General features: G+C 39.9%; 2 protein-coding genes across 7 annotated transcripts; both read right to left on the bottom strand.

Moving 5' to 3' along the window:
- Positions 1 to 30,593: 30,593 nt before the first annotated feature.
- On the bottom strand, positions 30,594 to 79,268 carry LOC306851413 (LIM domain kinase 1-like). 4 transcript variants are annotated; one of them, XM_079387610.1, is made up of 16 exons: positions 78,923 to 79,268; positions 74,252 to 74,351; positions 55,848 to 55,986; positions 44,228 to 44,337; positions 42,499 to 42,696; positions 41,936 to 42,041; positions 41,552 to 41,739; positions 41,070 to 41,256; positions 38,323 to 38,409; positions 36,519 to 36,650; positions 36,276 to 36,335; positions 35,701 to 35,766; positions 34,426 to 34,594; positions 33,976 to 34,031; positions 33,661 to 33,818; positions 30,594 to 32,621 (listed from the first exon to the last, which is right to left on the bottom strand). In XM_079387610.1, exons 1-16 carry the CDS (start codon positions 78,978 to 78,980, stop codon positions 32,468 to 32,470), a joined length of 1,968 nt encoding a protein of 655 aa, XP_079243736.1. In that variant the 5' UTR covers positions 78,981 to 79,268; the 3' UTR covers positions 30,594 to 32,467. The 4 variants fall into 4 exon arrangements, with proteins under 4 accessions (XP_079243736.1, XP_079243738.1, XP_079243737.1 ...); XM_079387612.1 differs by lacking the exons at positions 74,252 to 74,351; positions 78,923 to 79,268 and adding an exon at positions 65,405 to 65,707; XM_079387611.1 differs by lacking the exons at positions 74,252 to 74,351; positions 78,923 to 79,268 and adding an exon at positions 64,299 to 64,418.
- Positions 79,269 to 81,818: 2,550 nt separating this feature from the next.
- On the bottom strand, positions 81,819 to 155,185 carry LOC306851147 (uncharacterized protein; the record flags this gene model as incomplete). 3 transcript variants are annotated; one of them, XM_079387268.1, is made up of 48 exons in its annotated part: positions 81,819 to 82,587; positions 83,057 to 83,113; positions 83,574 to 83,606; positions 86,116 to 86,163; positions 87,005 to 87,040; positions 87,306 to 87,362; positions 88,231 to 88,299; positions 88,927 to 88,995; positions 89,083 to 89,112; positions 95,587 to 95,628; positions 95,714 to 95,848; positions 95,984 to 96,016; positions 96,107 to 96,199; positions 98,780 to 98,812; positions 99,002 to 99,085; positions 99,763 to 99,795; positions 100,668 to 100,724; positions 102,258 to 102,311; positions 102,442 to 102,474; positions 102,643 to 102,714; positions 102,938 to 102,970; positions 103,095 to 103,169; positions 104,842 to 104,874; positions 105,609 to 105,674; positions 106,021 to 106,074; positions 106,176 to 106,211; positions 106,301 to 106,369; positions 106,656 to 106,700; positions 106,796 to 106,864; positions 111,486 to 111,533; positions 117,164 to 117,220; positions 117,358 to 117,429; positions 117,591 to 117,641; positions 118,151 to 118,234; positions 118,333 to 118,371; positions 119,277 to 119,348; positions 119,495 to 119,530; positions 119,612 to 119,674; positions 122,245 to 122,292; positions 122,375 to 122,470; positions 122,577 to 122,618; positions 123,210 to 123,236; positions 123,338 to 123,385; positions 123,467 to 123,547; positions 141,691 to 141,834; positions 143,172 to 143,210; positions 143,547 to 143,624; positions 155,110 to 155,185. In XM_079387268.1, 48 exons carry the CDS (start codon positions 155,183 to 155,185, stop codon positions 82,541 to 82,543), a joined length of 2,796 nt encoding a protein of 931 aa, XP_079243394.1. In that variant the 3' UTR covers positions 81,819 to 82,540. The 3 variants fall into 3 exon arrangements, with proteins under 3 accessions (XP_079243394.1, XP_079243396.1, XP_079243395.1); XM_079387270.1 differs by having other exon boundaries at positions 99,017 to 99,085; XM_079387269.1 differs by having other exon boundaries at positions 111,486 to 111,530.
- Between the last annotated feature and the right edge of the window lie 71,853 nt (positions 155,186 to 227,038).

Here is a 227,038-nt window from a genome sequence, read left to right as displayed (position 1 = left end):
TGTGTGTATTTTCTGCATCAGTAATGGTGGCAAACTGAATTGTACAATTAATAACTGTTTGCAAACATTTATAGCTATGCATTTGGGAAGACTGCATTGCATTCAAGGTACACATGTTATCAGTTCTTGCTTCCCCTGAGAATTGAACCCATGATTTTGCCGTTACTTATGCGATGCTCTCTGAGCTACAGGAAAAGAAACAGGTTTCCCCAAACATTCCCATCACACCAAACGGACAGTCGCAGCCCAAACTCACGGCTGAGTTGAGTCAGAAGTCAACCTATCAATAATACCAATAAAAAGTGGAAAAAACAGCACAGATCTCAGGGCTAAAAATGGGAAGGGTTTGGTTCAAGCCAGAATGTGGTGAGCTATGAGCCAATATGGCCATGGAAAAAACTGCAGGATACTACAGCGGGACGCTCCCTGCCCAGTGTGTGACGGAAATATAGCATTAGCCATAGAAATGAAGATAAAGGCTACGATTGTGAACGCAGACACAACAGCTACTTGATATTCAGTGGCTCATCAGTTCTGCTGCACGTGCCTGTGAAAGTATGCCAAACATTATTTCCATTTTTACTGAGAAACCAGGACAAGACTATAGGGAGAACAGACGGGGAAACAGCAGTATTACAAGCGAATCTGCCAGCGAACACTTCACATGCGTCTTTATCTAAAAATACTCAAACACACACACATACAAACATTTGCATATATAATTGAGCAACATGGCCGTTCCCCATTAGAGAAAATATGACGGTCATTTCCTGTTGCAGGAAGACATGGACTGTTTTAATAAGAGCATTACTCTCCCTGAGGATGAGTCCACTGCCTGTCCTCTTCCGCTGTCCAATCACTGAAGCCATCAGCCTTAAAGGAAAAGTTCACCTAGAAATGTGCATTTACCCTCATGTCAATCAAAACCCGCTCCTTGTTCCATGGGAGACAAAAAAAGCTGCAACGGCTGTCAACACAAAAACTGTAGTCCATGTGGAAAGCAGCGCACAGGAACAGACCTGAAATTGATGTTTTTCACTTCAAATGTTACTGTAGCTCTCAGAACTCAACTGAACATGTGCATATGCCAGTGTGGTGTATCTGAAACACCAGACGCAACACCTCAAATATGAATAAGCAGAAACACAAAAGAAATCTGAGCGCTACAGCCAGAAGGGAAGACTGACTGAACCTGGAATAAAGCGCATTAGGCAGGTCTTCCAGCCAGTCTTCCAAGAGTAGTCTTGAACGAGCCTAAAAGTGTGCATGTCACATCTCTGTTCATCAATTTGCACTGGCCACCAATGGTCACTTGCATAAAAATATATATATATATACAAAATCACTAACATTTTCCAGTACTATGCCTTTAAAACTATAACTTTAACAACTCATATATCATGCATCTGATTGCATGATATATGATGTGTGCGCCTTTGCAAATAAATGTGAAGGAGACCCCTGCAAAACTTCTAAATAAACACAGAGTACTGAACACACTGAACTCCCATCTGTTCCAGCAGTATGAATAAAGCTGATATATGAGGGCAGATATAAGCAGCACAGAAAGCGCCTGTGGGTGCAGCTGAAGCATTCAGATCAAACTGATAGCACATGTTGAGATCTGTATATGCTCATCTGAACACACACTCAGACCAATCTTACAGCAAACATCTCAAATGAGGAGCTTTGCACAAATGTGCACAGACAATTGAGAATAAAGTAGTTATTTTGTGACTTTTCGGTTAAATAAATATGTGGTCAAATACTTTTGTGTTTTGCTCACCTCAGGCTTAGGATTGTATAAATTACACTGCATTCAGTTTTTTTTTTTTTTGGTGTAATGTTTTGTTTAAAGAGATCTCTTTTGCGACGTCTCTGTAACACAGATGACACTTGCTTTGATATTCTGTCATATTACAACATTGTTAAAATACTTGAGTCCCTGTGCATTTACGCTTTGGAGGATGCATTGCCTTATATAGCTAAAACTAAGTGACTTACAATGTATGTTTTTATTATTTATTAAACAGAGCACTAGTGGACTGTACTGGAATTTCAGATTTATTTAGATTTCTGTCTAAGACACATTATTTACAGTATGTTATTACGAGAATAATGCCAAGAAATGTGAAATTGAATAACATTTGTCATACGTAATGAAAGCATAAATTATATAGATATATGTTTTAATTTTGTAAGGGTTAATAGCTCATGAAACACATTCTCCATCCAGAGACAAGGGATTTGTTAGTTATGAAGAGTCAGGTAAATGATGTCAGCATCAGTCAGATTCAGTCGTGATTTAATCTGCTCTGTTGGCACATCTGACCATAAACTCTCCTCCTTGTAAAACCTCAAATGAAATCCACAATATCCTACTGAAACATGAGAAACATTAGTACTGAAAATGTCTCTACTGCTATTGCTGCCTCCTCTTCCTCTCTGTGTTAATCTCTCTTGCACTGGTGAGATTCTCTCATTATATAATCATCTTACATCTAATGTCCTAGAGGCTCTTGCCCCACTAAAGACCAGGGTATTTATCAAGCTTCTCAAAGAGCAGTTTAGTCTCAAAGGGTTAGTTCACCCAACAATGAAAATTATCCTGTGTTTTACTCACTCTCGAGGCATCCTAGGTGTATATGACTTTCTTCTTTCAGACCAATCCAGTCGGAGTTATATTAAAACGTGTCCTGGTTCTTCTAAGCTCTATCATTAGATGTCAGTATGAATCCAGTCAGTATAGAGATGCTTGATAACTAACTTTAAGCTCTTGGGTCAATTCTTAGCAGTGCTCTTGTGAGTAATTCAGTGAGTAAATACAGGCCCAGAACTGTCCCCTTGGTTTAACCTCTAGTGATGATCATCAGTTTGATTTCACAGATACTAGTTAAACTAAACTGAGCTAGACAATGACATCTCTGAATTCAATAAAATTGAGTGTTTAATCTTATTATTATACATTACTGACACTATCCTCCAGTTTGATACTGTTAAGGTCTTTGACACGATCTGTACTGTTAAAAGCACTATATAAATAAAGCTGACTTGACTTGACTTGGAGCTCAGATTAATGACATCTAAGGGTGGATGCTTTGAACGACTGTATAAGAAGACTCGTCTTCCTGTTCACACTACCGTTTACTCAGAGTTCATGTTGCAATATAAAAAAGCACTTAATACTGCCTGATTTACTTACCTGTTCAATATTATTAACAAAGCAAAGTGAAAATTTTCTGAGATCAACAAATTATCAAACCGCCATCTCCTTTTCATAATGACTCTTCTGACCTCTGTGAAAAATTTCTCTGACATATTTATACACAAAATCTATCAATCGTTTCCTTCCTTTGCTCCTTCAGAACCCTGTGCCTCTCAGATAGCCTATCTCACCAACACGTCTGTGGTTGAACAGCTGATTATGAACTCTAAAGGCCCGTTCACACCAAGCACGATCGCTATAAAGATAACGATAAAGATATAGTTCTATAAATCATTCTCAATATTAAAGAATACAGCACAACTATAACGATGAAAACAGAGAAATGATTTTGTTGGAATCACTTCCAGAATGTTTTCTTCCAGCTGATGAACGATACAAACATTGACAGCCGATCAGAATCCATCCTGCTGTCACGAGCTGGAGAATATAAAGCACCAGACGATACTTAGAATAAACCTGTTACGCTGATGATATTTACCACACAGCCCAACTCTGCTTTTCCTCCCTCTTCTTTAACATATTGCCTACATGATATTTATATAAATAAAACACTATTATTGTTATTACTATTATTATTATATTCATTTAAATGAACCGAATGTCAGGAGAAAGAGATGAAAGCTTGATTCTGGATACCTAATGACTAAATAACGGGTGTACGTTCACTTTTAAAATATACATTTTATTGAATAGAAAATTAGAATAGAAAAATGTGAAATGAAATACAAAAACAAAATCTGTGATGAAGTATTTTTCTGAACAGCCACAAGTATGTATAAAAGTTTCATGTTTTATTATGAGTCACGTTCATTGTTCATGTTGAAATATTCATCCAGTCACTCTATAGGAACACTTTCCTCTGGACAGACAGCAGGATGTAGGTTTTGGATTGACTTTGCTTTATTGTAAACGTATGGTCCATAAAAATGTAATTCTAGGCAATGTGCCATGCACGGTTATGACACGACTCCAAACAGCCAGTGCTTATTTAGCAGCTCAACATGGCTTTCTATGACACAGAGCGGCTGTGGCTTCAGCTCATGTTTGGGGTTAAAGCTGGATTTGTCTCACTGATCAGGCCCTCATGCGTTCATCTTCTGCTGTTTTCAGCAGCTGTCAATCATCAGCTCTGACCACAGGGTTCTAGGTCACAAATCACTGGTGTCTATCCACGGCTGGCGGACATTAGAGAATAGACACCAGATTCAGCATTACAGCAGTCTGGAGTCTCAAGTGTCCTGGGTCAGTTAACTCTGACCACTCTGTGGTCTAAACCAATCACAGTCAACCGATCAATCTCCATAAATCCCTCAGGTCTTCCGCTTCTAAATGTGCAAAGCTGTAGGCCATTAGACTGAATGAGGTTCTTGCAGTTCAAACACTTCACAGAAAACAGCTGATCCTGACAGAATATTCTGGATTATTTTCAGCCTCCGTGTACCACATCTATGCCATGCTGTCAACTGCCACAGACAATAAATTAAGTTAGCAAAAATGAAAAGGACACGTTTGACCAATGGACGTCTATGGGACAAGCTGACAGATGTGTAGAGGTTTTTAAACCTTATAAATGGCGAGCGAGATGCAAGACAAATATTAAAGCACCTGGAACATTTAGGTTGGCAGTGGATCTTGTTAAAGATACACTGCTAGATGTGTATTTAGATTTCAGTTTCAGTTTTCACAATAAATATAATATTTGATATTAGTCTTTAGTAGAATTAATGATTTCATTACATCATTAATTAAATTGCTATTATAAGCTAACATGTTATTGTTTTTTTAGTCAAATTTTCCACAGACTCCAGGCTGCTGATGTTTTAGTTGGGAAATCTCTCTAAGATCTGACATGTAAAGATGAGTTTTGTCAGTGAGTAAAAGATACATATTCACTCATCATCTCCCTACGGTATCTGTGCCTGCAGAAATCAGCAAAAAGCAGCAGGAACCAGAATGCTCATTCACCAAAGTCCACGCATCTCTTGTGCTTATTAAAGTCAAAATGAAATCAAAATTGACTTCATATGCAGGCTATTCAATGCATAATGTAACCAACTGACAAATGCAGGCACTTTTAATTATTCAGTCAATAAAATCAAGACCTGAGCCTGTTGTTCTCATTCTTTTAAGTCAGATTACCAAGGAACATTATACTCAATCACATTTGACCACACTAAATTCTTCAGATTTCCCCCAAAGCAGTGCAGAAAATACACAAGGAGTTTGCATATTCCCTCTGGGTCTGTTCATGACATGTTTAGACACACAAACCTGATGCCTGTCACAGCTCCAGCTAAACGACCTGCCTCAACATCACAGCATCGGCTGAGAAAGAGCACGGCGCGACAGCTACAGCGATCTCAGTCTCAAAGCCAGCAGAGCAGCATCACAGCGACCAGACGCTCCCTAAACACTCATACGCCTGGGTCTCCCACAACAGGTAACAGACGCACGGATCCACTTACCATCCTGCAGACGCTGATACACTCGCTCAGCTCGGCTCAAGATGAATGCAGCCTCACTCACACACACCAGCAGGAGAAGGCCAGAGCGGTGTGAGAGACCAGACGTGCCCGGCACAATAGAGCTCAGGAAATACCAGCAGGAGACGCAGATAAACGGAGGATATGGGAGCTGAAGGGAGGCTCTCCTCCGGGAAAAACACCAAGAGATTTCAGCACAGCAGCTCAAAGTCCACTAATGTCATGTATTTCTGAGTGAAAGCGAGGTATGGTGGAAAAATAGTTTTATCTGTGACGATATCAACCAGAACCTTGTCTTCTGAGCATTGTAGAATAAATACAATCGAGTCGAGTAACAGAAGTGAAATGCTGCCTGTTTGATCTGATGCCCACAGAACTGGATATCTCTCTCAGTCCAGCCAGATTTAATCAGATCGGCTGATTTTATTCAATTCCAGGAGTATGAAGGTATGGTTGTGTTTGCAGGGCGCTAGACGCATGAATCAAACCATTGATGGGTCGCTGTACATGGTCCTCCTGTCTTTAATTTGTCTCTCAAACTTTAGAAAAGATCTACAGCACCAAACACGAATGCTGCGGGAAACCTTCGTCGAGTCACGTCACAGAGGAATAATTTAGTGTCAGCATGTGTTGACATGCAAGCAAAGGCCTCGCTCAGTTAATGTGCTCTCATCAAAGTGCTTATGAAATATGAGCCCGGGCTATATTCATGTGCAGAGGTTTGATACTGCTAAACAGACTGAACCCGTTTAACTCAAACACATCCAGCAATGATGCACTGAGTCAACTTCAGTCACACACTTACCCAAGAGTAGTATAGGATACTTCAAGTTTATTTTATTAAGTATACTTAAGTAAAGTTCAAGTATAATTTTTAAGGACACTCTATGTAGTAAGTATACAAATATCAGTGTACTAGTATGTGTACTATTTCAATACTCCTTGGGACTGCACTGGACCACTTTCTAGTATATAAAAGTATACTTTTAAGGATACTTTAAGTATAACAGTAGTAAACTTTGAGTACACAACTTGTTTACTTCAATGTTTTTAGCTTGTACTGCAACTATACTAAAAGTGAACTTATAGGTATACTGATAGTTTACTAATTAAATACTTGTGGTAGCATTTTTAGTACACTTCTGAAGTATAGTTTCAGTAAACTACCAGTTTAGTAGTTTTATACGGAAAGTATACTTGTAAATGTTTTAAGTGAACTTTACATCATGCTTTAAGTATACTACTATGTCCCTATTAGGTATTAATTAGTATAGGCTATATTGTGTTGTATGGAAATCAGGACACACAACACATCTAAAGGAAGAACAGGGTATCTGCTTGTTAACAGAAACAGTGTATTCTAGCTTCATGGATTCTTTTTCTTTTAACACTTGAATGTGGGCAAGTTTCATAAATAAAAAGTAAAGAAATAAACAACATTTTGAGCAAAAATCTGAAAAAAGACTATGAAATGGATTCAGAATGATAATCAAAACGTAGATGGAGTCGATCAACAGCCCAAAGCTTGACAGTCATTATTGCCTCTTCATGGGTCGACATTTCATTCATAACGTTACACAGTTTTGATGCTGTTTTATGTCTGATGATCGTGATAGATTGCATGTGGAAACATCTGTTGTTTCAGTTTCTTCTTCACTTCAGTTGTTTGGAAATTCTGTACACAAGATGAGTACTAGCGCCCCCTGCCATATAACAATGAAAACACAGATTCTAGGAGCACAAGTACAGCTCAAATATATTTACATTTTTTTCTAAGTATGTCAAGTATACTTAAATTTCATTTTTAGCATATTTCTGGAGAAGTATATAAAAAGTAGACTAAAAGTACACTTTCCTATTTTTAGTTTTAAAAAAGTATACTAATTAGTCCAGGTGATATTTGCAAAATTTGAGGTTATATGTTCACTTTTTCAGAAAATAGTATAGTTTGCGGCCCTAAACATTTTCAGAAATTTTTGATGGTCAAGGATTACAATGATATTACATATACAGCAACATAAATTGTTCAGGTGAAGAGTGTAATGGTGAAATCGGCAATGTAAAAGGAAATAACAGTATCTGAGCATCACAGTATCACAGCATTTACAAAAGGCTATTATTGTTTAAGGATGTTTTAATTAATGAATTATTAATTTGTTACATTTAGCGCTTTTCTGGGTACTCAAAGTGCTTTTCATGGAAGGGGAATCTCAATCTCAACTGTGCAGCATCCACCTTGATGATGCGACAGCAGCCATATTGGGCCAGAACGCCCACCACAAACCAGCTAAATAATATTTTATTCAATAGTACAATAAAAGATTGTTTTCAAGAATGCAATAATTTATTTCAGAGATATAAAAAAATATCAGCTCAAGTAAGTGTAGTAAGTGTAAGGTAGTATGTATCCAATACATTCTTGTTCTCTCTCAACAATGCTCTAACACCACACGCAAATGACAACGCAATCTTGCTAAACTGTGTCCTATCTGCACCTCTTCAGCTGCACCTCTGTCATTTTCTCTGGGTCTCTGGAATTGTTAGTCAGCGGTCAACAACTTCATTCTGGCCATTGCTTCTCAGTCTACTCTTAGTATCTTGGGCTTGCTGTGACCTGGATTTGTCCAGAAGACTCTGCAATGCCTGCTGTTCTCTCTAACAACTTCCCTTTCTCTCATACCCCCCGGCAGGTTGGAAGGGTACTGGTCTTCTCATTTCTAATAATTGTAAATACTCAACCCTCTCTTCCCTATGCATTAACAATTATTTTGAATTTCAGCTACTGAGTAGTTAAACTCCATATTGTAATGATTTATCACCTTCCTGGTCATATATAATCCTTTATAGAGGAGCTGTATGGGCTGCTGTCTTCATGCTGTCCTCATGGCAGTCCACTTGTAGTCTTTGGTGACTTCGAAATCCATCTGGAGGAGCCTTACACTGCAGACTTCCACTTCCACTCCTAGCTTCATTTGATCCTAGCGATTCACCTGCGTGTCCCTGCCCGCACGCAGGACTCTGGCTTTTCCCTTGTGGACAACATAATAGACAACTCTGGCCCCAGAGAGTGATTGTAAATTAACTCTGTAACTCTGATTGCATTTTCTCAGATTTCATTGTAATCCTTCTCATAATGTCACTAAATGAACCATTAACTTTCACCTGATTGTGTTAGAGCGTTGTTGAGAGAACAAGAAAGTATTGGAAATACACTTACCTGAGATGATTTTTTTTATATATATCTCTGAAATATATGATAGTATTCTTGAATTTTTTTTTTAAATGTATTATTGAATAAAACATTAGTTAATTATCAAAGAAAGAAAAAATGAATAGCCATAATTTGGACTTTTGTAAATGCTGTGATGCTGTGATACTCATTGCTGATTTCACCATTAACTCTTCACCTGAACAGTTCATGTTGTTGTATATGGTATCATTGCAATCCCCCCAAAAAAAAACATAGGTGTAGACCTCACCTTTTCTGTGTTATCATGTTTGGTTCAGGAGATATGACACAAAGTACATCATTTGGTTATGGCGGAAAGTAAAATGGTCACCATGGCGACCACAAGGTGTTTTTGCAATGGCTCCATTTCTGAAAATGTTTAGGGCCGCAAACTATACAAGTGTACCAAATTTCATGCTTTTATGAAAAAGTTAATTTTTTTTCACATATAACTGGATTTATTGTGTTGAAACAAACAGAAAATTGGGAGTGGACATATTGAAAGGCTTGTCTTTTTTAATTGAGTGGATACCATTTGTGAGCTATGCAGCCTGGGCAGGATGCCATCAATATTTTGTCAATATATTTCTGGAGAACTCTGTACTTTTTAAAGACACAAACCTACAGACGTGGACAAAAACAAAACCCTACTAAACCCTTTGATTTGATCTGGTCTTATTCAAAATACACGCACAAGGATCGGCCAGAATCATTCATGTAAAAAGCACACACTTACATACTTTAGCATCTACTGGAAGCTCTTTTCCTGGGAACAGCCTTTACTAAACGCCGTTTATCATTGCCAAACACAATAAATATGATGCCAATCGCAGTCTGTATATGGAAAGAGCATTTAAAAGGAGATTTGAGCACCAGCAGGGCTTTAGCCTCCTGTAGGGCCGACCGCCGAGTGACATTTCACACCAGCGGCTTCACACAGCTGCTTAATTACAAGTTAAGAGGCTTGATCCACGTTCATTAGCTCACAGAACACATCTAAACCAAGCTTTTATACGCTCCATTCACAGATGTTCTGAAAACATGAGGGATTTGTGTCTAAAACTCTGTTACTCAATGCTAGGGTTAGTGAGTGGTTGCCAGGCGGTTATTATGAGGTTGCTTCATCCACGTCTGGAGCTCAGATGAATGAGTTAATCACCAGTGTTGAACGCTCAAGCTTTGAAAATCCCTTAAAATCCTGATAAAGAGCAACAGAAAGCATGCTGCCTTCGGTCTTTGAGAATATGAATAATGCAGAACTACACTCATCGGCATTATCATATTTCTTTTTGCAGTTGAAGTGGTATTTATTTACTTATTTCTACGGTGACCGAGAGACCTCAACAAAACAAACACCTTCATCAGTTTGACAGCAAATACTCAACCAAACAGAGAAACGCACTGCAAATGCACACAGACCACATCGGAAATGTTTAGGGGAACTTATGAGTACTTGGCTTTTTTTATTAGCCTTCAGAAATTAGCTGACGAAATACACAATTACTGTAACTGTGAAAGGTTATGTAAACTGGCTACTTTTACAACTTCCCTAACAAACATTAACCATGGTTTCACTATTAAACGAAATAAATAAATAAATCGCTTTGATATATATATACACACACAAATGGTTACTATAGTTAAACCATGGTAAATTAACCTCACTAAACATAGTTTAACCATGGCATTTGAACAATTATGGTTATACAAATGGTAATCAATACGCCAAAACAACAACACATACACGGTTACTACACTTTTACTATAATAAAACCTTGGTTAATTTTTGTAAGCATTGATGGGGTCTCCCGTTGTGTTTCTGTGTTTGGTTGTGTTGTGATGTTTACAGCACATGTGATGTCAAACTGACGAAGATGCTTTCTTAATTCACTGCTGCTTTCTTCTATTTGCATGTGTTTGCTTAAGTTGCAGCGTGTTGAGCTCTCTCAGCCACCGTACATTTCTGACAAAAAACATTTACAGTGAAAGCGTTAAACTCATTTGACTACAAAGGTCAAATCCTGAAGATGTTTTTTCCGAAGATCTTCAGTACAATCAGCTGATGTGCAACGAGGAGTTACTGCAGGAAGTGATGTCAGAGAGAGGTGTGAAGGTCTCTGATCATGGAGAGGTGGGAAGACGAGGGTGAATGAGATAAAACAGTAATCAGACACGTGTGACGGGGGAAGTGTTCTCCTGTGAGAGCCGTGGGAGGAAATATGAGCGCTTCATGACAAACCACAGTACTGAACGCCTACATGAGCCATCAACCAACGGTCCATCTTCATCCGAGTCTACACATTTACAGAAGAAGTCCTTTCTTTCTCTGAATGTCATGAGAAGCAGCACATTCATGACAAATGTTTCTTTCTGCAACCTGCATTTTAAAGCAAGCTCACTTTGTATAAATGTGCTCAGGTGTCTGCTCTGATGATGCTGATGAACTGCATGTTTGAGGAGAAATAAAAGATTTTATGAGATCACTATTCTGAACATATGTGAGTTGCAAAAATATGGCGACTGTTTGTCTGAAAACACATTTATTCAAAATTCAGTGCAGCGCAGCATCTTTACAAGTAGACAAACTCCAGCAAACTCTTCCAGCTGCGAACACCGTGAGAGCAACAGTTTTGAGACTGTTTAAGAATCAGTCCAGTAAAATGAATTTAGATACAAACGGCCGCACGAGAGCCGCGTCTGAACAGCACATTGATAAATGCATCAGCTGCAGTAAATAAAACGTCTGGAATTCACCACATCACAGGAGAATATATTTCATGGCCACTTGCAAAGACTGAATTTTTCGAGGTGACCTCCGCCTGAATTCTCAGGCTAACTCTAAAAATAACCAAGAAATCTCCCATGATGCAGTGCCTCACTCTAACCAGCCTAGTTCAAAAGGAAAAACAATCCTGCTTCCTCTCAACCGGTCCAACACTTCTGCAAGCCGCCTCAAACTGAGCTCCGGTCCACACCATCAGGGCCAGGTTTGGGGCTCTGGACACTTCTGTGTCAATCAGTCGCATCACAACCTGTTTCCTCCAAACACATCCGGTGATCTGGTGAAACATGAAGCACTTCTCCCTGAGGAGATCGTCACATAACAGTTCTCTTTTCGTTTAATTGAAGTCCCACTGTGGTGCATGAGATCCAGTCAACATCACACAGCGTTCACACACAACCCGCTCCACTTCATTCTACAGAGTACACAGAAAAATAATTAAAAAGAGAAATTAATTCGGAACACACTCTGTGTTAGACAGAGAGAGACAGAGAGAGAGAGAGCGACTCAACTCTTATGTGGCTCCATGTGACACATTCGCCTGATAAGGTCATTAACTACAACTGTTAGCAAGTTAATGTTTTCTGTGGTTTGGTTCATTCCCAGAAAGCCTGAGGGAAGAAGTGTAAGAGAACAGGCAGGCAGTGAATTCATCTGAACCTAAAAACCATGATCCTCCATATCTAAAACTCACTTTAGAAGCATCTAACAAACCAATGGAAACCATCTTCACATCTACACAACACACTGATATGCTGAAGTCATTCACTGCCGATAAAGACTCACCAGCTCAACAAGAGTGAACAGAGAAAGACCAAAATAAAAAGTCAAAAATGATTAATCAAAGCATTTTGGCTGCAGCAACTAGCTGCTAATTGGCTAGAGATGATCAAATACAGAAGCCCAGAGGAAATAAACACCACATCAGTTCACGCTCCTCCAGACTTACTTCAGCAGGAGAAGGCTGATCTTGCAGCTCCAGCATCATCTGTCCCTGCCGATGCGCTGCAGAGAGCTCAGTGAATTACACAGCTTCACTCTACTCCAGCGCAGACGAGCTGACGTTTGTAAAGCAGCCTGTTAGCGTGCAGTGCCACCCTCAGGCTCAAACCTCACCAGCCTGGAGCCCAACTAAACCATGACTTCATCATGCCTGATAACACCAGCTCATTCCCAAACACACACGGGACCTTCAGCGTTTGCAGCGCAGCATGAACAGAGCACTCAAATAACACTGCCAAAGTTCTCTGAGAGTCACTGAGCTACTGCACGAGTGTTCCGGGCAGTTTCCAGGGTGTTGCTAGGCGCTCGCTGGGGTGTTCCAAGCAGTTTCCAGGGTGTTGCTAGGCACTCGCTGGGGTGTTCCAAGCAGTTTCCAGGGTGTTGCTAGGCGCTCGCTGGGGTGTTCCAAGCAGTTTCCAGGGTGTTGCTAGGCACTCGCTGGGGTGTTCCAAGCAGTTTCCAGGGTGTTGCTAGGCGCTCGCTGGGGTGTTCCAAGCAGTTTCCAGGGTGTTGCTAGGCACTCGCTGGGGTGTTCCAAGCAGTTTCCAGGGTGTTGCTAGGCGCTCGCTGGGGTGTTCCAAGCAGTTTCCAGGGTGTTGCTAGGCGCTCGCTGGGGTGTTCCAAGCAGTTTCCAGGGTGTTGCTAGGCGCTCGCTGGGGTGTTCCAAGCAGTTTCCAGGGTGTTGCTAGGCGCTCGCTGGGGTGTTCCAAGCAGTTTCCAGGGTGTTGATAGGCGCTCTCTGGGGTATTTCGGGCATTTTCCAGGGTGTTGCTAGGTGCTCGCCAGGGTGCACTGGGCAGTTTCCAGGGTGTTGCTAAGTGCTCTCTGGGCTGGTGCTTTCTGGGCGGTTTCCAGGGTGTTGCCAGGTGCTTGCTGGGGTGGCGTGTTAAGCTGGACTCCGGATTGTGATTATTTTTCCTATCGATGTGATTAATTCCATAGTGTATTTTACATAAAACAAAATTTGCACCATGGTAATGAGTGTGTTTGATAAGGACTGGAGCAAAACTCCGCAGGACAGCAGGTAAAAGAGAGAGAATTCTAAAGATATAAAGAATTCCTGCCCTAATTTCTTCAGCCTTCACAACTTAATTTGATTCCACTAGTGGAGATAAGCATTTATGTGGCATGAAGACTTATATCTCATGAGTACATCAGGGGAATATCTATGACAATTATAAACAGGAGTGTTTGTTGTGGGTTACTGGCATGTCAATACAAATGAATTAGCGCATCAAAAAGAGTCAAGAGCATCTACCGTCTGCTGCTGTAATGGACTCTCTGCTCTGCTGACAGCCTGACAGACATGCTGCTCAGTTTATACCTTCTGTTTCTCAGTTGGTTCAGTACTATCTGCATCATACAGACACACACAGTCAGTTCTGGACGTCTGTTAGGTGACTGCACCTCATCTGTATAGCTGTAAGGAAATGTTTGATTCAGAAGGTCGGGAGACTCATATCCTGACAGGACGTTCACTAGGATCTTTATATCTTTGGTTCTTCCAGGTCAAGGACTGCATTACCTTAATATTATTAATGATCTGCACAGTAAAGCTGTTTCTCTCTTTATTTTATTTAGTTATTTTGCTTTTTGTTAATGTAATTCTCTAAAGTCTGCAACTGATTAGATTAAATGCAGGTATGTTCAGCAACAATGGAAAATAATTTTTGCTACTCACATCATTAAAACTCTAGTTTCCAGCATGCTTTGATTGGAATTATTGAGGAGCGTAAAAATGCTGGAATAAATTTTCATTTGAAGTGTATGAAATTAAGCTTCTGGAAGCCTTGATGCAAAACCTGAAACATGATAAAGCCTGATAAAGTTGTTTCAACTACAAGCAAAGCCTTTGGATTGATACAAACCACATGTAAGGCAACACAATACAAAACCGTGTCTATCGTCAGATGCAGTGGTGCCAGCCTCATGCTTTGAGACGGCAGGCAAATCTCTGATAAACCTGTCTCAGTTTAACACAGATCTGTGTTTAGGGTTCATTATCCAATAAGAACTGCAGGAGTGAATCTAAAGGTCCTGTATGTCCAGCATAAGATGTGATGATTGACAGTGAAGTTGAGTTTCAGCAGACACGTTTGTTTGTTTGTTTTTGTGTGTGTGTGTGTGTGTGTGTGTGTGCATGTTTATGTGGTTTATGAGGACACAAATGTGTATAATGACATGGGTATGACAGAGGTATTACAATATGAAGGTGGTTTATGAGGACACTGCCTATGTCCCCGTAATTCAAAAGGCTTAAAAAACATACTAAATTGTGTTTTTTTGAAAATCTAAAAATGCACAAAGTCTCCTGTGAGGGCTAAGTTTAGGTGTAGGGTTGGTGTAGGGCAATAGCACACACAGTTTGTTCAGTATAAAAACCATTACGCCTATGGAGAGTCCCCATAAACCACACAAACCAACGTGTGTGTGTGTGTGTGTGTGTAAGGTGACAGGAAGGGAAGCACTTTGATCTCTGAATGAAAAACAGATGTTGGGTCTCTCGCACACACACACACACACACACACACACACACACACACACACACACACAATGTGGAATGTCACGGAATTTGGTCAATTTGAATTAATCCATCAGGAAGAAGTGCTGCACAACTGATCAAATTCAGATTGTGATATGGACTAACGTCAGCAATTATTCATCTGTTGTTCTGCAATCTTTGTTCACAATCAGAATAGGTGCATTTCTTTTTTAATTCACATTTGTATTATTGATATCAAGTTTGTTGAATGCTTTTGTGTCATTATTTTGGTGGTCGAAAGAACATCAGTGTGTGGATGTCAAACGGACATGAAGTTTTTGACGTCAGGTTGATTTGCATTTTCAACTTGTTTTTTGATGCCAATGTTTAATGTCAATCTAATGCCTTTTCAACATCAAGGTGCCGCTGGGTCATCTCACTGAGTTTTAGAACGTAATGAGGGTGAATAATAACTGACTGAACCGGCTGTATTTAGAAAGTGAATATCTAGTATGAATGCATGGAAGTGAATCAGAGAACTGTCACTGGCCACATCATGCATTCACTCTCTGTCTCTCTCTCTCTCTCTCTCTCTCTCTCACACACACACAGAGCAGTATGTTTGTGCATCAACATCCAGACAGATGTTAAAGTAATGTGAGTCAGCCAGAGGAAACACAGAGTCTGCATGAATGTCTTCGTTAAGTTCATTAAGTGTCTCAGTGTGGCCCCACATTCCACACACAGGTCAGTTGGAGGCTCTCGGTCACATGACATGAACACGACCTATAGCATCTCTCCTTATGTTTGACATCTCACTGGCCTGCTGTTCCAGTGACTGCAGTGACAAACGCATCCCCCCGACAGATTGTGGAACTTCAGAAAATCTAGTTCTGAACTGCATTGTTCATAAAATTATCCATTATACACTGGTGTCTTTTATCTTACTGTTGTTGAGGAGCTGTGTTTGTGTCAGTCGAGCAGCAGCCATTAGCAGTGGTAAATAACGTATAACACTGAACACATTGTAGCAGCTCTCCGGGCTTCTGTCGCCAGTGTCTTACAGGGTTCGGGCTGTAAAATCCTGTTCAGAAGCAGCAGTGATCCAGGCCTGTCATCCAAGTCAAGTCAGGTCAAGTCACCTTTATTTATATAGCGCTTTTAACAATGTAAATTGTTAAATCCAGTGTTACATCCAGCCTGTTTACTGCTTTCTGTCTGCGCCAGGCACATCTGGAGGCATTTATGGCACAGCTGCAGCTCCACACCCCGTCTGTCACCTCCACCAATCCAGTCTGAAACACCAGCTCTGAGTCCAGAGCACCTTCAGACCAAAGCGGTCCGATGAAGGAAGGGTTATTCCAATGCTTCATATTCCCTGAAAGAGTAGGTGATCTACAACCAGTTTCACCTTTTGGTATTAAAGAGTGAAGAACTAGTCAAACCTGATGCAGTAATAAACACATGCGACCCTGGAGCACAAAAGCAGTCATGAGTAGCACAGGTATATTTGTAGCAATATCCAACAATACATTGTATGGGTCAAAATTATCCATTTTTCTTTTATGCCAAAAAGCATTAGGATATGAAGATATTTAGCAAATTTCCTACCGTTAATATATCAGAATCAGAATGAGCTTTATTGGCCAAGTATGTTTACACATAAAAGGAATTTGTTGTAGTGACAGAAGCTCTACAGTGCAACAGAAAGACAGCAACAGGACAGGACACAGATAATATAAGAATAATATACAAATATCTAAATAGGCAATGTACAAAGCAGCAAAAACACAATATATAATATAGACAACTATGTATGTACAGGTCAAGTATGTGCAAATTAGAAATGAGAAAATAAAAATAAAATAAGTGAGTGTGGTGAATGAATAATGCATTATAGTTGTGTGGTCCACATTGATTGTTGCGTGTTCATGAGATGGATTGCCTGAGGGAAGAAACTGTTTCTGTGTCTGGTCGTTCTGGTGCTCAGAGCTCTGTAGCGTCGACCAGACGGTAACAGTTCAAAGAGGGAGTGTGCTGGATGTGAGGGGTCCAGAGTGATTTTACCAGCCCTTTTGCTCACTCTGGATAAGTACAGTTCTTGGAGAGTGGGGAGGGTTGTACCAATGATTCGCTCAGCAGTCCGGACTACCCTCCGTAGTCTTCTGAGGTCAGATTTGGTAGCTGAGCTGAACCAGACAGTTATTGAGGTGCAGAGGATAGATTCAATGATGGCGGAGTAGAACTGTTTCAGCAGCTCCTGTGGCAGGTTGAACTTCCTCTGCTGGGCCTTTCTGACAATGGAGTCGATGTTAATATCTCACTTCAGGTCCAGATGGTGGTGCCCAGGAATCTGAATGACTCCACTGCAGTCACAGTGCTGTTCATGATGGTGAGTGGGGGGAGAGCAGGGGGGTTTACACGCTGTCATTCACACACATGCTCACATTCTGTCACACACATGCATCTGTTGAATGTTATAATATCAGTGTTAATGTTGTGGTTTATTTGTGTAATGTTATGCCAGAATAGTTTGTAAAGGACTTAACTATTAACTAATTGTACAATTATTGTATAACAGTGTTTTTGTATATTTTTATGTAATATATAAAATTTACCAAAAAAGTCCAATTTGATCAGAAGTTATATTCAATAAATGTTAAATGCTTCATTTATAAACTCTGTAGCTGTTAATGCCATACTTTTCTGCATTTCTTCTTACATGCATGTTACTTTTTGACTGTTTTCTCTTGTTTTTAATAAATATTTACCTTTTGAAAATCATTCTTTGTGTGATTTTAAAATGAACAAGATTTGTAGGTTTAATTTGGGATAATTTTAGCCAAGCAATGTAGTAATTTTAAACCATAAAAAAGCAACCCAGCATGCTGGGTTAAACATAATAACCCAACTTGCTGGGTTCGTCCCTTTTTGACCCAGCGCTGGGTTGCCAAAGAACCCAAATTGGGTTGTTTTTAACCCAGCAGTTTTTAGAGTGCAAAAAAACAGTTACAACTGCCAGCAAATTACTTGGGATAACACTACCAAGCATGGAACACATTTATAAAGATAGACTGGTGAAAAAGGCAAATAACATTATATGTGACTATACTCATCCTCTAGCATCTCACTTTAAACCACTGCCATCTGGGCGTCGTTTTAGTCTACCTTTCCTGACTAAGAACAGATCTAAATTCTCTTTTATACCACAAGCCATAAAAGCTTTAAATCAGTCAATAAGCTAGATGTCCAGCTGGCTGTATAGTGTAATGTAGGGTGTGATGCATGTTCTTTATGTTATGTCTGTCTGTGTCTAATGTATGGAATAATTGTTTGGTGTTATATGTTTGATGTCCTGTCATAAAGTGCCTATGCGGCTGTGCTGCAAACCTAACTGCCCCACGGGGATAATAAAGTTATCTACTACTACTACTACTACTTCTAAGCTTCTCACAGAAAATGGAGGAACTGGTGTATGCTGGGACCAAACTCTCCCACTCTTTCGCTGCAAGCCCCCAGATATCAACTAAAAAACGGCGGGCCCCACAACCACCAAAGACTGCAGGCCCAGCTCACCCTCCTCCTCCTGCGAGAGCTCTCCGGCCGCTGCCACAACGCCAGGGCCCAAACCCCTCTCCATCTGGTGTAGGTGAACCAAAAACAACTGATAACAGCTCTCAGTGATATGTGTCGGGTCCCCGCTATATTAGCAGCAACATTCACAAATGTTTACAGAACAAGCGGGAACCCAGTGTGCCTGTAGCCTCCTCTATTTCTGTTTTATCACGCGATAGAAAGTCTAAGGCCTTCTCAAGCCGTACGGCTGACCCATCTAACCTGCGGCCTATAATGCATCAATCTAAGATTGCTGCAGAGACAAAATGTAATTCCATCAAGTTAGCATTTTTAAACATTCGCTCACTTAAAAATAAATCATTTCTGATCAACGATTTAATAACCACAAACAACCTGGATTTTATGTTTCTAAATGAAACATGGTTAGAAGATAGCTGCAGTTCAACAGTCCTCACTGAAACAGCCCCTCCTAACTTTAATTTTATAAGTGTCTGCAGGACTGTTAGGAGAGGTGGAGGTGTAGCTGCTCTGTTTAAAGATGTTTATCAGTGCAAGCAAATGTCATTTGGTCAGTATTCATCTTTTTAATACCTAGGTATTGTGCTGAAAGGTGCTCCACGCACCCTGTTTATCATTATTTACAGGCCTCCAAAATATTCTCCAGCCTTTGTTGATGAGTTCACTGGACTGTTATCAATGATTTCCTCAGAGTTTGACTGTTTTGCTATTGCAGGGGATTTTAATATTCACATAGATAATGCAGAAATCAAAACTACAAAAGAAATTATAACTGTTTTAAACACTTTTGACCTGAGTCAGCATGTGCACGGACCCACACACAATCGTGGACACACTCTAGATTTACTCATCAGTAAAGGTCTAAACATCTCATCCATTGTAATTAAGGATGTAGCACTATCTGATCACTTCTGTATTTTCTTTGATATATTGATCTCAGTCACCACTGAATCTAGATCTGTCTCTATCAGAAAGAGAGGCATTAACGAGAACACTAGTGCGCTATTTATGGAGGCAATATCATTAACACCAAGCATTTCTGCAGACTCTGTTGATCTTCTCCTGGAGTCATTTAACTCAAAAGTTAAGAATGCTATTGATGATATTGCCCCGATAAAGTTTGTTGAATGAGCACTGTGCTATATGTCCGAACTGACTGCAATGAATTTTATGTTTAATCATTTTCTTTACATTTATTTTAAATAAATTTCTATATCATTTTAAAATTCCTTGTTTTTATTATTTTTATTTCCATGTTTTTATTGATTTTTAATGTCTATTTCACTTTCTTTTATGTAAAACACTTTGAATTACCACTGTGTATGAAATGTGCTATATAAATAAACTTGCCTTGCCTTGACTCCATGTAAATATCACTATATCAATAAGCTATTCATAATTTTTCTCTACCTTATATTGCTGCTATTTAAATACCCTGTACAACTTTTTTGCACATTCCTTTGAACATTCCTGTTATATTACTATTTAAGTCAACAACATACTGACCTGCACATTTATATTCTTTTTTTTATTTATTTTTTTCTCTACTTTTCTTCTTCTTAATATTTGTATTCTATATAATTGCACTGTCCTTGGAGCGGACCTGACTTACATTTCACTGCTGGTTATACCCTGTATAATTGTGTATGTGACGAATAAAATCTTGAATCTTGGTGAGACATGTAACATTCTGTGTATTTTGTATTTTGGCAGTTCGTGGGAGAGATTTGCTTTATTAAAGTCCCCGAGAATGATTAAAACAGAGTCCGGGTGTTGTTGCTCAGCGAGTTTCTGTAAAGCTGTGCTCACGTGCGCTTGCGGTGGAATGTAGACACTCACGAGAATGAACGAGCAGAACTCCCGCGCCGAATAGAACGGCTTGCAGTTAATGAAGAGCGTTTCTAGATCTGAACAGCACATCTTCTTTAACACAGTTACATCTGTACACCTCCTCTCATTGATGTAAAAGCATGTCCCGCCGTCCCGCCGTATCAAAACTTCATTTCTGATTAGTAATATGCATTGCTAAGAACTTCATTTGAACAACTTTAAAGGAGATTTTCTCAATATTTAGATTTTTTTGCTCCCTCAGATTCCAGATTTTCTAATAGTTGTATCTCAGACAAATATTGTCCTATCCTAACAAACCATACATCAATGGAAAGATTATTTATTCAGCAGTCCATGCAGCAGGTGGGTGAAAATTATCATAAAATAATGTAAAGATGAAACAGTGTTAGGGTTAGGAAATGGAAATGGAGCTGTAGTGAAAGGGAACGGCGTTTCTCTGACAGAAGATGTCATGATGGCTCACTGGGTAAACTGTGCACACAGAACATCTGCAAACTGCAGAACAGTAGATCAGCAATATTATGAAGATTCCCTCTGACAAGCATTTATCAAATGAGAGATCTGAAATGCCATTTTTCCTGACTGGTCTCTTTTAAACCACATGCCCAGCACAATCTAACAGCAGCCCTCATACAGCGCTCGGTGCCTGCCGGATCTCCTGGGGTCGCACAGAGCCATGAGAACCAGGCCGGGGTGTATTTATAGAAAAGCCTCTGTAAGGCCAGCATCTTTGGGTGTTCACAGGCATTCCAGAGTCATTCCAGACCACAAGACCGTGCTGAGCCAGAGATGACATCTGCGCACAGACACACTCGTACATGAATCTAATCCGTTTGCATTATTAGGATGTAATGTGTTAATATTTCATATAAGGAGCTGTAGTACATCAGATAAACCCAGTTGCAGGACAACTCATTTGGGGTTCAAGCATGTAGCACAGAAACCCCATTGTAATTGTTAGAATGGTCACGGATGAGCGATTTCCACGTAAAACTGATCGTGCAGACCAAACTGTAAGTCGTAGAGACTTGAAACTTGGAGGGATGGCAGTACTCACACCACCTACAACATGACCGAGGCTCGGCCCAATCGGCCAGACGGGGGCGCTACAGCGGGTAAAAGTACCAAATCACTCATAACTCCTAAACCGTCAGTGTCTTATGTCGTTGGAATCCTTGGCTCATGCTGAACAAAACAGATTTGATTGCGAGCCTGACAAAATTTTCACATTTTTTTCAAAACCTACTTTTGTGAACTTTTGTCATAGGTTTTTCGCCCAATCAGAACCAAACCAGTGCAGAAAGATTCTCTCGAGAGTGAATATCAATAACGGTTAAAAAAAAAAAAAGTTGAACTTTCGACTCACCGTCGCAAAGGGACACCAAAACCTTTGAAGGGGCCTGCCCCTTTTAGTAAAATTCCCTATAATTCCTGAACAGAACGAGATATCTTCGCCAAACTTGGAAAACTTACGTAAGAGCTCAAGCTGAGGTCACAGGGGAAAAAAAAACGCTTTTGCGAGCTAGTCCTAGGTTTTTTTGCTCAATCTGGAAAAAAAAACACCGCAGTGCAATTCACTGGACTCTATAGGTCAAAAATAATGTACCATTTGGGAAGCTATAACAGGGTCCTTTAGAAAAGGGGCCTGTCCAAATATACCCTAAAGCCTAAATAAAAACTCAAAACTTCACGAAACCCGCTGAGCACATGTGACAGGTGATGTTAAACAAGCATGCAAAGTTTCAGGGAGATCGGACCACATCTGGCACTATAACAGTCATAAATGTTATAAAAACATCATATTTCTAAGGTAAATCAACTGGATTTGCCAAAAATGCCTTTTTAATAATTGATTTAGGTGATTACAGGCTTCAGATGTAAAGTCTTTTTCCTTATGTGCTTTAATACCTACAGCACTTGATCCCCGATAATCGCTGCTTGCAGCTATATTATTATTATTATTTTTTAATGTATTGTTTGAAATGTAATACAAATTCAAATAAAGCAAAGACAAGAGTTTTCAGGTCGTGATTGTTTTGTATGATGTCTACAATGTGACAAAGAAACAGCATTATTATTTGATGAAGGCAGCACAAACTAGAGTGTTTAAGGTAGGCCTGTAAATAACATCTTTCAAACTACATCACAGCTCTTATTTCACTTTATTTTTAAATTTCAAACATTTCATGGACAGAGAGCTAGGGTTAACGAGGTTTGTAATGAGAAGTGTATTAGTAACTGATGCTGTAACACACAGAAGCTGCCAAATAAAAGCGTGGAGGTTCATTATTGAGCTTGGCTGCACAAAATGACAAAATTAACACCAAATTGTGAAAAATGACTGCACTGCAAAACAAAATTTCCCTCAATATTATAACTGGCTTTCAGATCTTATTTTGGGATTGTGGTAGTGGAATCGTTTAATTTGATCTATTTATTTATTTGACTTTCTGTTATAGGAAAGAAACCATGTTTAGTTAATTACAGTAACTAAACAAAGGTGCAGACACACACACACACACACACACACACACACGCATGTATTATTTATAACTAAGTAAAATAACCCCCTACAAGAAGCCAATCAGAGAGTGAGTGAGCAAGAGGATGTCAATTATTATCTGCAGACACATATTCTATAATTTATACACATTCTACATTCTATAATTTAGAATTACTCATCAACACTATGACAAATATATGCATGTACTCATCTGTTGGAGGCTTTTTGGAATAAATACAGGTTTTAACATTAGAACATGTTCTCTGCAGCCATAATCTAATAATTATTTATACAATAATAATAATAATAACAACAATCATTATTTAATCCGCCTATGGATCTACAGATTCTATACTTCAGTAACCGCTGTCAAAAAAGACCATGTCATTTCACTCCAACTCACAGAGCCCATTTACTTGATTCAGAAACAGTGCTTCAGTCTGACACTGCAGTCGCAGGAAGGCCCGGTGATGGACGGTTGAGTTGAGCTAGTGAAGCGAAAGCACTGCTGAGGTGTGTGTAGGAGTTGAGGAGGGTGGAGAGATGCCATGAGGCGTGACGTCATCGCTCACAAAGCCTGCTGGAGAGATGCTTTTGTTGTGTGATATTTAAAGCCGAGGCGGTACTGGGCGCGCAGGTCGGAGAGGTTCTGGGAGGAACCGCTGGGTGTTTCCAACGGAGGACGCTTGAGGACAGAGAAACAGGGACTGTGAGCGTGTGCGAGTCAACGTGCCAGCTATGGGCCCAATGAAGTCCAAATATAGGCAGGAACCGCAGGCATCAAACTCACACACTGTACAGTAGGCACATATCTGCGGTCAGAAGCCGTCTGCAAATCTGAAACCGGACACGATGACATCATAACCTCAGAGTTGGCTTCTCTGCCGCTTTGGGCCTTTTTCTGTGTTTATTGCACTAGAAGCAGCGCAGAGAGAGATCCACCACACCCAGAGCCACAACAATCACCAACATCCATCACATTACACTGCAGATGCTATGAATAGCATGTTATTGTAGAGCGTTTGTCATGGGCTGGTTTATGGTGGCTTGTGATTGAAAGCAAACACTGCTGTCAGTCTTCTTAGACCCCCACAGAACAGAATTCACAGCAGCCACTTTCACAGTCTGTGGGTCTTCCGTCAGAAACACCAGTGAAAATACAACATTTGAGAATAGTCTCATTGAAGGAATCTCTGCTTCATTCGTAAGTTCTAGTCAGAAATGAAACCTCTGCCCTGATTTGTTCATCCTCATGTTGTTCTGTGGTGCAGTGCATTTGGACAGATTCATCAGCACTATATTTTCAGAGAATAGTGACTTATCTTTGGGTCGGTTCCTCACACAGAGCTGTTGTAAGACTTACGTAGTGCATGGATCACTTTTATGGGATTTTTATGCTATATGAGGGCAACCAAATTAAAATAACCCCCTACAAGAAGCCAATCAGAGAGTGAGTGAGCAAGAGGATGTCAATTATTATCTGCAGACACATATTCTATCATATTTCCAATATGTCTACACTAAGGGTTGAGCTACTCCTTTAGCTATTTATAGCATATAGAAAAACTGTGATGTGACAAATTGTATTTTTAGAGTTGGAGCATGTTTCCATCTTTGCTTTTCTAATGGAGCAGAAAATACAAATGAGGAAACAGATAATATTATTGCAAGCAGAGAACAACAGCAGCATAGGAAAGAAAGATGACAAAACAGTTTAATAGCTTTACTGATTCTCCTAAACATCAATGAGATGAAATGAAGAGAGAGCAGAGATGTCTGAAAAAGAAAACTCAAATTCTCCCTCAAAAATGTCACGTAGGTTTGAGAAGATCTCAACCGATTCTGCGCAGATCCATCAGAAGTCTGATGAGGATCTCGAACATTAAACTCTTCCCTGAGCAGATGATCTGAGCTGATCAGGCGTTTGAGGAGAAGCATCTCAAACAGCATCTGCAGGCATGATAAACGTAATACACCAGACGCTCTTGACAGCAGCACACTGTTTGTCTGCTCTGTTTGGCCACAGATCAACACGTTCAAACACAGCTGCAGAGCCACGTTTCACTCGATGGCCCAGAGCATGCTGGGAAACAGAAGAAACACTCAGGATTCAGTCTTCTCTACACGGATGAAGATGAACATCGCCGCGCCTGCCGTTCATCCGGCAGCATTCCACAGAACCAGACGGGAATGTCAGGAAAAACTGGGTTCGGTGAAACCAGTGACCAAACCCTCTCTCGAGCAACAGCATGAATGAGAAACTGCTCAGGGTTTATTCACAGCATGAGAACTCATCTCTCATCATGAGCATGGCCATGACATCCCAGGATTCATAGCTCATTCTACAGCACACAGCATTTACAGAACATGGATAACGTCCTACAGCATCTGCCAAACATGCTGCGGTACACAATGCACTCAACTCCTGCTGATTGAGTCTTTGTTCTTTCTGTTTTTATGCAGCAGAACAGGTCATGTGACAACACTGAGGCACGTCTGGATAGAGGTCCTTCATCATGTGAAGAAATCACTAACACTTTACTTCAAGCCAGTCAAACGTGTTTGATCAGTAAGATTTTAATGTTTGAAAGAAGTCTCTTGTGCTCACCGAGCCTGCATTTATTTGATCCAAAAATACAGCAAAAGCAGTAATATTGTGAAATATTTGTACTATTTAAAATCACTGTTTTCTGTGTCAATATGTGTTAAAGTGTAATGTATTTCTGTGATCTGCAGCATCATTACTCCAGTCTTCAGTGTCACATGATCTTCAGAAATCATTATAATATACTGATTTACTGCTCAACAAACATTTCTGATTATTGTTATTATTATGATGTTGAAAACAGCTGATAAGAATATTTTCAGGTTTCATTGAGGAATAGAAAGTTCTTAAGAGCAGCATTCATCTCAAATAAAAATCTTTTGTAGCATTATAAATGTCATTATCATCACTTTTGATCAATTTAAAGCATCATTGCTAAATAAAAGTATTAACTTCTAAAATGTATTTTAAATATATATATATATATATATATTATTCTGACTCCAAGCTTTTGAATGGCATAGAGTATAATGTTACAAAAGCTTTTTATTTGAGGTAAATGCTGATCTTTGGATCTTTCTATTCATCAAAGAATCCTGGAAAAAAAGTCCTCAACTGTTTTAAATATTGATAGTAATAATGATAATAATGACGATGATGATGATGATGATGATAATAATAATAATAATCAGAAATGTTTCTTGAGCAGCAAATAAATGCAGGCTTGGAGAGCTGACGATAATTCATCAAAAACATTGAAAATCTGACTGTTGAAAAACTTTTGACTGATAGTGTAATTATAACCAAATTTAAAATGCATAGTGTAACAATGAACTGATAAATGTTAGAATGTATTAACTGTGGTTACAATTATTCACGAGATTGTACAATGCATTATAAGGTGCATTGCAATTAATGTATAATAACGACTTTTATATTGCATTATACATAAAGCCTTTAAATAAAATGTTACCAAGAATTCTTGAAGGTTTGCATTTGGCGTCCCCAGTTTGGTTACGATTGTGAATAACAGTAAACAGCCTGCAGTATACAGTACAGTGTGCTAATATTCAGGATTGTCCAGCATCAGTCATCACACAGCGGTCAGAGATCTGCAGCACACGTGCTTACCTCATCGTCTGATCAGCGCAGGGTTCGACCGAGAGGACCAGCAACCCAGAGAGAAAGAGAGCAGAGAACACACATCAACACACTTCAACATCAAACTCACTCTTAATAATGCAAACGAGACACAATAATACTGGAGTCACAATGAACGCAAGGCTTGAGTCAGGATTGCTGTGGCGTGATGATGGACGTGCAAACGGCAGATTCGTTTTCCTTACGCAAGATGATTTTCACAACACATGCACCTCCGGAGCTTATAGAGAGAAGAGAAGAAAAGGCCCTGCAAAAGGACAGGCTCTTTATCTGTATTAACAGCTCTTACTATACAATAACTGGGTGATAAGCAGCACAATCCTAATCTTAACCCATGCTGAATTCATGCAGATTACTTCTTTCTTGCAAAAGCACAGCGCAGTGCATGTACTGTCAAATAAAGTGTACAAAGAAAGAAGTGTGAAAGGAATAGAGACTTTCTCTGTAAACATAATTCTGTTCCTACAAACCACAGAATGCTGCTGCTGTCTGCATGTGTGTGTGTGTGTGTGTGTGTGTGTGTGTGTGTGTGTGTGTGTGTGTGTGTGAATCTGCAGTCAGTTGATGCTGAGCTCCACTGACGGCTGCCAAATCAAGCCAGAGCACATTTCTGCATTTCTGATCTAAGCAGAGATGTGTTTTGCGCTAGCCTCGATCTGGCATCCAGGAACCCAGTCCAGCAGGAGGAACGTCTCATCAGGTTTAGTGCATAAATGAGTGTGTCTCAGCTCTATCTTCAGAGTGTGACTGCAGTAATGATGACTGTGCTCAGAAGAGAACACTAGCATGCTGCATCAGCTGCAATACTCTCAACACTGCTAGTAAACAGTGTGTAAAACACTCATTTTGTAATCAAAGATATTCAATCAGCAGTGAAGTGCATTGCATTGTGGGATACAGCCTCTCGTACGGTCACGTGCATGATGCAGTAACAGTACAAGTAATGTAGCAACAATGTACTGTGATCAGAGTCAGTGCAAACGTGAGGCGTCTGACTCTGTGTTGCTTGCGCAGGAGCAGCGTGGAGCAGGCTTTATCAGAGCATCGATCCTGCTGGACCGAGCGGCTCACAGCAGCGTGACTGCAGATGGTCAACAGTTAGTGTGCTTCCTTTCTCCACTCTTCTCTCCACAGGAGCGTGACACAAACACTTCTCCACCAAGGAAGATATTTTGTAACCAGGCTGTTTTGGGGCATTGGAATACTATGGAAGTCAATGGTGCCCCAGAACTGCTCTGTTTCCCACATTCTTCAGAATATCTTCCTTTGTGTTCAGCAGAACAAACACATTCATACGGGTTTGGAACTACTTGAGGACGAGTAAATGATGACACGATTTTCATTTTGGGTGAACTATCCCTTTAACTACACTTTTTCTTTTATCAGTGACCGTCACTGATTAGTTCCATTTGTTTTGTAATTAAATTGCGTAATTCTGTGATGTGTAACTAGTCTCAAACAGCTTCCTCTGTGTGAATCACTAGATTGTGTTCATGAATCCAGGCACTGGGAAGTGGCTCACTACGCATCGGGACACTTAACTCTGTTAAGGGAACATAGTGAGCAATGATGCTCCCTGCTATCATGGTGCATTGTGGGAGTTTTTAGGGAGTGAATGTTTCAATACACTGGAAGCTACTCTATAATGGGAGTTGAGGAGCTGCCAAAAAACCCCAAACAAACAAACAAAAAATGAAAGCACAATAGCTCACAGCTGATGAAATATGTCTGTATGTACTGCTAGTCAACGCCTGCATACCTCATAGAAGATACTTCGCTCCCTACACCACACACATCTCTAGTGCAGAGGAAGCATGTGCTCAGTGACATGATTTCATTCAATCATGATTTACTGAAAATACTGTCCTGAGTACGTGTTATAGGTAGTGACTTTGATCAAACTTTGATTTGTTTGCCTCGCCTATAGGTTTGAAGGTTATATACTGTCCTGGGCGGTTGCTAGGGTGTTGCCAAGCAGCTGTGATATTCCGGCCTGTTGCTAGGTGGTAGCTAGGATGTTGATAGTTATTAATAATAATAATAATAATAATAATAATATGTTTAAATGTGTGTGTCTGTTCAGACTTCACTAGCAGCACTCTGATGGAGCTCGTGCAGAGCTGAGCCGCTGAGTTATGGTTATGACAGATAATAGCAAGTTAAACCACTGCGAACACATGCTTCAGAGTCACTGCACCAGAGACGCGGTTTCTCCCGCAGGAACGCGACGCGACGCGATATCGACAGACAGAAAGGCGTCACTCACCGTGGCTGAAGAAGGCAGTCCTCAAGCGGCTGCTGACAGTCGAGTTCTCCATCGCTCCTTCTGTCTTCTAGAGACTCTTCTGTGGGAAACCCAGCGACTACAGCAGCAGCGCGAGCGCAGGAGTTTGCGCTTTAAATGCGTGACGTCACGCGCATGCACATCCGCGCGCCGTCAAAACAATCGCACATGGACGAGCCGAGAGGACAGAGCTGACAAGTCCTTACTTTTGGATTTTGAACAAAGCTAAGGAAGTACATTTCAAAAGTCTTCACAAAATGCACCCATGCGAGTAGCTCTTTCTAAATTCATGGACACTGATAATTACGCACACGAGCACTCGATTCTTTTATTTGGGATTTGTCTTTCAGATTTTGGTAGTGCATTTTTATTTGTTCAAAGAAATGCTCTCATTAAATGATATTATTTGCACTTATTGAAGGTCGATTATATTCATAAACACAAATTTGCGAAATGCATATAATTTTTATTAGAAATGGAATCTTTGAAAAAGTCTAATGCAAATTAATAACAAAAAGAATGACATACTGTTCGATTTCAAGGAGGATTTTTTTCTTCTTCTAGTATAGTTCCTCAGGTGGAAAAAATAAAGTGCACTTCCATAATGTACTTAAAGTGCTCTAATTTCACGCATTAATTTTGCACTTAATATACTAAAAATGATTCTTTAGCACATCTTAAGATAATCTTGAGATCATCTAAGTGTACTCAACTGTGCTATTATGGGACACCATGAATATATGAATTAAATGGTGTCAAAAATAGCATCTCAAGTTTATCTGAAGAACTACTAAAGGATCATATTTTTATATGAAGTGCAAAATTAATGCGTGAAAATAGAGCACTTTAAGTACATTATGGAGGCATTTAGTTGTTCATATGTTCTCGTCTTTTAAATGTCCTACAGATTAAGATATTTTGTGTGTATCTGGATTTACTTGTCAGGACTTTCTGTAATGTTTAATAATTTCTGTATTAAAAAATAAAAAAGAAAGAAAACTTCATTCCTCATCTCCCTGTCAGGCCAAATGCATGGCAAATATAATGTAATCATGATAATACTATATGAAAACAATATTTACGATTATGATGTAATTTTCATGACAAATTAGTTCATTTCTGCGTATTCTTATTAAATAAATACAAAATAAATAGTATAATGACCAATGTTTTAATCATGTTTCCCCCTGATGCTACTTAAAGTTATGACGCTAGTCAAGGTTTCTTGCATGTCTTTCATGAGCATTTCTCTCTCTCTCTCTCTGAGAAATAAGCAGGCTGTTTTTGGCAATGTGCAGTAAATGTGCGACTGTAAATGAGCCCTGCTGCCTGAATACATGACACATTGTACTGCCACTGTATCCAGAAGAGTCCTCATCAGCTGAAGACCTCGTTAGTGGATATGAAACCCTGCATGAGTGAGTGTGAGAGAGGACAGAGACCGCAGCGTATCATCAGGAGCATCACTTTATTCTGTCCTGAATCACCTCCGTTCACCGCCAGTGCGTTTAAAGTGCAGAGTCATTTTCACAGCTTCAGTAAAAACATTAAATCACAGGAAACCGTAAACCTAAAACATCAAACTGAACATGGAAACGTGGAACATATAAATATCACGAGAACAAAAGGAAACCTGATTGAAACAGGTAAGCGATGATGACATTAACTCATCCGGCTCAGTCGTTGGCAAGGCTAGCATAAAACAAAGGCACAGCAATGTGGAGAGGTAAAAAACCATGGCTTCCAGAAGGAAAAGCTGCAGCATTCTGTCACCAGATGGACTTCTGGCTTCCTCAGCACGTCCTCACTGATGCGTATGAGCTTGTGAACAGATGTGAAGCGCTCTTGGACAGCAGCGGGACCCTGAGCTGGACGTCTGTGAAGTGCTCGTGTCCAGCCGCAGACTCCTCTAACGATGCACTCTTCATCAACTCTCTGTAATGGCTTTCATAGTCATATGGCTTTTTGTTAATGGCAATACTGAGATCGTTGTTATCCAATATGATCAACAGGGCTCTAATTTATTATCCTAGTAAACCAAGCCGGTGTTTGTCTGCGTGGAAAGCAGTAACTGGCTTGAGGTCAGCTAGACCAATACACACAGTATTAACCAATAGCCATACATCTGTCAGAATCACACTGATGGTGAACTCCGTCGGTTCACGCCAGCTTCGATGAGGTGCTTTATATGAGTAACTGTGCTGGGATCAGACGTGCATCTGCTGCTCGGGGCCCGCGGCTCCATCAGGGATGAGCATTCACACCATCACCAAACCAAAGAAAGCAGCCGCTTTCACACATAGTGCAAATCAAAGCATTCCAACATTTCAGAAAAGAGAAAATAGTGGTTCTATTCAAGAAGAGCAAAAAGAGGCTGTTTTTACTTTTTTTTCCCTGTCTGTACACGTGCTTTCCTGGCGGTCCTCCTTTGTGTTTTCTTAATATCATCTGTTGATCTTTACGAGAAGAGCTGGATCAGTAGCTGAGCACGGGACAGTGACATATGCAGAGCATCCAGAGAAGATATTTACACCAGCGGTGTTGTGTAAAGCTGAAGCTCCCATGAGGAGACACACACGCACACACACACACACACGCACACGCACACACTCACACACTCATTGAGGGTCGACCCTGAGACGCTCCGTCCCACATGCGGGTCTAAAATCCGGCGCTTCCTTTCAAACACAGGCCTGGGAACAAACTGCTCCAGATCAGTCCAAATCAAAAGAAAGAAATCAGAAATCCGATTTTGCACAAGAACATGAAGCCTGTGAAGATCTTTAAGAGAAATCACCATAAAATACATTCATTACAACAAATACTAACGTGATGCATATTTACTTTACAATTTAAATAATAAATCATCATTAAAACAAAAGGCTTCATTGCTTTATGCAAAACACATTTATACATGTATTTTTTGATTTGGGGGAAAGAGGAGAGTCAATCCCATGAAGCTTAGAGTTGCCCTGTATGACGTTTTACGTGTCGGACACGGACAGTTCGTTATTTTCCTGATCTTGCATTTCAGCAAACATCCAGATGAAAGTACGCTAATGCGCAATCACTATACAAAATAATGTCTGCGCATATACAAACATTTACAATATAACTCTATTTACACAGCAGGAAATGCCTGACATGAGGACTATTAGCTGATGTACCCAAGGAAAACACCGATGATGCTCGAGTCTCGTGTGTTCTGGTGCGCTCACATCTCATCGAGCCTGAACACCAGAGTCAGAGCTTCATCAGTGAGACATGAACGCGTGGAGAACAGCACGGCAGACGTGCTCTGAGGCTCCTGGATCTGCTCCGCTGTTACTCTGGGTGCGTGTGGAGGCCGTTCCTGCCGCTCGAGTGTTTCTGCCAGAAGTCCTGATGAATGACCTCCAGCTCGGACACCAGATGAAGGCCCATCTCCAGGTGCATCTTCAGGTTCTCCAGCCACGACTCCAGCTTCACAAACGGAGGCCTGCAGAGAGCAGACACACGTCTATCAGCACACGTTCACGCTTCTATTATTTTAGCTTTGTCAAAACAACATCAATTGCTTAAAAATAACTATCAAGTCAAGTTGAGCTTTATTGTCATTCCGCTACATGTGGGGACATACGGTGGAACGAAATGTGTCTCGCAGGACCACGGTGCTACATAAATACAGACATACAACAATGAAGTAAAAAACACTATAAACCTATACACTACTAACCTACTGACAGATTTAACTAGAAGTATACTATATATAAGTATTTACCCTATACAAACTAAAAGAATAAAGGATAAAAAAAATACAAACTATACGAATGCTTCACAAATACTGTACATGTGCAGAGAGATGCAAACCCCTACCTCCATGTTTCAGGAGCTAGGGGTTTGCATGGGGTTTCATGAGGGCAAATAAATGCTTTTCCTCTTATATTTATATCATATGATGGAGTTTAGTAATATCACACCAGCAAGAGTGCATCACTGCAAATGTGACATTGATTTATATTGTCAATATTACTATAAAGTCACAGCAGAACTGTTGAGCATCTCTGATCAACACACAGCGGTGATTCATTACTGAATGAATCCATGTTTTTTAACAGGTCAGTGATTCAGTAATTCATTCATAAAGACTTGCTCCATTTCTGAATTGAATCAGTTGTTTGAACGAATCACTTGAATGAATGACTCAATGACTCACTCGTTAAGTGCCTCGCTGCTACCTACTGGCAGTTTCAAATTTAGATGATCATTTCATTTTCTTTTAATCATTTCATATTTCAATATTTATGTATTTATTTTTAAAAACCCCATTGATACTCATTTGTTATCATAGTATATGCAATGCTGAATCAAAATATTTATTTCTCAATCTACCTTTTTTAATGTCTATACAATGCTTTTCTGCTGTAACACAATGACTTTGTTACATTGATCATGTAATTAATTAGATTAAGCTTGACAGCCCTGATAGTTTATATTAATGTTCAGATGCACATGTTGTTAGTGCTGGATAGTCTAACCGTTTCTCAGCGTCCAGATCGCAGCAGAGCACCGCCATGGGGAAGAAAGCGGCCGGGCAGTCAGGCGGGCAGTGATCCTCCAAAAACTCCTTCACGTTCAGCCCAAAATCCATGGCGCGGGGCAAGAAGTCGGGATCGGCGTTGACTCGGCCGATAATCTGAGACAGAGAGGAGAGACGGACTCAGAACAGAGCGTCCCTCAACCACAGCTTCCTCTGTAATGACGGAGTAACTCACAGCGTTTCTCATTAAACACAGAGCCCACAGCCTGATGTTAGAGAGCGGTTATTCTGAGCGTTTACAGCATGCACTCACCTCACACAGCATGATGCCAAACGAGAAGATGTCCACCTTCTCATCGTAGCTCTTCCCTGAGGACCAGATGGACAAACAGCAAACATCAGTCTCACACACTGACATTTTAACCATTTTTATTTGTTTGTTTGCATCTATTAACCTGCAAGTTCAGGTTCATCAAATGGAATAAGTAAAACAAAAACGATATATGTTTGAAACCCTTTTTTTTTTAAATAATGATGTGTGCACTCACATTCAAGGTGTAAGGAAAGTATTCAATTACTTTTTACATTTAGCAAACAAACATGATTTTACACATGATTTCTAAGAACTTGACACTTTTACTAAATCTTCTCTGAAATATGATTCATCCTAAAACAGCACACGAGCTCTCTGTAAGAACATTATGATTAACATAGGGAATAATATGTTAATAAGAGACGGATGATAAAGCCTGTCGTCTCTGACCGTGAATCATCTCTGGAGCCATCCAGTATGGGTTTCCCACCACGGTGTATCTCTTTCTCCTGTCGGGTTTCCTCACGCCCGGGATCTGTCCTGACGACAGCTTGTCCTGATTCTTGTCCTCCACCATGAGTCGGGACAGTCCGAAATCAGCCACAACAACACTGTTATTCTGTCAAGAGCAGGGAAAAAAGCAGCTTCAGAAAACCTTCAATACAACACAAAACAACAAAACACACAAACAAAAAATAAACAACAACAAAATAAAAAAACAGAACACCACAAACTAAACAAAACACAACACAATGAAAAACACAACAAAACAGATCACACAAATGAAAATAAAAAACAACAAAACAAAGCAACACAAAACATAACGTAAAATTAAAACCTAACACACTCACACGCACACACACACTCTCTCTCTCTCTCTCACACACACACACACTCTCTCTCTCTCTCTCACACACACACACACTCTCTCTCTCTCTCACACACACACACACACTCTCTCTCTCTCTCACACACACACACACACTCTCTCTCTCTCTCACACACACACACACACTCTCTCTCTCTCTCACACACACACACACACATGTTGGTTTTTGTGGTTTATGGGGACTCTCCATAGGCGTAATGGTTTTTATACTGAACAAACGGTGTGTGCTATTGCCCTACACCAACCCTACACCTAAACTTAGCCCTCACAGGAGACTTTGTGCATTTCTACTTTCCCCCAAAAACCTCACTCTGTATGATTTATAAGTGTTTTGAAAAGTGGGGACATGGGGCAATGTCCTGAAAAGTCACCTTCACCTTGTAATACCTGTGTCATTATACACATTTATGTCCTCATTTGTCACAAAAACGCGCGCACACACACACACACACACACACACGCACTCTCTCTCTCTCTCACACACACACACACACACACACACACACTCTCTCTCTCACACACACACACACACACACACACACACACACACACACTCTCACACTCACACATACTCACTCACACTCACTCACACTCTCTCTCTCACACACACACTCACTCACACTCACTCTCTCTCTCTCTCTCTCTCTCTCTCTCTCTCACACACACACACACACACACTCTCTCACACACGCACACACACACTCTCTCACACACGCACACACACACTCTCTCTCACACACACACACTCTCTCTCACACACACACACACACTCTCACTCACACACACACACACTCTCACGCACACACACACACTCTCACACACACACACACACACACCTCTGTGACCAGGCAGTTGTGTGAGTTGAGGTCTCGGTGGATGATGTTCATGGAGTGCAGGTACGCCTGAGGCACAGAAAGAGAGAAACTGATGAGAGCAGATTTCACTCAGGTACTGCCATCATTCAGTGATTTGTGTTTGTTTCAAATTTTTTATTTGAATTTATTTAGTTTTCAATCATTATTGTTTTAATCAAAGTTTTTCAGTGTTTTTTGGTTTTTGTTAGTTTCTAGTTTAGTTTTTAGCAGTTTAAAATACATTGTGCATTATAAACTAAAACTAAAATTAATATGTGGTAATTTAGAGTTTATTTCAGTTTTGGAGTCCAAATTAATTTTTTTAGCTCAGTTTGTTTTTCTACATAAGCTAATGTTTTAATGTAGGTTTAGTTTTCATTAACAAAAAAAACAAAACATTTGTTTTGAAGTTTGTCACCCTTTTAGCTCATAAAATATGAATGTAAAATAACTACTGAAGTATTAGAGAAAGCATTTAAAGCCGTTTGAAATGAAGCCTGTGACCAGCAGTCATGTGACGCCGGCTCAGTGTCCAGATGAGGGCAGCACTGACTCACCATCCCAGAGGAAATGTCCTTGGCAAAACTCACTCTCTGTTTCCATGGATAATCGCTGTCCTGCACAGATCAGACACATTCACATTCAGAAAGACAATATTCATAAAGCCTTACAACAGTGCAGCATGAGAGCAGTGGTACGTGCAGAGCTGTGATGCTGAAAACATGAGCTGCTGCGGGAAAGAGCACGGTCCAAACTGTCCTGCTTTACATGATCACTTCAGGCATATAGTTCACACACACCATATTCTTGATGATGTCTCTCAGCGTTCCTCCTTTGATGTACTCAGCGATGAAGTTGAGCCGCTTGTCTTTGTAGAGGACGCCGATGAACTTCAGCACATTGGGATGATCCAAGCATCTCATGACCTTCACCTGAACACACAGAGCAATAATCACACACACATCTGCAATAACAGAGCGTAAACTAAACCTGTTCAAATCACACACACACGCGCGCAAACGCACGCGCACACACGCACGCACGCACACACACACACACACGCACGCACGCACACACACACACACACACACGCACACACACACACACACACACACACACACACGCACACACACACACACACACACACACACACACGCACACACACACACACACACACACACACACACGCACACACACACACACACACACGCACACACACACACACACACACACACACACACGCACACACACACACACACACGCACACACACACACACACACACACACACACACACACACACACACAGAGACACACAGACACAGACACACACACACACACACACACACACACACACGCACGCACGCACACACACACACACACACACGCACACACACACACACACACACACACACACACGCACACACACACACACACACACACACACACACGCACACACACACACACACGCACGCACGCACGCACACACACACACACACGCACGCACACACACACACACACACACACATACACACATGAAAGCAGTGTATGGAAGGTCTAATAATGTTCATTCTGATGATGGGCAGCACAGCATTTACTGTGTTTGGTATCGATGCGTCAATGATACACTGACATATCTGTCCCTGCAGCACAAAAGCAGTCATGAGTAACACAGGTATATCTGTAGCAATAGACAACAATACATTGTATGGATCAAAATTATACATTTCTCTTTTATGACAAAAATCATTAGGATATTAAGATCATGCTCCATGAAGATATTTAGTCAATTTCCTACCGTAAATATATCAAAACTTAATTTTTGATTAGTAATATGCATTGCTAAGAACTTCATTTGAACAACTTTAAAGGAGATTTTCTCAATATTTAGATTTTTTTGCTCCCTCAGATTCCAGATTTTCAAATAGTTGTATCTCAGACAAATATTGTCCTATCATAACAAACCATACATCAATGGAAAGATTATTTATTCAGCTTCAGATGATGCATAAATCTCAATTTCAATAAATGGACCCTTACGACTGGTTTTGTGCTCCAGGGTCACAAATGCTGACCGGTGAATGATACGGTGTTGAACATGGGAAAGTGGCTAATGTTGTGAAACAAAGCTTTCTAAATGAAAATGTATTTTTTTTCTTAGGTTAATGTCTATTTTATATGGCGTAACAGCAATGTTTTATTGTTGTTCTCCAGCGCTCAGGGGTTGATGTGCTGATCTTCCAGCTGCCCTCACACACGAGCCGCTCTGACACGGTCAGCTGTGGGTGCTGACCATACACCAATCACAGACAGGCCAGCGCTAGTGTTTCTGTGCTCCTTCATCTGGTCAAGCTGCCATGCTTTACAGTGAATGTGCTGAAGGTGTTGACACTCTTATGAGACTCCCACAGACTCATTCTCCTCGTGTGACCCCTGAGCATGCTGGGTAAATCATGAGCTGAGGACAAACACACACATGGAAGAGCAGCGCAAACGCTCAGCGCTCCTCCAGATGTGTGTCTCAGAAAACCTGTCATCCACACTAGATGTGTTGCGTGTTTGTGTAGTGTTTGTGTGTGCATGTAGTGTGTGTAGTGTGTCATCACCTCTTTGAGGAAGGTCCTCTGTGTTTCCTCGTCGAAACGAATGAGTTCCTTCATCACCATCACCTCTCCCGTCTCTCTGTGGGTCACCTGACAATCACACACACACACACACTGATGAGACACTGACAACAGCATACTATCACAGTACTATCATACTCATTCTGTACTTTATCCCACTGCATCTGCCACAGTCTGCTGCGTAGAGCCTGAGTATCCAGTACGCTCGCAGTATATACTGACACTGGTCTGTGAGGCAATGCATTCTGCAGTGAAGAGCATTTGGCTGCTGCAGTGTTCACACATCATTATTGAGAATGATTCATTGATCAATCATTCATTCAGTTTATTCATGTTACTTTGAATTTAATTGAATGTTGTACAAAAATGTATTATAAATTCATATCATTTCTAGTTCATTTGTCATGCTGCGGAAGGTCCAGTCCAGTGCATTGCATTGTGGGATGGATTGCTATTGCTGTGTGCAGTCTGTGCTGGTTGTATCCTGCACAGTTTGATGAATGTCATAAATCATCTGGATGGTAACAGAAAACATGATCGAAACAGTACAGGTAGGATCATAATAGTGTAGTATCATGTCCCACAATGCAATGCACTCAACTTGCCCTTGAACTTCCACTGTGAGATATTAGGCAAGAGCATTACTAACTTTTATAATGTCTATTTCTTTACCAACAGTTATGATGTCTTAGGATAATATTACATAAAGTCAAATGACTATATCTCCTTCTGAGATAATATCTGTACACCACCAGCTGAAATGAACTCAATTAAACAAAACAACCTTTTACTGACGGCAGACACTAATTACAGTAATGTTCCATTTCTATTTAAACAAACAAGGTCATTCTGTTAATTGTATGTAATATATGTATTTATGTAATATATAACATGTCTGACAAACACATTCACATCTTGAACATTGCTCAGGAGCATATCCCATCATTCATCATATTCTACAAATAAATGCTGAGATTTTTATGCTGAGATCTCACAAAACCTTTCCACTGTACGCTACATATTAATAATTATATATTGCATATAATTTGGTAGTAAAACAAAATGTTGCACATTTTATTGGTGCAAAGATGAGTGTGTATTTTGCACATTTGCAACTGTTTTCTATCACTTAATTGGAAGCACTGTAATTAGTAAATCATGTCATCTGTTATAGAGACTACTGAACAGACATTTAGAAGTTAATTTTAAAATGCAAAGTATTGAAATTCAAAATAAAGCTATGGAAACACTTGCATTTTTACAACATTATAAGTGTGTCCCATCAGGTAATGAAAAGTACACACACTGATCTTCTGATCTTCATGCTCACTTGAACACTTGTGCCAAACACAGGAAACACGTCATATAAGTAGACAAGTGCAAAGACCACAAGTGTGGGTATTTGGACAGGCCCTGAGTGTGCTGCACACATCTTGAAAAAGTGAAGCCAAAACATTCTGATCACCCCTGGTGGCTGGCTGCTGTATAGCTCATAAACCCCATGTAAACGAATGGGATGTAAGCCAAACTATAATCCAAAATACACTTCAAATAAATGTTCATTTTTCTAATAAGTTAGTTTTTAAGTAGTTACTTGATGATTTGAAAAATGGGATGTGGTGTCATGATTGTGAGCTTGTGATTGAATCTATCTCTCTAAACGAATCACTGCTGCGCAGACTCGGGCTTCAAACGAATCACTGCTGCGCAGACTCGGGCTTTAAACGAATCACTGCTGCGACTCGGACTTCAAACGAATCACTGCTGCGCAGACTCAGGCTTTAAACGAATCACTGCTGCGCAGACTCAGGCTTTAAACGAATCACTGCTGCGCAGACTCAGGCTTTAAACGAATCACTGCTGCGCAGACTCAGGCTTTAAACGAATCACTGCTGCGACTCGGACTTCAAATGAATCACTGCTGCGCAGACTCAGGCTTTAAACGAATCACTGCTGCGCAGACTCAGGCTTTAAACGAATCACTGCTGCGCAGACTCGGGCTTTAAACGAATCACTGCTGCGCAGACTCGGGCTTTAAACGAATCACTGCTGCGACTCGGACTTCAAACGAATCACTGCTGCGCAGACTCAGGCTTTAAATGAATCACTGCTGTGACTCGGACTTCAAACGAATCACTGCTGCGCAGACTCAGGCTTTAAACGAATCACTGCTGCGACTCGGACTTCAAACGAATCACTGCTGCGCAGACTCAGGCTTTAAATGAATCACTGCTGTGACTCGGACTTCAAACGAATCACTGCTGCGCAGACTCGGGCTTTAAACGAATCACTGCTGTGACTCGGACTTCAAACGAATCACTGCTGCGCAGACTCAGGCTTTAAATGAATCACTGCTGCGCAGACTCGGGCTTTAAACGAATCACTGCTGTGCAGACTCGGGCTCTAAACGAATCACTGCTGCGCAGACTCGGGCTCTAAATGACATAATCTGTGCAAGATAACAGCAGCCATGTCCAGTAAGTGTGTGTGTAGTAAGGACAGAATGAGTGTGTGTGTGTGTGTGTGTGTAGTGAGGACAGAGTGTGTGTGTGTGTGTGTGTGTAGTGAGGACAGAGAGTGTGTGTGTGTGTGTGTGTGTGTGTAGTGAGGACAGAGAGTGTGTGTGTGTGTGTAGTGAGGACAGAGAGTGAGTGTGTGTGTGTGTGTGTGTAGTAAGGACAGAGAGTGTGTGTGTGTGTGTGTAGTAAGGACAGAGAGTGTGTGCTCACCTTTATGGCCTGTCCGAAGCAGCCCTTACCCAGAACCTCTCCGTGGATCAGGTCGGATGCTCTGAATATTCGGTGCGTGGGGTTGGACACGACGCGCAGCGACTCCGAGCGGCCGATGTCTTTCTTCAGAGACAGTGGAGACGGAGTGTTACTGGAGCACGGGGATTTATCAATACTGTAGCTGCGCCTGCGCAAACACACACATCGACTGTGTTAAAATCAGCCTTGAAAAACTCACGTAGCATAACATGCATCACAACAGCCGATGACAACTAAATGGACCAAACACACACAGAGCCGGTGATCAAGCACAAGAGATTGTGTAGCTGTTAGCATGTTGTTATGCAGTGAGGAGTTACATGGCAAAGTTTGGATATTTGTTGAAACACTAACAATCGATTCCTGACTTAAACACTGGCTGTCTGTGATACGTGTGCGTAACTAACTGTAGCCTCAGCAAATGCGTGGTGTGCTTTACTGACGTGATGATCCGCGAGCGCAGGCTGTTAAAGTCCTGGCTGGGCGGCCGTGTGATGGGCGTGATGGGACTGGGCCCCTCAGACGGGGGTGACGGCCCGTCCACCTGGTCCTCAGAGGGGCTGTGATCATGAGGGTCGTGTTCAATGGTCAGCTGCAGCAGACGACTGGTCTCCTGGATCAGCAGATCAATCTGACACACACACACACACACACACACACACACACAAACACACACACACACAAGGCTTTGAGTCAAACACACTCATGAGGGCCAGAAACATGAATGAATGCATGAATTGCAGTCCGTTTGCAGTCAATCTAACTGTTGCTCCATAGAATAAAGCCGTCACATAGGTGTGAATCATCTGCACAAGGGTTTTATTCACCTCGTCCAGAGGAACGTTCTGGATTGGGGTTCCATTGATCTCCAGGATCCGGTCGCCAATATGAATAGAGTTCTTGACGTCTGGACTGATGCACTCTGGGTCCACTCTAAACACACAGAGAAAAGCCCATGAAGACATGAAGGAACACAAGATTTCTAAATGGAACTACATGATTGGCCAGACTTCTGCTGATCATCACTTGTATCTTTAGTCTGGATACTGGCAGATCATCATCAGTCTTTATCCCCCCCCCCCCCCCCCCCACCCCCCCCCCCCCACATTCAAATAGTTTTCTGTATGCTGGTAAATTCTACGCAAAAATATCAAACACATCTGATATGAGTTATCAGTCATAACTATATTGCACTCCTAGTTATTGATCTGTAAATGCATCAGTGTTGTTGTCATTAAAGTAAATGATCAGCATAAGAGCTGTGATGGAGCTGCATGAACTGAGCCGGATCATCACAGAAGCTCTTACACAGTCAGCGATTCTCATGTTCTGTTTGTGTTGAGGTCTAAGTGAGCAGATCCCAGCTGTGTGTCTGTGTTTGCACACTCACTCAGCGACTCTGACGGTGTGTGTGTGTTCGGGGCTGAAGCCGTTGGGACTGGAGCCCTGATCGATGGACACAGAAAAGCCTCGGTTCCCATCGGTGGAGGCAGGAATGGACACTAGCGTGACCGTGTGAGGAATCCTGGAGCAGGGCGAGTCAGGCAGGGTGACCGGAGTCACGATCGTCTGATAATAACAGTGTCCACTAGAGGGAGACACAGCCGATCATTACATCAGCAGAAGAGCTCATGTCCCATCCTCACAGACTCTCTCCATCACATCATCACAAAACATGCCAGACATCACTCAATGAGATCACACGGGAACATGAATAAGGAACATACAAATAATAACAATACACAATATAAACTAATAATAAATCAATAAAAATGCTTAGCTCACATTCAATTTTAACGAATTATTACAAAGTACCAGGAGGATTGAAGGTCTATCACAGTATTTGAAACATTTCACAGACTTTTTGATTTTTAACAGAAGAAATATAAAAGTGACATAGGAGATGAATTAAGAAATTTGGGTTTATGTATGTGAAAGTTTGCTAATAAAATAAAACGGTTAACAATAAATTATAGATACTTATTGCTTTTGTTTTCATAATACAAGATAACACTTTAAAGTAAAGCAATCATTAATATTCATTAAATTAAACATAAAATCTGCCAAATCCATCCAAAACTTGTTTACGACTTTAGTCAAAAAATAAGTGAGTCGGTATCTTTCTCATTTTTACAAAAACAGCATAGATCATGAATATCAGAGTCTCGATATTAAACATTTGGAAGGGTCTATAGTATGAAGAATTCTGAAGTGTATTTCTTTTATTTTATTATTAACACAATGTTTAAAAGGACTTAACCAAGTCAATATTCTCAATTATAGAGTTCCAAAACAATTCTGTGTAGGAGATATTTTATTTTGTTTTTGGAAAATATTACAAATATGTTTGTTATAGCATTTTTTCTCAGTTAGCTCAACACCTTCTAAAATTAATTAGGGTTTGTCACAAATAAAGACTTATAAGAATATGACTTTTGATAAGTTGACGAAGTGTTCCAGGAATACCTTTAATAACTGAATTAAATTCCCTAAACTGTACAGGAAAACTGATTAATTGCTCATAAGTTAAAAGATTCCCAAACATTTTTATAAGATGATTAATATCTGAACCTGTTTGTTAAAAATAAAGATTTATTTGAAGCAGTTATATTAGCATTATTACAAATGAAAACACATGTTCCAAGCGAGAAGAGTTTGCTGATGAAATGTGGATAATTTGAGGGAAATATTATAGAATTATTTAGAAATATTATAATCACATGTTAACAGAAATTTCAAGCCACCAATTTGATTAAAGAGACTGAGAAATATGGTATAAGAGAATCCGGTCTGATCAAGATCATTAATCTTAAAGGTCTTCTTCAAGCATCTCCAGACCTCCTTCAGCCTTCTTATTAGGGAGAACCCTTTGTTTTACGTCTTTGGGGTTTATTTAACATATGATTAATATCTTTGCAGTTAGAAAGATATTAATCATATGTTAAATAAGATTAACATATGAGAACTAGTATTCAGTCAGTATGCTAGTACAATGCATGCTTATGAGTACATCAATAGTGGATAGTGTTACAGTAACGCGTTACACCCAACACTGCTAATAACCCATAATGCACACGCTCAAGTCAAGAGGAAGAACTGAGCCGGCCGCTGTCACTCACCAGTAGAGTTTGGACCGCTCCACCAGAGCATACGTGTCTCCATCACCGATGAACGCCCGGCAGCTCAGGCAGGTGAAGCATTCTGGGTGATACTTCTGTTCTCCGGCGACCTGGAGCACACAAACACTGAGATCAGAGCCGTTCTGTGCCGAGGCTGAAGGGCCTTTTGATCAACATCAGAGCTTTTGCTGAGAGAGAGTGTGTCCAAAACACATTCACACACATTATAGGATGAATCCATTCATTCATAGGTTCACTCGTCACATATCAGACTCTCCAGTAATGGATCAGCCAGAGAAACAATCTGAATGATTGTGCTTGTCATCATATGGCTGAGAATAGTGAAATGCTAAACTTGTGTTGTCCTTCACAGTAATCAGAGAAAGACATTGATCTATTCACTGAGGGGCTGTTTAACACATCATCAGTATACTCTCCCATCACAGCCACGAAACACATGCTCATTACACCCAGCTTCCATTTGCATTGGTTTGCATATCAAAGAAGAGACAGTCGAAACACAGAGAGTCCAGCCTCAAACTGAAGATGATCTAATAATGACAGTCTAGTTTATCTACACAAATACTTTAGTGATCATAAAACTGAAAGAACATCAGAAAGCCAGACAGACTCATCCTTGTTTCCATACAATGACCACAAAATGTACTATTAAATATTAATAACTTCACTAATACCATATAAACATTATATCAAGCATCTTTTCTCTTCATCAAGTCAGCAATGACAAACTCCAGCTATTCTTTATAATAACTCGACTAACAGCCTGTGCATTATTCTTATTTTGCTATGCAATGATGTTTCACGGTTTTTAAAGCTGACTTATGGGATCAAATTATTTTGAGAAATATCATTACACACCATATTGTAAGACCGCCTTTTGGCAAAGGCTTCTCATGCAACAGCTTTTTGGTGTTTTTTTTTTCCAATCAGAAACATCCCAATGAATGTAATGACATGATTTTAGATGCATACTCAGTTGTTTAACAGAGTTTGTCCATTTCTTTGACTGAAAAGAGAGGGTTGAACCCTAGATCAAGTGTGAATGACGCCTTTAGACGGGGAAAATGTGACGGATGCTCCAGTGACGTGACTGTTTGCCCACCGCTTCCTCATTTCTGTAGCTGCCTCACAGACTCTCAGCCAACACGACACACACACCTGAACCGCATCTGAAAACACACAACACTGCTCCACCTACAGCGTTTCCAGTCAACCAATACCCACACAGCTACACAACTCATCTTCTTACATATTCTTAACAAAACTGGCCCCTTTTAGACTTGCACTCTGTTCATTTACTAACTGCTTGTTTTCTTTAAAAAACAAAAAAAAACCTTCTATATTTGTTTTGTATTCTATATATTTTTTTCTTATTTATTATACAATTAACAAAAAGCCAGAAAAGGCCTCTAACACTAGCTTACACTATTAATTTTCTATCATATGTTTTATTTTTATTATATAATTTAAAAACCCTTGCTAGTGTACTGTGTTAATCTAACTGAGGCTTGTTATAGCACTTGCGTATCATTCCTCTTTTGTTGGTTTTGATTGCTTCTGTTGTCCTCATTTGTAAGTCGCTTTGGATAAAAGCATCTGCTAAATAACTAAATGTAAATGTACAGTCCCTCATTAACTTTCTGTGTAAAATAAGACTTGAACATCAAAAGCTGTCTGACATTGACTTTCGATTCAGTTATAGACATTGTTTTCTAAATCAATCAGCAGAAATCCCCCATCTCCCCCATGCTGTTATTGGGAAAGCAGCACAGCTTTCATGCAAGGAAAGTTTCTAGAAGATTCCACAGTGCATGTGATCACCATGAGATCTTCTGTTGTGTCACTGATAGACGATTCGAAGACATGAATCCATGACACACCGCTGAAAATACAGCGTCTGGAAACATTTCCCAACAAAGAGCATCTGAATTAGAAATGATCGTTCAGTCACTGAGAACGTCATGCACATGGTCTGATGTCCTATGTTTGTAGTCTTTCGTTACACAAAACCATCACGGTTCACAAATAAACGGGGAGCTGTGGTTAAGCAGGTTGACTCATCCTTTATGTTGCCTGTGTTACTGTATGCTTGTTAACAACTGGGCTGAAATGACACATGTGGGAAGACTGAGTTCAAAAGTGATATTTAAAATGAGAAAGACTGGAATTCACCACCTTAAGGTCACACTCACTTCCCTTTGGCAGCTCTTCATCTGTTTAGCAACACAGTTTCATTGATGACGTCTGCTCTGGGGTAATCTGACACGCTCACAAACTCTCCAAGCATCCTACTGTTATTGCTGCTATAACACAACAGTCGATCAGAGCCGAAACCACACGTGACTGATGCGAATGACAACGAAGGCATACAGTCTGATAGATCCGCTCTGAAAACTGCACTTGACCTTAGACAGAACACACTATTAAACCGACTGCACTTCACATTTATCAGGTGCTTTTATCCAAAGAGACTAACAAATGATAATAAAGCACTGAACCTGTTGAACCTACTGTATGCCTGTCCTCCTCACAGCCTTGTGTTAAATAGCATCCCATTAAATATGGTGTCTATTAGCAGTGCTACTGTCGTGGGTGTGATGTTTAACTGATGTTTTCTGAGTCTGTGCTAAATGAATGAATGCAAGTAAGGACGAGTGTGTCTGTGCTGTTAGAGCCTCAGACATCAGCGACACACAAACACTGTGACCCTTAACCAGTCAAGGATGTGATTCAAAGATGAAGGTCTCTAACTAATCCACCGCTGTATCTAAAAACATAAACGAGTATTATTAGGAATTAGAAGACTTTAGGACTGTTCTCTTTAGGTCATGAATTCCCCATTTCATGTGATGTCAGAAGACACAGAACGAATCTAACAGACAATAAAGCAAGAATGATTATTTGATCTAAGTGTGATCCGAAGAAGAATAAACCAGGTGAACATCCTAATGAATTAAGATTAAATTAATTCAAGAGGGAGAACTATAAAAGGCTATTTCTAAGGTGCATCTTCTCATCCATCATCCATAAATCCATCAGCATCAGAGTCAAACTGAATTAGCCTTTTACATCATATAATGAAAGGTGAAGACTGCGCTGTCATCGTGTGTGAACTCCCATCTGCTTACCTTCTTCTCTCTCTTCCAGAGTCTCAGACAGCAGAAGCTCCAGTAAAACACATCTCCAACCATGACCACCAGCTACAGATCATTCTAGCGAACGCGGCACAAAAACAACGCTGAGCTCATCTCAGAAAGCTCTGTCACTCCCTCTGTCTCTCTGAGCGGGTGACTTCATCACTTCCTCCGACACACACACACACACACACACACCTCCCCCACTCGACCCAGCCCTCTCTCCGAGGAGCTTCAGCTGTGAAAGCTCAAGTCATCTGTAGTGTAGAGTATTTCTCAAAGATTTGATTTCATTGACCTGGTAAAGCAAGCCTGCTTGACTGAGTATTGCATGATAAAAAACTGCACCCTGAAATATCCAGCCAGTCAGACCGGTCTCAGTCAGCTCTCAGCATTTCTGTGTATATACAAAATACTTCAGAACTGCGGGTCGAGACTCGGCTGCTACAGACCAAACAATGAGGCGGAACAGGTCAGATAACAGACAGAAACTGTGCATTTCCCACAAACAGTAGAATATCACAGTTTAGTTTAGTTTAATTTATTTATATAGCACTACTAAAAGAACCCTAAGGGTTACCCACAGTGCTTTACATAAAAACAAACAACCAAAACAACTTCACACACATATAAACCATCTGACAAATCACACAGTTTAACTCCCATAAGCTGCCACCCCAAAGTGAGCTTTCAGAAGTTTCTTAAACGTTGACAGGGATTTAGCAGACCTGATATGTAGCGGCAACTCATTCACAATCTCGGCCCCGTCTATCGCCTTTTTGATGACGAATTGTCCTAGGCACTACCAGACGTTTATCATTTTCTGAGCGCAAGGCTCTAGGGGGGTTATAAGGTGTCAAAAGGTTTGTGAGATACAACGGTGCCTGGTTGTTTAATGATTTATATACAAAAATTTTAATCTTGTATTTAACTCTAAAACACACAGGAAGCCAGCGCAGGTTTGCAAGTACCGGGGAAATAGTCAAATTTCTTTACCCTTTTTAGAAGCCTTGCTGCCGCATTCTGGACTGATTGTAATCGAGCCAAGGATGCAGCGGAGATGCCCCATACAGCGGATTGCAAAAATCAAGACGTGGCAAAACAAATGTATGAATGACTCTTTCGAAGTCGGCATTTGACAAGAAATTTTTGGTTTTAGCTATGAGACGCAAATTATAAAAGCAAGCACGTACCACAGAATTTATTTGTTTTTCCATTTTTAAATTATTAATAAATTTGAAAACCTAAATCTCTTACCGATGTTTTAAAATATGGTGCCAATGGGCTTATATCTAAAAATGATATAGTAGAGTCTTTTGGCTGGCCACAAACAATAACCTCAGTCTTTTCTTCGTTTAAAATTAGGAATTGTTTTGCTATCCAATTTTTTTATATCATCTAAACACGCTAAGAGGGGAGCCAAAGATTTAGATGGGTGTTTAAGTGGCAGGTAAAATTGGGTGTCATCAGCAAAGCAATGGAATGATACTCCAAGCTTTCTAAAAATGCTACCTAAGGGGAGCAGATATAAAGAAAACAATGTGGGAGAGAGAATTGATCCCTGTGGGACCCCCCATGATAATAGTCTTTTCTTTGAAATTGCATCCCCATAATTAACTGAGAAATATCTATCGCTTTAAAAAGATTGAAACCATGTCAAGACCGTGCCTTTCAGGCCTACCAGATTTTCAAGGCGCCGGATGAGAATTTCATGATCTATCATGTCGAAAGCCGCACTAAGATCCAATAATACTAGAATAACACAGTCTCCCTTATCTAACGCTAATAAAATATCGTTGAAAACTTTCAGTAGTGCCGACTCTGTACTGTGAGCTACCAGATTGAAACATTTCTAAAATAGAATTTTCATTTACAAATGCAAGTAATTGCTGTAAAACCACTTTTTCTAAAATCTTCGATACAAAAGGTAACTGTGAGATAGGTCTGTAATTCTTCATCTCATCTGGGGCCAAATTAGGGCGTTTAAACCGAGGTGACACAACAGCATGCTTAAAATCTAATGGACACAGTCCTGTACATAAACTTTTGTTAATCAAGTGCAGTATACTCTCCGATACACAATCGAAAGCCTGTTTAAGCAATCGACTAGGCATCATATCGTTTACACAAAGTAGTTTTCAGGTTTTGAACAATCGTTTGTAATATGGATATATTAATAGGCTGTAACTCGCTCCACTCTGCACAGCAGGCAGGGGAATCTGGTGGATCTATATCTACTGTCGGAATCTGGAGACGCTGGTCAGCGATCTTCTGACTAAAAAAAATGTAGAAATTTATCACAAGAGATCGATGAGGACTTATGGTGCATATTATTTGGTGGATTTATAACCGCATTTATAATAGAGAACAGTAATTTCGGATTACTGGCCTCAGCCCTAATAAGATTAGAAAGGTAGGTATTTTTTGCTTCCCTTACAGCTTTCTGAAACTTGAATAAAGAATCTCTAAGTGCTTCATAATGGATTTGAAGTTTATTCTTTTTCCATCTTCTCTCCGCCTGCCTACAGTCTTCTGAGGGAGCGAGTGGATTCATTTAACCAGGGATTTCCTTTTAATTTTTGCTTTCTTAATCTTAGTGGGGCAATACAGTCCAATGTGTCCACACAAGTTGACCTTAACAAAGTCCAATGCTCATCCACGCCTAGGTGTGACAGCGGCGATTCAAGCATCACAGGCTTACAATTTGTTTTAAACAACAGAGAAAAATCTGCAGTTGTTTTTCTACTTATTTTCCTTGACCAGCACAATGACTTGTCCAAGAGAACAGGTTGACTGTCAATAAAAGTCTTAAAAATAATAGGCATATGATCAGAAAAATTTGTCTCACAGACCTCTACATCTTCAATTTGCAAATTATGAGTTAAAACTAAGTTTAACAAGTGGCCCAATTTATGAGTAGGGCTCTTTACCCATTGCACCAAATCAAACGATTCAATCAAATTTGCAAATTCATATGAAAGATTATCCTTTCCACAAGATATATGCACATTAAAATCACCCAAGAGCATAAAACGATCATACTTTGTGAACAATTCACTCTAAAGGTCAGAAAATGCCCTGACAAACATTATGTTAGGTTTCGGAGGCCGATAAATTACACCAGCTGTCACCGGATTTGTAGCCACGATTTGAAAAAGTTGCAATTCAAAAGTTTTAAAGGGTCCCATTTGAAGTAACTGACATTGAATGTTTTTGTTGTATATAGTCATTAGTCCTCCCCCACGACCCGAAGGGCGAGGAGAGTTAATAAATAAATATCCCTCTGGCAAGAGTTCAGAAATCGGTGAAGAATCTCCTACCTTAAGCCAGGTTTCCGATATGCAAAAAACGTCCAATTTATTCGACCCAATAAAATCATTCAAGATGAAAGTTTTATTTCCCACTGATCGAGCGTTTACTAAAGAAAACTTGGTTGGTATTTGTTCCTTGATGGAGGGATCCACGTAGCGCAGACAGCGGAGGTTCCTGGGATCCACACCTCTCCCCTGCAAACGCACTGGAGCGAACCTTTGTACTGCTCCGTAGGCGTTCGGTATAATCGGGTGGATCCATCCACACGGTCCCTCCTGGACACGCCGGGCAAAAAACCCAGTCACAGGAACAACCCGGCGCAGTGTAGTCACCCGCAGCGTCCAACTCCGATGTGCTTCAAAGAATTTCTTTAGTTTAACAGCGACGCCTCCCCGGCATCCTCTTTTCCTTTTTCCGCAGAGGATTGTTAGGAAAGCGCCATAGTTCGCTGGGAATATTTGCCAATACGGGAGGCGGGGAATGATCTGTACTCGAGTAATCAATAATTTGTGCTTCATCTGCAGTTGATTTAATGAGTAGTAGCTGATTCCGGTCATAGCTCAAGAGTGCGGCAACTTGTTGAGTTAAACAAGCCAAACCAATAATATCATGCAAACACAGACAAACAATGCCCAGCCCGACGGCCAGCCACACACATCGGCGCCAACTTGAATCTGGAATTCTCACAGCAACACTAATGTTCCCAGGAATCAAGATATTCCCATCAATGGCTCTGTGATAAGACATGAAGCTAGTGGAATGAGGAAACACTACTCCTAACAGAACAACGCACACATTGTTTTTCACTACAGATGACTGAAGTTAGTCATGGCAGTGAGACTAGCAGGAGGGTCCGTATCAACTGTGGACGGGAGTCTGGTGTAAATAAAGGCTGATCTGGACAGATATGCTTGTGGACCTTCAGTGAGCTCACAGAAGCACGAGTAAACACGAGAACCTGATAATACTGAGCAAAGGCTGATGGGATAGTGTCTTTGGATGGCTCTGAATCACGCACAGGCCTGTTGTGTGTCAGCGGTGAGAGGAGGGATTTCCACAGAATGACCTTGAGAGAAGATCCGCTCGTGTGGGATGCGTCTCAGTGTCATGTGTAGGGAGTGAGAGTGACTTCATTACAGAACCTCCCTCAGCGTACTCACACAGAAAGAGACTATAACCCAGGGGTCTGTCTTGTGAAGCAGGCTAGCTTTTAACCCAAATGAAGCTCGTAAGTGAATGATCTGAAATGCTCTTCATGGGCAGAAACTCCATTAATGGTCACTCAACCACACAGCATGAGAGTCTGGACTAATGCTCAAACCAGATTTCTCTGTCTGACATTAGCATGTTGCTAACAATGCAATATTTTTGTAGGCACAAACACATAAGAAACAAGAGTTGGTTGAAATTGTCAGTTTGTAATTAGGTTAACTATTCTTATCAACACATTTCAGAATTTAGTTAAATATATTCATAAATCAACATTTATGGAAAGTCAGCCAACCAACTCGGATAAAAAAAAAAGTTTGTGACCTAGCTGCAATGCATTCTGGGATTGCCTTCTCCATTAAGGCAACTCACAAGGCTGCCTTAAGGGCTGTTCACACCAAGCATGATCACTATAAAGATAACGATAAAGATATAGTTCTATAAATCGTTCTCAATATTAAAGAATAGCAGAGTCCACACCACAAGTATAACGATGAAAACACAGAGAAATGATTTTGTTGGAATCACTTCCAGAATGTTTTCTTCCAGCTGATGAACGATACAAACATTGACAGCCAATCAGAATCCATCCTGCTGTCACGAGCTGGAGAATATAAAGCACCAGACGATACTTAGAATAAACAGATATCGATCGCTGGTGTGGACGCTAATAATGCTATCTTTATAGTTATCTTTCTTGGTGTGAACAGGGCTTTAGAATCTGATCAATGTTTCGTTTAAAGGCACTATGATGTTGTTGCCCAACGTTATTTGACCATTGCACAATAAAAAATTGGAGGCTTTCATGCACAGGTTTGGCCTTCCTTGGATCTCCTGTTTAACGCAGTGGAGGCGCCTCAGTGCCCGGGACCTCCAGTCTCTGAAGCGTTAGCTGCCGGTAGGGGCATTCTGCGGGTGATTTACTGACAATGCGCAACTTAAGGAACACAGACGCAACATCTCATTTCCATGACGACTCACGTGATCCAACAAGCGCAGCGTAAATTAGTGTAAGTATATGCTCGGATTTGGATAATATGTCCTTCTGGCATTCCAAATAAATTAATAATACGCGTGGAAAAAATCCTCTCCCTTCTACCATCCGCTCTCTGTTGTCTGCGGTGCCTCCTCTAGCAACAACAACTGCAGCCATTTCAAGAGCAAAACAGGTTATGCGCTTTTTTGGGGGCGGTAAATAATGGTGCAAATACCAATAATTTGACATGTGCAAATATTAGTAAATCTCATTGCATGATTCATTTGAAAACTCTCCTCCCATAAATTTTGTGTCTGAAAGGGAAACTCCTACAAATGCATATTCAATAAGGTCAGGGGCAAAAATAACTGTGTCCAAGCCTTTTCAGCGCTAATTCATCACTGCGTGTCTTTAGTAAATCCTGACAGTACTACTTTAACACCAAAAGGCAGTTTGTGATGGCGCAAACTATTAGTAAATCTGGCCCAAAGAGTACAGATTTGTCTCTCCAAATATCAGTATGATTGCAAATGTGATATAGATTTTATAAAACAGTCCAATAAACAAGTTCATATTAATTGACATTTTAGACACAATTTCCTGTTTTTGTAAAAAACAGAACCGTTTTGCATCTCTAAGCAACACACAACAGTTTCTTTACTGAATCAATCAGCCATGTGAACAAATCAGCTGAACGAATGACTCAATGTCTCACTCATTCAGTGATTGGCCACCACCTGCTGTCCATTTTAGGTTTACATTTAAAGTATATTTTCCCTTTTTTCCCCCAAAACATTTAAAATATCGCTATTCAATAAAATACCAGCACAATAACAAACTCCGCAAAATATCAACAAAATTCCAGAAAATATTGCATAGACCCCTTACAGACCTCTAATGCAGGGGATAACATTAAATCCAGCAGTCCAGTGTTGATCATTCTTACCATAAACTTCCTACTTACTATTTGGAGTTTTATAGCCTCGTTTCTGTTTCTCTGAAATGAAGCATGCCGTATACTAAGGTCTGTATTATTTTTATTTAAGCATCCCTTCTCAAATTCTAAACTGCTACTAAGTCCCGTTTGTGGCTTGATGCTCTTGTTCTGTCTCTTTTTCTTCGCCGGAGCTAAAGCACAGTCTACAGACCTGACCTTCATCTGCAGATGGGTCCTCAGAGGCTGCAGCATCCAACCCCCTAATGAAGATGTGTGTGTGTCAATCACATGCAGGAAGAGCATGCTGAGCCATCTTTAATTCACTTATGCCGAGCTCGGGGAGTTTGACTGCCTGAGGCGGTCTGTGTGTCACTAAATCACTCAGTGATGCAGCCAGCACTGTGGCCAAAGCAGACCAGACGTTTTATACAAACACAGACCACAGACTCTGCCATCTGCTTTATAGTTCCATTAGGAGCACACTGACAGTGAGAAACTACTCGAGCGAAACCAAACTGGTTAAACTTTGGTTTTCTCGTCTCTCTTCACAGAGCAAGGGTCACCGTCCCACCGAGCAACAGTGGAGACACACAGTGAGAGAAAGCAGATGACAGCGTGCCGTGTGGGTGAGAGGTAACAGATGCGTGAGAGGTTTCATCTTTCCCGCGAGTCGTCCTGTCAGCTGCACCTGCGCTTTATGAGCCAAGTGTGTGGGCCGAACGCTAGCTATAAATCCAGCAGAGAGTCAGTGTTGATGACAGATCGTGGACATACTGACAGACAGACAGACCAGGGAGTGTTGTACACTTAGTTTTAACATCTTTAAGCTGTTTTGCATTTGTGTTGCAGACATTGATACAGTACTCTCATAGTCATCCGTCACATGAAGAGCGCTGTTGTCACAAAATTACTACTTGTGTGGGTTGTAACGGTTACAGAATGCTTTGCATGAAATTTCTGTGGTTATCATGCAGTATGTACATGTTCAAAATACAAACACAGAAGAACAACAAACAATCGTCTCATTTTGTGTAACTCTAAAATAAGCTGTGATCGACACCGAGATAGAACTGAAGTAGCTGAAACTAGGTCAAGGTTCGGCCTGTATGAACGCTTTCATGAGAATAAATGATATGAATCTGTCACCATCACCCTCAGGAGGAAACGCTGGTCTCCTCATTTCATATAGGCTGAAAAAAATAGTAACATTCATTCTCATATGGTTTCTTTTTAAAGTCAAAAACATCAGAGACCGGTTTGAATTCATACAAAATTGCATGCCATTTAAGGAATGCTGTGCTGCAAAAAACAAGGAAAATAATGTTTTAACAACATAGTTTTGCATTTTGGTTGCAGTTACGTTTGGTTCCAGTAAAATGGTTGTTATTATTATTAGTATTATTATTATTATTTTTTTTTTTAAGGAAAACACCTGAAAAAAAAACTATATGAAAAGTCTTAAAATGTAAATATACTTTTCACAGGAACCAAACTTCAACATCTGTGGAACATTTTCTATATAATCAAAATGTTCCACAGATGTTGAAGTTTGGTTGAAGATGAAAGTTTTAAAACTTGATGAAAACGCAGATGTAAACAGACCAGATGACACCTTGCATTAAGACATTAAGATACAGATATGCTATGCCAGGTCTGGATGTAAAAGAGTTAACGTGAAGATTCAGGCACAATGAAGGAATTCAAACAGTCATACATGATTCAAATGATTCTTGTCAAATAAACAGCTCTCGCTCTTGTAGAAACACTAAATAATACAGCCAGCAGTGAATGCATTAAAACAACAGGCCACACAAACGCTTCCTTCATGAACACTGCGTCTGAATTATAGATAGCAGCTCTTTCATGAACGCACAGGAGTGCTGTTGATTTGCTCACGAGTGATACGGCAGCAGTGACTGAGAATGGCGTAACTGGAGCGGCTGTGAGAAACTGCAGGACAGACGGATGGACAGCAGGACTGTGGGGTGAGGAGAGACGGCAGAGATTGGGTTTCGGACGGTTTGGACTCACCATGATGAGTCCGGTGGTGATGGGCTCCGAGCATCCATGACACAGCTCCGCAAATTTAGCCCAGTAGTCCTTCTTACAGAAGAGCCGGTTGTCCTTCTCATAGTACCAGTGTGAGAGAGACGCGCCGCACTCACAGCACCTGCAGATCAAACACAAGGGCAGAGATCAGCATTCTGATCAAATTCATGCAAGGAGCCTCGTTCACTGAAGAAGAGTCCCCGTTTTCCCTGATTGCTGCACGTTTCATTACTTCTTTAAACGACTTTTCATGTTGGGGTCCAACTTGCGTCGTAACACATATTTACACACTTGAGGTTGTACGTCTGCTCTTGTATGTTGGTAGCGGAGCGGTTTGACGAGTATGAATGCTAGTTAGCAATTTATCAGACCATGTAGGCCTGAGATTGGCCAACGAAATCCCAACTGGAATGACCGTCATCCAACGAAATTCTGAGGTTTGTTTGGCAACAGCCTCGTTTAACTAGAATTCAGTAATAGAGTATGAGAGATGGTGAATACGTTTATGATACACAACACAGCACAGCCTCAAGAGCCTTTAGAAAACGGTCACTACTGTTTGTAAATACTAAGGACTCCAACCGTCATGGAAACATTATGCGAATCACATCGATTGGTGTTGTTCTGCCGATAGTGGTGTGATTGAAAGGTAATAGTTGGATGCTGCACACAGACGTACACAGCACTGTAACTGATGGATCCACAGCCACAGATATCTGTTTAATACTCAAGCAACGAAGAAAACCAGGAAAGAACATGATACTCAGTGACATGTTTGAGCAGAACTGACAGGAGACGGAGCAAATGCATTGAGAAACCTAAACACACCAGCATCAGCATGACGTCAGATCATCCATCATGTGTGTGTGTGTGTGTGTCATAACAGCAGCCAGATGCTGATGCCTCACTGTCCTGTGTGTGTGAGGATTGATCTGAGGGAGTCCAGCTTATTAATGACCATCTGCCGCTCATATATTGATGACATTTTTATGATTACTAAGGCTACACCTACAGAAATGACGTTTTTCAATTATCTTAACTCAAGGCTGAGCATGTCAATTTTACAATGGAATGCGATCCAGTAAGCATTTCTTGATGTTAGTGTATACATATGTGATGGGAAACTCCATACCGATCTGTATCGAAAACCAACGGATCGCAATACTATTTTAAAGTAAAGTAAAAGTCGTGACGTATTGTCAAGTATGGTGACCCATACTCGAAATTGGTGCTCTGCGTTTAACCCATCCAAGTGCACACACACAGCAGTGAGTAGTGAACAAATGCACACACACACACACACACACACACACCCGGGGAGCAGTTGGGGGTTCGGTGTCTTGCTCAAGGGCACCTCAGTCGTGGTATTGAGGGTGGAGAGAGCGCTGGACATTCACTCCCCCCACCTACAATCCCTGCCGGCCCGAGACTCGAACCCACAACCTTTGGATTACGAGTCCAACTCTCTAACCATTAGGCCACGACTTCCCCCGAAAGAGGCGATAGTTTCCATCCTAGGCCTTTAATTAAGAGTTTGCCTATCAGTCAATTTAAGTAGAGTTTGGAGCACAGCTGAATCTTACTCTCAACAATCTACTGACTTCACTACAAGATTTTTGAATCGTGGCAATTCACTTCTCTCCTTTTTCTTTGTTCAAGAGAGAAACATTACCCACCAGATCTCAACACTGAACTATGATGCATTACAGAAGTGTGTTTATATAATATTTGATAATAATACAACACCTATGCACTTGCAGGTGTTTCTACCGAAAGAGAATGAAGTGTTGAGTATTTGCTGTAGTTCCTCTAACCCTACAGACAGCTAATCAATGACAAGAGACCAGAAACCGGTAAAAACTCATCTGGGCTTTTATTGTCTTGTATCTCTAGCTTGCACTACTCTGAATGATGCTGAAACTCTTTACGGCTAGCACTTAAAATAAATCGCTTGTTGTATTCCTGATTCCTCAAGACACTTTGGATAAAAGCATCTGCTGAAATGAATGCATGTAAATTTGAGCTCGTATTTAGCCTTTTATGCCACCCCCCACCCCACATCATTACAGTAAACTGAACTCGAAGCGTCACTGTATTCATGTGCAACAAGGAAACGCATTTGTCCTGATAACAATGGCTCTATAGACCGGTGAGTAACCAGGTTAAATGCTTTATTAACTAATTCCTGTTCACCGGGTGAGAGCTGATATACGTGGCCTACTGAATGCAAATAAAGCAGATTATTTTTAGGAAGAACTTCAGCGTTCCTATTGTACTGAAGTGGCAATGCTGATGTGTGCCGTAATGCACCTGTCATTAGTGAGAGAAGCAGCAGGTCTCTGTGTGTTTATAACTCTTTATAGCCACTGAACACGGTTTCTCCTCACTGACTACAGATATAGAACGTGTCAGAGCAGTCCAACCCCAGCCGCTCTGAGCATCAGACCTCATCTTCAGAAAGTCTGACCACAACGCTGCTGTGTGCTAGTTCAACATTAGCCAAGGCCCAAATCTGCAGTGTGATCGCACAGAAGTGAGGAATCACTCGTGTCTGGAGCACAAATGTTGTGGGTCGTATTTTAATGCTTGGTGTTCAGGTTTGATCGAATCACTAAGCAATAGCAATAGTCATGCTTCCCTCGCACATAAAGCACTGGCCTGAATGAGAGCGAAGTGTTCGTCAATGAAGGCCTCTCCATTAGACAGATGAGAACAGGAAAGCGTTTGGCCGGCAGACGCGGGGGGATGCTGGGTAATCCGTGATCCCCAGGGCTCTGTTATCAGCGCTAACGATGAAAGCAGAGACGGAGCGGATGCCATGAATCACTCCTCGATCTGTCTGGCTTCAGCGTCTCAGATCTCTCATCAGAGCTGGCCTCTATCCCTTCATTACAGCACATCTCCTACATCCAGCACCATCTACCGATCCGGGTCAGAGCACCAAAAACACATGACATCAGCCCCATCCCAGAGGATTTCTGTCATAGCTCACGAGATCAACAGCATCTGCAGTTAAGCTTCATTTATCAACTATCAATTTGTCTCTGAATGAAAATGATTCACTGGATGAAAATATTTACAGCACAATAACTGACGTCACTGCTTATTACTCTTTTCCTCATCTCGGAGAAACATCTCGTTGTGGAATCTGCATTTTCCAGTTGGTTCTCATTTGTGTTCAGATTAAAGCAAATGATTACATTTATGCAACGCCAGCAGACCTGTCATTTATTCATCTGAAAACATGTGTTCTGCTTATTGGTTATAAAAATTGATGCTTTTATTACTGTGATATAAAGATGAAATTTAACAAGAAATAAAACATGAAATACATATTTGTTGTTGGACATATAAACACAAGTAATCAGTATCGGTTATAAATAAAATGATTTCAAATAAAATGATTTCTACACATAATCCTTTTTTAGGGTCAGGAATATGGACATGGTTAATAAAATGCGTTTCATTCCACGGGTCTCTTTAACAGTTACCACAGTCAGCAACGTTACAGTCATTGTTACTACAGTAAAACCATAAATCAATAATTACCAACCCTAACAAGCCTATGAGGGTGTTTCTGTCGTTTTACTTTCTTCCAGCGGTGGCTAATATCCAGCTCCTGCAGTGTTTGTGTGTAACTGTGCTAATGTTGAGTAAGGGATGCAGTAAAGACAGAAAGGCTAAGATTAGATAAACGGCTGCTCCTCAGTCCTTCACACTCAAACGCAGCAGGTTTATAGCTGCACTCCAGCTTCACAGCTCTGTAAGGGGTGGATGCAGCATCACCTTCACTGTTTCTTCATCAACACACACTGATGATGACCCCTCAAAACAGCAGCCGGGGTCCTCAGTGAGAGCAGCAGCAGGAAAGGTCTCAGTTTCACTCTCACAGCCCTGTCCCAGCAGGGAAAGCTAGTCTCTATTTGTCATGAAAGCTCATCAGACTCAGGGGAGCTGGGAAAAACACACACTTACAGTAAGTGCTCCAGAAAACACCCAGATTCTGACTTTCCCTGGGTGACCAGCGGTTACAGGTATGTGTGGTTAAGCCTGTTTTCATCTGGTTGAGGACAGACTGAACTATAACTCCTGTGTTCCAGTTTAAGATCAGTAAGAGCGATGCTACAAATGACATGTTCAGAAAATGCTCATTTGTATCAGAATGAAAGTGTGACTCAATACTGCGAGTCTACAAAACAAACCCAGTCATTTCTGACATAAAACACGAGACAAAACAACTAGAATTCATTATCGGACACGTTTACAGATTCAGCAGACATTAACATAAATCAAGTCCTATAAAACACTGATGCTGACGATACACATATGTATCCAAGTAATTCTGTGTGCTTCTTACATGTTCAGGGTGTCATACGCAGACTAAAGACGCATCTAAAAGATACAAGTTTAAAACTTGACATCACATTACAAAATGAAGGAAAAAAGGACAACGCAAATAAAATGCCATTTGGAAAAATATATAAAGAAAGGATGTTAACACTGATATCAAATTCAAACCAAAACAGTAATTAATGCACTTGACATGATATAATTAAAGAAATTTAATTTCTTATTTTTCATTTATTCACTGGAATATTATTATTAAAGTTAATATTGTGTATTGAAGCATCATATTCCGAGCCTTGTCATGCTGCTGGAAGCTAGTAATATAAGTTTTATTAGTAATATTCTAATTATTGAAATGTGATGGGATATGAAGGACTGATCAAGTCATTAGCAGTTATTATCCATCTAATTCTGAACAATGGCAGAATAATCTTAAAAAAGCCTATTGCTAAGAATCCTGGGAGACTCATGAGGATACGGCTCTTTTCTCAGGGTTTTATAGTCCACTGCTGCTTTCCCCTGATGACATCATGGCGAGGGCGGAGCCTGTGGAGCAGCAGGGGAGACACACATAAGGCTGGCTGTGGCTCAAATCCAATATGACAGTATGAGCCATTCTGTATCAGGGTAACAGCGCAGATCACTATGCATTCTTGCTTGAATGGAAACGAAACCATGTGCTAATGCAACCTAGTGAAAGAGCAAAGGTGCTTCATCTCAAATGATTTTTTTTTTGTAACTTGATGGTTATAAACCAGATGTTCAGATTCTTCTGATCAAATGAATGTTGAAGCATGCAACACAACGCTCCACTATAAGAACAGAGCACGCATGGTGGTTTTCTCACGATGTGTGCTGGTCTCTGTGTCTCTAACAGCGTTAGATGTGTTTTGCATTTCGGGGGTGTCTTGTGGGAACGGTTTTGTATGCCAACGCTTTCTTTGTGCTTACTAAGCCCTTCCCAGAATGCACTGCTCTGGTTCTCATTCTGTCAGTCTGGAGGAAGAATGAAGTGCCCTCACAAGATCAGCCAAGATCTGGAACTGATCCCACAGAAGACAAACAAAATGACCAGAGAAGCAGGAGCATTTAACAGAGGAGGGTAACAGACTCATCTGAACTCCGATGCAGAGTTTATCAGCGTGAGAGACAGACGGCAGCGGGTATGACACATCAGATCCAGCCTGACACGAGCTTAACAGGCCTTTATGTAGAGATTCAGCGTCTGTTTCCGTAGATCTACACTGCATCTTCTGTGTGGGGATGAGACTACACTACACAGGAGCGCTCCGGCTCCATCACAGCTCTCCTCTTGGTTCCAGTGTAGACTGATGTAATACAGTTCAGACAGACGTCTTGATGATCACTGGCTTTCAGTGCAGACGCGGTGTGACGTAACAATTAAACAAACCAGTCATCTTTGTGTGAAGCAGAGCATCCGTCATCACTTCATCACAGCAAACATCAGACACCAGTCCTGTAGGACACACAGTGTTGCCAACTCAACCCTCTACATTGCCAGTAAATCTAAATCTTCCCTCTGGGCGACTAAATGATGTCTAATAATAGCCACTGGCTAATAAATTCTCAGATTTGACTCTGTGAGTTGGAGGCACAGATATATTTTACTCGCCGAACACACCGACTGAGTGCTTCAGAGTTTCTCTCTCTATCAAGCGATCTGTGATATTTTTCACTTCATCTGAATGGATGCGCAGCGCACCTGTATCTGTTGTATTTTCCTGTCAAAATAACCTCAGCTAATATCTTCAGCTTTTAAGAACTGCCGGGTTCTAAGGTAGTGGGCGGAGCTAATGTGCAAACGACAATCTCATTGGCTGACGCTCATCTATTATCATCCCTGTTTTGATTTCAGCAAATCAGTTCGAGCCAATGCAGACAACGCGATTAATATTCATGAATCCAGCAGCTCTTTAATGCTTAGTGCGTTTTATATTGTTATTAGTAGAATTCCTAGTATGATTATTATCTTATCAGTATTATTAATAGTTTTTTCCCATTTTTTACAGAAACACTGAATGACCCAAAAAGCACCACCACCAGTCCTAATGCTGCGTTCCAGGCAACCCGTGTTTTTCCAGCCTTCTACCCGTGAAAGTGCACTGGAACGACCCGTGAACTCGTACTAGATGGATGTGCTCCCAGTTCTGCGCTGACGTCACATAGCCCGCGGAACAACAATGGCAGCCCCAGCCGATGCGGTGTTTATGCAAGGTACACGGTGAGAAATAGACTTTAGGACAATATAACATTGCAATCAAATTAATAATAATATTACAAAATAAATAAAACACACGATTATGTAACAATTCCTTGCGCTCAGGCAGTTTGGCGTGACTTGACTGGAAGTCGTGACTTACGGGCTCAAAACCCTGCCTGGAACGCAGCATAATTGCAGTTAAAATGAGTAATATGCATTCATACATGTTAACAAGTTCATTCTAATTACTAAAGTTCTATCATTAGTCTGGCGAGTAAACTGAAAATATACTGGCCAATGGCGATTCAATTGCCAATGTGTCCGTTTTGTTGCTCAATTTAGCAACTTTTTCTTCCAAAAGCACCAAGCAACAAATTTAGCCATTTTTAAAATATATTTCACTTTTGATAAGAGACTCAGACAATAAAAAGAAACACATTTTCCATCCGAATTACACAAACAGAGGAAACCACAGATAGCAGTACACACATCAGAATGGAGTTATTTTGTTATCTGCTATTTGCAACTGTTCAATTTAATAATAATAATAATAATTTAATAATTAATGACATTTATGATGCACTTTGTTAGTAGCTTGTACCTGCGATTGTTGATCAGTTAGTACTCTGTAAGAAAAATGGAAAAGATACTAGTAATTTTCCAGCACATTATCCATAATCCATTGTAACCTGAAAACATAATGTGTCCTTTAAAACAATACAGAACATTCTTTCATATTAACATGCTTACTTTAACAGGCTTGTCTTGGAGTGTAGCACTACTACTGATACTGCTTAAAGCATAATTGCTCAGAATGTGTATCACTTGTTTACTAGCTATCAAAAAACAATAATTGTTCAATAATTCAATGTTTTTAAAATACAGTTATTTATATTTTAATATTATATTATGCATATTATTTTATAAACAAATCTAAATGATCATACATAAAATATATTTTTGTTGATATTTGATGTTGTGAGACAATTTTGCATCGTGATTATGCAATGACATCATCGCGCAATAACACCACAACATCATTTAGCAACTTTTAGCAACAAACGGACCTTCCTTTAGCAACTTTCTCTGAAAATTAGTCGCCAATTTTAGTGTCTATACAAGTCATTGGTGTTTGGTGATGAGTTTTTGGCTCCAGGTCTGCATATAAATTTCATTCTTACTGGCACATAATGACATGTTTATGGACCATGCTTGTTTCAGACCACTTCTGCACTTAATACGAATATGTATCTATCCTTGCATATTACAATATGATGATGCCTAAATGCACTTGTAGCATGTAAAACAATGCTAGTATCGGGTAAATTTCATCAGTATCCGTGATTTACTGCTCATAATATGAAAGTCTCCTCATAAACTCATCAGCTTATGGCAGAATGTCAGCACATTCCTACAATGCACAACTCTGAGAGGCCGGAAATCAAGTCGTCCAGATGTTGACAGAACTGTGAGCAGCGCTGCATGTCTGCCTGTGTCTCCCACCGCTGATGCTGAAACACTGACCGCTCACTAGACCTGCTCTGAGAGAGCGCAGCATGAGAAAGGACACTGCGGATCAACCTAGTGGTCAGGCAGCTTGACAAAGAACAGAACTGTATCAAAAACTACACAAGGGTTAATCGCACACAACCACATCCAACTGAAAACTGTTTGCTGGAAAAAACCAGAAGTGAAACTACAGGCGACGCACGCCCTTCTTAACTGATCATCGGATGCACAAACCACTCCAACAGAAATATTCACTAACCACGACTGACACCGTATGTTTTGAGACACAAATAACAGAGAGATCATTATTCTCAGTACAGCGGTGCACTAATCAGAGGCGCATGTGAAGGGCTTACGCTGTGCCTGTGACGCGGCGGTAGCGCCGGCTCCTGCAGATCATCTGCTGCGCTGCTGGAGGATCACTCATGACTCCGCTCATCTCTACAGAGAACCACACGGCTCTGCTGCTCCGAGAGAGAGAGAGAGAGAGAGAGAGCACTTCCTGTGACCCCAGCTCTCTCGCTCTCCGCCCTTCCCTTACACTTCCTGTCTGACTGACACTCACCCAGATCACAACTTTATGGGACAGTCGCTTTGTTTGGTTAGTTTAGTGTTTTTTGTTTGTTTCGTGTTGTTTCGTTTAGTCTTGTTTGGTTCACTTTAGTTTTGTGTTGTTTACAAATTGACAAGTATTTGTTTTTATTTGTAGAATGATAATCCTGTAATGTGAACATATATCCTGATATTAGATGAATATGGCATTCTTTGAAGGTCCTTCCAGTGCCTGATACGTTTTCTTGATGCTGCTTATATTTTTGAGAAATGGTTAGTCAGGTTTAGAGATATCTACAGCATATAACGCTACAGTGTAACTACAGCTATGGTCACGGTACACTTCACAGTTTCTGTCCGACACGCTTTTAGTAATGTGTTATGTTTTGGGTTGGTCTAAATATTCATCTATAAAACTGTAAAAAATTTACTTTATTATTGATATTAAAGATAGGATTCCTACATATTTTCTGTTTTTACAGCATTTAAATAACTACTGATGTTTGTTTTAAAATAAAACCACCAGTGCATCAGCAAAGTAGCACCCTAATCACATAAATACATAAATACAGTACAAACTATTTTACAAAGAAAGCGCTTGGTAAAAAGAAGTATGTTACTTTTAAAAGATAAACAACAGATATACGGTTCAAAAAGTGCTGTAATAAAGGCGTTAGTGTGATGAACTGCACCTGCGGTTAGTCTGCTAGGTTCCTGAGGGGAACTAACTTCATACTTCCACTAAAATCATCAAAACACTGTCACATCGTTTTAAGTGTGGCTTAAGCATACACAAACCTTTAACTGCATATCAACAAACCGTGGTCCTACCATACGATCGTGTTATTTTACTACTAATGATATTTACTACTGTGCATCTGTTGTGGTAATTCAGTCAAACTCGTCCTACCTTCCTCTGCGATGCTGGAACGCCATCAGAGTTGTTCTGTGTGGATGAATCAAACGGATCTTTCTGAACGGAGTGAAATCCAGCCTGGCTGCTGAAGGAGACGTGTGTGAATGACACTGAGTTCCTCACACGGGTCTCATCTGATCTGACCTGCGCTGAAACACAAAGCACCCGCCTGTACTTCCCCAGCCACGACTGACCTGAGATCAGCTGTTAGTGTCTGCTAGCATCGGGAATCAAGCCTCAGATCACCAGAAAGCTGTGCTAACGCTTGAATCTCTGAATTAAATCTCTCGCTGAATCAAATGTGATCAGAAAGAAAGGCAGGGCGGCACAAAATCATGACAAACATAAAAGGATCAAAGACATGTAAATGTCTGCATCAAAATAAATTTTACAAAAGTGATTTTATATACATAGAGAGCATATTAAATGCAAGTAAAGTGTTTACTTCTAAAGTTTCAAATCAGTTTTGGAAGAATAAAATGTCAAAATGAGGGTAAAATTATGTTCCATTGTGTAATGTTCTGAACTGTACGCATTAAAAATATATAAAAGAAAAATGAACATACTACATTTTATTGCATTTTAAATGAATAAAAACGGCCAAAACAGTGGCAGTTTAAAAATGTTATTACAAGTAAGTAGTATTTGGAGTAAAATGATTGTGACACTGGCTGTGAAACCCAGCTAAAGTCATTGTTTGGTGATTTACTGTTGTCAATTATACTTCATAAGGAAAAGAACATTCTGTGAAAATATAACATTGCTATCTTTAATATTGACCGAGTAAGACCATGTCAAAGATTGATATCACAGTGAAATTAATGGCTGAAATCAGACTTTGATGCTTATCTCAGAATTAGATTTTGAGATGTTAGCCTGGATTTCACAGAGACGGTCTCAAATAATCTTTTAATATGTCATAGACTGATTCTTGTGGTAAATATGCCCGACAAGATTGTTGCACTGAATGACATTTTAGTGGCTGCTTTCTGTAAATCATGGTAAAAAAGTATGATATTTATTTTTTGCTCAGAAAAAAAACCTATTTAATTAAACAGGACAGTTTCTAATGTACTGAAAAACAACAACAATTCAAAGCTGTACTACACTCATTGTTTTGATGCTTGAAAACCCTTTTTCGTCTTGGACCCAAATACAGAAACACACACAGCTCCTGTGGCCATGCAGTGTGGTCCATCTGACCAATGAATGGCCGGTGTGAGCAGATTCTTTAATTCATCTTAAAAGCCAAAAAACAAGCTTTGAACTCATGATGAATTGATTTGAATCAATCTGTCTGAGTCCTTCTTGACTTATATCATCATCATCATCATCATCATCATCATCTCTGATGGCTTTAGGGTTTCAATCTTGAAGCTTTATTATTTTGGCAGCAGATGTTCTCCAGCGCAGTGCTGCTGACTCACTGCACACATCCAGGAGAAACATCTCCGTAAAACAAACCTGTGATTGATGGATCGGCAGTAATGGGGTCTCTTATATTCTCACGCCACTTTCCCAGCAGCGCGGATGGAAACTCAATTCATTTACATGCTGTTTTTAACTATACCACTTACCACAGAGCAGCATTACAGAGCAGATTTGGGCTGAAATCCCTTTTGGGAACAAAAACAAGGCAACGACGGCAGAGAAAAACTCCCTGAAAGTAAGAAAGAAAGCTCAGGAGGAAGCAGGGCTCTGAGGGGAAATCCGCTACCCTGTGTTTGGCCAGAAACATGATTATGTCATTAAAAAACACTGGGAGTATTCTAGCTGTAATGCGTTTCGCAACTATGGCATGTGGAGCTGATTTAAGGTCAGAGGTTATTGCTGGAATTAATGAACTGGGGGGGGGGGGGGGGGGGGGGGGCACAGTGTGTGTAGCACAGACGCTCTAATAAAGCCAGCTATGAGATTATATTACTGGTGTTGGCTAAGTCCAGCATCATTATTACTATTGCTCATGCTAGGGTTAGTGATTTGAACAAAACTCCAATCCTGAGACACTTTTGATCAGTCAGCAAACACCCAATATCCCATCAATATTATAAAGACCCCCCCCAGTAGCTACTCAGAACGCTTTTATTATCATTTAAGTAATAAATTCAAAGTGATCTGTAAATCCCCAGCGGCGTGATGGATGCTGAGTTATGACTGCCCACTTTTTCTAGTTTCTCATGTGAAGTGGAGTGCTTTCGGCCCCTGCTGAGAGGTCGGGGACACCGCATTCTGCTTCAGAGCTACTTTCCCATGAAATTAAAGCTCCATTTATGTCGTCCAAGGGAAACTGTTTTCCCCCACCCAAGGGACAACTAACAGCCCTGCAAATAAACCAGACCACAAGCACTCTTCGCTCGCTGTCACTCGTGTCTGTCTGGACGGCAGTGGACGATGCATTCTTGACACCGCTTCAGTCTGCAGGCTGCTTTCAGTGACAGCCTTCATCCCTTCCATGACTTAAAACCCCACCAGAACTATACCTCAGAGCAGTTAAACAAAAACTGAACTGATATTTAAAGTGAGAACTGAAACAGCAAAGCGAAAAAAAATATTTCCTGTGCAGGTACTTAAATACACCTCATCAAGGTTTGGCTCAGGTATAAGCTACTTATGTCACAGACGGGAACAGAGCGACCTCTTTACTCAACCTCCGCCTCTCTCCGCTCACAGCTGAGGCGACAGATGTGAAAACTGCATCTCCAAAAATCCACAGTCCTCTTTCCCTCGGACCTGATGTCCTTGCCAAATATCCTCAGCCTCGGCATGGAGACGGTTCTCTATCGTGCCAATTCCCAAACCCAGTGGAAATGCTTTTGCTGACTCAGCAGAACTAGGGATGTGCCAGATAAAACACTGGCGCAGGTTATTCTGCCCCGCAGGACGGATGTGTCTCTGGAACTAAACTGTTTTATTAGTTCATGTCCTCTATACCTTATACTGCTTTACCAAACCCTCACAATTAACCACCTCAAATCTGAGGGAAATGGTACATCCTGAAAGATGCTGTTCAAGCCTTTAAGTCTGTTAGCTATGGAACAACATTCATGTCAAAGAAATCCCCAGCCCTAATATCAACAATCCCTAAAATCACAGGGATGACAAAAGTCAACCAAAGAACTTTACGATCCTCCAGCCTTAACTTTGACTGGGGTGGGCGATATACCTCTAGACATGATAACCGGTAGAGATTTGTCAGCTGGCAGAGATTTTGTGCGGCATCCCAATTCACATACTATCCGTCCTAAATGTAGACAAGAATTATGAAACTTTTATGGTATCAAAAATGTTTATATCATAAAAACTTATTAAAAGCAGAAATAGCTACATCTTGATACATGTCGTTATATAAGATTTTGGTCATATCGCCTCAACTCTCAATAAAAGCTGGTGACGAAGAAAGTTATTGACCAACATGGACTTTGATCCAAGAACAAATCCTACTTGGTGCAATAATAAGGATCATAACACAAGTGTTCACACAAACAGATTCAATGCATTTGTGATGCTTTATTAAACTTTGTCAAGTACTCTGATGTGTTTGTTCAGATATTTACCTCAAACATTTGGTATTTGCAAAAACTGAAAGAAAGAAAACAAGAGTGAATGAAAGAGTAAATCCCAAGAAAGTAAATTCCCCTAAAATATAATGTGATCTAATCTGGAAACTCTGGCTCACTTGCGCAGGTCTCTCAGCTGACACAGGCTGCATGCAGACCACAAGAATCGCCTCTTACATAAACCACAACACCGGCCCTCATGAGTGCGCTTGACACACAGCTAATCACCTCACATCGATGCATTTATTCCCTCGTCATCAGAGCTGATGATTAGGCAGCCTAACGATCACGCCGTGATTCCAGTCCTATCTCAATCACAAACACGGCATCTGCGCTGACAGATCCGGCCATCCGGTACCTAAGCGGATCTGGACTGCTCGGAGGAAGAAGATAAGAACTGATCGTGTTAGCACAATGACAGACGTGATGGAAAATCACCGGCTCTCACACAGGGAAGATGAGGTCTGCAGATCTGTGCGGTTCAGCGCTATAGGGAAGTTTGTCTTCTGCATTTGGTTGGTGCTTTGTGACTCAGTGACACCAGAAAACAAGCAAGAGAAGCGCTGACGCGGTGAGGGGATACACACACGAGCCTCAGAACTCTGATCCAGACAACCACAATCTGACCAGTACACATATACACTTTATCAGCTTTCAACCAAAATTACTGATTTCAAAAGTGATTATTTCATATACATTAGTGTTGTCAAAAGTACTGGTACTCTGGTACCAAGTCAATACTAAAATACTGAAAGCGTAACCCGTTACCGGTTGATGAGCGTCTGCTTTCAAACATGAGTATTTGAGTGAGCGCCCTGTGTCAAAGCTTTCTATTTACAACGTGTTTCTGCAGCATTCAATCGCAGACATGTTTGTTGAGCGTGTGAATGCAGTGACCAATCAGATGCGTTTAGGCCAGAATCCACTCAATACAACAGAGTTTGTTCAGTGTCGCTATAACTAAAGTACAAACACGATGTACGATGTTTTCAGTCAGTCGGTGAGCTCGAACTGTGGCTGAACTGAAGTGATATGAGCTTCAATGATTATAAAGCCTTTTTTTGCTTGGTTTCTGAACATAACCCATTCATAATATAAAAGTGATATTTTTATGCTGTAAAATAGATCTGTGCATTATGTGTTGCAGGGTAAGTGCAATAGGCCTGCCACGTGTTCTGTGTAATGCGTTTATTTGATATTGTATTACCTTCATTTGATCTTTTTAATGCAATGTTTGCAAAACCGAACGATATTTGAAGAATGCATGTTTTAATGTACTATTTAATAGCATTAATAATGAACTAATTTGATGTAATATTTTTTACTTTCAAATAGTTAAATTAAACTTGGTGTTAAGTGTGACCATCGTATGAACCTGTAAACACAGTTTCCCAACAAACTTCTGAAATCCTGTGCAGATATTGCTTAAAGCCAGCGCATCAGATTGCAGCAAGCATGACTGTTCCTGTTATAGCCACACAGATTAGTCAACTATTAGAATAAAGAACAACTCATTCTTTAACTGTTTGGATCAGCAGCCAGCAACTTGATTTCAGCATTTCAATGAGCGATTCAGAAGAGGCTTTGAGATGGGGATTGTGTAAATATGAGTGGGTTGTGTGTTTCGCAATATGTTGGTTTTTGGCTCGTGACTGTGATTGACACATGAACACAGCAGAACTTTGAGACGAGTCTGGTGTCTATTCACCGTCTCTGCAGTGGAGTTATCATTGGTTCTGTCGCTCAGGGATCTGAACATGTGCTCCAGACATGAATGACTCCTCAGATCAGGTGTGCCGTTGAGGAGACGCACGCTGAAGGATGAACTTGAGCTATATCTACAGACCAAAGATCACAGAGACACAAGGACGGGCTCGTTTTTTTTTTTATTGGGTCAGTCAGCAACTGCCCAAAACACCCTTACAATCTCACTTATTCAGAGTCACACAGTGAGTGTTTTCCTCCACTGCCGCTGATGATGAAACCACACTGTTGTTGAAGAGAATTGCGCAACAGAATGTTTTTTCCAATCTCAGGATCGCTTGCATTAACCCGAGCATGTTTTCATCAGGTCAGATGGAGGCATCGACATCATGTGACACACAAATCTTCCGGTTATTGGTAGAAGGAACAGATCCCTCTCATGTGCTGTCGGGATTCTCCCCATCGGCACAGACGATCAGCTGACCAAGCAGCGGCCTGATGGATTATTGGGAAAGAGGCAATTATACAGCAAATAAGCCCCAAACAAGAGGTGAACACAGCAAATAAAGACAAAAGCAGCTCTGTTCAACACGGAGAGCCGCTTATCTGTCCTGTAAGCATCTTACTTCCTCGGCTAAGGCAAGAAATGAGTCGATCAGCGTTAGTTTGGATCTGAGGAAATCCAGACATGTCAGCTTCAACGTCTACACTGTACTAGTCTCAGCCTCAGGCGTCACGCCCACGGACCGTTGGCATATGGCACACTCTTCTGGAAACACTTCAGGAATGTCGAATTCGTAATCTGAGTGGTTGAATTAAACCGGATTTCCGGGAGACACGAGTGTCGCGTTTATTTTCGGTCTGCCAGGAAACAAAGATGCCGCCAAACCGCTCACGAAAGAAGAAAGGTGTCGTGTTTACAAACGTGACAACGAACGCTTATCAGGGTAAACTAAATGCTGTATTTTCAAAAGTATGTGAAATATTTAAAGTTTGTGGCATATAATCTTTAAAATACATCCGAGAGTTTCACACACCGGTTAGTTATTGTGACAACATTTCCACGCCACGAAATGTGAAGCTAAACGAAACGAACTATGATCGGTGGTTTGACATGTCGGTCAAACGGCTTCATGGGAGGAACTTGGCCAATGAAAGCTGCCATCTATTTCAGATCTTCAGCCGTCAGCCTGAAGGTCTGGCTACGCAAGACTAACACTGTACCTCAGATTTAAGAAAGGTTTAATAAAATACACAAGCAGAGCAAAGAAACACACTAGTTCTGTGAGCGGACTGCCTACATAGTGACGGAAGAAAATAAAACAATGACAAGAAAACTCGATTACGCTAACAATGGGTCTCATTAACACCGAGCAAGCGTACGCACAACTTTGTGCGTGAAACCTGCGTACGAATGATTCTCTAGAGCAGTGCTTCCCAAACCTGTCCTGCACATGTTGTATGTCTCCCAAATCAGACACACCCAGTTTAGCTCTTGCAGTCTCTACTAACGAGCTGATGAGTGGAATCAGGTGTGTTAGATGAGGGAGACATACAACATGTGCAGGGGGCCTCCAGGACAGCTTTGGGAACCACTGCTCTAGAGCATTTTTGTACTACAATGTATTCTAAATTTAAGAAGAAATATAGGAACAGCTGAATGCACGCATATGTAACTCTGGCTGATTTTAATAATCTATAGGATAAGCTATGTATATAATATATGGGTAATACTTTACAATAAGGTTCATTAGCTAACATTAGTAAACATGGACTAAGAATGAACAATACTTCTACAGCATTTATTAATCTTAGTTCATGTCAGTTTCAGCATTTACTAATGCATTATTAAAATCACAAGTTGTGTTTGCTAACATTAGTTAATGCACTGTGAACTAACATGAATAAACAATAAACAACTGTATTTTTATTAACTAACATTAACAAAGATGAATAAATAGTGTAATAAATGCATTGTTCATTGTTCATGTTAGTTAATACATTAATGTTAACAAATGACACATTGTAAAGTGTTACCAATATATGTTTAATCTCAGGATAATAGTTATATACGGTAAAATGTATACTTCATCTTAAAATGATTTCATCATATACAGTGAAAATAAGAAAAGCAGCAGCGTTAGACTATAGCTCGAGCTGTGAGGTTTCTCTGAATAACAGCATCTGTACAGCTGGCTAAATAAAAGGTGTTTTATTGTGTCTGAACTGGTTTTGAGGACTGTGCTCTTTGCATTGCTCAAAGATCCGGCGAGAGCGCGTCTGTAGACATCGAGCGTCACATGGGGTCGCGTGGAGGATCTTTGACGAGAGTGACGAAAGCCCTTATATGGAGATGGTCTGGCTCTATGATATAGAACAAGAGTTTTATAACCCAGTTTCTTTGATCAACTCATTAGACCAGAAAACCCAAATTCCTGACAAGGTAAAAGAAAATCCATTCATCATCAGAGTTGTCAAAACCTGGTCACAGATCAGAAGGTCTCTCAAGTATAATCAGAGCCTGCCCATCTACACTGACTAGTAATACTGTTTTTTTCTATACTAATACGGGTTCTCAATTTGGTAGTTGGATTAATGTGGGAACATACAGGATATGTGACCTATTCCATAAGGATGTTTTTATGTCATTTGATGAGTTACATTTAAAGCATAATATCCCCAAAGATAAGACACTTTGGCTATACTAGACTTGGCAGTTTCCCCATGAATAGCTCTGATTTCTTTTTGGATAGATTTTTTATTAAGAATACTGAAGTTCAACCCTTCATATCCAAATTTTGCTCCATGATTAACCATTATAAAGTATCTATAAACCTGATCTTGTTGCAAGAATTTAAAATGTGACATTGACGAAAATGTCTGGGAAGATATTATTAGACTACCCTTGAATATCTCTGTCTGCAATAGATTTAAAGAAATGCAATTTAATATTGTACATAGACCTTATATATCTCCCCATAAACATAGCAAAATAAATAATACTGTATACTGGAGTGGTGTTTGAGACAAACTATCGATAATATGCAAACAGAGGGCTACAGCCTCTCCATTAATGTGCTTGCTGGGTGTCTTGTCTTCCTCTTTATTGGAATACTCCGATGTCTTTAAACCTTTGCTGATGTTGGGGAGAAAATTAATTATGAATAAATGTGTTGGGACAGAACCCCCTCTTATCAAGGACTGGATAACTCTGATGAAAGAATCCATACTTATGGAAAAGCTTGGATGTATATTAAAGGGTAAATCCAAATCATTTCAGAAGCTGTGGGTAATTCCTTTGAACTGTCTTGGCATTGATTATTAAGTCTATTATGTATCCTTAATTGTTTATATGGTGATACTGTAATATTGTTTTGAATTAGACCACACCGCTGTTGTGCCTTTTCTATTTTTTTTACTTATTTTTTATATACATTGTACACTGTTAATGCTTTACTCGTTACTGTATATGCAGATTATTTAAAAAAAAAACGTTTTGTTGATATGCAAACTCCAGGTCAGAAGAACAGGCGTGACGCAGAGATGCTGCCCTGTCACGCTCACGGATCACAGCTCTTACCTGAAACACAGCGTGTGCCAGTCCGTGTCCAGGGCCTGTAGGTACTGCTCATCAGAGATGTGCTGTCTGCAGCCCGCACACTCCGGCAACCTGCCGCCGGCTGCAAAAACACAACACACACTCACATCAGCACACTGCACAGCTCATGCTGATATACAGCGCCATTTCCTACCGCAAAATATCATTTCTTACTGCAAACAGAAGTTGTGCATTATCCACAGGCAAGACTTATGGTAGCTTTTAGGGGTTGTTAGCCAATGCTGATTATTTCAAAATACTTAAATATTAAAAGATGAATTAGTTTGAACAATGTATGGTATTTCCCTAGTATTCTTGTTCAACTTCTTTCTCTTTTCCACTTATGGAAGTCAATGGGATCCGTCAACTGTTTGGTTACACACATTCTTCAAAATATCTTGTGTGTTCAACAGAAGAAAAACGGGTTTGGAGGAATTTGAGGGCGAGTAAAGGATTTGTCAGGTTTGTGTGAACGGTCCCTTTAACAGCATTTCGTTGTTATCTTTTGTGTATTTAAGTTATGTATTTCCCTTTCACTGCCACTGTTAAAAATTCTAGTCTCAAAGCTTTATCAACAGAACTACACATAAGCAACAGAGGCACATTGTTAATACTAATAACCGGACACTACTGAGCAGCTCAGTGCAGTCAGTTACTGATGATCAGCAGCCGAATGTGTGGCAGTGCTGCCACTTGACAAATAAACCTCATTTGACTGAACAATCCATAGTTCATAAATTATTCATTCTAATTACATCAACATGAAAATCAATTTTGTTTCCATTCTTACAAACACAGATCAGCTCATCGTGCCAACAACAACCTCACTGTATACAGGCATGGAGAAACAAAACTGATGCAGATGCTGTCACTTTAAAAGAGACCTATTATGCCCCCTTTTACAAGACGTCATTTAAGTCTCAGGTGTCCCCAAAATGTGTCTGAGGTTTCAGCTCAAAATACCACACAGATCATTTATTATATGATTTAGAAAATGCCTATTTTGAGTGGAAGCAGAAACAGGCTGTTTTCGTGCATGTCTCTTTAAATGCAAATGAGCTGCTGCTCCCCGCCTCCTTTTCCAGAATAGGGCTGTGCCTTTACAGCTCCTACCTCAAAAAAACATTTGATTAGCATATCTATCACACTGAAATCATGCATTTTAAAGCACGGCATGCGAGTACTGAACTAAGTTCTTTTTCATGTCTTATTGCGCTTAAACTATGAAATGCACACAAGTTTATGTTAAAAACACACGTAAGTTACAAAAACACTGTCGGTTGTGTCTGTCAAGTTAAACAGCTGGGAAAGAACTCGCATGTTTATATTAGATCTGTCTGGCAGCAGTGTAAAATACAGTATAGGATTGTGATGATGACAACATTTCCCCACGGGTTAATCGGCGTGCAACTAGGGATGGGCAATATCTTATCGTTTGTGATATACCAGTAAAAATTCTCCCCACAATAAGAATTAGTCTTCCCACAATAATAATAACAATAAAGTCATTGACATATTTCTGTGTGTGACAGTGCGGAGCAACAGGCGGACATGAAATTGAGGAGGAGTGTATCACTAAACTCCTTTTACAATCTGTAACTGGTTTGGTTAGGGTTGTATAGTGCACAAAAATCGGTCTGAATAGATGTATTACAGTAGCATGTGTGCGATAAAGTTTTGCATGTGTATGAGCCTGTTTAGAAACCTGTTGTCCAAAAAAGATATCATTTATTGACATGCTTTTTCTCCAAATGAACTTAACATGGTTGAGTGTTTGAAATACTTCTTTTTGTGGTTTCATATTACAGAATGATAGTATTATATACAGAGATATATCATTGCATTATAAATATACTTTCTTTATAAACATACCCAAGATTGAAGAATACAGATAAACCATACATTTTGTGCAATCGTATATTTATTGTCTTCAAGTTCCATCAGTTAAAATTTCTCTATCTCCGTTGTTCGTTTTATTCAGCGTTAACTGGATACCTTCATGGAGCATGGTCAGTAATACTACTTCTGTGATGCATATATGGCGTTTCTGCACAAGAGCGCCCTCCAGCTTCCAGTATGAATTAAACACATTACATTACATGTGTACCCAGTAATGCTCACAACACACTATTTGGTGTGTTCCCACTTTTTCTTGCTTTCCTTCGATTTTAAATAGCTTGCAAAAGCGGGGTGCACATTTTACTTTCACTTTCAAATTAGCAGCAATTTGGCATAAAGCAATTGTTCGTTGTTAGTTCGTTTGAGTTTTCCCTCTTTTCTGCATTAATTCATGCAGCAGCAAAATACAACTTCAAACTCAACTTAGCCTATATATAAATCATAGAACTTTTATTAACAAAACGAATCAAAATCCACCATTCTATAGGCCAGGGTTCCTCAAATCTTACCCTTGAGGTCCAATCTGCTGCAGAGTTTAGCTCCAACCCTGATCAAACTCACCTACCTGTGATGCTCTAATGATCTTGAAGACTCTGATTAGCAGCTCAGGTGTGTTTGATTAGGGGTTAGAGCTAAACTCTGCAGGAATGGTCCAGATTTGAGGATCCCTGCTACAGACTATGCCTAATATAAAATAACAAATAACTTACACGCAAAGTTTAAAGTCTTAAAACTGGTATCACAGCCAAAACCATCTATTGCAGCAAGCCTAATACAGTCCCTACACTGCAGTCTGCACCGTTAATATGAGCCAAACAATCAAATAAAAACAGAAAATCACTCTCTGCTCGACTGAAAAACTTCTGTAGCTTTAATAAGAAGACATTTCTTACTTGAATGCTGATTTTACGTAAGTGCTCTAGTGAAGTTAAACATGGTGGATTGTGTGCGGCTCACTCATGATTTATGGGGATTAAAAAAAGAGCGGGTGGATTTTTATCACTATAGGGTGGTTATGTACACACACTGCCAACACACATTTATGTTCAAACACCATATAAAAGTGAATTGTCCATAATGGGCACGCATTAATAACACTGAACAAACTACAGACATGCTTCATGGGGGACTTTAGGTCAGGAGTGTCAGTCTTCAGCGCATTCATTTCTTTATAATGCTGTTAATACTGAATGATCAGATCTTTTCCACAGGAACAGGATATGATGCGGTGAATAATCAGGAATCAGACTGAGCAGGAGAAGCTTTAGTTCATTCACAATAAACATGATCATGATCAGCTGAGAAAGGCTTCCCTGACAAACTCAGCCAACTGTTAATGGAAAAACACTGATCTATAGCAGAGCTTCCAAAACCCAGTCAAATAAACTCAAGGCCTAAATACATGACAATAACAACAAGTGTCCCTAGTCTTTATGTGATGGAGTTGTCTAACACAGACTCATGTATTTGTGAGCATCCGTTCTCTTTCTCTATGGTATGTGTGAGATTCTGGTCTGTGGCAGAATGAAGATCTTGTGCGCAGTGAAACTGTTATTGAGTTGTCTTGAGCAGACAATATTCATCATAAGTGACATTTTGATCGTTTGTGCCGTGCGTCTCTTAGCTCTCTGCATGTTAGTGATTCATGTATAAACTGGAGGTGTGTATGGACTGTGATGGACGTGTGGCGTCTGACAGATCCATGTGTCTGTCTCACACACACACACACACACGTTGGTATTGGTGGTTTATGGGAACTCTCCATAGGCATAATGCTTTTTCTATCACCTACACCAACCCAACCCAAAAAATAAACATTTAGTATACTTTTAATCCTTTTGAATTATGGGGACACAGGCAATGTCCTGATAAACCACCTTTACTTGCTAATACCTCTGTCATACCCATGTTAATATACAAATTTGTGTCCCCAAAAACCATCCAAACCAGTGCACACACACACACACACACACATTCAGAAAAGGTTCCCTGTAGTACCACACACACACACACACACACACACACACACACATTTACATGAATACATAACCTCACATGAGGACAGATGGATACAGGAAGAGCAGTGTGTCATTTTCCAGAATAACATCACATTAAATATGCAAAATATAAACAAAATACTGACATGGCACTGTAGATATGTAACACTGTAGAAGCTTTTAACAAGTCTTCTGGAACAGCATGTCTGTAGTATATTTTAAGTTATAGTTAAGTTTTTAGTATATATTTACTGTAGTATTACCGTGCCACTGTACATTCCCAGACTTTCAGGCCCATGAATTTCCAGAACTTTTCTATGAATTTCCAGTCATTCAAGTCAATAGATTTGTACTAATAGATTTAGCCTAAATGATTACTTGAGACCCTCAACAGACAGACTGACGTTTCAGCAAGCTTTCACCTGAACCCTGGACATCCTGGATGTGAAGTATTTCGTGAAGTGCTAAAACCTGAAGATGGTGTAAAAGCCAACCAGCTCAGACCTTCCCTCTTTAAATCAGACAGCTGCTGAAGCGAACAGCAGCTGAGGAGACACTTGAGCCCTAATGAGTGAATGTTTCCCGCAGTATTGCAGCAGCAGTGAGCACACATGTGCTTCTTCACAGGGCACGCTATAGCAACACAACACATCACTGAGAGCAGACGCAGTTTGTTGCGCAGAGCGCCCCGGCATCCTCACGAGCCCTGCATCAGCAGCAGCAGCAGCAGCAGCAGCAGCATACACGAGACACTCACCTTCCTCCTCTCCCATGCGCTCGTCCTTCCAGGAGCAGCAGAGCAGCATCAACCTCATTCACGCGCCGCGACAGAAGCTCCCCTCTGCGGCGCTGGAACTGCGCTACTACGGCAAAGGCTCGCCTCGCCTCATGAATATTACACGCGTCGCGTCGCGTCACGCCGCTGTCTGATTAGCTGAAGGCTTTGAGTCGGTAAGTAGGCGGGAGTCCGCTGGCGAACTGCGGATGGCGAAGCTTTCAGTGTAAGTTACGCGCCTGGGCGCTTCCCGAGCCTTTGCCATAGTGGGATACCTCCAGACAGAAACCGGAAAACACTGGCGCGCATGCGCTCGCGCTGTCTCTCTGAGTGACGTCATGTTTATATGGATACTTTGTGACGCCGATTAAAAGAAAAGGAAGTCAAATTTGATAAGAGCGCTTTAAAGGGACAATAATGACGATATCCATTTGTTTTATTAATATATAAAAATATACATTTAATTGGAAGTTACAATTATTTTATTTTTGTTTGGGAAATGTCATATTTAAAAACAAACAAACAAAAGAGTCTAAAGAGACTTCAATGAAAGAATGCAGCAGCTGCTTAGAGATGTCATGAATACACATTTGTAGATGTTTGTGTTGCTGTTTATTTGTTTATGTTGTATAGCTACATGTAACACAATTAGGTCATTTAATCACAAAATAAATGTAGCTAATCTGTTACAGTTGCTGAGATAAAAAGATAATTAAATTACAGTTAATTATGAAAATGTTAATGATTACAGAGGGTTGCATCTGAATATTTTCACACACAAACACACACAGATTTGATTGATTTCATAAATTGCATCGACTGCAATAATATATGAGATTTCTCAGGAGTTTAGGACATAGAATAGGACACATGCTTATTCAATAACTGTTTTATTTCCCATTTGGGTTATTTTAAGATGAACTGGTTTGCCCAAGGCATTGTTAGATATCAGCGTTTCCTGTCATAACTAGGAAAGATTTGATTTCAGAAACGGTATATTAAATTATATCTTATGATTTTAAATCTCCATTTTAAATTTTAAACGAATTTAATTCAAGTCTGATTATGTGGTGTGATTAAATTATGAAGTGATGAAGTATTGTTGCAGTCTGACAGTAATCTGTGTTGAGTTCTGCTGCAATGATTCAATATTAGTAACATTTTAAAAACATTTGTAAGAATTTTAGAAAAGTAATCAAATGTAGCCTGTTACATTAATAAAGTCATTGAAATAGTAGCACTACATATTACATTTTAAACAGGATAACCTGTAATCTGTAACCTGATACATTTCCAAAGTAACCTTCCCAACGTTTGGTATGTTATTTTATAAAAGGTCCAGTCCTTGATTAGAAATGGCTGAGCCTCTTTGGACACCGTTGTAAAATATTCTATAAACACACCCCTGTGACCTCATTACTTCAGTATTTTATGAAATCTGTGTGTGGTAACTCTTTTATTAATGCAATAAGCCACATGAAGCTGTGGTTTACTGTGAGCTCAGAACAGCTTAAGACATGTCCCAACATTCACATTCAAGGTGTGTGTGTGTGTGTGTGTGTGTGTGTGTGTGTGTTTATCATCTTATGCAACCATGCACACCAAGAACACAGTTTTTAATTATTTAAAATATTTTATTTAATTTTTCACTAGAGCAGGTAAAATGCCAGAATTTCCGGGAACTAGTCAGAATATAGGTTGTGGAAAAAGTGCAACAGCCCCAGCCCTGTAATTAAATAAGATGGAAATCCCACGGCACGATAGAGAAGACCTGGTAGGGCTCACAGGCAGGTCAAATACAGCACCAGGTACATTAATACATGATAAAGTGTCTCTCCAGATGGATCGAAAAACAGTATCAACCAAGTATAGCAAAAACTGACACATTATATGTTTGATAATACATTGGCTAGTGAGGCTTTCGGGACACACACACACACATTGAGGAGATTTACAGACATCACCTACACACACACACACACACATCTTAAAATAGCACACACAGTTTTGCAAGTTCCACAGTGACTACATTGCAGAAGCTATTTAAAACAAAAAAGTTATTGTCATATGATGTGTACAAACTTGATAATTGGTCAACATGTCAAGTTCAAATGGTGCAAAACAAACAACATAAGGCAAAGTAACCTGTTGTTAAATGATCCAACCTACGGTAAGCATATGATATACATATATATATATATTTTATATGTATATGTAAACTAATTCTATGTGAATACACAGCGATTAAAGAAACACATTCTTGGTCAAATGATGGAAGCACCTGTAGTCCCCGGGTCCAGGGAAAAACATAAGCAAATCTTCCAGGTTTAAACATACATCATGTACAAGTCAGAACTACGGTTACTATTTTACAGAGTTACTTCAGTTTGTTCCTTTCACCGGACAGATACCAAAACAGATGATTGATATTAGACATAAGCTGTCTTTCACTTCTGCTTGTTCTCAGCATAATCAGAGCAAAGCTCTTCATACTTCACACAATATACAAGAATGAATGCTGCGATCGAGCCGCATGCTGTCGCTGTCAGACGTTCTGCCATCCACAAAGCTCTCTTAGCGTAACGTGTGTTTCTATGCCCACAATATGCATTTGCAGGCATATTATTGCAGCCTGTTATTCAAGCGTCTCAAATCAGGAGATCAGATTCGAATCGAAGACGCTCACTGATGCTTCATGAAAGCCTAAATCATCTAGAGGGGTGAGTCTCACTAAACATCTCAAGAACATGTCATCGCAGGAAATAAAAAGAAATTATATTTTCATGAAGAAAATCTAAATAATGTTAGAAATAAATTCACTATAAAAGTATTTATATATCATGGAAGTATTACTGCCTTTAAATAAAACACTTTTTTTGTATTACAGTAATGAGAATAAAATATTATCATTGAGAATGATTCATTATTACACATAATAACAAAAGAAAAAAGTAAAAGCACCAAAAACATTAGAATTTTGGTGGAAAATGTGTTTAATTGAATCAGAATCTGTGCTCCTAAAACAGGCTTAATTTTCTTTATGCAAAATATAATTTCTTTTTGTGTGTGAGAGAGAGTCACCCATGAAGCACTGTAATCGTAAGGCCCATCTGCACATGAGCTGAAGCACAGCCAGATGTGAAGTATATCAACCCGGAGGTTAATCAGCAGAATGACAGAACGACAGGACGCTTCCACTCACGAGTCGGCGAGGACGCTGCGAGATGTGAAAGAGTCCAGAGCGCCAGAGCGTGACCGCACCTGAGCAAAAGAGCTTGGGATGGTCTCAGAAACGTCCACGAATAAGAGGTCGGTGGTTAAACGTTTTCAGTTACGCAACAGCATTGCCAGCTCATCAACCTGGTTATATGCAACCCTACACTAGGAAACAGTAACGTGACGGAATGTGCCATTAAGATTGGAATTATTTTCACAAAACACTAGACATTCGGGAATTTGGATTTGTTACAAATACTTACTATCAGTACAAAACATAACACTTGTGCATGTTGGGATTGTTTGTTTGAGTATCAAAAGTACATTCTAGAGCATGCAGTAGCACCATGTTTCTTGAGGTCACTTCACATCTCAAGAGATCCTTTACTTTCTCCTCCTCCCGCAGTATTTTCCTTGGCAGCCGGCTCCACCTGCAGAACAACACCACAGACAGCACCTCATACATTAAATACTACACATCTCTTCATATGTGTGAATGAAGATGAATGAAAGTCAGTTGGGTTTGAAACGGCTTGAGGGTGATGACAGTTTTCATTTTTGGGTGAACTATCCCTTGAAATGTGAAATGACAACACACTGAATTAAATTAAACACACTAAATTCATGAAGTTCAACAAGAAAAAAAAATAGAACTGATTTTATCCATCAGAAATGTGCCTGATTAATATCGGAATGGAGTCTGAACTCAATGTGGAAAGATCCTCCAGAGCATCTCGACTACTTCATGACATCCACCAGTGCGGCTCTGTTTGATAACTCACATATGTTCATGTAAATCCAAACTTCAGAAGAAGTAGGCCAGTGTTAGGATCAGGACGTTTAGTTGAGGACATCAGAAATGAGAGCAGTGATTATGTGGCGGCTGGATTAATCTCGTACCTCGATAACCTGCTCCCAGGAATCCCGTCAGTCCACCTCCATATTTGGCTGCTTTGGCTGAGGAAACAAGTACACATGAAATACACATTACACAAGAACTGACCAAATCTGTACCTTGATTGCAATGTAAATGGCACTGATTAAAAATAAGTCTGCCAAAATGCATACAGTAAATCTAAATGTTATGCTGGATGTGTTAATACTGGTAATCTTATGCTTTATTCACATGTACCATCAAAAAAGTTAGCAGTAACTGTACAGTTCAGAACTGATTTACAGGTATTTCTCCTGTAGACGCCCCATATGTGAAATGAATGCACAAAGCTATTGTATGAGCTCAGAGTGTTTGGTATACAGTGTCTGAATTATATGGACCAGCTTTATATTTGTTTTACTTTCAGTTAGCAGCTTGGAGATTCTTCATTAGTTTAATTATGTAGTTAACGAGTGGGCTCAACAGCTAAATCTCAGTCTCATTCTACTGCATCTTCCAGTGATGTTGTAAGTGAGCGTTTACCTTGCTGTGGTGACAGTCCTGCTCCGTATCCCCCTAAAACACAAGAAATCATTGCATTATAATGAGCTGCTCAAACCACATGAATGACTGAGAGCAATGTTGCACTGTGCCTAATTAAAGAGTTAGTTCACCCAAAAATGAATATTATCCCATGTTTTACTCACCTTCGAGGCATCCTAGGTGTATATGACTTTCTTCTTTCAGATGAGTCCAATCAGAGTTATATTAAAAAGTGTCCTGGCTATTCCAAGCGTTATCATTGCAGTGGGTGGGTGTTTTTGTTCAACAGTCCAAATACATCAAAGAAAGTGCGCGCATCCATAATAAAACGTGCCTCACATGGCTCCGGGGCGTGAATAAAGGCCTCCTGTAGTGAATCCATATGTTTATTGTAAGAAAAATATCCATATTTCAAATGTAGTAAACACATTTTTTCTCACTTCTGCTGGCTGTCATACGGGGAAGTCGTTCCGGCGGATGACGTAGAACGAACGAGATATGCTAGTCTCGCGAGTTTGTTCACAGGAGAAAAGTTACTTTACTTTAGCAAAGCAAAAGCAGTCTCCTCTTGGCTTATATAGAAATCCTCCAACATTTTACTTTACAAATCCTCGTTTTGTGCTTCTAATTCGTGACCAGCATTTTGTTTTGTTCTTTCTCTGCGTTTGTCACTAATCCCGCGATGCATACGTCCCACGTCATCCACCGGAACGGCTTCTGCTTATGACAGTTAGATGAAGTGAGAGTGAAGTGTTTATTACATTTGAAATATGCATATTTTTCTTACAAAAACACATGGATTTGCTACAGGATGCCTTTGTTCACCCTCCGGGACCATGTGAGGCACGTTGTTTTATGGATGCGTGCACTTAATTTACCATGTTTTGGACTGTTAAAGAGAAACACCCGCCCACTGCAATGATTCGTCTGAAAGAAGAAAGTCATATACACCTAGGATGCCTCGGGGGTGTGTAAATGACAGGCCAATTTTCATTTTTGGGTGAACTAACCCTTTAAGTAAGTAAAGTGAAGAATAACTGTGTGAAATAGATGCCAATAGGACTGTGAGTAAGCCAACAGACAGCGTCAGGATTACTGCTTGTTCCAGCAGGAGATTTATGACCAGCTGTGACCAAGAGCATCTGGACGGAAATAATAATAAACCCAGCAAGCACGTTGTGATTATATAATAACTAACACATAATAGCGTGTGGTATGACAGCAGCTTGAGCGTGAGTATTAGCAAGCACTGAGACTCACATTAAAGTCAGAATGCAAATACACTTTGCATGATATTTGCACTTCTAGCCAACGCTTTTCATAGCGAGCGGATTTCAGCAGTCAACCTGTCTTTCCAAAGAGATCAGTGACGCTTTTCAGCTTATTGTCTGTCAGGATATATTGTTTAGAGAGGTCTTATTATGAGTTTTTTCCCCTGCTGTTTGTGCAAGAAAAAGATCTGCAAGTTTACAAAGCACAAAGTCATTCTCTACATTTATCAGTAAGCACTTTTTCTGAACTCCCTCAAACATCTCGACTGTAGTCCTGAGTTTTCTTTCATGAATGTACTCATCACAGTATCCCACCTTTAAATAAATCCCACACAAGGCATATGCTAAAAAACAAAAGTGGGCAAGGCCTGGTTGAGTTACATTAGTAGTGTGTTGTCGCCGTTTCACAGATCTAATATACTGATACACATGAAGCTGTTTATGTTCACAGGCATAACTGACTGTTTTTATGTTAAGTCTGTGTGTTTTTCACATGCCCTTGTGTGTTCTTTGACAGCTGATGCAAAAGAGCCGGCTTTCTGTGCACTCAGAAAACTGCATATCAGAAGTTTAAACTGACAACGCATGCAAGGAATAAACTCGATGATGACAAAGAACTGCAATATGCATATATGATAGTAAAAAAAACTGATGTTTTGATTATTGCCACTAAGCCACAAGCTCCGCCCGCTTCTGGAAAGGGGGTTGGGGAGCAGCGGCTCATTTGCATTTAAAGACAAACACACAAAAACAGCATATTTTTGCTTCCACCCTAAAAAAAGAAGGGCCATATACAACATGGAATAATAAAGCTTCACAGACACTTTCTGGGAACACTTGAGACATCTTATACAAACGTACAATAGCCCTCGAAATGGGAAATTAAAGGGATAGTTCACCCAGAAATGAAAATTGTGTCATCATTTACTCATCCTCAAGTAGTTCCAAAACCTGTATGAATGTATTTGTTCTGCCGAACACAAATGAAGATATTTTGAAGAAAGTTTGTAACCAGGCTGTTTTGGGGCATTGGAATACTATGGAAGTCAATGGTGCCCCAGAACTGCTCTGTTTCCCACATTCTTCAGAATATCTTCCTTTGTGTTCAGCAGAACAAACACATTCATACGGGTTTGGAACTACTTGAGGATGAGTAAATGATGACACAATTTTCATTTCTGGGTGAACTATCCTTTAACTACAGAGGGGCTGAATTCTGTAAGGAGATGGCATATGAATTTAACCTTTGTATTGTTTCTATAAAACGATACCTGGATATGCTTGTGGATATCCTCCATATCCTCCTGGAGCTACACCACCTGTAGGAAGAAAAGACACAAATATTTAGATTGATCTAAAACAGGGGTGTCCATCTGCGGCCCGCTATCACTCCTGTGGGGCCCGCGAGGGATTTAAAAAAAAATGATAAGAATCTGCAGAGGAGGGCAAACGGGCGTTTTCATCCAGTCCGTGAGGCAGTTGTTCCAATATGCAGTATCAGTAAAATCTAATAGATGGCGCTGTAGCCTGTATTGCAGTATATAACCCCTGATTTACACCATCCCGCCACTGGAAAGTCTAAGCATTTTTAAAACAGTTCCAATACAAGGCATTTTTCAAAACAAATGAACACTTTCACATTTTTAAAACATGTAACTTATTTACTATTGTGCCACTTTTGTAGTGTATATAGCTATTTTGACTTTTTATTTTGTATTCGCAGTGCGGCTTGAACGCGGCGTCCGTCTAAAATAGACGCGGTGCCTGTCTTTAGTGAAGCCGCGCGGAGAGCCGCTTCTGAAACGCGCCGCGGATTACTGCTACGAGTGTGAATGTACATGTGTCGTGGGCAGGACAGAGGGGTAAGGCTGTCTGCTTGACTGGGGGATTCTGGTTTTGAGAGCGTACCAGCATGTCAAAAGACCGAATGATCCAAAAAAATCATTCTTGTTACTGTTAACAGAATAACAAATAATTGGCAGAGCTCATCACCAGTAAAGGCCCACTTTGAGCACCACTTCTATAACACCTCTCCTCATTTTACAGTAAAATTTGTGCCTATAGCACAAACATAGATACATATATTCAAGAACATGTATCGATGCCAATTAAGATCTGCGTGAAGCAATCATTCTTTGTAGAGTTAATGCTGGGCCTCACCTGGCTGTGCGTATCCTGTACCCAAAGAGCCGTAGCCTGTTGATAGAGTTAGATGTTAAACACACAATTTAGAGGAAGAAAACAAAAACCCACAATGAATATTTTGTACTTGTTAGATGCATTTCCCTATATCCTCTACAATTCCCCAGCAGAGAAGGTGTGCGGTTAATTGAAGCTTCAGTGTTAATCTATGGCCATGGGGAGTGCATTTGTTCTTAGGGAAAATCTTTGAAAATGAATTTGGCAATGCTTTTGAAGTATGATGCAGAAAATGAAAATTGTGTATGCTTTCTTTTGCTACCTGGTTTAGGTGGCTTAGCACCTGCTCCCACACCAACACCTGCTGGATACCCTCCACCTGCAACAAGATGACCGTATGTCTTTCACAACAGCACAGTAGCACAAGGAAAGCTATTTCAATAGTTTGTTCAGTATTTTGACAGAAAATGGTATGTGTCATGTTACAGAGTCAGGGCTGTCCTTGTAGAGGACATCACAACTCATGATCATGATATAATATAAATATATGATATAGAATTTGCTCATGTTGGTAAAATTATCTATCGTCAACACTCTGCATCACAGGATCTGCACTCCCTGCTATCCTTTGGAGTATATTAAAGGGAAGACTAAATTACACTGGCTATCCTTTGGGACTGGGGTACTTCAGGGTTCGATGCTTGGCCCCCTCCTCTTCCTGATATACACAACATTTCAGAGAACTATTATTACCCTCATAGAAAGACTTGGTTGGAGCAAAACTCTACAGGACTGATGTTGGCCACCCCCGTAGTACAGGAAAATTACAACCTTTCTATCTGAGCAAATGATGCAGAATATAGTGGCATATTTGGTTTTCAATCTTACACCTCTGTGTAAGACAGCACATCCAAGGCACTGATATTTCGATCAGGTTCCGGAGCACCCTCCTATCTTCACTAACAAACTGCAAATCCTCCCTACAGAAGTATATGGTGCTTACATACTTTCAAGAAACATTTAAAAACCTGGACCCTTCCAAAAGCATTTGACTCACAGCTGTGAATGCACTTGGCATACATTTTTATTCAAAGTGATATATATTGCATTGAAAACATGCATTTGATCAGTTTATGTATTCCCTTGGAACCCGTGACCTCGGTATTGTATTTTTAGTACTTTTTAAGCTACAGGAACACTGCTAAATGATCAAGTATCAGGTAATTTGGATTAGCATTATATCTCACCTGCTCCAGGTATGAGTCCTGCCCCTCCAACTCCCCCTACACCTGCGACACCACCTGCTCCTCCAACACCTGGACCAAACACACACACACACACACACACACATGCACACACTGGGTCTGGTAGGGTGCCATGAGTCAGCATACAGTCAGATCCTGATTTGAGACATGATTTTCTAAACAAAGTCCAGTTTAAGACATTATTCCAAAATGTAATACTTTTACATTTGTACCAGAATATATACAGTCATCAGCTTTTTCTGATTAAACGCATACACATGTTTACATACACATTCTGTTACAATGGATCTTGTGAATTCTGAAGGTCTTTACATTAACTTAGAATTTCAAGCAACTGGGATATCATTTTATATCTGCTTATAGCAGTCAAGTTAAGATTTTGACCAATTAATTTCAATATCTGAATATCTTAGTCTATGTGAACTCCGTTATTGATGCCCGAGTAATCTGTAGCAAAGGTAGTTATATGGGTATATTTCAGACGTGGCCAAAGGTCCCGGAGAGCCAAAGTCCTGCAGAGTTTTGCTCCAACCTGGATAAAAACCCACCTGCCTGTAGCTTTCTAATAACTGTTAGAGCTTGATTAGCTTGTTTAGGTGTGTTTGATTAAGGCTGGAGTGAAACTCTGCAGACTCTCCAGAGCCGATGAAGACCACCGCTGGTACAGTATGATCTTACCAGGGGCTTTCAGAGGTTTGGCTCCAGGTAACATACCAGTTCCAATTCCAGTGCTACCAGGAAATGGGCCTAAAACAACAGGACGAAGAAACATTCAGCATGATTTTGACTTGTTTGATGTGTTTTTGTCTTTAATAATGGACTAATAATATTTACCATATCCATATGGGTAAACCCCACCAGGACCTGTAAACACAAAAGTTTACTTTACACTGAAGTCAAATATAGGTGCCTATCAAGGGGAATGTTTATACTTCAGCATTTACACAAAATGTATGTTTGTTGTTTCTGTGTAAACTGTATAGAGCTGTCAGAGGCCTCATGCCTATTCAAAGTGAGGGGCACGTGCCCCCTAAGATTTTTGAGCCAAGTGGATTTTGAATGCAGCTTCCAAAAGACAAAATAATGCTGATTAATATTTTCTATATTTAATACAATCACACAGGCATGATTAGATCGCTCAGTGCCTCATATCATCAGCTGCTAAATTCAAATCTGTGTTCGCTGGCTGGTGCTGAGCCAGAGACAGATGTGTTTTTACAGTGCTGCATTATAACCAATCACACATGATGCTGTTGCGCTGATGAATGCAATGACCAATCAGAGGCGTTCAGATGAGTCATCGCTAAAATGCCGGTGTTTTCTTCACTCCCTCACTGATTGTATCTTTCTGGTGAATTATCTCGTAAGAAAGTACAAATGTGTGTATGAATCTGTAAGATATTCATTGACAGTGTAAACAGCTTCAGTGATTTTAATTGGAGTTTTTGAGAGCGCTTGAACTCTAGACTGTCAGTGAAAATGTTCTTTGCTCTCTTTCTGTAGGCTACAGTGAAAGTGTTATGATTAGTAGCCTAACATACAATGACAAATTCACATTAAATATAAAGTCAGTTGTATTAAAAATATGTTATGGCATGACACCCATATCTGTTAATTAAACAGACAGGTTTTTAGTTAATAGATTACATTATTAGGTTAGTTTGACCATCGCCCACTATAGATCTTCTAACATAATCTATAAAGGTGAGAATCAAGATATTTCATGATATAGTTAATGCATTTTGGAATGTTTCGAATAAAAAGGAAAAAACAAATAAATAAAACACAAGTGCTGTTGTGGCTGCTGTGTGTCACATGACGATGTATGCATCATGGTACTTTAGACAGCATTATGACATATTCTTGTATTTACACAGTACAAAATATAGCATGTTTTTTTCATAGTGGTTGTCTAAATAAATAGGGGTTGACATTATCTGTCTTTTTTTCCCTTTAACATTTCCCTGAAATCACACATGATATGAGGACAGAGACCTTTGTCACAGGTGATTTTATCCTGCCCCCTAGTGGTAAAACGAAGTAATGCACACATTTAAAACATATTACTGTGGATTATTTTCGGAACATTTTGTCCTTTCCCTGCAGAGACTGTACACAACTATAGAGCTTTGAACTCTGAATTTGGTCTTTGATTTTTTTTTTAATTGGTCGATTCCAAAGTAAATTCGACAAATGTCAAGTTAGTCAGAAAGTAGCTGGGTCTTGACAGGATATGATACTCTGTGTTAAAGGAAGCCTTTTCAACTTCTCTCATAGTTCAGGATGAATGATATATCTGAATGCCAGGACATAATTCTCGGTAAGTCACACCTCCAGTGTCTAATGTTGTATATTGAGGACTTACACGCAGTAGTGAACATACACCAGGAGCAGTGGGCAGCCAATGTTGCGGCGCCCGGGGAGCATATTTATTGGGTTATACTGAAATTAAACTAAACTAATTCCCCCTAAATTTTTATTTTATTGAAACAGAAATATCACTGTTTGTTTCCCCGGGTGCCGCAGCAATGCTCCGGGTGTATGTTCACTACTGTGTGTACACTTGGATGGGTTAAATGCAGAGCACAATTTCCGAGTATGGGTCACCATACTTGACCACACACCACTTCCCTTTACAAGTTTTGAAGCATTATTGTTCTTATCACAAAGCACAAGAATGCTGAATGTAAAAAATAAAGGTGTAGTGAAAATATATTTGGTAGATCAGGCTGTTATTAACCACTTCAACACTGACTTTCAGCCACACAATAGTGTTGGCACAAAGCATAATTTCACAGGTTTTCTATTATAGTGCGTGATCAAAAAAAGAAGAAGAAGAAAACAAAAGAAAAATCACACTGACAAATGGCACAGCATCCTGAGAATGATCCATCAACAGATAATGAACAACAGATTCTGAATGGGTCTCAACATACAACAGTTTCTGAAGTCTAGTTTAATGCACAGAGGAATTGGAATCAGGGTCCAAAATTAACTTTTAGCTTCACCCGCCAATAGATGGTGAAGTAAGAAAAAAAGAAGGACCATAAACTGATACAAGATAGATGTGTTTTAGTATGCCACTGGGGTTGTTCATGACAGATATGTTTGTCTTTGATTGGAGTTAAATTATATACAATAAACTATGTATACTGCTCAAAAAATTTAAAGGAACACTTTGAAAACACATCAGATATCAATGGGGAAAAATATCATGTTGGATATCCATACTGATATGGACTAGGTAATGTGTTAGGAATGAAAGGATGCCACATCGTTTGATGGAAATGAAAATTATCAACCTACAGAGGGCTGAATTCAAAGACACCCCGAAAATCAAAGAGAAAAAATGATGCAGCAGGTTAGTCCATTTTTGCTGAAATTTCATTGCAGCAACTCAAAATGGTACTCTGCAGTTTGTATGACCCCCATGTGCTTGTATGCATCCCTGACAACGTCGGGGCATGCTCTTAATGAGACGGCAGATGGTGTCCTGGAGTAGTATTTCCTTCCAGATCTGGACCAGGGCATCACTGAGCTCCTGGACAGTCTGAGGTGCAACCTGGCGGTGTCGGATGGACCGAAACATAATGTCCCAGAGGTGTTCTATTGGATTTAGGTCAGGTGAGTGTGGGGGCCATTCAATGGTATCAGTTCCTTCATCCTCCAGGAACTGCCTGCATACTCTCCGGGCTTTGTGTGCACCAGGAGGAACCCAGGACCCACTGCACCAGCATAGGGTCTGATAATGGGTCCATTTCATCCCGATACCTAATGGCAGTCAGGGTGCCATCGTCTAACCTGTAGAGGTCCCTGCATGGATATGTCTCCCCAGACCATCACTGACCCACCACCAAACCGGTCATGCTGAACAATGTTACAGGCAGCATAACGTTCTCCACGGGTTCTCCAGACCCTTTCATGTCTATCACATGTGCTCAGGATGAAGCTGCTCTCATCTGTGAAAACCACATGGTGCCAGTGGCAGACCTGCCAATTTGGCTCTTCAGTGGCAAATGCCAATTGAGCTCCACGGTGCAAGGCAGTGAGCATAGGGCCCACTAGAGGATGTCGGGCCCTCAGGCCACCCTCATGAAGTCTGTTTCTGATTGTTTGGTCAGAAACAGTCACACCAGTGGCCTGCTGGAGGTAATTTTATAGGGCTCTGGCAGTGCTCATCCTGTTCCTCCTTGCACAAAGGAGCAGATACCGGTCCTGCTGATGGGTTAAGGACCTTCTACGGCCCGGTCCAGCTCTTCTAGAGTAACTGTCTGTCTCCTGGAATCACCTCCATGCTCTTGAGACTGTGCTGGGAGACACAGCAAACCTTCTGGCAATGGCACGTATTGATGTGCCATGCTGGAGGAGTTGGACTGCCTGTGCTACCTCTGTAGGGTCCAGGTATCACCTCAAGCTACCAGTAGTGACACTGACCCTAGCCAAATGCAAAACTAGTGAAAAACAATCAGAATGATGAGTAGGGAAAAAATGTCAGTGGTCTCCACCTGTAAAACCATTCCTGTTTTGGGGGTCATCTGATTGTTGCCCATCTGGGTGGTGATGGCGCAGTGGATAAGACACATGCCTTTGGTGTGAGAGACCCGGGTTCGAATCCACTGTGAGACACCAATGTGTCCCTGAGCAAGACACTTAACCCCTAGTTGCTCCAGAGGCGTGCGACCTCTGACATATATAGCAATGTAAGTCGCTTTGGATAAAAGCGTCAGCTAAATGAATAAATGTAAATGTAAAATCTAGTGCACCAGTTGTTAATTTCATTAACACAAAGCAGCTGAAAGTGATTAACAATCCCCTCTGCTACCTAACTGTCCAGATCAATATCCCAGGAGTTTAATTGGCTTTATGCTATACTCTGATTAAAAAGCGTTCCTTAAATTTTTTTGAGCAGTGTATTATGCTGCAATTCCTAGTGAAATCACTTGTCAACTCTGCTTGATTTACCTCTAAAACCCAGTTGTTACCCGCACAGTTAATTTTGGTCCCTACTTGGAATTAATCATATTCTTTCTTAGCACTTAGTGTGCATGTTTTGAAAACATGAAACATGGATGACCAGAGGACCATTCTTTATAGAGAACAATCCTGATACAGGTATAGAGTGTCAGAAACAGATCTGAGAAAATGCAGATCGACAATCTCAAGTGCAGATAGCAGCAAAGGTTAGGGGGAAAATTAAGGCGCATTAAAGCTAAATGGTAATGGAGTTCTGCTACATTTAGACAAGACATTTGTACGTGCAACAGTAGATCTTACTGGGCTCAGGGGCCTTGCCAGTTGCTACAATAGCTGTCGGTCCTGCCAAGAAACAACATGTTCCACCTTCAACCCTTGCAGTTTAAAGACAAACAGCATAAAGGTGACTAGCTCAGAGGCCAGCGGAGGCAGAAACCAGAGGCCGCTGCCATAACAGGTTGCATTGTGGGATGAAGAAAACAAGTTGTCAATCGTTATGGATTTCTAGGGCTCAATTTGATAGATGGGGGGAAAGGAAAATACCAGCAAGCTGACAGGGGGACGACGATCAGTTACAGGGGGAAGAGAAGCTTATAAAAATGATACAGTAAAATTATTGTCCGAAAGAGTTGCCATTTTATCATCTGAACCTCAAAACCAGTGTTAATATACTGTATGTCTCCCTGTCTTTCAACTAAAAATAACAAAAACAACAGGAAATAACAAAACCTAGGCAAGCTAGACTACAGGGAAATAGATGGAGGCGTGGGCTGAACCCCTGAAGCAGTTAAAGAGCTACATCGGCCTGCAGACCTTGCCCTCCGTGCCACCAAGTAGATAACTAGATTTACTGGCCGTTCAATGGCGAGCCCATTGGGACACTAATTCTTTCACAGTGTTTTACTAAACCTGCCACATCTAGAGCATTGGGAGGATGCAGATCATACTTTTTGATCATTCTCTGCAAAACCCCATTGTTTAATGTGGTTGTTAGAGGGGTTTTAATACACAGTTGTGCAGTTTTGTAAATGTTTGGGAGGCACCATTTTTAGCACAAGAAGTGCTATCTCTTTTGTGCAAAGTAGTCTGGCTTCTGTAGCCACTATTCTGTATGCTTTTCCCTGATAGTACTGCGCCTGGGAGTTCTAGCAAGTGTAAGGCAGAAAGGAGTAGGCCTATTGCTCATAGCCCTGTGTTGTCTGGCCCTAGGAGTGATTCTCGGACCTAATATTCCTCCTGGTAGGCCCTCCATGGGAGATTGCTGACTAAACTGCAGGGCTTAGTTTGATACCCCTGGCCAGAGCAGGGGAGCCCAATATTAAATTGTAGTCAATTCTAGTCAATTTTTGATTGGTAAGACTCCCTCTACTAGGAAAGTATATGCTCTGAAGTGGCAGCCTTTTGCATCATAGTGTAAGCAGCATCATTTGGATCCAGTCCACTGCTTGGAATTTCCACATGTGCAGATCGACAGTACTTCATTGGGGAGATACTTTCTAATTTCCCATAATTTACATGGGATCAGATGGGTGAGGCCTTTCTGACCAACGAGAGCTCCTTCTTGGACCTATCCTAGAAAGATTTAACGGACCATCTTTTGAGCCTCAAGAGTCAGTGTCTGAGGATTGTCTTAGGCAGGTGTGCTGAATCCTATTCCTGGAGAGCCGCCTACCTGCAGAGATCAGTTCCAACCCTGCTTCAACACACCTGTCTGTAATTATCAAGTCCATTTTGCAGAATGGAATAATTGGTATAAAGTTCCCCATGGTGTCAACTCATGATGCAACATTGAATTCCTATTTCCCGAGTAGGGAATGAGATGCTGCATCTCATTGCCATACTTCAGGCAGACCTGTGCATCTTCCTTCAGATAATCTGAAGATGTGATGTTTGAGATGGCCTTTTATGGTGTAGGTGATGCAGTGCACTATGTCAGCTGACCTCTTCATTGGCCAATGGTGTGATTGCACACATTCTACAGACATGTCATGCCGAGGGCATTCCCCATAGTGTTATCGCATTATGCAGCATCTTCTTCCCTACTCAGGGAACCAGGGTTACATATGTTACATTTTGTATAAGGCACATATTAAGAGGATGCTATTGAGTAAATATGTATTCTTTATTTCATTAAAGGTTTTTCTATGAAATAGTGTATATGCTTCATTTTGAAATAACTGTAATTCTGACTTCAATTCAATCACCCTTATTTTTCTGTATTGTAACTGTTTGGAGAAAACTGTTACAAAAATCTGTACATTATTTGAATGAGCTACTACTTTCTTTCCCTGGCAACAAACTGAAATGTAATTGAGAGTGCATAGAGATTGTTCATTTATCAAACAGAATCAGTTTTGTATTTACCCGGTACAGCAGTCCCTACAGGAGGCAGCGTTGGAAGCTTTGCTGTTGAACAAACACATTAGTTCAAATCAAGCATCACATTCTATGTGCTTCATGGCATTTGGTGGAGTAAGCCTATTTGTTGTACCTGGTTTTCCACTTGGTGCAACAGGCAGACCAGTACCACCAGGAACACCAATGCCAGTGCCACCCGGTACGACCACCACGTCACTACCAGGTGTTGCTCCAGGAGCTGCTATTCCAGTTCCAGTGATCCCAGCACCTAGCAAAGAATGGGAAGAAGTGCATCAGGTGGAATAAATTATGCTGCATTACCTTATTAAAAGGCAGGTAAACAGGTTTAGATGGAGCAGCTTGTTAAGAAATACATGAAGCTAATGTATATGAACTACTGTACCAGTTTTAGGAGGTTTGACTCCACCAGGATATCCTGAAAACATTGAAATGATTCTTATTGATTGCTGGTGATTATTATCTCACATTGGTAGTGACCTGTTCATGGGTCAGTTGAATCAAGTACCTCCAACCCCGGCTCCTGGTGTCAGTCCCATCCCAGTTCCAGGCAGTGGTGCTCCTGCTGCACCAGGTACTGTACCTGCACCTCCCGCAACTCCTGCAGGCAACCCATGTCACCATTCATATCATTACCACATAGTTTGCACTAACATCTCTTTTACTACAGTTTATAATGATTATTTTGAAAAAAAAAAAAAATGTACAGGCAGCTGCCATGACTAGTAATTTTGGTAACACTTTAGATTAGTGGACACATATTCACTATTAACTAATAACCTGAATTTGAATTAAATGAAAACTAAAAGACTTTCAAATCACATGAGCCAATATTTTATTCACAATAGAACATAGAGAGCATAACAAATGTTAAAATTGAGAAATGTTATACTTTTATGCACTAAATGAGCTCATTTCAAATTTAATGCCTGCTACAGGTCTCAAAAAAGTTGGCACGGGGGCAAGTCGTGGCCTAATGGTTAGAGAGTCGGACTTGTAATCCAAAGGTTGTGGGTTCTCTTGCCGACTGAAAGAGCCTTCTTAATCCACTCATTATTCCAGATTCAAAAGTCTACTTGCTGTAACGGAGACGGATGACTAATGCAACTTTGCAGTTTTTTTTTTTTTCATCTCGAGTCAACTTCGAGTTTTTGAAGAACAATAACAATACTTTTTGTTGGTTGTAATAAAGACTCGGAGCAATTATTTTTTTAGCAAAACACGCACAGAACAAGAAGTGCATTACACTTTACTGAGGGCGTGTTCAAAAACAGATGTGTCTCTTCTTCAGTTTTGTTTAATCTTTTTTCACATCACTCATGAAGGAATCCATGATCACTGTCTTCTTGCAGTAGCCTACTACAGTAACTCCGCCCGCACTCTGCTTCTTGCGGCTGAGGTAACGTTTTTTTTTTTCCACCTTATTTTCTGCTCACACTTTTCTCATCCTAATTTTACAAACATATAGGACCCAACCTGGACCTGACTGACCATTTAAAATATGTACGGGTCCCTCGGGTCCTCCTTGAAGAGCTCTACTGCAGGAAAGCCAATTGAGCACCCAGGCTCTCCTACTACGAATCCATGCTGTTGTAATAGCTGCAGTATGTGGTTTTGCATTGTCCTGCTGTAATAGACGTCGTCTGGAGGGGAGCATATGTTGATCTAAAACCTTAATATACCTTTCAGCATTCATAGTGCCTTCCAAAACATGCAAGCTGCCCATACCGTATGCACTTATGCTCCCCCATACCATCAGAGATGCTGGCTTTTGAACTGAACGCTGATCACAAGCTGGAAGGTCTCCCTCCTCTTTAGCTCGGAGGACACAGCGTCCGTGATTTCCAACAAGAATGTCAAATTTGGACTCGTCTGACCATAGAACACTTTTCCACTTTGAAACAGTCCATTTTAAATGAGCCTTGGCCCACAGGACACGAAGGTGCTTCTGAACCATGTTCACATATGGCTTCCTTTTTGCATGATTTTATTTGTGGATGTCTTTAAATGTTCTTGGGTCTTCCTTGCATGTGATCAGTCACATGACAGGAATCAAGAAGTAGACCAGTATAAAGCAAGCAGCATGTCAAACAAACAGGGTCATTGACCAAACACCTACACGCTGGATTGTGGAATTGTTTTATGGATTTACCATTCCAGTATTTCACCCATCTTGGATTATCACTTTCTTTGGACTGTATATACACGGGTGGACACTTTTACCTTGAGACTTCAACACACTAGGATTCTTAAGGACTGTTTTAGGGTACAATTCAAATGGACAATCTAGTAAGTTATTGTAGTTTTATTGTGCTGTTTTAAGTTCCTTGTGCAATATGTAAATACAACATTTATTCATTCTACTTTTGGTGTTGTCTCATCTTTTTAAAACACTTATTTGACCTCACACAGTATAACTGACCCCTTTTAGTCATTGTAACATCTTCCTATAAGGCCGATCGTCACAACGTGATTTGAAAGTCTTTTAGTTTTCATTTTATTCAAATTTAAAAAACGTCCCAAACTTTCCAGAATTCGGGTTGTATTAAGAGTTTTCCCTTAATAAGCTTTACATTTTCTGCTTATTGATAGTAAGTAATGTAGTTGTTGTAATAGTTATGTTTAGGTATGGGGCAGGGTTAAGGGATCTAGAATATGGACATGCATTAATACGTGCTTTATAGCTACTAATAAACAGTCAATATGCAAGTAATATGCATGTTAATAAACAACTAGTTAGTGAATTATGTTCCCTAATCTAAAGTGTTATCGTAATTTTATTGTAATCAAAGAGAATGGTCAGTATTTTCTATTAAATGTTCATATTTTTTTCTGGTCAACAAACAAATGCTATTTTTTTCTATAATCAAATTAATTTATTGAAGTTCATAGAAAATACTGTAATAAAGATATTGGCATTATGTAATTGGGGTATATTTTCATGAATGGTTACATGCATATCTTCATATTTCTTTAATCAAATAAGTTTTAACAATTTTATTTTGCTCTAAATAGGCAGTGTCCTAAACTACTCAAATATTTATATCATGAGTAGGCTGTACATCTCGAGTGAATATGATTTTAGATGTTTTTCAAAAGTGCTATTCATTTATTTTGGTGTAAACATTTAAAAAGTATAAAAAAATCCCTTTTTAGATAGACATACAAAATGTTCTCTCACCATATTTCGGAGGTTTAACTCCTGCTGGATACCCTGCAATAGCATAAATACATTTTAGAGAATTATTCTTTTAGATCACAATTTATGATTCATAATGCTTGCTTAATTGTTATGAGAATTGAGTCCAATTTAAAGACTTTTAGGATTTAAGCACAAGTGAACTGTAATTTTTAACAAAATGTGTCTTGAATAAATGGTGCACTGTATATATAATAAAAATACCTCCAGGTACACCACCTGGTACTCCTAACGGTACTCCACCGGGTACTCCACCAGGTACTGCTCCTGGTACTCCTCCTGGAACACCTGCCCATGGATGAGATTTGTCATTAAAATCACGACAAAACAGAAGTAGTGACAGATCTATATTTCTGTAATGCACATCCAAGTGTAGTGGACTATAATAAAATATGAGCGAGATGAGTGTGAGCTTGCAGGATTTGAGTTTAAGAGATATCCTGCATACGTCACTAGAAAGAAGACTGTTGATTTCCAGTTAAGACAGTGGTTCTCAAATGCTGGTCCTAGGAACCCACCACTCTACGCATTTTATATGTCTTTTTCATCTGACACATTCAGTTCAGTTCATGGAACTCTCTCCTAATGAGATGACAATCAGAATCAGTTGTTCATTAAGGAAGAAATAAAAAAGATTTGAGTTATGACATTTTGATTAAAAATCAAATCAAATTAATCATAATAAGGTCTATAACTTGCATTTAGAAAACAGATAGGGCAAATTGATCATTTCATGCCGACTTTTATTTCAATTTAGAACAGGGGTAGGCAAGGGTTTAGTGCTTAATTAGTTAATCAGGGTGTTCAGGATTATTGGAAAACAACTAACAGGTTTATTGGAGCAGGGCTGGAACTGAAGTCAACAGGAAATGATCTCTCCAGGTGCAGGGTTGGAGACCCCTGGTTTAGAGAGTTTCTGTAGTATATTGAAAGTCCTATTTGCTATAGAAATGAAAATAATTTACCGTATTTAGGTGGTTTGACCCCAGTCCCATATCCTGTGAAAATATGAAATCTGCTTTTACTTTGGCTAAAAAGCATCTATACAACTACAGATCTGAGAAAATCTATCCATCATTCTGTGACTGGCGAGAAATCACCCACTTCTTTCTGCTGGACCTGTCTGGGACCAGTTCCTCTCTACTGTCTGAACATCATGGGATCTGAACTCTGCTGGATTGAGTTCTATTGTACCTCATTTGTTTATATTTTCTGAATACCTTAGAGTGAAGGGGTGTCTCAGGGCGCATCAGTTAACTACTGGTGTGCCTCAGGGTCTGGTTTTTGGCCCCCTCCACTTCTTGATATACATAACTACACTGGCACCTATCATCCAGGTAGATTTGTTTCTTCCACTGATTTCCTCATAACATAAAGACATGCAGACATGCAGTCTTATGATCACAAAGTGACTGCATCTTAACTTGCCTCAGCATGGATTCAGCTACTCCATCTCGTTATTATACTGAGGGTAATTTAAACCAAATCCAGCTGAAGACTGAGCTTCTGGTCTTCCTGGCAAGTCCAATGCAACACCATCATTATTCATCTAGGCTCATCAACAATATAAGGTATCTTTACTACCAAGGGAAGATCAGACCCTTCCTATCTGAAGATCCTACACTTCCTACGCAGCCGTGCATTTGAAGTTCAGTGAACCAAAGAGAGAGACTGCATGTTACACCTCGTCTCACTACATGGGATGCCATTCTCTGTCTGCATCAAGTCAAGGCTCGTCTGCATAGCTACTAACTTGTATATTTCTGAGCAAGTTTAGAACACAGCAAGAATTACAGCACATCATGTTGTTGTCTCATCAGGGTTAATGTTGTAGTGTACTGGCTGAATATTTGGAAATGTAATACTTTACCTCCATATCCAGTTCCTCTTCCAACTCCACCTGGGACTCCACCAGCTCCACCCAAACCTGATGACAGCAATGACACAAGGAAATATATGTTATCATAACTTGTATATTCTGGAGTAATGGAATATAATTAAACGTTGCAGGGCATTAAAGTGCTACATGTTTTGGTAAAAGTAGTTAAGAGTGAAAATGATACATGTTCAGAAAAATTATCTGATTTCATATTTTAAACAGTCACAGACTCTTCAAAAGAGGTCCACTCTCTAACTGACAAACTACAAAAAATGCATTTGAAAATGCTAGTACACGATTATGCACCAAAATGTATTGCTAAGGAAAAGGAAGGAAAGAACGTGACGTGTGGCCAAGTATGTAATTTGTGCCCTGCATTTAACCCATCCAAGTGCACACACACAGCAGTGAGTAGTGAGTAGTGAACACACACACACACACACACACACAAACCATGAAAAAAACCACACACAGACAGACAGACAGACAGACAGACACACACACACACACACACACACACACACAAACCATGAAAAAAACCACACACACACACACACACACACACACAGCGGTCAATGCTTCGGTGTCTTGCTCAAGGGTCTCACCTCAGTCGTGGTATTAAGGGTGTTGAGAGCACTGAACATTCACTCCCCCCCACCTACAATCCCTGCCAGACCTGAGACTCAAAACCATGACCTTTGGGTTACAAGTCTGACTCTATCCATTAGGCCACAACTGCCCCTAAAAGCCATTTCCAAATCTCAAGTCTATGTAATTGCTCCTTAGGACTTGCATGTCTACCCATTTTTACTAGTCAGCCGATAAAGGTAGTCGACAAACCATCTTACACGTCTGCAGCGGAACTATAGTTTGCTTATACTGCTTCAGTTTTACTTTATTTCCACTTCATGTAATTCCTAATATCTAATTTACTGATTACAAATCACAAACCTTCCACAGAACTAAACAAATAATGCTGATCTGCACACCTGAATAGTTCAGGAGGTCAATTTGTTACACCTGAACCTAATAATCAGGGGCCGTTTTTTATTTATTATTTGAACTTACTTAGGGCTCCAGCCCCAGTTCCATTCCCCTTGAGCACAAAACAAAAAGTGGTGCCAGTACTTTCACAGCAGCAAGCTTATTTTGAGCAAAGCAATGTATTAATAAGACAAACATGCTCATGGTCATGGTTTTTCAGTCCATTGAACAGGAGCTACATTTTTAAACATTTTCAAACTGTTCAAGGAACATGTTTACAGTACAAAAATGGATTTATGTCTTCAAAGCCAAAAGTAATTTAACAGCATTTTTGATTTGGGGTTGCAACAGACTCTTCAAATATTAAATAGAAAAATGTTTGTACATGGCTAGGCAAAATCAAAAACAGTGTAAACCAGGAACAATTACTGAAGAAGAAAAAAATCCAAGCAGTCTCTAAATGAAAACACTGTTGATTACCTCAACTCAAAATCAATAATGTATTTTGTTTCTTGTTTTAATAAGCACATTTACTCACAATATAAACAGCTGTTATAGTCATTATAGCTCTGCTCATTGACAGGCATTTTTTCTTACCTATTCCAGGCACAAAACCAGTCCCACCTGGTAAACCACCACCAGCACCCAAACCTAGACAAAGAATTCATTTTATTTAGAGCAGTAAATTCAAGGTTACTAAGATCTAGCTTATATATATATATATATATATCTTGCGTATATCTATATATCTACTGTATATATAATCAATAAATACAAATACCATATTTTAGAGCCTTGGCACCAGCAGGGTATCCTTAAACACAGAAATATGAACAGTTGAGCAAAAAACAAATAAAACAAAACAACAACAACAAAACATGCTGAGGTCCATGCATTTTAATCCAAAATTTTAAAAAGAGGTTAAAAAAAAAAAAAAAAGTCTAACATGTCTAATATTTTATGCAGAATGAAACGGTGATACCTCCTGCGCCAGTTATCGGTACTCCTCCTGGAACTCCTCCGGGGACCCCCAAACCTGTTCCTCCAGGCACTCCTAAGGCCACAATAGCATAATCTTTGACTGGATAATACCCTACCAACAATCCTGTCTTCAAATACAGCTTAAAAAGTTTTTTAAATTTTTTTTATTATAATGTCAACACAAAGTTTTATTATAAAATTCCTGTGCAAATGGCAAAATAAAAAGCACAAACAATTGGATTTATCTTAGATAGCATTAACAATGCACATAAATCATAAAATAGTCAGGTCCATACCATATTTAGGAGGTTTGGCACCAGCTCCTAGCCCTGAAAACATTTATCACTATTACTAAACATCAACCCAAAATAAACTATCATCAGAAACAGAATTAGCTTAACTATCAAACAAACAACAGTTGTGAGAAATTGAGTCAATTCAACATATACAGACCTCCAGCTCCAGGAACTCCTCCGAACCCAGCAACAGAACCGTAGCCGGGGACAACACCGGCCCCTCCTGCTCCTCCTACAGACATGACATGTACAGCCAAGGAATATCAATTTATTTCTTTAGATTTTTTATAATATACAAGATGTGAGGTAAAAGTGATCTGAAAGTCCTATTTTACAATACTAACACTATCTACACTCAAAAAAAAAAGTTATTTTAAAAAGAGTTTTTTTTTTTTTTTTACCCAAATGCTGGGTTCAGCCTGTTGTTTTGTTGGATTGTTTTTAATATTTTAAATATAATATTTTAATACTTGCAATGCTGTTCTTTTTTCTACCTAACCTGAGTTGAGCATTGATGAAACAACGCAGCTGCTGAGTTACAGTCAGAGCGGGCTTTTTGTGTCCTACAGGAGAGAGTGCTTCTCAGCGCCGCCACCACCAATGTGGTGCACTCTCTCCGGGAAATAAAGGTGTGTATACATTTGATTTCATTTATAAAGTCTTTAATGTGGTGTAAATTATAGTATTTTACGCCACGCAAGGATGAGATGTCAGCTGCATCAGCAGCAGTCATTTCACGCTGGAAACACCTTTGCCTTGCATAACATAAAGGGATTTTATTCGTTATTATACTGAGGGTAATTTAATTTGATGTTAAAATAGGTTCTGCAATCTCAGTACTGTTTGTTTATGGGTAGGTTTTGGAGCAAGTCACACCAAGTGAAATGCGAGGCTGCGGTCTAAAGTTCACAGGTTTTTTTATCTCTAAAGCGCTTGTTAAACGAGTTTAAATGTATGTAATATTGTAAGCTATGCTGTATTCACCCAAATAAATTACATTTGTCTTGTATTTTGTCCATGGGTGTTCTTGCTTAATAATAAATGTTCATCTTTTGATTATTGCTGTTGCCTATAGTAATTCTGTGTGTGATTTTTAATTTCCAGCCCATTTTAAGACAGCAATAAAATATTTTTTAAACTATAGATGACTTAAATTAAACAACCCAGCATGTGTTCTGTCCAATATTTATCCAGCACTGGGTTGCCAAATAACCCAAGTTGGGTTGTTTTTAATCCAGCATTTTTTAGTGTACTACCTATCTATCCCAAGTACTCCTCTTGTACTGACTAATTTTTTGAAAGTTATACTTTCCTTATCTTACTCACTCTTTAAAAATACCACAGCAAACTATGTATTTTCATATATAATATAACATCAAAGAACATGCTAGCAAGATTAAAGCACTAGCAGCTGGCAGCACCAAGATCCTGCTTCTGTCCAGGCTCCCAGCCCACCCATGCAGTACTGAACTATACTGTACATGCTGTGTCTGAATCAAAAAGGCATGATGTACCTATAAACTATAACTGGAAGAGAATTAAAAATGGCTTAAATCACCTTTGTCTTTCCCCCTTTTTCTTGTTGAATTGGACTATCGTTTAATCTCTTAGACTTAGACAAAAAATAAAAAGAGTGCCAAATTTTTTATGTATTATAACTTTTTCTAAAAGGATGTAATTGTATTGTACGTGTATGTATAGATAATGCCATAATTTGATGTACGCAAATTTTGTAAGTTTTTTGATGTACGCTTTTGTATGTTTCTACAAGCTTTGCAATAAAAGTAACTGGAAGAGAATTGCAGGCAAAAGTGTTAAGCTGCTTTTTTTTGCTTTTTTTCTTGTTCGTCTGCACTACATTATCAAATCCCATTTACACCTGAAACGTGTGTAAAAGCTCTTACCATATTTAGGAGGCTTCACTCCACCTGGATACACTAAAAAAGGAATTTATAAAGTAATTTCTATAATTATTATTTCACGAACCTTGTCCAAAAGATTAACACTTCATTATTAGCAACATTTTAACATTATGACATGAACTGTACCCACTGTGCAAAGTTACGTCCATTGGACGTCTTTTTATGTCTTTGCACACGTTGAAAAGACGTCCACTTAGGAGCGAGAATGAACGTTTTTATGACGTCTATTTTTGACGTATTCTGTGCGTCCGATATAGACGTTCAGTGAACCTCCATACAAGGTTAAAAACTAGTTCAAATGTGGTCAGTGGACATATTTTCAACATCATTTAAGGTTAATTTAGACTTAATTTATACTGTTTCTGGACCAAATAAACACTCTCAGGATGCATTAGATTTAAACTCATGTAATTTCAATGTAATTTCCATTTGTAATTGCAAAGCAACTCACAGGCACTGTCCAAAAATCATGAAAATAAACGAATCTTCACTGAAACAGTGTTGAAGTTTATGAGATGATGAAATAACTGATGATTGAGCATAAAATCAACTGCAAATAAAAGACATTAAATCTCTGAAGAGCTCTGCAAAGAAGGATCAAACATCTCCACAAACAGCATCACCAGCTTCACTCATTAGATTGACTTTATTTCTGTCAGACATCTAGAGTCTTTTGGATGTAACTTTGCCCAGTGGGTAGGTTTAATCGATTATTATCAGATGCAATATTAATGTAGTGTAAAACTCACCTCCAGCCCCTGGTGCTGTTCCAGGAATTCCCCCAGCTCCCCCCACTACTCCACCAACTGGTACACCTTTTCAAAACATTTTAATAAAATAAGCAGTGAACCAATCTATTACTTTGAAAAATGCCCCTGGGATATTAAAATCCACTCAGTCATTTCTGAGTGACTTGATCTGGGCATCTAGTAAGTATGTATGGATAGTGGCCAATTTTGGAACCAAGACGTACCATCACAGGCAGAAGAGCTTGCATGACTAAATTGTAAAACTGATGTTTAGGGGCATGTAAATGCGAAATCAGATACTGTACATCTGAGATCTGAAGTCAAAGCACAGTGTACAGTTGTACTCATGGATATTTTGTGCGGTGGCTCCTAAGTGCCTCAAGAAGTGATTTGATTGTTTGTTCCCACTCACCTCCAGCTCCAGGGTATAGTCCTCCAACACCAGGAACAACACCAGTTCCCAAACCTAGGAGATTGAGGAAGAATCCATTAAATGTTGCTTTATAAATGTGGTCTTAGAATAAACTATGTAAATCTCTGTGAAATTCCACCACAAAGAAATGTTACCGTATTTAGCTGCTTTGGCTTGAGCGGGAGTAAGACCTTAGAAAAAGAAATGGTTTTGAGACTCCACGATCATCATAATCTTTTAATATTCTTCTAGATATTTTGTGTAGGCAGTTTTTTTTAACCTCCTGTTGCAGGATAAAATCCTCCAGCTCCTGGCACAATCCCAGCACCACCAGGAACTACTCCTGCACCTGGAGCAAGGCAGGGCCATGATCTCTCAGTTTGACATTTCCAATGCTATATGTCAGAGTTCTTTAGTCCTGCTCCTGGAGGACCACTGTAGAGTTTAGTTCCAACCCTGTCTGTATTTTTCTAGCAATCGTAAAGATATTGACTGGCTTGTTTGGGTATGTTTGATTGGGGTTGAAGCTACACTACCTGGGTTGAAACTCTGCAGGACAGTGGCCACCCAGGAGCAGAAATTAGAACCATGGTATATCTGATTAAGAAGGATGCTAAATATGGATACTTGCTTACCGTATTTAGCAGCTTTTGCCTGAGCAGGGGAGAGCGCACCAGGACCTTGACACACGGGAAAACACAAAACATTTATCAGTGGTGAATCGTTCTAATAAATGCACTGTCATGTAACACTACTGCACACAATTTTATCTCACCCCCTGCTCCTGGAAAAAGTCCACCTGCGCCTGGTACACCACCAATACCAGTAACACCAGAACCAGCACCTAGTGAAAGAAGGTTTGCTATCAGATTGAGATTATTGGTCGTCATTGTCAAAATCATCCTCTATATTTATTACTGTCACATGGAATTTATACAAATGACATGGAAATTCTGCAGCAGAGCGATGATAGCTCAGTTCATTTCCTGTATTTAACTACTTGTTACAATTATGGTAGAACCATCAGTTCTACCACAAAAGACTTCTTTGTAAGTAATCTTCCTGATTTATCTAAATTCCTCAGCATATCCAATAGCTCAGAAAATCTTGATTATGTAACAGAAACTATGGACTCTCTCTTTTCTAGCACCTTAGATATGGTTGCTCCTTTACGTAGTGATGGCCAGATGAAGCCTCATGAATCTATTCAACTTTTCAGCCAAGTGGTTCACAAAAGGGTTAATTTCTGGAGGCTTCATTTGCTCACAATACCACCTGGTGGCCAAAGAGTGTAAAACAAGCAGATATATCACAGACAGAGACGGACAATCCAGGGGTCAGAAAGTAAAAGTCCTGCCATATGTTTATTCCACCCATGAACTCAGCAGCTGATTTCACCAGAGGAGGAACCAAGACATTCCTTTCAAGTCACAAACAAGTCTTCAAGTCATAACCCAAGTCCTCAAAGAGTTAAAGTTAATGAGATAACAACATGACTAATTATTGAGCATTAGTGATGAACACCTGCTGTTATTGAGAATCACAGAGGATCAGATTGTGATGTTTTATTGGTTGAAATGATGTCACCATCACAGAGATCAGTGTTTTCTTTAGTTGGGCTCTTCACCCTTGACTCCAGTGTTAGATTTCTCTCTGAAGCAGTGCATGTGATGTTGTACAGCAGAGAGATCAGTACTGTGGATTGAGCAGCTATTAGCTATTTTCATATGATGAGCTAATCATCAGATGCTGACCTGTTTACATCCAAAATAACTTTTTTTTAAGTTCATTTATAAGTTCAGGTATTTAATAACCAACCACGGGAAACTGCAGCATACAATAAAAGTGCTGCTCTAATAGTTACAGTGAATGAATTTTAAATCTATGTAATGTAGGGCTGTCGCGATTCACCGATTTGTCGCGACTAGTCGATTTTTTAAAATCGTCGGCTTCATTTTGCTCGAGTCGACTAACCGCAAAACTACCGGAAGTGCCGCATTTCACAGACGAGAATCCATAAAACATGTTAAAATATAATATTAAATATAAATATAAATAAAAAGGAGTTTAATATAAAATATAAAATATTAAACTCCTTTAAAAATCATAATTAAGCATAATTGAGAATTCACAAACGCTATGATTTAATGAAATAATTATATGCGATGCAGTTCTAACACAGTATATGCTCTTTAATTATTTCCATGCGTGTAGTTAAGCACGTGCGTCTCACAGCGGCTCCAGTAGCTCCACAGAAACTGTTATCATTTACATGTGGAGCGTTTCAAACTCATCTCTGCATGCTGTTGTGAGTTTGGGTTTATTATAACCTCATCTGGGAACGCAAGGTGTGACATTTCATCAGATTTGTAAGGTAAATCATTTATAAATCTACACAAACACGGGAGAATACATCGAGATTTCAAAATAAAAGCTCAACCCTCACTCTGAGTTACACGGTTTGATGTCCACATATTCATTTAATTACAGCAGTTATAGCATTTCTGTCCTAAAGACATGTACAGATATTAAAGATTAAGTGTACGTTTGAATTAAATGGTGCTTGGTCAATATTAAACAGTAATGTGGCCGTCGGCACCCCTGCAGGTCTTTGTTGTGATGCGTAATCTACATTAGCTCTATTGTTTATAATACATTATGTATTTTAACAGTTTTGTTCAATAAAACCATATGATTTCTTGCTTTTGATACTTTATTTATTATTACATCATTGCTATTATATATGTACTTTAAGTCATTTTAAAAGCTATTGTTCACTTAAATCCATTTTTATTACTACAAAAAAAATATATATTATAATTATAGGGCCCTATGAAATCAGTTTTATTTCCAAATTAATTTTTTAAAATTTTATTAATCAAAAAGCCTGTCTAATTAATTGAGTTTTACAGTGTTATCTGTACCAAATTCTGTTTTCCATTATTTTCTGGATTCCATTTTAATTGTTCCATTAAATTTTAATAATAAAAAGCATCTCCAATTAATTGATTTTATATTTTAAAAAAGTGTTTTTTCAGAAATACTGCACATTTACATTTTTCACCTAAATAAGTTCTGGTAAATAATATTTCTGGTAAATACTCGTTTAAAAAGTGTTTTTTGATGATAGTGTTATTATTATTAGACTAGAACAGGTGGATATGATGTCATTCTCACACTATAATACTGAACTGATTTCAGTGATCTGGACTAACAGATGGACACTTGCTTCTTGCACTCTATGTTGTACTTCACTTTTGCTTTAAAGGATTTCACAGAAATTTGGATTTTATTTGATTTAATAAAATATTTTTAGATTAATCGAAAACTTAGTCGATAGATTCATCTAAATAAAAATAGTCGTTAAGCAGCCTTAATGTAATGCATATAAATATTTAAACTCCAATGCTATTTAGACACACACAATCATCAAGACCAAGCATGCAACAAAAATATTGCTCTATTAGTTATAATTCATTTTAAATCTACTATATATAATGCCAGAGGCGGACAATCCATGGGTCAGAAAGTAAAAGTCCTGCCATATGTTTATTCCACCCATGAACTCAGTTGATTTCACCAGAGGAGGAACCAAGTCATTCCTTTCAAGTCACAAGCAAGTCTCAAGTCAAATCCCAAGTCCTCAAAGAGTTAAAGTTAATGAGATAATTAAGTGACTAATTAAATGATGATTTGAGCATTAGTGATGAACACCTGCTTTTATTGAGAATTACAGAGGATCAGATGTTGATGTTTTATTGGTTAAAATGACGCCACCATCATGGAGATCAGCGTTTGCTTTAGTTGGGCTCTTCACTCCTGTGTTAGGTCTCTCTATGTAACAATGCATGTGGTGTTATAAAGTAGATAGTTCGATGTTGTGCAGTGACCAGCTATGCTTTTGTCGTTGGCCCGATTGCATTGAAAATAACTTTTATTTTTCCATTTCTGGGTTTAGGTTTTGAATAATCAACCCCGTGAAACTACAGCATACAAGGAGAGTGTGGTTCTAACAGTTATAATGAATTAATTTTAAATCTAATGTATGTAATGCATATAAATATTTGAACTCTTGCGCTTTTTAGACACACACAGACATCAAGAACCAGTATATGAATCTCAACAATGGTGATAATCAACAAAATTCTTCATGTTGCAATGCATGCTGAGTAGCACCATAGTAAAAACTCCTATCATGCACTGCAGAATGAATAATTATTGTCACCACTGTTGAGGATCGTATGATAAGTGTTCATGTCTAAAAGCCTGAGCTGATACAGTTTTACAATTTTGCAATTACACAAAAGCAAATTGCTTTGAGTTGCTAAAAGGATGAAGAGCCCAACTAAAACAAACACCGATCTCCATGATGATAACTTCATTGTAACCAATAAAACATCAACATCTGATTCTTTGTAATTTTCAACGACAGCAGGTGTTCATCACTAAAGTACAATCATCATTTAATTAGTCACATAATTATATCATTAACTTTAACTCTTTGAGGACTTGGGATTTGACTCGAGACTCGTTTGGGACTTGAAAGGAATGTCTTGGTTCCTCTTCTGGTTAAATCAGCTGCTGAGTTCATGGGTGGAACAAAAATATGGCAGGACTTTTACTTTCTGACCCCTGGATTGTCCGTCTCTGGAGTTAAGATACATAAATGATTTTAGTTGTGTTAAAGTATCATTATATAATCTAGGAACAGGATTTCCACTTCCCACCATGCTTTGCACGGGTATGCATAAGGAGAGTAAATGTTCAAATTAAATGTTATTTTATACATCTTTTCTCAAGATGATACAATGGGGGGATACATATTAATGTTTATTTCTCTTTTATGTTTGTATTTAAGAGAGTTTCTGTTATGCTAGTGTTTTGGGGGGTTACCATTGTAGTGAAGTGTAGAGCATGTGCTTGGGTTGAGGACCTGCTAACAAGAATTAATGTTGTTTTAATTAAAAATAAAAATAAACTATTTTCGGCATGTCATGGCTGTAACAACCATCGTCTGGCTAACTCCTAACAATAAGAACTATATTTAGCGTGTTTAGTATGTCTTATAAATAGCAGCTGCATCAAAAAATATTTTACCTTGAAATAAATCAATTCATTTATGGACAGTGGTTCCACATAATTGAAACGTTATTTTTACTCAAATACTATAGTTAGGGTGAACTTACTTGAAGTTATTTGGACATGGTTGTTTAACTTTACTCAATTCAGTGTAGTTCATCATACATTATGTGTTTGAGTAGAGATAACATGTTTCTGTTGTGTGGAACCAGTGTCCATAATTGAATTAAGTTAGTTTAAAGTGTCTTTTTTTGAGTGCAATCTCTATTGTTAAAAGGGCTATATAAATAAAGATGACTTGACTATTTAATACAATCAGCAAGCCTGAATTGCCCATCAGTCAGTTATGAGCCTCATAATAAAACATAATCAGTCCGTGTACTCACCATATTTAGCTGCTTTAGCTTGCGCTGGGGTAAGAACACCTGCACCTGCTCAGAGAGGACAGATCCAAATTTTGCTTCAAATTTAGGAAAAAGAAAACATCAATAATATCACAGACCATTGAATGCCACATCTCATGCCCCATGTGCATTGACCTCAAACCTATTGCAACATGTCTTTGCATGCAATGTTTGATTGATCTGGTAGTTTCTAAGTTCCTATACATTCTAAAAGGGAGCACACATACTGTATGGATAAAATGTATACTTGAATTCACTCATTTTTTTTTTATACAAGTGTCAGCAGAATGAGTGATTGTAGGAAAAATTTAAGTTGGATTTAGATTTAGAAGCTTTTAACAAACAACATAAAGTGTGTTCTCTATCGTATCAAGACTATCTCTCCACCAGAATACATACATATGGGGAACTATGACGCCACACGTGGCATGTGATGTGGATTATCTGTAAAACATTAATTATGCCCATGTGCAGATCTTACCCACCTGTGTATATAAGGGTTGATCATAGCGCATTACTTCATCTTTTGATTCCACACGTTACGGTGCATGTGGCTAGTAATTGCTGGTAATCTTATCGTATTTTCTACATTTCGATTTATTCAGTGTTTGTTTACCTGACTGATTTCTGTTGTTGCAGGCACCAGTGTGAAACCTCCGATCCATCAAGGATAAAAAGAGCTTGTTTGTTGCACATCTTTTGGAGGATGGTCGCTTGTATATTCATCCATCCCACAGCTATACCGCATCACACTATTAATGAGGTGTTAACGTGGTCACGAGCTGTAGTTCCGTATTGCGTCTAGTGTTCTAGATCGCTAATGCGGACGACTTTAGGTGGGTGTTAAGTCATCTTCTGCATGCAGCATTGTTAAGAACATCAGAAGCACGATACCGTATTGCACGGCTTGTGCTAACGCGATTTTCCACAGACATCCTGAAGTACAGCAAAAGATAATTCAGTGCTGTGTGTTTGTTTGGGTGCGCTTGCTCGCGGCCTCTCCCTGGAGCACGTACTACAACACCATCTATCTGTGTGGCAGCAGCAGCATTGAGTTAAGTGACAATAGTCAGTGGCCACTTATTTAGAACATGTCTAAAACAAGTGGGCATACCTGTGTTCAATGCCAGGTCTCTATACCACCACAAGATGGTCATGACTCCTGTATATCATGTATTTGTATAGAGCATGCCTGGAAAGGCTGTGAGCAGCCAGAAGATTGCATGAATTGCTTTATTCTCCCAGCTCTTGCAAGGGAGGCACGTTAGCAGATTTTTTAAGTGCAAACGTACCAGTTCTTCCACCAGCACTCCTCTGCCAAAGCGTGCTAGAGATTCTTTCTTTTATGAGACTGTGTCTGAACATAGTGTTGATCAGCTAGGGGATGAAGAAGATGAGTCAGAGGATCTGGCCCCTCAGTCACATGACCCTAATCCACTGAGACCTCTGATGGAGAGGGCAGTTGAAGCTTTAAATATTCCGCTGGTCTCTGAAGCACCGACTGCTCCATCTCGATTTGATGAGGCCAGTGTCTCCTAAAACAGCTTGCCTGGCTAACACAGGCTATTCTTCAGCTGTATCTTAACCATCTGCTGCAGATGGTTAAGAAACATGGTTAACCTTCAGCTACCTTCTCTGGACTCAAAGATTCATTGAGGCCTCTCAATGAATCTTTGAGTCCAGAGAAGGTAGCTGAATTACAGCTTATTTCTTCTACCTTGTTGAGGGTGTCAAAAGGATAAGCAACCTCAGTAGGAAGGTTGACAGCTCGGTTGTGGACGGCAAGACGGCATCTGTGGCTCTCTCAGTCCAGACTGCCCCCAGCGGATTGCACATCTTTGCTAGGTCTTCCTGTGGTACCTTCAGCAATGTTTGGACCTGGTGCTGTCGAGGTGCTGCAGCAAGCTCGTGATGCTCGAGCTTGTGCGCGAGAGATGAGGGGATTTCTCCACAATTTCGGGCAAATTCCAGCAGCTGCTGAGAAAAACTGGTCAAGATATTGTCATGCTTGTAATGAAGGCCAAAATCATCTGGAAGGTGAGATGCTGTAGAGGCAAGAGATATGAGATTTCAGATGGACAGCACTAGATGATACCAGGGTCGTAGGCAACCTAGACATAAGATGCAGTCAACAGCTGCTCTCCGTAAACGGCCAGAGGATGAGCCTCCTTCTCCTTCCTGAGGATTCCCAGAACCCACTGTGCTTCCTCCTTCCTTCCGCCCATGTAGCAGCCTGGAAAGTCATCACAAACAATCCTTGGGTCATCACAACAATGAATCAGGGCTATCGGATTCAGTTCATAACCAGACCTCCTCTTTCAAGAGTTGTGACAATGTCCTCAATGTCCAGTCATTCGGAAGAACAAGCCTTGTTAGAGGAAATCAAAACCCTTTTGGAGAAAGAAGCCATACAGGAATTAACATTGAACGAAGCAGAGACCGGGTTATGCTTTCGCTACTTTTTAGTGCCAAGGAAAAATGGCACTTTTCGACCCATCTTGGACCTTAGAGGTCTGAACAAGTTTTTAAAACCTCCAAGATTCAAGATCTTAACTATTCCAAGTGAAACAGGCTGTACGTCAGGGGGACTGGTTCGCATACATAGACCTGAAAGTTGCCTACTTCCAGATTCCAGTCTGGGAGGGACACAGGTATTTTTTTTGTTTCGCGTTCAATGGCAGGGTGTTTCAGTTCCACGTCTTACCCTTTGGCCTGTCTCTTGCTCCCCGCACCTTCACACGATGCATGGACGCAGCACTAGCTTCTCTCCGACATCAAGGTGTGAGAATACTGAATTATTTGGAACGATTGGCTGGTGTGTGCACAGTCAGAGGAGATGTGTCGGCAGCATGCAGAGCTGGTCATCAATCGCATTCAGTCCTTAGGACTCCAACTGAACAGGAAGAAAAGTCAGCTCATTCCTTCTCAGACAGCCCAGTTTCTGGGGATGAACCTGGACTCTCTGAGCATGAAAATTTATTTGATGATAGAGCGCCATCAGGCTCTTGTGGACTGTCTCTCCATTTTTCGGACCGGCCAGAAAGTTCAATTGAGGACCTGCCTCAGGCTACTAGGTCTCATGGCTGTCCCTCTGGGGCTCCTTTTTATGTGTCCAGTACAGAGGTGTTTACTAAGGTCTGGCTACTGTCAACAGACAGATTTGATGTGCGAGATACCTGTCACAAGAGGATTTCTGAGAGCCCTCCCCTGGTGGAACGAGCCAACCAATACAATGAAAGGTTCTCGGCTGGGACCTGTTCTGCGGAGTCAACTGATCTCAACAGACACCTCCATGAGAGGTTGGGGAGCGGTGCTCAGTGGTACATGGGTCAGAGGCCTTTTGGGAACCACCCTGGACGTCTCAGCATATCAATGTGTTGGAATTGAGGGCCATTCATTTAGCTCTGGGCTACTTCCTACCTGACCTGGTAGACTGTCACGTCCTAGTGAGGACAGAGAACATGGTAGCAGCATCATACGTGAACAGACAGGGGGGACTGACATCCCCTCTACGCTGCAAGGTGGCTCACAACCTTCTCACTTGGGCACAACCTCATATCCTCTCACTGAAGGCAGTGCATCTTCCAGGATTGCAGAATCAAGCAGCCGATATGCTGTCAAGAGGGGGTCCTTGGCCAGGAGAGTGGCGTCTCCACCCAGATGTGGTGAAGATCATCTGGGATCATTTTGGGATGGCAGGTGTAGATCTTTTTGCCTCTTGAGAGTCAACTCATTGCCCTCTCTTTTTCTCACTAGAGAAGAGGCAGACACCTCTGGGGTACGATGCATTGGTACAAGAGTGGTTGTGCCAGTGCTTTTCCTCACTTCAGACTACTTCCTCCTTTACTGCAGAGGATACAGACAGAGTTAGTGGAAGTGATCCTTGTTGCTCCATTGTGGCCCCACATGCCCTGGTTCTCAGACATTTACCCTCTCCTGGTAGGCCCTCCCTTGGAGCATCCATACAGACAAGATCTTCTGTCACAGGTTCAGGGAACACTGCTCCACCTATTTCCTCAGGGACTGAAGCTGTGGGCTTGGCCCCTGAGAGGGCCCAGCTGTTAGCTATGGGACTCTCAGAGCCTGTAGTGCACACTTTGCAAAGTGCCAGGGCACCATCAACAAGGACATTATATTCTTATAGATGGCGTGTATTTTCTTCCTGGTGTACTTCTCGTCATTTTGACCCAATGACATGTTCAACTCCTGACATTCTGGATTTTCTGCAGGAACGTTTGGATTCAGGAAAATCACCTACTACTCTTAGAAGAGTCATTGCTGCTATTTCAAGGGAGTAGATTGAGTCTTTCTCCTCGTGATGGCAGGCTGTTAGGCCAGTTTCTTAAAGGTGCTCAACGCCTTAAGGCGCAAAGGTCTGAATCATTGCCTCCATGGGATTTGGATACTGTTCTCAGAGCTCTTGTTTTGGTTCCATTTGAACCCCTGGATTCAGTGGACTTGAAGTGGCTGTCAATGAAAACTGCATTCCTAATAGCTATCACTTCAGCTAAAAGGATTAGTGAGCTGCACGTCTTGTCAGTCCATGCAGACTGCTGTAGATTTCTACCAGATGATGGAGGGGTTATACTCCGCCCTAATCCAGCCTTTTTGCCAAAGATCTTGTCCCCTCTCCATTTAAAGCAAGTGACTGAACTGCATTCTTTCCAAGGAGTTGTTCAAGATGAAGGGACTTTATCCTTGCTTTGCCCTGTGAGAACACCATGAACTTACATTAGGCACACAAGTCAAATCAGAAGTACAGACCAATTGTTTGTCTGCTTTAAGATGGAAAAGCTTGGTCAACCTCTGTCAAAGGCAAGACTTTCTCATTGGATAGTTGATACAATACGGCAGGCATATAATGGAGCTGGATTGCCTGCTCCCTCCCAACTTCATGCACACTCTATACGCAGTGTGTCCACTTCATGGGCTCTGTTTAGGAGGGCATCCATGGGTGATATTTATGCAGTTTTAAATTTGGGTATGCATGTTCTCAGTGATCTGTTCAATACTCTTGATTGTTTTCCACATAAATATATGTTGGTGTACAAATTGATTTAATAAAGTTATGCACCTCCTCTTCCCGACGTGTCTTACAGTCCCCATATGTATGTATTCTGGTGGAGAGATAGTCTCGATACTATAGAGAATGTGGGGTTACATTGTAACCTTGGTTCTCTGAGTGAGAGACTATCTCTCCACTGCACTGTCGCTCAGAGACGCGTTCATTTAGAGGAAGTAATGCGCTATGATCATCCCTTATATACACAGATGGGTATGATCTGCGCATGAGCATAATTAATAAGCCCTTTCACACATACAGACTTCACTGAAAAATTAAAAAAATGAAAGCATCAACAAAAACACTGATCGTGTTTACCCCTCCATGTTTACAAACACAACACCGGGAGGCGCAGCCGTTTAGAGGTCATTTCCATTTTATGATGTCAAAGAATTTACCGGTAATTTAAAACCGATGTGTGAATGGTGCTTTACCGTAAAAAAGATGGAATGCCGCTGCCTGTGTGAACAGCGCAGTTTTGAATTTACCGGTAAAGTCATTCTGGTAATTTTACGGCAATTTACTGGTATTACTGTGTGAAAGGGGCTATTGTCTGATTGCAGCTCCTAAACCATTCTTTAGCAAAATGATTTTTCACCTCCTGCCCCTGGGTAAACTCCACCAGCACCACCTGCTCCAACACCACCTAAACCAGCTCCAACACCCAAGAAAATATGTAAATACTAAACTAGCCGCTTGAGTAAATGACTTATATTTCAATATGGACAATTGCTTTAATATAAAAATGTAAATTGTGGTTTTAGGTGATTTCAAAGTAAAATGCATCCTTACCTCCTACACCAGGGTAAAGTCCACCAGCACCACCCGGAAAAGCTCCGGCCCCACCTAAACCAGCTCCAGTACCTGAAAAAATTGGTGTAAACAGTGAACTTCTAATATTAGCTCTTGTAAAAAAAACAAAAAACAAACACAATTACACACAAACAACTGAAGCACAATGTTAATTTCTTCGTTCTGTGGATAAAGCATGTGGTTTTTATAATCATTGAATTAATTATTATTACCATATTTAGCAGCTTTGGCCTGTGCAGCAGAGATCCCTAAAGTCCCCACACCTATGTACAGAGACAGCAGATCAGCTACTGGTCATGCATTTGCAGTGCATGTATGTGCGTGCTGTTTGCAGCCATGGAAAATGACAGTCATTTCACTATCTTTGCAACTCTTCTAGGGTGAATCTCATGAAGTCAAGAGCATGTGTGGGTTTTATTTCACCACACAATCTGACTATATACATACAAAATTATATTTTTGCATTAACATTGGGGGCATTTTGTATTGGGACATTATTTTTGTGAGAATTAATTAAAGATATATAGACTATATCCCATTTATCCCATTACATACACACGCACACACACACATTATATATAAAAAAAATTAATATACATATATATATATATATATATATATATATATATATATTATTGAGCTAAAATATGACATGCTCTTTAGAGGCTGTTTTAGATTCACCTCTAGTGTAAAATTATAATAAAATAGCCTAAAATATCCTGTAAAGAACACATTGTTTTTTAGCTCATATGGTGGCTCTGACATAACACACCAGTCCCTGTTGGATAACCGGGCTTGGAGCCAGCTCCTCCTTTCCCACCAGGGAGTCCAGCACCTCCACCAAAACCACCATAACCTTTGGCATAGCAGGTAAGAATCAGGACACAAGCTCATACACATCACACACAAGGTATTCAGGACATGCATGTGATTGAGGTTGCCACTGTAGCCTACCGTATGGAAGTTTACCACCAGTGTATGGTAACCCAGCACCTGTTAGGACAAGTCATTACATAAGACTTATCAAGATATACTAAAAATATACCAAAAATGCTGTCAAATGTGTTGTATCCTGTATATATTATAGCTATTCACAACAGTAGAGTTTGGCGAGAACTGCAGTAACACATGACCAGTATATGAACAAAGAGCACATACAGATTAAATGCTACAGATAAAACAGCAAAATATTAGATGATAATGAAGCCTCTGAATGATTTCCGTTGACGTACGAGCTCACTTTCACATAAACTGTAAAGTGTTAAACCGTTGAAGTTGACCACACATTTGTATCAACATTGTATCCTGTTTTTATCAGAACAAATATGCAAGTTTGGAAAAGCTCTCTTCCACTAGAGGCTCACATATTAATACCGCAATCAATTTCTCCTAATTCCACTGGATTTATTCCTAGTCCATGATTAAGGTTGATAACGTGCCGATAAGAGAGACATGAAAATATGTACTTAGTTTCAAGCTTCAAACAGAAACATTTATGAAAATATTTTCAGTTGTGACTATGAAAACTATGACTATGAACTTTGTCAAGTGAGATATCACTTTCCAGAGTGCTCAAAACAAATTAATTGAGCCCTTCAACTGCTGAACCTCCGTGTAGAAGAAATCACACAATGTTTCGGTGCACCGGAGTGCAATCTACCACATAAATGGATGACTAGCGATCCAAGTCTAAACACTGATCCAATATAGCTGGGTTTCATATGGAGCGTTTGATGAAAGACATTCTTACTTTCTTAATTCTATCAACCTCATATTGTATTGCTTAATAGCTGTAAAACCACAAATGCAATCAGTTGGCAAATGCTTCTTTTCAAGGCGTGGCAGAGCTGGGCTGAGCACGATTTGTGCAGTCTGATCAAAAGAATCAAATGTTCCACCTGGGGCTTTGGGAGATTTGAGAGGGTATCCGTGGAATACTCCTTGTTGCAGTGGTCCATATCCATGCCCACCTACAGCAAAAGGATCATTTGTTTGAATGTCAACAGACAATGTAAACTTTTTGAACACAGGTGTTGTTCAGATTTGCAGATCCACACTATCCAGATATCATTATTAATATTCTGTTTAAATGGTTGCTGTATGCTCATGTACTAACCACCACCTGGTACCAGACCCTGTCCTCCACCCGCAGCTATAGGAAAGATTCAGTCAGTCAGATATAGTAGAGTTTATTTCACCGCAATGACTCATGTCATTTTCATTGAGAGTTTACCTGATTTAGGTTTGAGTCCAGTTCCTGTGGCTACACCAGGAAGAACACCCCGCCCATTGAAGCCTGTAATCATTTAAATCCAAGTGATCAAGACTAAATGAAGGCCATGTGTGCAATTTTAATTTGGTGTTTTATCCAAATTACTGATTAGTAGGCCTGCACTAAATCTGTGAGCACAGAAAGCCCCACAGATGTTTGGAGAAATCATTCAAGTTCTACACATTTCTTTGTTCATGAGATGTCTTGGTTAATTTGATAACGGCACAAATGTATTCTATGCACGTATGCACAATATACATTTCATGTGTAATTTCTGCCTGTTTCTATGCTGGCATTAGAGTCTTCTACGGTGTGCTTTCTCCTTTAGGTCAACTGCTGTTATGAAGCAGTCAATCTTGCTGAGCAAGTCAAAGAAATTAAAGTTAGGTTCAACAGTCTTTAGCTAGCTACCTGAATAATCCATTACACACTGTGAAAGTAACTCTGTCGCCCCCTTGAGTGTGCCAAGAATTTGTATGTTGGCATTCTTGCATATAATATGTTTCTAGCCTAAGCAAATACTCCAGAGTGCAATCTTGACGATTGGGGCAGGGTGGCACGTGTCACTCTGCCCACCCCCATTTCCATTGGTTTATAACACGGCAAACCTTATTTGTGTAGACCCGAGCATGCACATTCCTTTGTGTACGATTTTGTAATTGATTTGGCCATATTACAGAAATATTATGTGCTAACTCTAGAATCATAGGCCTATCTTGATTATTATCTGTTTAGTAACCATGGTAATTTTAGTCAGATGAAGTCATTGTTTACAACTCTTGTTCTGTGCACCTCCGGGTTCTTCAGGTTATAGTGCTTCATTCATATTTCTTTGAGGATCGGCAGGCCGCGGATCGGCACTAAATTAGGATTTTATACACAAATGATGATAATTTACTGTATTTTAGACATGGACAAACACGAACATAAGTGGCTGACGTTTTAAAGCACAACCGTTTTTGTTGTTGTTTTGTTGTTCTTTAAAGAGATGAGTTATAGCCTACGTTGCAAACTTGTAGGTTATAAAGTGCTAATAAAATGTTTTCATGGCAAACTCAATGTTTCCTTGTTTATATCTTAATAAAATATTTGAGTCTATTGATTCTGTTACAGTTTTTAAAGGTTCCTATAGTAAATAAGTGTCCGTGACATCAGATATTAAAAAATCAATTTATATATCCACACACTCACTGTGTGCGTGTTCTAATCTGTGTACAGGATTAATTTAGATTCAGTTATTAACATTCGATTATTGTAGCCATATAGACGATCCAATATTAAATCAAAATCTGTAAATCTGTGCAATAGGTACGTGAGCACTTTTAATGAGTAAACGAGACCTTCTCTGTGATTAATATTTTTTTATTTATTAAAGACTAGAATCACTAGGCTACTAAAAATCTAAAATCAGTATAGGCCTAATATAGTACAGTGATTCCTGGTTATTTTTTAAAGGATTGAGCCACAAAACCAGTAATTTAATTTGTGCATATATATAAAAGTATAAATAGAAATGTTGCAGAGAAAATATATGAACATTTATTGCTTAAATATGCACTAAAGCACATTAATAACAATATTTGCTGTAGGTCAGATTTAATAACAGCTGTTTTAGTAAACAAAAACATTTCAAATAGGCCCATATGCAAAACAAATAAAAAATAAAAAATGTTTCAGCAAGGTTTTTATTCCCATTATCCACATATAAAACCCCAGTTCACGCTGATGGGCTATTTGGTATTATTGTCTTATTTGTCACCACAGTTTTTCTTTAAAATAAAATCAGTTGCAGGTTTGTCCTATGTCTTACTGAACTACAGTGAAATATCATCATAAGTTTTTGCTTATCCACCAATCCTAAAATAAAGAATATGGCTACATATAAACATACATTATAAAAAACAGCTAGATCTCAAACAGTGGATCATTTTTATCAACATCATCCAGCTAAAACCGCCCATTGTTAAAGTATGTCTGCTTCGTGTAATGTGAAAAGTGCAATAATGTCTGACCTCATTTAACGTGCTACAGCATAGGTAGGACTATATCATGGCCACGAATTAAGAATTTGTTCCACAGACTTAATTCGTGAGCTGCACATATTAGCTCTGTACTGTCCGAAGTACTCGGAGATGCCGCCACCAAGCATTTGACAGGAACTTAATCTTAACTAATTAGTCATACGTAAAAAAAAAAACACATTTCCTAATTGATTCTAACTGAAATCACTGTTGTTAGCACTTATATTATATTTCTGTAGTACAGCCAAACAGCGTAGATCATTCATAAAAACATATATAAAAGAATGCTCATGCGCAAACATCTACACCAATAAGCTCTGCTTTATTATAAACCAATGAAATTGGGGATGGGCGGAGTGACACGTGATCGTCCAGGGTGCACTCTGGGGCTACTCAGCCTAAGCGTGTAGCATCCTCAGCTCAATTGAACATATTTTGCCCTGTGTAGATCCATTTCACAGAATTCAGCATATGTTCCCCACAATCCTCACCATAAATGTGGAAAACTTTCACAGAGTCCTTGTGGGACTGGTGGTCATATTGCAGTACACAAACAGAGGAAAATTAACAAACCTTGTCCAGGAACAAGTCCTCCTTGATACGGTCCAGGCACTCCCACTCCTGCAGAAAAACAAGATCAAAAAGTTGATCTATAATCATGCTTATTTCCACGTATACATACAACTTCAAACCCCACACTCACCCGGCACTGGAGCTTTTCCGGGCTTTGCGGCTTTTCCCCCAGGTCCAACCCCACCAGGGCCCAGTCCTTGTACACCGGTCTGAGGAAGGACAAGGCCTAACATACAATTGAAAGGTCAGAATACCTTTGACCAGACTATCACTGCTGGCTAATCACTCGAATGTACTCATGCCAGTATTTGCTAAATATACATTCACTGCACCTGGGAGGACAGAACCAGGACCAGTTCCTCCTGCACCTGGCCCTGAATGAACACAAACACACATTCAGTCAGATCACTAAACACATTGGGTGCAAATCTGGCCTGCAGATATTCCTTACGCTCCCTTAGTAATTTAATTTGCCTCACTTGCTCTGCCCCTCTGACATGAAACAAGTCATCTTATCTGATTTCAGTGCCTGGAAGCTGATGTTTCAGGCTGTTCATTTATTTGTTTAACCCTTTTCCAACTGATATCAAACACAGAACAACAGATATTGCATGCTGCTTTTAGATTTTGCCAAGGACATGCTGAAGTAATGGGCATGAACACCACCAGCGGGGTCCCAGAGGGGACACGTTTGTTGATTTGGCTCATGATCTAAGGCTCCTTAATTCAACTTCAAGCCAGCTGGATTACCAGGAAAAGAGTCATAGCCGTGTGAACACCAACAGAGTAAATTATTTGTAAAAGGTGTTAAAAAGGGACCTGTATGTTTTTATTGTATGAATGTTTCCTCTGAAAATGAGGTCAGATCCCCTCCTACTTTTTCCATTTCGATTCTTCTCAAAAGACGTTTAATTCACAGTGTGTTTGTACAACAGAAACAATGGACTCTGAAAGATGTATATTACCTCCTTTACCAGGCTTTCCACCAGCACCTGAAGCAAGAGAATCAGACTTAGAAGAGAGCTGTGTAGTTTTTGTTACTTAGCCACAAAGACAATCCAAATCATTAAAAGGCTTGTTGAATGAATGGCACCTCCAGGTAGACCTCCTCCAAGCAGACCTCCTCCAGGTAGCCCAGCACCTAAAGAGAAGGTCTAATGGTTATATGTAATTACTTGACTGCACTTTAACCACTGCTGACTATTCACTGGATGATGAGCACCTGGTTTAGCCGGTTTCAGACCTCCAGCCACTGGGTAAAATCTTCCAGCACCACCGTATGCACCATAAGCCCCATAACCACCTACAATAGAAGAGACATACAGCAACAAATTCAGGAAACCTGTATGCAAGGCATGGACATTTATTGGCATTAAAAGTGTCAGCAATTTTAACATGGTTAACTTGAGGATATTGAGGACAATGTATCATTTTCATTGAAGGAATGTTCTGGGTTCAGTACAACTCAATCAGCAGCATTTGTTGCTTTTCAACTTTTTGGTCACACTTTATTTCAATACCCTGCTTTAGCATTCTACTTACTCTTAGTAACTTTACAACTACATGTCAACTAGCAGTTATTAGATTATTAGTAGACCGTCTGCTTAATATCTGCTGATTTCACCAACAGACTATAAGTCACTTTGCAACTGTGTCAACTTATTCTACTAAACCTTACAAAAAGTAGAGAGAAGACAATGAAATTATAGGAAGCAGCATGGAGGCTAGATCTGTTTTGCAAATAGGCCTACAGTGACTATTGTGACCATGAGTATGCCTCTCTAGAGCATTTGAATTCATGACTCTGGATAGTGGAATACCAAGTTAGGAGTGATATCTAATAGGAAGGATGTCACATATGAATCATTATGAATTATGAAGATGATCTGCCCCCATCTGCATCTGGCTTGGACTGTAAATGCTATGGAGTGATTTAGCAATGAGACTGGGAGGAGCTGGATGGGAAAGAATGAAGAGAGAGAACAAAATACAATAAATTTGATGAAAAGTGAGGGCTCAGAGTCTACAGTGGATATTTTTGGCTAAGTAAATGAGGAGTTAGCTTGATTGAAAATTATTGCTACATTGTGTCCTCCTTCAACACAGAAACCCTAAACAAATGAGGTCATGAAGTTTGCATCCGTATTTCATGGTAGAGGGAGGAATACAGGAATGGAAAGGATGTGCAGTAAAATGATTTGCTAATGAGTCTTTCTTTTGCCTTGTTGTCATTATAAATCTGAGAGTAGCTTTAAAAGCCTCTAAATTCTGGTGTTCGAACTTCTGACACAAGAGAAAGAGATGAACATTTTATAGTGCCTGATGGCAAAAGGAGGCTACACACTCGTGCTTTCCAAGCATAGTTTGCTGAGGGTCACAGACAACAGATAATTGGAAAAAATCCACATTGCTCTGCAGAGCTGAGGATGTAACCATATTTTGGCCTGTTATGGAATATTAAACAGCTTGTCTACATTTGGCTCTAACCTTTTGGATCAGTTAAATGTATAGAATAGGCTAAAGAAAGGTCTCCACTAATCTCAGCCTCAAGCAACATACTCACAGACAATGTCAACAGACTGAAATCATCAGTTCCAATGTGACTAAGAACTACACTAAAATAAAGTGGATGTTTTAGCTGGAAAAGAAGCTTTGTCTTGAGCATCTGGTGTGACCCCCTTGATCATTAAAACTAGCAAACAAACATTTCTAGTAACTGCGGATCAGTCCTGCACATCAGCTTAAGTGAATTTGACTTGGCCATCCGGAAACATTTAATTTCTTCTGCTTTAACATTTCAGTGGTAGACATACTTGAGTGTGTTTATGGACACCCTGAAGACATTCTTTGGAAAACTTTCTGATATAACACAGAACACATAATTTCATCAATGATGGCAAGCTGTCCTGGTCTAAAGACAGCAAATCAGCCCCAAAACATCATACTGCCCCAGCTGTGTTTCACCACTGGGATGGGGTGAATGCAGAGGTTTGTTGTAACCAAATGTAAGGGTTCTAATTTACAAACAAAGTTCTGTCTACTCATTGGTCCACAATATGTTCTCTCTCATTCACATGGTCTTAGGCACATTTGAGGTCGCTAGAACTGTTCTTCTTGTAGAGCTGTGGCCTCCTCTATGCTGTCCTGCCTGATTGTGAAGAAATCACACCAACTTTAGCCATTTCAAGAGAGGCCTCTAGATCCTTAGATGCTGTGCTCTGGGGTTTTGTGACCTCCTAAAAGGTTGTATGTTTTGCTCTTGGAGTGATTTTTGTTTGGACCATGCCTAGGCAGAGAAACAGTGGTGTTAAATTTATGAAATGTTTCCATTTGAACTATATCTGCCTCATTGGTGGATAACTGTTTTTTTCCCACTTTGAAAAGCATCTTTTTTTTTCTGGAAATCAACAGTGCGACGACAGTATTTTATGATGATGTCATCACTACCTTGCTGTTCAGAGTATGCAGAGTATTCATATACTGTTTAAAGTCTTTCCATATGTTACATATTTTTCTCTTGGATGTTTACTCTTACATTGCTGGCTGTTGTGCAATTGATCAGTTTCAACCTTCATGCCTTCTTAATTATTAGTGCAATATATCGTCCAATCATGTATTTTGTGGATGGACTCTCAAGTTGTATTTATGACTGGGAACACAGTCACAGCATCTGCACTTCTTTATCTTGTCTATACAGTAATGTATATTTATGTATATAAATAAGTATTTGATGCATATTGTATGTTTTTAGACAGTAAAACAACATTTATTTGTCTGAAATTCCAGGATCATCAGCAAGGTGACTTGCTAGATAGCACAATCAGTGTATAATACCTGATTACAGTTGGATAATATAATTACATTATTTTTCAAGACAAAAAGCCAAAGAATGCAGACCCCTCATTTGAATGAGTGCTTTCCCAGACAGTCCAATTGTCATGAACCCGGTCTATGACCCGGTCACCCGCTCACCACATGGACTCTTGCACTACACTAATGGTGCTTTTCCACTGCATAGTACGGCAGGGCACGTTTCAGTACAGCTCACTTTTGGGGGGTTTTCCACTGGGTACAGTACCTGGTACCTGGTACTTTTTTTAGTACCACCTCGCCCGAGGTTCCAAGCGAGCCATACCGTTACCAAAACATGATGCTGATCACTCTGCTGATCACTGATTGGCGGAGAAAATCGTCACTGCCTGTGTCATTGAACTTTCAGCACAAGACACAACAGACCCGCTAGATTTAAATCAGCACAGCCAGCAAAGGATCGAACGCAACTGTTTTGAATGAGCGCACCTTTCTTTTAACAACCAAAAAAAATGTCTGTTTCGTTGTTTGTTGAGGAAGTACAGACGATCCTCTCGTTGATAGCAGAGGAGCGGATCCAGCGAGAGTGTGATGGAGCGACGCAGAATTAAAAAGTTTTACAGGAGTCACGGCAGTAGAGGCGGTGCAACTATAACGACACGTGAATAATCCCGCCCACTCTAAAGTGGTACTAAACTGCAGTGGAAACACAAAACAAGCCGAACTGAGCCATGTCGTGCCGTTCTGAACCGTGTCGAGCCGAGTCGTACCACGCAGTGGAAAAGCGCCATAACTGTTGCACTTCATTCCGGACTACAGTTCCCATCATCTATTGCACTGATGACACACACACAGCTGAATGCACTGATTACACACACACAGCTGATTCCAATTAGACATGCTACATAAGCCATGGACTTCCTCTTTCTCACTGCCAAGTATTGTTATACGCATATCGCTATGTTTGTGATAGCAATGTTACGGAGCAGTCTCCTAGTTTTGTGTTAGGTTCTTAGTTCTAGTCTTAGTCTAGTTTCGTCATATTGTCTCTTTGCCTGATTTCCTGTTTGCTTTTATTCTCTTGCCTTGTCGTTTGGACTCTGTTTGCACTTTGCCTAGACTACTGCTTTTTTATCGGATTACCTCTCTTGTCAAGCCCTCTGGATACTGTTCGCTGATCGAAGACCCACGCCAGATTATTCTTTGCCTTGCCTGAGATGTACCTGCCTGTGTTGTTATCTGATCCTTACTCGTTTCTTTACCATGCCTCTGTAATAAAGCCTTGCACATGGATCCGTACGTCTCATGTCTGTTCAGTATGTAACACCAATATTATGGTATCAGTTATTTCCAACATAGGCTCATTAGAAAAACATGCTTCTTGTGGGACTCCAAAAAATACCTACACTGAACAACAATTCAGTGCAGTTTCCATCTGAAATAAACACTAGTGCCAATAAAACACCCATAATTTATTGATTTTCATACAAATGATTACAGAGGCAGATCATGCATTAATGACACTTACTTTTGCACAGTTCTTTGCACAGTACTGTGTATGTTATAACCTCATAATGCTTTAACCTAAAGCATTTTAACATTTGTATCACATAACCAGTTCCATATGTGAGACTTTTATGATGTAGTAAGCCTGCTCAGTAGCTCACCTGGTATAGCATTGCACATGCGATATGGAGCACATGGGCATGAGTCCCATGAAACACAAGTCACAATGAAAGAGCTCAAAGACTTGTAGAAGCAAGTTAAAGGGGTGTGGTTGGTTTGTGTCACATTTGCTTTTGTTAACACTACTGGTTAGATTCAGGGTAGGGTTTAGTATAGGTGTGAATCCGACACCTACAAAAACAAACAATAAAATGTTTCCATATTCATGTTCATCTGATTTGGAGAAAACCGAATGCTCTTTTAGTGCCACTCACTGTACATTTTGCTCTAAAAGTGCCATTAAACATGTAGGAAGCAACATGATGTCATAAGAAAATAACAGGAATGTTTTTCAAATGAGCCTGAACCGATTATTTCAGAAAAATTTGCTTCTAAACCGCACGTAATAACAAAAAAGTACACCAGCCGCTTTATTTTTCAATCAGCCGGACATGTCTAAGTGGACAATTCTGGGCCAGAATGAGCTGTAAAATGGGCTAGACTTCATGATAAAAGTTGGGCTCTATGACACTACCGAAGGTACCCGCTAGCACATCTGAACTCACAGAAGCTCAAGAAATGTGGAATGCTCTTGGACTAACTGTGCCTAATTTCCTTTTGTTCATCATACGCTTAGATCTTTAGATGGACCTGTTGATCCATTCATTTCTTAGTGCATCTAATCTTTACTAATATATAAATTAGAGTGACTCTCAGACGCGTGGATCAGACGCCGAGACAGGTGTGTCTGCCATTAGTTTATGATGCACTCCCCTGGTTTCCCGGTGTCAGACAGCCAACCTCCCTCAAGCACTGAGTACTGCTCAGGCAAGGCAACTATTCCTGATGAACATGAAGACAGTCCAAGTGCAGCTGGAATATATTACTGTCATCTCACTCTCCCTCTTTCCACAAAGCACTAAGTGCATGAAGGTTATCGAAACAAGCTTTACCCACTCACAAAAACTTACAAAGGAGGACAGAAGAAGAAGAAGCATATACGTTTTTGAATTAATGGTAGACAAAACCACCACTGAAAGTTTAAGCTGGATGCCATATGTCAAATGATGTGATTTGTCAAAGACGAAACATGCAGTATAGGTGAAAATGTTAGATGGGAGTGATTTTGAAGAACTTAAAGTTCAGTTATTGTGAAGTTATCACTGTTAATGTGAAGTGTTGTCCAATGCTTTTGAGTCTCCCTACCAAAAAACGGTATTGCCATGGTACTGGTAATGTCTGAAAAACAAACAAACAAAGGTACATTTTTTATTTTTTTTTGCTTGTGACAGCTTATTAGTATTGTCAGAAAAATAACGAATAGTATGTTAGGATCAGGTTTCCTGCTGTTGCTTGTCATAGTAAACTGCTCTAATTGAAAATGTAAATGTGTTCATTTTTTATCTGCACCGCACCCTGTACCACCCTGATTAACTAATTGACCATGCACCACACTGATCTATGCTCGCTATGTTGCATGCCAAATGACCATCAGTTCTGCATACACGCAAAAACCTGCACGAAATGTTCACATGCCACAGATATAGCTATTATACTAATCTAAAACAGGGCAGATACATTGCAGCTGGACTGCAAATAGATTTTCACCAGCCAGTGCAACAATACTTGGCAAAATGAAAGGAAATTCAGAACTTTGTATGGATGTATGTGGATGATGAATGTGAATCCATTTCCACTGATTTCTGAGAATATTGAATAGTCATTTGTTATATAAGACAAGTTGTTTGGTACTGTTCACTATTCTAGCAGATAGTGGAAAGATGCCATCTCTTTGTCTTCATAAAAGATGAAAAATGTAATGCAGCTCTCTCTCTCCTGTGATGTCTGAAGGATTTCTTTCAAGCAAGACTTACAACAACTAGGCATGGTAACATTTGGAGATTATAACAGATTTATCAAGTATGAAATGATCAAGACAGCAGCAAGCCTTTATTTTCAAAGCATGTGGCCATCCAATCCGTCTTGGGCTCAGGCATGCGTTTGTAGAGCTGGGTGCCAATCATGTGAATGACTGGTGTAAACACATTCCATATGAGAAAGAACCATTCATCAATGATTTATTTTTTAATAAAAACACCATTTGAACAGAGTCCAAATGAGAGCCGGACTGTTAAAATCTGCAGATAGAGGGAGTACGGAGCTGAAGCAAAGCTTAATCCACACCCACAAGCCCCCTCCAACCCTTTACCCGTCCTCACTGGAGCAGCTGGACAAGCCTGAAGATTTAATTTAAGAGAGCAGAGAATTCCGTGGCCCTCGTCCATTTAACTGACGGCAACTGCAGTGAACCGACTACAGTATTCTGGAATTCAAATGGTACGGAGGTCCAGTGAGATTATTGGAAGGATCTCAGTCCCAGTTATTTCCACTGACCTGTGAGCTCGAGATAACTCGTGATCCCTACAGCAAGTAAAAGGCCAGTTACCAAATTAAAGAAACAAATTAAAGACATGCATAGTCCTTTCCTTTTTGCATGACAAAAAAAGACAATTCTTCTGTTAGATGGTCCAAAGATGACATCAACAACTGCACGCTGGCTCATTCGCTCTAGGCCTCGACACTCAGTTAAGTAGCCAGCATGAAATTTGGGTGCAAGCTGTTTCAGCTATGGACAGAAATATATTTTTGCCTGGCAGAGGCTCTCTAGATCTTTGTGTCCAGAACCGTGAAAGTTTGCATTCTGGGTGCATTCCTATACAGCTAAAATAAGTCAAAAGAATGCTCCACGTCACATTCTGTAGATATGATATGCTTTGGAAAAGCTGTGGTTGAATCTGGTTCATAGGCCATTTAAGGTCACCTAGAGAGAGCTATGCAATTTATAATTTGCAACCAGGAGATATTTTGCAGTGTTTTAGTAGCAAGTGGTGTTGCTACTAAATCACTCCACCAATCTGTCAATCCAGCTATAGCTAGTGTCTTATTGTGTATTAATTTTCAAGCATAGTCCAGAAAAATTGAGATAACAGCTAAACAAGTCTGATGCAGGATTTCATTATAGCAAGAGTTACCTAGAACTTTGATGCAGTTCTACAAGCACTCGTTATTTCCTCAGGAAATGCTAATCTAGTTACCGATATGCTGTTGTTTTTCCCTTCATTGGACGGGAAAGTAAAATATTACCATATGTCCCCTACTGTGTCCAGTATCATTTTGGACGATTTTGCTCCCAAAGGGAGCAGGTGTTTGCACAGGAAAGAAAGTAATGCACTGCCAGATGAACAGATCCAATTTACATGCGATTGCGAAACAATCCATTGTAACAATATCAGCAAGTCTCATTGCCCCAGTGAGACTTTCTAAAGCATGACTCATTTGTACTGAGTTTTCCCTTATGTCACAGAGGAAAAGCCATGTCTGCTACTGAAATAATTTTTTTACTGCCCTGTTTACTGTCATTCACTTGAAAGTGTACCTAAATATCTCTTCAACTTTGACTATGTAGGATTATGGTAACTATTTTGGTGTTTGGTGAACGTGTACGACTTTAACATAACCTGCTTGCAAGCTATATAATCGAAATAACGGGTGACAACCCAACACTGAAATCATGGCTTCATTTCCAGACATCATTTGTCACAAAGAGAAAGACATGCTTACGAAATGGTTACGTAGGTTTTATGACAGAGTGCACCAGGATGAAAAGCCATCTGCTTCTGTCAAGTTTTGTTTCTCGTGCAGTTCCAGAAATATGCCACAAATACCTTCGATCTGCATCATCCCCCTAGGCAGAACGTGAACATATCGGCCACGGATTTGAACCGTTTGAACATTTATTTCTATTATTTATCACATCTCAAAGAATGGTATTGTGCAAATCAAAGTCAAAAATGTCAATGCAAGAGCCAACTGTGGCGGTCTGATCAGTTGGCGATGCGTGAAACATGTCCCAGATGGCTCGCATATGCAAGGGGTTTGTGCATGCTGAATACTTTTCTGACAAGTCAAGGCTGAGATATGATACGACCAATAAACAGAGCTCACATGAGCCCTCCACTCTTGCTCCTAACAGACCTCAGGGATATCAGAGTACTTTCGTGTTGACTCTAAATCAGGGGTGCCCAATGCTGTTCTTGAAGCTCAACCTTCCTTTCAGTGCCAATCCTGCTCTAACAAACCTGTCAGTGATTACTAAAGGTCCCTGGAGATCTTAATTGGCTGTTTCAAGTGTCTTTGCACAGGGTTGGAGCTGAACTTTGCAGGAATGTAGATCTCCAGGATCAGGCGTACTGGTTCTAGTACAGTGGTTTCCATCCTGAATGAGATCATCAGCTCATTAGTAGAGATTCCAAGACCTGAAATGGCAATGTTGGGGGCTCCGGAAACGAGGTTAGGAACCACTGCACTAGAATGTGTGTGTACTGTACGTCCCTTACAGAACAATACTGGTACAAGACCATTTGAGACAATAAAGATCAGTTGTCTTCTTCCCCTCTTTTAATTATTTATTTATGTCCATGTTTCCTCTGTTATTTATTTCCAGAGTCACACATCTCTTCTTCCAGTAAGGATGCATTTCTGTTTTATGGCAGTGTGTGTCACCGAAAGGTTCTTCATTCAGGAAGTGAAATAAGAAGAAAGGACTTCTTGTTTTATGCTAAATCATACTCTAAAAGAAGAACGCTGTTATGATGATGACCACATTGTGGTGAACAGCGTTATTTGGAACAGCTCTCCTCCAAAGCAGTTGCGCAAGACTGGTGAAACGAAACGCGATCTTGAAAATGCATCTTGAAAATGTTCGCCTCTGACAACATAAACAGACAAGCATCTCATGAGAAGTAAGAATGAACTCCAAGGACTTGTTTGCAAATTTTGCCTTTGAGCATATTGTCCACACCTGGGGACGAGCACAGGAAGTGATGTGTGGCTCCTGGGGTAGTTGAAGGATGTCAGCGTCGACTTGGCGACATGAGGATGGGCCATTATTCACAATCAGAGGCCAGAGGCGAGCAGTTTGAGGACAGGTCTGAGCCTGCTAATGAAAAGCACATGTGCTTCACAAGACTCTCTGGCTCTTCCCAGCTCATCTGCCTGGCCCACACCCTTCATTCTCTCTGTGTTCAGCCCTCGCTCTCTTTCAAGTCTGAAACAAACTGGCTCCTCTCACTTAGACAACATAGAAAAGCATGTGGAAAGCAAAACCTGACATACTTTCTTAGGGCTGTGCTGCTCTGGTTTCTGTACAGATCAAAACAAAGTCTGCTTTTGAGATCAGGTGACTAAATAAAACGCAGCTGCCTGTTTAGCCATTGCACAATTAATTCAATAAATTCAATGTGAAAAGTCTTCTGAGCCAAATCTTTCCTCGTCACCTCCAATCTAGTCATGATATTTATGAGATCGATCTCACGCACACGTGTAATGAAGAAAAATGTACACGGCATGACATGCAAGCTAACCATTTGTGATAAGAGGTTGCCCAACATTTCTGCAAAATAAGGCTTTTTGTGCGGCGTGAGAAGTTGTGGGGAAGTTGTTGCCTAATGGTTAGAGAGTTGGATTCATAATTGAAAGGTTGCGATAGGTACGAGTACGAGTCTCAGGCTGGCAGGAACTGTAGGTGGGAATATACAGCGCTCTCTCCACCCTCAATACCACGACTGAGGTGCCCTTGAGCAAGGCACCGAACCCCCAACTGCTCCCCGGGCGCCGCAGCATAAATGCTGCCCACTGCTCCGGGTGTGTGTTCACGGTGTGTGTGTGAACTTTGAATGGGTTTAAATTTAGAGCACAAATTCCAAGTATGGGTCACCATACTTGGTCTTATATCATGTCACTTTCACTTTGTCACTAGAGAATATAACAAATGTTTAAACAGAACATTTTTACACTTTTATCCACTAAATGAGCTAATTTCAAATTTGATGCCTGCTACAGGTCTCAAAAAAGTTGGCACGGGGGCAACAAAGGGCTGCAAAAGCAAGAAATTTTGAAAAGATTCAGCTGGGAGAACATCTAGCAACTAATTAAGATAATTGACATCTGGTCTGTAACAAAAATACGTCAAAAATGACCACAAACTCTTCAGCAGCTGGAAACCTATATCAGACAAGAATGGGACCAATTTCGAACACCAAAACTCCAGAAATTCCCCAGACCTCTTCAAACTGTTTTGAAAAGAAGAGGAGATGCTACACCATAGTAAACATGCCCCCATCCCAACTATTTTGAGACCTGCAGCAGGCATCAAATTTGAAATGAGCTCATTTTGTGCATAAAATTGTAAAATTTCTCAATTTAAACATTTGTTGTGTTATCTATGTTTGTTCTATTGTGAATAAAATGTTGGCAACACTTTAGAATACTGTTTCTTACTTACTGCATAACTAATAAAGAATTATTGAAGAACTAACAGGTAATTATTCAATAACACTTAACTCACTACTGTTAACTACTAAGGAACGTGTGTTAACTAATCAGTATGTAATACAATTTTATGATTGTGTTAAGTAACAGTTAGCTAATCAATAACTAATGTATTCTGTCATACCTCCTTAAGAACTACTATTAATTATCTGCTAGTTAAGGTTCAAGAAATATAACTATGAAGTAACTACTAATGAACAGTCATACACAATTAAATTGAGCTGTGACCCTCTCATATAAATGATATTAGCAGTAGTAGTAGTATGAAAATGCAATATTAATAAATGCAATACATTTTATAGAGGTTTTCCCTGTGTAGTGAATTGTTTTGTGAGTGTGTTTTGTAAGAAATCAACTTCAGATAGGAACCCCACCATCACTCCAGTGCCATGCGATAACTTACCTTAGGTTTTATATTTTATATACAGTACTGTATGTGTGCCTCCTCACCATATACCACATTACCATTAATTCAGTTCCTGTATATAAGGCAAGGACTGAGGGAAAATGAAAATACAGGTAACCCATTAGCAATTAATAAAGAATTATCAAATAATTATGCAGGACTTATTTTGAACCTGAAACAGTAGGCCTATTCTAAAGTGAAAATATAGTAAAATCTTTAAGTTGGATAGTTATGGCAAGACAGTGGAGATGGGGTTCCTTTCCGAAGCAGATTTCCTACAGAACATGCACACAATGCAGTTATTTAAGATACAGGCAAAAGCATAAGGGGTGAGAACCAGCACAGCTTAAGTGACATTTAACCAACTTTACAGGAGGGCCAAAACAAAAATTTACCAGTGGTTGATCTGAATTTGTGCACTGATTTCAATCGTTTATAATACAAATTTGTACACTCATGGATGACAGTATATTTTTGTCAGTAGAAAGTGCTCATCAAGAGCTTTCTTAATATCTCTTACGCTCTTCTGGTTCTCACCCCTTGTTCTGTACAATTATAGTAATGAGTCCTTTTGGGTGTGCATAAAACAAATGCATATTTCATTTCCATTATAGGCTAATAATAGTAGTAGTGGACTGTAATAAAGTTGCTACTGTAGTAGTACTTTGTACTTGTCCTTTTACTTAAGTAATTTTGAAAATGAATAGGCCTTATAATTTTACTGGAGTAATATTTTATTGGGGTATCTGTACTTTTACTCAAGTACTTGATTTGTGGGCCACAACCTGCTTATTATAGTGATTATTTGTGTATAACTGTTCAGTAGTAGTTATTTCATAGTTATTTTTCTTGAACCTTAACTAGCAGATAATTAATAGTAGTTCTTAAGGAGGTATGACAGAATACATTAGTTATTGATTAGCTAACTGTTACTTAACACAATCATAAAATTGTATTACATACTGATTAGTTAACACAAGTTCCTTAGTTGATAACAGTATATAGTGAGTTAAGTGTTATTGAATAATTACCTGATAGTTCTTCAATAATTCCTTATTAGTTATGCAGTAAGTAAGAAACAGTACTCTAAAGTGTTACCAAAATGTTGACTCATGTGATTTGAAATTCTTTTAATTTTCATTTTATTCAAATTTAAAAACGTCCCAACATTTCCGGAATTCGGGTTATAGTTTTACTGAAACAAAAAAAGGTCATTATATCAGAGTTATAATTAAAAAAGAAATTAGAGTTGTGAGCCATAAAAAAGAAAGAAAAGAAGAAGATGATGAAGAAGAAAAAACATTAACTGCGAGAAACATTAACAGCTTTAGCCAAAGTGGCTTTCAGTGTATTTACGGAAAACATGGCACTTTCCACAAATAGAAGTCTAAATGCTAAAATGCTTAAATAAAAAGTAATAGATATATTTAAGAAAATGTTGATAGTCCACCAGAATAAAGTAAATATTACAGGATCTCAATTTTAAAAAAATGTATTTTAAATATTTATTTGTATAGTATTTAGAAGACATTTGAAGCCACCAGAATTTGATCTTTTTTTTTTTTTTTTCTGTTTGATGAACTTCATTCTCCAAACTGCTCATCCTAATTAGAGGTGCAGGGTTTTATGAACGTGTTTCTTTAAATGTACAATAGCTTTAATTGTGTCCATCTTGGAGAGCCAAAGACGAATAGGACATTTGAAAAACATGCATGTAATGTTCTGAAGCTGGCAACCTGTACATTTTCAGTGGTTAGTTTGTGAAAGGTTGTCTAGGAGACCTGGGAATGCTTATTCTTAGTTAATGAACAGTTGTGAGTTAGACCTTTAGAATTTTACACTTGATAGAATTTGATTGTACTTAAAATGGGTTTAATACAGTGGCCGAGAGAGCTCAATGCGCTGCAAATAAAAAAAAAAAAAACACATGCAAATTAAGAAAACAACCTCGTCAGTTTTACAACACACACGCTGAAAATGCTCACAATGCAACCAAATAAAGAAACGCACTGCAAATATATATTTATAAAAAAAACACCTGTGAATTAAGAAAATAACTTCAATTTGACAACACGTGCACTGCAAATGCTCACAACACAACCAAACAAAGAAACGTGCTGCAATTAAATACCCATAAAGCTGTCACTGCCGTAACCGGGCAGATCGAGCAAGTGGGAAAATCGATATCTCTGCTGCAATCCAGATACGTCACTATCTAGACGGCTCTTCGTAAAGACAGGGATCAGATCAGCGATCTGAAATCTAAATTCGATGACATCACATTAAAGATTGCTGACATGGAAGACCGCAGCAGAAGATCCAATGTATGGTTAGTCGACTTCAGAGAAGGTGTTGAGGGAGATGACTGCATCACTATTACGATCCATGTTCCGTCTCCTGTGTTATGCTGTGGACTCTTATTTTGAAGTGGTTCTCTGCCCGGTGTCTCTGTCTTCACTTTCTGAGTTTATTTTCTGTTTCTTTAGTCTGCTTGTTTGTTCCCATAGTTACCCTTGTGTGTTCCTATGACAACTGCCCACGCCCCCTTGTTATTCCGTTGAGCTTGTCTGTCTGTGGCTGTATCCGAAATCGCCCCCTATACCCTCATTCACTATTCCCTACATTAGTCCACTCATACAGTTCACTTGAAGGAGTGAATGAAAACGAGAGAGTGAATTCGGACACTGAGTGCACCGGAAGGACTGCCGCTTTTGCATAGTTTGCTTGCTGTTTAATAATCATTTGATACGGGCAGCTCCAGTAGTAAGACTGAAGGATTAATCTTGAACTGTGTCACGGAAATTGTGTATAAACTCTAATAGTCAATTTACAATTAATTTGTACCTGTGTTGTATTACGCCGTGGACGAGTGCTTCTAAAATCAATGAATGGATGATTCAGCTGCGGGCGCCATCTTCTGGTGAGACGCGGGAATTCACTCGGCGCTCGACTCTCGCAGTGCATTCTGGGTCATCTCTAGCCGTTGAGTGTACATCGATTGTACACTCGTTTTTGCGGTGCATTGTGGGATTGAATGAGTGCACTCGAGAACATCCACTTTGGTTTCGAACACCACTTAAAATGGCTGTCCCCTCAACTAGTGCACTATTTGAGGGTGTAGGGGGCGATTTCGGATACAGCCTGTGTGTACTTAAACAGCTTGGTTTTCACTTGTGGGGCTGGTCGTTGTTGATGCTTCCTGTCTTGTTCCCTGGATGTTCTTGGTTCCTGCCAGATGGATTATCTGAGTGTTTTGTATCTTCTCAATTAAATTTGTGTGTGCAAGTGGATCCTCTCTCTGCCTCATCTCTTCATAACAATCGCCTTTTTAAAGGCGAACCTGCCCAAATGGATACCTTAAATTAAAATCGAACGTGCACGTCGCATCTACTCAGACAAGCAGTCTAAACGCCCATGCATGGTTATATTCAAACTGTTGGACTACACCGATAGACAAGCCATTCTCAAAGGGGCGAGGGCCGCATACCCGGTAAAGTTCGGCAGCGAAACCCTTAATTTCATCCCGGATTACAGCGCAGACACCACTAAGAAAAGGAAGGCTTTCACTGAGGTGCGGAAGAAGATAGATACACTCAGAGTTCAGTCGTTTCTCCTCTTCCTGGCTACACTCAAGGTCATTCATGCAGGGAGACAAAAGCTCTTCTGTTCGCCACTGGAGGCTGAGCAGTATCTTCTGTCTTCATGGCCTGGGAACGACATCGCTATAGCATCTGTGGGACTGCCTCCTCAACTGGACCGCTGTTCTGACATGGATATGGAGCAATCTGTCACTCAGTAGAGATAAAACTATACAGCAAGTGTACTGTATATGCTGTTGTAAGACATTTATTTTACCTTTCTCATTTGCTATTTTGTTTTCTTATTTTCTTTTGCTACAAAATAGGTTATGGACATTCTTGGTTACTGAGGTAGGTCCCCCTTTATTTTATTTTTCTAGGCTATTAAATCTCTGAGCAGGTTGAGATTTTATATAGAAATTTATTTTGGGATTTATTTTTAAACCAGTTGTATCACAATCACGAACCCCCCTAGCTATAATAATCTCTCTTTAGTAGTGGCTGGGATCACCGCAATTGAGCAGTCACGGCTCTTGTAAACTGCAGCCCTACACTAGCCAGAGGATTCGTTATACCATCGCAGCTTGCAAAGTGCATGTACATAGTTTGATTTATGTTCATCTGTGTTTTGTTCGCAGCAGCAACTAACTTTAATGTATTGCACCCCATATAAGCAATACTTGATGAAACTCTCATCAAATCATAATTGCAGTCTGTGTAACAATAACTCTAAAGGTACTTTTTTGCATATGTTTTGGGACTGTTCAGTCATATCCAATTTTTGGAAACATGTAGATCAAGTACTAAAACGTATCACAAAGTTGCAGTTTGACCTTGATCCTTGTCTTATGTTGTTAAATGATGAACTTTACATTAGTGCAGAGAAGATTGTTAATGTCTGGTTTCACTGATGCTAAAAAAACAATTACACCACAATGGTTCACACCTGACACGGATCTTAGAAGATTCCGGCTGCTGTCTTTTCATTACATTGTTTATAACACAGCACTGCAAGGATTAATGGGGCTAGAATACACACTCTCACTTATTGGAGTAGTATAGTCAAAGCTCTAAAATAATTGTTTTAAATTGATGATGCATTATTCTGTGTGGTAATTTGCTGGTTATTTGTATGTTCCTTTTAAGTTACCCTGAAGTATTAAACACTTACTGTACTTGTGTCTTTTGTTCCCTTTTTTTTTTTTTTTTTTATTTCTTGGTACTTATGCTGTCATCCAACATTTGTAATGTTATTATTTCAAATTAAAAAAACAATCCCAAAAAAAGAACACTGCATACCAGAAACAAAATCCAGTTGTATGATGTCGTAAACAAAATGTGATCAAATAAATCACCAATCCTATCACTCGAGTCATGCTCTACACCACTGGTCACAAACTTGTTCCTGGAGGGCTGGTGTCCTTCAAAGTTTGGCTCCAACCCTAATCAAACACATCTGAAGCAGCTAATCAAGGTCTTGCTTGGTATACTTGAAACTTCAAGGCAGGTGTGTTGAGGCAAGTTGGAGCTAAACTCTGCAGGACACCGGCCTGTGGTGACCCCTGCTCTACACTATAGTGTTCTATAATAATGATCCAACTGATTTGTTATTATTTTGTGTGGAATGATCTACACCCATTTATTTTGATTATTAGTGTTGCCATGCACATTTGCTTTGTTCATATGGAAGCAATTTTCTCAAATTCATCTGTGGTTGGAGGCACAAGCTGACAGATCGAATATCAATTAATGTATTCTAATACTGCAGTCATAAATATAGTTTTGAGTTGCCTGGCTGCATGTGTCTGTCTCCTTATGATGGATTCTTAACATTCTAAAACAAAGTTACCGTAGTCCAGTCAGAATGCGCAGAGGTTTTGTTTAGTTTGGGAATACGTGAAAAATATTAGAAATGGAATTGAAGTATAGTAGCATGCATAAGAATATTACACTCTCGTGCTTAGATCAAAGTGTCATCTGTTTAAAACTAGGATAATGACTGAATAAATGAACACACTAGGGTCAGGGAGTGTGTGCAGCTGGGTGGTCAATGAATGAACGGCTGATAGAGTTCTGTACAAATCTGCGTGTCTTTCTGCTGAGCTCTGCTGGCACAGATCATGCATGGCCTGAATGAAATACAGGAACACACAGCCACAAGCTATTCTGAATCTGGCCAACTGAACTGCACGGACCGATCCTATTCAGATGCTGCCTTACAGCCAATCTAATCTCAAATACGTTCATTCGTCTTATCTGCGGACTGCGTTCATGCTAGGTCGTGTGTTGCGCATGCTAGTCTGCTTCCCCTCAGAACTGCTAAGTATTTTTACCTCAAAGATGAAAAGCGAAAGTTTAGACAATTATCACCTGCTTTGTTCCAACAATCACAGCCAAAGACAACTTCCACTGCAAAATCTGATATCGGGGAGTTTCTAAGCTCTTTCAGAGTGAAAAGGTCTTTCTCAGAGGAGCCAGCGAGCTGCTCCAAAGTTTATTGAGCTTGGCTACATTTGTTTAATTTCTTATCTCTCCAAACATGTCGCTGGAATCCGCGCTGCTTTAGGAAATTCAATTATACCCGAACGGTGCTAATGCACCAATAGTGCTCGGTTTGACAGAGAAAGCGACAATATTTATATTACGGTATCAGAGTGGGTCCAGTTGCACTTTGGTAGGCGCCAATATTTCCACTTATTGTATTGCCTGTGTTCCAATAACACATTCAGCACTGCTGCCCCATTGTTTGAGTAGCGCTGATGTAAGTTTACACTCATTAAATCAGCTCGTGGACAAGGGTGCTGGGATGAAAATGATCAGGTCATCGCCCACTCATTTCACCGAAAAAGGATATTCCATGGCAAAACCTGGTCAGCCAGTGGATGTAAAACTGGAAACTGGAGAACTGTGGCAATATTCTCTTTTTTCACACCAGAGATTCTAGTATGCTTCTAGTATACTGATGAACTCTGGGCACTAAGATTAATGCTCTATTGAGATTTCTTATTTGAATCATTGCCAAAATTCTCAGTGGGCTTACCTGGTTTAGGAGGTTTTCCACCAGGGCAAAAGTTGCTTTTTGGTAATTGTTTGTTTGAGTGAATATTTTCCAGTTCCAATTCATCAGTATAATTTTTGGTAATACTTTGTTTGGTTTAGTTTTCAAAATGAATTAACACTTTTTTTTAATCAAGGAATTGTTACAAAAGATTTATATTTCAAATAATTGTGTCCTGGTTTCCATAAAACCATTCAGCAGCACAACTGTTTTCAACATGGACAATAATCAGAAATATTTCTTGAGCAGCAAATCAGCATATTTGACTGAAGACTGGAGTACTGATGCTGAAAATTCACCTTTGATCATATCACAATTACATATCAATTACATATAAACATATTCACACAGAAACCCCTCTTCTTTTTTTTGAAGGTTAGTGATACAAATTTCATGAGATTGCACTGGCATGCTACATTTTATATTTGTAATTGCTGTGAAAAAGGACATCTTTCTTTTAAATAATTTTTTTGGTTACCTAATTTAGTATATGCATGCAAATGAATGTACTTGTATGGATGACCTTGAATAGCTCTTACCAGCTCCATAGCCTCCAGCCCCTAAAGCTCCTGTCCCAGCAGCACCTCCATAACCTCCAGCCCCTAAAGCTCCTGTCCCAGCAGCACCTCCATAGCCTCCAGCCCCTAAAGCTCCTGTCCCAGCAGCACCTCCATAGCCTCCTGCTGAACAAGAGATCACTTCATTAGCATCTGTCTCACACTTATAACACACATTATCTGTGTCCACTCGAGGAGCACACATTACACATTACATGCTATCAACTTCCTCACAGCATTTGCACATGGTGAGATGTGACAAGTGAACTTTGACTTTTATGGCAGTTTTATAAGTAATGAGAGCTCACTCTTACTGACACAGCCTGCCAGCAAACACATGTAACTTAACTGTAGCTCCCAAGTTTGAGAAAGATAGAGATATCAAGATTGGACTGAAAAAAAAAGTCCATAGATTGGACTTGAAAAAATATAGCTATTTAACATTTGCACCATTTATAGTGTTAAATATATGAGTGACAACTTGCCCCAATTGACAGCCCCCCCCCCCCCCCCAAAAAAAAAAGAAACAAACAAAAACGAAGCAATTGAACAGTTCATCATTGACTCTTGGCTTAATATAGATATATGCCTTAATATGCTACCTCAAATGCTGCAAAAATAGAGCTGTCAAAATCTTCAAGGACTCTAATCACCCTGGTAACCGTCTATTCACTTTGCTTCCATCTGGTAAGCGCTTCCGTAGCCTGATGGCAAAAACTGAGAGACTTAGGAGGAGCTTCTTCCCCCAGGCCATCAGGCTCCTAAACTCTAACTCTGTGTCATAACATCACTTGACTCCATGTAAATATCCCCATATCAATAAGCTATTCATAATTTTTCTCTACCTCATATTGCTGCTATTTAAATACCCTGTACAACTTTTTTGCACATTATTTTGCACATTCCTGTTATATTACTATTTATGTCAACAACATACTGACCTGCACAATTATATTTATATTTTTTTTATCTTTTATCTTATTCTTTTATTTTTTTCTACTTTTCTTTTTCTTAATATTTGTATACTTTATAATTGCACTGTCCTTGGAGCGGACCTGACCTACATTTCACTGCTGGTTATACTCTGTTTAATTGTGTATGTGACAAATAAAAATCTTGAATCTTGAATCTTGAATCTACTGTAGAATATACCCATGTGGTTTTACAATGAATTTTAATTTAAAGGACAGAATTCAGAAAAACAATATTCTAATTTAAGGGGGTATGGAACAAGGCACTTCTACTGCTGCCAAACCCATTCATGAATCTGGCTGATTGATGCTTGGGCTGTTTGTATGGTTGGCTGGTTGATTGAATGAATGAATGAATGAATGAATAGAGTAAAGGAACAGATGATAAAATAAGCCAATGAGGTGTGAAGGATGGGAAACAATACATGATTTTGGTCTCAGTGGTCTCAAACCACTTCTAGAGTGTTTATAGTCAAAGCAAAATGATCTTACCTGCTGCTTTTGCTGCTTTGTATTGAGACGTCCCAGCACCTGTTAAAACCAGTATGAGTTAGAGCACTGCCACTGCAGATGAGTTCATATCTTTTCAAGTGTAAGATGAAGATGGCTCAGCTTTACTCTCAGACACCACAAAGCGTGTGAAATGCATCTAGTCTTTGGAAGACTTTCAAGAGTTTTATTTGAGACTCCTAGTAGTAAGTAAACAAGATATTCACTTTCAAGCGTGCATAATGTGATTAGCATCAGATGTTGTATGTGAAATCCATTACTTGAGCTCTGATTGAAATCAACCATCATGGCCAGTGCCATTTCTTCGTTTGGTATAAATGACAGCAGTGAGAGGATCATGGCTGTTATTGGTTATACCTGGGTAAAATCCAGCACCTGGTAGCAATCCAGCACCTCCTGGTCCTGCTCCAGCTGAACCCGGTGGCACATACACTCCTGAAACAAACAAAAACACATGTTGTCAGGATCTGTCTTTCATGTTTCCCAACCCTGACCCTAACGTACATGCCATGGAGAAGAATTCAGACAAAAGGCATGTCGCTGAGGAAATCTGATTCTGAAAATGTTGAAGGCCTTGAAAGACATTTCTCTGGACATCTAGCTGATGTCAGTCTCTCCTCACGAGTTCCGGAATCGCACACGGACTTCAAGTGAAGTCTTTGAAATGAACTCATTTTGATTTCATTTTGATGATAGTGGATGTAATTGTAGCACAAGCCTTATAAACCAGCTAAATGAGTGGTATTTTACATTCATGCATTAAGCAGATGCATTTATCCAAAGCCACTTACAAAAGAGGAATGAAGCAATTCGTCAAAGAGCCAACAATATTTGAATGCAATGTCAGGATCATTAGACAATTAGATTAGAAAGCAAGCAGAGGTGGAATGTCCCAGGGCCAACGAGTAAAAGTCCTGCCATATGTTTATTCCACCCATGAACTCAGCAGCTGATTTCACCAGAGGAGGAACCAAGACATTCCTTTCAAGTCACAAACAAGTCTTCAAGTCATAACCCAAGTCCTCAAAGAGTTAAAGTTAATGAGATAATTAAGAGACTAATTAAATGATGATTGAGCATTAGTGATGAACACCTGCTGCTATTGAGAATTACAGAGGATCAGATGTTGATGTTTTATTGGTTAAAATGATGCCACCATCATGGAGATCAGTGTTCACTTTAGTTGGGCTCTTGAGCCTTGACTCCTGTGTTAGATCTCTCTCTGTAGCGATGCATGTGGTGTTGGGAAGCAGAGAGGACAGTGCTGTACAGTAAGAAGATAGTCACCGTGAGTTTGTTTGATTACACCGGAAATAGCTTTCGTTTCCTTGTTTCATTTCTATGTTTAGCAGAATTAACCTGGTGATACTGTTGAGGATCATATGATAAATGTTCATGTCTAAAAGTCTAATCTTAAACAGGATTTTTTTTTCTCAATATTGAAGCATTGTTGCATTTTTTAAGTCAAATGTAGTTAAACCATAGCGAGAAATACTAAAACCAGACAGCTTTAAACCAAAAACTTTCTTTCATCAAAAGCATAAGCTAATCTGCTACTTCAAGGTTTGATTCAACATTGCACAAATGTTTGCTATGAAATAACATTGCAATTGTTTAGAAGCAAATTTCTTTGAATTGCTAAAAAAAGGCCCAAGAGCCCAACTAAAGCATACACTGACCACAATTATGGTGGCAATGTTTTTTTTTTTCTTCTTCTTCCAGTTCATTTCATCCAAGGCTGTGGCTGAAGTCATTTGTAGTTCTTGTGTTTCTCTTTTCTTCAGTGATGTTGATTGTTAACATCAGGTGTTCATCACTAATGCTCAATCATCATTTAATTAGTCACTTAATTATATCATTAACTTCAACTCTTTGAGGACTTGGGATTTGACTTGAGACTTGAGACGTGTTTGTGACTTAAAAGGAATGTCTTGAAATCAGCTGCTGAGTTCATGGGTGGAACAAAAATATTGCAGAACTTTTACTCTTTGGCCCCTGGACTTTCCACCTCTGAAAGCAAGCTAGAGAAGAGGAGAATGCTGAGAGAAAAACAGAGTGCATGCTGGTTAACTGCTTGTGGAAAGTGCTTTTTCCTGAAAGCTTTGTCCTTATTTTCATCGTCAGTATACTAAATGTGTACAAACGAAATGCCATGCACAGTCAACGTAATCACAAACTTATTTTGATTGAGAAACTTTTTTTTTTTTTAACCGGAACTAATTAAGCGCTTCGTAAATGAGAGATCACAAACCCCTAGAGGCTCATGATGGAACTGCATCCCTGTCAAAAACAAATACAGACTTTACCTGCAAATACATGAATGAGTTTGCATTTATTGTTCATTATATTTACTGAAATACGAATAACAAATGATAGCAATAGTTTTGAAATGTCATGACTCTTTGTTTGTTTTGGAAAGGCACTACGGCATTTCCATGTATTCTTTGACATAGTATGCCATGATAGGCCAAAATGTATACATGTATAAATGTATAAATAATTTTTCAGTACCATTTTTCAGTACAGTATGTTAGCAATGGAGTAAGGAAAGGTTAGTCTCAGTACAGTGCATGGGCTCGGGAAAGGCTCACGATGGGTGGGCCGGTGGATCCAATGCTTTAGGACTGATAACAGCCTCCCAGGAGGTCTTGTTAGCCCAGGCATCAATTATGAAGTTGCATTTCGAAGCCAGACCCGGTTTGCATCACAAAATTGTGATGGAGAATGTGAACAGACCCTCCAATGACAAAGATTTGTAATAGCTTTTGCATGTTCCTCGAAGGCCATTTAATCAAATCCATATGTCCCAGAGTCTTTGGTGTTTATTAGCATCAATGCAGTAAGCATGGTCTTTTATTATGCAGTTGCACGAATACCCTGTCATTATTCAGTAAAGGATTATACATGCTTTATTTTCATTATTATTATTATTATTTTGTGGCCTGCAAAAAAGAAAAAGAAAAAGAAAAGCCACTCAGGGCCAGTGTTGTCATGTGAAAGAGAAAGCCACACATGGGAAGAATCACTCACAGTCGGCAGATCAGGTGCTGAGATTAAAACTACAAAAGCAAGCTGTGAACTGCCCTGCCATTGACTTGCAGACGAGGCAGTGAAGAAATGGAACAAAGATCTTTAATAAGCTAGTGGAAAGTTTACATATACTGTCATCTTGCCAAAACCTTCACACACTGTGCAAGGACAGAACATTATCTCACAGCTTCAAAACATGATTAGGGGTGACAAAAATGTTTAATATAAGGCAGGCTACACTTTTGCTATTGGAAAAAAAGAAAGGAAAAAACCTTCATCTTACAAGCTGGGTTTTCATTTACCTTCAAAGTGGTGCAAGTTTTCTGAAAGAAACTTGCAGAAAATGGTGCCATTTGTGCGTGCCTTTATGACTTACTGCTGATATCAGTAACAGTAAACTAAACTTTATCACATTATGGGGAAGACTTCACTATCTATAGTGTGTAATGCAATATAAAATAATTTTAAATGCTAACATACTTTAATAACATGTATGCAATGATGCAATGATATCACAAGAAATGCATATTAGCCTTTCATATTATATGAACTTACTGTGCCGGTATGAAATCATCTAGGTCTTTAGGGAGAGCAAATCAATATTGGACATTTGGAATGATGGCTATATTAATTTTCCTCAGATTTTCAGCCAAATGAAATTGTTTCCTTAAAATGACTCTAAAGAAATGGATGGTAAATCATTGAATTTTCCATTCAAATCTAAATAAAGTAATATTTAGGTATCAAGGAATTATTCTTTATTACATTTTTTAAAAAGACTTAGTATGTCATTACTGAACGTTTAACAACACTTTATACAGTAGTCTGTGATAATGTGGGCATATGAAATCCAATGGTATTTTTCTGTTAAGAATACTCATATTTCATTCATTTTACAGTGAAAATGTTGCTGTTTTAAGTTGGGTAAATTTATCTGAAGAATTAGCGTCTAATGTAACTGAAGAGCACACGTCAGATATTCAAGAGGGAAAGTATTGATGCGTGTCAGACAATGGACCGTGTTTGAGTGCGGGTGGAACATTTGAGGGAACGGACAGCGTGATACTGATCTGCACTGAAAACATAACCACCTTATGGTTTCGGTGGAAGCTCCGCCCTCTGAACACACTCTGGACAGGAAGTGACCGATCACCACGGTAACCATGTCACACCCTTGTATCAGCATCAAACAGAGGATTTCCTGTCTCCGTGTGAGTGGTGAGAGCAGAGTTGTTCTTAGATACCTGACTGCAACAAGCTGTTAGCGTCTACAGCGAGTCGGCCGTCCTCAGTGACCTTTAGAGCCGCTGCTGCGTTACAGCCTCATCTGAACCTCTCTCAGAGGAAACCAGAGTTACCACATGATCAAATGCAAATATGCTTTAAGTACACTGTGTAAACGTACCTTTTGCTGATAAACTGAAGATGTAGACAAACACAGCTCATATTTTCCACTTTGTCAAGTGCTTAAATCAGTCCAGTAACTCCTAATATTTAGTCAGTCATGCTAAAGCTCGTTTTGCTTTCATCCAATAGTTAGTCACTTTAGCCCTACTTATTGCATTCAGTGTTTTCGTGCCGTCGAACAAAAAGCTATTATGAATGCTTGTACAAATCCAAGCTGCCAGTAGATTTAGAAGTTGGCATCAGGATAATTTTGTGTTTAAAGGAGAAAAAGCATGATATTTATGACTGCAGTCATAGTCCAGTGCAACTGATGTTTTGCCTTTTCATTAAGGCCCTTCATAAAGGCACCAAATTATTAAGGAGTCTCTGATGAAACGCTATGATTTTTTGGGACATCTAAATTAGATCAGTAACGTAATTTATAAGGTATAAATGAATAAATGTAATAAAGCTTTGAATGGTGGTTTAATTGACGCACAGGGAACCATTAAGGCTGTTTTGGTGACTTGTTTGGCAAATAAATTACTGGTATTAAATTTACACGCTCTCTATGAGGGACGACTTGATTCCCATCCAGGTCACAGCTAATTAACACATTAATGAAGGCATGACTCAGAGCACCTCGCTCCATTGCAAATGATTGACAGTTTCAGCTTACAGCGTTGTTTGGAACATATTAGTTTGTTGATGAGAATATTTCTTCTATGGAATAATACTTTCTTAACTCTTAAAAAAACTGTAAGACTAATTAAAGGAGTAGTTATGAAAGAGTAGTTAGGAATTTTGCAACACCATTGCAGTTGTGCATGCAATAAATCATGCTGACATATGAAATCATCCACCTTTAATAATTTACTAATAAACACTTTTATTCACTTGATTGCATGCAGCAGTCACTATGAACAATCACTACAATTGATCAATTTAAAAAAACAAAAAACAACAACAACAACAAAAAAACTATTAAAATAATAATAAAAAAATTCAAATGATTTAGTAAACAAAATGCAAACTTTTGATTGGTCATATAAGTAAATACAGTATAAGCTGTGAACTCTGTAAATGAGCATGTGAGCCTGACACCGTCTTGATTTTTATTTTTTTTGTTAATCATTAAATGTACTGATTGTGTAGCTTCATTTTCACATACATTCATAATTTTGAACTCAAGGACTGCACGCTTTGCTGAGCATGTGGTAGGTAAACCTACATTTTGTCACATCTTGACACTAGATTCCTATCTTGACGAAAATAAAAAGGAGGATGATGAATGGCTGAAGGATGTGAGCCTGAGAATTAGAAAAGTAAATCTCTGTGATGGGAAACACCCCTCCCTGCTTTTCTTCTCCTGGACACGGGCTGAGCTGCAGTGCGGAGACAGTGTTAACTTTGAGGAATGCAAAGGCAAATAAACATATGATGCACAGACTGTCCTACATTCTTCAAGTCGCTTGAAAGTCAAGATGGAAGTCTGATTTGCCTCTATTCTCCCTTGGCTGAGGTGTAAATGATATAGACAGAGATAAGCGCTCCCTTTTCTTTTTCCATATATCAGCACAAATCCTCCAGAAAGATCTCATCCAGCAAGATTAGAAAGGCTTGAATTTTGTAAACAGCATTAGCAGTGGGCTATGAAATGCCCTGTGCATTACAGCGATCTCGATGAACCGACAGAAGCACACATTGTTTGGTTTACTGTAATTGGAATGGATTTACCATTAGACATGCTTTACAGATTTCATATGGAAGGGAAACACCACAGGTTCCATAGCTAAAGTAAAGGTTGAGCTGATTCTTCCAAAGTTTCTAACCAAAATCATAATCATAATAATGTGGAATAGTGAAAAAGAGGATGCTGTTTATGCAACTTGTAAATGTGTCATACAAAAACATATTTAATGAACCATTCCTGGACACTGCATCAAGTCTTAGGAAAGATTATGTCAGTTCTGTTTTAACGTAATTAGAGCATCTGCTGTCACTGAAAACACACAAGTGTGATTTATTGTGAATTCTCATTTCTCTCATGTTGTAAACTTTGTTTTATTGCTGGCTAAATATCATAATCATACATGCAAATGGAAAATAAAATGCAAGCCCTCCTTTAATATATTTCTTTGTGAGTTTGTGAACATGTCTCAGAGCTTCAAGTATTTAAAAAAACAAACAAAATAGAAGCAAAATATTATATTCTTCTTTGATGCCTTTGTACTATTTTTTGAATTGTTGCTATTGTTGTTGTTAGTGTAATCATTATTATTATTGATTATGGTGGATGTTCCCTGTCTTGTAGTGTACAATTTGCAATTGAAAAAAAGAAGAAAAAAAAAAAAGGATAAGCCACGTTGATTATCTTCCAGGCTCACTCTGTGGCCTTCTACATTATGACTAAATGAAGACCAGATATCAGATCAAACCTAACCCCATGAACAAGCACATTCCAGGCAGAAACTCTCTCCATGTCCTCTCCCAACTAGAGTCTGTCTCTGACGTTGGCTGGTATGACAGCTGTCCAGGCTGGTTTTGGAACAAATGATTTGGTTTAAGTGCAGGTCTTTGTTTAAATCTTGGCTCCGTCTCCTCTCAGTGGAAGTAGACAGGACTCTCACTTTGACATTTACCCTCAATGGAATTTGTGGTTATAGAGCAAATAACATTTTAATGTGCTGTTCGGAAGATACAGTGGTGCGATCTAGCAGCAAGGATCGGTTCTATACAGCTTTAGGACATAAGATCTGTATTATGAAGAGAAAAGCTACATTTATTTCATTGTAAATAAGACCATTGAAGCTGACATTAACCAGCTTGAATTGCTGTTAACACCACTATGAACAGAGATAAACATGCTAAGCACTCCCATCCATAGGTGTAAACAAAACCTAAATACGACTGGTTCAAACTCAAGAGCACTCTAAAGAGCCTGATCTTAAATTGAAACTCACATTACATACTGTCCACAACAGCTGTCCACAAGCAGACAAGCCTTAATATCTGGTGATTTCCCATCCTGTGATGGGCCGGTGACTGTTGGCTATATGAGTGTGTGGCAAGTGAGCTGTTTCAAAATGCCAAAGATACAGGAGATAAACTGTCAGATCTGTTAGCGGCCTCAGACTGTGAATGAGGGGGAGGTATAAATTAATGTAGCTAAATGAAGACGCTTATCTTTGCTAGCATTCCTACAGAGCCGCTGCCAACACTGCAGGAGCCCAATAGAGCGTGGCGTTGAGAGCTGAGGTCATGATAAAACACTCTACAGAGGCCTTCTCTCTGCAGGCCTGCACTATTCTCTCTATACAAGGCCACTTAGAGCGTATCACATCAGTCAACAAGTACATATGCTGGATAGCTAACTGAAGAGCAGGAAACATGGGAGATATTTCAGGCTACCAGAGCCAGAGGTTCAGATGGGATGGGTAAGATTCATATGTTGAACTATGCTTTTGCTCAGACCTGCTCTGCTACTTTCTGTGGTGTGCATCTGTTATTAGGGCTGCGATGATAAATCGATGGAGAATCGATTTGTGGATCGATTCTGAGTTCTTCCGAATACATTGCGGTTCTCTCTGGAATCGATTCTGAGCGTAGATTTTAGCAGCAGATGGCGCTCTAATCTAGTTTTTATATGGATACTCATATGTTCATAAAGAAGAGCACTTGTGCGTTCGGCTGAGTGTAATTTCACCTTGGCTCAGAATGCTTTTATGACACAAGATTAATGTAAACACACCCCCTTGTAATTCGCTTAATCTTTTTCAAATTTTATGAATGACTATTTTAGGTTCAAACGTGTGTAGGGATTTGGAAACAAACAGAGTACGGCTGTTTCTAAAACATGCAGCACCATCTGCTGTTCAAAACTAAGCTCAGAATCGACTCGAGAAAGAATCACGATGCATTTGGAAAACCTCAGAATCGATGCTGAATCATGTCTTGATTCGCGATGCATCGATTTATTTTCCCAGCCGTTTCTGTTATCCTTCAACAATCTCACTATACAGCGGGTCTCCAGAATTAGCATTAGATGCTGATGTCCTTAACAAGTACAGTTTTGCTGGTGGAAATCTTGGCTGTGGTGCCACCAGCTAGACCAGCACATAAAAGTGCAAGAAAAGCATCATATGCATTGTCTATCACAGCCATTACAGTGTTAACAGCTGCTCCAGTCAGCAGACAGCATGGCAAACACTCCATTCAAATCAATCAACACGCCACTAGACATAACACGAGACATTAATTCCTTTCAGGCGAGTACAGCCAGCTCTGGAAAACAAGATCTCCAGGATGGAGTCCAGAGAGGCGCTCCCAGCACACCTTTGCCATAAAGCACCTCTGGAGGAGTCACTAATCAGATTGGGAATTTGTGGAGGGGGAGGATGGGCAATTTATCATAATCCCATCTGACGGCGGAGGTGTGCCATCTGATCTGGCGGTGATTTCATGCACCTTCAAGCAGAGCCAGCCGAGTGTCAATGAGGAGGAGACCTAATGGATTGAACTCCTCTGATGTTCTGAGCCAGAGACTTACGCCAAGTGGTGCCTTTTAATATGCGCCCTTCTTATTTCAAGCTTTTGTGTGCGAAAGGAGGGCTTCTTAATTCTTACAAGACCAGAAGGAGGCAAGACCTCACTTTCCTTTCCTTTCATCTGGCCCTGGCCCTCCTCTCATAGCCCGTGTGTCATTAATAGTGGTTGTCATAAAACAGCCTAATTATTTTGGCTACAGGAGCGAGACCTGGGGCCCGTCTGCCACGCAGTACAGTACTGGAAGCATCTGCAGTAATAGCCGACCAACAATGGTGTCTGAAGGGCACCGTTACCCGATACCGTTCACAAAGTGATTGGCTGTCATACACTTACACGTATGACACGTATACACTTACACGTATGACAGACTTCTGAGTGATAAATTACCACAGGAGGGTGTTGGAGAGTGAGAGGGAAAGCTGATACGTGATAATAGGTACTTCCACCGAGGGCTTTCCATTGTGTATGATGTGGCTGCCAACTGCATATGGAGGCTTACACAATCGATCAACAGTTTAGATACAATAGACGTAATGCCAGCTCCAATAAAGCAAACAACTCTGGGATCCCACAAGATCATTACTCCACAACAACACTTATTGCATACTTTGTAACACCATATGGTTTAACATGAAGTCTCACGGTGGGTGCTCTTGTGCCCTTGAATGAAGCTTTCAAGGGGTCAAAGTAGTCCATGATGTGAGCCTTTTGGCTCCAAAATAACATTCCTTAAGCTCCAACAAGGGCTGCTCCATGTGTCAAAACTGTCACCATTTAGCAAGAATGGAAGAAGAGAGACATATAGGCTTTGCTTAAACCATCACAGTAACAGCAACGTGTCTGGTGACATAGCAACTTCCCAATGCCCTGAAATTCGCACCTGCCCCATAACTCACGCACACCAGTAGAGAAAACATTCCACCTGCACAAGCCGTCCAAACAGACTCACAGGCTCTGAACTCTGAATTTCAGATGAAAATTTTGGTAACTGTCCAGTACGGAGGTCATTTAATAACAATGCACTCAGAAAGCAATGTGTTCATTGTGCACAGCACTGAAAGAAAACCCTCTGTGGGGTAATGGGAGATGAATTTAGACTCTTTCGTGTCAGTTCGTCTGACTGAATGTTTGTATATGCTCTGTCCTACAAACAGTGTTGCCTTTTGCTTAGCTTTGGCCTTGGAGACAAATTGATAAATGCATGCCGAGAGGGTGAAACGTAATTTTAAAAGCACTTTCCCCATTCACAGCTGTGATAGTTTTCACTTTCATCACGCAAATTTCACAGGTGCCTTACAGACAGGCCTGAGTCAAACAGACCAATGATTTGTCATGGAGCTTGAGATGTATGGAGGAAATAGCTGAGCTGTTTTATGGCCTCCAATACAATTATTAAAATTAACATAGCAGACTGCTGAAATTAAGATGCGGGCCTAATGGCTTTTTGGAAAACATATCACAATTGCAAATTCTCACAGGCAACAAGAGCAGTATTTCTCCGTAATAAATTAATTCAGCATCAGTGAGACGGTGCGGAGAGAGCTCTCTTTTAGGAGCAGACTGGAAACACATACATCAGCAAGTGCCGAAGAAAGTATTTTTGTGAAAATAAATAAATCATTGTGAAATACTCTGGCTTTGTTTGGAAACTGGGAACAGACCCCCACATCCTTTCCAATCACGACTAAACATTGCATAGATGCACATCCAAGAACATCAAAACAACTGCAATTTAATGATGGGGCCAAAAAACAAGTTGGAGATTTTTTTGACTTCTCCGTCTTCCACGCCACAGTTTGCCTTGGTACTTGCAAAGCCAGGCTCTGAGCAAAGCGCAACCGAAGACAGCGACCTAATGGGCAGTTGTGCGGCTCACTGGGAAGGTTTTTTATTTGTCAAGTCTACACAAGCTGACAGAAAGAGTCCATCAGTAGTCTTCAGAAATTCAGTATGCTTGAGCTGTGTTTTCGATTAACAAACTCATCACAACCCTCCCCATCAGCTAAGCAAGCGCTCTACGATCGAGGGGAATGGCCTTCAAGAGAAACAGCTCTCACCACATTCATATTCCCAGTTGAGCACTCTGGCACAAGATTGCGGAGAACTTAAACTAACATCTGTAGCTGAGTTAACGCTTATGATATTTTGTTGTAAAATCTCTGCAGTCCACATTTGCTGGTTCGTGCTACAGTATTTGATTTTGATTGCAAAAGACAGGACGCTGCAGTTTAACTTGATGGTGTAAATCACCTAAACAAGCATTTGAATGCACATTAACCACAAAAGTATATGAAGTGAATGTTTATTAACCACAAAAGTTTAATATGGGAATCCTGTGACTTACTAGACATTTTAAGCTAACTAAAGCAGCGGCTGTATTATATCCTTATTTACTCACAGAAATGTTTTCTCAGCAAAACACCCTTCTTTTGGTTTGAAAATGACCTGGATGTTGTTAGGAAAAAGCAAAACATACTCAAATGGTTGTCACCACACTGATTGTTTCCCATTAATGTGGACCAGATTCCTCAGTAAACATGCACGCTGGTAATGCTCAAGATCTGAGGGATGCCTCTGAATTACTATAGATTTTTTTTTTGAGTTATGCATCGTAGGGCTTGTATAAGATTGTTTTGTAATCGTCCGTGTCATGTCAGCATGCCAGGCACAGGGGAATGGAATGAAACTCACTACACTGAATGTACGGCTGCTTGCATGCTATTAGTATCCTATCAGTATCCTTCAGTGAAAATGCACGATTACAATCAGTAGTAAACATGACCACCTGCAGCGCCTGTTGATTGCACAAGTCCTCCAACTTCACTTTCTGCACAGTGCACACTTCAGGTTTCTACAAGATGTGCATGAAAAAGCACTTGGGAAGCCCACAGCGTCCCTTCTATGCCAGTAATGCTTCTCAGGATCTCCTATACCAGCCATCAAAGTGCACACCTACCTCCTTGCAGCGAAGGACTCAGCTGTATGGTGAGGAAGAATCCGAGAATGAGCAATGCAACCCTCCTGTTAGCCATCTCGCCCAAAATGCACTGGCCCTCCCCGAATCAGCTGGTTTTATTCTCCAAGAGCTAATTACCACTTCAAAAATGTCTCAAAAAAATGAAAAGGGGAGGAAAAAAGAAAATGATACTGGACACGACGTAATTAGGAAAGGGCAAAGCCTTTGGTTCGATGGATCATTGCACTTTTTTCTCTTCTGTGTCTGGTGTTGCTGTTTTTATTCTGGTCACTCCTGCCAAAAAAGCTGAGTGCTGCCAGAGAAAGAAAAAGAGTGCGAGAGAGAGAGAGAGAGAGAGAGAGAGAGAGAGAGAAATAGAAAGAGACATGCAGGGAGGAAAGACAGGAGAGAGGGGAGGGAAGGAAAGGACGAGAGAGAATAGGAGAGACAGGGAGAGCGAGAGACCCACTTTCCCACTCTCTCGTCCAAGAGGAATTTCACTGTCTTGCCAGACATTTGCATGGACTTTAAGAGGACTTCACTTTTTTATGTGAGCAAAGGAGTAAAACAAAATCAGTACTCTGATAATGATGTTCACTCCATCGCTGGGTTTCTTTTTTACAACTGCTCACGCACATTTTTTTTTTCACTGTTGGAGCTAAACTCTGTTGGACAGTGGCACTCCAGGACCGATGTTGCCTATCCCTGATCTAAAGACATGTCTCTAGCAGAGACATACTATACATACAGGACTCCAACCAGTTCGAGATGGCCTGAATCAAAAAGAAAATGAAAACCTCTCAAAGATTTATTAAAGCAACACACCCTGCTCTATGTGGCACATACAGGATATGCAATGTTTATTATTTATTCCTTTAACTAAGGCCATGACTTATTAGACTGGGACAATTAAAGCTGCAGGTAACATGCAAAATCTCCATGGACTAGTTGATGTGCCTCAATATCGTCCAAAATAAAGTTATATAGTTTTTCTTTTTTTTTCTATCTTTTTCAGGCCTTCAAAGCATGGTGAAGATGATTTCCTCGAGGAAGTTTTGTCTCCACAGATTTGAATGGCTCCAGTGTAATTTTTTCCTGAAATGATGTAAGATGGAAAGAAGGGGGTCACATTGAAATCCTCACTGCTAATGAAACAGATAGATAAAGACATACAGACAGACAGATAGACAAAGAGTGGATTTTAGTTTTTAATCAACAAGCCAAATAAATTTAAGGATATTTTTTTTTCCCAACAGAACTTTAACTTGACACCATTTCAGGAGATTTATTTACATGTCTGCAGTAGATTTATCCTCTGATACTAGACATTCACTAGACAGATCTTTAAAAACCTTTTTAACCATTCTATACAACCATGAATACACTGTAACACATCTCCACCAATTTCAACTTAAAAACTTAACTTTAGTTGCTTCCTCAAAGTTTTATTACCAAGCTTGCTGTACAAGTAATATGATCTTAAATGATATTAAACTGAAAATCTAAGTTGAAATTTGTTAAACTATTTTATTAATGTAACGGGGAAAAAAACAACAACAAAAAAACATAGTCTACTGTATGTTTCCATGACATATTGATCATAACTTATTGAATGATGAACTATGTATGCAGTGTATACGGTATGCTATTATCTTACACCCAAAACATTGTGAACCCTTTTTCTGAACCTTTCTCTGCATCCTGCACAACCGCGTTTGTCCTGTGTTTAGCTTAAGGATAATAACTTTTGCCTAATGAGCCTGTGTTAAGACACTGAGTGCATTTTTTGAAAGTTAAATGCCTTTTCCTCCTTTTTTGTCGGGTTTTCTATTTTAGCTCATGTCTGGTGCTTGTCCTTTCAGCATCTTGAAGATGCCAAAAGACTCAGTTTGTTTATGAATCCAAGGAGCATGTGAATATTATCCAGACCTGCATTTGTCAAATAGTTAAGTTGTTAAAACATTCAACACTTCATTCTAAAAGTCTGGACACATTTCAGAATTTTTGTGGTAATATCTGGGATCGCATAGTTTTGTAGCAGAAAATGAATTCATTTTAAATATCATCCTATGTTTTATAAAGAAGCGGATAGTGGTTGGTACATAATTGCTCAGTTGCCTGCAGCCACAGCTAGATATATATTTTAGTGGTACTACAATAGTTATCTGGAAGCTCTTCTAGGTGTGCCGTTTCAGGTGAGACTACAGACAGTAGAAGTGACAGTATAGGTTCCAGTTGTTCATGAGGCTGTGTGTCCAGTTGACTTGGGGATTATGCTAAACTAGGATGAGCCAGCACAATAGGTACTGTATCATGGAGATTCTTCGTGATGTAGAAGAGTAGTCCTTTTAGTGGACATGAGGCAACATATTGCCAGAGAACAGTACAGAAGAATATACACTGTAAAACCCGACAAGTCATGGTAACTCAAACCGTTTGAGGGAACTGATTGCCTTAAACATTTAAACTAACAGTTATGAGTGCTCTGAACTTATTTCAGTTGAGATCACTAAAATAAAATATACATTGCAATTAAGTGATTAATTGAGTGATAATTGTGCATTAGTGATGAACACCTGCTGTTAACAAAACAGAATCAATGAAGAAAAAGAAACTCAAGAACAACTAACTTTAGTCGCAGCCTTAGATAAAATCAACTGAAATAAATGGTGGTTGTTTAATCAGATTTTGAGAGATTTAATGCATTTTATTTCAGTTGATTTCATCTAAGGCAATGGTGTTTCTCTGTTCTTCAGTGATTCTGTTTGTTAATAGCAGGTGTTCATCACTAATGCTCAAACAGCACTTAATTAATCACTTAATTACTTAACTGCAAGTTTTAACATTTACATGGTTTAAACCAAGGGAAAAGTCTGAGTTACCCTAACTTGTTGGGTTTTACAGTGTACATAAGGAATTTCCACTTTCATATATTGAAAAACATGTGACAATATTTTTACTTATATACCACAATATATGTAATTTTATATTCAGTAATACATTTAAAAATATATAGATGTACATGTAATAAGATATGTTACTGCATGTCTAAAAATCATGCAAAGAGTTCAGCTCTTTCAAAACCAAGTTAACTATATGTTGTCACATGGTATTGCGGAACCCAGTATTAGTTCATGGAGTTCGCCCTGTCTTCTCGTCATAAAGTTCTTTTTGGTCTGACCGTTTTTGTACAGACTTTAGGAAGGTTAACAATGTCACTAAGCCTGATTGTCATCCTCTTCCTCGCATGGAGGACTGTGTTGACCGTGTGGGGTCAGCAACGTTTGTGACAAAGTTAGACATTCTTAAAGGCTATTGGTAGGTGCCTTTAACTCTGTGTGCCAGAGAAATTTGTGCGTTTGTTACCCCTGATGCATTTTTACAGTATACTGTAATGCCTTTTGGGGTATGCAATGAGCCTGCTACTTTTAAGCGGTTAGATAACCGCGTCTTGTGGGGGGTGCAGGGGTGTGAGGCATATTTGGACGACATAGTTGTTCACTCGGCAACATGGGATGAGCACATCAATCAGTTAAAACAGGTTTTCCAGAGGCTGGCTGAGGCAAATCTAACTGTTAATTTGGCTAAACGTGATTTTGCTAAAGCGACAGTAGTTTACCTGGGTAAAATTGTGGGTAGTGGCATGGTAAAGCCGGTAAATGCAAAAATTGAGGCCATCATGTCATTCCCAGTTCCTTCCACTCGTCGTAAATTACAGCAGTTCTTGGGAATGGCGGGGTATTACCGCAGCTTTTGTAAAAACTTTTCTTCTGTGGTTGCCCCACTCACAGACCTGCTGAGTCCGAAAGCTGCGTTTAAGTGGTCACCAGAATGCCAGCATGCTTTTGAGTCTCTTAAAGCCCTCCTGATGCATGCACCTGTCCTTGCTGCCCCAGTGTACTACCGTGCTTTTAAACTAGCTGTTGATGCTAGTGATGTGGGAACAGGTGCTGTTTTGTTGCAGGATGGGCCTGATGGTGTTGAGCACCCTGTGTGCTATTTTTCTAAAAAGTTTCAAAAACATCAAAAGTCATACTCAGCGATTGAGAAAGAGGCTCTTGCTCTAATTTTGGCCCTTAATAATTTTGAGATTTATATTGGTTCCTCCTCACGTCCGGTTACTGTTTAATTCTAATCGTAATCGTAATGTAATTCTAATCAGCGCCTAATGAGCCTAATGAGGTGGCCTTTGTTTGTCCAAGCTTTTAATCTAGAAATAAAACATGTAGATGGAAAAAATAATGATCTGGAAGATGCATTGTCGCGCATCGTTACTTGGTGATTGGTGGTTTTCTTTTTTTGGTTCACCATTCACCATCTGGGGGTGTTACGCGCGCCTTGTGTACGCCCCGGCCCAGCGTCCTCCAATAAACATTAGTGCTTATTGTTTTATCTTTTGTTTTGTCTTCTCTAGTTTCTTATTGGTTGAGCTGGGGAGACGAGCCTATAAAGTGGAAGGAGGCGGACCCTCTCGTTCTCTCTCTACCAGCCACAGTTTTCTCCACAGCTACATTGCCACGTACTTTTTTTTCGTTTGTAATTTTAGTTTGGAGCGGGGAGTCCCAGCTTGTTTCTGTTAGTTTAGTTATTCTTTCCTTTGTTGCTGGGCTCCCCGTCTTTTATTTTTGGTTACTTTTGTGAGTAATTTGTGTTTAAATAAATAATTGGAAAACTCTAGCTGCTGTGCGTCTATTATGTTATGTGTCCCTCTTGACTTCTAGACACTTATACCAGGGACCGTAACATGGCATTGGAGGAAGTGCATTGGCATGGTTCAATTCTTACTTATCTGACGTCATCAATTTGTAGCAGTGAATGAAGTGGAATTCTGAAAAAAAAAACAGAGGTTAATTTTCAGGCCAAAAACCTCCTCATGTAAGGACCTAGAACACCATCTAACACTTGATGGCTGCTCTGTCAATTCTTTATCATCAGATTATTTATCACATTGGTGGTGGTTGAGGAGATTCCCCCTTCTATGTAAAGCACATTGAGAACCCAGAAAAGTGCTATATAAATGTAACAAATTATTATTATTATTATTATTATTATGGTAACACTTTGCAATAAGGTTCATTAGTTAACATTAGTTAACAACATTACTAAACATAAACTAAGAATGACCAATAATTTTACAGCATTTATTAATCTTAGTTAATGTTAATTTCAGCATTTACTAAGTTGTGTTTGTTAACATTAGAACTAACAATGAACAACTGTATTTTCACCAACTAAAATTAACAAAGATGAATAAATAGTGTTCATTGTTTGTTCATGTTAGTTAACTATTTTTTTTTATTTTAACCTTTATTTATCCAGGTAAACTGTTTGAGAACCACTTCTCATTTACAAACATGACCTGGCCTATTGAACCTTATTGAACCTTATTGTAAAGTGTTACCATTATTATCAGTTAGGAACCTAGGTGTGCTATTTGATAGCAATCTTTCCTTCGAAAGCCATGTTTCTAGCATTTGTAAAACCGCATTTTTCCATCTAAAAAATATATCTAAATTACGACCTATCTATGCTCTCAATGGAAAATGTAGAAATGGTAAAGGGAGAGTTCACCCAAAAATTTAAATTTGATGTTTATCTGCTTACCCCCAGGGCATCCAAGATGTAGGTGACTTTGTTTCTTCAGTAGAGCACAAACAAAGATTTTTTAACTCAAACCGTTGCAGTCTGTCAGTCACATAATGCCAGTCAATGGACACCAAATATTTGAGAGTAAAAAAAACATTCACAGACAAATCTTGATTAAACCCTGTGGCTCGTGATGAAACATTGATGTCCTAAGACATGAAACTTGTGGAAGTTCTTGTGCCTGGCTGTCCTGGAATTTGCGGCTCTGAAACGCTGGCCAGATGGCAAAAGTTAAAAAAGGGGATGGCTTGGATGTGAGGGATCCAGAGTGATTTTCTGAGCCCTTTTCCTCGCTCTGGATGTATACAGTTCTTGAAGGGTGGGCAGGGGAGCACCAATAATCCTTTCAGCAGTCCGAACCATTCTCTGTCTGATTTTGTAGCTGAACCAAACCAGACATTTATTGACCTGCAACAGACTCGATGATGGCTGAGTAGAACTGTTTCAGCAGCTCCTGTGGCAATTTCCTCAGCTGGCGATGGAAGTACAGCCTTTGTTGGGCCTTTGTTGTGTCGATGTGGGTATCCCACTTTAGATCCTGAGAGATGGTGGTTCCCAGAACTCTGAATGATTCTACTGTTGTTACATTGCTGTCCATGATGGTGAGTGAGGGGAGAGCAGGGGGGTTTTTCCTGAAGTCCATGATCATCTCCACTGTTTTGAGCGTGTTGAGCTCCAGGTTGTTAAGACTGCACCAGACAGCCAGCTGCTCAACCTCCTGTCTGTAAGCAGACGAGTGTTGCTTTCATCAACGAAAATTGTGACTAAATATCTTCGCCAACGAACCTTTATCACGTGATGAAAACAAGACGAGACGCAATGTAAATGCTTGTCATGTGACGATGCCGATAATTAAATACATAATGCAATATTGTTGACGAATAAAAATGAGACTAAATGTGTTTTGCAAAATAAAAACTATGCTAAAATGTCTCTTCATTTTCGTTGACTAAAACGAGATGAAATTAAATGTTATAACGTTATTTCGTCTCGTTTAGTCGCGTTATTATTATCATTATTATTATTATTTTGCAGTATTTCTGTTTCCTGTGTCACCTCTGGAGCTGCATCAGGTTGCACTGCACAGACGTAGGCGACATCACTTCCTCATGCCCCACTCGCGGCATTATTTAGAAGATGACAACAAATATGTTAACATGTTTGGTTGGTAAAATAAATGTTGTAAATTCAAATCAGAGCGTCTTCCTTGTCTGGCATGGATGTATTCTTAAGTCTATAAGGTAACAATAATATAATAAGATAACCTTGTTTGAAATGGGGTGGCTAAAAGAAAATGTTGGTTTCGTCTATACTACTAGCGCAGTGGTGGGCCGTCAGGGGAAGCAGGGCCTTCTCTGCTGGCCCTATAAAAAAAAACTTGTGTGAAAAATGTTTTTATTGATTATTTAGGTATCATTTTCATTTGTGTAATGTCCACTAAATTGCCTATGATTAGTTTAGTTGAGGTTGAACTGGAATATCCTACATAAAAAAAGTCAGAGACCAGCACTACAGATAGTGCTACCCTTTTGTTGAAAGACGGCACATCTGATTTGTTACAAGCATTAGGGACAGAATCATCAGCCAATCAAATTTTGATTCAATGACAGCCCGCCCTCTGGGTCCAGCTACGGGCCCAGTGCTACCCCCAGCGTTAGACCGCTCCTTTAATCAGGGATTTCTAAGGTACAATCATGAAAGTAAACGAATGATGACAGCTGCAGTCATCGGCGCCTACACCAGATCTTGTTGCTGATCTACTAAAATCGTCTTTTTCAAGGCGCTCTTTTGCAGACAAATAGAATAACTGAGAAAGGAAGACGTACTACACCCAACGGGAATTCGCTAACAAATGCCAGCAAAGGTTTAATGCACCATTTCAACGATCGCAACTATGAGTGCTATCAGTGGCTAACAGCTAGCACTGAGCACAAGTTATTTTGTTGGCTGTGTTTACTTTTAAATCTGAGTAAAGGGGCATGGAATGACAGACCCATGGACTTTATTTAAAAGTGACAGGTGAGTGCTTTATTATTTGATGAGTATTGTATCATGCACATTGTTATGGAGGTGTAGGTGGTGGATAATACTGTGGGGTGGTGTGTGGATGTCCAGAGTTTGCACAGTTTTACTGCTTTGGGTGCGTCGTCATTTTAGAGTGACATGAATGTGCATAGTGACCCGTGTATTGGCGGATTACTTTTACTGACCATGTAGGGAAATTTACTCTGCATTTAACCCACCCCAATCTAGCCTACTATTAAAATAATTGATTAGCCGTCATTGTTTGTTGAGAGCCTGTGTGTGGCATATGCATATAGCTGCGTTAGCTGTAACAGAGATGTGTAAGATGTTTACAGTTGAAGTTGAGTTTTATTGTCATTCTGCTACATGTGGAAGAGCGTCTCGCTGCAGCCTGCGGTGGACATCCAACCCCGCCCACATCCAAGCGTGACGTCACAAGCCACGCCTGTGTCCAAATACGTCACATACCTATTATTTTGCACCAGGAAAAAGCATCGACAAGAAGATAAGCCTAATTGTTTGCAAACCGAAGCAAAAGAAGTTTGCTGTGTTGGTAAGTAAAAAAAAACATATTTTGTCTTTAGGAAGACGTTGTCAACTTGAATGTTTGTGTGCATATGTAAACAACAGTTCAGCATGCTTATGTGTTTTGAACTGTACACAGGCACGTTATTACTTAGATATCACTAACACACACATATATATATATATATATCTATATATATATATATGTATGCGTGTTTGTTTGTTTGTTTGTGTGTGTGTGTGTGTGTGTGTGTGTGTGTTATCCAGCAAGAAGTGAAATTATGTGGTTCCTCTACCAAGATACTGTGGAAGGGTACCGTGATCAGTGTCATTAAAATATCATGTGTGTGGGGAGAGATGAATACATATGTGAGAGGGATAGATTGTGTATACGAGTAGGTAAGAGTGTTATTTAGCTATTATAAAAAAAAGGGTTATTAAAAAAATTGCACATTCAGTTAGTTCATTTTATGTCACAAAAAACAGTGCACTATATATTTATTAGTGCACTGATTCTTACAACATATAATGAATGTTGAGTTAATGTGCAATTTTTTTATAACACTCATCTCACCCACTCACAGATATGTACTTACCACCCTACACACACACACACACACACACACACACACAAACACTCACTCACATACAGATGATATTTTTAATGATATACACTGATCACAGTAACTTGGTTGAGCAACCACATCATTTCACTATGAATTGCAGGATAACTCTGTGTTTGTGACATATTATCTTTGTATTATTCTATATGAATGGAAAGATCACATAATGATTGTCAATCTTTGTCATGTTTTACAGCATTCTACACATTTTTGTTCCTAGCCTGATGCAGAGCAGATCTGCCGGGATGAGGTGTTCCTGCTGCAGTTTCATCAGTAAAGAAAGGTCTGGAGGAATGGTGGGAGCATTTCTCTAGATACTGTAGTGATTGATTTTTGTGGTTTAAAATCATAAATATTCTTGTATGCAAAATGATGAGGTAAATACTATTTAGTATGACAAATATTTAGTGGACCAACACACATGTATTCTGTATTTTTAACAGGAGTGCCAAGAGGACATAAAGTGGAAGTTTTTAAGAGACATTGGCCCAGTGTTGTGCTGGATACAGAGTCACCGTGAGTTATTCTGTGGGGAGGTGAAAGGGCCTGCTTTACTCCAGATGGATAGTAAAAATCTACAAAATGCCATCAAAGACTACCTGGGGTCGAATCAGATGAAGCAAGAGATGTCTTTTTATTCATCTCTCAGGACCTGCAGTGGGACATTCACATTCACACTCTCCAAGAACTGTACTTATCCAGAGTGAGCAAAAGGGCTGGTAAAATCACTCTGGACCCCTCACACCCAGCACACTCCCTCTTTGAAGTGTTACCGTCTGGTCGACGCTACAGAGCTCTGAGCACCAGAACGACCAGACACAGGAACAGTTTCTTCCCTCAGGCAATCTACATCACAAACAGTTAAATGTTCTCCCCACTGTGCAATAAAACATGTGCAATACCAAATTATCCATACTTATATTTATTATACATATGCTTTTGATTTAATATATCATACATCTATCCACATTCCCTTGCATAATTTGTATATAGCACATCTGTACAATACAATATTCTGATTGTTTGAGCATCTGCAGGAGCTGGACACATTCATATCAAACTGTGTTGCTGAACAAGGCTTGAAAGTCCATGCCATTTTTCTGTGAATAATCTAACAAGGCAAGGAATCTCTCTGTGTAGTTTATGTGTGTATGTGTACTGCATTTCAAGAACTGTTTATCTGATCATTCAGCTGTTCATTTATGATAGTTGAAACATATCTCTTATAGAACATATATTTTGTAAAAAAATGTATTTAGTTATTTTTGTAAAATAATAAATATAAAAATAGCTAATGAATCAAGGGATGTCGGTTTATTCATCTTTAAATATGTGGAGGACCTGGACACACTTCATATGAAGTTTTGTTGATAAACAAGGCCTGAATATCAATGTCATGTTACTTGTTATAATCTATCAAAGCAAGCAATCTCTGTTCAGCAAATGTATGTGTCTCCTACTGCATATGGATAACTGTCAATCCTTTCATTCAAATGTTAACACTTGATGATAAGTGGAACAACACAACTTTATAAAATTAAATGACAATTATAAATTATAACAATGTGTTGTGACTTTTACAATAACGTCTTTATAAAATTAAATAACAATTATAAATTATAACAATGTGTTGTGACTTTTACAATAACGTCTTTATAAAATTAAATGACGATTATAAATTATAACAATGTGTTGTGACTTTTACAATAACGTCTTTATAAAATTAAATGACGATTATAAATTATAACAATGTGTTGTGACTTTTACAATAACGTCTTTATAAAATTAAATGACAATTATAAATTATAACAATGTGTTGTGACTTTTACAATAACAAAATCTAATTATCCCTTTTAAATTTGATAAATCTAAAAGGTGTCTTATGTAGTTTAAAATCGATAGTAATAAATGAGAATTTATCTCATTTCAATAAGGTTGAATAAGGTAAGGTGTAGAGGTTTTTTATTTCAATTAGCCTAATTAAATCAACCTTAATCATTTAATCAAATTTAAGTGTTTTACAGGCTCTTGTGATGAGAAATCAGCTCTGTACATTAGACATATTAAATATATTACATTTAAGTTGTGCCATTTTAGCCTAGACATCCTTTAAATAAATAAGAAAACGTGTATTAGTAAAACGAAAGGCAACATTATTTTATTTAGATCCCAGAAACTGCTGTAAATTGCTTGGACAAAACGTTACTTCCGGGTTTCCCGGGGAATAACGAGAGGTGACGTATATTATAGGGCGTGGTTTCTGACGTAACGTTTTGACATGAGCGTGACTGTATTGGTATGGGCGTGGCTTGTGACGTCACACTTGGATGTGGGCGGGGTTGGATGTCCACCGCAGGATGCAGCGAGCCCTACTTGTACATGTGTGTCACGAATCTGGTCCATGCTCTTCCGGACAATCACCACCAGATGTCACTCACTCACCACAGTGACTCTCACACCACACTTCTCTGGACTGCAATACCCATCATCCATTGCACAGATCACAGCTGTCATCATTCACTCATCACACTGAGCACACACATCTGATTCTCATTATTACACACACTATATAAGCCTGGGACTTGCTCTTGCTCGCTGCCGAGTATTGTTAGCGTTTATCACTCTCATAGCGATAGCTACTCTACGGAGCCCTAGTCGTAGTCTTGCCTAGCCTGTTTCCCTGTGTTTCTGATACCTGCCTTGCCGTTTGGACTGTGTTTGCACCTCGTTTGGATTATTGCTGTCGTTTCTGGATTATCTCTCTGCCTTGCCCCTTTGGATACTCTTCACTGATCGTCGACCTATGCTTGCTCCACGGATTGCTGTCTCTTGCCCTTGCCATACCTGTTTGCCACTGTCTGACCCTGCCTGTTTACTGACCATGTTTTATAATAAAGCTTTGCATATGGATCCGCACGTCTCACGTCTCGTCAGCCCCGTTACAATGTGGGGACATACAGTGGAACAAAATGTCGTGCCTCGCAGGACCACGGTGCTACATAAATACAGACATACAACAAGGAAGTAAAAAGACACTATAAACATATATACAACTAACCTTGCTTACTGAAGGCCGTGACTAAAACCCCACGGTATGCCACTACTACTAGGTACTTATACTATATTGACTGGGTTAAATAGAATTACTAAAAAGAGACTAAAATGCCATTTTCGTCGACTAAAACTAGACATAAAATAAGACTAAAATGCTCAGACTTTTAGTTGACTGAAACTTGACTAGACTAAAAAGAGTATGAATGTGACTAAAACTAAAAAAACTAAAATGACAGCTTCACAAAGACTAGACTAAAACTAAAATAGGCCGCCAAAAACAACACTAAAGCAGACTCGTCACCGTCCTGGATGAGGCCGATCAGTGTGGTGTCGTCTGCAAACTTCAGGAGCTTGACAGAGGGGTCTTTAAATGTGCAGTTGTTGGTGTAGAGGGAGAAGAGCAGTGGGGAGAGAACGCAGCCCTAAGGAGCTCCAGTGCTGATCGTACGGGTGCTGGATGTGTATTTTCCCAGCCTGACTAGCTGCTGCCTGTCTGTCAGGAAGCTGTTGATCCACTGGCAGACGGAGGTGGGCACAGAGCTGAGTTAGTTTATCCTGAAGGGTGTCCGGGATGATGGTGTTAAAAGCGGAGCTGAAGTCTACAAACAGGATCCTCACATAAGTCCCTGGTCTGTCCAGATGCTGCAGGATGAAGTGCAGTCCCATGTTGACTGCATCATCCACAGACCTGTTTGCTCTGTAGGCAAACTGCAGGGGATCCAGTAAGGGTCCAGTGGAGGTCTTTCAAATGATTTCATGGCCACAGATGTTAGAGCCACAGGTCTGTAGTCATTAAGTCCAGTGATTTTGGGTTTCTTTGGGACAGGGATGATGGTGGAGCGTTTTAAGCATGAGGGGACTTTGCACAGCTCCAGTGAACTGTTGAAGATCTGTGTGAAGATGGGGGCCAGCTGTTCAGTACAGGTTTTTAGGCAGGCTGGTGACACACCGTCTGAGCCTGGTGCTTTCCTTCTTTTGTTCTGTCTTAAGACCTGGCACACGTCATCTTCACTGATCTGAATTGCAGGTGTGGGGAAGAGGGGGGTTGCTGGAGGTGTGAATGGTTGTGTGGAGAGGTGTTCAGGGCAGGTGTGGGGTGTTTTTTCTGTAAGCATCTTCTTTGGCCTCACGGTCTGAGTTTTGCAGTGAACCATGGTTTGTCATTGTTATAAGTTAGATGAGTCCTGGTAGGAATGCACATTTCCTCACAGAAACTGATATAAGAAGTTACAGTCTCTGTGATTTCGTCCAGATCGTTTGCAGCAGCTTCGAAAACAGTCCAATCAGTAAGGTCGAAACAGACTCGTAAAACCTGCTCTGTTTCATTAGTCCATCTTTTAATAGTTCTTAATACAGGTTTAGCAGATTTGAATTTCTGCCTGTAAGTCGGTATAAGATGAACCAAACAGTGATCAGAGAGTCCTAAAGCTGCTCATGGGACAGAGTGATATGCGTCCTTTACCACTGTGTAACAGTGATCCAATATATTACTGTCTCTGGTGGGACATGTGATGTGCTGTCTGTATTTTGGCAGTTCGCGGGAGAAATTTGCTTTATTAAAGTCCCCGAGAATGATTAAAACAGAGTCCGGGTGTTGTTGCTCACTCTCTGTGATCATATCAGCAAGTTTCTGTAAAGATGAGCTCACGTGCGCTTGTGGTGGAATGTAGACACTCACGAGAATGAACGAACAAATCTCCCGCGGCGAAAGGGCTTGCAGTTAACAGCAGAACAGCACATCTTCTTTAACACAGTTACATCTTTACACCACCTCTCATTCATATAAAAGCACATCCCGCCGCTGCGCGATTTCCCCGTTGATTCTGCCTCGCGATCTGCTCTGATCAGCTGGAAGTTTGGCAGATATAGCATGCTGTCTGGTATGACGTCGTTCAGCCAGGTTTCCGTGAAACACAGAGCAGCAGAGTTTGAAAAATCCCTGTTTGTCCGGGAGAGCAGAAAGCGTTCGTTCGTTTTGTTGGGTAGAGATTGGAGATTTGCCAGATTTCCCCCATCTGCGCGTCCTAAAGTGTTTGACCAGAGCTACGGCTCCGCCAACAACAATGTCCAGCAAAACGTCCCAATAATCAAAAATCGGTAAAAGATTTTGTGGTGTGTTCTGCCGAATGTTCAGCAGGTCATCCCTTGTAAAACTGTTTGAGAAAAAAAAAACAGGAAAAACAAACAAAAACAGTGCAAACACTGAAGAGCAAAACACATTCGCATCTGCGGCGCCATCTTTGATTAGGAAGTGGGCTACTTAACTGCTGTGACTGAAAAAGTCGATTTGGCAAAAAAAATTGGTAACACTTTAGTATAGGGATGAAATCTCACTATTAACTAGTTCTTTATTAGTATTCCTATTATTAACATATAGGTTCCCCTTCAGGAATTCAAGCTGTGTCGAAAACACTATTGGAACATCTTCAGCGTGACCGCGCTCTGAATCACATCTGTAATCATTCCAATGGATAGGCAAGACGTCACAGGCGGGGTGACGTAACGACCAGGAAGCTTAAAAGCATGTGCGGTGGAACTAGCGTCAGCTTTCTGTTATTCAGCAAGCGCTCTGTGTGTGTCATTCTTATTTGATATTGTCTGTCCATTATCACTCCTTATTTCCTATATGAGTGAATACAAACATAGGGCGAGGGCGGGCAGCATCTCAGGCTGTGTGTTCTTTTCTGCCCGCGCTACATTATGGGTGGGAATACACACAGTTTGTGTGTTGTCTGCTTGAGAGCAGAGCATGCAGAGTCAGCTCTCGAGGGAGCATTTGTCACTGTGTATGCTTTACTCTCGGCGGGCTCTCTTTGAGGAGGGAGCCTTCACCAGCGTTCCTCGCAGCGCCGGCCCCACTTTCGCCGAGGCGAAGCGACAGCTGCACTTGTGGGAATCGCAGATGGATCAGGTAGGGGTAATAGAGACGGGCGAGCCCCTATCTTCTTCCTTTCCCACCAGATCCAGCGCCCACTCCCTGGGATCGGAATCCCACCCCGCGGTTTTTCCCCCCAGAGAGAGGGCTTGACGCTCCGCCTGTCTTCCTCCTAGGAGGTGGACGTGGAGGATGTCGATGAGCTTTCATAAAGCAGTTGTACAAGCATGTTGTTTGCACAAGCATATTGAGAACTAATATCATTATGAGCAGCATTTCTGGGGAGCGGAGCTCGCACAGTTAGCTCTAGAGAAAAAAAATGGGGCTGATTGTGCTTCTCCCCGCTGCCGATTTTCTGCTCCCGCTGGGCCTGCTCCGAGGAGAGTGTCTGTGCCTGTTATCTCGCGGTTCCGGTCCCGCTGCTGTTGAGGCATGGCGGCGATTGGGATCGGCAGATGGGCTCACCTTATCTCCACCTGCATTCCCCAGATCTAGTGCTCTCGTGCTGTGGTTTCCTCCTTTGAGTGAGAGTGTGCTGCTGCAGCTGTCTTTTTCCAACGAGATTGATATTGTTTTTTAAAACCGAGTGGCTCATGCGTTGCCGAGGTAACATATGCATTGCGGTCATTCTCGGTTCATTAGAATAATCTTTTTACATTAGACCGTTTTTTTTCTTGTTTGGTTGTTTGGCTGCATTTACTTCTGAGGAATTAGGTTCTGGTTCTATCAGTCTAGTCTTCCTAGGAGTTGACGCGAATCTGAGGAGCGTCGTATCAGTAGGAGACTTCAGCTGAGGCAGTCCTGATGCCCATGGCCCAGGACTTATGAGGATAGGCCCCTCTGGGGAAGAGCGGGGTACACCGCATTACACAGTCCCCGTCTCTCCTCAGTGCCCTCAGGAGATCGGTCTGCCAACCCTGCCAGAGTTCCAGGGTGCAGCGCTTCTCTCTGTCTCTTTCGCCCGCAAACGTAGCTGAACTGGTAGGCTCGCCGCCCCTTCGGGGGTCTTCATAGCAGCTAGAGCGGCCGTCCCCTGTCGGTCGTCCGGTTCAGGGTACAGAGCTAGCAACTCTAAGCACACCAGAGGCCAATCTCGAGAGACTGGTTCCCTTAGTAGACTATTTGGCAGTGTGGAAACTACTGCCAAATGTGTCTCAATGGGTCCTGCACACTGTAGAAAGAAGCTATCATATTCAGTTAGGCGCTGTGCCGCCACCTTTCTACGGGGTCATTCCCACACTGGTGGGTCCCGAGCAGGCTCTGATAATTGAACAAGAAGTGAAAAGTCTCTTGAGGAAAGAGGCCATCGAGGTGGTCCCTCCTTTAGACAGAGAGTCAGGGTTCTACAGCCAGTACTTCATCGTTCCCAAGGAGGATGGAGAGTTGCGTCCTATTTTAGATCTGAGTCAACAGTCATATCACCCTGTAGCCCAAGACCGGTTGCCCACTGAAGCTAAGCAGGGTTGAGCCTGGTCAGTACCTGGATGGGAAACCTCCTGGGAAAAACTAGGTTGCAGCTGGAAGAGATGTTAGTGAGGCCAGCAGGGGGTGCTCACCCTGTGGTCTGTGTGGGTCCTAACGCCCCAGTATAGTGATGGGGATCCTGGCCAAATTTGCCCATTGGCCTCTGACCATCATGGCCTCCTAATCATCCCCATACACTGATTGGCTTCATCGCTCTGTCTCCTCTCCACCAGTAAGCAGGTGTGTGGTGGGCGTTCTGACGCACTATGGCTGGCGTCGCATCATCCAGGTGGATGCTGCACACTGGTGGTGGTTGAGATGATTCCCACTTGAATGTAAAGCGCATTGAGTGCCTAGAAAAGCGCTATATGTAACAAATTATTATTAACTGAACCGCTCAGTCATGCGACTGAAGTTCAGGATGCTCTCTTCAAGCAGATTGTGTCTCAGACCAGGTCCGAGGACTGGGTTGTCACAATCGATCTAAAAGACGCATACTTCCACATCTCCATCCTTCCCCATCACAGGAAGTTCCTGAGGTTTGCTTTGGGGGCATAGTGTACCAATATCAGGTTCTTCCTTTCGCCCTTGCACTCTAACCCCGCACTTTCACGAAGTGTGTGGATGCTGCTCTGGCTCCTCTGTGACTCCAGGACATCCGCATACTCAACCATATCGAGGTTTGGTTGATATTAGCTCATTCAGAGTGGATGGCAGTTTGGCATTGAGATGTCGTTCTCGCTCACGTGAAAGAGCTGGGGTTAAGACTTAACGCCAGAAAAGTGTGCTTTCTCACAGACAACCACTTATCTTCGGCATGGTGTGGGATCCAACCATGATGCAGGCACGTATGTCCCCCTGTTCGGATCGAGTCGATCCTCATGGCAGTCATGAGAGTGAGAGAAGGCCGGTCCCTCACTGTCAAGCAGTTTCAGAGACTGCTGGGTCTGATGGCAGCTGCGTCCAACATGATACCTCTTGGCCTGCTGTACATGAGACCTCTACAGTGGTGGCTCAAGACCAAGGAGTTCTCCCTGAGGGGAAACCCGCTCCACATGATCAAGATCATGCAGCGATGCCTTGGTTGATATTAGCTTAGACATGTGGAGAAAACCTTGGTTCTTGCCTCAGGGCCCGGTACTGGGAGCTCCTTGTAGTCGTGTAATGTTAGCGACGGACGCACTCCTCAGCAGTTGCGGAGCGGTCATGAGTGGCCGTGTGGCCCACGGTCTGTGGAGTGACCGCCATCTGATGTGGCACATCAACTGCCTGGAGATGCTGGCTGTTTTGCACTAAAACACTTCCTCCCAGACCTAAGAGATCGCCATGTGTTGGTGCGCACAGTGTTTGGCCAAGCTCAGGTGGACCTCTTTGTGACTCGGGAACCCTCTGGTAATCTGACTCCTCCAGCTCCACTGGGGCTGGATGCTATGGTACAGACTTGGACGAGGCTTGGTCTGTACGCCTTTCCCCCGATCGCTCTGCTCCCAGGAGTGCTGGAGAGTGTCCGCCGGGACGGGGTCCGTCTGCTCCGAGTAGCCCCGTTCTGGCCAGGCCGAGTATGGTTCTTGGACCTGATTTCTCTCCTCGACGGCTCTCCATGGGAGATTCCCATTAGGAGGTATCTCCTCTCACAGGAGGAGGAGGAGTGGGGGTCCATCTTTCACCCCTGCCTTGAATTGTGGAAACTGTGGGTGTCGCCCCTGAGGGGGCACAGCTCATAGCCTCCAGTCTCTCAACTGAGGTTGTTGAGACCATCCTCCAGTCCAGAGCTCCCTCAACGAGGAAACTGTACGCCCTGAGGTGGAGGCTTTTCATTTCATGGTGTGGAGACCACCAGCTCGATCCAGTTAACTGCCCAGTTGGTACAGTGCTGGAATTCCTGCAGGCCTGATTCTCCACAGGGTTGCCCCTCTCCACCCTTAAAGTTCTACGTGGCAGCCATTGCGGCCTACAATGCCCCTCTTGGTGGCCAGTCAGTGGGCAAGAACCCCCTAGTTACACGTTTCCTCCGTGGTGCACTGAGGCTTCCGGCCAGAGAGGCTGATGTTAAGTGGTGGATAAGCCTCGAGTCAGCCTCCCATAGCCTCGATCTCTCCTCTCCTTGGGAGTCAAGGCTCACTCCTCCAGAAGTACCTTTCTCTCACCTTAGTTGTGCTCTTCCCTTCCTCGGCAGGGATTAGCAAGTCTGGCGGCATTGGCACCTCGTTCCCATAGCGCAGGGGTCGGCATCGGTCATCCCTCTGCTGTGGCTCCCTGTAGCGTGGGTGTACAATACGCGGGGGAGGTGTCTCCCCGACTTTTAATACATCCTAAACTCTTATCCTGCACTTTTTTCGGTCAGGTGTGTTAAAGTAGAGTTTTTCAAGGGCCAATGTGAATAAATCTAGATTTAAATTAAAATAGAAAAGAAAATATGTCGTTTTGGATACGTTTTATTCGTATCCAAAATTATGTGAACTCCACGGAGCGCTGAACACTCTCAGAGTGAACACAGAGTTGCATAGGTGCACAGATATTACACACATATGATGGATCCAGGAGACGCTACCACATAAAACGCTACCACATAAAAAAACTATCCAATTTTTGTGCCAGAGAGCTCATCCAGTAAATGTACTCTAATTTGGTCACCATAAAAAACATTAAGCAGTTGTTCCTCCACAGCAATTCTGTACCTGTTTAAATAGTCTTTCAGCCAACCATTTAATTTTCAAAAATGTTTATGGAGTTAAAACATAGAATAAACATAAAATCATCAAAATCATTAGCACACTATAGTGCTGATAGCCAGCCATGCACAGTGGTGCCATCTTGCTACAAATTACAGTTAGTGAATTTAAATATGACCCCGGACCACAAAACCAGTCTTAAGTCACTGGGGTATATTTGTAGCAATAGCCAAAAATACATTGTATGGGTCAAAATTATCAATTTTTCTTTTATGCCAGAAATCATTAGCATATTATGTAAAGATCATGTTCCATGAAGATATTTAGTGAATTTCCTACTGTAAATATATCAGAACTTAATTTTTGATTAGTAATATGCACTGCTTAGAACTTCATTTGGACAACTTTAAAGGTGATTTTCTCAATATTTAGATTTTTTTGCTCCCTCAGATTACAGATTTTCAAATAGTTGTATCTCGGCCAAATATTGTCCTATCCTAACAAACCATACATTAATGGAAAGCTTATTTATAGGATTATGTAGAAATCTAAATTTCAGAAAATTTACACTTATGACTGGTTTTGTGGTCCAGGGTCACAAATGATCAGGTCATATCATGGATTTTCAACTGGAATTTTGTCTGGGCTCTGTGCAGGACAGTCACAGAATTTCTTCAAAGTACTTTCTGCTTTGGGCCACTGTCAAGGAAGAAAATGTGTCTTTGGTTTAAGTGCAGATTTGCAGAACTAGATGACATCTTCTCTTTAGAGATTTGTCTGTATTTGACTTCTGGTTGCACTTGATGGCAACAAGTTTTCCAGTTCTTTCAGCTGAAAATGTTAGCCCAGAGCATGACACTGCCATCACCATGCTTGAATGCAGAGATGGTCTTATGCCATTTTGGGCATTTGGTTTGTACCAAACTTAATGCTTTGCTTTCAGGCCAACTCATCAGACCATATTCTTCTTTCGCCAAAAAGGTTTCAGCTTTTGTATCAGGGTTCAAAAACAATCTACCAGCATGACTTAATGTTGGCCTTTCTCAGAAGTGGCTTCCTTCTAGCATCTTTCCCAAAGAGGCCAACTCCATTAAGTGCTGAAGAGTTTATTGAAGTCTGGACAGCTTCTGCCATTTCAGCCAAATGCTCTGCAACTCTCTCACATTTTTAGACATCTTGTACGGCTGCTTAATTTAGATTGCCTAATCTTGCTATTGGTTTGGGTTTATTCCACATTTTTCCCCATTTTGTCATAAAAGACTCTTTTTCCCAAACCATTGTATAATCTTCTCCATCGTTTTGAATGCATTTAGTAAGGTCTGTTAAGTTTATGACTCCCATTACTTATCAATTAAAACATCACAAGGCGATTTGCAAAGATTCATAAAAGAACCGTATTCTCACTTCTTGTGTTGGTGAAGCTAGATCACGAATGATTTGCATGAACATTCGCATATTTAGGCAGATCTGGGGAGCATTCCCTTAATTAGGCAGATCTGGGGAGCATTCCCTTAAAAAACAAATGTAACCCACTGTGTCTTTAGCAGCTCAAATGACGACTGCTATCTTCATTATTACATCCAACATGTCCCAGTGTGACATCACACAGCCAAGAAGCTGAGAACAGCTTGATTTAAGAAAGGGGATATTATTCAGCGATTAAAAAAAAAACCTCTGGGTGGATTTTTGTCATTATAGGGTGGATGTGTTCAAACACTGCCAACACACATTTATGTTCCAACAACAGTGAACTTCGTATGGCGCTTAATGAACAAGTGAATTTTGCATGGTACTTAATGAAAAAGTGAACTTTGCATGGTGCTTAATTAAAAAGTAAACTTTGCATGGCGCTTAATGAAAAACAGAAATACACATTGGTACACATCGAATCCTATTTGATGTGCAGTTCCTCTCCATAACAACTCCCTCTTATCGAGATTTTTGTAGTTGTAGGTGTTTGTCATAAAGCCCTTTGTGTTCAGACACCAGTAAGACCAGCAGCTCTACATTCATCTTGCCTTGATGTCTCTTCTTCACTTACTTCCTCTTCATCGTTAGGTATCATTGTCAAGTCAAATCACCTTTATTTATATAGCGCTTTTAACAATACAGATTGTGTCAAAGCACTTAACAGTATCAAATTGGAGTATAGAGTGTCAGTAATGTATAAAAATAAGATTAAACACTCAGTTTTCAGTAAAGGCATTTCATTATTGAATTCAGAGATGTCATCGTCTAGCTCAGTTTAGTTTAAATATTATCTGCAAAATCAAATTGATGATAATCACTAGAAATTAAGTGTCCCCGACTGAGCAAGCCAGAGGCGACAGCGGCAAGGAACCAAAACTCCCTCTGTGACAGAATGGAGAAAAAAACCTTGGGAGAAACCAGGCTCAGTTGGGGGGCCAGTTCTCCTCTTGCCAGGAGATAATTGTTTATTTATTTACTTAATGTTTTCATTGAAATTTTAAATGTATTTATTTATATTTAATATTGTTGCAATTTCTAACAATAATAGTATTATGTATTTAGGTATTTTATTATATTTTTTAGATATTTTATTTTATTTTTATTTTTAGTTTTATTGTATTTAAGTTGAGGTCTTCACTGGGGATATGTCCCCAGTGCTCATCCAGGTGTCCCGGCCTCCGCCGACGATCAGGGAGACATCATCTCTCGGCACCAATCCACCATCTGATCCGGACACGGACTGAGAAACAGAATAAGAAAGAAACAGACAAATATTAGCGAAGATGCCATTCTTCTTATGATGTAACGAGTACATCATGTGTATGGGGAGTATTCCCAGTTGTGGTTGATCTAATTAATGCAGCCTAACAATCCTTTAATGGGTTTGAATAATAGAAGCATATTATCAAACGACCAGAGTTTTGAGAACGCAGCGGACATGGAGGACTATAATGTGATAAGAGCTCGCTCAGGTACTGAGGAACTAAGCCATTCAGGGCTTTATAAGTAGTTAATAAGATTTTAAAATCTATGCGATGTTTGATAGCGAGCCAGTGCAGTGTTGACAGAACCGGGCTAATATGGTCATACTTCCTGGTTCTAGTAAAAACTGTAGCCGCTGAATTTTGGACCAGCTGTAGTTTGTTGATCAAGCGTGCAGAACAACCACCCAATAAAGCATTACAATAGTCTAACCTTGAGGTCATAAACGCATGAATTAGTATTTCTGCATTTGACGTTGAGAGCATAGGTCGCAATTTAGATACGTTTTTGAGATGGAAAAACACAGTTTTACAGATGCTAGAAACATGGCTTTCAAATGAAAGATTGCTATCAAACAGCACACCTAGGTTCCTACCTGATGAAGAAGAAATGACAGAGCAGCTGTCAAGTGTTAGATAGTGTTCTAGGTTATTACATGTGGGGTTTTTAGGTCTGATAATTAACAACTGTTTTTTTCAGAATTTAGCAGTAAGAAGTAACTCGTCATCCAGTTTTTTATATCGACTATGCATTCCGTTAGTTTCTCAATTTGGTGTGTCAACCGGGCCACGAAGAAATATAGAGCTGAGTAACAGTGAAAGCTAACACCATGTCTACTGATAATACAGTTGTGGTCAGAATTATTGGAACCCTTGGTAAATATGATCAAAGAAGACTGTGAAAATTAACCTGCTTTGTTAATCCTTTTGATCTTTTATTTAAAAAAAATCACAAAAAGCTAACCTTTCATTGGATAATAAGAATTTAAAATGGGGGGAAATATCATTATGAAATAAATGTTTTTCTCTGATACACATTGGTCACAATTAACGGCACCTTTTTATTCAATACTTTTTGAAACCTCCATTTGTCAGTTTAACAGCTCTAAATCTTCTCCTATAATGCCTGATGAGGTTAGAGAACACCTGACAAGAGATCAGAGACCATTCCTTCATCCAGAATCACTCCAGATCCTTCAGATTCCCAGCTCCATGACGGTGCTTCTTCTCTTCAGTTCACCTCACTCATTTTCTACAGGGTTCAGGTCAGAGGACTGGAATGGCCAGCAGAAGCTTGGTTTTGTGCTCAGTGACCCATTTTTGTGTTGTTTTTGAGGTTTGTGTTTGGATTATTGTACGGTTGGAAGATCCAAACATGGCCCATTATAAGATTTCTAATAGAATCAGTCACTTATAGATTTTTTATCTGTTGGTATTTGATAGAATCCATGATGCCATGTGTCTGAACAAGATGTCCAGGACCTCCAGCAGAAATATAGGCTCACAACATCACAAATACAGCAGTATATTTCATTGTACACATGGGGTACTTTTTATCCCTGTGTTCACCAAACCCATCTTGAGTGTTTGCTGCTAAAAAGCTAATTTTTTAGTTTCATCTGACCATAGAAGCCAGTCCCATTTGAAGTGCCAGTCCTGTCTGATAACTGAATATGCTGGAGTTTGTTTTTGGATGAGCTAGGAGAATTTTTCTTGAAATCCTCCCAAACAACATGTGGTGATGTAGGGGCTGTTTGACAATTTTTTTTAAGGTTTTCTGACCCCGAGACTCAACTATTTTCTGCAATTCTCCAGCTGTGATCCTTGAAGTGTCTTTAGCAACTCAAACTCTCCTTCTCACCGTGCATTAGGACGATATAGACACACGTCCTCTTCCAGGCAGTTTCATTACATTTTCTGTTGATTGGAAATTCTTAATTATTGCCCTTATGGTGGAAATGGGGATTTTCACTGCTCTAGCTCTTTTCTTAAAGCCACTTCGCTAATTTGTGAAGCTCAATTATCTTTTGCTGCACATCAGAAATATATTCTTTGTTTTTTTCACATTGTGATGGATGATTAAGGGAATTTGGGCTTTGTTTTCCCTCCTATTTATATTTCTGTGAAACAGGAAGCCATGGCTGGATAATTTCATGTTCATAATCACCCTAGAGTGCTCAAAATTGTGAATATGAATGGGAGTATACTTCAGAGATATTTTACTCTTAAGAATTTCTAGGGGTGCCAATAATTGTGTCCAACGTGTGTTTGAGAAAAACATTTATTTCATAATGATATTTCCCCCCATTTTAAATTCTTATTATCCAATGAAAGGTTAGTTTTTTGTGAATTTTTTAAATTAAAGATCAAAAGGATTAAGAAAGCAGGTTAAGTTTCACAGTCTTCTTTGATCATATTTACCAAGGGTTCCAATAATTCTGACCACAACTGTACGTCATCTCCCGGCGCTGATCCTCCATCTCAGGTGTTCGGTCATCTCAGCTCGTGTAATGGTTGGATCCAGACTGAAGTTCTGTAATTCCTCACAGATACAATTTTTCTCTAAGAAGGAATATAATTGTGAGGATACTACCTTTTCTAGTATCTTTGACAGAAAAGGGAGATTTGAGATCGGTCTGCAATTAACTAGATATTTGGGGTCAAGTTGTGTTTTTTTAATGAGAGGCTTAATTACAGCCAATTTGAAGGTTTTGGGGACATATCCTAATGACAATGTTGAATTAATAATAGCCAAAATAGGATCTATGACTTCTGGAAGCAGCACTTTTAGTAGTTTAGATGGAATAGGGTCTAACATACATGTTGTTGGTTTAGATGATTTAACGAGTTTATACAATTCTTCCTCTCCTATAGTAGAGAATGAGTGGAATTGTTCCTCAGGGGATCTATCTGATGCGATACTGTAGCTGACGGCTGCATGATTACAATTTTATCTCTGATAGTATCGATTTTGGAAGTAAAGTAGTTCATAATGTCATTACTGCTGTGCTCTTGGGGAATGCAACACCAGTTGATGCTTTATTTTTCGTTAATTTAGTGACTGTATTGAATAAATACCGGGGGTTATGTTTGTTTTCTTCTATAATAATAATAATAATAATAATAATCAGATCTAGCAGTTTTTAATGCGTTTCTGTATGATAGGGTACTTTCCCGCCAAGCTATACGAAATACCTCTAGTTTTGTTTTCCTCCAGCTGTGCTCCATTTTCCGGGCTGCTCTCTTTAGGGTGCAAGTGTGCTCATTATACCACGGAGTCAGACTGTTTTCTTTGATCTTCCTTAAGCGTAAAGGAGCAACTGTATCTAAAGTGCTAGAAAAGGGAGTGTCCATAGTTTCTGTAACATCATCAAGTTTTTCTGCGCTGCTGGATATGCCGAGGAATTGAGATAAATCAGGAAGATTACTTACAAAGCAGTCTTTTGTGGTAGAAGTAATGGTTCTACCATACTTGTAACAAGGAGTAGAATTTACAGTTTTAGCTATATGGAGTTTACACAAGACTAGATAATGATCTGAGATATCATCGCTTTGCTGCAGAATTTCAACACCACTAACATCAATTCCATGTGACAGTATTAAAGCTAGAGTATGATTTTGACAATGAGTAGGTCCTGAAATGTGTTGTCTAATCCCAATAGAGTTCAGAATGTCTATGAATGCTGATCCTAATGTATCTTTTTCATTATCGACATGGATATTAACAATATGAAACTAAATCAACATCTAAACCTTAGTTAATTCTCAATGAGATCTTCTGTAGATGTCTGACAGAAATAAAGTCAGTCTGGTTATTAATAAGTGGATCTGGTGATGCTGTTTGTGGGGTTGTTTAGATCTTGAGATTTAATGTATTTTATTTCAGTTGATTTCAGTTAGTTGTTGTTCTTGTGTTTGTCAGTGATTTTGTTTTTTTAACAGCAGGTGTTCATCACTAATGCTCAATCAGCACTTAATTAATCACTTAATTACTTAGTGAACTCAACTGAAATAAGTTCAGAGCACTCATAGTTGTTCGTTTTAAAAAACTTAAATGGTTTAAGGTAATACGTTTCATCAAACGTTTGAGTTAGCTTAACTTGTCTGGTTTTTAAGGCAATCAGTTTATTCAAACAGTTTGAGTCACCCTAACTTGTTGGGTTTTACAATGTAGATAGATCAAATACAAAGCTGTACCATTGTCATGTTTTTTGACCAAACTACCAATTGCACACTTTAATTCTTGAGTGAAATGATTCCTAATAGTTTATTTTGCAGGATGATCAAAGTGACTTTCTGCAAATGACCCACTCCATAGATAGGTCTTCAGATAAGATGAAGACCAGTAAAAGCCTGAAGCATTTGTCTTGACCCTCAAATCCTGTCTGCATATGAACCTCATGTCTTTCTTCACCAACTTTCACCCACTCTTGACTTGTTTACCTCACCCAAATTCTCACAGAGCTCTCAATCTAGTTTAAGAAATACACAAACGCTCGTCACGCGCAAGGATGACCTTATGACTACAATGCTTGGCAAAGCTAAGCCATGACATCAGAGTCATAATAATAATATCAGAATGTTATTGGAATGCACCGAGACTCAGCAGCCACTTTTCTCAGAGTTCTTCAAATGCACAAGGCATGTCAGACCATAGAAATGGAGAACAGGAACTTGGCAACATTTATATTGTTTAGAAGCAGTGAAGAAAAGGGCTTAGCTTATCTCTGCATGTCTGCAGCTGATTAGGAGAAATGTATTAGTGTTTTGCTGGTGGAAAGGGTGTTCCTTGGTTGTTAATGAAGAAAATTGTTTTAACTCCTCAAAATGACATAGAGGTTCTTTACTGAAGGGATAGTTCACCCAAAAACTGAACATTCTGTTATGATTTCTCTATTCTATTGTTATACTCAAGCACTAGAGCACAAAGGGAGAATTTTTAAGAATCCTCACTGCATTGACTAGTTCATAGTTTTATGTGATGAACAAGCCAAAATTTAACTAATTTCCTCAGCATTAGTTAGTTGTTTACTTGCAAACCGAAAAGAGTCATTGAAGTTCATTGAAAAGAGAGTTTATAAGCTAAAGATATCAAATTTTGTCTTCCACAGATGGAAAGAAAGTTGTGTTTCGAACAACTTGAATGTGGAAAGTAAATAATGTGTTTTCAAACATCTCATAGTGAAAAACATCCCCAGCTCCACTACTGAGCTCTCAAATCCTTGACCTACTTTTCAGGCGTCTATACGAACTCTCATTTCTGATAATGTCCACACACTTGCTGGACAATGGCCAGATCTGCCCCCCGCTCCCTCACTAAATCATTCTCACATTTACCCACGCCAAGTCAGGGTGGGTCCCCCTTTACAGCGAATGATTGCCAGCTCTTAGAACAATTGAGCCAGATTGGCCATGTTCACCTTGGGAACCAATTAAGTGTCAAATCAATCACCATGAAATGCACTACTTGGCTAGAATCCCAAAGAAAATATCATTCAGCCATCACCTCAGCTTGATCCGCAGGGGCTGGCACTGCACTGGGATAATGGAGGAAATCTACAGCACAATGCCCACTCGATGGAAACATAAGGAATTATTCAGAAAGGACCAAGCTTCCTCCCTCTGTGCTTACTGTTGGCAGAGGAAATAGTATGCAAAGAGGGTTTATTGGATCAAAGATTAAAAAATGTTGCATCTACATTAGGTGATTTGGTGATTAGTGTGAAGGTTGTAACGCTCTGACCCATTTAACTCTTAAAATCCATGAAATGAAAGAGATGGAAAATGAAAAGTTGGTGTCCCACATATTTAATGCACTGTGAAACCCAACAAGTTAGGGTAACTCAAACTGTTTGAGTAAACAAATTTCCCTTGGTTTAAACCAATGTCAGTTTTAAAACTTGCAGTTAAGTAATTAAGTGATTAATTAAGTGCTGATTGAGCATTAGTGATGAACACCTGCTGTTAACAACCAGAATCACTGAAAAGAGAAACACCATCGCCTTAGATGAAATCAACTGAAATAAAATGCATTAAATCTCTCAAAATCTGATTAAACAATCCCACAAACCGCATCACCAGCTCCACTTATTGATAACCAGACTGAGACATCTACAGAAGATCTTATTGATAATTAAATAAGGTTTAGATGTTGATGTATTGTTTCATTTGAAGTAACCATGTTAGAGATCAGTGTCTGCTTTAGTTGGGCTCTTGACCCTTGACATTTGTATTATTTTTTTTTTCTTTGGCTGTTGTAATCATGTGTTTTTTGAACCTATTATGATTCAGAACTCCAGAGAAAATGATCAGTAGTTGGTTGTTATACATTTGTAATGACAATCATCTGTTAGTGAACTGATCTCATTGAGCATGGACATAGACTCATTATGTGTTTTATCTCTAATTTAATAGATGTTGTATTAATTATAGTGAAAGTGATTCTGAGAGCCACTAGTTTTGTGACAGTCAGTTAACATAAAGAGCTTTCCAAACAGTTTGTCCACGAAAAGTTTTAATCTATAGCATTAGACAATTAGACTCACACAGACATCAAGAATCAGCTCGTGAACCTCAACAATGGTGACCACAAAAACAATCATGCAGCAATGCATGCTGGGAGCCATAGATGAGTTTTGTACTATGCTAGTACACAGCATGCATTGCAACATGATTATTATTTTATTGTTTAATGGTCACCATTGTTGAGGTTCATAAGCTGATTCTTGATGTCTGTGTGAGACTAATTACTACCATTGATTAAAACTTATTCCTGGACAGACCGTTTGGAAAGTCCTTTATATTAACTGAGTGCTACAGAACCACTTACGTTTAGAATCACTTTTACTATAACCAATACAATATTCACTTAACCAGAGATTAGACACACAATGAGCCTACGTTCACTCTCAATGAATTTACTATCAAATACTGATTATTTTTTCTGGGCTTTTTAGTTGTAACAAATATGTTCAAGGAACACTTGCTTACAACAGCCAGACCAAAAAATTACTTAAGGGTCAAGAGCTCAATTAAAGCAGACACTGATCTCAAACATGGCTACTTCAAATGAAACAATAAATCAACATCTAAACCTTATTTAACTATCAATAAGATCTTCTGTTGATGTCTGACAGAAATAAAGTCAGTCTGGTTATTAATAGGTGGAGCTGATGATGCTGGTTGTTTAGACCTTGATTTCAGATAGTTATTGCTCTTGTGTTTCTCTTTCTGTCAGTGATTCTGTTTGTTAACAGCAGGTGTTCATCACTAATGCTCAATCAGCACTTAATTAATCACTTAATTACTTAACTGCAAGTTTTAAAACTTACATGGTTTAAACCAAGGGGAATTTGTTTACTCAAACGGTTTGAGCTACCCTAACTTGTTGGGTTTTGCAGTGTAGATGAGAGATTAACTCTTTCAAGATGGCGCTGCTTTGTTCGGACGCCGTCAAGGTCGCTCCGCTAAGATTGTGTTTTTATCTAATTTTTTACTTAGTTTTACTTTCTCTTTTTACAAATCTCACGTCGGCACTGATCATCTATAACAAAGAAACACTTTTGGACATTGGAAACCGCTACACCAACCTGTTCCAGGACACTTTATCCACGAATCCTGCATGGCCTCTGGAGATTCTTCGGAACACAGAGATGAACAATAACCCCCCGAGGCGACGGATCAAGAAACACCGCGGGAAACGCGCTGGGATTCGAGATAGACTCAGGAAAAGGGCTCACAGTCCTCCTCTTCCGAGCATTCTGCTCGCATATGTCCAATTCTTGGAGAATAAGATGGACGATCTTAGAGCCAGGATTAGTTTCCAACAGGACATTAGGGACTGTAACATCCTTTGTTTGTCCTCGTCCTTGGTCCCGGACACTGCTGTTATGCCAAGTGATAACTTCTCTGTTTTTCGGACGGACAGAACAGCAGAGGCCGGTAAATCCAGGGGTGGAGGTGTGTGTTTCATGATTAACAAGAAATGGTGTGATCCCAGGAATATCTCCATTCTGTCGCGTTCCTGCTCGCCTCATCTGGAACATCTTTCCATTATTTTCCGCCCATTTTATCTGCCCCGGGAGTTTTCATCGATCATTGTTACTGCTGTGTACATTCCATCACAGGCAGACACCGGCTTGGCTTTGTCTAAGCTTCACGATGTGCTCAGCGGCTACATTAACAAACATCCTGACGCTGCCTTTATCATCGCGGGAGACTTTAACAAAGCCAACCTCAAGCAGGTCATGCCAAACTTTCACCAACATGTATCCTGTCCAACTAGAGGACCGAACACACTGGATCATTGCTACACTCAGTTCAAGAATGCCTACAAAGCCTGCTCACTACCGGCTTTTGGCAAATCGGACCATGCCGCCATTTTCCTCACACCGGAATATAAACAAAGGCTCGTAAACCTTCTGACGTCAGCGAGTTCATGGATGTAGCATTAAGCTTTGTAAACACGCTAACCGAGCAAGCTGCAGAAACAATAACGATAAGGACATTCTCCAATCAGAAACCGTGGATGGACAGAACTATCCGTGCTGCGGTAAACACACGCACTGCTGCTTACAATGAGGCTCTTCTGACCGGGAATACGAGCGAGTACAAAGCATTGTGCTATGCTCTCCGACACGCAGTAAGAGCCGCCAAACACAGATACAGAGAGAGAATTGAATCTCATTTCCAGCTCAATGACTCTCGACGGATGTGGCAGGGATTAAGGACCATCTGTACCTTCGGAAACAAATCCTCCGCGGAGGTGGGAGCAGATCCGTTGCTGGCCGATGAGTTAAACACGTTCTTCGGCCGCTTCGATTGCTATGGCGTCAGGAAGCAGCAGGCAGAGCAGCGATGATCCTGTAATCACCGTGTCAGAGGATGAGGTTCGGAGGGCCCTAAAGAAAGTGAACGTCAGGAAAGCAGCCGGACCTGATGGGATAACCGGCCGTTTTCTGAGGTTCTGCGCTGATCAGCTTGCTGTTTTGTTCACTTTTATCTTTAATGAGTCCCTTGCTACCTCTGTGATTCCCGCCTCATTCAAAAAATCCATCATTATTCCTGTGGCTAAGAACAATAAACCCTCTTGCCTGAATGACTATCACCCAGCTGCCCTCACATCTATAATCATGAAGGTTTTTGAGAGACTTGTAAAGAGCCACATCTGCTCCTCCATCCCTGATACTTTGGACCCTCTTCAGTTTGCCTATCGCCCAAACAGATCTACGGACGATGCCATCTCTCACGTCCTCCACTCTTCCCTTGCACACTTGGACAGCAACAATGGGAATTATGTAAGGCTGCTATTCATTGACTATAGCTCAGCTTTCAACACTATAGTCCCCATCAAGCTGGCTTCTAAACTCTAATCCTCGGCCTAAACTTCTCACTCTGTGACTGGTTCAAGACTTTCTCACCGGCAGACCTCAAGTGGTGAAAGTTGGCCAGTTCATATCAAACTCCATCACTCTGAAGATAGGAGCCCCACAGGGCTGTGTGCTGAGTCCCCTGCTCTACTCTCTCTACACGCATGACCGCGTGTCCTCTCACAGCTCCACATCTATTATCAAATTCTCTGATGATACTGTGGTTCTGGGCCTCATCTCCAACAATGATGAGGCCGCATACTTGGATGAGGTAGAGAGACTCACATCATGGTGCCAGGACAACTGTCTCTCTCTGAACGTGAGCAAAACTAAAGAGCTGATCATGGACTTTAGGAAGAGACAGCAGCAGCCCTACACTCCTCTTATGATCAGTGGGACCCCTGTGGAGAGGGTGAGTAGCTTCAAGTACCTCGGTGTAAACATCTCCGAGAACCTGACTTGGACTACACACATCCAAACACAGGTTAAGAAAGCCAGGCAAAGACTTTACCATCTGCGACAGCTGAGGAAATTCAGGGTCTCACCAGCAATCCTGAAAACTTTCTATTCAGGGACCATAGAAAGTGTATTGACTCAGTGCATCTCAGTGTGGTATGGAAACAGCTCAAATCAGGACTGCAAAGCACTACAGAGAGTTGTGCGCTTAGCTGAGCGCATCTCAGGGTCTGTTCTCCCCTCTCTGCAGGACATCTACCTCAAACGCTGCAAAAATAGAGCTGTCAAAATCATCAAGGACTCAAATCACCCTGGTAACCATCTATTCACTTTGCTTCCATCTGGTAAGCGCTTCCGTAGCCTGATGGCAAAAACTGAGAGACTTAGGAGGAGCTTCTTCCCCCAGGCCATCAGGCTCCTAAACTCTAACTCTGTGTCATAACATAACATGACCCCATGTAAATATCAATATATCTATAAGCTATTCATAATTTTTTTTCTACCTCATATTGCTGCTATTTAAATACCCTGTACAACTTTTTTGCACATTATTTTGCACATTCCTGTCATATTACTATTTCTGTCAACAACATACTGACCTGCACATTTATATTTATATATTTTTTTATCTTTTATTTTATTTTATTCTTTTATTTTTTTTCTACTTTTATTTTTCTTAATATTTGTATTCTATACAATTGCACTGTCCTTGGAGCGGACCTGACCTACATTTCACTGCTGGTTATACTCTGTATAATTGTGTATATGACAAATAAAAATCTTGAATCTTGAATCTCTTGAATTAAAAGAAAAACAAAAATTACAAACAAAAGTAAAGACAAAATAATAACAAGTTCATTATCAACTAAACTAAACTAAAGTAAACAAGTTTATTAACAAATTATCATCCGTGGTGGTTCTCATTTCACAGTCACGTAGTCCTTCTACATCATCACCACATAGTGCACGTTATAAATGAAGTGATAAGTCTCTTAAAGGGCAAACCGCACAATAATATGATGCATTCAAATACATAGTTTTGGCCGTTACAAGGTCTGGGGTGAGAGATCACTGAAAGTACATTTGTATAAGCATGGATAACAAGAATAAATAAACAAATAATACTATCCTGAAAATGAAGGTTTTTAAATTGCACAAGGGTAGGATGGATTGTGACATATAATGATACTTTCCCATGTGAATTCATAATAAAATCATGGGTAAACAGGGAATGAGACATGTGTTCCATGTTGGGAAAAAAAACACAGTCACAAATTTTATAACCATTTTTCTTTCTACTGACTCAAACTAAAAAAAAGGTCAACAGCTTTACAAGGCATTTCAGACAAATGCCAATACAGTATGTTTAGTCAAACTATATGAGCCAGGGCCAGATTGTAACCATTACTCTGGAAATCCCACATATTTTTGGCCATCAGAAATGACATGGCAATGATGTCCTAACATACAGCCCTTAATCAAGACAAGATTGTTCCTGGCACGTGCACGGGTGTGCAGTCTTGGACATGTGAAGCATTAAGCATGAAATTATTTAAAGTTGTAGATAAGTTGCAGAGGTCACGATGAAGTTAATTTACCAGAGACTGTCATTACACCAAAGACGTGTAAGTGGCCAATTTTTGACACTGTAAAAACGATTATTTGGAAAATGCTGTCTGTTGATTCAGGCCCATATTTTACAAGTAAAAACATCACAGTGTAATGTTAGGAGTGGTCACATTATAGGAAATGTCTTTTGTGATATCTGCTAATGGAGCTTTTACAAGGCCTATTCAGACAATTTCGGTGCAGTGTATTTTCTAATAACTTTTTATTTTTATTTATTATTTATTTATTTTTATAGTTCTGGAAACAGGGCTGAAATAAAGAATAAAAAAATCTGTGAAATATGAAAGAATTGTCAAATAATCACAAAATGTTCCAAAAGAAGGGAAAAAGACCACAATAAATGTATGCAAGAATTCCTCAGCACACACCTTTGCTTGCACTGGCCCACACAAGCCATAACTCTACCTCAGTGACCAGCCAAATGGGAGTTAAAATGTGCGATGTGTCCAATATTGTAAGCCATTTGTTTTTATGACCATATACAGTACCAGCACAAAGGATAAGTTGTTTTCAAGGGAAGTAGAAGTTGATCCATAAATATCTGGGACATGCGTTGCATCTAAATGATTTTTGTCCTTGAGTTCTCATTTGTTTCCAAACCAATAAATGAAAGCAATTTCCTCATATATTGTCATATATAGTGCTTACTAACAAATGTGTACCTTCGCCTGTTTAGACCAAGAAGCTCTAATATCTGGAGAAGCTATCCATCATCCATTAATCATTCTCAGTGGTTGTTACCTACTGATGCAGGCTCCCTTGGAAGTACACAATTTGTTGCCCTCCTGGCTTCCGCAGCCACAAGAACAATACACAACTACGTCTGAATAACTGTCAATGGAATAGGATATTTTTGGAACCAGAGGGTGTAGTTACGGCATGTACCAGGAGGGACTAACTGGGCCATGCTAAGCAGCCAAACTTTGACCCCTCAGTTTATACTGAGCTGTAATTTTATACAGTTGACTTTTCAGTGCAACCGTGACAAGATTTTGACTTCACTTGTAATTTTTCCTGCTCTCCACTGCCAGATGTGTTCTCTGTAAGCCAGAGGCCTCTTGAAATCGAACCGTGGCTACATGCACAACAGCTAAGCATGCAAACTCATAAGAGACTAAACAATATGCAATCAACACTTTAGTCTTTCTTGTCACACAAAGAACAATACATTCGGTGTATCCAAAAATGTGTCTGAAGATATGTTATGGTGTCATGACTTTACTGTTTGTGACCATCAGATGAATATTCTCTGTTTTTTTCTCTTTCGTCTCGTTTTCTGTATACTCAGTCAATGAGATCACCGCTACTTTTAGGAGAGAAAACATGCAGTCTTCGGCATGGAGAACTGTTCCCAGAAATCTGCAGGGGCTAATATGTTTCTGATTCTGCAGCCAAATAAATGTCACACTACTCTATTGATTAGCCTGAGAGAGGGGCCACAGGCTGATGCTCGGCACACTTCATTTTTTCTTTACACTCTGCTCTATTCAAACTATATGTTTGCATTTGATGCATCTCCCCTTGAAGTGTTTTGTTCTTTTGCCCAAATATTGAGAATTGTCAAAAGATTTCAAAATGGAACTTCTATGCAAGATCTCCAAGCAATTCCCCTAAAAGTATTTGAGTAGCACTTTATTTTACCGTCCTGTTCCACGTAAAGTCAAGCCAAGTCAAATTTATGTGGACAGTGCTTTTCACAAAACACATATTTTCAAAACAGCTACACAGAATGTCATGCTTTCAGTAATGGAACATAGAGTGATTTTAGGGCTGGACAATACAGAGATGATATACTGTAAATGATCATTTGGCTTTAGATCTAGCTACATTGTGTTTATTATTTTGTCTAGCAGAGACATCAGTGCCAAAAGTATTTCAGGCAAATTTATTGGTTCATTTATTTATTCATTCATTCATTTGACAATAAAAAAAAAAATTAAAAACTTTCTGAGATCATTATTAGAAGAACAGAAAAAACACTGTATCAAAGCAAAATCAAGTTGATTCTTCCTTTAACAGCTCATTGATCAATAATAAGTGTTTATTGACACTAAGTCAGCGCAGACCAGGACAATTAAATGAGCCCCAGAGACTGATCCCGAGTGAAGACCCTGTCTCCTAGACGGCCATCGGGGACAAGACCACACACTGTAAAAAATGATTCACTCTATTTGTTTCAAAATATTACAAGGAATATGAATAATTAAATTAACACATTAGAATTAATTAGAATTAATCAAATGAGATGTTTACATTAACCATTCAAAATGAGTAAAATATCATGAAAAAATTAAGTAAAATTTAAACAAAAATATTGGTTTCATTGGACAAAAAAACCCACTATGCTAATGAAAACTATATTATGCACGCCAGGCCAGTAGTTGGCGATCAAGAAACACCCTGCAAAAACATTATAAGCATGCACATGACGTCGACTTTTTCACAAATTCACGTTTTTGTTGTTTACTAGGAGATGATACAGGCATTGTGTTCAAAAGCTTGTTTTCAGGCCCCCAAAACAGTTATTGAAGACACCTGATGTTAACAAACAGAGTTGCTGAAGGAGAAAATCTTAATTTTTATGTCACCATTACAGTGGTCAGTGTTTGCAGTAGTTGGGTTTTTGACTCTTAACTAGTGATGAGAAGTTCGGATCGCTTTACCGACTCGGACCTTTGAGTCTAGTTCAGCAAAATGAACGAATCTTTTTTCAAGTCATTTTGTTCATTTTAGCAAAATATAATTCAAATGTTATGTGTTACTTTCCAAACACATCTCCTACTTATGCAAACGTTTATCACACTACAAACAATACAAAACTATGCTATAAGAAACAGAAAATATTGCTTAATTGTTTACCTGGGTCTTTAGTCTATGATTAGCGCACCACCTCTTATCTGACAAGTGTTCGGATTTGAGTCGTTCGTTCATCACGTGACAGCCCCGTACGCTTAACCAATGCAGCCTGAGCCGGAAAGAGAATTGATTAGTTCTTCTATATCGAGTCTCGGGTTTGAGTCGTTCGTTCATCACGTGACAGCTCCATACGCTTAACCAATGCAGCCTGAGCCGGAAAGAGAATTGATTAGTTCTTCTATATCGAGTCTCGGGTTTGACCAATGCAGCGTGAAATATACTCGATATAGAAGAACTAATCAATTCTCTTTCCGGCTCACGCTGCATTGGTTAAGCGTATGGAGCTGTCACGTGATGAACGAACGACTCAAACCCGAGACTCGATATAGAAGAACTAATCAATTCTCTTTCCGGCTCAGGCTGCATTGGTTAAGCGTATGGGGCTGTCACGTGATGAACGAACGACTCAAACCCGAGACTCGATATAGAAGAACTAATCAATTCTCTTTCCGGCTCAGGCTGCATTGGTTAAGCGTATGGGGCTGTCACGTGATGAACGAACGACTCAAACCCGAGAATGCTGTGCAATGCGCATGCGCGACTGAACGAATCACTCCCCGAGACGACTCGTTCTTCTTGAGTCACATTAAAGATTCGTTCAAAATGAACGAATCGTTCAAGAACAACCCATCACTACTCTTAACTTTTTAACAATAAGTCTAATTTTTGGTTGCTTTAACTGAGTTATATCAGCTAAACAAGCCCAGAAAAAAGAGATCAGGTGTTGTTGGTTATGTTTTGACATCAAAGTCATTTGACCTGAATCTTTGAATAGAGTGTACCTTGTCATTTACAGCTGTTGTGTGCACAGAATAAGGTCTGGAGTTATCAGCATAATCATAACAGTTCTAAAAGCTCTCCTGAACATAAAAAAAAATAAGCTAAGAAAAGCTAATTTTCACAGAAATCAAGAATCACCGTAAGGACCTCAACAATGGTGACCATCAAAAAGCATGCAGTGCATTCTGGTTGCCACCAATCAAAACTCATCCATGGCTCCCATCATGCATTGCAGCATGAATAAATTATGAGCTGAATTGTCTTGTATTTATTCTTACTCTTTGCTTTTATTTTTGCTGTTTGTATGTGACTTTTTAGTAGCTTGTTTTGTGATGCTCAGAGTTGATCTGAATATGGTGTTTGTCACCATTATTGTGATTCATACGCTGGTTCTTGATGTCAGTGTGCTGATCTGATTTTTTAATCAGAACAATTAAGAAACTATTTGGAATATACTGAAAAAGCAGGTCTTCTTCTGTAAAATCACAGGGCTGCTATAATGATAATAAGTCTAACTCAGTGATTAGTCTCTAAATGAAGTCAGTGACACGGGTCATATAACGATCACGTTAAACCATAACCTAAACCAACTGATTGCCTTTTCTCTCAGCTTGTCTAGCTGTGAAAAAACAGTTACAGCAGCCAAACAAAGCTTATTGTTAAAAGTCAAGAGCACAACTAAAGTAAACACTGACCACTATAATGGTGACATAAAAATTAAGATTTTCTCATTCAGCGATTCTGTTTGTTAACATCAGGGGCCCGTTTCAATAAGGAGGTTCAACCAACTCTGAGTTTAAACATGAACTCAGAGTTGACTTACTCTGAGACAGGAAACTCTGAGTTTTCGGTTACAAAACAGCTGAACTGAGTTAGTTTACTCAACTCTGAGTAGGTTGACTCTGAGTTAAGCTCGTGCACCATGACTATGAAAAGTCATGATCAGCGGAGCGCCGAAATTACGATTCACCATGGCAACAGCTCCCGCCAAAAAGACATCAGCGTGCGTACTTCCGTCAATGCATAACTTTAATTCTTAATAACTGTCAATAACTTAATAACTTTTATGATATCAGAGGTGAAAACTATAAATTATTGAACTAAAATTCATTTTAATGGTATCTCATGATCACAAAAAAAAAAAAAAAAAAAAAAAAACAAGAACGTGGCAGCAGCTAAAAAACTATATAAAAGTATAAAAACACAATTAAATGAAGGTAAAGCTTTAAACATGAAAGGTTCATGGGTGTTGGCTACATGACTTTTGACATTAAATATAATTCAGTGTCTATTTCAATGCGCTGCAGCTTTTTTCACATAATTAAATATTCTCTGATCCAACCTGTTACATTTCTTAATTACAGTAATAAAATTAACTACTGACTTGTCGACAGCAAGAAGGCAGAGGCTCCCAAAAAGGGGGGAAAACCTGCACCTGCACCACTGACAGATGAAGAGGAGATGGTCAAGTATTGGAAGATTTCTAAAATCCAAAAGTAAAAAAAATAACTTTTTCTTTTGTATTAGGAAATAAAGATGACCAAAAAATTGTGACTAATTTGTTTATTTAACAGCTGTGGTGGTGGTTATGGCTTATACTACCCTTCCATCTGGCATCCTTCCATTCCATAAAGTAATCGGTTTCATTTTCAGAAGGTGCGATGGTGGGGATATGCTTGTCATCAGTGCATCCAAGCTTCCACGCTGGAAGTCCTGAAGGAAATTCGGATTATTGGGTTACTTCCAGACGTCACAGAATGATGTTATCAAGTGAACATCATTTATCAGATCAGCCTCATTTAAACCAATTTTTATACCACTGACCTACAGTCCTGTGAAACCCCTCTTTGACGGATTTGTGCCCAGGAAAAAATTCTCAAAATGGGTGTGAGAGGGGTGCACACTTTCCTTAGAATCTGCATACAGCGGACCTATAATGTGCTCTGCATCTCCGATGTTTTAAAGTGCATTTTTCTTATTTTGCAAATTATCTTCCAATAGGGTAAGAAATTAAAAGTATTCTTGTTTCTGTTTGCATTAAGATTACTTTTCTTACCCTATGGCGGACAATTTTACTTGTTTTATGTAAAAGGCACTTAAAAGGAAAATCCCCCAGGAAAAAAGACTAAATATAGACAATTATATAAGATGCATATTAAGAATTATTTTATATTTGTACTTGAAATAAGACAAAAATACTTAGTAAGAAAATCTATTTTGCAGCGTGAATGAATGAATAAGGTATTTAAACTTCGCTAACACTATAAAAAGGGGGAGGAGACCGCAAGAAACTCTGGCTTTACCGAAGAAAACCTGCTCCCGACCAGGTTAGGTTCACAGAGTAAGTTACTACGGTAACTGACTCGGAATATAAGTTACCTCTCTTTCAGAAACGGGCTTGACTTACCCTGCTTTCTCGGGTTTGACAAACCTCCCATTTTGAAACCGAAAACCCAGAGTTTCCCTGATTTCAGGGTTAACATACTCAGAGTTTTCACTTAACCTCCTTTCTGAAACGGGCCCCAGGTGTCTTCAATAACTCTGTTTTGGGGGCCTGAAAACACATGCTTTTGAACACAATGCCTGTATCATCTCCAAGTAAACAACAAAAATGTTGATGTTATGTGCATGCGTATTACATTTTTGCGAGTTGTTTCTTGATCGCCAACTACTGGCCTGGCATGCGTATAGTATGCTTTAGCAGAGTGTTTCAAGTTTTGTTTTTTTCCAATAAAACCAATATTTTTGTTTAAATTTTACTTAATGTTTTCATGCTATTTTACTCATTTTGAATGGTTAAGTGTAAGCATCTCATTTGATTAATTCTAACTAATTCTAATGTATTAATTTAATTATTAATATTGTGTGTAATATTTTGAAACACTTTTATTGAGTAAATATAGTGAATCATTTTTTACAGTGCAGGAACCAGATGAGTATTGCTGCAGCCTAGATTTACACCATTTACAGCAACAAAATGGTATAGTCCATTAAGTATAAAGGAAATCCTGAAGCCTTTTTTACACAGGAAATAGAGTTAAAATAGATTTTGAGTTTAATTTAAAAAGTAATCAGCTTTGGCTTTCTTTGTCATCATTGTATATCTAGTACGTAATTGTCAAAAACAAAGCCAAATCGAATTCAGGATTGGAATACCTTGCTATAGTGCAAGCGATATCACGCTCATGAATATAATTCAATAATGTAGGAGAGAACCAAGGGTTATCTTGACCCTTTACACAATATTTTTTTAATATTTTCAATATTTTTTGAAAGGTGCATGTTTATTAATGATAGTGGTGAGCCCTTCATAAAAATAATTTCAGGCAAACTCAGTATCTGAAATCAATTAAATCTTTTCCCAGTCAAGCTGAGAAAGGTCATGAACAAAACCTTGTTTCCACAGTCATTGATGGTTTGGGGTGCCATGTCATCTGCTGGTGTTGGTCCATTGTGTTTTCTGAGGTCCAAGGTCAACGCAGCGGTCAACGCACTTCATGCTTCCTGCTGCTGACCAACTTTATGGAGATGCAGATTTCATTTTCCAACAGGACTTGGCACCTGCACACACTGCCAAAGCTACCAGTACCTGGTTTAAGGACCATGGTATCCCTGTTCTTGATTGGCCAGCAAACTCGCCTGACCTTAACCCCATAGAAAACCTATGGGGTATTGTGAAGAGGAAGATGCAATACGCCAGACCCAACAATTCAGAAGAGCTGAAGGCCACTATCAGAGCAACATGGCCCCAACTAAATATCGAGTGCTGTACATGCTCATACTTTTCAGTTGGCCAACATTTCTAAAAATAATTTTTTTTGCATTGGTCTTAATTGATATTCTAATTTTCTGAGATACTGAATTTGGGACTTTCATTAGTTGTCAGTTATAATCATCAAAATTAAAGGAAATAAACATTTGAAATATATCAGTCTGTGCGTAATGAATGAATCTAATATACAAGTTTCACTTTTTGAATGGTATTACTGAAATAAATCAACTTTTTCATGATATTCTAATTTTATGACCAGCACCTGTATAATGTAAGTGTAATATTGTTCAAATTCAATTGGTAGTCATTTTGGCAATGATGTTGAGAAATGTGGTTTAATTTTAGTTAGTGATTAGCAATTTTAATGAACAAACAAGTCACTGTCATTTCACAGTCGACATATAAATAAGGTCAAGTCAACAGAGCTGTTGAGCAGTCTGTCAGATCAGGCTCTGATGCATCGTTACTGTCTTTCTGACGGCAGGATTGGCAGGTTGTGGGAGTGATGGGTGGGGTCCCTCATAATGCTTGTGGCTTTACTGGAGCATTGTGCAAGGAATGTGTCCAGGATGGAGGGAAGAGGGACACTGATGGTCTTTGCAGCTGTTTTCACTGTCCGCTGTAGAGTCTTGCAGTCTACAGCACTGCAGTTCCCATACCAGACAGTGATGCAGCTGGTCAACACACTCTCAATGTTGAATATAGTGAGGACTGGTTGAGGGAATCTTTCTTTCCAGCTGGGGCAGGAAGAGGAGGCACTGATGAGCCTCTTAGAGAGTGCTGTGGTGTTGGTGGTCCAAGTGGGGTACTTTGTGTTGTGCACCCCCAGGAATTTAGTGCTGCTGACTCTCTCCATAGACAAGCCGTCGATGGTCAGTGGGAGGAAGCAGGGCTGGATTGGTAATCGGGCATTTTCCCGGTGGGCTGACGCACTGAAGGGGCCGACAGAATTATTATTATTTTTTTTTTTGCCAAGGATCATCATGCAGGGACAACGAGCAGCCAGTGGCCCATTGATTTGTCTCCTGTATTGACAGCGTAAACCACCCAATCACAATGCGCTATAGACGGAGCGATGAATTATTTTGCTCTGCCTATATAAAGATCACTTCACCCCAACCTCTTCCTCATTGGCTTTTCCCACGTTTTCACAGCAGCTTTATCAAGAACAGGCTTGCTCTGCGGTGAGTGATGCAGACCAAAGAGCCAAGCAGGAGGAGGAGAGGAGAGCAGTTGAATCGGTAAAGTGCTTGATAGGGACTCGGAAAGGAGGCAGACATCTAACCTATCCTAATGTGTGTGTGCACCATGAGTGTAGAATACGCAAACACTTTTTTAATAAAATGTAAATTCGTCCCCCGGAATATGAATAATGCGAATAAATCTAGATTTAAATTCGAAAAGACACGATATTGTCAGACCTGGCGTTTTATTCTTTTCAAAAACAACTAGATGCAATGATATCTATGCAACATATCTACACTACCAGTCAAAAGTTTTTGAACATTAAGATTTTGAATGTTTTTTTTTAAAGAATTCTCTTCTGCTCACCGAGCCTGCATTTATTTGATCCAAAATACAGCAAAAGCAGTAATATTGTGAAATATTTTTACTATTTAAAATAACTGCTTTTTATTTGAATATATTTAAAAATGTAATTTATTTCTGTGATCAAAGCTGAATTTTCAGCATCATTACTTCTTCAGTGTCACATGATCCTTTAGAAATCATTCTAATATGCTGATTTACTGCTCAAGAAACATTTATTATTATTAATATGAATATTATTATTACCAATATTTAAAACAGTCGAGTACTTTTTTTTCAGGATTCTTTGATGAATAGAAAGATCCAAAGATCAGCGTTTATCTGAAATAAAAAAGCTTTTGTAACATTATTCAAAACATTGGAGTCAGTATAATTTTTGTTTTGTTTTTTGGGAAAGAAATTATAGAAATTACTACTTTTATTTAGCAAGGAAGCTTTAAATTGATCAGAAATGATTATAAAGACATTTATAATGTTACAAAAGATTTATATTTCAGATAAATGCTGTTCTTCTGAACTTTCTATTCATCAAAGAAGCCTGAAAAAAATTATACTCAGCTGTTTTCAATATAATAATAATAATAATAACAATAATAATAATAATAATAATAAATGTATTTTGAGCAGCAAATCAGAATATTTGAATGATTTCTGAAAAATCATGTGACTGGAGTAATGATGCTGAAAATTCAGCTTTGATCACAGGAATAAATTACATTTTAAAATATATTCAGAGAAAACAGTTATTTTAAATAGCAAAAAATATTTCACAATATTAATGCTTTAACTGTATTTTGGATCAAATAAATGCAGGCTTGGTGAGCAGAAGAGACTTCAGGGCTGATTTTCCAGGGCTGATTTTTTGTCCCAGTCCAGCCCTGGGAGGAAGTCAGCGCAGTTTCTTCTAAAGTCCATCACAACCTCGTTTGTCTTCCCCACATTGAGGGACAGGCTGATTGTTCAGTTGCACCACTTCCTCTCTGTAGAGCATTTCATCTTTGTTGCTGATAAGGCCTACCACAGTTCTGTCATCCATAAACTTGATGTGTTTGGAGCTGAATTTGTGGCTAATGGTCAGTCTGGAGGGAAGGCATATTGCATCGTCCATAGTGCGGTTTGGACACTAAGCAAATTAGAGCAAGTTTAGTGTGCTTGGTATATAGTCAGTTATGTTATCAGATGTTGGTCAAGTGTTTTTGTGCAGATGTGTTAATCTGAATTTCAAATCATAGTGCATTGATTTGAAGTGGTTGTGTGCATCTGGAAGGCTTGTGTCGTCATCACAGGCCTGTGCCTGGCGTTGTTTTCTTTATGACTTTCTATGACCAGGAAGGGACAGTTTTTAGTTTTGTTAGCAACATGTTAATTCATGGAAATGTGATAATATGTTTTGACCACAATATCATTTTGCCAGGATAACAACATAATTACATTGAAACTATACAATCTGAAGTTGTGGCCTTGAGATCTTATGTTGAGGGAACCCACAAGTTAAATGTGCAAACAAACCCGTGTGATTATATTATATTATATTATATTATATTTAGTACTGTCAAATGATTAATCATGATTAATCACATCCAAAATATTTTTTTTTTTACATTATATATGAGTGTATACTGTGTATATTTATTGTGTATATAAATACAAACACATGCATGTATATATTTAAGAAAAATATGTTTATATATTAAATATATTTATATACAGGGTGCGATTTGTGTAAATACCAGAGTGGGGATGCTTTTGAAAAAATTTTATGAAATGTTTTTAATAACACGCAAACTGTATTTAATGTGATCACAGTTTTCATTTCCACGGTTATTCATACAATGAATAAATTATGTAGAGAAAGTGAGCAAAGAACACAACGGAGCTTTTTGAAACGCCGAATCAGTACCATTGCGTTTCGAAGCGCTCTAATCAAAATGATTCACTGTTTCGATGCACTCTAATCAAAATGATTCACTGTTTCGAAGCGCTCTAATCAAAATGATTCACTGTTTCGATGCACTCTAATCAAAATGATTCACTGTTTCGATGCACTCTAATCAAAATGATTCACTGTTTCGAAGCGCTCTAATCAAAATGATTCACTGTTTCGAAGCGCTCTAATCAAAATGATTCACTGTTTCGATGCACTCTAATCAAAATGATTCACTGTTTCGAAGCGCTCTAATCAAAATGATTCACTGTTTCGATGCGCTCTAATCAAAATGATTCACTGTTTCGATGCGCTCTAATCAAAATGATTCACTGTTTCGAAGCGCTCTAATCAAAATGATTCACTGTTTCGATGCGCTCTAATCAAAATGATTCACTGTTTCGATGCGCTCTAATCAAAATGATTCACTGTTTCGATGCGCTCTAATCAAAATGATTCACTGTTTCGATGCACTCTAATCAAAATGATTCACTGTTTCGATGCGCTCTAATCGAAATGCCCCCCTCCGGCAAATCACACCCTGTTTATAGATAATATAAAATATAATAATATAAATATATAATATTTGACCACAATAATATAAATTATATATGGAAGCACTTCATCTAACGGGCATCCAGCTGTTCAGAGCAGACTGCATCACCGAGTCATCGGGGAAAACGAGATGCGGTGGATTATGTTTTTATATAATGAAGGCTGGTGTACAGACGTGACAGTTTTAAAGAAGATGTGCTGCCCAAACCTGGAAGCTCTCTTTATTAACTGCAAGCCTTTTTATTTGCCGTGTGAGTTTTCCTCTTTTATTCTGGTGAGTGTGAGCGCCGCGCTAGAACTGTTGGCCGACCAAATCACACACACAGAGCAGCGTTACCCGGACTCTTTCATTATCATTCTCTGGGATTTTAATAAAGCTAATCTCACCCGCGAACTGCTAAATACAGACAACACATCACGTGTCCCACCAGGGACAGCAATATACTGGAAAATTGCTACAGTGTTTTACAGGATGCGTATCACTCTGTCCCCCGTGCAGCACTGGGACTCTCTGATCACGGTTTGGTTCATCTTCTACCAGCCTACAGGCAGAAAATTAAATCTGCTAAGCCTGTAGTAAAAACGGTAAAGAAATGGACTGTTGAAGCAGAGCAGGATTTACAGACCTGCTTCGAACTTACTCATTGGAGTGTTTTTTAGGCTGCAGCTACTGATCTGGATGAGCTCACTGACACCGTGACGTCCTACATTGGTTTCTGTGAGGACATGTGTGTACCCACCAGGACTTATTTAACATTTAACAATGACAAACCTTGGTTCAGTACAAAACTCAAACAGCTTCGTCAGGCCAAAGAGGATGCTCACAGGAGTGGGAACAAAGCCTTGTACAAACAGGCCAAATACACACTGAATAGAGAGATAAGAGTGGCAAAGAAAACTACTCTGAAAAGCTAAAAAAAACTGCTTTCAAGTAACAACTCTACACTCAAAAAAATTATTCGGTCTAAATTTACATTTTATGTAGTTCAATTGCATAACAATTTTCCATCCATTTAGATTACATAGTTTTAACAAACAAATCAATAAACTTAATGTGATTCATATGCATCAGTCATACGTGAATGAAACAGGTAAGATTTATGTAATAATTCACAGAAAACTCCCCACACTGCTCAGTGTTCATGTGTTTCCACACTACAGTGTTAAAGTAGCATCGAAGCAGTGTTGGCGTTAAGGAGATGATTATGTGCTGATTGATCATTAATGATGAACAGCTGCTGTTATCAAGCAGAATCACAGAAGAAAAGAGAAACACAAGAACTACAACTGACTTCAGCCAAAGATGAAAAAACTGAAATAAAAGACGACATTAAATCCTTTTAAACAACTGATCTGATTAAACAACTCCACAAACAGCAACAGATTGATCAGATTGACTTTATTCTGTCAGACTTCTAGAGTATTCTTATTGAGAATTAACAGAGGTTTAGATGCTTTATTGTTTTGTTTGAAATCACCATCAAAGAGACCAGTGTTTCCTTTTGTTGGGCTCTTGACCCTAAACATTTTGGTGTTAATATTGTGTTGGTTGCTTTAATCGTTTGTTCACACTTAGCTTTGCCTACAGAGCCAAATGAAAAAGAGTTGTGGGCAAATGATCCACTGATCTCATCCCAAGTAATCAATGTCTGATTTTATGGATAGACAATGCAATTCTTTAGATTTTTTGGTTTCACTTTATTTTGATGGCCCCTTTAACACATTCTGTTGACTATAAGTAACATTGCACCTACATATCTACTGACTCTCATTAGAGTGTTAGTAGTGTACTAGTAGACTGGTAGGGTTAGGGTTAGATTAAATTGACGTATTTGCAAAGTTACTTACAATCGGTAGAGTGTCTGTTGGGAGACCATCACAATAAAGAGTTAGCAGATATGAAGCAGACAGTCTACTAATTCTCTAATGAGAGTTTGTTGACATGCAGTTGCAACATTACTTAGTGTCAACAGAATGTTCAAAAGGGACCATCAAAATAAAGTGTTACTGATTTTTTTTATGGCTTCAGATCTTGCAGTATTGTAAATATCAGATAATTTGAATAATTTACAAATCACTTTTTGCACAAAAAGTTTTCATCTGTGGCAATCCAAAGAACACAGACATCAAGAATCAGCATATGAATCTCAACAATGGTGTAGACCATGTTTATTATTAATAATCTGTTCACAAATATATTTTAATAGCGTGCTAAATGATAACAATTAGTTCTCAGATATAAAATATCCTTTTTTTATGATACAAAGTACATCCTTTTATAGTACAAAGCATGCTTGAGTTTATGACTGCAGAATCATATCTTCTATACTATAAAATCATACATGATGTCCAGGATGGCTATATGACTACAAAATCATAGTTGGGTTTTTCCCAAACTATAATTCCTGACTAAAATGTTTGAAATCCAGTAAAACATTTTGAATATGATAATATAAAATACAAATAATTGTAAAAACCCATTTTTTCAATCTCCTCACATTCTCTCTTACCTGCCTCAAAGCCACAGTCACACTGATGGGCCATTATGGGGCCACTAGGGGAGGGGCCATTGTCTCTCAGGGGAAAATCACTTAATATTCAAGGCCATTACCACTCCCTCGCATATTGGCTATCAAGATCCAGTTATTAAAAGTCTTGTGAACAATTGTTCTGTATGTGTTTTATGGTCTTATTTCAGTGACTTCAAAATTTTTGTTTTTCACTAACCATGCATAAACGTTGCTTTCTCAAAAACACAATCATGTACATAAATACTGCTAACATATTATTGTAGCCCAGTTTGTGCTGTTCACAGTGTTATTAGACTTTAGCCATTTATATTTTTATAAGCAACTGAAAACAGCACAAATGTCAGGGCATGTTGAAAGTTCTCCAGGCCCTTAAAACACTAGTTAATGACTACAGACCTGTTGCTTTAACGTCTGTGGTGATGAAGTCATTTGAGAGCCTCGTGTTGGCTCACCTGAAGGACTTTACTGGTCCCTTGCTGGACCGAGCAAACAGATCTGTGGATGATGCAGTCAACATGGGACTGCGCTTCATCCTTGTCCATCTGGACAAACCAGGAACTTATGCAAGGATCCTGTTTGTGGACTGACAGACAGGCAGCAGCTAGTGAGGCTGGGAAATCTCACATCCAACACCTGCACCATCAGCACTGGAGCTCCTCAGAGCTGCATTCTCCCCCCACTGCTCTTCTCCCTCTACACGAATGACTGCATCTCTAAAGATCTCTCTGTCAAACTTCTGAAGTTTGCAGACGACACCACACTGATCGGCCTCATCCAGGACGGTGACGAGCTGTCTGGTGCAGTCACAACAACCTGGAGCTTAACACGCTCAAAACAGTGGAGATGATCGTGGACTTCAGGAGAAACCCCCTGCCCACTCACCATCATGAACAGAACTATGACTGCAGTGGAGTCATTCAGGTTCCTGGGCACCACCATCTCCCAGGACCTGAAGTGTGATACTCACATCGACTCCATCGTGAAAAAGGTTCAGCAGAGATTGTACTTTCTTCGTCAACTGAAAAAGTTCAACCTGCCACAGGCGCACATGACACAGTTTTACTCTCTTGTTATTGAGTCGGTCCTGTGCTCTTCTATAACTGTATGGTTTGGGTCAGCCAACAAATCAGATATAAGAAGACTGCAGCAAACAGGACAGCAGAAAGGATCATTGGTGTCCACCTGCCCAGCCTTCAGGGCTTGTACTACTCCAGAGTGAAGAAACGGGCTGGTAATATCATCACAGACCCCTCTCACCCTGGACTCGACCTGTTTGTGCTTCTCCCCTCAGGCAGACGCACTGATCTCTGTGCACTAGAATATCTAGGCATAAAAACAGCTTTTTCCCCCATGCCATCTCCAGCCTAAACAACTAACACAGGAATTATTACTATTATTGTTCTGTAATTCATGCCTGTAATTCATTCCCCATCTCTAATTATTTACTCTCTCCCTAGTACTTTGTAAATATATATGCATATTTTTTCTAAACAGCTGTATATATAGAGTAAATGAGGCACAAATCTGTACATAAATCTTCTGTTCCAGATTCTTACACATTATTATTATTGTTAAGTCTTATTTAAATGTTTCTGTTCTCATGTAAGATATGTATGTATTTATGTATGCATGTATGTACCAAGAGCTTCTTAAAAACCCACAACAAATGCCTTGTGTGTTTGCGCACACGTGGCGGATAAAGCTGATTCTGATAAATGTATATGTAAATATTTTCTAAATATATAGTGTATGTGGGTGTATTTATATATACATAATAAATAAACAAAAAACTTTTATTTTGGATGTGATTAATTGCGATTAATTGTTTGACAGCACTAATTATATTATATTATATTATCACAGAGTGCCTTTCAACCCTCACAATACTCACAGATTTTGGTTTTAATTTCCCATTCACTTTGTCATATCATAAATAGTAGACACTCAAGTACTATAGAAACATATTAGCTGAGCTCCCACACATTTTTTTAGATAATTATGGGCCATTATTCGAAGCAAAAAAATTAAATAAAAACATAAGATATGTCCACCCTGTCATGGACATACAGTATATATTACTGTTAAATATGTTTTCATTGCAAAATTAAAATGCAAATTATAATTTCTGATAGGTATTATGTCACTTTCCTAAACAGGGTTGTCAAAGAATAATATAATAATAATAATAATAAATAATAGAATTACATCCTCAATCACATTTATTACCATTTATTTTTATATATATATATATATATATATATATATATATATATATATATATATATATATATATATATATATATATATATATATATATATATATATATATATATATATACATATTAGTTCTATCAATCGATTAAAACAAATTAACTAATTAATCACACATTTTTCTGAAATTAATCGTGATTAATCCCAACTAACATTAAAGTTTTTAAATATATTTTTATATTGTAATAATTTCACATTCAATTAATGTACAAACAACATAAATACAATATATTTTTAATATTTGTTTAATGGCATTTTCATTTTATGACTGAAGGAAGTCCCCCACAGAGACTTCATAATCAAGAAGTCACCATTGTGGAGATGAGTGTTTGTTTTAACAGGTCTCTTGATTCTTGAATATGTAACATTAATTGTTGCTGACTGTTGCAGTTGTGTGTTTCTTAAGCACATGTGTTATAACAGCAGTTGTGAGAGAAACTGTGATCAGATTATCTTGATTAATTATTGATGATGATGACGACTCAGTGTAGTGGTCAGATTCATAGATCATATCAGGAGTCTGATGTCTGAGGATGTTAGCTGTTGGTCTAGTGATGTTATAACAGTATTAACTGCAACAAACACGTATTGCCACAACAGTGACTTCAAACGTTATAATTAAAAACATCAACATCTTCACTTAAGTAATTCTACCTAACTGGTGAAATCAAGTTACATCTACTAACAGTTATGCTTCAATAAAACTTGTTTTTCAGGTTGGTTGAATTCAGTTATAATCAGTAACCTTAAATCATTTATTTCATTTAAACAAAACCAGTTACTGTAGATGTTACCAGTTGACACAATTTCTAAATTGAACCGACTAAACATTTTTTTTTCAGTGTATGTGTATATATATATATATATATATATATATATAATTTTTTTATTTTATGATTTGACAATATTCTACTATCATTCAAATTTAATGAGCAGTGCATGGGACATAGCAAAATAACACGCATCCTCTTACACAAAATAAAAACAAAACAAATCAAGAAAATGTATCTAAAGAGCCAAGTAATGCTTTTGTTATGAATATAAAAACTTTGCCTAATATAACCTTTTATAGTCATTTTTATGTTAAGTTATCATGGCATACAGGACACCAAAATGCACCCTACAGTGATATTGACCCTTATTTGAATAATTTATATTATATTATTTTATATTATATATTATATTATATTTGTCAGACTCGGGACACAGAGGTAAGTGAACTCAACAGCATTTTTAGGAGACTGTAGCAGAGGAAAGAGGATGGAAGTCAGGTTAGTATAGTAGGGATGATATGAATCTAGAGTCTCTTAGCTGATAATGATCGACGGTTGTCTCTTGTACGTTTTTCAGGGGAACGGAGGAGCAGTGGAGTGTTGGAGCAGTTTGTTAATACTTTACTATAGTTAGGGGTGGATTTTATCAGCTGTTTATTGTTCATGTAACAATACATATTAATGTTATAGTTTTTATTAATAACCAGTGCTATATAGCTGATAACATTGTCTAGTGCTCTTATGAATGGTTTTAGCCTGATTTGTGAAAATGTAACTACTATACTGAACGACATAGACTTCTTCATGGCTAGTGTTTGTGTTTACAATGCATTTACAATGTACAATTTCATTTCAATCTGTAACATACTTGTTCTATAGATCTGTGTACTAGTGTTAAATACTACTGTATTTTGACACACCGTTGATAACGTTTCTGACAGATAATATCATGATATTGTTTTGCATTTCCCTTACCGAATGTGCTATCCTATTTTTGTAAACTGTCTAAACGGAATTATACATGTCATGCAGACATTCATATGAGGATTTTAACAGCAAATTAGTCATTCAGAGAACAAATTCAATTTTTTAACATGAAAAATTTACAGAGGTCCGGACCTCGGTGACCTATTAGCTAGCTACGGGCCTGGTTAGCAGGTAAGGAGTCAGGAATAACAGCGATGTAGACTATAGACTGGACGATGAGGGAGTGAGAGGTATAGGGATCTTAACGAGCTGCGACAGGTGCAGGTGATTAGAAATTAGGTGATTGTGATCTGGTGTGCGTTGGGGCTGATGACTGTGGTGACTGCGGGGACAGCGGTGCCTGAGTTTCCCTGACAATATTATATTAGGCCCCGTCCACACGAAGATGCTTTTAGCTGTATATTAGGGGTTGAACGACTTCTGATTTTTTAAAGTCGACTTTTATGTGATGAAAGTCGAGTCGAAGTCGAATAGTTGCTGATGACATCATTAATGAACAAATAAGTCTGGAGCTGTGACAAACACCTTGTGCACAGCTATGACATATGACACAGCATTGCCCACATGGCTATTGCTCCTATAACAGCTTATTTTTATCAGTTCGTCTTTGGGTCGTTATATTTCTCACAGATGTCTGCTCATTCTAAATCAGATACAGATAAGTAACACAGTAAAGATGTGCGTGTGTGAATTAATTCTACCTGTCAGCGTCTCTCTACTAGTAGTGAAGCTGTGGGATTTAATTATTAAGAAATATATACTTGAACTTTTCAGTTTCTAAGCTATTTTATTGAGAAATCACAGAACAGTGTTGACAATACATTTCTGCGCTGAATGATTCTGTGCGCGCGATCTGCTCGTGATGTATTGTACGCGCTACTGTCTGAAGCCTATGTGTGTGCATTACAGTGCAGCAGCGCACTAGATTAGAATGGCGATTAACTTAACTGTACAATAAGCTGTTTAAAACATGTGATTGCATTACTGGATGCTCCACACTGAACGGGAGAATGCACATGTCTTGTGGAGCACTTTCAGAGTATGAATTAATTTGTAATTTTAACTGTTTGGAAACGGAGCGTAAATGTGGATTTCTTATCCTGTTGCACCCCTCTATAGGACCAGCGACTAGTCAAGCTTAACGTGTCATGGCAGAGCACTGAAATCGACTAGTCGATTAGTCGGTGAAACCCCTATTGTATATGCATAAATTTTGCATCATATAGGCGTTTTGTCCAGACGGATCCAGCGTTTTGGGAGAGTGAAACCGATATTTTTTGAAACCGGGTCCCAGAGTGGATAAATCTGAAAACGCCACCCTTATACTATGCCCTAAAAGTATGTACTTGTTTGTGAAGAAAATAACAATGAAAGTATCATAAACAGTTTGAGTATGTAGCAGAATAGAAGGCAAGCTTTGGGACATACCACTTCATCATATCTGCGTCTTTAATGGACCACTCTGTTGCTTAGTTTGTGTATTATCACCATTCAAACTCTCTTGTCAATCATCTTGTCACAGATAACATCATCCAGATTTAATTTCATTTATTTTTCCACTATATTGGAGAGAAATTAAGAGGCACATTGATCTCCAGTCACGGGTCTTTGATGCCGAGAACTCCTCATGTGTTTGCATGATGCAATTAAAAGTAAATTACCAAACATATCTTTATAAAAGTTCACAGTGTTGCTGCAGATGAAATGTAACACAGATAACATTAAATAAGTATTTTTTTTTCATCAGGATAGACATTTATTATTTATGACTCAAACCCTTTCCCTTTCTATTAGAATCCTCGTCAAACACGCAATAGGTTGTGGGCAATATTACACGTTAGAGTGTGTCCGAATCTGCCCTTGGGAATCTTTGACATACTCATTTCAACATACTATGTTTTGGGACATACTAATTATTTTTTTGAATACTATTTGGGATGGATTTTATGCAAATTGGGATGCAGCTTATATTTATTTATTTAGTCATTTAGCAGACGCTTTTATCCAAAGTGACTTACAAATGGGGAAATAAGAAGCAATCAAAACCAACAAAAGAGCAACAACGTGCAAGTGCTATTACAAGTCTTGGTTAGCCTAACGCAGTACAGATAATTATTATTATTATTATTATTTATTTATTTTTTAAATAAAAAGACATATAGATAAAATAAAATTAGAATAGAGAGTGCTAGAGTTAGAGGGTCAAGTAAAGATGGAACAGATGAGTTTTTAGCAGTTTCTTGAAGATGGGTAAGGATTCGGCAACTCGGATTGAGTTGGGCAGGTCATTCCACCGGATGGGAACAGTCCGTGAAAGTGTTTTTATGTGTATTTGGGATGGTACAATAATGCGTTGTTCACTTGAAGAACGCAAGCTTCTAGAGGGCACATAAGTCTGAAGTAATGAATTTAGGTAAAGGGGTGCAGAGCCAGTGGTGGTTCTGTAGGCAAACATTAATGCCTTGAATTTAATGTGAGCAGCTATTGGTAGCCAGTGCAAATTGATGAACAAAGGCGTGACGTGCGTTCTTTTCGGCTCATTAAAGATTAATCTTGCAGCGCATTTTGGATTAATTGTAGAGGTTTAATAGAATTGGCTGGAAGACCTGCCAAGAGAGCATTGCAATAGTCAAGTCTGGACAGAACAAGAGCCTGAACAAGTAGTTGTGTTGCATGTTCCGAGAGAAAGGGCCTGATCTTTTTAATATTGTATAATGCAAATCTGCAGGACCGGGCAGTTTTAGCAATGTGGTCTGAGAAATTCAGCTTATCATCAATCACAACTCCAAGGTTTCTGGCTGTTTTTGAAGGAGTTATGGTAGATGAGCCTAACTGGAATGTGAGATTGTGATGAAGCGATGGGTTAGCTGAAACTACAAGCAGTTCTGTCTTAGCTAGGTTGAGTTGAAGGTGATGGTCCATCATCCAGCAAGAAATGTCTGTTAGACACGCTGAGATGCGAGCAGCTATGTTTGGATCATCAGGATGGAATGAGAGGTAGAGTTGAGTGTCATCAGCATAGCAGTGATATGAAAAGCCATGTTTCAGAAGACAGAAAAGAGAATTGGTCCAAGAACTGAGCCCTGAGGCACCCCAGTAGCTAGATGTTGCGACTTGGATACCTCACCTCTCCAAGATACTTTGAAGGACCTATCAGAGAGGTAAGACTCAAACCACTAGAGTGAGGTTCCTGAGATGCCCTTTCTCAATAGGGTTGACAAGAGGATCTGATGGTTGACTGTATCAAAAGCAGCAGACAGATCCAGCAAGATAAGTAATGAAGATTTGGAAGCCACTCTTGCAAGTCTTAGGGCTTCAACAACAGAAAGCAAGGCAGTTTTGGTCGAATGTCCACTTCTGAAGCCAGATTGGTTACTGTCCAGGAGGTTGTTCTGTGTGAGAAAGACAGAGACTTGGTTGAACACAACTCGTTGAAGTGTTTTTGCAATGAAAGGAAGAAGGGAAAAATTCCAGTGTGAAGGGATGTATTAACGATGTGAGAGAGTGCAGGTACAACTGCAGGAGAAATGGCTTGAAGGAGATGAGATGGAATAGGATCAAGTGGACAGGTAGTAGGATGACTGGAAAGGATGAGTTTAGAGACCTCTGCCTCAGAGAGTGGAGAGAAGGATGTGAACGAGTGTATGTTTGCTGGTAAGATATGTTTGATAGATTGTGGTGTGGAAAATTGTGCAGTGAGGTTTGGAATTTTATTAATGAAGAATGTGGCAAAGTCATCAGCTGTTAGAGATGATGAAGGAGGAGGAGGAGGACGACAAAGGAGGGAGGAAAATGTTTTAAAGAGCATGCGAGAGTTAGGCGAATTGTTAATTTTGTCATGATAGTATGTCCTTTTAGCAGTGGAAACATTAGGATAGAAGTCAGAGAGGAGTGATCAATATAAATTAAGGTCAGAAGGATTTCGGGATTTGAACCATACCCTTTCCGCAGCCCTGAGTTTAGAACTGTGTTTTTTGGAGAACATCAGATAGCCAAGGGGCAGAAGGGGTGGTATGGGCTGGCTTGGAAGATAAGGGGCAGAAAGTATTTAAACAAGACGTCAGAGTGGAACAGAAAGTATCAGTAGCACTGTTAGCATCAAGAGAGGACAACTGTTTAGAGGGAGGAAGTGAAGATGAAACCATAGCAGATAGCCGGGAGGGTGAGAGTGAACGCAAGTTACGTCGAAAAGTGACATGTGGAGGGGTATGTGATGTGTCAGGAATCATGTTGAGGTTAAGAGTGAGGAGGAAGTGGCGAATCTCCGCTCTCTACCCAACAAAACGGACGAACTCCTTCTGCTCTCCCGGACAAACAAGGATTTTTCTAACTTTGCTGCTTTGTGATTCACGGAAACCTGGCTGAATGGCGACATACCGGACAGCGCGATTCATCTGCCTAATTATCAGCTGATCAGAGTAGATCGGGACACGGAATCAATGGGTGAAATCGCTCGGTGGCAGGACGTGCTTTTACATCAATGAGAGGAGGTGTACAGATGTAACTGTGTTAAAGAAGATGTGGTGTTCAGATCTAGAAACGCTCTTCATTAACTGCAAGCCGTTCTATTCGCCGCGGGAGTTCTGCTCGTTCATTCTCGTGAGTGTCTACATTCCACCGCAAGCGCACGTGAGCACAGCTTTACAGAAACTCGCTGATCAGATCACAGAGAGTGAGCAACAACACCCGGACTCTGTTTTAATCATTCTCGGGGACTTTAATAAAGCAAATCTCTCCCGTGAACTGCCAAAATACAGACAGCACATCACATGTCCCACCAGAGACAGTAATATATTGGATCACTGATACACAACAATAAAGGATGCATATCACTCGGTTCCACAAGCAGCTTTAGGACTCTCTGATCACTGTTTGGTTCATCTTATTCCATCCTACAGGCAGACACTTAAGTCTGCAAAGCCTGTATTAAGATTTGTTAAAAGATGGACTAACGAAACAGAGCGGGATCTACAAGCCTGTTTCGACCTCATCTGGACGAGCTCACAGAGACTGTAACATTTTATATCAGTTTCTGTGAGGACATGTGCATTCCTACCAGGACTCATCTATTCTACAACAATGACAAACCATGGTTCACTGCCAAACTCAGACAGCTCCGTCAGGCCAAAGAAGATGCTCACAGAAAGGGGGCTAAAGTCTTGTACAAACAGGCCAAATACACACTGGAAAAGGAGATCAGAGTGGCAAAGAGGAATTATTCTGACAAGCTCAGGAACAAATTCTCTTCCAGTGATCCTGCTTCAGTGTGGATAGGAATGAAGGATATCACCAGCTACAAGACACCATCCCCCAGCACTCTGGAGAATCAACACCTGGCAGATGACTTAAACAAGTTCTTTTGTCGTTTTGAACGATCACCCCACACCCGCCCAGAACACCTCTTCACACAACCACTAACACCTCCAGCAACCCCTCTCTCCCCCACACCTACAATTCAAATCAGCGAAGATGATGTATGCCAGGTCTTCAGGAAGAACAAAAGAAGGAAAGCACCTGGTCCAGACGGTGTGTCACCAGCCTGCCTAAAAATCTGTGCTGATCAGCTGGCCCCCATCTTCACACAGATCTTCAATAGATCACTGGAGCTGTGTGAAGTCCCCTCATGCTTCAAACGCTCCACCATCATCCCTGTCCCAAAGACACCCAAAATTACTGGACTTAATGACTACAGACCTGTGGCCCTAACGTCTGTAGCCATGAAATCATTTGAAAGACTGGTTTTGGCTTATCTGAAGGACATCACTGGACCCCCTGCAGTTTGCCTACAGAGAAAACAGGTCTGTGGATGATGCAGTCAACATGGGACTGCACTTCATCCTGCAGCATCTGGACAGACTAGGGACTTATGTGAGGATCCTGTTTGTGGACTTAACGCCATTATCACGGAAACCCTTCAAAATAAACTAACTCAGCTAGTCGCCACCTCCGTCTGCCAGTGGATCAACAGCTTCCTGACAGACAGACAGCAGTTAGTAAAGCTTGGTAAATTCACATCCAGCACTCGAACCATCAGCACTGGAGCTCCTCAGGGCTGCATTCTCTCCCCACTGCTCTTCTCCCTCTACACCAACGACTGCACCTCTAAAGACCCCTCTGTCAAGCTCCTGAATTTTGCAGACGACACCACACTGATCGGCCTCATCCAGGACGATGACGAGTCTGCTTACAGACAGGAGGTTAAGGAGCTGGCTGTCTGGTGCAGTCTCAACAACCTGGAGCTTAACACGCTCAAAACTGTGGACATGATTGTGGACTTCAGGAGAAACCCCCTACACTCCCCCCACTCACCATCATGAACAGCACTGTGACTGCAGTGGAGTCATTCAGATTCCTGGGCACCACCATCTCTCAGGACCTGAAGTGGGACATTCACATTGACTCCATTGTCAGGAAGGCCCAGCAGAGGTTGTACTTTCTTCGCAAGCTGAGGAAGTTCAACCTGCCACAGGACTTACTGAAACAGTTCTACTCCGCCATCATCAAATCCATCCTCTGCACCTCAATAACTGTCTGGTTCAGCTCAGCTACCAAATCTGACCTCAGAAGACTACGGAGGATAGTCCGGACTGCTGAGCGAATCATTGGTACAACCCTCCCCACTCTCCAAGAACTGTACTCATCCAGAGTGAGCAAAAGGGCTGGCAAATCACTCTGGACCCCTCACATCCAGCACACAAGCTCTTTGAACTGTTACCGTCTGGTCGACGCTACAGAGCTCTGAGCACCAGAACGACCAGACACAGGAACAGTTTCTTCCCTCAGGCAATCCATCTCATGAACACTCAATAATAAACGTGGAACACACAACTAATACATTATCCATTCACCACACTCACTTATTTTATTTTTCTCATTTCTAATTTGCACATACTTTACCTGTACATACATAGTTGTCTATATTATATATTGTTTTTTATTTTGTTTTGTACATTGGTTATTGGCTATTTCTTGTTATTTTGTTTTATTATCTGTGTCCTGTCCTGTTGCTGTCTTTCTGTTGCACTGTGGAGCTTCTGTCACTACAACAAATTCCTTGTATGTGTAAACATACTTGGCCAATAAAGCTCATTCTGATTCTGATATTACATTTAAAGTTAATATAAATTATATGTACTAAATTGCAACTTAATCACCCAAATGTGTAATTACACAGAGTATATTTAAATACATGCAATACACATTTCAACAGAAATTAAATTAAATTTTAGTTAACCATAAATGCTTGTCAGTACATTCATCAGTACTCTTTAACCATATTACAAAGACAATACAAGTAATTGCATAATACATCTGAGTCATGCATGGGATGTATTGTATAATTGTAATGTTACAAGCATTTTGCACTATTATAATACTCTTATTAAAAGTATGATAGAGTATCTTTTTTTAAACAAGGGTCTACACTCCTACCACAATACTCAAAACTGAGTACAGGTTGCCCTAAATAGTACACAGTATCTGTTAAGTTATACTGCACATTGTATAACACTTACACAAGCAATTCATTTTAAATGACCAATGTTAACACAATTCAGGTGGTTTTTTTTATATATAAAATGCCTTAATTTTAGAAATGGTCCATAACATTAAGGATTTTTAAAGGAATGACCTTGGCACAATCCAATCTCAACAAACGACTAAAAAGATTCTGAGAGAGGTGGAGAATGTCTTGCAAGTATTGGAAACTGATGAATGAAAAGTATTGCGTTCAGGAGATAAAAGCATCAGTATTCCACACAAGCTGACCACACATTAAAGCATAATTCCCAGGCACATGCATCCTGAATGTACAAACTAAATGTACATCCTGATAGTATGCAAACTGAGCCAAACATGTTTTGCTGTGCACAGAACAATTCAATACATCACAACCGAAAGCCAATGTCAATGAGCTAGTGTCTGCCGAAACGATCCTTCAACCTGTCAAGTGAACTAATTTGAATCACTTTTTATAACAAATGTTGCAGCTCCACCTCAATGTCTTTACATTACCATATCAATGCTGTTTGTTAGCAAAATGGCCAAACATACCCTGCACAGACCCCTGTTTTTCTACAATCCAGAGTTCAAAGGAAGCAGACAGAAATGGTCGTTTTGCATTGCGTAATATGGACACGAGATCATCAAAAACCATAGATGATACATAAAAGCCTACAACACTGAAACAGAACCAGGACGAAATACATTAGCGTCAAGTGTGAATAAAAAGCACTGCAGCATGAGCTGAAAATTATTCCATTCCGCATCTCCCCAACTAGGGACTATTTACCAAGCCTGCCTCACCTCCCATTGTTTGTCCCCTCTGTGCTTTGTCCTCGGAACAGCACTTAAGTGTGTGAACCGCTGCCCGACTCCCAGCCAGAGCCTCCTCTACACCTTCACATCCTAGGAGGGTAGAAAATTCCCTCAGCACTTGCAAAATGTCGCACGCCAGGTCGGATGTTTGCTTAAACAAAGATCATATCAGATAAAAAGCTGGCTGCACTGGTGCTGCTTTCTCGGATATCGCTCTCACGTCACCTCTTACCTTTGAGCGGGAAAGAGTTGATTTTTTTCAAACCAAGACTCCCCAAGGCCCCTATTAACATGAGGGACCAACTTCAGTCAAAATTCCAAAGGTGCAGTAGGTGACCCCCAGCTCTCTTGACCCCAACCTGCTCCCTGACAGCTCAGAGTTCCCACAGTTTTCTTTTGGCTTTGTGTAGCGCCTCTCTATATTGTTTCACTATAATGAGAGGTGGCTATCCTGAGTTCTTTAAATTTCTTTTCAATCAAATAGGTGAGTTTCACTAATAAATGTATCAGTATTAAACTTGTGTGTGTGTGACTATTATCACAGTGTATGAAATACTCTTTTCCCTCTAAATCACTATTTAAGCAGTACTACACTTTAAACAGAAATGCAATGTCTTTCAAGTACTTTTATCTTATAAATACTTTCACATTTAACTCAAAAAACACCATTTTCCCTTAATCAACTTAAAATATCAGTCAGTAACCACAACTGTTTTATAAAAATATGACAGATTTAGTTAGAAAAAGTGTATCAGAAAGTAAAAAGGTATTAATAAACTCACTTGTCAAATCACAAAGGCATTTAACTTCACATTCAAACAATAGGGCCCAAGAAAATAAAATAGCCGGCAAAACTCTATTTTAAATTGAAAATACCCTTCAAATGTTCAAATGATGCAGGCCTGAATGTAGCTTGAGTGCGTTGTAGCCTTAAACAAAATGGCTGCTTCACCACACAGGCCAAACAAAAGATGGTACCTTATATACTTAAGGCCGATGTAAGCTCGTGTAACCGGTGTAGTCTGCGTTGAGTTTTAGATGGAATAACCACACGGACATCAGCTGACGGTTTGACTCATCTTTTACTCTCTGATAAGACAAAAGTATGTATATACGGTGTGAATTCGCTTCAAGTTCACATCAGACAGAAAAGTGATCAAACTCAGTGGAAATATGAAAATAATCAAATATACAGGTAAAATAATGTCACAGATATGATCCAAATAACAAATTTAAGCACAAAAGTAATTCAAAAGATGTAATTAGATTAATCAGAGCTCATTAGGAACCCACCTCTCCCATGCAGAGACAATGCAGAAAGGGAAGAGGAGGTGCAAAGACAGGAAATTAGTTTCAACATTGCAGTCAGAAATTTAAAGGGGCAGGTGCACACACACAGACAGGCATATCAGGTACACATTTGAACATTTTGTGTAATTCTAAATACACATTTATTTATTTATTTATTTAGTCATTTAGCAGACGCTTTTATCCAAAGCGACTTACAAATGAGGACATAAGAAGCAATCAAAAACCAACAAAAGAGCAACAACGTGCAAGTGCTATTACAAGTCTTGGTTAGCCTAACGCAGTACAGATAATTATTATTATTATTGTTATTTTTTAATAAAAAGACATAGATAAAATACAATTAGAATAGATAGTGCTAGAGTTAGAGGGTCAAGTAAAGATGGAACAGATGAGTTTTTAGCCGTTTCTTGAAGATGGGTAAGGATTCGGATGCTCGGATCGAGTTGGGCAGGTCATTCCACCAGATGGGAACAGTTAATGAAAAAGTCCTTGAAAGTGTTTTTCTGTGTTTTTGGGATGGTACAATAATTCGTTGTTCACTTGAAGAACGCAAGCTTCTAGAGGGCACATAAGTCTGAAGTAAAGAATTTAGGTAAAGGGGTGCAGAGCCAGTGGTGGTTCTGTAGGCAAACATTAATGCCTTGAATTTAATGCGAGCAGCTATTGGTAGCCAGTGCAAATTGATGAACAGAGGCGTGACGTGCGTTCTTTTCGGCTCATTAAAGATTAATCTTGCAGCGGCATTTTGGATTAATTGTAGAGGTTTAATAGAATTTCCTGGAAGACCTGCCAAGAGAGCATTGCAATAGTCAAGTCTGGACAGAACAAGAGCCTGAACAAGGAGTTGCGTTGCATGTTCCGAGAGAAAGGGCCTGATCTTCTTAATATTATATAATGCAAATCTGCAGGACCGGGCAGTTTTAACAATGTGGTCTGAGAAATTCAGCTTATCATCAATCACAACTCCAAGGTTTCTGGCTGTTTTTGAAGGAGTTATGGTAGATGAGCCTAACTGGAAGCTGAGATTGTGATGAAGCGATGGGTTAGCTGAAATTACAAGCAGTTCTGTCTTAGCTAGGTTGAGTTGAAGGTGATGGTCCATCATCCAGCAAGAAATGTCTGATAGACACGCTGAGATGCGAGCAGCTATCGTCGGATCATCAGGATGGAATGAGAGGTAGAGTTGAGTGTCATCAGCATAGCAGTGATATGAAAAGCCATGTTTCTGAATGACAGAACCTAGTGATGCCATGTAGACAGAAAAGAGAAGTGGTCCAAGAACTGAGCCCTGAGGCACCCCAGTAGCTAGATGTTGCGACTTGGATACCTCACCTCTCCAAGATACTTTGAAGGACCTATCAGAGAGGTAAGACTCAAACCACTGGAGTGCGGTTCCTGAGAAGCCCTTTCTCAATAGGGTTGACAAGAGGATCTGATGGTTGACTGTATCAAAAGCAGCAGACAAATCTAGCAAGATGAGTAATGAAGATTTGTCAGCCGCTCTTGCAAGTCTTAGGGCTTCAACAACAGAAAGCAAGGCAGTTTCGGTCGAATGTCCACTTCTGAAGCCAGATTGGTTACTGTCCAGGAGGTTGTTCTGTGTGAGAAAGACAGAGACTTGGTTGAACACAACTCGTTCAAGTGTTTTTGCAATGAAAGGAAGAAGGGAAACCGGTCTATAGTTCCCAAAAAGAGTTGGGTTAAGAGTGGGTTTTTTAAGAAGTGGAGTTATACGAGCCTGTTTAAATGCAGAGGGAAAAATTCCAGTGTGAAGGGATGTGTTAACGATGTGAGTGAGTGCAGGTACGACTGCAGGTGAAATGGCTTGAAGGAGATGAGATGGAATAGGATCAAGCGGACAGGTAGTAGGATGACTGGAAAGGATGAGTTTAGAGACTTCTGCCTCAGAGAGTGGAGAGAAGGATGTGAACGAGTGTATGTTTGCTGGTAAGATATGTTTGATAGATTGTGGTGTGGAAAATTGTGCAGTGAGGTTTGTAATTTTATTAATGAAGAATGTGGCAAAGTCATCAGCTGTTAGAGATGATGAAGGAGGGGGAGGAGGAGGACAAAGGAGGGAGGAAAATGTTTTAAATAGCATGCGAGAGTTAGGTGAGTTGTTAATTTTGTCATGATAGTATGTCCTTTTAGCAGTGGAAACATTAGCAGAGAAGTCAGAGAGGAGTGATCGATATAAATTAAGGTCAGTAGGATTTTGTGATTTGCGCCATACCCTTTCTGCAACCCTGAGTTTAGAACGATGTTTTTGGAGAACATCAGATAGCCAAGGGGCAGAAGGGGTACTACGGGCTGGCTTGGATGAAAAGGGGCAGAAAGTATCTAAACAAGACGTCAGAGTGGAACAGAAAGTATCAGTAGCACTGTTAGCATCAAGAGAGGATAACTGTTTATGGGGAGGAAGCGAAGATGAAACCATAGCAGATAGCCGGGAGGGTGAGAGTGAACGCAAGTTACGTCGAAAATTGACATGTGGAGGGATATGTGATGTGTCAGGAATCATGTTGAGGTTAAGAGTAAGGAGGAAGTGATCTTGATCTTGAGTACACATGAACATAATACTTTCTGTACCTGTTACACTCACACGGACAGGATCAAAGGCGTCAGTAACAGGAACCAGGATGAAGAGAGTTGAAGAGAAGAAGGTTGACGAGGAAAGTCACCTGGTCGACGATACAGCAAAGTCCACACTCGGTAACACTATCCGGCTCCGTCAGGGTCTTTGATTAACGTCACTCTCCCAGTTCCACACAAGCTTAACTACTCGAGATCGCTGGCCGCTAGCTTGATAGCAAAGTTCATGCAAAACACTAAGCACTAATTTCAGTCTTCGCGTGCGGAGTATGCCACTCACACTGACAGAAATATCACCATTAAAGTGAATAAAAGAGTCCTTGTTGAACACTTTCACTAAAACAGGTGCATTAGCTACATTAACCACATTTTTCTTCCTTCCGGTACACACACACTCACGTCTCTCTCGCGTCTCTCCCTCCTCCTCCCTTGTACTTTGACCTCAACCGTGATAGGCTCATTACAAAACTTTCAGAAATACAATAAATTCACAAAACATTTCTGTAACCCTTTCTTTCTATTCTTACCGGCATCATTAAAGCATATTCACAAATATTATTAAGCAAAAAATATTTAACCTTTTAAATGTAAAACATGAACAGAACACAATATGCAGTTTTCTTATTGAGCAAAATCACAACTTCATTACTGGTCAAGGATTCTTAATTTTTTAACCTCAAATTCCATTTATCAAACTAGGAAATTATTCATCCCAATTTATATAACTTTTACTAATGATAATGATTTCAACAGGGTTACACCCTCCCCCTTTTAAATGTCTGTGTGTCCTCATCAGACACTAATAAACTAACAAAGGAGTCATAAGGGCATAATAACTACGTGTCTAGTGTTTTCCTATTTTAATGACTATCCCTCTGTGTACAATAGACAAAGGCTAATCCCTTGATCTACCAGGCTCATCATAGGTAAGTCTAATAGTTGGCTTGGTAGTTCTCTTAGGTCTAGGCTCAGATCGGGGTTGCGCTCTATCCTCCTGGACCTCAGATACTACTTCTTGCTCAGACTCCGATTCAGCTTCACTAGTTCCTTCCAGAGCTACTTCTGGATCACACTCCTCATCTTCAGGTGCTGGTTCATAGTTCTGTTCAAACTCTTCTGGGCCTGAATCATTTTCATGTTCTGTTTCAGGATCATCTTCTAATTCAATTACTGGCCTAGCATTATGTAACACCCTCTGGTCAGGCTCTCTCCGATTGCAACGGTGAGTGACATAATATTCCATGTCAGAGGACGAATCAGAAAACTCCTGTAACTCTTGAATCTCTGGTCTGGAGTCCCGTTGACTTCTCTTACGAGTGTCTGCTCTAGTCTTGGGTTTCTCAGGCGAATCAACATCCTGGTCAGTGAAAGGCATTCTCACCAGCTGTCCAATCGGAAGAAGGTGATCCCTGTGTATAGTCTTTGTCCCTAACCTTCCATCCTCCCGCTTGATCTTGAACACAGGTAGGTTTGGCATCTTTCCAATGACAACATACGGGTCAGGACTCCACTTGCTTTCCAGTTTGTGCTTGCCTTTTAAACCTAGATTCCGGAGCAGTACTCTGTCGCCGATCTCTATGGACTGAAAGGTAACTCGACGATCATACAACCTTTTGTTTCTCTGCTGACGTTTGTTTGCAGCGTCAGAGGCAAACTTGTAAGCTTGCTTCAAGTCTTCCTTCAGCTTTGTGACATATCGGGTGTGAGACGCCTCTTCTATGCCATCTGGGGACGTTCCAAAGCACAGGTCAACAGGAAGTCTCGCCTCTCTGCCAAATATTAGATGGTAAGGTGAGTACCCTGTGGCATCACACTTAGTACTGTTGTACGCATGGACCATGTAAGGCACATGTTGACTCCACGTACGCTTCTTCTCCGGGCCTAACGTACCAAGCATAGAGAGCAGAGTTCGATTGAACCTTTCTGGCTGCGGGTCTCCTTGCAGATGATACAGCGTTGTCCGCGACTTGCATATCCCCAGCAAGGTCAACAGTTCTCGTATCAGACGACTCTCGAAATCTCTTCCTTGATCAGAATGGATCCTAGAAGGCAGTCCATAATGTATGAAATATTTCTCCATCAGAACCTTTGCCACAACATGGGCCTTCTGGCTTTTAGTTGGGAAAGCCTGGGCGTATCTCGTGAAATGATCCGTGACCACTAACACGTTACTTATGCCTTTGGAGTCAGGCTCCATGGAAAGAAAGTCCATGCACACTAAATCCATAGGCCCCTGACTCACAATCTGGTACAATGGAGCAGCTTTCTGTATGGGGGTCTTGTGAGTGACACACTCCCCACAGTTCTTAATGTATTCTTCCACATGCTTCGACATCCTAGGCCAAAAGAATCTACCTCGGAGCAGGTCAACAGTTCTTTCTTGTCCAAGGTGCCCCACGTCATCATGCATGGCCTGCATAACCATCTCTCGGAACTCTCTTGGCAGAATGAGTTGACTGACTACTTCTCCGGATGGTTTCTTAGTGTAACGGTACAGCAATCCATCTTTCATTGACAGCTTCCCAGCTTCTCTTTTCAATATGGACAACTCAGGACTCATGTCCCGCTCCTCTGGCCAGTGCCCACTCTTGATGGCTTGGAAGGCCGGTCCAATGGCTTCATCCTCTTCTTGAGCCTTTCTGAGACTCATTTTGGACATGAGTTCCAGGGACTTTAACTCCATGTGTGTTGGAAACGCATATAGGTCAGGAACACAGTGGGGAGATGCTCCAAGCTGAGCAACACAGACTGGTGTACTACATGCAGACCCTGGGATACAGACTCTCTGGCAGATGGTTTTCACTCCAGACGTAGGTATAGTCACCCAGCCATTGTCATCCTCCTCTGACATGTTCCTGGACAACAGGTCGGCATCAATGTTCTGTCGGCCTGGGCAATACTGCACCTCAAACTCGTACGTCGATAGGGCAGCTAGCCATCGATGCCCCACCGCATTGAGCTTGGCTGTGGACAGCACGTACATCAGGGGGTTGTTGTCAGTACGTACGGTGAATCTTGCCCCATACAAATAGTCGTGGAATTTGTCAACTACTGCCCACTTGAGAGACAAGAATTCCAGCTGATATATGGGGTAGTTTCTCTCTGCAGAGCTGACTTTTCTGCTTGCAAAGGCAACTGGTCTCAAGCCTCCAGGGTGTTCTTGGTAAAGAACAGCACCCAGACCCTTCAAGCTTGCATCCACATGCAGGATGTATGGACGTTGTGGATTAGCAAATGCCAGAACAGGCGCATGTGTCAGACAGTGAATTATGTGATGAAACGCATCCGTACAGGATTTGTCCCATCTTTCCCCGAACGGTTCTGATTCTTTCAAGTAGACTTTGTTCACATCTGGGTCATACTTCTTTCTCTTCTGAGTTGGAGCATATCCCTTTGCGAGTTCAGTCAGTGGTCTTACAATTTCAGAATAGTTCTGGATGAATCGACGATAATAACCGCAAAATCCTAGAAAAGATTGCAACGTCTTCAAGTTTGTTGGCATGGGCCATGCAGTGACGGCCTCAATCTTGTTTGGATCTGGGGCAACTCCATCTGCAGATGCAATGTGCCCCAGGTACTTGACCCCTGGCAGACAGATCTGGCACTTGTCCACTGAGAGCTTCAGCCCAACTTTACAGAGACGATCTAGGACCTTGAGCAGTCTCTCTTCGTGTTCCTCAAGAGTTTTTCCAAACACGATCACGTCATCCAGGTATACCAGCACTTGTAAGAGGTTCATGTCACCGACAGCCTTTTCCATCAACCTTTGAAAGGTTGCTGGTGCCCCAGTGATGCCTTGAGGCATTCGTTCGAACTGAAAAATCCTAACGGGCAAATAAATGCCGTCTTTTCTTTGTCCTCTTCGGACATGGCTATCTGGTAGTAGCCTGAACGCAAATCCAGTACAGAGAACCACTGACTTCCGGTTAAAGCATTCAGCGCATCTTCAATGCATGGTGTAGTGTACTGGTCGGGTATGGTTCGGCTATTCAATAGTCTGTAATCTATGCACATCCTAATAGCCCCAGTCTTCTTTCTAACTACAACTATAGGGGATGCATAGGGGCTCTGCGACTCTGTTATGATCCCAGCCTGCAGCAGTTCTTGTAAATGCTTTCTCACGTCTTCGATATCTGCTGGGGCTAGCCGGCGTGATCGTTGACGGAAAGGTCGGGAATCAGAAAGTCGGATTCTGTGCTCTACTCCTCTTGTTAATCCCACGTCCCACTCGTGCATTGAGAAGACATGAGACTTTTGGGCTAGTTTCTTACGTAATCTGTTCCTCCACTGTTCAGAGATGGGGGAGTCTCCAAAATTGATCATGCTCTCATCAAAGTCAGAGGAAGCAGTCTCCTTAGGGGGAATCGTCGCCACTGAATCAATGTGGTACACACATTCAATCACTGTTCCCACAGGTATGGAAGTTTCTCTTGAAGATTCGTTTTTGAGTAGTATTCTCAAACTGTTGACATCCAATGCCCCACTGGGCACAACCATGGGATGAAAAATCACATCAGCAGGTAAGGCAGCTGCGGGTGAGGAGTCAATCATCAGGATTTCTTGAGCAACAGGCTCCCTCAGCTCGACTTTGCACACAACCTGAGTGTCACCATCTGGGGGTAAGACCAAGGGGCCTGGACCCATCCATCTGACACGGCCCGCCTCCTCCTCTTGGACTGGGACTGCAACACCCTTTAGAGCAGGTTGATCTTCCTCCACATGAACACGAAGGCCTAGTGTTCGGGTGACATCAATGCCATTGACTTTGCATTGATTCACCAAGCGTCTAACATGGCTCGCATTGGTGCCCACAATGACAGACGTCTTATCTTCACTCCTGGGTTAGGACATATGAGAGCTAGGACAGTTACAGTCTGACTGGTTCCTAATACCTCAGCTGGATACTCCATATCAACTACCACGTAGCCATGGTAAGGGTAGCTAGCTCCAGACTCACTTAAACCCCACAGGGAAAGACCAGCTACTGGCTGAATGGGGATATCAGACAAGTACTTCTGGTACCAGGGTTCAAAAATGATCGTCACCTGAGAGCCACTATCTAATAGAGCAGTGCAGGGTTGTCCATTAACCTTCAGCGGCACCAGGCTAGGTGGCCCAACTAACCCATCAGGAACATGCACACTCTCAAGCATGTCAGCTGTACTTTCCTTAACAGAACAGTTAACTGCATTTGTGGTGGCATCACTTGACAACTGGTTGTTCTTGGACAATTTGGTTTTCTGGGCTTTGACACTTCCTGGCAAAATGCCCACTCTCACCACATCGATAGCAGAAGTGTTCCTCCCATACTTTGAATGATCGTTTTGGGGAGCTGGCTACTGGTTTGGAGGTATTCACAGCTGAAACGGCAGCTTGAGGTTCGGCTACTTTATTTGTGACTTTCTGTTGCAAGCGCTTCATTTGTTTCTTCAAAGCTGCTATCTCACTGTCCGAACTGCACTCACTGTACACTACATTTGGGGGAATTGTCTCACTGCTAACTGACGTGTCTTGTGCTGGCTTAGACACAACAGCAGCAACCAAGGCCTTTAGTTCTTTGATCTCCGACTTCAAGTTCTGAATTTCAGTCTGTTTCACATCAGCATTCTGCCTTCGATCTCCACCTTGCAGGACAGGAGTTATCTTCTTTTGTGAGGCCTCATATCCCTCTTCTGTGCGTATCTCCTTCAACAGCTGGAGAAAGGTGGGGGGCTTTGCTCTTCTCTCTCTCAGACGAAGGTTAACTAACATCAGATCAGAGGCTATCGCACCACGCAACAACTGGTCCAGTCTTGCTTTATCTGCACATCCAAGGGGGAGACATCTCTCTGCACCACCCTATTTAACGACTGCTCTAGACGTCTGAGGAAGTCAGACAGCTTCTCACCTGGTTGTTGCTGCAGTAAACGAAATGCAAAATACAACTCTTCTCCTGACTCTGCTGTCCCAAAAGCATGCTCTAGTGCCTCTAAGCAGTCTTCAGGGCTCACCTCAGGATCACTGGCTCGTATTGCTTTTACAATGTCAAGCGCCGGGCCTCTACGACTTTCCATCAATCTCCGCCTCTTCTCTTTGTGAGAGCAGTCACACTCTTCCACCATGAGCCGTGCTTGACCCAACCAGTGGTCAAATTGCTCTTCTCCAGCGGGGGTGGGCAACATCCCAGAGAAAGTCCGTAGGCGGTGATAGCTTCCGTGCTAACTTGATGACTTGGACGTCTTGTCCAGTAAATCACTCACAGCTCGTAGAATGGCCTCTGTTGACTTAGCAGCAGCCCCATCTTCAGGGAACAATGTGCAAAGGTCTTCAACATGTTTACCTGGAGCTTGTTGCGTTCCGGACATATCAACTTGTGTATTGGCTCGCGCTGCATCCGCTATGATGACAGGCCACGGCCCTCCACCATCGATAGGAACCACTTCAACGGGAACGATTTCGCCTTTTACTACTTCCTTGCATTCACACAAAACCAAGTATCGGTTTAGTTGACTGTTGAAAGTTCGCCCTCTGACTCGCACACGTCCCAAACACTTCACTGTTTGCATTGTCTCTTCTATTGCACTTAGGTCTACATCTTCTCGAATGAGCTCCATGACTGCATGAGCCTCATCTAATGCCTCGCCACGGCACCATCCCTTTAAGTCTGATACTAGCTCTTTCATACGGTCCATTTTAGCTTATCAGTTAGCACTATTTAAAGCTTCAGAATGCTAATTTTCAATGTAGAAGGTACAAAAAACAAGAAACCCACATTAATGATCCCAGCGGTGCCTCCAATTTATGTAGCGCCTCTCTATATTGTTTCACTATAATGAGAGGTGGCAATCCTGAGTTCTTTAAATTTCTTTTCAATCAAATAGGTGAGTTTCACTAATAAATGTATCAGTATTAAACTTGTGTGTTTGTGATTATTATCACAGTGTATGAAATACTCTTTTCCCTCTAAATCACTATTTAAGCAGTACTACACTTTAAACAGAAATGCAATGTCTTTCAAGTACTTTTATCTTATAAATACTTTCACATTTAACTAAAAAAAACACCCTTTTCCCTTAATCAACTTAAAATATCAGTCAGTAACCACAACTGTTTTATAAAAATATGACAGATTTAGTTAGAAAAAGTGTATCAGAAAGTAAAAAGGTATTAATAAACTCACTTGTCAAATCACAAAGGCATTTAACTTCACATTCAAACAATAGGGCCCAAGAAAATAAAATAGCCGGCAAAACTCTATTTTAAATTGAAACTACCCTTCAAATGTTCAAATGATGCAGGCCTGAATGTAGCTTGAGTGCGTTGTAGCCTTAAACAAAATGGCTGCTTCACCACACAGGCCAAACAAAAAATGGTACCTTATATACTTAAGGCCGATGTAAGCTCACACGGACAGGATCAAAGGCGTCAGTAACAGGAACCAGGATGAAGAGAGTTGAAGAGAAGAAGGTTGACGAGGAAAGTCACCTGGTCGACGATACAGCGAAGTCCACACTCGGTAACACTATCCGGCTCCGTCAGGGTCTTTGATTAACGTCACTCTCCCAGTTCCACACAAGCTTAACTACTCGAGATCGCTGGCCGCTAGCTTGATAGCAAAGTTCATGCAAAACACTAAGCACTAATTTCAGTCTTCGCGTGCGGAGTATGCCACTCACACTGACAGAAATATCACCATTAAAGTGAATAAAAGAGTCCTTGTTGAACACTTTCACTAAAACAGGTGCATTAGCTACATTAACATTAACCACATTTTTCTTCCTTCCCGTACACACACACTCACGTCTCTCTCGCGTCTCTCCCTTCTCCTCCCTTGTACTTTGACCTCAACCGTGATAGGCTCATTACAAAACTTTCAGAAATATGAAAAAAAAATTATGAAAAAAATTCACTAAACATTTCTGTAACCCTTTCTTTCTATTCTTACCGGCATCATTAAAGCATATTCACAAATATTATTAACCAAAAAATATTTAACTTTTTAAATGTAAAACATGAACATAACACAATATGCATTTTTCTCATTGAGCAAAATCACAACTTCATTACTGGTCAAGGATTCTTAATTTTTTCACCTCAAATTCCATTTATCAAACTATGAAATTATTAATCCCAATTTATATAACTTTTACTAATGATAATGATTTCAACAGGGTTACATTTGTAATACACAGCATGGTGTGAATAATTAATTTGACATGAATTTCCACATTTTTCATGGGGACATTCCTCACATTGACCTCAAAAGAGAGGGTTTCTCAAAGACATGTTGGGAAACATATTACAGATCTAATGGAATACCGCTGTTTGTTTCCCCGTAGAGTTTCTCTCATCCTGATGTAGTTTCCAGACACAAGTGTTCAGAGTAACCTACCTCTGAGCAATGTTCCACAAACCAGCCAACACAAACCAAAACCTGAACATCTCAGAATACAGGCCTCAGAGCTCAGAGCAAAAGATATTACATTAAACTAATGCAACACAGGAAAAATCCCCAGGACCGCTGTGTCATATTACATTTGGAGCCAGCTATAACGAGATCGAGGTTTATTGTCTTAACAAGTGTTAGGCTTTAAACAAACGATGG

Source organism: Barbus barbus (assembly GCF_936440315.1).
Source record: "Barbus barbus genome assembly, chromosome: 31".
NCBI lineage: Eukaryota > Metazoa > Chordata > Actinopteri > Cypriniformes > Cyprinidae > Barbus > Barbus barbus.
The sequence above is the reverse complement of the archived record's forward strand: the minus strand, read 5'-3'. Positions and strand labels throughout refer to the sequence as shown.

Excerpts from the sequence above, each read along its gene's own strand:
- LOC306851413 (XM_079387610.1), bottom strand. The coding sequence starts at position 78,980 with ATGAGGTTGATGCTGCTCTGCTGCTCCTGGAAGGACGAGCGCATGGGA. Across the intron at positions 36,336-36,518 it reads GAGACATCATCAAGAATATG|GACAGCGATTATCCATGGAA; the intron begins GTGTGTGTGAAC and ends TGATCTGTGCAG. Across the intron at positions 34,595-35,700 it reads ACAACTGCCTGGTCACAGAG|AATAACAGTGTTGTTGTGGC; the intron begins GTGTGTGTGTGT and ends TGCTCTTGACAG.